Source organism: Salmo salar, chromosome ssa14 (genome assembly GCF_905237065.1).
Source record: "Salmo salar chromosome ssa14, Ssal_v3.1, whole genome shotgun sequence".
In the NCBI taxonomy this organism is placed as follows: domain Eukaryota; kingdom Metazoa; phylum Chordata; class Actinopteri; order Salmoniformes; family Salmonidae; genus Salmo; species Salmo salar.
In genome coordinates this window covers 83,042,610-83,330,967 of record NC_059455.1, presented here as the reverse complement: position 1 = coordinate 83,330,967, position 288,358 = coordinate 83,042,610, and the positions used below count along the sequence as shown (strand labels likewise).

Genomic DNA, 288,358 nt, shown 5'->3' with positions numbered 1-288,358 from the left:
TCCCGGCAAGCTGCTATAGGAAGATCAAAATGTTGCGCCTGTAAGATGGGTCAGGTTTTTTGACCTGGTTGGGTTATTTAACTAGGAAAGTCCGTTAAGAACAAATTCTTATTGAACAATGACGGCCTACCCCGGCGAAACCGTCCCCTAACCCGGACGACGCTGGGCCAATTGTGCGCCGCCCTATGGGACTACGAATCACGGCCGGTTGTGATACAGCCTGGGATTGAACCAGGGTCTGTAGTGACGCCTCTAGCACTGAGATGCAGTGCCTTTGAACACTGCGCCACTCGGGAGCTATAAGCAAGCCGTTTTCGCTGTAGTAATGCTGCAACCATGATGCTTGCGAATCTACACTCGTCTTTTTCTCTAGGGCACTCGGAAACAACGGTGCACCGCACAGCGAAGCCTTATCATTACAACAATTATTATCTGGGAGTCCATCCATGTAATGACTAAAAGGTCATATCATAGTTCAGCAGCAGTAATCCCTCTTCAACTTTAATGGTGTTTTATGTGTATCAAAACACAAATAACACAGACACCAGGGTCTAATGATGAGATTTGTGTGCGCACTTTTTAGCCCTATTTTTAGGGACTCTCACTGCCAGTCAGTCAGCCAGTCAATCAATCAGTCAGCTAGTCAGTCAGTCATTTAGTCAGTCATGTAGTCAGTCTGTCACCCTAGACTGAGACCAGAAAGAGCCTAGTCAGTCTGTCACTCAGGCGGTGCTGAAGATATACTGTACCATGTCACCCTAGACTGAGACCAGAAAGAGCCTGACCGGGGAACATTTGGGATTGATTTGCTGCTATTTTTACATGTCCTAATTTAAATACTTCAGAAATACAGTCAGAGACTGTCGGCCTCAACACCCGTGGGAGCCCTGGAAGTGTTTATTAATCTCAAAAGTAAGTCAAAGAACATTGCTCAAGTAAAGAATCTCTTTGCTATAGCACTGTTTATTACACAGCCTTGAGAAAAATTAATTAGTGCTCAGGAGTTGTCATGACAAGGCAACGGAGAAACTAACATTCATCCTTGCCCCACAAACACACACCCTAAAAAGCTCATAAGACTCCTCCGTTCACGGTGTACCTTGGTATGCAGGAGGATTCACACAGCAGCAGTTTCTCTCCAGGAGACACAAGAGCTAGTATACATCTTCAACTGAGCAAAACGCCTCCTCTCATTGGTCCATAACTCTAAAATGGAGCATGGAACATGCACTCTTAACAATAACCTTTGGATGCATGCAAAATGGCCCCCTATTCCCTTTACAGTGGACTACTTTTGACCAGGGGCCCTATGGGTCCTCCTGCCCTGTGGTTCCTGGTCAAAAGTAGTGCACTATAAAGGGAATAGGGTGCCATTTGGGATGCAAAAATTGTCTTAGAATAAAACTGAGGCAGGCTACTACAATTATAGTTAGTCGTGATGACTATGATCACAGGCAGTAATACGGGCTCCAAAGTAGCAGTAACATTATACACATGACTGTGCATTACTGCACTGCCTCCCTTAACCTCCTCTTTCACAGAGGACACACACTGGGTGGAGGAATAACCAGCACTGGATACCAGGCAGAGAGCCACTCTGTGACCAGTAGTGGATACCATGGAGAAGGGAACAAAGAAGATACTGTGATTTTCCCTCACATGAATGCGCAAAGTGATTGTGGAAACACACACAAACCAATAGGAACACACACCGATACTCTCTTGTCCTGCCAGCTGTCCTCCTACCCCTCCCTGGCCCCCCAGCTGTGGCTCACCACCCACCTCCAGTGAGGCCTGGATTTTACCAAAGCACAGTTCCCCCTCTGAATCCCATAGAGCTTCCCCTGTACCCCCATCCCTGCTGCCAGGAGTATCAGGACCACTGTGTTATTCATCACGCTCACTGAACACCCCTCCACTCCATCCATCTCTGCCCATAGCTCAATCTGTGTGGGGCCTAGCTAGGTCTGGGAAATGATCATGTATACTGGTGAGGATGCTGACACTTATTGCATACTGGCATTATGCGTGCTTTACCCATATCTATACGCATGCCTTTACAAAGCCCATGCCCTCAGGATATCCCCCCTTGCCATGCACAAACCTTCCCTCAGACATATCCTACTCCATTCCCCTCATATCGACCTAAATCACAGCCCTCCCAATGCCCGTATCTGCATTGGCGAGGAGGACAATGCCCGCCTCCCCCTCCGACCAGATTGCTGTGTGGGTTGGCCCTCGGCACTGGGTCTGTGTCCCAAATGGCACCCTATTCCCTATCTAGTGCACTACTTTTGACCAGAGACCTATGGGCCCGGGTTAAAAGTATTGCACTAGATAGGGAATAGAGGTCCATTTGAGACGCATTATAGGCCTTTCATCCCTCTGCATCAGCCAGACTAAACCATTAATTGGGGTTTGCAGAGGGCTGTTATTCATTCCTCTAGTGAAGCTTACACTACACTGCTCAGGGGACTCACACCCTCCACTTGTGGTACAGCAGTTTCATGCGATTGAACTCGGGTCTATTTTGGGATATAAAGAGAATCTAAAAAACGCCATAATTGTAGCTTTTTTGGGCTAATTGTACGTAACCCATACTAATGTGTGTGGCAAGGACAAAGAGCGAAAGAGAGAAATAGAGAGAGAGACAGACTGAGAGCGTAAGTGAAAAGTAGAGAGCAAGAGCATAAACATAAAGAGTGAGGCCTCTGCTGTGCTTCAAACTGAGCTCTCATTGCAACAGGTATGTCATTATGATGTCATCAAATAGCATTCATTTGTCATGATGCTGTGAATGCAGACGGAACAACAGATCCGTGTTTCAAATGGTAGGCTGTTTAACTCAAGACGTCAGACTCTGGGCAGATTTATGAATATTCTGAGTAACAGATTACCACAGAACACTATATAGAGGTTGTTAGGCATGTTTGTACAGGAAATGGATCAGATCACATGATGCAGCAACAGCAAGTGGTGGCTCACCTTCCACTATTCTTGGCCGTTCACCCTCCTCCCTCCCAGTTCTAAGGACAGACCCCGCTATCTTGTTTTTCTACTGCAGCTCCTTCCTCCCTTCACCTCATAAAGTTCACTGTGCTTCAATCTATATACACTGTCTGTCGGTCTGGATTCATAAATGCATACAGACCAGTTAGACAGATCTCAGTTCTACCCCCCCAGACAAATAGAGCACCAGATCAGCAACACACAGGCCTCCAGCCCAGCCAGCCAGCCAGCCAACCAGTCCTAGACTATTAGAGCGGTCAGTGCTGCTGCTGGCATCAAAAGCACTGTCACTCTTTGTTTGTAGACACTCGCTCTGGGGAGGGCAGAATCTGAACATCCGTGACAAAGTTCCACAGCAGGTGGCCTGCAGATGTGGTGGGGGCTTGGCTGGCCAACGATGGTGACAGTCAGTGACAGAGACAACTCCAGTTCAGTGAAATAAGAAAATAAAATACCTTGAGGTGCTCTCCAGTCCAGCTGCAGTGTTGGCCCAAGCACCATCTGTATCCCAAATGGCACCCAATTCCCTACTTGGTGCACTACTTTTGACCACAGAGCTATGGGCCCCGGTCAAACGTAGTGCACTACATAGGGAACAGAATGCCATTTGAGACTCATCCCAAAGACTGTCCGCTCTACTTGAGTAGCAACTGTGGATGATGATAAATCCATGATAAATGCCACTTACCTCCCACCACCCATCTACATGCTGCAGTCGGTCCCACCAAGCAGGCACGAGTGTGTGTGTGTAAGGGGTTAGCCAACTTCCACAGATGTTGCTGTAATTGAATAAAGAGGAAGGGATGTAACAGATGCGGGGGGGGGGGGTGTTCCCGTGTGCCAAATCACCATGGCAACAAGAGATACAAAATCTAACCGAAGCCGTTGTTATGGCTTCGTTCTAACCTGGAATGGCCGGCAGATGCTCTGTGAGCAGATTCAGAAGAATCGCCACATCGATAGACACACAGACAGAGTGCACCAAGGGTCAGCACACTCCACTGGCTTCCAGTTGAAGCTCGCATCTGCTACAAGACCATGGTGCTTGCCTACGGAGCTGTGAGGGGAACGGCACCTCCGTACCTTCAGGCTCTGATCAGTCCCTACACCAAACGAAGGGCACTGCGTTCATCCACCTCTGGCCTGCTCGCCTCCCTACCTCTGCGGAAGCACAGTTCCCGCTCAGCCCAGTCAAAACTGTTCGCTGCTCTGGCACCCCAATGGTGGAACAAGCTCCCTCACGACGCCAGGACAGCAGAGTCAATCACCACCTTCCGTAGACACCTGAAACCCCACCTCTTTAAGGAATACCTGGGATAGGATAAAGTAATCCTTCTAACCCCCCCCCCCCCAAAAAAAGATATAGATGTACTATGTGGTTGTTCCATTGCATATCATAAGGTGAATGCACCAATTTGTAAGTCGCTCTGGATAAGAGCATCTGCTAAATGACGTAAATGTAAATGTAATGTAAATGTCAGTAACTGGGAGCCATAAACCAAAGACACAGAAAGACAAAGTCTTCTCATGTTTTGTTGATTTCAAAAAAGCTTTTGACTCAATTTGGCATATGAGTGTGTGCTATACAAATTGATGGAGAGCAGTGTTGGGGGAAAAACATAACACTATAAAATCTATGTACACAAAAACAACAAGTGTGCAGTTAAAATTGGCAAAAAAAACATTACTTTCTACAAGGCCTTGGGGTGAGACAGGGATGCAGCTTTAGCCCAATTCTCTTCAACATGTATATCAACAAATTGGCAATGGCACTAGAACAGTCTGCAGCACCCGGCCTCACCCTACTACAACCTGAAGTCAAATGTCTACCGTTTGCTGATGACCTGGTGCTTCTGTCCCCAGCCAAGGAATGCCTACAGCAGCACCTAGATCTTCTGCACAGATTCTGTCAGACCTGGGCCCTGACAGTAATTTCCAGTAAGAAAAAAATAATGGTGTTTTAAAAACAAATTCCATTTAGACACTGTTGTCCTAGAGCACACAAAAAACGATACATACCTCGACCTAAACATCAGCGCCACAGGTAACTTCCACAGAGCTGTAAACGATCTGAGAGACAAGGCAAGAAGGGAATTCTATGCCATCAAAAGGAACATAAAATTCAACATACCAATTAGGTTCTGGCTAAAAAAAATTGAATCAGTTACAGAACCCATTGCCCTTTATGGCTGTGAGGACTGGGGTCCGCTCACCAACCAAGAATTTACAAAATAAATGGGACAAACACCAACGTGAGACTCTGCATGCAGTATTATGCAAAAATGTCCTGTGTACAACGTAAAATAAAAAAATGCACGCAAAGCAGAATTAGGCAGATACCCGCTAATTATCAAAATCCAGAAAAGACATGTTAAATTATTCAACCACAAAGGGAAGCGATTCCCAAACCTTACATATCGAAGCCATCACCTACAGAGAGATGAACCTGAAGAAGAGTCCCCTAAGCAAGCTGGTCCTGGGGCTCTGTTCACAAACACACCCCACAGAGCCCCAGGACAGCAACACAATTAGACCCAACTGAATCATGAGAGAACAAAACGATAATTACTTGACACATTGGAAAGAATTAACCAAAAAACAGAGCAAAATAGAATGCTATTTGGCCCTAAACAGAGAATACACAGGGACAGAATACCTAACCACTGTGACTGACCCAAAATTAAAGAAAAATTTGATTATGTACAGACTCAGTGAGCATAGCCTTGCTATTGAGAAAGGCCGCCGTAGGCAGACCTGGCTCTCAAGAGAAGACAGGCTATGTGCACACTGCCCACAAAATGAGGTGGAAACTGAGCTGCACTTCCCAACCTCCTGCCAAATATATATACCATATTAGAGACACATATTTCCCTCAGATTACACAGATCCACAAATAATTTGAAAACAATAGTACTTAACAATTCACAAATTGTTAAAACACGGTTTATTGCCATAATGTGACATATGGAATGCCTCTATTCCTTTGGAACTTTGTGAGTGTAATGTTTACTGTTCATTTTATATTGTTAACTTTTGCTTATTATCTATTTCACCTGCTTTGGCAATGCAAAATGATGTTTCCCATGCCAATAAAGCCCTTTGAATTGAATTGAATTGAATTGAGAGACAGATCAGGCAAACACACTCTGTCACGTCCTGACCAGTAAAAGGGGTTATTTGTCATTATAGTTGGTCAGGGTGTGGCGGGGGGTGTTTGTTTTGTGTGTTTGGGTATTTTGGGTTTAGGTTCTAGTTTTCCTATTTCTATGTTTAAATCTAGCTTTTCTATTTCTATGTGAGTTTTGCAATGACCTCCAATTAGAGGCAGCTGGTTGTTGTCTCTAATTGGAGGCCATATTTAGTTGTGTTTGTTTTCACTTGTGTTTGTGGGTGGTTGTTTCTAGTATAGTCTGTGCACCTTACTGGACTGTTTTTGTTGTTTGTTTATTTTGATTAAGTGTTTTCTTTAATAAAAAAAGAAGATGAGCACTTTACCCGCTGCATTTTGGTCCACTCAATACGACCCGTGTGACACACTCCTCATTATTAAATGACAAAGATAAATATTACAGAGGCATCCATCCATCTCTGCCCTCTGAGCTTGTCAACAGATGGCACAACAGTACAAAGCTTCCCCTGAGGTCCACGTGTCATGCTGTGAGAGCTTCCCCCCAGACTTGCCCCCATTTCTCAAAGACAGACAGCGAGGTTACAGTGTTACAGTATTTCATAGTTAGAGCAACTCTGTCTCATCCGTCATTTTGTAAAGTCTGCCGTTTTCCAGACAAATCAAGGAGTCTGTAGGACCGAGTGAGCGTCTGTTCACTGGCCAGGCAGTACCCATACACAGGGACTAGGGTGACGTTGCCCATAGGCACTGGTCTTGGGTCAGTTTAGGATTCCCCCCACTAATGGTCAAGGTTAGGATTCGGGCAGGGGAAGCTGATCCTAGATATGTAGCAAGGGGACACTTCACCCCGGATCTTTCACTGGCCAGCTGCTTCCTTCATGTTACTAACAGGTTGTTGTTGTGAATTTGTTAGATTACTTGTTAGATATTACGGCATTGTCGGAACTAGAAGCACAAGCATTTCGTTACACACGCATTAACATCTTCTAACCATGTGTATACTATGTGACCAATAAAATTTGATTTGATTTGATGCAAAGTGTGAGGGTTACTATTAGTGAATCTTAACTGGCAGCTGAGCCAAATCAGAAAACGGATTGCCTCTAGGTTGAAACCAGCAGCCAAACTGCATGCCGGTGTATTCGAGTCAGTCATGTTGTTATATACAGTGCCTTCAGAAAGTATTCAAACCTAGGGCTGTGGCGGTCATGAAATTTTGTCAGCAAATAACTGTCGGTCTCACGGTAATTGACCGTTAATTAACATAAACATGTTTACCATCTCGGGGCTTTCACGCATACAAGCTGCTGATGCATGCCTTTGGACATCTACATTTTAAAAAGTCAAATAAATCTATTTAATATAGCCTACACCATCACAATAATATCCATTATTTATTTAGTTGTGATAGGCCAATAAACATGGGAATGTCTTCGAAAACCAAAACATAAGGTTTGCATGATGCAACACTATATTGATGATTTGAGAAAAAAGTAGCAAAAAAAGGAATGCGCTCTGATCCATCCCACAGAAAGAGACAATCCACAGCTTTCTTCTTTTAAAAAAGCAAATGATCCTCTGTGGACAAATCATGATTTCTGATCTACTTTGAATGATTTTATTTATTTCTGTTTACAGGAGTAGGTTAATTAGGCTATAGAATTTTGGAAGCTTAGCTTCCCCAAGCCTCATGGACGCACCACCTATGCTCCTGTCTTACTCACACATTCACACGCCACATGGTCTCCACTCCCTAATAGCCTACAGCTGCTTGCTCTGTGCCTCTCTCTCCCTCTCGGTATTGGCTCCAGTTGAATAAAGTAGAAAAATAATTGTTGCTGCTTCCCCCCCAAAACAATTCTGCTGCTTCCCTCACTCGGATCGGACCAACTGTCCTTTATGCCCTTTCGGAGCGGATTTAAAAAAAAAAATATTAATGCATATTGGGTCCGTGGCTTTCCAGTGTCCATTTCAGAACGGGAGCTTTAACTCCCGTCACCATTTTTCTTCATTATTCAGATTATTCAAATTCAATCATGAAGTGTTCAGAGAGTAATTAGAGGGACAGTAGAGCAGTCAGTACCAGGCCATTAGCAAGGGCAGTTAGTACATTTGGTAGGCTACCCATCAGCGCCATTCATTTGCGCAGTTTTGGATGGAATTAACCTGACCAAGGGTCACAGGGAATTTGACTGCAGTCATGACTGGTGACTGCCTGTGTGGTCACCGCAACAGCCCTATACACCCCTGGACTTTTTCCACATTGTTGTGTTACAATTTGAATTTCAAACTGGATAAAATTTTGATTTTGCGTCATTGGTCTACACACAATACCCCACAATGTCAAAGTCGAATTGTGTTTTTTGAACAGTTTACAAATGTATAAAAAATGAAAAGCTAAAAAGTCTTGAGTCAATAAGTATTCAACCCCTTTGTTATGGCAAGCCTAAATAAGTTCAGGAATAAAAAAGAGTCACATAATAAAAAAGCCACATAATACTCACTGTGTGCAATGGTGTTTAAAATTATTTTTTATGAATATCTAATCTCTGTACCCCACACATACAGATAATTGTTAGGTCTTTCAGTAGAGCAGTGAATTTCAAACATAAATCCTCCCTGGTCTTTGTGGTTGAATCTCTAGGAAAACCTTGTTCAGTCTACTTCCAACAGACACTGATTCACAATTCAGCAGGTCAATAAGCTAAAACACAAGGCCAAATATACACTGGAGTTGCTTACCAAGACAACATTGAATGTTCCTGAGTGACCCAGTTACAGTTTTGACTTAAATCTACTTGAAAATATATGGCAAGACTTTAGGCTGTCTAGCAATGATCAACAACCAACTTGACATAGCTAAACACACACACACACACTACCATTCAAAAGTTTGGGGTCACTTAGAAATGTCCTGGTTTTTGAAAGAAAAGCAAAACATTTTGTCCATTAAAATATCAAATTGATCAGAAATACAGTGTAGACATTGTTAATGTTGTAAATGACTATTGTAGCTGGAAACGGCAGATTTTCTATGGAATATCTACAAAGGCCCATTATCAACAATCATCACTCCTGTGTTCCAATGGCATGTTGTGTTAGCCTTTTAAAATGATAAACTTGGATTAGCTAACACAACGTGCCATTGGAACCCAGGAGTGATGGTTGCTGATAATAAGCCCCCGTGCGCCTATTTTAAAATGGAGAAAAAAAATGCTTTTCTTTCAAAAACAAGGACATTTCTAAGTGACCCCAAACTTTTGAATGGTAGTGTATATTTTTTAAGAATAATATCCAGGTGAGCAAAGTTCTTAGAGACTTACCCAGAAAGTTGATTCTAATTTGTATTGACTCATGGGTGTGAATACTTACGTAAATTAGATATTTCTGCATTTCATTGTTTATATATTTGCCAAAAAATTCTAAAAACATGTTTTCACTTTGTCATTATGGGGTATTGTGTGTATCAATTTAATACATTTTGAATTCAGGCTCTACCACTACAAAATGTGGAATAAGTCAAGGGGTATGAATACTTTCTTTTTACTTTGTTTTTATTGTAGGAACACAAAGAAAGTACAAATAGAGTAAAATAAAACAAAAAAGATCTGGCAGTTATAGTGCAAATTAATGTATGTTCTATGTCAAATCCCATTATTTTTCCAATGTTAGATCTTATTTCTCCCCAGTAGGTTTCGATTGCGGGGCAAGTCCAAAAGATATGAGAGTGATCCACCCTCGATAGGCCGCATTCTCTCCAACAAGGATGTAGGGAGCCAGTTTGTTTTGATTTCAGTTTAGGTGTTATGAAGAAATGTACAACATTCTTCCAACAGAATTCTCTAAATTGACTTTGAGTTGGTGGAGCTTTGTTGAGCCTCTAATATGTTCAACCATGTTTCATCAGTTATTTCAATGTCAAGTTCCTCCTCCCATTTCTTTTTAATATAGTTTGTAGAATGTTTCTTTGAGGAATGAATACCCAAGTAGAGATTTGAGATCGTTTTTTTGTTACTCCCCAAGTTGTATGCGTTAGTGAATACTTGGATTAATTTTGGAGGTGCTCGAGGGTCAGTCACTTTTATCTCCCTTAAGAAATAGTGTCGAACTTGTAGGTATCTGTAAAACTCTTGTTTATCCAAGCCATGTTTTTTACTTAGGTCCTGGAAGTTACCTAGGTTCCCATTCCTTATAATTGTACTGAATGATGTGATGCCTTTCTGCGTCCATTGTTTAAATCTGCTGTCCTGAGTTGCAGGGATGAAGCTGGGGTCGTATGCAGGCCAATTCAGCAGTTTGATCTCTCTGTGTAAATTATTTTGCTTAACTACCCTAAACCATGTCTTCAGAGAGAAATGAATCCACTGATTTTGTCTACTGTATATTTCTATTACCATGTTCTTATTTCCCAAAACTGACTGTATGGGCGTCTCTGTCACAGTAGTCTCAATGTCTTTCCATTTGGATTCATATTGTGAATTGCACCAACACACCAGAGGTCTCATTGGGCTGACACATAATAATCTTTTAGGTTTGGTAAGGCCATACCCCCACAGTTTTTTGGTAATTGTAATGTTGTAAATCTAATTCTTGGTCTCCTACTGTTCCAGATAAACCTTGATATCCGTTTATCCCACTAAACTGTTTAGGCGGGATTTCTATGGGCAGTGATTGGAACAAATACAGTAACCTCGGCAGGAAGTTCATTTTGATTGTTTCAATTCTACTACTAAGATCTAAGGGAAGATCTAACGGAAGTGAATTTCACCTGTCTAGGTCATCATTTATATTCTTGTTGATGTGATCGTAATTGATGCAATAAAGTTTGGCTGTATCTTTTGGTAGATATACTCCAAGATATTTAATGGATGAAGAAGTCCAGTGGAAGTTATACTCTTCAGCTCTTCCTGTGCGTTATAATTATATACTAGGGCTTGAGTCTTGTGTACGTTAAGCACATACCCTGAATATGTTCCAAATGTTTGTAAAACATCCATCAATCTAGGTACACTTGAGCCTGGGTCTTTAAGGAATAACAGAACGTCATCAGCATACATGCATATCTTATGTTTACTGCCCCTTATTGTTATTCCCTCTAAGGTTGGGTCCTGTCTTATTGCCTGTGCTAATGGTTCGGGGTACAAGGAGAAGAGTGTGGGTGAAAGATTACAGCCTTGTCTTGTTCCTCGCTCTAATTTTATCGTTCGTGACAAATGTCCATTTATCTTTATTCTAACGGTCGGACATGAATACAGTGTTTTGATGCACTGTATCACTTCTTTGTTGAAACTAAATCTTTCCATAACTTGGAATAGGTAATCCCAGCCCACTGAATCAAATGCTTTTTCTGCATCTAGACTGATTAATATTGCACTTGTCTTATTCTGAGTAATGTGGTCCATGACATGTAGTGTTCTCCTTATATTGTCCTGCGTCTGCCTATTTTGTATGAAACCAGTTTGATCTCCGTCAATCAATTCTGGGATTATGTTCTCCATTCTTTTGGATAATATTGATGCATATATAGTTTATAATCCGTGTTAAGAATTGCGATAGGTCTATATGAACTGCATTCCTTCTCATCTTTAGCCTCTTTTGGGATTACAGATATGATGGCCACCCTCCATGATGGTGGGAGACCCTCCTCCCGCAGAATCCAGTTAAAACAGGCCTTAAGTAGAGGTGTTAGTTGTTCTCTGAAGGTCTTGAACCGTTCTAAAGGGAAGCCATCAGTGCCTGGAGACTTGTTTACTTTTAGTTGAGATATTGCTTTATTCATTTCTTTGGTGAATATTTCTAAAGTTAGTCTATCATTTTGCTCTGTCCCAATTGAGGGGAGATCAAGTGAGTAAAAAAAAAAATGCTCTATTGTCTGTGCATCTGCCTTCTCTGGTTGCTTGTACAGATTTGTGTAATGTGATTCAAATGCATTCTGTATTTCATCTAATTTGCATGTGATCTTCTTTGTTTTGGGGTCTTTTATTTTGAAAATGGTATTCTGTGCTTGTTGTTTCCTGAGTCTCCATGCTAGTAATTTGGTTGCCTTTGAGCCTGCTTCATAATATCGTTGTTTCAGGAACCTGAGCTTTTTCTCTACTTCTTCTCTATAAATCTGGTCAATTTACTGTTTTACCTTTTGAATCTCTTGTAATAGAAGAGGTCTTTGTATTGACTATGAGATCATTCTAAGTTTCTTAGTGTTTCCTGTAATTTCAGCAGTTTCTGTGCTTTAATCTTTTTCTTGAGAGATGTGGCTATGATCTTTCCTCTAATAACCGCCTTAGCTGCATCCCACAATGTAGCAGGAGATACTTCCCCGTTATAATTATTCTCCAGATAGATGTTCAATTCTGTCTTTATTGATTCCTTCAATGCTGGATCAGCATGCTTGTATTACGTCTCCATAAGAGTATTTCTTGGTTTGCTATCAAGGTGTACTCTTATGGAGACGTAATACAAGCATGCTGATCCAGCATTGAAGGAATCAATAAAGACAGAATTGAACATCTATCTGGAGAATAACGATAACGGGGAAGTATCTCCTGCTACATTGTGGGATGCAGCTAAAGGCGGTTATTAGAGGAAAGATCATAGCCACATCTCTCAAGAAAAAGATTAAAGCACAGAAACTGCTGTAAGGTAAACTCCATTATGATCTGATAAGTCGCTCTGCCCGATCCTACAATCCTTAAGCCTGTGTCTATCTGCACATGAAAAAAAATTGTCTAACCTGGAGTATTCAGTGTGGCGGGCTGAGTAATAAGTATATTCCTTATCGGTCTTGTGGGTGTCACGCCATACATCGAGCAGTCCTAGATCCTGCAATATCCTATTGATCTTTTTAGCAACTAGACTAATTTTCCTATTTCGATTTGTGCTGTCCAATTTTGAGTTTAAAATTGTGTTAAAATCCCCTCCACAGATAGGAGTGCCAGAGGATTCTGTAGCAATTAAATTAGACACCTTCCTGTAGAAGACCATGTCCCTCCCTGGGGGTGCGTATACATTAAATAATGTAACTTCCTTGTTATCCAGTTTATATTTAACAAATATAAATCTACCCACCTTGTCTTTTATTTCTGACATAAACTCAAAATTAACTGAATTTGGGATCAAGATTGCAACTCCCCTTCTACCCATTTTGTAAGAAGAAAAAAAAAAGTATTCCTATATCCCATTTTTTTTTTGTTTCTCGTGCTCAGGTGTGGATAAGTGAGTTTCCTGCCAGAATAGTATGTCACCTCTCTCCCGTTTCATCTTTGCTATTACTTTGCTTACTGCTCTTGATGGCACTCCCCAGTCCGTTTACATTGAGACTTATGACCTTAAATTCCCGATGATGTATCGATATAAATAAAAAAAACCTGTGCACCATATCTGCCTGCTTATCTTGAGCCTAAAAATGAATGAAAAATCAAGAACGATAATAAAGTAAACCAAAGTGGGAAAATACTTTGGTATTTGGACTCCCATGTCAGAGGACTGTCTCTTGCCTCTGGGGTTTGATGGGATGAGCCTGTCCGCAGGAGGGGCCCCTCGCTCAGATACGAAAATGCGTGACGTTGTCACAAACAAGACCTGTTGGAACCGAAAATAATAAGGGCGCCTATTTCGTTGCTTATACACATCGGTTAATTACAAGTGAAAACTAGATCGGTCATGCGTGCATATCATGAATCCTTCCCTTGATATGTCCTTCTGTCACCCCGGTGTCAATGTGTCATTAATCCTTAGTTAATATATATGTTAATGTGACGCTACTTAGTGTGTTTATAAAGAACACACTTTTGGCTACTCACCCTTGTTCGGCATTGGGGGAAAATAGGGGAGATATTTTACCTATTGCAATGACAACCATAACAACCCAACGTCTTAACAGCTCGCGGTAACTATTCATTCTGTTAAATCCGATTCAGTGTCTTCCATCTTCCCGTTGGAAATGCCTGAGTCTCTCTCGGATGTGAACGTCCTCTTGCCGAGGTGGTTTCCCTCTTTCTCCATGACTCTGCTTGTCGACAACGATCCATGGGAGAGCCTGCTCGAGTCTTTCCGCCGGTGATGTCGCCTTTCTCCTGGCGGTATACTCCACTGGGATGCCCCTCGACTTCAGATCCTTAGCCGCCTCGTCTGCATGCTCGTATGTAACCGGGCCATTTTCCAGAAATACCTGCATTTTTGCCGGGAATGGTGTTTGGAAGCGTATACCCTTCTCTTTAAGTGCTTTCTTAATGAGGGTGTATTCTTTCCTTCTTTTCAGTATCTCTCCCGCGTAGTCATGATCAAAGAACACTAGTGCGTGTTGGTTTTTCAGTGACTGCGGAGTTCCATGTGTCCGTTTCCCCAATGCGCTGTTCTGCGTCCCCCATTCTTGTAGATATGCTGTGAAGTTCTTCTTTGTTTTCTTCGAGTTTCTAGTTAATGTCCTACTTGAACTCATTTAGTTATTTTCTTACATCTTCTCGAAGTTCCTCTCGTAAGCCTGTGAGCGCCTCGCGCAATTCCTCCTTTATCACCTCACGAAATGAGGGTTCTTTTGCTGCTGCTATCTTATTTGCGCTAGCATTAGCTACCTCGGGTTCATCAACAATTATATATTCTGCTGTCTTGTTACGGGCTGTTGTTGTAGCTATTACAATGCTCAGAGTAAGTACTTGAATTTAGGGGGGGAAATACCCAACCGATGTGCAGTACGAAAAACTAGGCAGCCATTTCCTAAGTTGCGTCACCGGAAGCCGGGTATGAATACTTTCTGAAAGCACTGGTCAGCTAGCTAGGCTAAAGAGCCCCAAGGGTCAATAACTGGGAGCCATAAACCAAAGGGAGTTGTGTGTCGCTGCATTAAGAGAAGCTCTAGAGGCAATCATCTGTTTTCACACACACAGACAGAGAGACAGAGAGAGAGAAAGAAATACAGACAGAGAGATGAAAGTGGCAAATCTGAACGTCCTTGAGTTTTCCCATTTACTTTGAAATGCAATGTCAGCCATCACACCACACACAGCCAACAACAGACAGAGATGGTCTTTTCTCTAGTTTGCATCCAAAATTGCAACCTATTCCCTATATAGGCCACTATTTTTGACCAGAGACCTGGGCCCGGTTTCCCAAAAGCATCTTAAGGCTAAGTTAATCTTAAAAGCATAGGATCCTATGGTTCAAACGATAAACTTAACCTTAAAATGCATTTGGGAACCCGGGCCCTGGTCAAAAGTAGTGCACTAAATGAGGAATAGAATGCCATTTGAGACCAGGATTTTCGTTAGGAAAATGTGGCGTCAGGCAATGTGACCGGGAAGATTTAAATTTACCGGCCATTTGAGAAATTGATCAGACCCATATGCATTGGGTGCGTAACCTATTAGGGTGTCACGCCATAGTGCTCAGAATGACAGAAATCACATTTAGATTATGGTAATTAATCTTAACAGAACACACATCTCCTATAATGAAGCAGCCAATAAAATGTCATTTTCAAACATTTGCCAAAATGCAATTAGCTGGAAAACAACATTCTAATCAGCGCACCTGATGCGAACGGTATATGACAGAAAATCTCTGTTAGAAATGACGATGGGTTGCTAATATGACTAGGATTGTGCCTTTGGATTCTGGACAACGAAAGAAAGTTATATGAAAACCAGTAGAACAGGAGAGAAATGGCATATGAGGAAGTCTTTCATAGGCAGCGCTAGTGGCAGAAGGCCTAGCTGAATATTGAGGTGCGGCTGTCAGTGAAAAGCATCTAAAACATGTGTGAAGATAATGTGTTTTGAGTAGAATTTAATATGTTGAGACAAGAAAAAAACAAAGAGGGGTGTGTGGCAAAAATATCCTATTGGCGCGTCCATCTCCATAATGCATGCGCTCAGATCCCCAGAATGCACTCAGCTGTCTCCCGCATTCATTGTTTCATAGTGTGAATTGTTTGCCCTTTGTCTTAACTGACCACATCCTCAACTAACAAGCTGAGCTTCAGTATTTTTTTCTTCTTCACCTTACACAGTAAGTCAACGAAAGTCCGTTTTTTTTTAACATCCATTGCAAATAATAGCCTAATAGTTCCTCACAGTAGGCCTATTTAAAAAATCTTTCCAACAATCTCCCCCTCGATAATCACAAAGCCATCTGATGATTCCATATATCCAGTGGAAATGTCATAAAATACCTTTCCCTTGTGCAAAATCAATTGTCTGTCCTGAGCTCACTGCAGGGAAATCTGAGGGCCCAGGATAGACTATAGTTGATACAATGTTGTAAGTTCACTAGCAACAGTGTAGGAGGGCTGGATCCAGTTGATTGTATCAAATCAATGTTGCACTTCACAAGAAATTGCTCAAGTCAAGACAGATAGAAGAGGGAGAGAAACAGGCTAGGTAAAGAGAATAATGTGATTGAAAATTACAGTTCTTTCATTGGTATATTTTCAACTGTTTTTATTTGTCAGCCTTATGTTTTTTTACTTAGTTGACAAATGAAAAAGTTAGAGGCCAACGCTCATTTAGGTAATGTAGTAGCCAATAGTCACTGTGCATCAATGTGTCCACATGGCAGAGTGTCACGTCCTGACCAGTATAAAGGTTATTTGTTATTGTAGTTTGGTCAGGACGTGGCAGAGGGTATTTGTTTTATGTGGTTCGGGGTGGTGTTTTATGTAGTAGGGTGTTTGATTTATTATTTCCGGGTTTTGGTCTATGTTCTATGTTCTTTCGGGTTTGTTGTATTTCTATGTTTAGGTTAAAGGTTTAGGTTGGACTCTCAATTGGAGGCAGGTGCTTTCTCGTTGCCTCTGATTGAGAGTCCTATATATGGGTAATTGTTTGGGTTAGTGTTTGTGGGAGATTGTTTCTTGTTTTGCGTGTGTGAGCATGACAAGACTGTTTTGTTGATCGTTCGTTCTTCTTTTGTTATTTTGGTGTTTTCTTGGTTAAAATAAAATACAAGATGAGCATCCACATTCCTGCTGCGTTTTGGTCCTCCATTCCAGACGACAACCGTTACACAGAGGCTGCTGCTCTCACATTAGTTGAATTTTAACTTTTATATTTGTATCATTTTAAATTAAGATTTTTATGATTAACCTCTTGACAATGATTTTGAGAAACGAAAACGTTATTATTGAAATGAAACTGTTACACGAAAATGCACATATGAAAATCATAACTGGCATGCAGATCGGTATAAATGGTAGGATAAATTGTACGCTTCCCGAAACTTGAAACTCACCATGAAGTCTTCAGAAAATATTTCGCTCCACGTTTCTATGGTCGAATTTTCAAGCAAGGCAAAACATGCCTCGTGATATTAAGTACAACATTCAGGTTTCAAACAACTAAGTATGATTTCAAAATGCACACTGCCTCCAGATCACATTGTAAAGTGGTGGGTGACACGCTGATAGCCTGTTAACCATTGTTTTTTCTTCCAGTCAATTTGGCAACAATGCTATTTATCTGCTTTCTTTTTGGGCCAAAAGCCAGCAATTACCAGCTAACGAAAACCCTGTTTGAGACACAGCCCTTGCCGTGTTTTGAGCAACCTTCTCAAGTTAAGATACAGACATGAATGAGCCTGTCGGACTGTGGTTGTGGGAATGTAATCCATTGTTCATATGGGGATCTGATGCTGCCAACAATAATGTCTGTATTCACTCTAAACTCCATTGTAAAAGACAGGAGGTCCTTTAATCTGGGTTCTGCTAAAAACGGAGAGAATACCACAGATTTTGTGAGCGTCCCAATTGGTATCCTATTCAGACCCCTTGATTTTTTTTTACATTTTGTTACATTAGAGCCTTATTCTAAAATTGATTCAATTGTTTCCCCCCCCAAATCTACACACAATACCCCATAATGACAAAGCAAAAACAGTTTTTTTTTTTTTACATTTCTGCAAAATGTATAAAAATAAATAAACATTACCATTTACATAAGTATTCAGACCCTTTACTCAGTACTTTGTTGAAGCACCTTTGGCAGTAATTACAGCCTCGAGTCTTCTTGGGTATGACGCTACAAGCTTGGCACACCTGTATTTGGGGAGTTTCTCCCATTCTTCTCTGCAGATCCTCTCAAGATCTGTTAAGTTGAATGGGGAGCGTTGCTGCACAGCTAGTTTCAGGTCTCTCCAGAGATGTTCAAAATCGGGTTCAAGTCCGGGCTCTGGCTGGGCCACTCAAGGACATTCAGAGACTTGTCCCAAAGCCACTCCTGCGTTGTCTTGGCTGTGTGCTTAGGGTCGTTGTCCTGTTGGAAGGTGATCCATCGCCCCAGTCTGAGGTCCTGAGTTCTCTGCAGCAGGTTTTCATGAAGGATCTCTGTACTTTGCTCCATCCATCTTTGCCTCGATCCTGACTAGTGTCGCAGTCCCTGCCGCTGAAAAACATCCCCACAGCATGATGCTGCCACTACCATGCTTCACCGTAGGGATGGTGCCAGGTTTCCTCCAGAAATTATGCTTGGCATTCAGGCCAAAGAGTTCAATCGTGGTTTCATCAGACTAGATAATCTTGTTTCTCATGGTCTGAGAGTCTTCAGGTGCTCCAAGCGGGTTGTCATGTGCCTTTTACTGAGGAGTGGCTTCCGTCTGGCCACTCTACCATAAAGGCCTGATTGGTGGAATGCTGCAGAGATGGTTGTCCTTCTGGAAGTTTCTCCCATCTCCACAGAGGAACTCTGGAGCTCTGTCAGAGCGACCATTGGGATCTTGGTCACCTCCCTGACCAAGGCTTTTCTCCCTCGATTGCTCAGTTTGGCCGGGCGGCCAGCTCTAGGAAGAGTCTCGGTGGTTCCAAACTTCTTCCATTTAAGAATGATGGAGGCCACTGGGTTCTGGGGGACCTTCATTGCTGCAGAAATGTTTTGGTACCCTTCCCCAGATCTGTGCCTCGAACACAATCCTGTCTCAGTGCTCTTTCGGACAATTCCTTCGACCTCATGACTTGGTTTTTGCTCTGACATACACATGTAGGACCTTATATAGACAGGTGTGTGCCTTTCCAAATCATCTCCAATCAATTGAGTTTATACACAGGTGGGCTCCAAGTTGTAGAAACATCAAGGATGATCAATGGAAACAGGATGCACCGGAGCTCAATTTCGTGTCTCATAGCAAAGGGTCTGAATACTTAAGTAAATAAGGTATTTCGTTTTTTTATTTACATTTTAAAACCTGTTTTCACTTTGTCATTAGGGGGTATTGTGTGTAGATTGCTAAGGAAAATGTATAATTTAATACATTTTAGAATAAGGCTGTAACCTAACAAAATGTTGAGAAAGTCAAGGGGTCTTAATACTTTCCGAAGGCACTGTACATAGTGCATTACTTTTGACCAAAGCTCTATGGGCCTTCGTCAAAAGTAGTGCACTATATAGTGAATAGGGTCAAAAGTAGTGCACTTTTTAGTGAATAGGGTGCCATTTGGGACACCTGTTTTTCTTGACTCTTTATCATCTGACAGTCAGATTCCTGGTTCTGTGAGTTGTTGTTAAACTCAAGGTCAGCCTGTGATGAATGACACAGTCAACAAGACAAGAAAGATAGTGAGTGTATCACTGCCCTGGGAACATGACTCCACCACAACATCATAACACGCACACTCACAGTAAGAGTCTTATCCAGTTTGACTGGCATCTAGAATTCCCAGTCAGTAAAGATCTCCATGTCTCCAGTTAATTACCACAAAGGTATGATAGGAGCTCTCACAGAGAAAGCAAACGTCTAATTTGACAACCTAATCAGTGTTTGGAAATGAAAATCTGCAGAGTTAATTTAGCTATTGCTACATCCTTAAAACCAATCTACACAATATTTCTCAAATATTAGTCTTTCAAATCAAACATCTATCCTATCCCCCTTTGGTCTCATAATTATTTTAAAAAATGGAGGCCTTATGCAACATTACTTCCTTGATATGGTAAAAAGGAGCACATCAATTCGGTTTTCGTACACAGTGCTGTTTCATTAGGCTACGGCTCCATACATTTGCATAGTCAGACAGTACTGGAGTGGAAATGAGAAACGGATCAAAGAGATAACAAGAGGGTCAGCCAAGGGAGGGAGGAAGGAAGGAGTGAGAGGCAGAGAGAGAGCAAGAGAGCTCATGGTTTCTTAGAAACCGAGCAAACTGATCCATCCATCTCTCCCTCATCCAATCTAATGCCTTGCTTTATTTCCAGTTCAGCTCCCGAATCCATCCATCCATCCATCCATCCATGTGCTGTCCTCTCACATCAGGGGCAGGCTTTGATAAGACCTGTGCTGTGAGCGGCAGGCTGGCAGGGAGCGAGCAAGCGCGACAGACAGAGGAGAGTAGTGCTGTGACTCACATGCCACGTCCATGCTGCATGGACAGGGAGCAGGCAGGGAGGGAAAGACGCGCGCACGCACACACACACACACACACGGCAGTGCTACAGTGTAGAGACTGATGAAGTGCTCTCCATTGGGCTATCTGGCGGCTCTGTTATGGCGTGTGGTATATGTTCCTGGCATGGTAAATGCCAATAAATAAACAGCCATTCTGAGTGATCACCTTCAACCAATGGTGAATAATTTCTATCGTAATGGGAGTGGTCTCTTCCAGGATGACAATGCCCCCATCCACCGGGCACGAGTGGTCACTGAATGGTTTGATGAGCAGGAAAACGATGTAAGCCATATGCCATGGCCGTCTCAGTCGCCAGATCTAAACCCAATTGAACAATTATGGGAGATTTTGGAGTGGAGCCTGAGACTGCGTTTTCCAGAATCATCAACTAAACACCAAATTTGAATTGTATTTATTAAGGATGCCCATTAGCTGCTGCCAAGGCAACACTCTTCCTGGGGTCCAGCAACATTAAGACGGTTATATACAATAAAACATATTACAAAGAAAGACTTACACAATACATTGTGTGTTCCCTCAGGCCACTACTCTACTATCATATATCTACAATACAAAATCCATGTGTACGTGTGTAGAGTGCATGTCTTATCATGCGTGTCTGTACCTGTGTATGTGTCTCTTCACAGTCCCCGCTGTTCAATAAGGTGTATTTTTATCTGTTTTTAAAATCTGATTCTACTGCTTGCATCAGTTACCTGATGTGGAATAGAGTTCCATGTAGCCATGGCTCTATGTAGTACTGTGCGCCTCCCATAGTATGTTCTTGACTTGGGGATTGTGAAGAGACCTTTGGTGGCATGTCTTGCAAACAAGTAGTGAAGTCATTCTCTCCTCCACTTTGAGCCATGTGAGATGTACATGCATATTATCTCTGTACATTTAGGGGCCAGCCGTGCTGCACCGGTTCTGAGCCATCTGTAATTTTCCAAGGTCCCTCTTTGTGGTACCTGACCACACGACTGAACAGTAGTCCAGGTGCGACAAAACTAGACCCCATTGACAGTGTTGTTAAGAAGGCAGAGCAGCACGTTATTATGGACAGACTTCTCACCATCTTAGCTTCTGTTGTATCAATATGTTTTGACCATGACAGTTTACAATCCAAGGTTACTCCAAGCAGTTTAGTCACTTCAACTTGCTCAATTTCAACATTATTTATTACAAGATTTAGTTGAGGTTCAGGGTTTAGTGAATGATTTGTCCCAAATATAATGCTTTTAGTTTTGGAAATATTTAGGACTAACTTATTCCTTGCCACCCATTCTAAAACTAACTGCAGCTCTTTGTTAAGCGTTAGTGATTTCCCTCAATGTAGTAGCTGACGTGTATAGTGTTGAGTCATCCGTATACATACACACACTGGCTTTACTCAAGGCCAGTTTCATGTCATTAGTATAGATTGAAAAAAGTAAAAGGGGCCTAGACAGCTGCCCTAGGGAATTCCTAATTCTACCTGGATTATGTTGGAAAGGCTTCCATTAAAGAACACCCTCTGTGTTCTGTTAGACAGGTAACTCTTTATCCACAAAATAGCAGGGGGTATAACACAACTTTTTCCATCAGCAGGCTGATCGAAATGATGGAATTTTCATGCAAGAATGGTGTCGCATCCCTCCAGAGTTCCAGACACTTGAAGAATCTAAGCCACGGCGCATTGAAGCTTTTCTGGTGGCTCGTGGTGGACCAACGCCCTATTAAGACACTGTTGATGTTTCTTTTATTTTGGAAGTTACCTGTAGTCTACAGAAGAGATGGGATCAGAACAGAGGCTACACAGAAGGAGGAGAATGGCTAGTGTTTGTGAGATTGGCTACAGTGGCCACTGGCAAGTATTTTCTTTACCACTGAATATAGATGGTGTAAACCTTCTTACACTCACACTAAAATTAAATTAGTCTTGGATGTGGTGTGGCCAAAGCCACATTCACAATGCATGTGTGTGTGCAGCCATTAACATACCATAAATATCATAGACAAACAAAAGCAGGCTAGATAGTTTGGTGTCAGGGGGTTTGGATTTTGTTTTGGGGGCCTTTGTGTCTCGCCTGAAAATGAGGTGAAACACTGACAGGAGCTATACAGTAGCAGAAGGCTTCTAATAGACAGTGTCTTTGCATCAGAGGGGTGAATTTTTACACCAGCTGTTGTTTTTTTAGTGGGTTTTTTTTAGGGGTGGATCAGCTTAATATTGTGGAAAGAATATTGCTTCCATCACTGTAATTGTCTGCATCATTTCCAATCCCCCATTTATTTTTTGGGTAAATATATATATATATATATATATATACGCATGCACACATATACACAAACCTATATAGACATACATACTTTTTTAAAGAATATACCTTTTTTATTATTCCCTGCAAACCCTACCACCGATCACCCAATTGGAGTAAACTAATAAACACTTCGGCTTTTACCTTCAATTTATTCATCTTATACACATTTTACAGACACAGTCTATTTTACAATAGTTATTTTTTGTTTGTTTTTAGTCCTTCCTCTATTTCTGATGTCCATCCAGTTTGATTTCTGAACCTATATACATTTTACAGACCCCGTATGTTTTACATTGTTTATCTTGTTATTAGTCCCAGCCTTCAGCTCCATTCAACCCCTCCCATCTATCCATCAACATCATCCATTTTGGATTTCTATTTGCCATATATTTTTCAACTGTGCTGTGATGCTTCACAAAACAATTGAACCTTTCTATTCTCATAGCTTCTACAGATTGTAAATTAAAAACATTTTTTTTTGCTAAAATAAATATTATATTATTGATTGATTGACTATGGCTTTTCAAATCACCCAGTATTGCTATCTGCAGCATTAGTTCTAGGCAAATGTTGCAATTCTTCAGCCATTCCTGGACCTGTGACCAAAAAACGAGCTACATATGGACAATACCAAAATAAATGATCTAATGACTCTGCCTCCTCACAGCAGAATCTGCAGAGCTGGGAAGATTGTATCCCCCATATATATAACATTCTTAGTTGCAAGAATTTTGTATAGTAATTTAAATTGAAAAATTCAAAGTTTGGAATCCGGCATTGTTTTGCCTATCAATTCATAAACCATGTGCCATGGAACGGGCACATCGAAAATCTCTTCCCAACTATTTTGCAATTTATATGGCACAGCTATCAGTTTTTTGGTCCTTAAATGAAATTGGTATATGTTTTTATTTATCACACTTTTCTTTAACCATTTATGTTCTTTAATACAGGGCCGACATACTTTTTTCCCCCTTCTACTTGCCTCTTCCATTTTTGTGGTAATGCTGCAATTAGTTGGTTGTAATTTTGGGTAGAGCAGACATTTCCATATGTCTGTGTTAGCTGCATGTGTGACATCACCTCACCTGTCCTATTTATAATATCATTCACTAAAATTATACCTTTTTTAAACATTTCTTTGAAAAATACATTTTTTTTTATCAATTACTATATTTGAATTTAACCACAATATTTGTTGTATTATTTGTTCTGTCTTTTCAGGTGGATTAAACTGAAATTGCAACCAACTTTCTAAGGCTTGTTTAAAAAATAAAGATATTTTGGAGATTATTTCCTTTTCAAACAACCGAAAGTGGGCAGGTGTAATCTGAATAAAGGGAAAATGGCCCTTCGTGAACATAGGATGAGACATTTGTACCAATTTACTAGAAAACCAGTTTGGATTTAAATATAACTTTGGTATGACTGACGCCTTTAGTGAGAGGTCTAATGCTTTAATATTTAATAATTTCTGCCCTCCGAATTCATATTCGTTATATAAATAGACCCTTTTAATTTTATCTGGCTTGCCGTTCCAAATAAAATTGAATATTTTTTGTTCATATAATTTAAAAAGCAGGTCACTAGGTGTAGGCAAAACCATAAGCAAATAGGTACACTGTGATATGACTAAAGAGTTAATCAGGGTGATTTTTCCACAAATATACAGGTATTTTCCTTTCCATGGTAGCAAGATCTTATCTATTTTTGCTAACTTTCTATAAAAATGTATTGGAGTGAGATCATTTCTTTCTTTTGGGATTTGAATACCGAGTATGTCCACATCTCCATCAGACCATTTAACTGGTCAACTACATGGTAATGTAAAATTTGCATTTTTTTGTGATCCAATACGTAATATAGTACACTTATCAGAATTTGGTTTTAATCCAGAGAGGACAGCAAAAGTATCTAGATCCTCTATGAGGCCGTGGAGAGACTCTAATTGTGGTTTTAAAAGAAAACCAAAGTGTCATCGGCGTACAATGACACTTTGGTTTTTAAGCCACAGATTTCTAATCCCTTAATATTATTGTTTGATCTAATCTTAACAGCTAACATTTCAATGGCAATCATAAATAAATATGCCGATAGTGGACAACCTTGTTTTACTCCTCTAGATAGTTTTAAACTTTCTGAGATGTAGCCATTATTTACTATTTTACACCTAGGGTTACTATACATAACTTTAACCCATTTTATAAGAGATTCTCCAAAATTGAAATATTCTAGGCATTTATATATAAACTCCAGTCGTACTTTATCAAAAGCCTTTTCAAAATCAGCTAAGAAAACCAGGCCTGGTGTCCCCGATATTTCATAGTATTCTAATGTTTCCAGTACTTGTCTTATCTCCAATGTATCGTCCATGTAAAAAACCTGTCTGATTAGGATAAATAATATCTGACAATACCTTTTTAATTCTATGCACCAAGCATTTTGCTAGGATTTTTGCATCACAACACTGAAGTGTAAGCGGTCTCCAATTTTTTAATGGACTGGATCTTTATATATACACCATTTGGGTCCTGTTTCAGTAATAATGATATCAGACCTTCTTGTTGCGTGTCTGATAATCTACCATTTATATAGGAGTGGTTAAAACATGCTAATAATGGTCCTTTGAGTATATCAAAAAAAGTTTTGTATACTTCCACTGTTATGCCATCCAGCCCTGGAGTTTTCCCATCCTTAAAAGGCCCCAATTACATCAAGCAGTTCCTCCTCTGTAATTTGGCCTTCACATGAGTCTTTCTGTACAGATGTTAATTTTACATTATTATTAGGGAAAAAAATCCATACAATTAGTTTCAGTTAGTGGAGATGGAGGAACCTGAAACGAAAACATATTCTTAAAGTACTTTACTTCCTCTTTCAAAATATCATTTGGTGAATCATGCGTGACTCCAGCATTTGTAACAAGTTGTAATAAAAAAAAAAAATTGGTAGCATTTCTATATTGAAGATTGAAAAATAATTTGGTGCATTTTTCCCCATATTCCATCCAGTTCGCTTTATTTTTATAGTATATTACACTGGATCTTTCTTGAATAAGTCCCTCCATTTCTTTTTGTTTTTCCTCTAACGTATTCTGTGCCTCTATGGTACCGCTTTTATTGCTATTTAACTGTACTGTTAGTCCTTCAATTTCCTTTAATATGGACTCTTTTGATCTAAATTGCTTTTGTTTTATAGATGAGTACTGAATTGCATGGCCTCTAAAGGCACACTTAAAAGTGTGCCATAAAATAAGGGGATCTGCTGTACCTATGTTATGTCTGAAAAAGTCAGTTATAAATTCTTCTGTCCTAGTTCTAAACAATTTATCATCTAGTAGGCTTTGATTAAACTTCCAATATCCTTGACCACGTGGAAATTCTGCAAGAGTAATATATATGCCAATTATGTGATGATCCGACCGCATTCTGTCCCCTATCAACACTTTTTAAACTTTTGGTGCCAGAGAGAATGGCATAAGAAAGTAGTCAAGATGACTAGCTTGATTAAGCCTCCGCCATGTATATCTCACTAGGTCAGGGTATTTAAGTCTCCATATACCCACTAATTCCAATATATCCATGAAATTCATGATTTCCTTAAGTGCCTGAGGGTGATAGTTTGTAGTGTGATTTCCTTTCCGGTCCATATGAGGTATTTAAGACCGTATTAAAATCTCCCACCATAATAATAGAGTCTAGTGTTGCTTGCTCGGCTGTTGTTACCCCGAGCAAGCCATCAGGATCATGGTTGGATTTCCAACTGATCCGCATTACTGAGCATCAGAAGTCCACATCATAATATTTTTATGTGGTGAACCATGAGAGCAATGGACAGAACGAAAAAAAAGACAAAAGGAGAGACGGAAGAGCGCAGGAGCGTGACGAGAAGAAGCTGGATCCATAAAACGCAGCAGTAGGAGAGCAGTGACCCATCCTGTGAAACCAGTAGTAGAGGAAACACAGTGAGTCCACAGCTGGAGCTGTGTGAACACCTGGGTTGTACACCAGCATGCTCCAGCTGCTGGAGATGACCCGTGTGAACACCTGGGTTGTACACCAGCATGCTCCAGCTGCTGGAGATGACCCGTGTGAACACCTGGGTTGTACACCAGCATGCTCCAGCTGCTGGAGATGACCCGTGTGAACACCTGGGTTGTACACCAGCATGCTCCAGCTGCTGGAGATGACCTGTATAACAGAGAGAAATATAATCAACACATCCACCATCCTGACACACTCACACCACACTCCAATGCACACACAAGAGAGAGAGAAAAAACACATCTGCACCCATCCAAGCTATACTTAGATAAATTCCAAACACTAAAATGTTCATCTGACTGGTTCATAGTAACAGGGAACTAAATACCAAAACTCTAAAAGGCTACATACTGTACAAGCTCTTCCACAGACCGCTGGAAAGAGGTAGCCCAAGTCAATAACTATCAGTTAGCGAACTTGTTCAAATATCTGTGGGGGGGGATGGTATGTGGTGGTGGGATACTAAATAGACAGGAACATCTGATTAAAACTCAACTCATTAGGACCTAAGTCTTCTTGAGTACAGCTGGAATGTTAGGGGACAAAGTGAATACTATCACTTCACAGATTATTTACAGTGTACTGTACAGTTTTTTTAAAAACTCTTGAGCTGGCTGTACCATAACAATGTCAAACATACTTGAGGGGGCTTCGTTGCCCTCAAATCAGGCTCAGTCCTCTGGTCTCAGTACAGATTACAGAGTACTTACTTACTGAAGAGTACAACCAATGATCTCAAGAACTGATCAGAGTACAGTCGTGGCCAAAAGTTTGAGAATGACACAAATATTAATTTTCACAAAGTCTGATGCCTCAGTTTGTATGATAGCAATTTGCATATATTCCAGAATGTTATGAAGAGTGATCAGATGAATTGCAATTAATTGCAAAGTCCCTCTTTGCCATGCAAATGAACTGAATCTCAAAAAAAACATTTCCACTGCATTTCAGCCCTGCCAAAAGGACCAGCTGACATCATGTCAGTGATTCTCTCGTTAACACAGGTGTGAGTGTTGACGAGGACAAGGCTGGAGATCACTCTGTCATGATTGAGTTCGAATAACAGACTGGAAGCTTCAAAAGGATGCTTGGAATCATTGTTGTGGTGCTTGGAATCATTATTCTTCCTCTGTCAACCATGGTTACCTGCAAGGAAACACGTGCCGTCATCATTGCTTTGCACAAAATGGGCTTCACAGGCAAGGATATTGCTGCCAGTAAGACTGCACCTAAATCAACCATTTATCGGATCATCAAGAACTTCAAGGAGAGCGGTTCAATTGTTGTGAAGAAGGATTCAGGGCACCCAAGAAAGTACAGCAAGCGCCAGGACCATCTCCTAAAGTTGATTCAGCTGCAGGATCGGGGCACCACCAGTACAGAACTTGCTCAGGAATGGCAGCAGGCAGGTGTGAGTGCATCTGCACGCACAGTAAGGCAAAGACTTTTGGAGGATGGCCTGGTGTGAAAAAGGGCAGCAAAGAAGCCACTTCTCTCCAGGAAAAACATCAGGAACAGACTGATATTCTGCAAAAGGTACAGGGACTGGACTGCTGAGGACTGGGGTAAAGTCATTTTCTCTGATGAATCCCCTTTCCGATTGTTTGGGGCATCCGGAAAAAAGCTTGTCCGGAGAAGACAAGGTGAGCGCTACCATCAGTCCTGTGTCATGCCAACAGTAAAGCATCCTGAGACCATTCATGTGTGGGGTTGCTTCTCAGCCAAGGGAGTTGGCTCACTCATAATTTTGCCTAAGAACACAGCCATGAATAAAGAATGGTACCAACACATCCTCCGAGAGCAACTTCTCCCAACCATCCAGGAACAGTTTGGTGACGAACAATGCCTTTTCCAGCATGATGGAGCACCTTGCCATAAGGCAAAAGTGATAACAAAGTGGCCCGGGGAACAAAACATCAATATTTTGGGTCCATGGCCAGGAAACTCCCCAGACCTTAATCCCATTGAGAATTTGTGGTCAATCCTCAAGAGGCGGGTGGACAAACAAAAACCCACAAATTCTGACAAACTCCAAGCATTGATTATGCAAGAATGGGCTCCATCGGTCAGGATGTGGCCCAGAAGTTAATTGACAGCATGCCAGGGCAGATTGCAGAGGTCTTGAAAAAGAAGGGTCAACACTGCAAATCTTGACTCTTTGCATCAACTTCATGTCATTGTCAATAAAAGCGTTTGACACTTCAGTATTCCATAGTAACATCTGACAAAAATATCTAAAGACACTGAAGCAGCAAACTTTGTGGAAATTAATATTTGTGTCATTCTCAAAACTTTTGGCAATGACTGTACAGCAGAAGAATATAAACGCAGTGGGCCCATTTCCTCACAGTTCTGCCATTCCCTTAAGACGGTGCTTCTGTGGTATAATATTAATAACAACTGTCACAAGATAAAGAGGTTCATTGTGTATGCAGTGGTTGCAGCATCACATATTTATACTATAAATGACTGGATTATCATCACCTCATCTCAAACTCTGTGTGTGTGTGTGTTACTTTACAGTAGAACACCTTCATTTACACTTACCTGCTGTTTCAATTAACGCTGTAATACTGCAGGGAGCCATTAAAACACATGGATAGATAAATCTTAAATGGAACATCGAATCAATTCAACCTTAAACTACATGAGGACATGTAGAGCCTAGGAGAGATTTACTAGCAGATTAAAGGATTATAAGTAGGATGTTTAAGGTATTAAACACTGCCAACCCAGCAAGGTAAAAAAAGACAGTGAAGTTTGAGTCAAAAAGGTTTGACAGGCGGCAACTGGGGGCTTTTTAGACAGGACTTCTGGTGGGGGAAACCATTAAGATTAACAAATAGCAAGCGAGGAATACATCAATAGGATAACAATTTACATACCTCAGCAAGAACGAGAGAGAGAGAGAGAGAGAGAGATGCCAGGCGAGGTTTTCTACTCATAAATTGCCATGGTTGGAGGTGAGAGGGTGCAAAACTTCAGAGTAATTTATGTGCACCCAGGCACATGTGGTGAATTTGAATGAGCCATGCTCCCTTGGAACGATCTCCTTTCAGTCTGCAACCTAATCTGGGGCCATATGTATCAAGCATCTCTGAGTGCGAGTGCTAATTTGGGATCAGTTTAGCATTTTAGGTCATAATGAATCAGATTATTATGGACAGGCGGGACTTGATCCTAGATGAGCACACCTACTCAGAAACTCTTGGTGCAGACCTTGATCTCCTGAGTGGCGCGGTGGTCTAAGACACTGCATCTCAGTGCTAGAGGCATCACTACAGACCCTGGTTCGATTCAAGGCTGTATCACAACCGGGCTGTGATTGGGAGTCCCATAGGGCGGCGCACAATTGGCCCAGCGTCGTTAGGGTTTGGCTGAGGTAGGCCGTCATTGTAAATAACAATTTGTTCTTAACTGACTTGTCTAGTGAAATAAAAAAAATCTCTAGATTATTAATCTCTAGACTTAAAACAAAAATACTGCCCTTTAACGTGATTCCTCTTCATCAATGAGGCTTATACTGGGATAAATGTGAGGGGGAAAACCAAAGCTGGAAAGAATTCACTTCTAAATACTATTAACTTTGTCATTTTCGTTTAAAGACCCCTTAGGGGTTTAGAAATGTTTATTTGGGCAAGTCGAGAATTGAGCAGGGGCTTGCTATGACCAGTTAAACAGTCTTTTCCCCTGTGTGTGTGTGTGTGTGTTATGACCATTAAAATAGTATTTTCCCTGTGTGTTCATTTCTTAGTCATACTGTTCTACAGGGATCTATAAAAAGGGATGATATTCTGCTGACACATCACTTCTGGACTGCTAGTCAAGGCTTTCCAGGCTGGACACACTGGTCTTCCAGGTGTGAAGAAGAGTTAGTAAAAACAAACACACACATAGTAGATTTAGGAATAGGTTATATGACTACATTGTTGTGTAGATTTATGGAGGCATCAAGTGACACCACATCAATTGTGACAACATATCGTACTCTGCTAGATGAATGCATACTGTAAGACTACAACTTAATCAAATCAGGCAATTAGCTCAATCCTAAACCCCATACCAAATCTCCATAAGGCAGAAAATGTAGATACCACTGATTTGTAACCGAGGAATTAAGAATCGATTGGCATCATTGAGGAACACAGTACAAGGCAAGGTCAATATCAATACAAGGGATAGTCTACACTAGCCTTCATGTTCAATGATACTCCATAAATATTTCCAATACAACCACATCTGTCTACCACAGTCCTGACACCCAAATTCCCTGGCAGCCAGACTCAGAGGGAGCCAGTATCTTCTGTGTGTTTATATCAATAGGACATGATGAAACAGGCATTCCTGCTGCTGTGCCATCACAACAAACACACACACACACACACACACACACACACACACACACACACACACACACACACACACACACACACACACACACACACACACACACATCTCTTCTGGTTAACGGAGCATAGATGAGGGGCTGCACTGCCCTCTGTGAAGAGGTCTCTGAGATCATCATAGCTGGGGCCATACTACTGTCACACACTCACAGTCAGACGAAGCAGCTCCAAAAACATGGGATTGGTGTGTGTGTGTCTGTGTGTCATTTTTTCAAGATAATGATCCAATCTATAGGATAGAGAAAACATCTATAGGATAGAATAAACATCTATAGAATAAACATCTATAGAGAAAACATCTATAGGATAGAGAAAACATCTATAGGATAGAATAAACATCTACAGGATAGAATAAACATCTACAGGATAGAATAAACATCAACATCTATAGGATAGAGTAAACATCTATAGGATAGAGAAAACATCTATAGGATAGAGAAAACATCTATAGGATAGAATAAACATCTACAGGATAGAATAAACATCTACAGGATAGAATAAACATCTACAGGATAGAATAAACATCAACATCTATAGGATAGAGTAAACATCAACATCTATAGGATAGAGTAAACATCAACATCTATAGGATAGAGTAAACATCTATAGGATAGAGAAAACATCTATAGGATAGAATAAACATCTACAGGATAGAATAAACATCTATAGGATAGAGAATTCATCTATAGTAGAGGTCGACCGATTATGATTTTTCAATGCCAATAGCGATACCGATTATTGGAGGACCAAAAAAGGCCGCTACCGATTAATCGCCCGATTTTTTTAGATGTATTTGTAATGACAATTACAACAATACTGAATGAACACTTATTTTAACTTAATATAATACATCAATAAAATCCATTTAGCCTCAAATAAATAATGAAACATGTTCAATTTGGTTTAAATAATGCAAAAAACAAAGTGTTGTAGAAGAAAGTAAAAGTGCAATATGTGCCATGTAAGAAAGCTAACGTTTAAGTTCCTTGCTCAGAACATGAGAACATATGGTGGTTCTAGCGTTCATATAAATAACAATAGCGGGGCTATATACAGGGGGTACCAGTTCAGAGTCAATGTGTCAATGTGCGGGGGCACCGGTGGAGGTAATTATGTACATGTTGGTAGGGTTATTAACTTCTTATGGGTAGGGGGAAGTATTTTCACGGCCGGATAAAAAAACGTACCCGATTTAATCTGGTTATTACTCCTGCCCAGAAACTAGAATATGCATATAAATAGTAGCTTTGGATAGAAAACACTCCAAAGTTTCTAAAACTGTTTGAATGGTGTCTGTGAGTATAACAGAACTCAAATGGCAGGCCAAAACCTGAGAAGATTCTGTACAGGAAGTACCCTGTCTGACCATTTCTTGGCCTTCTTTGTCATCTCTATCCAAAACAAAGGATCTCTGCTGTAACGTGACACTTTCTCAGGCTCCCATAGGCTCTCAGAAGGCGCCAGAACGTTGAATGATGACTTTGCAGCCCATAGCTGAAAAACAGTAGCGCATTTGGTAAGTGGTCGATCTGAGAACAATGAGACGGGTGTGCGCGTGCACGTGAAGAGTCCATTTTAGAGTCTTTGAACGGAAAGGACGTCTCCCGGTCGGTATATTATCGCATAAAAATTGATTTTAAACAGCGTTTGACATGCTTCGAAGTACGGTAATGGAATATTTTGAATTTTTTTGTCACGATACGCATCCGCGCGTCACCCTTCGGATAGTGTCTTGAACGCACGAACAAAACGCCGCTATTAGGATATAACTATGGATTATTTGGAACCAAACCAACATTTGTTGTTGAAGTAGAAGTCCTGGGAGTGCATTCTGACGAAGAACAGCAAAGGTAATCCAATTTTTCTTATAGTAAATCTGAGTTTGGTGAGTACCAAACTTGGTGGGTGTCAAAATAGCTAGCCTGTGATGGCGAGCTATCTACTCAGAATATTGCAAAATGTGCTTTCACCGAAAAGCCATTTTAAAAATCGGACATATCGAGTGCATAGAGGAGTTCTGTATCTATAATTCTTAAAATAATTGTTATGTTTTTTGTGAACGTTTATCGTGAGTAATTTAGTAAATTCACCGGAAGTGTTCGGTGGGAATGCTAGTTCTGAACGTCACATGCTAATGTAAAAAGCTGGTTTTTGATATAAATATGAACTTGATTGAACAAAACATGCATGTATTGTATAACATAATGTCCTAGGAGTGTCATCTGATGAAGATCATCAAAGGTTAGTGCTGCATTTAGCTGTGGTTTTTGTGACATTATATGCTAGCTTGAAAAATGGGTGTCTGATTATTTCTGGCTGGGTACTCTGCTGACATAATCTAATGTTTTGCTTTCGTTGTAAAGCCTTTTTGAAATCGGACAGTGTGGTTAGATAAAGGAGAGTCTTGTCTTTAAAATGCTGTAAAATAGTCATATGTTTCAAAAATTGAAGTTTTCGGATTTTTGAGGAGTTTGTATTTCGCGCCACGCCTTATCATTGGATATTGGAGCGGTGTTCCGCTAGCGGAACGTCTAGATGTAAGAGGTTAAAGTGGCTATGCATAGATAATAACAAAGAATAGCAACAGTGTGTGGGGGGGGTGAAAATAGTCTGGGTAGCCATTCGATTAGATGTTCAGGAGTCTTATGGCTTGGGGGTAAAGCTGTTTAGAAGCCTCTTGGACCTAGACTTGGTGCTCCGGTACCGCTTGCCGTGCGGTAGCAGAGAGAACAGTCTATGAGTAGGGTGGCTGGAGTCTTTGACAATTTTTAGGGCCTTCCTCTGACACCGCCTGGTATAGAGGTCTTTGATGGCAGGAAGCTTGGCCCTGGGGATGTACTGGGCCGTACGCACTACCCTCTGTAGTGCCTTGCGGTCAGAGGCCGAGCAGTTGCCATACCAGGCAGTGATGCAACCCATCAGGATGCTCTCGATGGTGCAGCTGTAAAACCTTTTGAGGATCTGAGGATCCATGCCAAATCTTTTCAGTTTCCTGAGGGGGAATAGGTTTTGTCATGCCCTCTTCATGACTGTCTTGATGTGCTTGGACCATGTTAGTTTGTTGGTGATGTGGACACCAAAGGAACTTGAAGCTCCCAACCTGCTCCACTACAGGGGTGGGGTATGTAAGTACAGTCACTGTGGGGACGACGTCCTCGATACACTTATTGATAAAGCCAGTGACTGATGTGGTGTACCCCTCAATACCATCGGAAGAATCCCGGAACATATTCCAGTCAGTGCTAGCAAAACAGTCCTGTAGTTTAGCATCTGCTTCAGCTGACCACTTTTTTATAGACCGAGTCACTGATGCTTCCTGGTTTAAATTTTTGCTTGTAAGCGGGAATCAGGAGGATAGAGTTATGGTCAGATTTGAGAAATGGAGGGTGAGGGAGGGCTTTGTATGTGTCTCTGTGTGTGGAGTAAAGATGGTCTAGAATTGTGTCCCCTCTGGTTGCACATTTAACATGCTGATAGAAATTCAGTAAAACTGATTTCAGTTTCCTGCAGTAAAGTCACCGGCAACCAGGAGCGTCGCTTTTGGGTGGGTGTTTTGTTGTTTGCTTATGGCGGAATACAGCTCATTGAGTGCGGTTTAAGTGCCAACTGCGCTCTATGGTGGTATGTAGACAGCTACAAAAAATACAGATGAAAACTCTCTAGGTAGATCATGAGATACTCTACGTCAGGCGAGCAAAACTTTGAGACTTCCTTAGATATCGTGCACCAGCTGTTGTTTACATAAATGCATAGGTCCCCGCCCCGTGTCTCACCAGAGGCTGCTGTTCTGTCTTGTCGATAGAGTGTATAACCCGCCAGCTGTATGTTATTAATGTCGTCGTTCAGCCACGACTCGGTGAAACATAAGATATTACAGTTTCTAATGTCCAGTTGGTAGGATATACGCGCTTTCAGTTCGTCCCATTTATTTTCCAGTATTGAACGTTAGCTTGCAGAATGGAAGGCAAGGGCAAATTAGTCACCGTCGCCTGATCCTCGCAAGGCACCCGGATCTTTTGCCTTGAAATCTCTGTTTACTTCTCCAGCGAGTCACGGGGATCGGGCCTGGTTGGGTGTCTGCAATATATCCCTTGCGTCAGACTCATTGAAGAAGAACTCCTCATCCAATTTGAGGTGAGTAATCCCAGTTCTGATGTCCAGAAGCTCTTTTTGGTCATAAGAGACAGTAGCAGCAACATTATGTACAAAACAAGTTACGAACAATTAGAAAAATCTAACAAAATAGCATGTTTGGTTGAGAGCCTATAAGACAGCAGCTCTTCCCTCCAGCGCCATTTTAACTACAGTGAAAATGGTTAACTTTGTTAAAGCAAAGCCCTGGAACTCTCGTGTATTTTCTGCACTATGCAATGATATGGGCAGCGACCATGAAACACTTTTACAACATACAGAAGTGCGCGGGTTATCAAGGGGCAAAGTATTGACAAGTTTTTTTAATTGAGAGATGAGCTTAAAGTTCTTTACTGACCATAATTTTCACTTCTCTGACCGCTTGCATAATGGCGAGTTTCTCACATGGCTGGACTATCTGGGTGATGTTTTTTCCTGCCTGAATGAGCTGAATCTAGGATTACAGGGATTCTCCGCAACTATATTCAATGTGCGGGACAAAATTGAGGCTATGATTAAGAAGTTGGAGCTCTTCTCTGTCTGCATTAAGAAGGACAAAACACAGGTCTTTCCATCATTGTATGATTTTTTGTGTGCAAATGAACTCAAGCTTACGGACAATGTCAAATGTGAAATAGCAAAGCACCTGAGTGAGTTGGGTGCGCAATTACGCAGGTACTTTCCCGAAACGGACGACACAAACAACTGGATTCATTATCCCTTTCATGCCCTGCCTCCAGTCCACTTACCAATATCTGAACAAGAGAGCCTCAAGGAAATTGCAACAAGCGGTTCTGTGAAAACGGAGTTTAATCAGAAGACACTGCCAGATTTCTGGATTGGGCTGCACTCAGAGTATCCTGCCTTGGCAAATCGCGCTGTTAAGACACTGATGCCCTTTGCAACCACGTACCCATGTCAGAGTGGATTCTCAGCCCTCACTAAATACAGGCACAGACTGTGTGTGGAAAATGATTTAAGACTGAGACTCTCTCCAAGAGAATCCAACATTGCAGAGTTATGAGCATCCTTTCAAGCACAACCCTTCTCATTAACCTGTGGTGAGTTATTCACCATTTTCAATGAACAAATAAGGTTTTATATGTAAGATGGTTAAATAAAGAGTCAAATGATTGATTATTATTATTTGTGCCCTCGTCCTATAATAGCTCTTTGTCACTTCCCACTCATTCTTATGTTTAATAAATGTATCATATAGTGTGTGTGTGTGTGGCAGGCTTACAATGATGGCAAAAAAACTACATTTGAGAGTACGCTGACCCTGGTGCACAGCTGGGTACGCAGCTGGAGGTTGCGTACCCAGAGAAAACATCTATAGGATAGAGAAAACATCTATAGGATAGAGAAAACATCTATAGGATAGAGAAAACATCTAGAGAGAAAACATCTATAGGACAGAGAAAACATCTATAGGACAGAGAAAACATCTATAGGACAGAGAAAACATCTATAGGATAGAGAAAACATCTATAGGACAGAGAAAACATCTATAGGATAGAGAAAACATCTATAGGATAGAGAAAACATCTATAGGATAGAGAAAACATCTATAGGATAGAGAAAACATCTATAGGATAGAGAAAACATCTATAGGATAGAGAAAACATCTATAGGATAGAGAAAACATCTAGAGAGAAAACATCTATAGGATAGAGAAAACATCTATAGGACAGAGAAAACATCTATAGGACAGAGAAAACATCTATAGGACAGAGAAAACATCTATAGGATAGAGAAAACATCTATAGGATAGAGAAAACATCTATAGGATAGAGAAAACATCTATAGGATAGAGAAAACATCTAGAGAGAAAACATCTATAGGATAGAGAAAACATCTAGAGAGAAAACATCTAGAGAGAAAACATCTATAGGATAGAGAAAACATCTAGAGAGAAAACATCTATAGGATAGAGAAAACATCTAGAGAGAAAACATCTATAGGATAGAGAAAACATCTAGAGAGAAAACATCTGCGGGCAAACTGCTGCCACTGGATGCATCTTCTAGCCTACAATTACTCCCAACATGCCATTGATCGCAATGAATTGAATGTGGTTGAATTGATAGCGTGCCTGGGAGGCATTGGTATATCCCTCCTACAATAAAAGCAACTAAATCTGGAGGTGAAAAATGCTCAAAACCACGTGCAAGGGAAACATAGGCAGGAGGGGAGATGAGCAGACTTCTCCTGTAGGTTAATTCAGGTTTGTTTACAGTGGCCAAAGCTGAACCAGGGAAGTTTGAGCTCTTTGATTAACTAAAAGAAAAAATACGATTGTATGCCTAGTCATTCCATAATCTTCTTATTTATATAAATAACACATCTAAACTGATCGATGATATATTGTAACTTGCCCTGTATGCTACAGAACGAAGTCTGGACAGAGCTATTTTGTAAACAAGTTATCCAATTGTGTTTCAACAAACAACGACTTCATACACGACCTATTACATGGGAATTCCAGTGTTCAGGATGGAATTGTAAACTGGAGGCGAACGAGCCAACTTCTAGAGCGGCTGGATTGTTTGAGCAAGCTTGTCAATCAACAGAACAGCGCCCAGAACCACTGGCGGCCGCTCCTGCTGAAAAGTAGCCTACTGATAACATTTCCAGGGCGCGCAGACTAGGCTACTGTATATAACCTAAAATATAACACTGGCAGTAACATTGGCAATAGTAGCGAGGTGTTTTATAGCGTGTAGCCTAAATCAGTAGAAGCAAAGAAAAAAACTAAAATGCATGCTTTCTGTGTAGGCTAAATTAAAGACCATTTTGAATGTTTACCAACCTGGCAAAGCGCGGGGACTTATCCTGTGCCAATGCGCTGATGTTCGGAGTTTGTGTCACAGATAGACAGTCAGTTCTGTGTTTTCTGTCCCTCTTCTGCGCGCTAGATCGTGCTGATGTTTTCACTTCCTCTTTCTTCGCCTTCTGTTGGCTGGCTCCTCTCTCCTCCGAGGCTCGAGCAGCGATGCGAAGGACGTCGACCAATTAAAACACAACAAACAGTTGAACAATTGAATGGGACGACAGGACACTCCCCGTTGATGTGTGGCAATTATTATGATAGCAAATGAATAATGTCATGCTTGAACCTCGGGATAAGCGTTTAATATTTCATAGCTATCGATTAATTAATACATAATATATCAAAGACAGCATATGGGGGTGGGGGTTAGGCCTATAACATTGTAGTCTACCATAAGATACCTTTATTTGAAATAAGAGGGGGAAACTAACTTTGATTGGGTAAGACCTCCTTAAAATAAAAATAATATTGAACATTCAAATCTGATACCGTTGGGACATAGCTTCTCCCTAGGTCACATTTCACAATAGATGGAAACAGACAGTATATAGATGGGAGTAATAGACAATCATACAAAAGCTAGAGTACAGTACAGTCAATACCAGACTTAATTAAATTCATGTCATATAGCTACACCTACTGGTTCCAATATCTAAGCTACCCAGCAGAAGAGAGAAAGACATCTAAGAGTGAGTGATCTGAACTGTTGCCACTGTGCCAGGCTCAAACAGCTCTCCTCTCCACAGTATATCAACATGATTAATACAGGGCCATGTGCCTACTGTCTGTCTAGAATATAATCTGGGCTAATAGTGTCCAAACACCCATCCTAAGGAACCCGTCTGTATGACTGAATCCCGTGGATTTCTCTCTAGTACGAGATCACGGCTAGGTCAAAATGAATGAAGCCATGTAATATGATCAGCATTAAGTGGTGTTGCATGATGTATTTGATTGATATGAGCTATCATATGATAGTTAAAATTTGTACAAATATTTGAATTCTCTTTTTAATAGCCACAATAATTTGTCTGAGCCATCTAAACAGCATAGATTGTTTAGACTTTGAAATAAAATAAAATCTATCCCAGTCATTGACCACAGGACCTTTGAGCCAAGTCGGAGCATAACTATAGCCAATGGAATCTGTCAAGTCGACTGTGTCAATTATGCCATCATTCAATGTTAGGGCCTGATGAGATGGCAGTTTGTGGCATAGAAAAATGGCATAAACAAAAAGGCAGATCGTATCCTAATAATCTTTAGACTAACTTCCCTGATCTCAAGACTGTACTGATACTTCCTAACTGACCCTAACCCATTATCCTGCCCCATAAGATAGAGTGGTTCAATATAGAGGCTTCTCTGCTCTAACTTTGCCAAAGTGGCAGTGTCTCAGTTAAAGTAATCTAGGAGATTCATGTCTGCTTCTGCTCAGAGAGAGAGAGGGCTACGTGGTGCAGCTGGGACACACTGTTTCAATGCTGTTGATTTATCGGAGGCCTTTGGCCAAAGCGCCACAGAAAGGAATGGAGGGAGTTGCCATGGGAAGGAGGATAAGAGAGGGATGGGGGAGAGAGATCAAATAAAGCTTTCAGTTACTAGGAAATACACACACACACACACACACTAACCCATTCTGACGCACAAATAGACCCCTTCAGGCTTAACTACATGCAGAAACCACTAGGACGCTAATCAAAATTCAAATACATCTCCCCCCCAAAGGACTCCTTAAACAGTCCTCTTATTGGGGTCATTAAAATAAGCAGCGCATATATCTGGTCCTGCTCTAGTTGATAGGATGTTCATTTAGAGAAGTGTGCTATCATTAGGGAGGGGCAAAGTGGAGAACTCTTTTGATGTGCTCTGCAGGGTGTGTTAGTGCGTCTGTTTTTTTGTTGTTGTTGTACTGACTACAAAACGGCACATTAGTGAGTCACACTCCCTAGCCAGCCCTGGGCTTTCTGAGGTCTTTCAAGATCAAAGGAGAAGGGTCTTCTTTTTTTGCCTTTCAAAAGGAAACAGTGCTAACCAGAGTTGCTTCTTGAATGGGACATTATAGTGGATAGAGATGTGTCATTCTAAGAATCGATGAAGGACAAGAAAGACCGACACAAAAGTTGGCCGTGCGTTGCATCATTACGGCGATTCTGTTGCAAAACATTTACTCATATGGAAAAAACAAACGTGAGTTTCTATTGGACAAATTCAGTTAGGTCCCTCCCCGTTTGGTTCTGTTTGATTCTTAAAAGGTAACCGGTTTGCATGATGAATACACTCCCGCCGGGTGTTGACGGACGGTGGCGATTCAACATGTAGAATCGTCGGGATATAAACAGGAAATGACAGCCAATGTTCTGTGGTCAGAAGTGATAGAACGGCCACCCGCTGCGCACGGCCAATGTCCGTGTTGGCCGGTCATGTCCTTGTCACTATCAATTAATGAACCAAACAAAATGCATGCAGTTGAAAAATATTGGAAGACAATATGAATAATGACAAATTGAAAGTATTTTTTACTTGCGGCTTCAAGATTAATTTGATGAGTAAGAGGCTTTATCCTTGGCCATGGAGAACACACTGAAATACAGTACATTCTCTCTCCCTTCATCAAGCTGGATTTAAATAAAATATGTAAATTCCAACCTCAATTTATTCCAAATATGTATGTACAGTAATAAGCCTTCAAACATCCATCCGCGTCATATGGAAGAAAACAAATATGGAAAAAATATGTGCTGCAATTTTCCCCACTGTTTTTGTCAAACAACAGGTCTACAATCAAGCTAAATACAAAGCAAAACCATCTCTAACAACATGCTCTGTTTTGTCCCGTTTTCATTCGGATCTGATTCATCAAGCCAACATCCTTCATAACAGCTACAAACTGATTTCAACTCTTCTGGCTGGCTCAAGCCCCCCTGAGCCAGCCATGTCATTACCCATGCTGTAAGGGCTTTCTGAGATCCTCGCCTGAGGGGCCCTACATTCACAATCAGCACTGCGGATCCATAGAATCTTATTCTGTATGATCTAATGGAATAGAGGCATCAACCATATGAGGGATGGGACAAGTCATGCATTATTTAAAGGCTCAGATGGAGGGAAGAATACTGAACCAAAAATGGTCCTCTAGTGTGCACTTTGTAGTGTGCCATTGAAGCGACCCTGAGCCAATGGGTAAGAACCACCATAGCTGCTCACTGACTGATAGACACTGCAGTGCAGCCATCTCCCTGCTAGAACAATCCAGGTAGGTTCCTATGGCTCAATCGGTCTCAGAACAGTCACTGGTTTTGGAGGACTTGTGCTTCCTCCTCTTCTTCCTCTTCTTCTTGTCCTTCTTTTTGCCCTTCTTCTTGTGTTTCCTCTTCTTGCGGTCGCCGGTGGAGGAGGAAGAGGAGGAGCTGTCCGAGTCGGAGGAGGTGGTGTCCTGCAGGAGTTGCTGCAGCTGCTGGATCCTGGAGAGAGAAAGGAGAGATGGAGAGAGAGATGGAGAAATGGAGAGAGAGATAGAGAGAGAGATGGAGAGAGAGGAGGGGAAATGGAGAGACAGGAGGAGAAATGGAGAGAGAGGAGGAGAAATGGAGAGAGAGGAGGAGAAATGGAGAGAGAGGAGGAGAAATGGAGAGAGAGGAGGAGAGAGAGGAGGAGAAATGGAGAGAGAGGAGGAGAAATGGAGAGAGGAGGAGAAATGGAGAGAGAGATAGAGAGAGAGGAGGAGAAATGGAGAGAGAGGAGGAGAAATGGAGAGACAGGAGGAGAAATGGAGAGACAGGAGGAGAAATGGAGAGAGAGGAGGAGAAATGGAGAGAGAGGAGGAGAAATGGAGAGAGAGATAGAGAGAGAGGAGGAGAAATGGAGAGAGAGGAGGAGAAATGGAGAGAGAGAGAGAGAGAGAGATGGAGAGAGAGATAGAGAGAGAGGAGGAGAAATGGAGAGAGAGGAGGAGAAATGGAGAGAGAGAGAGAGAGAGATGGAGAGACAGGAGGAGAAATGGAGAGAGAGGAGAAATGGAGAGAGAGGAGAGAGAGAGAGAGAAAAAGAGAGACAGGGAGATGGGTTAGAACCATTCAAGGAGAGGCATGGTATGATGAACTGAAACACAGTATCTTCTCACACACACACACACACACACACACACACACACACACACACACACACACACACACACACACACACACACACACACACACACACACACACACACACACACACACACACACACACACACACACACACACACACACTTCTTGGAATATCCCAGAGGGTTTTCCTCTACAATCATTGGCTATTTCAGATTTCACTCAGAAGTGTCCCTGGTTATGAAACAAGTCTTCTAACAGTGATGGTCAGCTGACAGCTGGTAAGTACTGAGTATGGGGATTATGATGGGCTACAGGTGTTTGCAGCTAGTGCTAAAGTGGGGAGAGAGAGAAATAGAGAGAGAAATAGAGAGAGACAGAGAGAGAGAGAGAGACAGAGAGAGACAGAGAGAGAGAGAGAGAGAGAGAGAGAGACAGAGAGAGAGAGACAGAGACAGAGAGAGAGAGAGAGAGAGATCATTTCAGGCAGCCAGCAAAGTAGCTCTGCAGCTCACACAAGACCAGATCAAATATCAAGATGCTGAAACACTGCCTCAGAAACAAAATTCTTCAATAAAATATGGATTTAACACGAATGATCAAACAGTTCACAGACCGAGGCATCCACTTCCTTTGATTAGTCCAAAACTTTACATTTCCATTGATTCGGTATGATCAGAGAGGAACAAGAGAGCTTGTGCAAGTTGCAAGATAATGAAAACAACTCTAAGGCGGCGGTTCCCAAGTCATCCTCAAACTTCATTAAGAATTCATCAGAGGAGCGTTGTCTTCAACGTTGACATCTTCCACCCAGAGAACAGAGACGTAATCATAAGGACTGTTCAAGGCAAGCACTCTGAGACAGAGCTGGGTTGGCTCTTAGGTCCTCTGGCCAAGTCTACCACGGTTACATTTCACTCTGTCTCTCATATCATCATAGCTTATATGATCCTGTAGATTGTAGAACATGTCTATCGCACACTCTCTCCAATCATACTCACATGAATCTCTCATAATGCACCTCATTTCAGATGGTACTTTAACACTTCTCTATATACACCCAAGTTCCCATTCAATGTCGTTCATAGTAGTTTTTAAAGTACTTTATTCACCTGTTTGATTAAGTGCTCTGTCAGCTTTCAGGATGTGATTGATTTAGCCATTGACTTTAGTGTGTCCTTTGACGACTCTGAGTCTTTTCTTTTTATTACATGGTTGTTGTTATTTCCCTGTGCTAAAAGGCACTCAATTCATAATAGACAATTCTGACTGAGACAGTCGGAAAATGAAAGGGTTAGTTCATACTAATTACAAACTTATGTCATCTTAACCTAATAACTGGAAAGTAGCCTAGTCTATAAAAGCAGAGTATCGTCAGAGACTGAAGATTTGAGTTTGTTTACTTGGCTGCAGCTAAGCATCAGCATTGTTGGGAGAAAAACAAAGAGAATCGTTAAGTCCCCTGTGACCGTGCTCCAAAATAGCTTGTCTGAATCAAAAAACATGACTATATTCTCCCTCGTGCAGGTTGGAGATGCAAGCGCTATGGACACAGGACAGAGAGTGTCCCTTCTTCATCAAAGGAAACCAGAAACGGGAGCAGTTCAGAGTAGAGGTCCACCGGCATGGCCGATTAATTAGGGCCGATTTCAAGTTTTCATAACAATCGGCAATCGGACTTTTTGGATGCCAATTATGGCCGATTTCATTGCAATCCACGAGGAAACTGCGTGGCAGGCTGACCACCTGTTACGCGAGTGCAGCAAGGAGCCAAGGTAAGTTGCTAGCTAGCATTAAACTTATCTTATAAAAAACTATCAATCTTCACATAATCACGAGTTAACGACACATGGTTGATGATATTACTAGTTTAACTAGCTTGTCCTGCGTTGCATATAATCAATGTGGTGCCTGCTAATTTATCATCGAATCACAGCCTACATGTACTTCAACTTCGCCAAACGGGTGATGATTTAACAAAAGCGCATTCGCGAAAAAAGCACAATCGTTGCACAAATATACCTAACCATAAACATCAATGCCTTTCTTAAAATCAATACACAGAAGTATATTTTTTAAACCTGCATATTTAGTTCAAAGAAATTCATGTTTGCAGGCAATATTAACTAGGGAAATTGTGTCACTTCTCTTGCGTTCAGTGCAAGCAGAGTGCGGGTATATGTAACAGTTTGGGCCGCCTGGCTCGTTGCGAACTGTGAATTAATTTGCCAGAATTTTACATAATTATGACAATATCATTGAAGGCTGTGCAATGTAACAGGAATATTTAGACTTAATATTTAGACTGTATTTCACTGAAAGAATAAAAGCTTTGTTTTCGAAATGACAGTTTCCGGATTTGACCATATTAATGACCAAAGGCTCGTATTTCTGTGTGTTTATTATAATTAAGTCTATGATTTGATATTTGATAGAGCAGTCTGACTGAGCGGTGGTGGGCAGCAGCAGGCTCGTAAGCATTCATTCAAACTGTACTTTACTGTGTTTGCCAACAATTCTTAGCAATGCACAGCGCTGTTTATGACTTCAAGCTTATCAACTCCTGAGATTAGGCTGGCAATACTAAAGTCCCTATTAGAACATCCAATAGTCAAAGGTATATGAAAAACAAATGGTATGGAGAGAAATAGTCGATGCGTCATAATTCCTATAATAACTACAACCTAAAACTTCTTAACTGGGAATATTGAAGAAAAGGGAATATTGAACCACCAGCTTTCATATGTTCTGATCAAGGAACTTAAACGTTGGCTTTTTTTACATGGCACATATTGCACTTTTACTTTCTTCTCCAACACTGTTTTTGCATTATTTAAACCAAATTGAACATGTTTCATTATTTATTTGAGACTAAATAGATGTTATTTATGAATTATATTAAGTTAAAATAAAAGTGTTCATTGTTCATTCAGTATTGTTGTAATTGTCATTATTACAAATATAAACATAAAAATCAGCCGATTAATCGGTACCGGCTTTTTTTGGTCCTCCAATAATCTGTATCGGCGTTGAAAAATCATAATCGGTCGACCTCTAGTTCAGAGTGGTGTGTCTCCAATGCACCAGACTACCTTAACGATGACCAACTCCAAACAGTAGAGAAGGGGAAATGTTTTCAAACATTCTTCTGAAAATATTTTTTGTTGATAATAAAAGGTTTATATTTTTCATAATACACCCAGAAAGTACCTTGTTTCTTTTTCATTGCGTTTGTTTTCTCGGATCAGGTCGTACATTGGGTCTTCGTGTGCCTGCAAGAAACAGACAGTTTTAGCTACATATTTACAACATTTCAAAGATAACATACACTGCAAAGCTCCAATGATAACAAGCACTGCAAGGTAAAACTCCATTCAGGTATTGTTTTTGGGCAACATTATTTCCACCCTTTCAACTCTCCTCTGCCGGATCAGCATTTTAAAATCTGGTTCCATTACAAAATATGATACACTTGCACTTATGATAATCATTGCAGTGACATTGTTGCATGCAGGCCTACAGAACAACTGCCCTGTGAATCTGCTGAGTCCAGATCCAGAAGCATCCAGCAGCAGCACAGATACCTATGCATCCCAAATGGCACCTATTCCCTATATAGTGCACTACTTCTGACCAAAGTCAATATAGTTCCTGGTCAAAAGTAGTGCACTATATAGGGAATAGGGTGCCATTTGGGATGCACTTATACTGTATCCAGCTGCATCAATCAAGCATGCTCATGGTCCCAGGTAGGCAAGCACGCAGACGTCCCCAAAGGGTTATGGTTGAGACCAGGAGCAGACGTCCCCAAGGGGTTATGGTTGGGACCAGGAGCAGACGTCCCCAAGGGGTTATGGTTGAGACCAGGAGCAGACGTCCCCAAGGGGTTATGGTTGAGATCAGGAGCAGACGTCCCCAAGGGGTTATGGTTGAGACCAGGAGCAGACGTCCCCAAGGGGTTATGGTTGAGACCAGGAGCAGACGTCCCCAAGGGGTTATGGTTGGGATCAGGAGCAGACGTCCCCAAGGGGTTATGGTTGAGACCAGGAGCAGACGTCCCCAAGGGGTTATGGTTGGGACCAGGAGCAGACGTCCCCAAGGGGTTATGGTTGGGATCAGGAGCAGACGTCCCCAAGGGGTTATGGTTGGGACCAGGAGCAGACGTCCCCAAGGGGTTATGGTTGAGACCAGGAGCAGACGTCCCCAAGGGTGTCTGTCAGTACCAATCCTGGTCCTAGGGACTCATGTTTGTTCAAACCCAGCAGTAACACATTTTATTTAAGTAGCCAAAAGGCTTGATGATTAGTTGAAAGATGGATGAATGGATGGACAGATGAGACTCACCACTCTGAACTGCTCCAGTTTCTGGTTTCCTTTGATGAAGAAGGGACACTCTCTGTCCCCTGTCCTGTGTCCATAGCGCTTGCATCTCCAACCTGCACAAGGCGAGGAAGAATATAGTCCATGTTTGTACCACAAACACGTCTCCTGGCCCCTCAGAAATGACCCAAACAAGCTGGTGTTGGAAGAGATTCATATTTATCTTATATGGCTTGTAGGCTACACCTGTTTATGACTTAGCCTACATCTGACAAAATGTTTCTCAACTCGTTCTAATCTCTGAAACGACACGCAATTAAAAATCACATTCAAACATTTTGCCAATGTATTATCTGGAACATAATAGGCTTTGGAATTCCACAGGAGAACAAATGAGAACTTTGTAGGCTAACCCTGTATGCCTTCTGTCCCCTCGCATATCATGAAAACGAGTGGGAGGGAGGGACAGAGGGAGGGACAGAGGGAGGAATTATTGGTGGGAAATAATGAAAGCCTTTGTTCTTTGAGGGACAAGCAGAACAAAAGTTAATCTCCGCTACACTGAGCTCGAAAATTAAAAAACAATGTAACTGGGAATCAAAATGGCACGGCCTTGCGATCTGGAGGCTGCCTTTGAATTTTTTTATTTTACTTGGCAAGTCAGTTAAGAACAAATTCTCATTTATAACGATGGCCTACCAGGGAACAGTGCCTTGTTCAGGGGCAGAACGACAGATGTTTACCTTGTCAGCTCTGGGATTCGATCCAGCAACCTTTCGGTTATTGGCCCAACGCTCTAACCACTAGGCTACCTGCCACCCCTTTTGCATCCCCCAAATGGTCCAATGTGGAATCCATTCCCTCACCAATATCATGGACAGCAATGGTTTGAGAAAATTACAAAATTTGGAAGATACATACACATTATCAGGCAAATCTTTTTTCCTATATTTACAACTTAGATCACTTATACTGGCCTATGGGGTCCCTTAGGAAACCCAACTACCAAATCATCCAATAATGGGATTTATAAATAAATTATCTGGGCTCCCGAAAGGACTGATCTCTATAATATACAAACAACTTTTGGAAAGCTCATATTTTGAGCTAGCCATTCAAAAGTATGGTCCACAGATCTAATTGAATCTGAACAACCCTTTAACTGGAACAGAATATGGAAAAATATGACCTTGGTATCTCGTAATCTGAACCATCAACTTATACATTTTAAGTTAACAGACTGTATTTAATACCAAGGAAATGTTTTACGGTGAGAATTGCCAAAACTCCCAAATGTTCACTGAGTCCCCTAAATAAGGTAGGCACATTCCTCCATATGATGTGGGAGTGCATTGCAGTGAAATGCTTCTGGGGCAAAATTACAAGATACATTTAGAAGTGCATGAATCCAAACATTTAATCCTTAGCATCTACTATGTTACTTAACAAGGATAGCTCCTTGAATCTCTCAATCAATCAATCAATCAGAGACAATTCCTGCATCTCCCCCCGAAGAAAGATGTTGGCTCTTAGATGGCAATCACCTCACTCTCTCCCATTTAACCAGTAGATACAGTTACTGTTAGAAGTTATATCATTAGATTTATCGACAGAGAGAATGAATGGTGCTAGTCAAGGAACAATTGAGGCCTGGACAAATATACTTGACTCTGTAAAGAATAATCTTGTCTAAAGCCCAACACATACATAATATATATAGTACAAGTCAAAAGTTTGGACACCTCCTCATTCAAGTGTTTTTCTTTATTTTTACTATTTTATACATGTAGAACAATAGTGAAGACATCAAAACTATGAAACAACACACATGGAATCATGGTGTAACCAAAAGTGTTCAACAAATCAAAATATACTTTATATTTTAGATTCTTCAAATTAGCCACCCTTTGCGTTGATGAGAGCTTTGTACACTCTTGGCATTCTCTCAACCAGTTTAACCTGGAATGCTTTTCCAACAGTTTTGAAGGAGTTCCCACATATACTGAGCACTTGTTGGCTGCTTTTCCTTCACTCGGCGGTCCAACTCACCCCAAACCATCTCAATTGGGTTGAGGTCAGGTGATTGTAGAGGCCAGGTCATCTGATGCAGCACTCCATCACTCTCCTTGGTCAAATATCCCTTACACAGCCTGGAGTTGTGTTTTGGGTCATTGTCCTGTTGAAAAACAATTATAGTTCCACTAAGCGCAAACGAGATGGGATGGCGTATCGCTGCAGAATGCTGTGGTAGCCATGCTGGTTAAGTGTGCCTTGAATTCTAAATAAATCAGGGACAGTGTCACCAGCAAAGCACCCCCACACCATCACACCTCCTCCATGCTTCACGGTGGGAACCACACATGCAGAGATCATCCGTTCACCTACTCTGCGTCTCACAAAGACAGAGTGGTTGGAACCAAAAATCTCAAATTTGGACTCATCTGACCAAAGGACAGATTTGCACTGGTCTAATGTTCATTGCTCGTGTTTCTTGGCCCAAGCAAGTCTCTTATTATTATTAGTGTCCTTTAGTAGTGGTTTCTTTGCAGCAATTTGACCATGAAGGCCTGATTCACACAGTCTCCTCTGAACAGTTGATGTTGAGATGTGTCTGTTACTTGAACTCTGAAGGATTTATTTGGGCTTCAATTTCTGAGCCTGGTATCTCTAATGAACTTATCCTCTGCAGCAGAGGTGACTCTGGGTCTTCCTTTCTTGTGGCTGTCCTCATGAGGGCCAGTGTCATCACAGCGCTTGATGGTCTTTGCGATTGCACTTGAAGAAACCTTCAAAGTTCTCAAAATGTTCCGGATTAACTGACCTTAATGTCTTAAAGTAATGATGGACGGTCATTTCTCTTTGGTTATTTGAGCTGTTCTTGCCGTAATACGGTGTAAGGAGTGCGTACTGGCGGCAGAGAAGTCAGACGCAGGAGAGCAAAAACTGTGTTTCCAAACGGCGCAGTTTAATAACAACAAAAAACACCAGAAAACAGAACAATCAAATAATGGGTACATCACCCGACGCACACCAGGACAGACGTGCACAAGCACTTACAATAAATAATCACCGACAAGGACATGAGGGGGAACAGAGGGTTAAATACACAACGTGTAATTGATGGGATTGGAACCAGGTGTGATGGAAGACAAGACAAAACCAAAGGAAAATGAAAAGAGGATCAGCGGTCGGTGGTCGGTGACTTCGAAAGGTCGGTGACTTCGACCGCCGCCCGAACAATGAGAGGGACCAACTTCGGCGGAAGTCGTGACATATGGACAAGGTCTTTTACCAAATAGGGCTATCTTTTGTATACCACCCCTACCTTGTCACAACACAACTAATGCTCAAATGCACTAAGGAAAGAAATTCCACAAATTAATAAGGCACACCTGTTAATTGAAATGCATTCCAGGTGACTACCTCATGAAGCTGGTTGAGAGAATGCCAAAAGTGTGCAAAGCTGTCAGCAAGGCAAAGGGTGGCTAATTTGAAGAATCTGAAATATAAAATATATTTTGGTTTGTTTTAACACTTTTTTGGTTACAACATGATTCCATTGTGTTATTTCATAGTTTTGATGTCTTAAATATTATTCTACAATGTAGAAAATAGTAAAAATTAAGAAAAACCCTTGAATGAGAAGGTGTCCAAACTTTTGACTGGTACTGTATGTATATAGCCGGGAAGGGGGGCGGGGGGTGACTGACGAACAACCCTAGTTGCTTGAGGGGGTGGGGAACATGATTTCCGGGAGTGGAATGGTTGGATGGAGAAATGTTGGCTGGGTGGGGTTGGGGGAATGGGATGGGAGGTTGGATGGAGACATGTTGGCTGGGTGGGGTTGGGGGAATGGGATGGGAGGTTGGATGGAGACATGCTGGCTGGGTGGGGTTGGGGGAATGGGATGGGAGGTTGGATGGAGACATGTTGGCTGGGTGGGGTTGGGGGAATGGGATGGGAGGTTGGATGGAGACATGCTGGCTGGGTGGGGTTGGGGGAATGGGATGGGAGGTTGGATGGAGACATGTTGGCTGGGTGGGGTTGGGGGAATGGGATGGGAGGTTGGGGTGGTGGAGGCCCACTTATTTGAGTTTTTCCTGTTTATACTGAATGTATTATTATTTATTATTGTATTTCTTACTGTTTTATTTTATGTGGCAGCCTACAGGTACAGGTTTTTATAAACATATCATTTGAAATGGATAATGTACCTGTAACCCCCCAACACACACACACACACACACACACACACACACACACACACACACACACACACACACACACACACACACACACACACACACACACACAAATAATAATAAATTAAGAATACATAGTGAGTGACTATAGAAGTATTCTCACAACCCACCTCTTCTTACATGCCCAGGGCCATAGTTTAAGAAACCCTGGGTAGATGAAGGACAATAGACGAAGACCAAGGGGAGGAAGCTACATTAAACTTTTGAGATGCATCACAAAGTTTAGGGATGCGTCCCAAATGGCAGCCTATTCCCTATATAGTGCTCTACTTTTGACCAGTCCCCAGGGTGCCATTGTGGATGCAGGACACTCATAATAACCCTCGGTGTTTAAACTCACACTGCATCACTTTCACCTCCTTCCCCAGAGGCATCCACAGCCCCTTGGTGGGGGCGTGAGCCAGGAAGTCCCTAGCATCCTCATTTCCTGGATCAGCAGGAATACAGTCCTCTGGTTTGTACTCCTCCGCCTAAAAAAAAGTCACTGTGTTTCAAGTAGACGCAAGATGCCACATATTCCAGTTTCCATAATAATGCATGTTAGCCTAAGTGCCAGTCTGCTTGTGCTCTCATGCCAACTCCTTGTAACTCATCGTCATGCTTTGGCTTGACAACAACAGACAGAGCTGGCAAGAACACAAACAGATCTTGGACCAGGTTAAATACATGTCCTTCTACTGATAAATGAGCTATTCCATAATATTTCAGTGATGAATTAACTGGTAATAACGCAAGTAGACAAACATGTGCATCTACTAGACCTTTATGAGTCCAGGAGGAGGTTTTTCATAACTGCATAGAGGGGAAAAGAAAACAATGCTTGTGAGAATCAATACGATGATCAACTTTGTGCGTAGGTAGCTAGGTACCCCTTAAACCAGTATCTGAGCAAAGGAGACGATGTATATGAATCATGTCACACGCATCGTCTCCCATGTCCAGATGCTGGTTAAGGTACAGTACCCCGTGTGCAAGTTCTACCAGCCAAGAGCAAGGCACAGTATCAGAACTGAAATGATGGGATGAGTTGCTAGCATTAAGGCTAAATCCCAAGGCAGATCAACTACAGTTACGTTTTATTAATACACAATTTCAATACCACCGAAAAAGGTATCCTTTACTCACAAGGTCTCCAAATGCTTCAGCTTTTGCACTTCTTGGTTGAGTTTTCTCGCTTGTTTCTTGAGTTTTTCTACATCGTGTTTTGATTCCTTGTGCCTTTTGCGGTCTCCTCTGTCCTCCGAGTCTCGCGATCTCTTTCTACTAGACATTGCAATGTCATTGGGTAACTAGCTATGTTTATGAAATAACCGTTTAATTTAAGTTTGATACGATTTCTAATCACAAATTCGTTGAAGTGAATCACTTTTTAGAGAAAATATATTCGGGACTACGTCAGGACATTTTTCTCGAACTCTGCACAGCTACTTCCTGTTTCTGTTTGCGCATGCCATCTGTAAACGCAGCGCCGCCTGCAGGTCAAATGTAGTCGAGGACGCTTGATCAACAGCAAGGTCTATGGTTGGGTAAGATGAGGTCTGTGGTGGTTTATAAAGAGCATTTATTCATTCCATTCTTCTTTGGAGTTTAGTGGCAGTTATCCTTATTTTCAGCGAAGGAGCCCAAGCTATATTATACACTATAATGTTCTTATACACAGACTACGTGTGGAAGCAAAGGGCTCCTGAGTGGCGCAGCAGTCTAAGGCACTGAGTCCCAGTGCTAGAGGCATCACTACAGATCCTGGTTCGAGCCCGGGCTGTATCATTCCCGGCCGTGATTGGGAGTCCCACAAGGCGGCGCACAATTGGCCCAGCGTCATCCGGGTTAAGGGAGGGTCTGGATGGGGTACGCCATCATTGTAAAATAAGAATTTGTTCTTAACTGACTTGCCTAGTTAAATTGAAGGGACAATCTAGGATTCCTACTCTACAACCATTTTTGGATGTTAAATTAATGAGCCATTCATTATTTTAACTTAAAAATGCCCCATGAGTTGTTAAACTGCTTGCTTTATAAACAAACAGTATAGTTTCAAAACATGGTTAAACTATAATCTTGATCTCATGGATCGTCAGTCCTTACAGCAATAGCTCTGAATTTGCGTGTTTACATTTATACAGCCCCATTCCGAAGGTGTTTAACAGAACATGTAGTGGGGTACCCTTAAAGTTTTTCTGTAGCATTTAAAAGTGTGAGCTGAAAACACGCATTGTGAATGCCAGTGGTGTAAAGTACCTAAGTCATTTTTTGCGGTATCTGCACCTTACTATTTATAACAACTTTTACTTCTCTACATTCCTAAAGAAAATAATGTACTTTTTACTCCATACACCCCCCCACCAGTACTCGTTACATTTTTAATGCTTAACAGGACAGGAAAATATACAAGTCACACAGTTATCAAGAGAACCCCCACTGGTCATCCATACTGCCTCTGAGCTGACGGACTCACTAAACACACAATTTGTAAATTATGTCCGAGTGTTGGAGTGTGCTCCTGGTGAGCCATGAATAACAAAATGGCACCGTCTGGTTTGCTTAAAGGAATTAAAAGTTACTTATACTTTTGATAAGTATCGTGATCGCATTGCAACACTGACATATCTTCTTGGAGTTCTATAATGTAACACAGTAATAAGAAGCCCAGAAAACATTTTTATTTCACAGAAGCAAGGTGTAAAAGGAATATAAAATGTGAGGTATTTCAGTATTCTGTGAAATGCTACAGACCCACACATTGGATTAATTAAACATGTCACTAAATACAATAGAAAGTGTGTTGGAACAAAAGCAGTCTAATAGACATTGTTAAACTAACGTTGAAAAAATATATATAATAATTTCAAAACTAACAGGTAAAAACTGAAGCCTTCAAACAGCAAAACCCATCTTCAACAAACATGAAACTACTGAAAGAAAGTCACGTTTGCATTGTCATTAAAGTTCAGGCATATAAACGATATCAATGTTACCAGTTGATGCGTCCCATTCAGCCAAATATGATCTCAAAACCACCAGTACATAAAAATTTGACCTTTACATAAAAGTAAAACATTTGGCAGTGATCATAAAATAGTAGAGCCACACAAACAAACCTGTAAACAGCTACAGAGCAGCTCTACTTGGCTGGTAACCTCACAAGAGAAGAGTGAGATAAAGTTAAGTCTACGAAAATAAATGACAACCAAGTAAAAACATACTTCAAGAAGCATGAAACTTAAGCATGAATATAAATGTGTATGTCATTTATCATATAAATGTGATTGTAACAAATAAATAAAATCATCCTCTCAATCAAAACATCCTATAACTTGAAATGAGTTATTCTGCTTGCCTCGTCATAAATAACATGGAAGAAAAGGGGGAGCTTTGCTTCCGATGCCGTTCCCGCCATTCATAGGGACAATGGAATTCCTGAATGATGCCGTGGTGTGGGACAATTAATGTTTGAACAGCTCTACAGAAGGGGGACCTCAGGGGTAGTTGGGGGGAGGGGGGGGCATGGGAAGTAAAAAAAAATATATATTTTTTAAAGTTAGTGCAACAGGAGGCCCTGTATCACTTATTGACTGACTGCTGACCCATCCCCCGTTGTTCTGAATTCCAAGAGGACAATTCTGAATTGCAAGCAGGCCAGAGAGAGCCTGGTGCGTCAGTGTCATATCATGGTGGTGTAATGGCTGACTGTTGGTCATTGCAGTGGAGCCAAGTGTTTGTCAGTCTTCAGAAGGAGGAGTGTAAGTCGGAGTCCTCCCCTTGGTCTTGGTCTTCTGGTTGTCTTCCAGCATGAGGAACCTCTTGAGGTGGGACAAGGCAGACTTCTTCACACTGGCGGGCTTGGAGGCCAAGGAGGAACTGGTGGTCTCAGAGGATATCGACCTGGAAATAGTAATGTCAGAATCTACACACTGACACAGATTAAAGGTGACCTATTGAAAAGTGTAGGACCACACAGTGTCCATCAGTTTATTGATATCATCCATTGCCCTCACTTCTCAAGAAGTCCCTTAAAGGCTGCTTTTCACCTAGCTGAGATGTAGACTATATAAATAAAATAGATGACAATGTAGGTACCAGAGGCCTGCTATTGTTTGTTTACCTTGGCATACTGCAGGGTGTCTTGTCATTGGGGGCAGACTTTGGCATGCCTATGGCATTGGTTCTGTTGGTGGACTGGGGACTGTTGCGTTTTCCTGTGCTCCCGTGGTTCTTGGAGAGAGCGGCCATGAAGTCCCTGTTGACAGCGTTGTGCCTGGACGTGTTGTTATAGGTGTGGCAGGTAGCCATCTGTGATGGAGAGAGGCAGAAGGGATGAGATTATAAATATGAGTAATGATGGTTCTGTCTTCACAGGTGACAAACTCGTTTCCATTTAATTTCACATAAGGAACATGATTCTCCTGGGGAGATGTTTCTTTCCAAATCAATCCTTACAAGGACACAAAGACCCTATGATCCCTGGTTTAAAGTAATGAACTACATAGGGAACAGAGTAATGATTTGATGTAAAACAAAAAAAGGATCTAAACTGTTACCTTTTTTGATTGAACCAGTTCAGAACTTCATTTTGCTGGTTGGAAAAAAAAGGTTGTTCAAAACTAAACGATTAGAAAAATATTTTGGTTCCAACCCCTGCTCAAGACTGTCACTCAGTCACTCAGCATTTCAAATATTTCCTCGTTGAGCTTTTCCATTAAATATTGTGTGCACATAAATCAAATGCAATGAGGCACATGCAAAGCCTATGACATCTTGCCTAATATGTTTACTATATGACATTGGAACTGCAATACACACTTGAAACTAAACCACTGGGAGTCAATGTCACAATGTTGTTCCTGTGATCCAAGACAATGATTGGCATCTCCTGGAACCCTGCCTGTCCTGCCCGACAACAACCCTTTGTGGCCTGAAAGATTAAAGTGCGTGTGGTCGTTTTATGAGTTGGGACTATAAACAGCCACACAACGGGCCTGTCACACGGTCCACTGAAACGTTACCAGCCTATAACGTGCCTTGCTGCACATAAAAATAACAGGCAGTCAGTCACCCGTGAGCAAATCCTTACTCCAGCAGATCAAAGTGTTACACTTGTAGTAACAGAACGATGACGAAATCAAGGCATCTACCCCAACCAATGACGTCAGAACTCCCATAATCTCTCGTTGACAGACTACGTAAACATTTTTATATTTTAGTGCTGGGTTAACCGAGAAAAGGACACCCCAAAAACAACATCACTGACAAGCACATCCCAAATGATATCCCAAACCTTTGATACCAACACATCCATCATTTCCCTGAGGCAAACTGCATCCATAGGTGTTATACGAAACAGAATCAAAAACGCAGTGTCAGTATATTCGGAGTCAGGCTGATGACTGCGCTGAATGAAGATGCTGTGCAAAACAACTCACCGAGACGAAGGTAGTCATACTGCTGCGGAGGGTCTAGACTAGTCTAACAGATGGCGGAGTAGTTTCTCTGAACCAGTTGACAGAAGTTCTCAAAGTAAAGTTTCGCTGAACCAGTGTATTAAACAAGCAGGAGCTTCTCTCTAGCTCTGTTTGACGGAGCCTGGTGTATCCAGCTTTATAAAGCAGAGAGCAGCAGAGGCCGAGCCCAACAGCTGTTCAGCCAATCTTTCAACAGCAGAGGCGGGAGGGGGCTGTTACGGAGTCTAGTTGATAGGTAATCGACTAGCCGGACTGTTCCCCGGACTCCACGTGTAGGGATTTGTATAATGCATGAACAAGGCTATTGAACTTGACATTGGTGTCTGTCTTTATTCAACATATCATAATGAAACAGGGTATTAGAAGTGGCTCGAAAACCACACGTTTGTTATTTTTGTATAGGCGCAGTTACGTTCCATATGTGAACACACGCCGTTTCCTACTCCTAGTCACAACACTGATCAACTTGTTGTTAACTGGCTAGCTAGCATCACGACCTACCTCGATGACTGAAGGCAAAGAAATCTCCTATTCCTTCGCTATGGCAGAAAACAGTCCGCCACCAAATCCCATGGTGCTCACAGGGGACTAGAATACTAATTGGGACAACTTCAGGGATGAATTCGAGGACTATGCACTGGCGACCGGTCTACATGAGAAACCCAACGAGGTACAAGCGGCAACTCTGAGGAGTTTAATGGGCAGCGAATGCAGGCATATCTACCTGCACATCTACCGGCACAATCTCACCCTCACAGCACGACAACAGTGTGATACAAAGGCTATATTGGATGCATTGGAGAATTACTTCAAACCCGCCAGAAACGTAATTTACGAGCAGTTCGTTTTTTGGAAGCTGCAAACAGGAAGAGGGTGAGTCAGTACTAGAGGTCGACCGATTATGTTTTTTCAATGCCATACCGATTATTGGAGGACCCCCCCCCCCCCACACACACACACACACACACAAAAAAGCCGATAGCGATTAATCGGCTGATTTTTTTTTATTTTTTTTTTTTTTTATTTGTAATAATGACAATTACTACAATACTGAATGAACACTTATTTTAACTTAATATAATACATCAATAAAATCAATTTAGCCTCAAATAAATAATGAAACATGTTCAATTTGGTTTAAATAATGCAAAAACAAAGTGTTGGAGAAGAAAGTAAAAGTGCATTATGTGCCATGTAAGAAAGCTAACATTTAAGTTCCTTGCTCAGAACATGAGAACATATGAAAGCTGGTGGTTCCTTTTAACATGAGTCTTCAATATTCCCAGGTAAGAAGTTTTAGGTTGTAGTTATAGGAATTATAGGACTATTTCTCTCTATACGATTTGTATTTCATATACCTTTGACTATTGGATGTTCTTATAGGTACTTTAGTATTGCCAGTGTAACAGTATAGCTTCCGTCCCTCTCCTCGCTCAAACCAGGAACATTACATTACATTTAAGTCATTTAGCAGACGCTCTTATCCAGAGCGACTTACAAATTGGTGCATTCACCTTATGATATCCAGTGGAACAACCACTTTACAATAGTGCATCGAAATCTTTTAAGGGGGGGGTTAGAAGGATTACTTTATCCTATCCTAGGTATTCCTTAAAGAGGTGGGGTTTCAGGTGTCTCCGGAAGGTGGTGATTGACTCCGCTGTCCTGGCGTCGTGAGGGAGCTTGTTCCACCATTGGGGTGCCAGAGCAGCGAACAGTTTTGACTGGGCTGAGCGGGAACTGTGCTTCCTCAGAGGTAGGGGGGCCAGCAGGCCAGAGGTGGATGAACGCAGTGCCCTTGTTTGGGTGTAGGGCCTGATCAGAGCCTGAATGTATGGAGGTGCCGTTCCCTTCACAGCTCCGTAGGCAATCACCATGGTCTTGTAGCGGATGCGAGCTTCAACTGGAAGCCAGTGGAGAGAGCGGAGGAGCAGGCTGACGTGAGAGAACTTGGGAAGGTTGAACACCAGACGGGCTGCGGCGTTCTGGATGAGTTGTAGGGGTTTAATGGCACAGGCAGGGAGCCCAGCCAACAGCGAGTTGCAGTAATCCAGACGGGAGATGACAAGTGCCTGGATTAGGACCTGCGCCGCTTCCTGTGTGAGGCAGGGTCGTACTCTGCGAATGTTGTAGAGCATGAACCTACAGGATCGGGTCACCGCCTTGATGTTAGTGGAGAACGACAGGGTGTTGTCCAGGATCACGCCAAGGTTCTTAGCACTCTGGGAGGAGGACACAAGGGAGTTGTCAACCGTGATGGCGAGATCATGGAACGGGCAGTCCTTCCCCGGGAGGAAGAGCAGCTCCGTCTTGCCGAGGTTCAGCTTGAGGTGGTGATCCGTCATCCACACTGATATGTCTGACAGACATGCAGAGATGCGATTCGCTGCCTGGTTATCAGAAGGGGGAAAGGAGAAGATTAATTGTGTGTCGTCTGCATAGCAATGATAGGAGAGACCATGTGAGGATATGACAGAGCCAAGTAAAACTTGAAAAAAGGAACACATCGACAATAGCCACCCTCGAAGCAGCGTTACCCATGCAGAGCAAGGGGAAACAACTACTCCAAGTCTCAGAGTGAGTGACGTTTGAAACGCTATTAGCACGCACCCGGCTAACTAGCTAGCCATTTCACATCGGTTACACCAGCCTAATCTTGGGAGTTGACAGGCTTGAAGTCATAAACAGCGCAATGCATTGCGAAGGGATGCTTGCAAAACGCACGAAAGTGCTATTTTGAATGAACGCTTACGAGCCTGCTGGTGCCTACCATCGCTCAGTCAGACTGCTCTATCAAATCATAGACTTAATTATAACATAATAACACACAGAAACATGAGCCTTAGGTCATTAATATGGTCGAATACGGAAACTATCACGTTTATTCTTTCAGTGAAATACGGAACCGTTCCGTATTTTACCTAACTGGTGGCATCCATAAGTCTAAATGTTCCTGTTACATTGCACAACCTCCAATGTTATGTCATAATTACGTAAAATTCTGGCAAATTAGTTCGCAACGAGCCAGGCGGCCCAAACTGTTGCATATACCCTGACTCTGCGTGCAAGGAACGCAAGAGAACTGACACAATTTCACCTGATTAATATTGCCTGCTAACCTGGATTTCTTTTAGCTAAATATGCAGGTTTATAAATATATACTTCTGTGTATTGATTTTAAGAAAGGCATTGATGTTTATGGTTAGGTACAGTCGTGCAACGATTGTGCTTTTCTTTGCAAATGCGCTTTTGTTAAATCATCCCCCGTTTGGCGAAGTCGGCTGTCTTTGTTAGGAAGAAATAGTCTTCACAGTTCGCAACGAGCCAGGCGGCCCAAACTGCTGCATATACCCTGACTCTGTTTGCAAGAAAAGTGACACATTTTCCCTAGTTAAAAGAAATTCATGTTAGCAGGCAATATTAACTAAATATGCAGGTTTAATAATATATACTTGTGTATTGATTTTAAGAAAGGCATTGATGTTTATGGTTAGGTACACGTCGGAGCAAAGACAGGTCTTTTTTGCGAATGCGCACCACATCGATTATATGCAATGCAGGACTGGCTAGATAAACTAGTAATATCATCAACCATATGTAGTTAACTAGTGATTATGATTGATTGATTGTTTTTTATAAGATAAGTTTAATGCTAGCTAGCAACTTACCTTGGCTTCTTACTGCATTCGCGTAACAGGCAGGCTCCTCGTAGAATGCAATGTAAAGCAGGTGGTTAGAGCGTTTGACTAGTTAACCATAAGGTTGCATCCCCAAGCTGACAAGGAAAAAAAATCTGTCATTCTGCCCCTGAACAAGGCCGTTAATCCACCGTTCCTAGGCCGTCATTTTATTTTTTTTTTTTTTTTTTTATTTATTATTTTTTTTTTTTTTTAAATCGGCAAATCGGTGGCCAAAAATACCGATTACCGATTGTTATGAGAACTTGAAATCGGCCCTAATTAAATCGGCCATTCCGATTAATCGGTCGACCTCTAGTCAGTACACAACTTTGTAACCCGTTTGAGAGAAAAATCCGCCACTTGTGAATACCGGGGATTGAAAGATGAATTGATTCGTGACAAAAATAGTACTGGGAATTGCAAATGAGGATACGCGCCGGTGTCTTCTGAGAGAGAGAGGCTTAACCTGTTAGGGCTAGGGGGCAGTATTGACACGGCCGGATAAAAAACGTACCCGATTTAATCTGGTTACTATTCCTGCCCAGTAACTAGAATATGCATATAATTATTGGCTTTGGATAGAAAACACCCTAAAGTTTCTAAAACTGTTTGAATGGTGTCTGTGAGTATAACAGAACTCAAATGGCAGGCCAAAACCTGAGAAGATTCCATGCAGGAAGTGGCCTGTCTGACAAGTTGTGTTTCATCTTGGCTATTTTTATTGAAGACTGAGGATCTTTGCTCTAACGGGACACTTCCTACGGCTCCCATAGGCTCTCAGAGCCCGGGAAAAAGCTGAACGATATCGAGGCAGCCTCTGGCTGAAACGCATTATCGCTTTTGGCAAGTGGCCGATCAGAGTACTATGGGCTTAGGCGCGTGCCCGAGTCGACCCCATGCTTTATTTTCTTTTGTCTGTTTACCTAAACGCAGATTCCCGGTCGGAATATTATCGCTTTTTTATGAGAAAAATGGCATAAAAATTGATTTTAAACAGCGGTTGACATGCTTCGAAGTACGGTAATGGAATATTTAGACATTTTTTGTCACGAATTGCGCCATGCTCGTCACCCTTATTTACCCTTTCGGATAGTGTCTTGAACGCACGAACAAAACGCTGCTGTTTGGATATAACTATGGATTATTTTGAACCAAACCAACATTTGTTATTGAAGTAGAAGTCCTGGGAGTGCATTCTGACGAAGACAGCAAAGGTAATAACAGTTTTCTTATAGTAAATCTGACTTTGGTGAAATATTGCAAAATGTTCTTTCACCGAAAAGCTATTTTAAAATCGGACATATCGAGTGCATAGAGGAGTTCTGTATCTATAATTCTTAAAATAATTGTTATTCTTTTTGTGAACGTTTATCGTGAGTAATTTAGTAAATTCACCGGCAGTGTTCGGTGGGAATGCTAGTCACATGCTAGTCACATGCTAATGTAAAAAGCTGGTTTTTGATATAAATATGAACTTGATTGAACAAAACATGCATGTATTGTATAACAATGTCCTAGGGTTGTCATCTGATGAAGATCAAAGGTTAGTGCTGCATTTAGCTGTGGTTTGGGTTTATGTGACATTATATGCTAGCTTGAAAAATGGGTGTTTGATTATTTCTGGCTGGGTACTCTGCTGACATAATCTAATGTTTTGCTTTCGTTGTAAAGCCTTTTTGAAATCGGACAGTGTGGTTAGATTAACGAGAGTCTTGTCTTTAAAATGGTGTAAAATATACATATGTTTGAAAAATTGAAGTTTTCGGATTTTTGAGGTTTTTGAATAACGCGCCACGGGATTACACTGGCTGTTACGTAGGTGGGACGATATCCTAGAGAGGTTAAGATTTGTAACTGCCATCGAAATGTGCCGCACTGCTGAAGTCACTGACATGAGAATGAGAGCAATGGAAATCGAAACCCCACGCTCCGATGTTGATACTGTTCACGCTGTTGCTAGGCAGATATTCAGACTGAAGCAATCGAGGCAGATTAATTCACCACGAACGGTGAACACAGAGAGCCCCGTAGCATGTAAATACTATGGGAATACACACACACACGTGGCAAAGAGCACTGCCCTTCCTATGGAAAACCATGCAGAGCTTGTGGAACTAACAATCACTTTGCAAAAGTGTGTCTCAAAAGCAAAAAAAGGGTGAGTGAGGGCAAGACTCATTGTGTTGATGATGTCACTCAATGTTCAGAGCTGAACAGTGAAAGTGACATTTACATGAATGAATCAATTGGGGCTGTACACTCGAGGGAAGAAATGGTTTGTGACACTACGATTACACAACAAGCAACAACGTCAACTGGATTCCGGTGCTACAAAGACAAAATCAATCTGGCACCTGACACACATCTATTGCCCAGCGATACTAGACTAAAGCTGTACTCAGGAGAGCTAATGAGCTTTATGGGCACCTTTGAGACCGAATGTGTTATTCGGGGACGCAAACACAAGCTGGAGTTTGAGATTGTGAAAACCAGTCAACATCCTCTCCTCTCAGGCTCTACATGCGAACGCCTGGGACTGATGCAGTTCACTGTACCAAATGACTTGCACATTGTGGATCATGTCCAGCATGGACCCCTGTCCAAAGAACAACTACTCAGCAGATATGACAATGTATTCAACATGCCCGTTGAATCAGTGCCTGTGGAGGTACACTTTGAAGTGGATGAGAGCATCACTCCAGTCTAGTGTGCTCCTCGCAATGTGCCCATTGCAATGAAAGTGGCTGTGAAGGCCCAGCCGGACAAGTATGAGGCCGATGGCCACATGACGACATCTGTGACCGAACCAACTGACTGGATCAGCAATATGGTCAGAGTGAAAAAAACCCCAGAGAAGGTGAGGGTCTGCATCGACCCAAAGCATCTGAACCAAGCACTGAAACGATCCCACTACATCATGCCGACACTAGAGGATGTCCTCTACAAGCTTCCCAAGGCCAGGATTTTCACCTTGGTGGATGCCCGAGATGCATTCCTTCGATGCAAGCTGGACGAAGAAAGCAGCTTCATGACTACCTTCTGGACCCCCTGGGGTCGGAAACGCTGGCTCAAGCTCCCGTTTGGTGTCTCAGTGGCACCTGAGGTATACCAACGCAAGCAGCACGAGTTACTGGCTGGGCTCAAGGGCATTGAACCCATCGCTGATAATGTTCTGATCGTAGGCTGTGGTGACACAGACGAAGAAGCAGAACGCGACCACGATGTGAAGCTCCTGGCACTGATGGAGCGCTGTCGATCAGTTAAGCTTCGTCTTGGCCTGAAGAAGCTGCAGTTCAAGGTGAAAGACGTCAACTTCCTTGGCCACATTCTCTCGGCAAAAGGTCTGAAGCCGGACCCAGACAAGGTCCGAGCGATCCTCGGCATGCCAAACCCGTCTAATGCAAAAGGAGTACAGCGTCTCATCAGTTTTGCAAACTATCTTGCAAAGTTCATGCCACACCTATCAGCAGTCTGTGAGCCTCTGCGCCAGTTGCTGGACAAAGATACACCATGGCACTGGCTACCCAAGCACGAGGCCGCAGTGCAGGAGATGATCTCTGGCTTCATCCATGCCAGTGTTGCGCTACTACGACATCACGAAGCCTGTCACAATCCAGAGCGACTCTAGCCAAAGGGGACTTGGATGCTGCCTTATGCAGGAAGGCCAGCCCGTTGCGTTTGCCTCGAGCGCTTACCCCCACCGAACAAAACTATGCACAAATTGAGAAAGAGTGCCTCAGCATCGTCTTCTCCTGCCAGGAATTCCATCACTACTTATATGGTCGAGAGCTGGTCACCGCTGAAACTGACCACAAACCACTCATTGCCATATTCAGTAAACCTCTCCTCAACGCGCCCAAGAGCCTTCAAAGCATGCTCCTGACTCTGCAAAACTACAGCCTGAAGGTCATTTACAAGCCAGCACCAGAGATGTACATCAGCGACACACTGAACAGGGCAACAGCACAATGTACAGGCAGAGGCACTGCCTATCAGCGGCAGGCCATCTGTTCGCTACAGCAGGAACAACAAGATGTTCAACAGATCAATCAGGCAGACTACTTAAACGTCACAGATCACCGCCTAGGCCAGATCAGGCAACACACTGACAAGGACGAACACCTACAGTTACTGAAGTCCATGGCTCTCGCAGGTTGTCCATACCTGAAAGAGGAGACACCTTTCACACAGAGAATACTGGACCTTGCAAGTTGAGATCAGTGTGCAAAATGGCGTCTTGTTCAGAGGTCAGAAGGTCATTATTCCCAAATCACTACGTCCAGAGATGCTTACCTGCATACACTGCAGTCACGTTGGAGGTGATGCATGTTACCGCCAGCCTCGTTAAACATTATACTGGCCAAACATGCAAGCAGAAATTAAAGACTTTGCCAGCAACTGTACCACATGCAACGAGTACGCTCATGAACAGCAAAAGGAAACCATGATGTCACACGAACTGCCCACAAGGGCCTGGCAAATCGTCAGCATGGACTTATTCAGCCACAAACAAAAGGACTATCTTCTCGTTGTTGATCACTACTCTGACTTTTGGGAAATTGAACTGCTCCCTGACTTGTCTGCAGAGACGGTCATAAATCGCTGCAAGGCGCAGTTTGCAAGGCAAGGTCAGCCTGACAAGGTAATCACGGACAATGGCCCACAATTCACTGCACAGTTGAAGCGTTTCGCCTCAGAATGGGAGTTTGACCACGTGACTGTAATATTCATATGTGTAAACATACTGAATTATAATTGGATGCATTTTACCGCCATATAATACTGTGCTATGATTGGTTAAGACCACCCAGAGGGTTAGGTCATGGTCAGTTGATCATGGTTGGAGATAAGTGAACATGCAAGTTGTAGCTAGCTAATAAAGAGCTACGTTAAGAAATATCCTGTAGTACTGCATTTTATTATTTTGTACAAAGCGTGCAAAACAAGACAGTGACCTCCTCTCCAAGACACCCAAAAGCAAATGGCAAGGCAGAGTCAGCTGTCAAGATTGCAAAAAACCTGTTAACCTCTTGACGGTCGCCTAGGATAGGGGGCACTACAGTGATTTTTGAAAAAAATTAGTGCCCATTTTAAATGGCCTCCTACTCAAACTCAGAAGCTAGGATATGCATATGATTAATACTTGTGGATAGAAAACACCATAAAGTTTCTAAAACTGTTTGAATGGTGTCTGTGATTATAACAGAACTCATATGGCAGTCAAAACCCCGAGACAGATTGAAACAGGATGTGGAATTCTGAATTGCGGACTCAACTTCATCACTTTGCCTATAAATCACACCGTGAGCTATGGTTCATTGAGCACTTCCTATTGCATCCACTAAATGTCCCCAGTCTTTACAAAGTGGTTTGAGCCTTCTACTGTGAAAACTGACAGAATGAGAGTCTGTGGAAAGTGGTCACATGGAGAGGGCCATCACCATTATTACGCCGGCGCCCCTGGCTACCCTCCCCTTTCGAAACGTTTAGAAAGACAATGCAACCGTCCCCCTTGAATCTTATTGGAGCTCTGGTTGAAAAAGGCCCTAAAGATTTATGTTATACTACGTTTGACATGTTTATACGAACTTAAATTTAAAAAAATGCATTTTGTTGAGAGAGAAGTCCCGCGGCCGACGGTACTTTTGGAGCAGCCTTCAGAACGCGCTAACAACAACAAGCTATTGGGACATAAAGGATTAACTTTTTAGAACGAAAATACAGTTGTTGTGGACCTGGGATTCCTGGAAGTGCCGTCTGATGAAGATAATCAAAGGTAAGGGATTATTGACAATAGTATTCAAGAGTAGATTTGATATGCGATTGTTCCAAGATGGCGCTGACCTGTAACGGTAGCCTATTTTTCTGAGTATCGCATGCCCTTTTATCGCAAAGTGTGATTACCCAGTAAAGTTATTTTTAAATCTGGCATTACAGGTGCTTTCAAGAGATGTTAATCTATAAATCTTAGAATGACAATATTACATTTTAAAAATGTTTTGAAATAGTAATTTAGTAAATTGTAGCGCTGTTTCACCAGATGCATTTGAGGGAAAATAGTTAGTCAACGTCACGCGCCGATGTAAAATGCTGTTTTTATATATAAATATGAACTTTATCGAACAAAAGAATGCATGTATTGTGTAACATGATGTCCTAGGAGTGTCATCTGATGAAGATTGTCAAAGGTTAGTGCTGCATTTAGCTGTTTTTTGGTTATTTGTGATGCATGTGGTTGGTCGGAAAATGGCTATGTGGCTACTTTTACGATTTACTCCTCTAACATAATCTAATGTTTGGCTTTTGCTGTAAAGCCTTTTTGAAATCGGACAACGTGGTTCGATTCAGGAGAGGTGTATCTATAAAACGATATACAATAGTCCTATATTTGAAGAAAAAAAAAAAAAATTGTAAAGAAAATGGCAATGGGATTTTTCGCTGGATGTTGATCCCGCATACGGGACGGAGCCCGTCCAGACGTTAACTTCTATGGGCTACGTGGGACGCCACCTGCGGGACACAGCCAGTGGAATATCAGGGCGGCAAATTCAAAAACAACAAAATGTCATAATTCAACTTTCTCAAACATACACTTCTCCTTCATGTAACCACATTGTCCGATTTCAAAAAGGCGTTACAGCGAAAGGAAAAAATTGGATTATGTTAGGAGAGTACATAGACAAAAATAATCACACAGCCATTTTCCAAGCAAGGACATGTGTCAATAAAACCCAAAACACAGCTAAATGAAGCACTAACCTTTGACGGTCTTCACCAGATGACAATCCTAGGACATTATGTTACACAATACATGTATGTTTTGTTCGATAAAGTTCATATTTATATGCAAAAACAGCATTTTACATTGGCACGTGATGTTCAGAAAATGTATTTCCACCAAAACGGTCGGTGAATGTGCACATCAATTTACAAAAATACTCATCATAAACGTTGACAAAATATATAACAATTATTTAAAGAATTATAGATAGACTACTCCTGGATGCAACAGCTGTGTCAGATTTTAATATAGCTTTATGGAGAAAGCACATTTTTCAATATTCTGAGTACATAGCTCAGCCATCACGGCGAGCTATTCAGACACCCGCCAAGTTCGGGGGAACCTAAACTCAGAATTAGTATTAGAATTATTCTCTTACCTTTGCTGATCTTCGTCAGAATGCACTCCCAGGACTGCTACTTCCACAAGAAATGTTGTTTTTGTTCGAAATAATCCATATTTATGTACAAATACCTCAGTTTTGTTCGTGCGTACAGCTCACTTATCCAAAGGCATAACGCGCGAGCACGGAACCAGAGACGAAAAGTCAAAATGTTCCATTACCGTACTTAGAAGCATGTCAAACGCTGTTTAAAATCAATCTTTATGGTATTTTTAACGTAAAATTGCGATAATATTCCAACCGGACAATAGCATATTCATTCAAGAAGAAAAAGAAGGAACGGCGCGCTCGCGTGACTGCGCATATCCAATCCCTTTGTTGTCAGGCAGTCCACTCAGAAACTGAGCTCCTATTATCTGCCCAGTGACAGGAGAATGCTCAAACCACTTTCTGAAGACTGTTGACAGCCAATGGAAGCCTTAGGAAGTGCAACGTCCCCCACAGACACTGTAGTTTCAATAGAGAATCAAAAGAAGAACTACAATTCTCAGACTTTCCACTTCCTGCTTGGATTTTTCTCAGGTTTTTGCCTGCCATATGAGTTCTGTTATACTCACAGACACCATTCAAACAGTTTTAGAAACTTCAGTGTTTTCTATCCAAATCTAGTAATAATATGCATATTCTAGTTTCTGCTAGTTTCTGCTAATAAGCTACTTGAGCCCTGCGTCATGGTTGGCGTCACGGACAAACTGCGTCACAGAAAGCAGCTCGCTAAGTGCTTCTATGACCGGACTGCTCGAGACCTACCAGAGCTGGAGGTGGGTGAAACGATAAGGACTTTGGAGGCTGGGCACGTTGCACCACGTTCTTACCTGGTGGATGTTGGTGGCTCCCTCTCGTCCCAATTGGGTGGATCTGCGTGTAGCAGAGCAGACAAACCCGAACACGCCATACACTCACCTAGATGAGCTGGATCACAGTCCAGGCCTAAGGGTAAGGGGCGCAGAGTTGAGACATGAGCCAACTGAAGGTGAGGCTTCTACCCCACCAAGCTCTCCAGCTCGTGGCCCTAATCCCACCCCTGTCAGAGCCAATACTTACTCACGGGTGTGTCGGCTGTGCAAGCCACCGGACAGGCTTACTCTGTAAGCAAGAGACTGCGTTAACTTGTCCTCTGTTTATAAAAAAAAAAAGGAAGATGACAACTGAAGTAAAAAGAAAATGTCATGCTGTTTCAATTGTTATGACTTGACTGTTAAGAACTTAATGTTATGCCGTTATGTTCGCACTTTCTATTGAAAAGGATGATGTTACGGAGTCTAGTTGATAGGTAATCGACTAGCCGGACTGTTCCCCGGACTCCGCGTGTATGGATTTGTACAATGCATGAACAAGGCTATTGAACTTGACATTGGTGTCTGTCTTTATTTCTTTATCCACACACATATACTGAAACAGGGGCTGGGAGTTTAAATGTTTTTGATTTACCCGGTTGTGTTGTCAAGGACTGTCACTGGAGCCACTTCCCATGCCAACAACCCTAATCCATACTCACATCCTCCAGCTAACTCTGGATTATAGTGCTCCCTGGAAGACGAAAAAACGATGAAAACAGAACGATACTCTCGGACACGCTGAAAAGGTTTCCCCTATTTAGATTCGGTGGTGATGTATAGATATCGCCTTATTTTTTTGCAGGGTTAAATAAGGCCATAAGGGAAGTTAGTCAATAGTAACATGGCCAAAAATCTGCACAATCAGGTGTGCTATTTTCACATATCATTTTGCACATCATAGGCAGGGAACTTCAGACAAAGAAATCAATATTTTGACTATTAGCATTAGTTCAATACATTTTAAAATAATAAAGCACCATACAGACAGTGACAGTCTTTGATAGTGAAACCTAGCAGGTATCCACTTGTTTTCTCATCTGATTTTTACATATATATTAAAGGGGAAGTTCAGTATTTTACAACATCATGTTAGATGGTTCCTCTCCCTGAAGGTAGTCTATGGGCCAGAATAAACTGTAATCTATGGTTTGGTTCTCTAAACAGCCACGACAAACTTAAGCTAACTTTAGCCACAGGCAGCTAGCTCAGGTGGCTAAAGTTAGTGGTGTCATAAAAGAAAACAGAGCCATGGATGACAGTTTCTCCTAACCCATAGTCTACTTTTAGGGTGAGGAACCAGAGAACATTAAGTTGAAAAATACTGAATTTATATGTGAACAATATATACTGCTCAAAAAAATAAAGGGAACACTTAAACAACACATCCTAGATCTGAATGAAAGAAATAATCTTATTAAATACTTTTTTCTTTACATCGTTGAATGTGCTGACAACAAAATCACACAAAAATAATCAATGGAAATCCAATTTATCAACCCATGGAGGTCTGGATTTGGAGTCACACTCAAAATTAAAGAGGAAAACCACACTACAGGCTGATCCAACTTTGATGTAATGTCCTTAAAACAAATCAAAATGAGGCTCAGTGTGTGTGGCCTCCACGTGCCTGTATGACCTCCCTACAATGCCTGGGCATGCTCCTGATGAGGTGGCGGATGGTCTCCTGAGGGATCTCCTCCCAGACCTGGACTAAAGCATCCGCCAACTCCTGGACAGTCTGTGGTGCAACGTGGCGTTGGTGGATGGAGCGAGACATGATGTCCCAGATGTGCTCAATTGGATTCAGGTCTGGGGAATGGGCGGGCCAGTCCATAGCATCAATGCCTTCCTCTTGCAGGAACTGCTGACACACTCCAGCCACATGAGGTCTAGCATTGTCTTGCATTAGGAGGAACCCAGGGCCAACCGCACCAGCATATGGTCTCACAAGGGGTCTGAGGATCTCATCTCGGTACCTAATGGCAGTCAGGCTACCTCTGGCGAGCACATGGAGGGCTGTGCGGCCCCCCAAAGAAATGCCACCCCACACCATGACTGACCCACCGCCAAACCGGTCATGCTGGAGGATGTTGCAGGCAGCAGAACATTCTCCACGGTGTCTCCAGACTCTGTCACGTCTGTCACGTGCTCAGTGTGAACTTGCTTTCATCTGTGAAGAGCACAGGGCGCCAGTGGCGAATTTGCCAATCTTGGTGTTCTCTGGCAAATGCCAAACGTCCTGCACGGTGTTGGGCTGTAAGCACAACCCCCACCTGTGGACGTCGGGCCCTCATACCACCCTCATGGAGTCTGTTTCTGACCGTTTGAGCAGACACATGCACATTTGTGGCCTGCTGGAGGTCATTTTGCAGGGCTCTGGCAGTGCTTCTCCTGCTCCTCCTTGCACAAAGGCGGAGGTAGCGGTCCTGCTGCTGGGTTGTTGCCCTCCTACGGCCTCCTCCACGTCTCCTGATGTACTGGCCTGTCTCCTGGTAGCGCCTCCATGCTCTGGACACTACGCTGACAGACACAGCAAACCTTCTTGCCACAGCTCGCATTGATGTGCCATCCTGGATGAGCTGCACTACCTGAGCCACTTGTGTGGGTTGTAGACTCCGTCTCATGCTACCACTAGAGTGAAAGCACCGCCAGCATTCAAAAGTGACCAAAACATCAGCCAGGAAGCATAGGAACTGAGAAGTGGGCTGTGGTCCCCACCTGCAGAACCACTCCTTTATTGGGGGTGTCTTGCTAATTGCCTATAATTTCCACCTGTTGTCTATTCCATTTGCACAACAGCATGTGAAATTTATTGTCAATCAGTGTTGCTTCCTAAGTGGACAGTTTGATTTCACAGAAGTGTGATTGACTTGGAGTTACATTGTGTTGTTTAGGTGTTCCCTTTATTTTTTTGAGCAGTGTATTTGGACTGGGGACAAGAACTGTGTGCCATCAATGTTGAGGGCAAAATACAACCCTGGCCTAAAAATAACCACCACTAGTACAGAATGTCCTACTGATCTATATCAAGACATACATTTACTTAGGCTGATTCATATCTGCTATGCAGCCTTTGTATAAAAGTAGACAGTAAAAGTTAGATTATTTTGTTAGGATCACCTATAAATACAACAGTGTCATGGTGACAAAATGTGAACAGCAATGACTACTAACTGTCTGTCCCAGAATAGGCCACCAATAGAAATTGAGGTTGATAGATGCCTGGACTCATCTCAAGCTGTAGCGAGGAGAGCTCACAATAAAAGCCTCCGTCAGAAACATTAACCCAATCCCCCTCAAATAGCCAATGCTCCCCTAAACTTTTAACAATAGCAATCGGCTCATAAGCAATGTTAAGGGTGAACAAAACATTAGGAACACCTGCTCTTTGCACGACATAGGCTGACCACGTGAATCCAGGTGAAAGCTATGATCCCTTATTGATGACACTTGTTAAATCCATTTTCAAATCGGTTTAGATGAAGGGGAGGAGGCAGGTTCAATAATGATCTTTAAGCCTTGAGACATGGATTGTGAATGTGTGCAATTCAGAGGGTGAATAGGCAAGACAACATATTTAAGTGCCTTTGAACAGGATATGGTAGTAGGATCCAGGCGCACCGGTTTGAGTGTGTCAAGAACTGCAATGCTGCTGGGTTTCACGCTCAACAGTTTCCCATTAAGAATGGTCTACCACCCAAAGGACATCCAACCAACATGACACATCTGTGGGAAGCATTGGAGTCAACATGGGCCAGCATTCCTGTGGAACGCTTTCGACACCTTGAAGAGTTCATGCCCCAATGAATTGAGCCTATTCCGAGGCCAAAAAGGGGTCCAACTCAATATTAGGAAAGTGTTCCTAATGTTTTATACACTGGGTCTGAATATGGAGACATCTCTGGTACACTCACTCTGCAGGTTGTCCAAACTTGGTATCCCCTTACAATTTTTGATCACGTAATGTCCATGATTGGCTAGTAGGGAGTCCACACTCTTGTCCATACTAGCATACCATTTAGAATGCATGCCTAATAAATTGCTTCATACCAAGAAGAATGCAAGTGTGGATAGGTCTTTAGACACTGAAAGGGAAGAACACAATCCAACAGAGAATGCTGCCCTTAAGGCAGGGGTGTCAAATTCATTCCACGGAGGGCCAAGTGTCTGCAGGTTTTAGTTTTTTCCTTTCAATTAAGACCTAAACCTGGTGAGGGGCGTTCCTTACTAATTAGTGACCTTAATTCAATGAAATACATGGGTGGAGCGAAAACCTATAGACACTTGGCCCTCTGTGGAATGAGTTTGACACTCACTTAAGGAGTTTAGAGAGGAGGCGGCGGCGAAGGGGGTGGGTGTGTCTAGGCTGCCCAGGCACCTCTGGTGGACAGGCAAACATCATCCGCTGGCAGGCGATACCAGACTCTATCTAGTGACATGACAGCTCCTAAGAAAAGCTTATTTTGCCCAGTGATGATTTGCACGTGGTCTGGTATGACTGACGCAGAGAGATAGAGGGAGTAAAAAGCCTAGACACTAACTTAGCTCTACCCAACCATAAATTAAAAAAAACACAACTCGCCAACCCACTCCGAAAAGACCCATCAATGACATGTTTGTCGAATAGTGACGAGAACCATGACACTGACCCAATGAAATCTTGCCTGATCATGTGCAGTGTCTAATTTAACCCTAATACTGTGACATGTATCGTCTGTGTTGAATACCTACACCTAAGTCACTGGCAAAGGAGAGGGCAGTGCATTCATCAGCTCATTCAAACCTGTTGATTCTGGCATGGGTGCAGGGATACAGTAGACTGAGGGTATGTAGATCTGAGGGGGCCTATACATTTGCTAGTTTGACAGGACTCAGGATAGGCAAGATAGGTGCCTAATATGTGCAGTCCGAGCATTTGAAGGGCAAACTCCTAAACAAAAACTCCAACAAAATACCTAAAAGTTGAACCCTTCACCGCTGAATGTAAACGAACACGTCATAAGCAATCTCTTCTCCTTGCATATTTCAGAAGTTATTTTCCTTTGATCTAAAATCAGAGATGGGCCAGCGGATCAATTCTAAAATAAAAGTATAGAAACAGACACATACAGAGACGAGCACTTTCGAACAACATGAATGTTAACAAACTGATATACACACAACCAATCAATTCTGCAGATGGGCTCTTTGTCTTCTATTAATAGGCCATGTTCCATAAATACCAGCCTCTCTCTCCCCCTCCCCACTATCATCCCTCCCCCCTCTCTTTCCCCTTATGATCCCTCTCTCCCATCTCTCCCTAATCGCTCTCCCTCCCTCAGTCCTCCCTGTGCTGCCCCAAGCCAGGCTGGTTATTGTGCTGTGATGACCTTGTCTCTGGGGCTTCAACAGGCATCACTGCCCTTGACTCCTACAGCACTGGTGGATGGTGGTGGCACACTGGGTTTACAGTGAGTGGGGAGATTCGGAACACATCGATACTCCAAAGCGCCGAGGATGGATCGAGACAAAGCCTGCAGTCACAGTAGTCCATTCCCTTTAACATGACCTGACCAATAGTTTAGTCCTTCTGCTTTAAACTATGGCAGTGTCCCACTTCTTTTAAAGTGTGCACTTTCACACTCCCCTTCATGGTAGGAAGAAGTGTGAATAATTGGGATGCACACAGGGTATGAGGTACCCTGGAAAACCCTCAGGAAGCTGGTTTGGAGACTGGAGAGAGATGCCCTTTGAGGGCGCTGACAGATGCATAATGGAGACGACTACAGGCTGGCTTTAGCTGGATTATTTTGTCATGTTGTTGTTCTGCTTTCATTTCTAGAGGTAATGACAGGTGGACAGAGTGGCACGTGTTGAATGGATACAGGATGGTGTGACTGTCTGGAAAAAGAGGAACCATCTTCCTTACCCTCTTGTTCAAAAGTAGTGCACTATGTGGGGGAATAGGGTGCCATTTGAGACGCTGACAGAATCTGATACAGTACTAAACAGCAGGAGTTTGTGATGTACTGTAGGGGTAGGGCTCAAACAAGGCAGTTAACCCACTGTTCCTAGGCTGTCATTGAAAATAAGAATTTGTTCTTAACTGACTTGCCTAGTTAAATAAAGGTTCAATAAAAACATGCCCACCCTTCTGGATGCCTTTCTACAATACTGCCATATCACAAGATGCCGTTATGATGCAGTGGAAAGAGAGGGAGAAGGATGAACCCTAACCGTTGGTTGGCACGCCATAGAGCGGGAATCTGGTTGGTACACTATAGAGTTTAAAACCTCCTCTATGAAAACTAACATAGTGAGTGTGTATATATACATACATACATGCGGCAGTAGTGCATGTTAGGCAGCAGGATGTGTGTGACTGCAGTTTTTGTGTGTCGGTGTGAGATGCTTAAAATAATTCACTTAACACCTGGCAAATCCCTACACGTGAGCTAAGCGTTTTCAACTGAGCGTAGTGGGTTTCCTCCTGCGTGCCTGTCTAAAATGCCTCCAAGGCCATCGCCCTTTGTCATCTGGTGGCTTCTCACTCTCTCCTGGTGTCAAAGCCCACGAGTGACACATTGTTCCGCCTGCTCTCCTGTCAACTGGAGGCAGATGAGGTAGTTAATCAGGTAGATAATTAACTAGAAAGTCGGGGCACCACGAAATAATGTTTATAGAGCGGTTATCCTCCGAATAAACTTAAAGACCTAGTAATCTTTTACGTCAGTAGCAGTCAATATTTAATCCTCACCTTATTTAGTCTCATCTGAAAGCTGTAAATTCTTGGTTATCTTCACGAACCCTGGCTAACAAGTTGAATCAGCAATACAAAATTTGGTTTAATTATTTATTTACTAAATACCTAACTAATCACACAGAATTACATATACACAGAATGTATCATACATTGATTACAAATTATGTCATAAAGAAAACGTCCCTGGTGGACGGAGCCGACATGACGGCTGGTTACACAAAGGAAAGGGGGTTGGGTTGAGTGAAAGAGCGGGAAGACTGAGTAACAAAGTGAGAAGCTATGCTATTGTAAATACAATATCTTATGCATTCTAAATTACCACCCATTTGAAAAAGGAGAACGCAATAAATATTTACTCTGAGCTGCGCTTCAGTAGATTGGTCGTAGATCGTAGGCCGGGTTGTCCAGCATGGATCTCTGGTCCTCTGAAGACTGTCTAGTGGTGAACTGGAGCGTGGTAGAATGGATACTCTGTCCGTCCTCTCCTAGCCCACGTTTAGCGGGCGGAGGGGGTAGCACTACTTTAGTGAATAAGAGTTCAAAGTTCATACCAAGTTGCCATGCTATATGCTCATGCTATATTCTGGCTGGTATAGTCAAAATTCATCCTTCCGGAGTGTAGGTCGTCACCTTCACATTGAAATTCGATGCTAATTTCATTAGGTTCTCTAAGGTTGGCTTAGTTCTGTAGGTGGTCTTTGTCCTTCAAACGTGGGGACCTCAAATCCACACGTCCTTGGAACAGCTATTATCTGAGCCCTTTTAACGTAGGACTGTCGCCCTAACGTCCTCGGAACAGAAGTTACATTTCGTCAAGGGATTTATATAGGAGGGGAGAGAAGGGCGTGTTTCATAGTTTATAACCAATGTCTGTTCACATGGGCAGGGCCACTGAGTTGACCATAGTTCACTCATGAAAACCAAATTCTCTCATTTGGAAGCTAAAATTACATTTCATCTTTTCACAAATAGTTTAATATTTAAACATTTAAATTGCACAACAATTCCATGTGAATCTGATAACTAGAATGTGTAGACTTTCCAAGATACAGTTTGTGTCGTCCTATCATCAGTAATAATGTCTCAGACGCCAACTGATCTGGCATCATATTAATTTAGTACCAACGTGTAACGGCCGTCGTTGAAAAGAGAAGGGGACCAAAGCGCAGCCTGGTGAGTGTTCATATTAATGTTTTAATAATAAGAAACACTTCAAAAACAAACAAGAAAATGAACGACAGCCAATAGTTCTGTCAGGTCACAAAATATTAAACATCTACCCACAAAACCCAAAGGAAAAACAGGCTGCCTAAGTATGACTCCCAATCAGCAACAACGATGTACAGCTGTTCCTGATTGGGAGCCATACCAGGCCGAAACAAAGCAATCCCAAACATAGAACCACAGACATAGAATGCCCACCCAAATCACACCCTGACCAAACCTAAATAGAGACATAAAACGGCTCTCTCAGGTCAGAGCGTGACACAACGCATATTTTCAGCTGGTTGGATTACTGAAATATGGTTCCATTCCCATATTTTGATGTCACCAGACTCTCTCTCAATGTTAACCAAGGGATTTTCAATAGTCACATCAGTAGAGTAGAGAGAGGAAAAAGGGGAAAGGCATTTATGGGGGTCATAAACCTCCCCCACTCAGGCCAACGTCATGACATAGGTTAGATTTATTCTAAAATGGATAAAATAGTTTCCCCTCCTCATAAATCTACGCACAATACCCCATAATGACAAGGCATTACGTTTAAAAAAATAAATACAATTTAAACAAATTTATAAAAAAAACAACTGAAATATCACATTTACGTAAGTATTTAGACCCTTTACTCAGCGATTTGGCAGCGATTACTGTAATTCCGACCCAATTTTTGGACTACCCAAGAGGAAATGCCAATCTTACAGAGGAAAGACAGGTGGAGTCCCGGTGAGATTAAGGAGAAGGGAAAACCGGACACCTCTTCCCTTCATTCTATTGGTCAATGTACAGTCACTTGATAATAAGATGGATGACCTCCGATCGCGGATTTGCTACCAATGGGACTCTCGAAACTGCAATATTCTCTGCTTTTCGGAAACATGTTTCTGGACAAGATACCCCCCATTGCTAAGTCGATGGATTCTCCAGTCACCATGCAGACAGGACAGTGGAGTCAAGGAAATCGATAGGGGGAGGAGTTTGTCTCTTTATCAACAACAGGTGGAAGTATCGACCCATTGTCTTGGAATACCTGGTGGTCAAATGCCGACCCTTCTACCTGCTGAAGGAGTTTACAGCTGTTATCCTGACATCTTAATGCCAATGGCTGTCTGTTAGCCGTCCTGAGCTGGTGAGCCCTCTGGGCGATGTACATACACAATGCCTTCAGAAAATATTCATACTCATCACATATTCCACATTTTGTTGTGTTTAGCCTGAATTTAAAATGGATTACATTTTCTCTCTCTCTCCCATCTACACTCAAAGCAACAAAGCATCCTTCACTCATGCTGCCAAACATACCCTCGTAAAACTGACTATCCTACCGATCCTTGACATAAGCGATGTCATTTACAAAATAGCCTTCAACACTACTCAGCAAATTGGATGCAGTCTATCACAGTGCCATCCGTTTTGTCACCAAAGCCCCATATACTATCCACCACTGCGACCTGTATGCTCTCGTTGGCTGGCCCTCGCTACATATTCGTCTCCAGACCCACTGGCTCCAGATCATCTATAAGTCGATGCTAGGTAATGCTCGGCCTTATCTCAGCTCACTGGTCATGATAAAAACACCAACCCGTAGCAAGTGCTCCAGCAGGTATATTACACTGGTCATCCCCAAAGCCCTCTCCTCTTTGGCCGCCTTTCCTTCCATTTCTCTGCTGCCAATGACTGGAATGGATTGCAAAAAAATAAAAATCACTGAAGCTGGAGACTTATATCTCCCTCACTAACTTTAAGCATAAGCTGTCAGAGTAGCTTACTGATCATTGCACCTGTACATAGCCCATCCAACCTCCTCATCCATGTTATTTTTTTGTTGCACCTTTGCACCCCAGTATCTCTACTTGCACACTCATCTTCTGCACATCTATCACTCCAGTTTTTAATTGCTAAATTGTAATTATTTCACCACTATGGCCCATTTATTGCCTTACCTCCCTAAATTTGCACACACTGTATATAGACTTTTGTACTGTATTATTGACCGTACGTTTGTTTATCCCATGTGTAACTCTGTGTGGCACTGATTTTCTTTATCTTGGCCATGTCACAGTTGAAAATGAGAACTTGTTCTCAACTGGCCTACCTGGTTAAATAAAAGGTGAAATAAATAAATAGCAAACAAAATGGCTACACAGACTGAGTTGACCCTTGTATTATATTTTTGCATTGTCTCCATGCACACTGACAAGTCGACACAGACAAACTTTCACTCCACCATTTGCTCACACACACACAATATGCACATACATTCATACTGACTCTAAACAATCGTCATGTATGCTGCTGCTACCGTAATTTCCGGACTATTAAGCGCACCTGAATATAAGCCGCACCCACTGAATTGAAAAAATATATATTATTTTGAACATAAGCCGCACATGTCTATAAGCCGCAGGTGCCTACCGGTACATTGAAACAAATGAACTTTACACAGGCTTTAACGAAACACGGCTTGTAACAAAAATAAAAAATTAGCAGTAAGCTTTAGTTGTCTTTTTGCACCGAGTCAATTCCTCACGCTGCTGTTTCCAACGTCTCATCATCGACTCATTAAGACCAAGCTCCCGTGCAGCAGCTCTATTTTCCAACAGCCAGATCAATCGCCTTCAACTTGAAAGCTGCATTGTATGCATTTCTCCGTGTCTTTGCCATGATGAGGGTGACAAAATGACTACCGTAATCAGAATGATGGGAAGTTTGAGAGCGCTCGATTTAATCTAAACAGTAAACTAAAAAGTTGTTTGACCTTAACCCGTTCGGCAATTTCATTGGTCTAATGAAAGCTTCATGCCGGCAAAAAACTGAGCACGTCACAGAATGTGATTTTTTTTTTGAAAAAAAAATTGAAAGCGGGAAAAATCCATATATTAGCCGTGTCATTGTTTAAGCCGCGAGGTTCAAAGCCTGGGAAAAAAGTTGCGGCTTATAGTCCGGAATTTACGGTACTCTGTTCATCATATATCCTCATTGCCTAGTCACCTTACCCCTACACATATCTACCTCCAATTCTCCAGTATCCCTACACATTGTAAATATCGTATTGGAACTGACCCTGTATATAGCGTCTTACTTATTTATTGTGTGTTTTTGTTCTACCTTATGTTATTACTGCATTTTTGGGGGTTAGAGCTTGCAAGAAAGGCATTTCAGTGTACTTGTGCATGTGACATTAAAAGTTGAAACTTGAGAGAAGAGACAACATTCTTCCTCTTATCTTCAGAGTGCTGCGCCTGCTTAAGGGGTATCAGTTCTCACAACCACGCATGTCAATGGGGGCCTGGTGGCTTCGCACGTACAGAGCTTGTGGAGCTCTTTTACACACTGTTGTTTCATGCCAGGGCGAGTGACCGGGGACCTTGAAATTGGAGGGTAAAAATACCTTGGTGAAAAAGTGGCTAAGGAGGACTCACTTAGAAGGAAGTCACACGACGGTGGGAAAATATATCAACAATATACAGTCAGGTTTATAATTTTGGGCTGGGACACTCGTTGGTCTTAAAAAACATTTACGCATCAAATACAAAACAATCCCTTACAATTTAGTATTGTACCTTTTACCCCAGAATTGGCCAAAATAACTACGTGTCCGACTCTCACATAACCTATGTGCTAATCTTGTTTGGCATTGTACCTCTGTCCCCATGATAGATACCGGGTTCGCTCTAACTAAATGCTTCCTGTTCCTCTCTGATCATTATCTGGATCCTGGCCTATCACATGCAAACACTGGATGTGATCATTATCTGGCTGGCCTACCATATGCTGACCCTGAGTATCTGGCTTATTACACGCTGACCCTGTCTGCCCTTCCAAGGATTCCTCCTCAATGAGGCTGAACAGAAGACTAAAAGCACTGCCGTTGTAAAAAGGGCTTCAATTTAAATATGATTGATTTATTGGCAAATCTCTTGGCTCCCTATTCCCCTTCCTTTCCCTCTACAAAGTCAATGGGAGACGGGCCAGACATCGCTAGAGGAAAGAAAGGCGAATTTGTGTACAGGAAAGGAGAATACTGGACCTGATTTGAACAAAGTGCAGTAGATGTTGGCAGATATTTTTAAATGACGCAATGTTTGAGCGATGCGAGTCATCATTAGACCAATTTCAGATGAGATAGCTAGAGGGCCTTATCAATCAATGGTACTTTCCCCTTCCAAAAAAAATGCCCCTATCTACCCTCTGACCAGCTACTCAGGGCATGGGGGTAGGAGGGTGGACATTATTTCCTTATATGAACTGGCTTTTCAGTGAAGTGGACGGAAGCTGCTGAGAACTCCATTCTGTGTCCAGTGTCATCTATTCCGGGAATAGTCAAGTTCCAATATTATGTAAAAAGTAGAGATCGTGAGGAATTCACTAGACACACAACAGAAGAAAAGGGACCAGAATGAGGGGCTACCTGAATTGCAAAAGGTTTTTCCGTAGCACATTTTTTATAACATTTTGCACTAATGAATACGACCCACTTTCAGGTACTGGGGATTGACAATGGAGAAGAGGAGTGTCAGTCTCACCAGTGCTGAGGAGGAGCCACTGAACCTCCGTAGGATTTTCATCTGAGCTCGGCTGAGTCTCTGGACTCCCTCCGCAGCACGTTCTGCACCCTTGCTGAAGCACGCCGCTTGGGATGCAGATGCACGCGGTGACTGTCTGGACGACGCCACTGGAAACAGAAAAGGGCAGAGCTCTTCTTCAAGGACGGGCTGGAGCTAGGAGAGGAGAGGAGGGAGAGGGAACAAGTTTAACATGATAAACAAAATATTTTGGATTGAGTTGAGAGTACAATAAATAGATTGAGTGGGGAATGGGAGTATACAATAATAAATACAAGTGACGACATCCTGCTCTTCTGAGTACTGCCCGTCCGGGTCCTGTTTCCCAAAAGCATTTTAAGGCTAAGTTCATCATTAGAACCTTTGTAGGAGCGTCGTTAAATCTCTGAGCTGTTTACCAAAAGCATCGTTACAAAAGTTGCACTAGAAAAAAAAAATATATATTTACTAAGTGTCTCAGACCACTCGTAGAAATGCTACAGGGCCTTCAGAAAGTATTAATACACCTTGACTTATTTCACATTTTATTGTGTTAAAGCATGAATTTCAAAATGGATTAAATATATAGTATAGTTCACCCAGCTACACACAATACCCCATAAATGACAAAATGAAAACATGTTTTTAGAAATGTTTCCAAATTCATTGAAAATTAAATAAGTTTAACAGAAAGATTCTTAAAAAGGTATTAGAAATACATCAAAACACAAATGTTGAATAAAAAGACCCCTGCCAACTAATATCAATACTTATATTTAGTTTGAGAATTTGTTCTGCCTTCAGTAAGTTTAAGAAACATTTTCTTGTGCCTTAATTCAGTTACCAAAAACCCACATATCTTGAAGAATTTCTCTCCGTCATGAGGGAAGAAAATGAAAGTTCACAGATGCAACACGGTAGACCGATCAATTAGTTAGTGTTTTTACTGATATCAATTTTGTTTATGAATTGTTAATTGATTAACTCGAAATTCCGTTACCAAAAATCGGTAAGGGAATTTCAGCAATTGAATTGGCTAAAATGGGAAATCATAGTAGTCACAAACCACAGTTGGGTTCACAAGTTCAGACAGCACAGTACAGTACAGCACAGCAGAGTACAGTAAAGAAAAGTAGAGTATAGTTCAGTACAGCGTACTGTACAGTAGAGTTCAGTACAGTACACAGTAGAGCACAGTACAGTACACAGTAGAGCACACGAGTTGAGTAAACTATAATGTACTGTACTCTACTGTGCTGTACTTTGATGTCCAAACTTGTGAAACACAGATGTTTATGATTCGTTTCAGATTTGGTACGGACCAAATTTGGTTTTGTTTGTGGCCAGAGCTCATTTCCATTAAAATAATGACAGTCATCTCCATAATGATGTGTTTATGTGTAGTACAGATCAGGGACGTTACGGCTGTTCCGTTCCCGGGTATAAATCCACTCCATTTACTGTAGTTCAATAACCAAAAGAGATTTTTTTTGTCAATGTGTCATGTCATATGACACTCCACTCTTTCTTGTGTCTGTTTAATATCAAAATCGTTTTTTTTATAAGATTGTAGATCATTTAGTTTCTAATAAAGAATGCATGTGATGAAATTGAACTCTAAATACTATATCAGAGATGAAATGTCAACCTCTGTTACAGTGAGTCTAATGATTATTTATGACCTTGTTAATTGAATCGTGGTACTTTGATTTCATTTGGTCTGGGTCTCTGTTCTGTTATACTGAACATGAGAATCCAGCCACTGAGTGAATTCAGGCATAACTGTAGTCGAAGTTTTGGCCTGATTTAAAGCAACTTCATCTAACCCTGTTCTTAGTCTCACAGGTAACCAGGTTAGCCACATGTAATCAGGTGGTCCAACTGCTAGAAAAAAGGCCAGTACACAGAACCAGACCTCAACTCCAGTGAGCAACAACTAAACACGCTTGACATTTACATTGGGATCACAGGGCAACAAACCATTGGTGACATCCATTGGTGACATTCAATGTCTGGTTAGGTAACCTGCAGAGGTATTTTACTTCTGAGTACAAACAAATTTAATTTTTACAGCTTTTTCTGTTGTTTCATGTACATTCTACACACATTTTACATTCAGTACATGGCTTTTAGATTATTTTTTTTTTTTACAGTAGTTACATAGCAAGAATAAAATATTTTGATATACATAACATCTCGATAGATAGTACTTGTATATTATACATTGTGATTTCAGTCATAACTATTTAAACCCACCCCTCAGCTACTTTGTCCATCCCACATATCTCCGTAAACCGCCCTCTTATGATTTCCATGTGCCAGATATTTTTCAATTGTGCTGTTTCACATACATTCTACAGGTGTCATGTCATAGCTGACACGCCATTCTTTCTGAAAACCTTGTTAACTTAATTCGGCAACAGAAACGCATATAACAGTTTTTTCAAAAAAACGTGGACACAAAACAAACTGGAAGGAGATTTTACCGAAATTCTGTTACTAAACTTTGCACAGTTCTTCCAGTAAATGTGTTTTTGTAAAATGTTCAGTGTAAATTGTTAAAGTATTCCTTGTGCATCGAGTTGTGTTAAACTTTGAAATCAATGGGTTTTGTTTGGCATACATTTTAAGTGAAAAATCTGTTACCATGGAATTGCCCATAGTCAGCTTTTGACTTCTTTTAACTTGGGTTGATCATCTAGGCCCATTACCAGCATGAAGCCTCTCAAAACCTTCAGAAGTGAGATCAACAGCGAAGTGACCCAATTCATATAATTACAAATTGCTCCATATCGGACGTTAAGTCATAAACGTAAATGGCCCCATTCTGTCACCAAACTAAGCCCTCGAGCCTCTACCCAGCAGACATCCCATCCTGCTCTCCTGACAAGCCACTCCCTGGAGATGTGATAGAGAGAGGGGGGGGGGGGGAGGAATCTCTGCAGCGTTATTCTAATTAACATTCTTTTAAGTGCACACTTAGCAGGAGATAAACACTGTCCCCTACTACCAGTCAGAGCCCACTGAGTGAGATGCTATCAAAGAGTTTAAAGTCTAGAACGCAGCGAGGCTCATTCTCGGGCCTATACAGACATTTGATACAGTCAGAGCGTGGAGGAGAGAGAGAAACATCCTGTTTACTAATCAAACCTCCAGATATAATCTCAGATGGGTTGGCTAGGGTGGCAGGGGAAAAGAGGGTGAGGGGTAGGGGGTGACCCCCTTCCAAACTATACAAAAATGTAAACGCAACAAGTAAAGTGGTGGTCCCATGCGTCATGAATTGAAATAAAAGATCCTGGAAATGTTCCATTAACACAAAAAGCTTATTTCTCAAATTTTGTGCACATATTCCTTTACATCCCTGTTAATGAGCATTTATCCTTTGCCAAGCTAATCCATCCACCTGACAGGTGTGGCAAATCAAGAAGCTGATTAAACACCATGATCATTACACAGGTGCACCTTGTGCTGGCGACAATAAAAAGGCTACTTTAAAATGTGCAGTTTTGTCACAACGCTACAGCTGTCTCAAGTTGAGGGAGCGCGCAATTGGCATGCTGACTGCAGGAATGTCCACCAGAGCGGTTGCCAAATAATTTCTCTACCATAAGCCGCCTCCAGCATCATTTTAGAGAATTTGACAGTACATCCAACTGGCCTCAAAACAGCAGATCACGTCTATAGTGTCGTGTGGGCGAGCGGTTTGCTGATGTCAACGTTGTGAACTGAGTGCCCCATGGTGGCGGTGGGGTTATGATATGGGCAGGCATAAGCGTCGGACAACAAACACATTTGATCAATGGCAATCTGAATGCACAGAGATAGCGTGACGAGATCCTGAGGCCCATTATCGGGCCATTCATCCACCGCCATCACCTCATGTTTCAGCATGATAATGCATGGCCCCATATCACAAGGATCAGTACACAATTCCTGGAATCTGAAAATGTCCCAGTTCTGTCATGGCCTGCATACTCACCAGACATGTCAACCATTGAGAATGTGTAGGATGCTCTGGATTGACGTGTACGACAGCGTGTTCCAGTTCCGCCAATATCCAGAAACTTCGCACAGCCATTGAAGAGGATTGGGACAACATTCCACAGGTTACAATCAACAGCCTGATCAACTCTATCCAAAGGAGATGTTGTGCTGAATGAGGCAAATGGTACTCACACCAGATACTGACTGGTTTTCTAAACCATGTCCATACATGTTTTTAAAGGTATCTGTGACCAACAGATGCATATCTGTATTCCCAGTTATAAGGGCACAAGGTGAGACCCAGATGAGTCCAAGATGTTTATTAACAATCCAAAAGGGGTAGGCAAGAGAATGGTCATGGACAGGCAAAAGGTCAAAACCAGTCCAGAGTTCCAGAGGTACGGAATGGCAGGCAGGCCCGAAGTCAGGGCAGGCAGAATGGTCAGGCAGGCGGGAATGGAGTCCAGAAAAACAGGCAAAGGTCAAAACCGGGAGGACTAGTAAAAGAGAATAGAAAGAAGGCACATGGGAAAACCACAATGGTTGACTTGAACATACGAGACAAACTGGCAGAGAGAGACAGGAAACACAGGGATAAATACACTGGGGAAAATAAGCGACACCTGGAGGGGGTGGAGACAATCATGAGGACAGGTGAAACAGATCAGGGCGTGACACCAGTCATAGATTAGGGCCTATTGAGTGATTTCCTTATATGAACTGTAACTCAGTAAAATATTTAAAATTGTTGCATGTTTCTTTTATATTTTTGTTCAGTATAATAATTACATTGTTCTCCGCAATATTATAACCGTAATATGCTTGTACTTAACAGTGTTGATTAAATAAGAGCGTTAGTTTGTTGTGACCGTTGCTAGTTTAGACCCCGACGCTCCTGGTTGTTTCTCTTCCATATGTTGACATTGGGAGGTGGTAACATTTGGAGACATTTCCGCGCCATGGACCAATCAAAATCAACTTGATACTCTTGTAATTTTCATCTCCAGATCTGTGGCTTTCTATTCCTCTATCCCCGGTCAATTAATGTTGAGAGGGGTTGTTTTTATGGTGATTTAATTAAAGGGAAAGACTCAGAAATACACCAGGAAAACTACCTTGCCTTGCAATCGAATCAACTTTTGAGAATTGTTATATTGCTACTGTTTCACAATGCTGTTTGCAACAACAAAAATATGTTGTTTATCGTACAGACACATTGACAGACAAGCCTTACCTTTGTGCTTTAAGTGAAAGGTACGTTAACCATGTCAAGTTACTGGACTAAAAGGAGGAGAGTAGTGAGGGGAGTTCAGAAGGACATACAGGAGATTGTAGCTACATATGCTGCTTTGGCTTCTGCTATTCCAGACTGTACCAATGGGGTGCATGCTCTTCAAAGTGAAAGTCATTATGGCATGGATCCAATTGGCCACGGGCAAACTGCAATCAATGTGGCACAGGAAAGAACCACCCCCTGTTTAGTAGATGCTGAGTTTGACCCCCCTTCTGACATTCCTTCAAGCACCATAGAAGATAGTGAAGAGGAAGAGGGGGACTTTAGGACATAATTGGCATATTGGGCTATTGACAAAATGATTCCTCACATTGCACTCTCGAAGCTATTGACAGTTATCTCCAATGACCATCCAGACCTGCCTAAAGACCCAAGAACCTTCTGAAGACACAGACTAATTCCCTCCCACCCCCCAAGAAAACAGAACTTTCTGGTGGTATATATATCACCACTCTAGAATTGTGCAGCAAATACTGGCTCTGTTTAAATTCCCAAACTTGCAATACTTTTTTTGTTTGTTATTCTTTTGTATTTCACCCCCTTTTTCTCCAAAATGTCGATCTTGTCTCATCGCTGCAACTCCCCAACGGGCTCGGGGGGGCGAAGGTCGAGTCATGCGTCCTCCGAAACATGACCTGCCAAACCGTGCTTCTTAAGACCTGCATGCTTAACCCGGAAGCCAGCTGCACCAACGCGCCGAAGGAAACACTGTTCAACTGACGTCAGTCTGCAGGTGCCTGGCCCGCCACAGGGAGTCACTAGGGTGTCGGTGTTTATCTGTGACACCACTGCTCGTGCACTTGTGAAAAATGTTAAGGGCCATAGCGGATACTATGGATGTGACAAGTGCACTCAAAAAGGGGTCTACTACGAGAACAGAGTGACTTTCCCTCAAACAGATGCAACTCTGAGATTGGACACTGCAGTCCCTGATGACAGCCATCGGTGTGGAGAAACACCATTTGCTTTGCTGTCTGTTGGATTGGTGACAGTTCTCACTAAAATACATGCATCTGGTGTGCCTAGGAGTGACAAGTAAATTGTTGAATCTTTGGATAAAAGGACATCTGGCAACAAGATCGGCACCCAGTATGGTAAAGGAGATCTCCAAAGTACTGCTGACTTTCAGACATCATGTTCCATGTGAGTTCAACAGGAAGCAAAAATCCATGGAGAGAGTTGAGCCCTGGAAAGCTACTAAATTCAGACAGTTCCTCCTGTACACTGGACCAGTCAGCTTGAAAGGGCTTGTACCAACTCAAGTGTATACGCTTAGAAAAAAAGGGTTCTAAAAGGGTTCTTCGGCTGTCCCCATAAGAGAACCCTTTTTATTCCATGTTGAACCCTTTTTGGTTTCAGGTATAAGCCTTTTGGGTTTCATGTAGAACCCTCTGTAGAAAGGGTTCTACATGGAACCCAAAACGGTTATGCCTGGAACCAAAAAGGGTCATTGAAAGGGTTCTCCTATGGGGACAGCCGAAGAACCCTTAAAGGTTCTAGAGTTTTCCACAACTACATGCTTCTTGCAGTTGTCATCACCATCTTGTTGAATGTGTTCCTGTGCGCAGATCAAGTTGAATATACCCATAGCCTCATGGTTTTGTTTGTTGACCAATGCAGCAAACTTTATGGAAAAGAACAAGTGTCATAGAACATGTATGGATTGGTGCACCTTCGCCAAAAATCCAAGAAGTATGGTGCCCTTGACAAAATCTCTTGTTTCCCATTTGAAAACTTCCTTGGGCAAATGAAGAGACTGCTTCGCAAACCTGCACACCCACTGGAGCAGGTTGTTCGTCGACTGTCAGAGAAGAAACTATACAGAAGAATGAACACCTCCTAAGCACTGTCCCTGAGAGAGCACAACAGCAGTGACAAATCAGTTCGAGAAGTTTTACTTCTGAGAATTTTCTGTGAAAAGGTCAGAGGGGACAACTGTGTCCTGTTACAAAACCAGGATATTGCTGTTGTACAGAATGTGGTCGTCGATGAAATGGGCAACAATTTTGGCATCTACAATAGGTTCAGGAACATGGTCGATTTCTTCACCTACCCTTTACCATTTTCCAAGACAGGCATTTTTCACCTCTCTGGATTATCAGATCATTTCTGCCTCACCAACTCTACAAATGTGCTGAAGAAATACTATCTTCTTCCTTGCCAAGATGGATATGCTGGCTTTCCATTGAGCCACTTGTAGACATGGCCTAGCCCTGTTTGTTTCTGTTCGCCTCTCACAAGGTAAATATCTTAGGGTTTCATTGTATGATTGTAGTGTAAATTATTATTTAGTCAATTGTAAGTGGTCTTTATGCTTAGTTCTTCCTCTTTCTCTCCTGTCTTTAGATCATAAAGTTTGTAGTGATTCAGTTTCTGGATGAAAAGAACAAACCATATGCAGTAGTTCCACAAGTAGGGATCAAAGATAACATCTGTTATTGGCCACCACTCAGCCACAGAAAAAAGAACAAATTAAACAATTTAGCCATCGAGTGTACGCCACCAGACAGCACCTGGGAAAGAAGCTGCTTTAAGTTCATGAAGGGAGCAGGTAATTTGGCCTAATTTATGTCTCTGATATATTCTCATTTGAACTGTTGGTGTAATTAACTTGCCTGATGTGAAAGTCAGTGTTTTGTGGGATAATTCATGCCTCTACCTTATTATTCACTGGTCTAGACAATTGGGAGACGGCACAGATGTAACATGAAAACATTGAGGTGCCAGTGGACGTTAGAGTAGCTGAGTTAAAAGCTTTTCTTCCAGTCGCACCACCAGTCCCAACATTGCGGTGCCAGCGGACTGGTATGTACTTTTTTTTTTTAAATGCTTGATTATATGCGAAGTTCCATTTCTGATCCATAATCAGCTTTCATGGTCAATTTCCAAATGTACTTTTCTTCTATAACACAGACTACACTTTAAGGTGCCAAGATTCCAAATACAAGTAAGTGAAGCATTATTCATGAAAAAATCCATTGGAGGATGTATTCTGTCCTAATAAATACTGATGGAATATCAGAGGAGAAACAAGCCCCTTTATTCATGTAATTTGTATTTCAATTAGGAAAAGCATCATATTCCCTAGCATCGTATTCACCACAGCAGCATGTGGAGGACAGCCATGGAGGTAAGTAGTACATTAACTTTTCACAGATGAGACTTTGTCTATCTGTTCTTTTTTGCAGTATTTAATGTCAATGTACTGTTTCAAACAGGACCTATAATGAGACATTTCAACGGGCCAAATTATGGTCGTAGATATGAAGGTCAGAACATACCGACTTCAAATATGAACAGTCATGGAGGTACTGTATGTGGTACATCCATTTAGCCCAGGTGAGACAATGCGGACCTGTCCTGTTTTGCACAGTATGCAATTGTATTAAAAAGTGACCTGCAATTTTTCACAAGGGTAACTTTTAACCTTTTTAAATGTTGTTTTATTTTTCAGGGTAGAAATCCGGCAGAAAAACAAATCACTGAAGGAAGACAGGGCAGAAATGCAAAGACTCCAGCAGGAAAACAGAACCCTGAGGGAAGAAGTTAAGGTGCTAAGGAGTGGGCAAGCAGGTGAGAACATAACGTCTATTTTTGGTGTATAATTGTTTTCAGGAGTATGACAGTAATTAACTGCTTCTTCTTTTTATCTTCAAGATGTCCACTATCATCCCCGTGCCCAAGAAAGGGAAAGTAACTGAACTGAATGACTACAGACTTCCGTCATCATGAAGTGCTTCGAGAGGCTAGTCAAAAACCATATCAGCTCCTCCCTTCCCAACCCTCTCCAACTCACCTACCGCCCTGACAGATAAACGGACAACTCAATCGCCATTGCACTGCACTCCCACACCTGGACAAAAGGAATGCATATGTTCATTGACTACAGCTCGGCCTTCAATAGCATAGTGCCCTATAAGCTCATTACAAAGCTCACGGCCCTGGGTCTAAACTCCTCCCTATGCAACTGGGTCCTGGATTTCCTTGACGGGGCTCCTCCAAGTGCTGAAGGTAGGCAACATTACCTCCTTGACACTGATTCTCAACATGGGTGCCCCAAAGGGTGCATCTTCAGTCCCCTCCTGTATTCCCTGTATACCCACGACTGCGTTGTCTCACACAGTTCCAACTCCATCACAAAGTTTGCTGATGATACGATAGTAGTAGGGCGGATTACCAACAACGATGAGACCGCTTACAGGGCGGAGGTAGGCACTCTGATGATGTGGTGCCAGGTAAACAACCTCTCCCTCAATGTTAGCAAAACAAAGGAGCTGATTGTGGACTTCAGGAGGAACCAGGCTGGATACACCCCCATCCTCATCAACGGGTCCACTGTGGAGACGGTCAATAACTTCAAATTCCTCAGCGTACACATCTCAGAAAAGCTGAAATTGTCTAACTACATGGACACCATAGTGAAGAAGGCACGACAGCAACTCTTCAACCTTAGGACGCAGAAGAAATTTGGCCTGTCCCGAGGGCCCTCACAGTGTTCTACAGGAGCAACACGAGAGCATACTGTCGGGCTGCATCACAGCCAGGTACGGCAACTCCATTGCCGCAGATCGTAAGGCTCTTCAGAGGGTGATAAATGCAGGCGAATGCACCATTGGGTGCACACTGCCTGACCTTCAGGACACCTACAACACCAGGTGTCGCAAGAAGGCCAAGAAGTTCATCAGGGACCCCAGCCACCCAAACCATGCCCTGATCTCCCCGCTTCAATCACTCAGACGAATGCGGGCTGTACAGGAACTGCAGGCGGGCAGTACAGGAACCCCCAACAGTCTTTACTCTGCCTCCACGACAATGGACAATTATTTATTCATCACTGTCACAGTTGTTATCATGTATATAGTCCTATTTCTATTGTTGTTTTTTATTACCATTTTCTTGATTTTATTTCACTTAGTCCTGCATGTTGGAGATCGAAGCCTAAGATTTTCACTGTACCTGTCACGACTTCTGCCGAAGTCGATGCCTCTCCTTGTTCGGGCGGTGTTCGGCGGTTGACGTCGCCGGTCTTCTAGCCATCGCCGATCCATTTCCATTTGTTTTGTCTTGTTTCCCACACACCTGGTTCTCATTTCCCTCATTATGTGTTGTGTATTTAACCCTCTGTTCCCCCCATGTCTTTGTGTGGTATTGTTTATTGTAAGTGCTTGTGCACATTTGTTTGACTGGTGCGCGTCGGGTTATTGTGCCCATATTTGTATTTTAAACTGCTCCGGCTATTACCAAGTTCTGCTCTCCTGCGTCTGACTTTCCTGCTACCAGTTACGCACCGCTTACAGTACCCTGCAATCACACCTGCAACCCTGTGACTATTAAACACTCTGAATCTCCCATAATTAGTCCTTTCCCATAAGACACTAAAACATCTGGAAAAGTCTTAACGGGAAAAAGTAATGACCCCTAAATCCATCTGTAAATCCATACTGACCAGTGCCTTTTAATAAAAAAAACATTTCCATTTTAAACATCTACCACAAATTTCCTGTCTCAGGTGATTAAGAGTAAAAACAGGCCAGGGGATTTCCGAGGTTACTGGCCCAGGCCAAACTCAAGCAAAGGCCACACGAGCACCGCAAAGTACATTGCCACACTGGGCCCAAGGCTTATAGCAGGGTTCGGACACAGGCGGCCCACAGGCCACTTTTGGTCCCCCCAAGGTTTTTAATTAAATTATATATATTGTATTTTTTGAGGGGGGGCTTCAGTTTTTCGTCAAAAAAGCTAAAAATGTTCACGTCTCAATGTAATCAAAGTATGAAATTATTATATCTGAAAATAACAATCTCGTTTTGGGCTTAGTTGTGGTCAATTTGCAGAGTACAAATTATTATAAATATTTTCCAGCCCCCACGACCATTCACTCCGAACAAAAATAGGCCATGCGGCTGAATCTAGTTGTCTAACCCTAGCTTGGAGGATTTCTCCAGAAATAAAATGTTTATTTCGCTCTCTAACTACTGTATAATGCAGTCATCACTGTGTGAAATAGAAAGTTGGGGTAGTCTTTCAAAAATCATGCTAACCACCATTATTGAACACGGAATGAGTCCATGCATTTACATTTACAACGTCATTTAGCAGACGCTCTTATCCAGAGCGACTTACAAATTGATGCATTCACCTTAAGATATCCAGTGAAGGATTACTTTATCCTATCCCAGGTATTCCTTAAAGAGGTGGGGTTTCAGGTGTCTACGGAAGGTGGTGATTGACTCCGCTGTCCTGGCGTCGTGAGGGAGCTTGTTCCACCATTGGGGTGCCAGAGCAGCGAACAGTTTTGACTGGGCTGAGCGGGAACTGTGCTTCCGCAGAGGTAGGGGGGCCAGCAGGCCAGAGGTGGATGAACGCAGTGCCCTTGTTTGGGTGTAGGGCCTGATCAGAGCCTGAAGGTACGGAGGTGCCGTTCCCCTCACAGCTCCATAGGCAAGCACCATGGTCTTGTAGCAGAACAATGCAACTTATTATGCGATTTGTTAAAGCACATTTTTACTCCTGAATGTATTTATGCTTACCGTAACAAAGGGGTTGAATACTTATTGACCTAAGATATTTGTTATTATTTATACATTTCAAAAATGTTTCGAGAAAACAAAATTCCACTTTGACGTTATGGGGTATTGTTTGTAGATCAGTGACACAAAATCTCAATGTAATCCATTTTAAATGCAGGCTGTAACACAACAAAATGTGGAAAAAGTCAAAAGGTTTGAATACTTTCTGACTGAACTGTGTCTGTAAAGTGATTCGGTCAGGCAGTGAAATTCAAACACAGATTCAGCCACAAAGAACAGAGAGGTTTTCTTGTCCTGAATTCAAAGAAATGTTTGAGGCAAATCCAACACAACACATTTCTGGGTACCACTCTCCATATTTTCAAGCACAGTAGTGGCTGCCTCATGTTATGAGTATGCTTGTAATTGTTAAGGACTGGTGAATTTTTCAGGATAAATAAAGGAACGGAATGGAGCTAAGCACAGGCAAAATCCTAGAGGAAAAACCTGGTTCAGTCTGCTTTTCACCAGACACTGGGAGATGAATTCACCTTCCTGCAGGACAATGACCAAAACACAGGGCAAATCTACACTGGAGTTGCTTACCAAGAAGACAGTGAATGTTCCTGAGTGGCCGAGTTACAGTTTTAACTTAAATCCACTTGAAAATCTTTGGCAAGACCTGAAAATGATTGTCTGGCATTGATCAACAACCAAGAATTTTGAAAATAATAATGGAAGATGTTGAACAATCCAGGTATGTAAAGTTCTTAAAGACTTACCCAGAAAGACTCACAGCTGTAATTACTGCCAAAGGGGATTCTACAAAGTATTGACTCAGGAGTAGGAATACTTATGTAAATAGATATTTCAGTTTTTCATATTCAATACATTTGCAAAAATTTCAAAAAACATGTTTTCACTTTGTCTTTATGGGGTATTGAGTTGTATTTATTTTACCTTTATTTTACCAGGTAGGCTAGTTGAGAACAAGTTCTCATTTACAACTGCGACCTGGCCAAGATAAAGCAAATCAGTGAGACACAAACAACAACACAGAGTTACACATGGAATAAACAAACATACAGTCTATGTACAGTGTGTGCAAATGAGGTAGGATAAGGGAGTTAAGGCAATAAATAGGCCATAGTGACAAAATAATTACAATATAGCAATTAAACACTGGAGTGATAGATGTGCAGAAGATGAGTGTGCAAGTAGAGATACTAGGGTGCAAAGGAGCAAAATAAATAAAATAAAAAAATAACAGTATGGGGATGAGGTAGTTGGATGGGCTATTTACAGATGATCTAGTTGGATGGGCTATTTACAGTGATCTGTGAGCTGCTCTGACAGCTGGTGCTTAAAGTTAGTGAGGGAGATATGAGTCTCCAGCTTCAGTGATTTTTGCAGTTCGTTCCAATTATTGGCAGCAGAGAACTGGAAGGCCGGCCCAGAGGGCTCACCGGCTCAGGACGGCTAACAGACAGCCATTGGCATTAAGATGGCACGGCACAGTCACTGCCAGCTGGGTCTCACTGTCACCTCATTGAAGCTGTCTGCTATTGGAATTGATGTATGCAAACACACAGGATAGGAACATCAACACATTCAACATTTTGTATGCAACAAAGCAGACCTGGTGACGGATAACTCAGATGCAGTATGTGGTTACAAAATTCATTACGTTGTTTCAAGCCCAAAATTGATACCAATGACATCGGCTCTAAAAAATAGACACGAAAAGAACAATACAAAAACGGAACAAATAAACCCAGATACAGTATTTCCTTGTCTAAAGGTACAACTTGAACTGAATTGCACTGAGTTACTCTGCCACCTAGTGTCACTATATGATCATTACATCAACAAATGTGAACGAGGGGATTTAGCAATTTAACCTTAATTTAACTAAGCAAGTTAGTAAAGAACAAATTCTTATTTACAATGACGGCCTACGCCGGCCAAAACCGGACGACGCTGGGCCGCCCTATGGGACTCCCAATCACGGCTGGATTCGAACCAGGGACTGTAGTGGCGCCTCTTGCAATGCGAAGCCTCCATGAAAAACTTCAGTGCTGCCAACTCTCCAGCATTTGGACCTCCTCACACTTGAGCAAGGCAGTTAACCCCCAACAACTTGTTCCAGGCTCGCCGATGACGTGGCGTCGATTAAGGCAGCCCCACACACCTCTCTGGTTCAAAGGGGTTGGGTTAAATGCGGAAGACTGTTTTCGAGGGCTGAGGGTCTTACGTTGCAAACTTTCCTTGCTTGGCTAATAATTTGGCCCGCTCTCCAAGATGGCGACGGGGATTACCCCAAGGGCATAAGGCGAGGGTAAGTGGACGAGGGTGTTTCTTTTAAGTGTGTGGAACGCAGCCCTTGTAAACTAACATGGCTACCTGACATGAGTGCTAGCTACAGTTACTTTATTTTTTTATTTATTTTTTTAGTATATTTTTTTTTTTGCACAAATCTTTATTTAACTTGCTGTAAATAACAGTAACATGCAAAACATAACTAGTTTTATAGTTTGGTCATTTATTCCAATAAATTTCAGAATTCCCCAAAATATGTTTCTGAATTTAGCTACGTTTTTATAGGCTCCTCACTACGAGACTAAGCCAATTTGCCAATGCTAAAATCAATGTCTTTATATATATATTTCGGACATGCTGAAAATGCAGCATTGTTGATCAAATTTCACCCTTTGCGACCAACAGAGTTTGACATGTGACAACAGTTTGCATTGAATTGTGGGTCATATCAACCTCGCAAGTGGCCAAGGTTCTTCACTTGCTAAATCGAGGGCGGTGGGGTCAACGTTTGAATTTGACCTCCACTTAAGATGACAATCAAACTGCATCCGGTTTCAACTGGGATTCACCCGAGGGAAAGTGGTTAGCGTTAGGGTTGAGGGGGTAAAAAAATAACTTGTTTGGACTGTATCCCATTACCCTTCCCTCTTATTTCTATTGCGTTGAAAGAAATACTTATACTGAACCAAAATAGAAATGCAACATGTAAAGTGTTGGTCCCATGTTTCATGAGCTGAAATAAAAGATCCCAGAAATGTTCCATAGCCACAAAAAGCTTATTTCTCTCAAATGTTGTGCACAAATTTGTTTACATCCCTGTTAGTGAGCATTTCTCCTTTGCCAAGATAATCCAGCTGCCTGACAGGTCTGGCATATCAAGAAACTGATTAAACCGCATGATCATTACACAGGTGCACCTTGTGCTGTCAAGTTTTGAGGGAGCGTGCAATTGGCATGCTGACTGCACGACTGTCCACCAGAGCTGTTGCCAGATCATTTAATGTTCATTTCTCTACCATAAGCCACCTCCAACGCAGCAGACCACATGTAACCACACCAGCCCAGGACCTTCACATCCGGCTTCTTCACCTGCGGGATCGTCTGAGACCAGCCACCCGGACAGCTGATGAAACTGAGGAGTATTTATATCTGTAATAGAGCCCTTTTGTGGGGAAAAACTGATTGGCTGGGCTTTGCTCCACAGTGAGTGGGCCGATGCCCTCCCAGGCCCACCCATGGCTGCGTCGTAGCCCAGTCATGTGAAATCAATAGATCAGAGCCTAATTTATTTCAATTGACTGATTTCCTTATATGAACAGTAAAATCGTTGAAATTGTTGCATGTTGCGTTTATATTTTTTGTTCAGTATATTTTATTTTCTAATTAATAGAGGGGAAATTCAGTGCGTTAACTATTCAACTTTACCTCCAAATTATTTTGAAATAAGAGCATATGCGCCTGAAATTCTACATCACGAGCATTAACCGCGGCAGCTTCATCCGGTAGAGCCATCGTTTTCTTTATTCCATAACCTGAATCGCGGCAGATTTGAAGCTTGTTATTGGTTTAGTAAGCGTTTAGGACCAAGGCGATTGGATGCGCAGACTGCAGACTGGACAGGCACGTTCCTTCTCCGCTGATCAAAGTTTATAACCTCAATTGTCAAGCAACTTGTAGTGCTGTTTGACGCATAATTGTCAACAAATGCATTTTCTGTCACTGTTGCCTACTACTTAATGAGGTAAAATTTGAATATTCTGTGGCTATTTGGTTTTTGCTTTTCTTCTTCGGTGGGGTTTATCAGCGGTTGGCATCCAACGTTATGGTGCATTACCGCCACCTACTGTACTGGAGTGTGGACCAAAGACGGATAAACTAAATCCTACCTGTATGCCCCGTTGCTCATAAAAAATATAACAAAATATTTGAGACTATACCTAATGACGTTCTACTCAATATACTCTTTAAACTAATTTCCTGTATCCCCTTCTCCCTCATAATAGATTTCTGCCTCTCTCTTTTGTGCTGCTACCATGTTGTTGTGTTGGTACCATGCTGTGTTGTCATGTGTTTCTGCCTTTTTTATGTTGTCGTCTTAGGTCTCTCTTTATGTAGTGTTGTGTTCTCTCTTGTTGTGGTGTGTGTTTTGTCCTTTATTTATACGGTATTTATTTATTTATTTTAATCACAGGCCCCCGTCACCGCAGGAGGCCTTTTGCCTTTTGGTAGGCCGTCATTGTAAATATGAATTTGTTCTTAACTGACTTGCCTAGTTAAATAAAGGCTAAATAAAAAAAATCCCTCTGATACTGCCCAAACTGTAGTAATACATGCTCCACGGTCTCTGTTTCCTGGCAATAATCACACTTTCCTGTTGGATGCCTTCCTATTACATTTAAGGTCTTATTCAACTGGCTGTGTCCCACCCTTAATCTTGTAAAGAATAGCTTCCTCTCTTCTGTCCCTTCCTGCCGTCCTCCCCGACTTTCCTCTGTAGTTGAAATAAATGTCAGCCCTTACTATCTCTATTCCACTTCACCTGCCATCTCTGCACCATCACTGTCCATATCAGGCTTTTTGCCTCTGCTTTGCTCATTGAAACTACAACATCAAATCCCCACTACTAAGTGCTTGGTTAGCCAGTACATCAACTACCTCATTCCCCTCCACCCCCACATGGGCTGGGACCCAAGTAAATATTCTCTGTATACCCATCTGTCTAATCCTGCCATGGGTTTGTAGCACCTCATAAAGCAGGTCTTGTCTGCTACGTGACCTAAAGGACTGGAGACTCATCAACACTGCACATGAATCAGAGCAAATAACTACTCTGTCTGGCTTGACTTCCTCCATCCACTGCAAGGCCAACAGTATGGCCATCAGCTCCGCCGTATATACAGCCAGATGATCTGAAATACGTGTCCTGACTGCCACCCCACATTCCTGCACTACAAATGCTGACCCAGTACGTCCTGTCCTTGGAACTGTTGAACCATCTGTGTAAATTGCCACAAAATCCTGATACACAGTATCCAGATGTCTCTTAAACCAATCAGACGGATCAACACCCTCCCTATCTTTCTGTAGTCTCTCCAACACTTCTAGATCAACTACTGGAGGCGGGAGTAGCCATGGTGGATTGGTTTTCTCTCGTCAATAGCTATTTAATCAAACATGCCATGACTATGAATATGGTATATCCTGAATCAGGGGTTGATGGAGCACAATCCACACCTTTTTCAAAAAATAAATAAAAATAGATTGCGGATTTTTGCCAATCCTCTGATTCAGAATATATAATTTCCATAGGCACGTTTTGTCTAAGTGGCATTGAAGATCAAAAGCTGAAGGAAAAACACCCACAAAATTTCAACGAGAAAAGCAGTGGATTTTTGTCCATCCTGCCCCGAGTCAGAATATATAATTTTTGTAGTCATGGCATACTTTGTATAAGAGCTATTGAAGATTGAAAGCCAAAATCTGTGTGGGTGCCCATGCAACTGGGGATCCGAAGTGCCCTGTGAGAGAGAAACATGTTGAGATTGCCAGAGTTCAAGTGGGGCAGAACATTTCCTGTGCTGAGACAGTGAATAGAGAAGAGGATAGCCCAAGGGTGAGTGTGTCGACTGGGAGGACCCCGGTGAGTAGGCCTCGAGAGAGCGAGGAAGAGTTTTAGTAAGTTTGGATTATTTGTGTTTATAGCCATGGTGATCAACTGCACTGCACTGATGGAGCAGAAATCACAGAAGTGTGGTAGTTGCAGCAGCAGAGAAATATTTGGGTGCGAGACATTTTAGTGCAGAAGATCTATAGGAAGTTGAAACAAAGGGTTCCATTTTCCAACGGTCTAGGATTGTTTAGGGGCAAAGTAGTGGGATGGGTGGTGGGTTTTTGGGGACAGTCAGTGGTTGACTTGCTTTTTGAGCTCCTGTTCCTTTTATACAATATTAACTGAAAAGTATTGTGGAGCACCTGCACCTAAATGTGGGGCGGGGCTAGTAGCCGAGTGGTTAGAGCGTTGGGCCAGTAACCAAAAGGTTGCTATATCGAATCCCTGAGCTGACAAGGTAAAAATCTGTCGTTCTGCCCCTGAACAAGGCAGTTAACCCACTGTTCCTAGGCCGTCATTGTAAATAATAATTTATTCTTAACTGATTTGCCTAGTTAAATAAAGTTTAAACATTTTTTAAAACAGTACCGGCACCCACAAAGGGGTACAGCCACCTATTTCAGTCCAAGTCAAGCACTGGGGATAGTGCTGGGTTAGATGGTGATGCAATTACATTTTTTTCCCCCTTCACCTTATTTTTGCAAAATGTGCAATACGCACTCCGACCTGCGAATGGCAGAAATAAGCAACACGTCGTCATAGTCTGACTGAAAGCTACACGAAGAAGAATCTCACGCAAGTTGTCTTCAAAAGTTGGCAGCCCAGCGCAGTGTTGCCAACTTAGCGACTTTGTCGCTATATTTAGCGAGTATTCAGACCCCTCTAGCGACAAATCTAGCGACTTTTTCTGGTGTTATTGGAGACTCTGACGTGAAAGCACGTATCGTTCTTACTCTTAACGAGCAGCGGGTGTTGCCGTGGGCCCCACAACCGTCCCAAAGCACTCATAGGCGGCCCAGTCTTCGCGCTGCAGTCCTCGCAGGAGATGTTCACACGTCCGCGTCCAGACTGCAAATGAATCGCGCATGAGAGGAAGCCGCCGCTGGCTGATCCCGCCCTGGCTGACATTATTATTATTTTTTTTACCTGAATAGGCTCTTTGCATTATACCGCCTCCAACGTTCTAATTTACTTCCGATCGGGTTGATTACTTCCGGAGCGAGTTCTGCTATTGTTTTTATCATTAGCTTACTAGCTATCGTCGATGCATTTTTGACTGAAATAGTTCGCAATGACTACGTTTAAATTACAGCCCCGCGAAGGAGGTGCTAATGAACATTGTTCAGTGCCTCTGTGTTCAGTTTCTTTCAAATGTAATGGTATTGTGAGCTTCCATCGTTTCCCGGTCGATGTAGAGCTCAGAAAAAGGTGGTTGGTGGCAGTACGTCGTGACAAATTTGCTGTCACCAAACACACAAAGGTGTGTAGTACACATTTCGTCGAAAGTGACTGTTGAGGGAAAAATTGGGGTGCGACAATACTTAAAACGAGGTGTTGTTCCTACTGTCTTCGCGTGGAACTGGCACATTCAAATGAGACCTGGTGTTTGGGGAAGATGACTGAAACCTGCTCCGACTGAGGGGGATGAAGAACAAGGTGCTCTGCCTGTGGACTGTACAGTCTCTGATCCGATCCAGAGCATGGGCCAAGCCAGTGTAAATGTACATGTGTTTATTTGCTAGCAGCAAAATAATAATTTGTATATCTACGACATGTATCAATCATTTGTGTTGTAGTGAATATCAGTTTGTGTGGAGCTTGTATTGGCTTTAATTAGGCAATGACTAACAGGGGTGGAGGAAAAAGTAAACACAGAACAGCCAGAATGCAAGATTGAATACAATGTTAGAGATGTGTAATTGATTAACTGAACTGTTGAACATTTGCTGAAATAAATTTTTTAAAACAAATATATTCTACTGTAGATTTCTTCACAAGAACATCAATACTTATTTTTCATAAAACCACTAAACTTGGCACCCATGCAGGGGATCCATTCAGGTGCGAGAGAGACACTTCTGCAAGTAGTAGTAAAAATAAAAGTGGTCAACCTTCTCTCTTTTATAGTTTTTGAAACCTGTAGATCTGTATATATCCTTTCAACTAGGATGTCCTCCTGTGCACAGATGACAAAGTCACACCAGCTACAACCTGTGAGAAGGATTTGACCTGGCACCTGCCAGTAGTAAGCATGAGATCTCTTGAACTTCAGCTCTCCATTCTGTATCTTCAGGTAAGGGAAGTCAACATAACTTGGTACATTTGGGCACTTGACCTCTAAGAACCCAAAGTGTGGTCTCACACTGGGATTAAATATGATTCCATCTGGAGAGGATCCTAACCACGGAGCATCTGGGTGCACTACGAAGCCACACGGAAAGAAGTTAACATTCTTCAGTGTGCAGTACTCCTGTACAGCCACTGGCTCCATGGCTAGCCCCCTCTTCATCTCCATGGTCTGCATACCAGATCCCTTGAACATCAGCTCAGCTAGGTGGTCAGCTGAGGTCTCTCCCCGGACATGGAAAACTTATTGGAAACGAGAGGATGTTATTCTCATTTTCCTGAGCTGATGCCATTCCGGGCTGCTGCTCTGCTCCCTTGTGGCAACCTCGACTTTGTGTGACATCTCGTCTCTAATGCCTTGAGGTGGAACTGCTCCTCATGGCTAAGGACGTAAGCACACTGGGAAGCCTGAAGCCTGTAGCCATCTAATGAAATATTGGTGGAGAAGTGGCATCGGCAATCTTCGCAATTTCATGGGTCTTTGGCTGTGGAAGCTGATAGGACAGAACACTGCCGGCTTGCACTGGCGCAAAGGCGGACTCAACCAGGGGCACGTCAGCTGACATTTCCATTGTTGTCACAAGAGTGGAGAAAAGTTGGCATACATTTCTGAGATGCGGAGAAGGTCCATGTCAGGCATGTATCCATTGAGTGCTTTGTAGAGAGAACTTCTGCAAAACATTTTAAAACCTTAACATCAGGTTGAAGAGATTACTATGATAAAGACTCATGTAACTTTTTCAGAAACGGCACAAGCCCGAAAGTTCAAATAAAATGAATTAAAATATACAGATTTATAGATTAGTTACCATAATTTTCTCACATTGCCATTGACAGTTTGTCTCTTTTTGGTCCATTTAGATTAATGTAGATTGTATACAAAAAAAAAAAATGTATGGTTAAAAATGTTCATGTTTTACTGTGATTTGTTGTAGGCTCCCAAGTCGACCATAAGGTTAACCACACCAAATTAAGAAAAATAAAATAAAAAGTAACTCCGCCAGTGTCCCCTTTGCCGGTCCCAAGCCCGGATAAAGGAGGAGGGTTGGAATTGTGACATAAAAAAAAAAAACAAGAATCGACAGAAGAAAGTTCATTTGTAGTTCTAAACATATTTAGGCTATTTTTTATTTTTACTCTGTCTCTCCCACGACGTTATTCCTCTTTCCTACAGCGTACATCATTATTACGTTCTAATGTCAAACTAGGCGATGACGTCATTTAGCGACTTCTAGTGACTTTTAGGACAGCCAATAGCTACTTTCCTTATTGAGGAGTTGGCAACACTGCCTGCGCGTTAGGAAATAGCACAGACTGTCAGCCGCTAGCCTATTCTACGTTTAGTACGTTATCCATATAGTATATAATTTATGGTAAATTCTATGTTAGTCTGTTACCTAGTTGTTATTTAATTTTCCCGTTGTTGATTTGATAGCAGCTAGCTACAGGATCTAGTTATAGTTTGTGTTGCTGGCCTAACGCTAGCAATCGTTACTGTTGTTCAGTTACACCAGCTCAGAAGAATATGCAGCTATGTTGTCGTTGATGTTTATTTAGAGTGTCTGTTTCTGGTTTCTAAGCCCCGAGTTCTCTGTAGTTTGTTAGCTAGCTATTCCATTGGCTAACGTTAGACATTTTAACATGAAGACGTCAACAGGTGCTGTCGTGATGCACATCGTCACTGTTGCTGTATGCAGCCTATTGCTGGTTGCTCAAGGGCAGATAGACGACGAAGAATGGCTTGATCCGCATGATATGTTGAACTACGATGCAAGCTCAAAGACCATGAGAAAGCCTGCTCAGCCTGCTGAGGTACATTACAAAGCAGCTGTGCAATGCATGTTTCCGAGATGAGTTGAAATCATTCTATTGCTTTGTTGGTGTTTTTCCATAATATAGTAATTATATGAAAGAAAATCATGAAATGTGAAAATACAGCAAACATGGCAAATACTGTCATGATATTAATGTAATTAGATAACTAAATGAAAATAATCTTCACAGCTGAACAATTACCCTAATGTACCCACCAAAAGAAGGGAATACAGCCAGGATTTGGATCAAATGGAAGTAAGGGAGTGCAACAACAAAGTGGAAGGCTTACAAAGAGAGGTTAGTGTTGGAAATGGATTTTAAACATCAAACATTATTTTGGACAACATCTCAAATGCTTATTTATTAAACAGTGGCGAAGTAACTTTTCTGTTTTAAAAAAAACAATAATTTAAGATTGAAGAGTACAAGAAGAAGATTACACAGGTTGCACAGCAGCCATCAAGCAACCCAGTGTTCAAGCGATTCCTCACCAAGCTTCTGAAGGAGATTGAAAAAGTTGGCCTGGTACGTTTTGGCATTCTCTCAACTCGTATGAACGCTGACAATCGATGCATCTTATTCTCTTTATGTAAAACAATTCCCCACTGTGTATTATCCACCTTTTTTAAATGTATGTTACCACCTTGGAATGTAGTATGCTTTCTCTATGTTAAGTGCATATTCTTTGTTGTACTATTCTATTCCTTTCCTATTCCTTCCACCAGCCCACCGATCTCAAGAACGATATCCACTACGACGCCAAAGTGAAACTGTCTCGGCAAGCGGTGACGGAGATCCGGAAGCTTCTGGAGGGAATGGACACCTGGAGAACGGGGGCTCTGGATAATGCCCTCAGCCAGATCCTGGTGGATCTCAAACCACATGACTACGAGGCCTGGAGATGGCATTTTGAGGACACCTTTGGTGTGGAGATTGACACAGTCATGAAGGTGAGAATGCGTAGCAGAACTAGGGTTTTGATGCTGAAAACTAAATGGATTTACAACCGCACACACCACGTTTTATGTGGTTTGACCAAAAGCAGAGACGGGCAACTCCAGTCCTCGGGGCCGGAGTGGTGTCATTCTTTTTCCCCATCCTTGGCAAACAAAGCTGGTTTTAAACTAATTGCATTCAAAACTGAAGATCATGATTTAGTTGATTATTGGAGTAACGTGTGATAGCTTAGGCTGGGACAAAAGCGACACCAATCAGGTCCCAGAGGACTTGAGTTGCCCATCCCTGGCCTAAAGGAATTGATGATTAGACAGTTTGTAAAGTAGGCTACACAGGCATTGAGGATGAAATCATTTTTAAAAAGCGTGTTTTAACGTGAGGAAATGTCTTTTGACGTTCGTACAAGGGAAGACGGTAGGCTAGGAAGCAACAGGATATAAAAACAAAAGGTCTGTGTCTGATCTTTACTTGATCTACTCAATTTGACTCTGGTACGCAATGACTGACTGAGAAGCGCATAAAGCTAATTGTCACATTTGTGTTCATCATTAGTAGTAGAAATAAACCACTACGATTCAGAGCAGTAATTTAAACTCAATTCAAGACAAACGAGACAGAACTGACACCACTCGTTGGCATTACAGCGGCAGGGATATTTATCATTGAAGTTACACTCCCTTCAGAAATTTCAAAATGTTGTGTTCCAGCCTGAATTTTAAAATAGATTCAGCATGGTAAAGTTTTTAATTACACTTTGGATGGTGTATCAATACACCCAGTCAGTACAAAGATTCAGGCGTCCTTAACTCAGTTGCCGGTGAGGAAGGAAACCACTCAGTGATTTCACTGTGGCCAATGGTGACTTTAAATCAGAGTTTAATGGCTGTGATAGGAGAAACTGAGGATGGATCAACATTGTAGTTATTCCACAATACTAACCTAATTGACAGAGGGAAAAGGAAGCCTGTACACAATAAAACTATTCCAAAACATGCATCCTGTTTGCAACAAGGCACTAAAGTAAAACTGCAAAAAATGTGGCAAAGTAATTCACTTTTTGTACTGAATACAAAGTGTTATGTTTGGGGCAAATACTGTACAACACATTACTGAGTACCACTCTAAATATTTTCAAGCATAGTGCTGTCTGCATCATGTTATGGGTATGCTTGTAATCGTTAAGGACTGGGGAGCACAGGCAAAATCCTAGAGGAAAAGCTGGTTGTCTGCTTTCCACCAGACACTGGGAGATTAATTCACCTTTCAGCAGGACAATAACCTAAAACAAAATGCCTAATCTACACTGGACTTGCTTACCAAGGAAGACATTAAATGTTCCTGAGTGGCCGAGTTACAGTTTTGACTTAAATCTGCTTGAAAATCTATGGCATAACTTGAAAATGGAAAACCAATTTGACGGCGCTTGAAGACATTTGAAAAGAATAATGGGCAAGTATTGTACAATCCAAGTGTGCAAAGCTCTTAGACTTACCCAGAAATCTGTAATTGCTGCCAAAGGTGTTTAAAAAAAAAAAAAAAAACTATTGTCTCAGGGTTGTGAATACTTACAGTACCAGTCAAGTTTGGACACACCTACTCATTCAAGGGTTTTTCTTTACTTTTACTATTTTCTACATTGTAGAATAATAGTGAAGACATCAAAACATATGAAATAGAACATATGGAATCAGGTAGTAACCAAAAAAGTGTTAAACAAATATAAATATATTTTAGATTCTTCAAATAGCCACCCATTGCCTTGACAGCTTTGCACACTTGGCATTCTCTCAACCAGCTTCACCTGGAATGCTTTTCCAACAGTCTTGAAGGAGTTCCCACATGCTGAGCTGGCTGCTTTTCCTTCACTCTGCGGTCGAACTCATCCCAAACCATCCCAATTGGGTTGCGGTCGTGTGATTTGTTGAGGCCAGGTCATCTGATGCAGCACTCATCACTCTCCTTCTTGGTCAAGTAGCCCTTACACAACCTGTTGAAAAACAAATGATAGTCCCACTAAGCACAAACCAGATGGGATGGTGTATTGCTCAAGAATGGGATACCTAGTCATTTGTACAACTGAATGCCTTCAACTGAAATGTGTCTTCTGCATTTTAACCCAACCCTTTTTAATCAGAGAGGTGCGGGGGGCTGCCTTAATCAACATCCACGTCTTCTGCACCTGGTGAACAGTGGGTTAACTGCCTTGCTCAGGGGTAGAACGACAGATTTTTACCTTGTCAGCTCGGGGATTTGATCCAGCAACCTTTCAGTTACTGGCCCAACGCTCTAACCACTAGGCTAGCTGTGGTAGCCATGCTGGTTAAGTGTGCCTTGAATTCTAAATAAATTACAGACCGTGTCATCATGACACCACCTCCATGCTTCACTCTGGGAACAACACATGCGGAGATCATCAGTTCACCTACTCTGCGTCTCACAAAGACACGGCAGTTGGAACCAAAAATCTCAAATTTGATCTCATCAGACCAAATGTCCATTGCTTGTGTTTCTTGGCCCAAGCGAGTCTCTTCTTATTGGTGCCCTTTAGTGGTTTCTTTGTAGCAATTTGACCATGAAGGCAAGATTCATGCAGTCTCTGAACAGTTGATGTTGAGATGTGTCTGTTACTTGAACTCTGAAGCATTTATTTGGGCTGCAATTTCTGAGGCTGGTAACTTGAATGAACTTATCCTCTGCGTCAGAGGTAACTGTGGGTCTTCCTTTCCTGTGGCGGTCCTCATGAGAGACAGTTTCATCATAGCGCTTGATGGTTTTTGCGACTGCACTGGAAGACACTTTCAAAGTTCTTGACATTTTCTGGATTGACTGACCTTCATGTCAATGATGGACTGTCGTTTCTCTTTGCTTATTTGAGCTGTTATTGCCATAATATGGACTTGGTCTTTTACCAAATAGGGCTATCTTCTGTATACCACCCCTACCTTGTCACAATACAACTGATTGTCTCAAACACATTAAGAAGGAAAGAAATTCCACAAATAAACTTTTACCAAGGCCCACCTGTTAATTGAAATGCATTCCAGGTGACTACCTCATTAAGCTGGCTGAGAGAATGCCAAGAGTGTGCAAAGCTGTCATCAAGGCAAAGGGTGGCTACTTTGAATACATGTTAAATATATTTTGATATAACACTTGGTTACTACAGGATTCCATATGTTATTTCATTGTTTTGATGTCTTCACTCTTATTCTACAATGTAGAAAATAGTAAAACAATTAAGAAAAACCCTGGAATGAGTAGGTGTCAACTTTTGACTGGTATGTATATTAGATATTTAATTTTCAGTAAATGAGCAAACATTTTTCTAAAAACATATTTTCAGTGTCATTGTGTAGATGGGTGAGAATCTATTTGAATTCAGGCTGTAACAGTAACATTTTGAATAAGTGAAGAGGTGTGAATACTTTCTGAAGGTACTGCATTTAAAGGACCTCTCTCTCCCAGGTGTCTGTGTGGGTCTTAATCATAGTGGTCATCATCTGCAGCGAGCTGTGGTCTACAGTCTCCTGGTTTGTCCAGTTCAAGAGAATCTTTGCCATCTGCTTCCTCATCAGTCTGGTCTGGAATTGGTTCTATCTCTACAAGGTAAATTAACACACACACACTTTCATGCATTGCCACATGCTAATTACCCCTTACTGTCTGGTGCCTAAAGTTCAGTACTAAATTAATATGATTATCTGAAAGAATAGGTGCAAAACTCCTTCTTTACTGCCATTGGCCATTCTGGCATCCTTCAGTGTAGGGTTTTCCTGACTCAGGATTGGTTCATGTTCTGAGGGTAAAAATGTAGGCTAAACACTACAATATTTCAGGTCTCTGCAAATAATGTTTTTTTTGGGGGGGGGTTATAAGCAGGTAGGGAAATAGCAGTTATTTCAGGTATTTCTAAATGCCATCTCTATTCTCCAAATCTCAGTCAACTGAATTAAGGAACACTACCAAGGAATATCTTGAGAGAAACAACATTTCTTGCCAAGAGAGCTCGACTGTGACCGGTTAGTTGTGATTGGGAGATGAGGGATAAAAGCAGTCATAGTTCAGGGGTTTTAACTGTGTGTGTGGTCCTGGGGGTGGCAGCACTACTGCTAGACCAGCCTCCAACACACGAATGACACAAGGTTAATCCACCATATGTTATTGGATTTTCTCGACCTGTCAGATTGCCTTTGCTGAGCACCAAAATAAAATGGTGAAGATGGAGGGCGTCGACGCAAAATGCACTGGAAGGAAGAAAATTGACTGGTGGGATAACTTGAAGGGTGAGATGTAAAAATAACACGTGAGCATGGCATCACATATCTTTCCACAGGGGGATCAGATTTTCCTCATCTCAGAAATATAATTGAAACTCCATTTTATTGAATACGTCAAACTTTCATAATCATTGGTGCATGACTGTACAATAAAGTACACATTACTTCTCACTCGTTTCTGGCAAATAATGCAATGCCGTTTTTAAGAAAATAGCTTAATACACATGGGCTTATACATTTTGACAATTTTGTTGCATTAATTTTACTGCACATCGGTTTATGTTGTCGTGAAGCCTACTGTACTGTACTCTTCTCTGCCTGTACCACAGATTGGTACAGAGGTGCCATGACTCTCCAAGACGATCCCTGTAAGATGTACTACGAAGTCCTCATGGTCAACCCCATCCTTCTCGTACCACCAACTAAGGTAACCTATTTTTGGCGACCTGGGAAAGTCCATTTCCATTTAGCCAATTCAGGAAGTAAACTGACATTCCACTTCAAGTTCAGTCTACTTCCAGAAATGACTGCATTGAAATAGAATTGACCTAACCCTGTTGATGGACCTATTCCACAGGCCAGGACTGAGAGACAGTCACCCATACCTTACTCTTGTCACTCAATTAACACAACTATTTGAGTATCCTCAAATGTAAATATTGCCATTTTCACTTTTATTAAAACTTAAACTTTGTCTATTTAACAATGCAATATCAATCTAATTCAGTGTCTGACTGCCATGTGGGTTTTATTAACTAACTAATGGAAGTGACCCCAACCCTGTTGACAACTAAACAAACTTTTAGCCTATTTCCTGGACCTGTAGGATGCAGTGTGATAATGAATTATCTCTCTGTCTCTGAAGGCTATCACTATGACCATCACCACCTTCTTCACGGAGCCTCTGAAGCACATTGGTCAGGGGATCAGCGAGTTCCTACGAGCCCTCCTCAAGGACCTACCGGTCACCTTGCAGATCCCTGTGCTCCTCACCATCGTGTTCTCCATCCTGGTAAGGACCACACACAACACACACACACACACACACACACACACACACACACACACACACACACACAATCAAAGAAACACTGTCACAAGATCTGGGGTCAATTCCATTTAAATTCTGTCAAATCTGGAAGTGAATTGGTGGTAAATTCTTGAATGAGAATTACTATTTACTTCCTGTGCTGAAATGGAATTGACCCTGACTCACCCAGCAGTCATACTAACTGTTTCCTGCCTGTCCCTGAAGCAGTAAATGTCTTCCTCAGGTCTTCATGTATGGCAGCGCCCAGGCTGCTATCCAGCATGGCATCACCAGACCGCTGCGTGTCGGTGGGCCCAGGGACCCCTCTCCCCCAGCCTTGGATCAGCCCATGCCTGAGGCCCGTCTGAGAGGGACAGACCACAACCCACTGGCAGGGGGGGACGCCCCTCAATGCTCCCCCTCTCCCCTCTCACGCCGACTAGGACCAGCAGCCAACCAGGGGGCTCAGGACAGGACCTACGTCGGCCAGAGGAGCCCCCCCCACAGGGCGCGAAAGGAACCGACCAGGAGGCACGTGGAGACCCTGAGGAACGGCGACTGGCGGTACAGCGAGGACAAGATTATCTCGGAATGTTGGGACGATTTCACCGACGCAGTGGATACCAACCCTCTAACTGTAGAGGGTAATACCGACATCCAGGCAGAGATGCAACAAGAACCAGTTGAAGTTGGATTCATAACAGAAGGTAATGACTCGCAAGAAGCTAAACCCTCTCCAGTGAAAGCTAAAGCCAAACCAAATGAGGAGGACGTGGCGTCTGACTCTAAAGGGGCAGCTGACAGCATTGCTGAGCACCAGGAGTATACTGGAGGTCGCGCCAGCCCAGTGCATGCCACTCCAACAAGTGGTCACGGGCGCGAGCAACATGACAAATTCTTGAAACACGAACCAGAGAGTAATTTTACGCTTCAGACCCACCCTGCTAACGCAGCCAGTGTAGCAGGTTTCATTGATAACGAGAGCGTTTCACTCGCTGCTCATGCTCAGCCTAAGTAGCACATCCAGTGTAGCAGGTCTGTTAGGCCAATACATTGGCTTCATTCTAAGCAGTATGCTAATGGATATTGGAAACTATGTTTCTGGGTACAGTCAGTAAGCCCCCTGTCCTTGTATGTTTAAATGCCAACCACAGCATTTTACATGGGATGATTCAGATTCTACATAAATTGGTAAATAGTACCTTCTCTTAAATCAGTTGTTTCTGTGTTTTTAAATTTGTTATCCCAATTTTCTTTTTTCTGTCTCTTTCACATGTTTTTCTTACCACCATTGTGCATTTGTTTGTGTGCCTGGTCAATGTGCATGTACTGTCAACACATGAATAACACCCATGTCTATGAATGATGTATGTATGTTGTGCAATAATCCTGTCACTGTTTTGTGGCAACTCGCCTTCTCTCCTGAAATGATGTGAATTATGTTGTGTGTTTAGGGCTTGACATTAACATTTATGGATTTGAGTTCACACCACCATATCAACCAGTTGCCCTGATCAGAATAGGATCAGTGGTGTCTGGATGCAATGTATTGCTGTTCTCCCAATATCTGAGCAGGATTGCATTGATAGGCAGAGCGGTCTTTCAATCGTCCCTGGTTGCGAGATCTGTGTGTAGCCACATGTGCACATTTGTTGATAGTCCTTGCTAATTAGTGAGTTATTTGTACAGGTATAGCAAACAGGCTTCATATGGTCATGAAAATCCTGAAAAAGTCATGGTTTGCGCATCAGCTGCATTTATGGGAGTGGGCCGTGAGAGGGAGACATTGCAGCAGGTAGGCCTAGCCTGTAAAATAAAGACAAAACTAACTAGATAGCCAATTCAACACATATCTTGTAGCCTGGCTAGTTAACTACAGTGCATTCAGAAAGTATTCAGATCCCTTTCCTTTTTTCCCACATTGTTACGTTACAGCCTGTAATGAATTCATTGTTTTCCTCAATCTACACCAATACCCCATAGTGACAAAGCTGAAATACCTTATTTACATAAGTATTCAGATGATTTTCTATGATACTCGAAATTAAGCTTAGGTGCATCCTTGATGTTTCTTCAACTTGATCAGAGTCCACCTGTCGTAAATTAAATTGATTGGACATGATTTTGAAAGGCACACCTATCTATATAAGGTCCTACACTTGATAGTGCATGTCAGAGCGAAAACCAAGCCATGAGGTTGAAGGAATTGTTCGTAAAGCCCTGAGACAGGATTGTGTCGAGGCACAGATCTGGGGAAAGGTACCAAAAAATGTCTGCAGCATTGAAGGTCCCCCAGAACACAGTGGCCATCATTCTTAAATGGAAGAAGTTTGGAACTACCAACACTCTTCCTAGAGCTGGCCACCCGGCCAAACTGAAACATCGGGGGAGAAGGGCCTTGGTCAGGGAGGTGAACAAGAACTCAATGGTCACTCTGACAGAGTGCTAGAGTTCCTCTGTGGAGATGGGAGAACCTTCTAGAAGGACAACCATCTCTGCAGCGCTCTACCAATCAGGCCTTTATGGTAGAGTGGCCAGACAGAAGCCACTTCTGAATAAAAGGCACAGGACAGGCCTCTTGTAGTTTGCCAAAAGGTACCTAAAGGACTCTGACCATGAGAAACAAGATTCTCTGCTCTGATGAAAACCAAGATTACAGTATTGCCAGCCTATAGTATTTGAAAATAACCTCTGACTCGTTATGCATCGATACTTCAGAAATGTAAATTCTTAAACTGTCTACCCATGTTTGTCCTCTGTTGCGTGCCTGTTGTCATGACATGCCCTGAGGGGAAGATCATAGCCCCCTCCCCTCTCTCCGGTTTTATGACTTTACGACAGGTACAGTGAGGTAAAAAAGTATTTGATCTCCTGCTGATTTTGTACGTTTGCCCACTGACAAAGAAATGATCAGTCTATAATTTTAATGGTAGGTTTATTTGAACAGTGAGAGACAGAATAACAACAAAAAATCCAGAAAAACACATGTCAAAATGTTATAAAATGATTTGCATTTTAATCTGGGAAATAAGTATTTGACCCCTCTGCAAAACATGACTTAGTATTTGGTGGCAAAACCCTTGTTGGCAATCACAGAGGTCAGACGTTTCTTGTAGTTGGCCACCAGGTTTGCGCACATCTCAGGAGGGATTTTGTCCCACTCCTCTTTGCAGATCTTCTCCAAGTCATTAAGGTTTCGAGGCTGACGTTTGGCAACTCGAACCTTCATCTCCCTCCACAGATTTTCGATGGGATTAAGGTCTGGAGACTGGCTAGGCCACTCCAGGACCTTAATGTGCTTCTTCTTGAGCCACTCCATTGTTGCCTTGGCCGTGTGTTTTGGGTCATTGTCATGCTGGAATACCCATCCACGACCCATTTTCAATGCCCTGGCTGAGGGAAGGAGGTTCTCACCAAAGATTTGACGGTCCATGGCCCCGTCCATCGTCCCTTTGATGCGGTGAAGTTGTCCTGTCCCCTTAGCAGAAAAACACCCCCAAAGCATAATGTTTCCACCTCCATGTTTGACGGTGGGGATGGTGTTCTTGGGGTCATAGGCAGCATTCCTCTTCCTCCAAACACGGCGAGTTGATGCCAAAGAGCTCCATTCTGGTCTCATCAGACCACAACACTCACCCAGTTGTCCTCTGAATCATTCAGATGTTCATTGGCAAACTTCAGGTGTGCATGTATATGTGCTTTCTTGAGCAGGGGGACCTTGCGGGTGCTGCAGGATTTCAGTCCTTCACGGCGTAGTGTGTTACCAATTGTTTTCTTGGTGACTATGGTCCCAGCTGCCTTGAGATCATTGACAAGATCCTCCCGTGTAGTTCTGGGCTGATTCCTCACCGTTCTCATAATCAATGCAACTCCACGAGGTGAGATCTTGCATGGAGCCCCAGGCCGAGTGAGATTGACAGTTCTTTTGTGTTTCTTCCATTTGCGAATAATCGCACCAACAGTTGTCACCTTCTCACCAAGCTGCTTGGCGATGGTCTTGTAGCCCATTCCAGCCTTGTGTAGGTCTACAATCTTGTCCCTGACATCCTTGGAGAGCTCTTTGGTCTTGGTGGAGAGTTTGGAATCTGATTGATGGATTGCTTCTGTGGACAGGTGTCTTTTTATACAGGTAACAAGGTGAGATTAGGAGCACTCCCTTTAAGAGTGTGTTCCTAATCTCAGCTCGTTACCTGTATAAAAGACACCTGGGAGCCATAAATCTTTCTGATTGAGAGGGGGTCAAATACTTATTTCCTTCATTAAAATGCAAATCATTTTATAACTTTTTTGACATGCGTTTTTCTGGATTTTTTTGTTGTTCTGTCTCACTGTTCAAATAAACCTACCATTAAAATGATAGACTGATCATTTCTTTGTCAGTGGGCAAATGTACAAAATCAGCAGGGGATCAAATACTTTTTTCCCTCACTGTACCTGGTAGATACCTGGTAGAAACTGCCATGCAGTATTGAGGGAGAGAGTCTACCAGAATAAAGAGCTTCTCTTAGTTTAAAACTCCTAATCCCATAATGGGAGAACGAAACAATATTTCTACTTTTGAGAATGTGGGAATGGTCCGTGGACACTTAAGGGACAGTCATGTTGAGTGTGTTTCATTTGGTACGTGAGCATAGATATTACGTCGTCGTCATGGAACCGCCCTTTTCTAATCCAGAGTATAAAACCACCCGTGATGAAATGTACATTTCATACCAAAGAGACCCAGCGTAAGCCGGACGTCTCGAATGGTTAAGAAGTTAGAGAACGCCGGGACAGAGTCCCCACGTTGGAATGGCTACAATTCTATAGGCCACGGAGACCATACAGCTGTAGTTTGGCTACATGGCTGGAAATGGTTAAACTCAGACTATCGATCACTACAGAATAAGAGCAAATCTTAGACGTATAATTACTAGTCTGCAGCTAGAAATTACGTAAGTCTAGAACGAGAATACCAACAACCGCCGAAACATTCTATGAGAACATTTCCGAATGGTACTCTGAAGTATCCATTCTAACCACCTACAACCACGAAAGCTTGTGATTTTGTGATTTTTGGGAAACTTAACCAGACACTTTGATGAACGCTACAGGACGATCAAGGATTCCAACAGAGAAGACAACGACATACGGGCAAAAATATATACATTGCAATTATTCTTGAATGAGTGGCCATTCATGTGCAAAGGATTAGCATTTCAATGATTATAATTATCCACTGTGTGTAGTGAATCCATTTTGTCTTTCCTGCTCTCTGTCCACACCTTTTCCTTTGTCTACCAAGCCTTCATATCTGCCAAGCCCACTAGGGACTTTTCTATCATTGTTAGTAACAAATATCTACTGTTTGTTTTATCTACTTCTGTGTGATTATTTACTTAGTAAATAAATAATTAAGCCAATTTGTATATTGCCGATTTATTTTGGAAACTAGGGTTTGTGCAGATATCCAAGGGTTTGCGACATTCCGTAATGAGAACTGATGAGGTAATAATTAATTAATAGACGATTTGATCAGATATTAAAATATCTGAAGAGTTACTAAGAAAGTTAACTTTAATCTCAACATTTTCCGTGGTGCCCGGACTTCCTTGTTAATGAATGTTTACATGATTAGTTTAATCACATAATTCAACCTAGAGAACTGATTTGTTATAAGTCTTCACATTTAATGATAGTTAAGACACGACACTGTCTTTGTTTGCTGAAATCCATACTCTTATGAAACGTTAATCAAATACAATTGCCGACTGTTTCCTTGTTGAGATTCAATTGGCACGTGCATTTGCGCTGAGTTGCAATCTTAGAGCATCAGCGATGAGGAAACAGTCAGTGATTGTATTTGATTAACTCAAGTCTGTACTCAACTCTGTGGAGGAGTTGAGGTACTAGGCAAATCACAATACAGTACACTACAGTATCAACTGGCTGAATCCGACATCGGATTGGATACCTGATGCCTGCATGTAGTCCGCCAGCAGCGGTTCCAGTGACTCACATTTCAACTTTAATCTGCTATATTGTTACTTCTTTCATTCTGCTCTGATAATAAACATCCTCTCGCCGGACAAATCAATCATCTTTCCGGGAGCGAGTCAGTTGGCTAAGTTTTTCTTTTTTTAACCAGATGTTGAATATTCTCTAGATTTTGCTCACCTGAAGTAGAGTATATTGTGATAAATTGCAGGCCACACTACTTGCCTAGAGAGTTTTCAGCTATACTTTTCGTGGCTGTTTATTTAACACCTCAGACAGATGCTGGCACTAAGACCGCACTCAGTCAGCTGTATAAGAAAACAGGAAACTACTCACCCAGAGGTGGTGCTCCTAGTGGGCGGAGACTTTAATGCAGGGAAACTTAAATCAGTTCTACCAAATTTCATCAACATGTTAAATTTGCAACCAGATGGAAAAAAATTCTAGATTACCTGTACTCCACACACAGAGACGCGTACAAAGCTCTCCCTCGCCCTCCATTTGATAAATCCGACCACAACTCTATCCTCCCTGATTCCTGCTTACAAGCAAAAATTAAAGCAGGAAGCACCAGTGACTCAGTCTATAAACAAGCGGTCAGATGAAGCAGATGCTAAACTACGGGACTGGAACATGTTCCGGGATTCTTCCGATGGCATTGAGTACACCACATCAGTCACTGGCTTTATCAATAAGTGCATCAGTGACTGTACGTACATACCCCAACCAGAAGCCATGGATTACAGGCAACATTCGCACTGAGCTAAAGGGTAGAGCAGCCGCTTTCAAGGTGCAGGACTCAAACCCGGAAGCGTACAATAAATCCTGCTATGCCCTGCGACGAGACATCAAACAGGCAAAGCGTCAATACAGGGCTAAGATTGAATCATACTACACCGGCTCCGACGCTCGTCTTATGTGGCAGGGCTTGCAAACTATTACAGACTACAAGGGGAAGCACAGCTGCAAGCTGCCCAGTGACACGAGCCTCCCAGACGAGCTAAATCACTTCTATGCTCGCTTCGAGGCAAGCAACACTGAGGCATGCATGAGAGCATCAGCTGTTCCGGACGACTGTGTGATCACGCTCTCCGTAGCTGACGTGAGTAAGACCTTTAAACAGGTCAACATACACAAGGCTGCGGGGCCAGAGGGATACCAGGATGTGTGCTCCGGGCATGTGCTGACCATTTGGCAGGTATCTTCACTGACATTTTCAACATGTCCCTGATTGAGTCTGTAATACCAACATGTTTCAAGCAGACCACCATAGTCCCTGTGCCCAAGAACACAAAGGCAACCTGCCTAAATGACTACAGACCCTTAGCACTTACGTCCATAGCCATGAAGTGCTTTGAAAGGCTGGTCATGGCTCACAACACCATTATCCCAGAAAACCTAGACCCACACCAATTTGCATACCATCCAAACAGATCCACAGATGATGCAATCTCTATTGCATTCCACACTGCCCTTTCCCACCTGGCCAAAGGGAACACTTATGTGAGAATGCTATTCATTGACTACAGCTCAGCGTTCAACACCATAGTACCCTCAAAGCTCATCACTAAGCTAAGAATCCTGGGACTAAACACCTCCTTCTGCAACTGGATCCTGGACTTCCTGACGGGCTGCCTCCAGGTGGTGAGGGTAGGTAGCAACACATCTGCCACGCTGATCCTCAACACTGGAGCCCCCAGGGGTGTGTGCTCAGTCCCCTCCTGTACTCCCTGTTCACCCACGACTACATGGCCAGGCACGACTCCAACACCATTAAGTTTGCAGACGACACAACAGTGGTAGGCCTGATCACCGACAATGACGAGACAGCCTCCTTAGTCTTGGTTACGTTGAGGGATAGGTTGTTATTCTGGCACCACCCGGCCAGGTGGTGCCAGAATAACAACTGACTGAGTGCTGTCTTAGTGCCAGCACCTGTCTGGCCGGGTGGTGCCAGAATAACAACCTATCCCTCAACGTAACCAAGACTAAGGAGATGATTGTGGACTACAGGAAAAGAAGGACCGAGCACGCCCCCATTCTCATCGACGGGGCTGTAGTGTAGCAGGTTGAGAGCTTCAAGTTCCTTGGTGTCCACATCACCAACAAACTAGAATGGTCCAAACACACCAAGACGGTCGTGAAGAGGGCACGACGAAGTCTTTTCCCGCTCCAGAAACGAAAAAGATTTGGCATGGGTCCTGAGATCCTCAAAAGGTTCTACAGCTGCAACATCGAGAGCATCCTGACTGGTTGCATCACTGCCTGGTACGGCAATTGCTCGGCCTCCGACCGCAAGGCACTTCAGAGGGTAGTGCGTACGGCCCAGTACATCACTGGAGCTAAGCTGCCTGCCATCCAGCATCTCTACACCAGGCGGTGTCAGAGGAAGGCCCTAAAAATGATCAACGACCCCAGCCACCCCAATCATAGACTGTTCTCTCTACTACCGCATGGCAAGTGGTACCGGAGTGCTAAGTCTAGGACAAAAAGGCTTCTCAACAGTTTTTACCCCCAAGCCATAAGACTCCTGAACAGGTAACCAAATGGCTACCCGGACTATTTGCATTATGTGCCCCCCCCCCCCCCCCCCTCAACCCCTCTTATGCTGCTGCTACTCTCTGTTTATCATATGTGCATAGTCACTTTAACAATACATTCATGTACATACTACCTCAATTGGGCCGACCAACCAGTGCTCCCGCACATTGGCTAACCGGGCTATCTGCATTGTGTCCCACCACCCACCAACCCCTCTTTTACGCTACTGCTACTCTTTCCATCATATATGCATAGTCACTTTAACCATATCTACATGTACGTACTACCTCAATCAGCCCGACTAACCGGTGTCTGTATGTAGCCTCGCTACTGTATATAGCCTCCCTTTTGTTATTTTTCACTGTTGCTTTTATTTCTTTACTTACCTATTGTCCACCTAATACCTTTTTTTGCACTATTGGTTAGAGCCTGTAAGTAAGCATTTCACTGTAAGGTCTACACCTGTTGTATTCGGCGCACGTGACAAACTTTGATTTGATATTCCTGCAGCATGTTATTTTTGTACTTTTTATACGAAAGGTGTTTCAACTATGGTTATAAATGTTTCCATTTCTATTAAGAGTTAAGACTTTCAGAAGCTCTCAAAAATCAATAAGCCTAACATGAAATGTTGGTAGAAAATGTAATTCAGGGAACTTGTCTTAGTTATTAAATTACACTGTACAACTACAAAACAATATGCTGCCACCAACCATTAATATTAGAATTTTCTAACCAAAAACCAATTTAATTCAATGCCCCCCAGTTAGCATACTAAATTTAATGCCCAAATAATCTCAAAAGAACTTAAAACCCAGTCTGAGTTGAGTGTTTATTCAACTTTAAAAGAGTCCTGAATATACCTGACCTGTGATTTTTAAACATTTTTATTTCACCCTGGTCATGGGTCTAAGCAATATGATATGCAGAATTGAGCTTTAAAACAACATAATAATGGTGGTCTAGACAACATTCATGATAGGAAATCTATATTCAAAAATTGGCAGCTCTGACATGTGTAATGTAATTGAACTGAGAGTCATGATCAAGGGCTAGGGTTAGTGTTCCCACACTGCCATATCTCCATGTTACAGCGCTTGTTTATGGAAAACTAGGTGACTACCTGTGCTAATTACCTATCTAGCATGCTCCAAACACCTGTGTGTCAGCAAAACTCGGGAAGTGTAGTGGAAGTGTAGCGGAAGTGTAGTTTCGTTGGATGGAGGCACCCATAACTGTATGGATCTGTACAAAACTGCTACAGTAAGTGTATCTTTTTTATTTGAATGATTGTTTCTTGCTGATGAAAGATAATGGCCATATGTTTCGAAAGCAATGATTATTGATGTTTCTAAATGTTAAAACGCAACATCCGGACTAGTTCATGAGGCAGTTGTGGGCAATGTTCCCTCAAAACATTTTAGGCACTGAGCAAATTTCAGGTCTACTGAGGCTGTACACTCTAAGTTACAGTTAACAGTGGCCATGTAGACTACTGTAGCTATTTGATCATAATGTAGGCCTACCAGAGTGGCCTACCATCAAGAACAATGGAGAAAATGCATCCCATACATTTGAACATGGAAATAGCTGTTCTATTACTCAGCCTACAGTAGCAGCCAATGTGTGGTGTTCAATGTAGGGCTACATTCTATGAGACTTGGGGAAAAAAAAAACATGCAGGGCTTGACATTAACCTGTTAATCCACTTGTCCTTCAGACAAAGAGGTGACTAAAAATGTGTTGTTTGATGCAAGAAACCCCTTTACAAAATAAAATGCATACTTTTTTACAGAGAATCAGCAAATGCTACCCTCTGCCTATTGGCTACTTAGCTCATTCAAGCCAGTCTGAAAATACAACACTGCCCCTTTAAGACAACAAAAAGCTCTTTACCTGACTCGATTTTCAAAGATGCCTAGAAATATACATGTTTTGTGCTCTTGAAGAAAGCAATCACTACCCTATTGCTGACTACAAATTATCTATAACTGGGCTAATAACTCACTAACTAGCAAAGGATATGAACAAAATGTGCACACGTAGCTACATGCAGCTCTCACTTTGATCTCAAACAAGCACATCTACTCACGACCGCTGATGCTGTAAACACAGTCCAGTTCAAAGTAAATAGCACAGATCCACATAAGGCAATGGCCTATTTGCATATAGGCCTACTGCAGCTCTGATTGTTTAAGCGGCACTGGTCTGTATAGAGTACGGGCAGAGTAGTGCGTGTCAATGCAATAGAATCCCCCTCCGATGTGTTCTGCCTACAACAAAATGTGGCTAATATTGCATTGATTCGATCACAATTGCCACAGTAAAAGGAAAACTTTGATAGTGTTAACATGGAAAACCCTAGAACAGTGGTCACCAACCTTTTCTGAGTCAAGATCACTGAGTCAAAACGCAAGCTGAGATCTACCTCTGAGATTTTTTTTAAACTGGTCCTAAAAAATGTAAGCCTATGCAACATTAACCAATTAAAAACAGTACTGTAGCAATGAGGTGTGTGCACTAGTGGTTCTTGGGGGGGGGGGGGCCTGTGACAACAATTTTGGACCCCCTTGTGGCCCCCCTATATGTGGAGTATGAAATAATTTTTACATAACTAATTTTTGCTATCGTTCTTTTTTCACATCCGTTATTAGACAGTGGCAACGATGATGATTATGAACATGGTCTTTTGCCTGCTAATGCCTGCTAATGCCTGCAATGCAGTGAAGAAAATGATATGACAACAATAACGTCTAATGTAACTGGTCCCTCTAACAGTACAACTGGCCCCAGGTTGGCCCCCCCAGTTGAAATGGTCTAGAACCGCCACTGGATGTGTGCAGTAAGCTACAGGCCCAATACAGTATCACCCCATATTGGCTTTGCTTGAATTGACCTGCCAATGCATTCTTGTTCAGGCCATTTAAAAGAATATATTTCAAAATTTGAGGTAGGCTATATGATCACACCGGTAATAGATCCGTTGTTTTATTACTTGTGAGGCACAGCTGAGTGTACACGCATTTAAATATTTTTTTACTGGCCTGATGGTGCCTGCATCTGAGGTTCAGTCTCGGTGGAGGGAGAGAGCTGCAGACTGAGGGTCCGCGTCCCTCCGCTCTCCCTTTCCTCCACCGTCTTCCTGCTGATGGGTAAACTCGAGTCGCACCGCATTATTTCTGCCTCATGCACAAATTCATGTTGTTACTCCTATGAACAGAGAAAGTGAAATATTCCTCGATTAAAAAAAAAGACCCAAGCTGATAATATCGCAAGGCTGTAGATACACTTTCATACTCATTCGTTACTGCTGCACTGCTTGTAGCGCTGAGTGAAAATAGGAAGAACGCGCATTTTATGGCATAAAAAAGTGTTGAACACAAAGTGTTGACAGTTCTAAGTAAGAACTTAAACATGAACTCACTCATAAAAAAAGCAGCTCTTTGCTGTATTCGTTGACAGTCTCTTCAGTCATGGTTTTAAACATTTTGAAATATCAGTATCTACTTTGCTGTAGCTTTGTTTAATGCCTGCCACGTTACTCCAGACACACTAATCTGATCCGTCTGATTGGCCAGCTGTAGTCGGATAGTACATTGCTGGAGGTGACAGCATTCCCTCCCCCATTTGCGCCCCTAGGCACAACTATGACAACATAACCAACAAAAACGGGTCACAACTCCTGCAGCTCTGTCGCACGCTGGGTATGTACATAGTCAATGGTAAGCTTTGAGGGGACTCCTAAGGTAGGTACACCTATAGCTCATCTCTTGGTAGTAGTACTGTAGACTACTTTATCACTGACCTCAACCCAGAGTCTCTTAGAGCGTTCACAGTCAACCCACTGACACCCCTATCAGATTACAGCAAAATCACAGTCTACTTGAACAGAGCAATACTCAGTTATGAGGCATCAAAGCAAAAGGAACTGAGTAATATTAAGAAATGCTATAGATGGAAGGAATGTAGTTTGGAAACCTACCAAAAAACAATTAGGCAACAAATTCAATCCCTTTTTAGACAACTTCCTGGATAAAACGTTCCACTGTAATAGTGAAGGTGTTAACTTGGCAGTAGAAAACCTAAACACTATATTTGACCTCTCAGCTTCCCGATCAAATCTAAAAATCTCAAATAGAAAACCAAAGAAAATGAACAACAATGACAAATGGTTTGATGAAGAATGCAAAAATCTAAGAAAAAAAAAAATCTACGCCTTCACTATAATGAATCACTAAAACAATACAGAAATACCCTACGGAAAAATAATGAACAGCACGTCAGAAATCAGCTCAATGTAATGGAAGAATCCATAGACTCTAACCACTTCTAGGAAAATTGGAAAACACTAAACAAACACGAAGAATGATCTATCCAAAATGGAGATGTATGGGTAAACCACTTCTCCAATCTTTTTGGCTCTATAACAAAGAACAAAAACATATACATGATCAAATACAAATCTTAGAATCAACTATTAGAGACTACCAGAACACACTGGATTCTCCAACTACCTTGAATGAACTACAGGACAATAAAAACCCTCCAACCCAAAAAGGCATGTGGTGTTGATGGTATCCTCAATGAAATGATCAAATATACAGACAACAAATTCCAATTGGCTATACTAAAACTCTAACATCATCTTTAGCTTTGGCATCTTCCCCAATATTTGGAACCAATGCTGATCACCCCAATCCACAAATGTGGAGACAAATTTGACCTCAATAACTACCATGGGATTTGCGTCAACAGCAACCTTGGGAAAATCCTCTGCATTATCATTTACAGCAGACACGTAGATTTCCTCAGTGAAAACAATGTACTGAGCAAATGTCACATTGGCTTTTTACCAAATTACCGTATGACAGACCACGTATTCACCCTGCACACCCTAATTGACAAACAAACAAACCAAAACAAAGGCAAAGTGTTCTCATGCTTTGTTGATTTCAAAAAAGTATTCTACTCAATTTGGCATGAGGGTCTGCTATACAAATTGATGGAAAGTTGAACCATTTTATGAATTGAACCATTTTATGTCCTGCTAAGCATTCAAAATGTATGGAGTAAAGAACAGATACCACCAAAAACTGTAGGGGGAAGGCAGAAGGGGCCCGAAAACTGCAGGGGGAAGGCAGAAGGGGTCCGAAAACTGTAGGGGGAAGGCAGAATGCCACCTAGAGTTTGAGAGCTAGATCAAAGGCTAGCACAACCCCATAAATAACCTCCTTGACAGACGCCATGCTTCGGAAACCCATACACATAATATTCCATTCAAAAATATTTGAGGTGCAAAGTATGCGTATTCTGTTCCACGGACACACACAAAATCTGAATATGACAAGCTCTCGTGACTCCCACCGACGCCACCTCACCCAACACTTCTATTACACTCCTCACATAACATTGATCCAAGACCCTCACTCCGATTATAAACGAATGTATGGATTCTTTAGTTTCCATCAAAATGTTACTTTTGTTTCCTTTCACGACTGTAGCCAACTCGTTCTCACTCTCTGTACTCTCATCTTCACCCGACCCACTATCAGTTTTGAACAGAACAGTCGTTTCTGCCATCTTCTAGCATTTCCTTCACATTGCTTCCACATTCACCATAATCATATTCCCCTCCACACTTGGCACATATTTTCTGAGCAGCTACATGTCTCATTCTTTGGCATTTAAAACACTGCAGAGTATATGGGACAAATTCTCTAACATTGATACTAAGGAATCCTACCTGTACTTTTCCCAGAAAGACTTTCTCAATTCTTAGCATCAATGATAAGCTTTCACTTCTTTGACCCTCTTTCCAACTGAAACCGTTTTGCCTCACTCTGCCACCCTTCACATTTTCTTTAATATCATCTGTAGACATACTGTAGATATTGGGACTCAGCACTGTCTTCTTCCTCTTTGGTATAATGCAAACAAATGTTATAGGTGCATGTCACCACCTACTGTATTGGCTGTGTATTAGCCTACGATTCTATAGTATGAATTCATTACACTTTGTGAGAGAATTTTGTTTTTGCCCTACCAACTAACCATACACCCATTAAAACCTCATCACTATTCCACTACTTTGGCCCTATCTGATCCTGCACCAGGCCAGCAGCCTGGGAGGACGGGACAATATCGTTAAAAACCCCTCGTTACTCTTCTGCAGTACAATCTCGTACACCCAAGTACTTCTCTGCAGCTGCCACCACAACATCTATCCTCTGTGATTTATATTTTCCATTCCTGTGGTACAGTTGATAACCATGGCCACCAAAACAAAACCTCAACTTGCCTTTCTCTCACCGGACACCGCTGATCTCCAGCACCATGGGCATGCCTACAGTTTACACACTTTTTACACCGATACTACACATTCCTTTGTCTCATGTCCTCCTGCACACTTCTCACATCTAGGAATCTCTCTCCTACACACTGCTGCCACATGACCATAAGCTTGACACCTAAAACACTAATGGGTTCGGGACAAAAGCGCTCACGGGATAACTGACACATCCTAACATGACTTTAAAAACTGCATCAAAACTTAGTAGTACAGACAGTGTCTTCTCTGTTTCACCACGCTCTGCACCGGGTCTGCATCGCACCAAACTGCGGGCGTCACAGACACCGGTAATATTCAACTTCAGTTGACCCTCAACACTTAACGCCACTCCAGTTATCACGCCTTTCAATGGCACCCTGCTCCGGACGGGAACACAAGTCACAGTTCTTGTCCCCAGTCGTGTGATGTGGAGCACATTCTACACGATTCCACTTCGAGTAACTTTCACCAACATTCCTCAACATCTTCCCTACCAACCTGACACGACATATGGATCAGCCAGAAGGCAAGGAGTCATTCTCTCCAAAAAAATCTCACTCCCAATGGGTAAACATCTTCTATGGTTTACTTTCTTCCTTTTTCCCTGCTTGCCTTCTTACCGACCTCACTGGGTTCCCCTGACTCCATCTCCAAGTCCAACAACCATTCGGGCATACCCACCATCTTGTCCCAAACCAAACCCCCCAGCACCATCGTCAAATTATCTCCTTGGCCTCTTGTACTAGATAGGCCAGATTGACCAGAATTGACTTTTTGTAGCAGGTAAGGAGACTTACCCAGCATGTTAGGAAAATTAATATAGCAGGTTTGGAGAATTGGGTTAAGGTTAGGAAAAGGGTTAAAATACACAACAATCTACATTTGACATCAATTTGACATAAACTGTAACCCTTCAAGCCATGACCAATTATACCCTCTCGACTCCATTTGAGGTCACACAAGGACAGACCTCCCTGGTCTAACTAGTCTACTTGCCCCAACAATTGATGGATGCTGGGAAATTATCACACGGACTCCAGCAGAAACATTCCCCAGGAGCAGTGGCTATAAAATTGTATATTTTAAAGCGACTGGGGAACAGGGCGCGCTCTCAGAGATGAGCGGAGTGCAGCGGATATCAGAGGAAGCAAGCAACACGGTCTTTGCAACGGACCTGCTAGAATAGGCTACGTAACCCGTCACCCGTGGGGCGCATATACGTGAGTGGACAGAATAAGTTAGTGTGGGCATTGTTAAACACGAATGAAATTCTATGGGACGAGATGAGGTAGGCTAGAGAGACATACCACCGTCCCGAGTGCCTGAAGTGAGACACCTTCAGACTGTGTCCTTGAAGCAGCATGAACAGAGAGATCCTTTTTTTCGCGCATCTTCTCACGGACCACAGGGATTTATCGATCCGATCAGATTACTGGTAATTTTACACATTTTATTATAATATTTATTACATTTTTTGGTTCGGGCGGGTTAAAATCGTCGGATATAATATGATGCTGTCTCCAAAACGATCACCAGGCTATCATTGTTATCCCATTACTTTATTATTTATAACGGTAGCCTAAAACTGTTGTGGATGGCGTACGCATAATGAATGACAGCTAAAAATAGAACTATTGTGTTTGCATCTTCTTTTTGTAGTCATAGTTATGGCTTAAAGACACCTTGGAGGCTAGCCTATGTGAATGTGACAGTGATCCGAAGTTAATGCATGGAGCAGTCTAAAGTGTAAGTGATGGCCTCTCAGTTTGTGGGACGGTAAATCTTCCACTTAATCAAATGCTGTCAGACATGCGTGGATAGATTTAAATATCCCAGTACAGCAGTTGTGTGTTACGCGCGGACCAAATAGACCGTAGCCTTCCCTGGCTTTCCCTCACTTCAAATGTTAAATTGGATTGTAGAGTTCCATTTCGTTTAGACAATGTTGTGTGAGTATATGTGTGAGAGAGAGCACCATTGCATATCCGAAAATGTTATTTTGTTTACTAAACATCACCAAATATTCGAGTCAGAGTCTCACCAATCATTCACCTACTGATAACGAAGTAGTGAATATGCTCTTGAATGAATGATAGGGACATTCACGTTATGAAGATTATGGGAAATGTATTGGGGTAAAGGTGAGGACACAACAGTTCACCTGACACTGAATCCAAACCTTACACTGTTGACTTTGTGAATTTTACATTTATTGTACTTTTCCCTGCATTTATTGATAACGAAATCTGAAAATACTCTGGATACATTCAGTACCATGATAAGAATATTCCTGTGGTAATGTGGGGTAGGTGCAACATAAGACATAAACATTACAAAGCCTTGAGTGAGAGGACTAACTGGTGTCTCCAAGTGGACACACTCCTCTCTAAAGTGTGCACAGTTCCTAATGCACTTTTATGACTCAAAGAAGAGTCTTCAACTATAAGGTGCTTTTTTGAGCTCTCATAGCTTTGCCATTGAGGAACTAGAGCAAGCACACTTGTCGTTGTTTTGTTTGGAACACAGCCCTGCATCCCCGCCATCACATAATTACCGTTGTTCACGCAATCCAAAAACAGTCCATTATAAATCAGAATCTGGGTCAGGTGAGCATAATTTTAAAGCTTGTTCTATTGTCAACATGACTAGCTAAATTATTACAGTGTTAGGCTTTTACAAGGCAATTCAGAGAAGCAGATTGTAATTTTGGTGTGCATAGAATGGAGTCATGAGTGCATTCATATGCGTCGTCCGCAGCAAATTTTCTTCACAATACAACAAACATAGGCTCTTTCTGTTCAGAACAAGCCAGTGTATGACGCCATGCCATTTTGTAACTCAAACATAGTTGTCACGAGTGCTGTCTTCGTATTCCCCGTCATAAATTAGCCAAGGCACAGCATGCCGGTAGTTCCACATATTTTATTTGTGAACTCGAACAAAACAATAAACAGGTGAAACTGAAACAAACGTGACGTTCTGGGGCTGCTCACACACAGCTGCACAAAAACAAGATCCCACGAAAACACAGGGAAAAACAGGCTGCCTCAGTATGGCTTCCAATCAGAGACAACGATAGACAGCTGCCTCTGATTGGAAACCATACCCAGCCAAAACATAGAAACAAAAACATAGAATGCCCACCCACCTATCACACCCTGGCCTAGCTAAACAGAGAAAACACAGCTCTCCTAGGTCAGAGCGTGACAATAGTGATCATAAACATTGACACTGTATCAGATTTTGGAACCTATATATATTTTTTTAATTAAGATCTTTATTTAACATTTAACTTTATTTAAATGCATGTACTAATGACGTATTATATTACAGAGTACTAATGTTACTATCCCCTCTAAAATAACAAAAATACTTCAATACCTGTCATTTTGTCCTTTGAACATTGAATTGAAATACTGTAGAATTCCATTCATTCCTATGGAGGACTGCTCCTAATGGGGAGGCAATATGGCCGACCGGTGGCTTCAAAGCCTTCAATGGCCAATACATAGCATCAGCAATCCAGGGTTTATATACAGTACATCATTGGTCAAAACCCATACAGATCTGTGAAGCAGAGACCCTGAGCTCTGACGTCATGTACTGTATAGCATGTTACTGTACAGCCACTTTGTTCCAGTTTAATACGATTTTCAACCTTTATACGGGTACGAATGTAAAGGGCTACAGCAGGCCTACATTGATTAAAACTAACTTCTAGAAATGTGCTGTATATAATGGAACTGGATGAAGGATAAGTAGATGTATTGCATCCTATCAAACTGAAGCACCTTACAGGAGAGGAGAGAGGAGACACCCGAAGTGTTCTGTCAGCATGAAGAGGAAAGGAAAGGCAAACCAAATAGCCAGCTAGGCTATCAGTGTCGTAACACAACACCAACTCTGATAGTGCTGACTAGCTAAATTATTACAGTGTTAGGCTTTTACAAGGCAATTCAGAGAAGCAGATTGTAATTTTGGTGTGCATAGAATGGAGTCATGAGTGCATTCATATGCGTCGTCCGCAGCAAATTTTCTTCACAATACAACAAACATAGGCTCTTTCTGTTCAGAACAAGCCAGTGTATGACGCCATGCCATTTTGTAACTCAAACATAGTTGTCACGAGTGCTGTCTTCGTATTCCCCGTCATAAATTAGCCAAGGCACAGCATGCCGGTAGTTCCACATACCGGCATGACAGAGCTTAGGCTACTGGAAGAACGATATGGAGAGATGTGGTGAGGACATCACACCAGTTCAAACTCAGAGTTCATTCAGAAAATACTACTTAATACTTTAATCAATTAATATTTTGACTTGCTAATCATATAAAGAAAGCCTCAGTTCATGATTATAGTGTGATTCTTTCTGAATTAAGTAAAATTTCCCTGGCCTTAACCAGTGGTGTCACGCAGTGACCTTAGAGACCCTTTTCATTTCTCTATTTGGTTAGGTCAGGGTGTGATTTGGGTGGGCATTCTAGTTTTTCTATTTCTATGTTGGCCGGGTATGGTTCCCAATCAGAGGCAGCTGTCTATTGTTGTCTCTGATTGGGGATCATACTGAGGCAGCCTTTTTTCCCACCTTAGTTTGTGGGATCTTGTTTTTGGTACTGTGCTGTATGCCCTACTGAACGTTACGTTTTCGTTTGTATTTGTTTTGTTTCGGTGTTCATTTAATAAATTTAAAATGTACGCCTACCACTCTGCACCTTGGTCCGATCCTTCCATCGACGAGCGTAACAAGTGGTGTAAAGTAGAGGTCGACCGATTATGATTTTTCAACGCCGAGACCGATGCCGATTATTGGAGGACCAAAAACACCCGGTACCGATTAATCGGCCGATTTTTATTGTTATTTTTTTTTTTTTTTACTATTTATTTATTTGTAATAATGACAATGACAACAATACTGAATGAACACTTATTGCTTACGAGCCTGCTGCTGCCTACCATCGCTCAGTCAGACTGCTCTATCAAATCATAGACTTAATTATAACATAATAACACACAGAAATACGAGCCTAAGGCCATTAATATGGTCGAATCCGGAAACTATCATCTCAAAAACGAAACGTTATTCCTGTTACACAACTTTCAATGTTATGTCATAATTACGTAAAATTCTGGCAAATTAGTTCGCAACGAGCCAGGCGGCCCAAACTGTTGCATATACCCTGACTGCGTGCAATGAACACAAAATTACACAATTTTGCCTGGTTAATATTGCCTGCTAACCTGGATTTCTTTTAGCTAAATATGCAGGTTTAAAAATATATACTTCTGTGTATTGATTTTAAGAAAGGCATTGATGTTTATGGTTAGGTACAGTCGTGCAACGATTGGGCTTTTTTCGCAAATGCGCTTTTGTTAAATCATCCCCCGTTTGGCGAAGTTGGCTATCTTTGTTAGGAAGAAATAGTCTTCACAGTTCGCAATGAGCCAGGCGGCCCAAACTGCTGCATATACCCTGACTCTGTTTGCAAGAGAAGTGACACATTTTCCCTAGTTAAAATAAATTAATGTTAGCAGGCAATATTAACTAAATATGCAGGTTTAAAAATATATACTTGTGTATTGATTTTAAGAAAGCCATTGATGTTTATGGTTGGAGCAACGTGTACCTAAGCGATTGTATGCAACGCAGGACAGGCTAGATAAACTAGTAATATCATCAACCATGTGTAGTTAACTGGTGATTATGATTGATTGATTGATTGTTTTTTATAAGATAAGTTTAATGCTAGCTAGCAACTTACCTTGGCTTCTTACTGCATTCGCATAACAGGCAGGCTCCTCGTGGAGTGCAATGTAAAGCAGGTGGTTAGAGCTTTGGACTAGTTGGACCGTAAGGTTGCAAGATTGAAACCCCGAGCTGACAAGGTAAAAATCTGTCGTTCTGCCCCTGAACAAGGCAGTTAACCCACCGTTCCTAGGCCGTCATTGAAAATAAGAATGTGTTCTTAACTGACTTGCCTAGTTAAATAAAGGTAAAAAGAAAAAAAAAAAATATATATATATATATATATATATATATATAAAAAAAGTATAATTTCTTTGTTTTAAAAGAAATCGGCCAAATCGGCGTCCAAAAATCCCGATTTCCGATTGTTAGGAAAACTTGAAATCGGCCCTAATTAATCGGCCATTCCGATTAATCGGTGGACCGCTCATGTAAAGTACTTAAGTAAAACTACTTAAGTAGTTTTTGGGGTATCTGTACTTTACTAGAAAATAATGTACTTTTTACCCCATACATTTTCCCTGACACCCAAAAGTACTCCTTAGGTTTCGAATGCTTAGCAGGACAGGAAAATGGTCCAATTCACACACTTATCAAGAGGAAATCCCTGGTCATCCATACTGTCTCTGATCTGGCCGACTCAGTAAACACAAATGCTTTGTTTGTAAATTATACCTGAGTGTTGGAGTGTGCCCCTGGTTATCCGTAAATAAAAAGAAAATTGTGGTGTTTGTTTTGCTTAATATAATGAATGTGAAATGATTTATACACTGCTCAAAAAAATAAAGGGAAGACTAAAATAACACATCCTAGATCTGAATGAATGAAATAATCTTATTAAATACTTTTTTCTTTACATAGTTGAATGTGCTGACAACAAAATCACACAAAAATAATCAATAGAAATCCAATTTATCAACCGATGGAGGTCTGGATTTGGAGTCACACTCAAAATTAAAGTGGAAAACCACACTACAGGCTGATCCAACTTTGATGTAATGTCCTTAAAACAAATCAAAATGAGGCTCAGTAGTGTGTGTGGCCTCCACGTGCCTGTATGACCTCCCTACAGCGCCTGGGCATGCTCCTGATGAGGTGGCGGATGGTCTCCTGAGGGATCTCCTCCCAGACCTGGACTAAAGCATCCGCCAACTCCTGGCCAATCTATGGTGCAACGTGGCGTTCGTGGATGGAGCGAGACATGATATCCCAGATGTGCTCAATTGGATTCAGGTCTGGGGAATGGGCGGGCCAGTCCATAGCATCAATGCCTTCCTCTTGCAGGAACTGCTGACACACTCCAGCCACATGAGGTCTAGCATTGTCTTGCATTAGGAGGAACCCAGGGCCAACCGCACCAGCATATGGTCTCACAAGGGGTCTAGGATCTCATCTCGGTACCTAATGGCAGTCAGGCTACCTCTGGCGAGCACATGGAGGGCTGTGCGGCCCCCCAAAGAAATGCCACCCCACACCATGACTGACCCACCACCAAACCGGTCATGCTGGAGGATGTTGCAGGCAGCAGAACGTTCTCCACGGCGTCTCCAGACTCTGTCACGTCTGTCACATGTGCTCAGTGTGAACCTGCTTTCATCTGTGAAGAGCACAGGGCGCCAGTGGCGAATTTGCCAATCTTGGTGTTCTCTGGCAAATGCCAAACGTCCTGCACGGTGTTGGGCTGTAAGCACAACCCCCACCTGTGGACGTCGGGCCCTCATACCACCCTCATGGAGTCGGTTTCTGACCGTTTGAGCAGACACATGCACATTTGTGGCCTGCTGGAGGTCATTTTGCAGGGCTCTGGCAGTGCTCCTCCTGCTCCTCATTGCACAAAGGCGGAGGTAGCGGTCCTGCTGCTGGGTTGTTGCCCTCCTACGGCCTCCTCCACGTCTCCTGATGTACTGGCCTGTCTCCTGGTAGCGCCTCCATGCTCTGAACACTACGCTGACAGACACAGCAAATCTTCTTGCCACAGCTCGAATTGATGTGCCATCCTGGATGAGCTGCACTACCTGAGCCACTTGTGTGGGTTGTAGACTCCGTCTCATGCTACCACTAGAGTGAAAGCACCGCCAGCATTCAAAAGTGACCAAAACATCAGCCAGGAAGCATAGGAACTGAGAAGTGGTCTGTGGTCACCACCTGCAGAACCACTCCTTTATTGAGGGTGTCTTGCTAATTGACTATAATTTCCACCTGTTGTCTATTCCATTTGCACAACAGCATGTGACATTTATTGTCAATCAGTGTTGCTTCCTAAGTGGACAGTTTGATTTCACAGAAGTGTGATTGACTTGGAGTTACATTGTGTTGTTTAAGTGTTCCCTTTATTTTTTTGAGCAGTGTACTTTTACTTTTGAAACAATTATATTTTAGGAATTATATTTACCTTTGATAGTTAAGTATATTTAATAACCAAATACTTTTGGACTTTTACTCAAGTCGTATTTTCTTGGGTGAATTTCACTTTTTCTTGAGTAATTTTCTATTAAATCCTTCATCTTTTTAGATTTTCTTTTTTGAAATCTTAATTTATCTCATGTTGCTCTTTCTTCCTTCGTGTACACTTATAATTAGTTTCTGCTTTTATGGCTAAAGCAGGTTGAATCTGAATAACGCAGCAGATATTTTCAATAACAGACGTGGGAATTAGGGTAAAGGCTGGAATACCTTTATTTGTCCGGTATCCTTGGTGGCCTTTATTTGAAAAACATTACAGTTTTCTGTTGGGAAAAGTTGCAGCGGTGGACTTTTAACCCACACCTATGAATAGACTGGATCCTTAAATGATGTGTTCTGGACAGCTCAGCCACAGTACCCATTGTTAAAATGTACTGCTGGGTTCGGCATACGGCCCAGCCCAACTTTCCTTGTTTCCAATCAAGGCTTTGACGTGAACAACCACCGGTAGGAGTTGCGACTGCCACCGCGAGAGCACAGGACTTGGTGTCTGATTGTTTAAGGCGATGGACTGAATGCTTGAGATGGAACCCCATCCGTGCCACACAGCATTTGTTCTTTTCCCCCTCGCATGGCCCTACATGAACGCAAATACCCTGCAAAAAAGCAGAACATGTAAATGCTTGCACCAACAACCTCAATAAACATGGCAGTGGTGGGATTTGAACCCACGCCTCCGAAGAGCCTGGAGCCTTAATCCAGCGCCTTAGACCGCTCGGCCACACTACCCAGCTCTAGCAACTAATTCACACTTTCTCCTCAGTTACCTAGAGCCTCTGCACTCCCTTGTATTTTAGTCTTCTTTTTCATTTCTTCTTTAAAATCTTTATGTATCTCATGTTGCTCTTAAATCCTTCATCTTTTTAGATGTTCTTTTTAAAAATCTTAATTTATCTCATGTTGCTCTTTCTTCCTTCGTGTTCACTTATAGTTCGTTTCTGATTTTATGGCTAAAGCAGGTTGAATCTGAATAACGCAGCAGATATTTTCAATAACAGACGTGGGAATTAGGGTAAAGGCTGGAATACCTTTATTTGTCCGGTATCCTTGGTGGCCTTTATTTGAAAAACATTACAGTTTTCTGTTGGGAAAAGTTGCAGCGGTAGACTTTGAACCCACACCTATGAAAAGACTGGATCCTTAAATTCAGTGTTCTGGACAGCTCAGCCACAGTACCCATCGTTGAAATGTACTGCTGGGTCCGGCATACAGCCCAGCCAGACTTTACTTGTTTCCAATCAAGGCTTTGATGTGAACAACCACCGGTAGGAGTTGCGACTACCACTGTGAGAGCACAGGACTTGGTGTCTGATTGTTTAAGGCAATGGACTGAATGCTTGAGATGGAACCCCATCCGTGCCACACAGCATTTGTTCTTTTCCCCCTCGCATGGCCCTACATGAACGCAAAAACCCTGCAAAAAGCAGAACATGTGAATGCTTGCACCAACAACCTCGATAAACATGGCAGTGGTGGGATTTGAACCGACGCCTCCGAAGAGACTGGAGCCTTAATCCAGCGCCTTAGACCGCTCGGCCACACTACCCAGCTCTAGCAACTAATTCACACTTTCTCCTCAGTTACCTAGAGCCTCTGCACTCCCTTGTATTTTAGTCTTCTTTTTCATTTCTTCTTTAAAATCTTTATGTATCTCATGTTGCTCTTAAATCCTTCATCTTTTTTTATTTTATTTTTTACAATATTAATTTATCTCATGTTGCTCTTTCTTCCTTCGTGTTCACTTATAGTTAGTTTCTGATTTTTATGTCTAAAGCAGATTGAATCTGAATAACGCAGCAGATATTTTCAATAACAGACGTGGGAATTAGGGTAAAGGCTGGAATACCTTTATTTGTCCGGTATCCTTGGTGGCCTTGTTTGAAAAACATTACAGTTTTCTGTTGGGAAAAGTTGCAGCGGTGGACTTTGAACCCACACCTATGAAAAGACTGGATCTTTAAATCCAGTCCTTTGGACAGCTCGGCCACAGTACCCATTGTTAAAACCTTCTGCTAGGTTTGGCATACGGCCCAGCCCAACTTTCCTTGTTTCCAATCAAGGCTTTGACGTGAACAACCACCGGTAGGAGTTGCGACTGCCACCGCGAGAGCACAGGACTTGGTGGCTGATTGTTTAAGGTACCTTTACTTTTACTCAAGTATGATAATTGTATAGTTTTTCCACCACTGGCCTGAACCCTGATGCTGGCACAGCTGAATATACTAGAGCAGTGTAATGGTTTTGTGATTGGTCACCTTTAGTCAACAGTAAACCGCAATGACAACGCTCAATGAGCATCTCCAATGCCAAGTCCACTTAATTTATTCCATCGTCTGTCCAATCATTTCCTCTCAGTGGTGCCTGTCTTGCTATTGGAGCACTACACAGTTTTTTTATCCTAATACCATTACGAAAAGACACATTGCCCATTTCAGGTTCTTGCCAGGCAGCCACTCAATCTTGATTTGGAGTGTGTATGTGCTTTTCCTGACTCCTGCCGACGTACCTCTTAGGGCTGTGGAATACATTTATCCGTTCAATGCATTAGTTAGAAAGCAAGTCAGGTATTTACTCCTCCCCTACTTGCAGGGATGCATTCACCATAGTCATCCTCTCTGAATTAAGGCTAGCAGTAGTCATTTTATATTTTCAAGACTGAACAGCAAAATGAAAACCGTAACCAATGCCAAACATGGGTCACGTTCAGCATGGCAACATTGGCCAACATTCAGGTAGGAATGTATTATATAGATTAAAACAAACTTGCCTCTCTGGCAGGTAATTAGAAGTCCCATCAGCTATATTCAAGCAAAATCTACCTACAACATTTCACAACGTGACCCTGCTTTGAGAATTCAGTCAGCTTCATTTGGCTATTAACTGGGTGTAGTGTGTGGATTGTGGTTGGTCACATGGGCCATTCACAAAGGGTCTCAGAGTAGGAGTGCTGATCTAGGATCAGGTCCTCTATGGCAATTTGAATGGCCCATGTGACCAACCACAAATCCTTATGATCTAAAATACAAATCAGATCCTAGATCAGCACAACCAGTCTGATACCCTGTGTGACTAAGGGCCTGTCGGGACATACTATTTCAAAGACAATTTGTGTGTGCTCTGTTTAAATCTTTAAACCACGTTTGATTATCCAGTATGAATACAGAGTGGCCATACTATTGAAATGCAGTACAAAAACATTTGTAAACATAGCCAATCTAGACATTTTCAGCATGGTCTCTCTTGTCTAGCATATACCTGGAAAGACTGGAAAAATAGAGAGAGTGTCCCCCTATGGGTCCTGGTCAAAAACAGTGCACTATATAGGTATTAGGGTGCCAATTGGGACGCAGATGGACTACAAACAATAAAACTTCCTTCCCAAGCATTTAATTCAGGTCTGCTGCTTCACATATCCTAATAGAGGACACCTGAAAACTCCAGGCCTGCCTACATTCATTATTCCATCCCTATCTATCTCTCTGTCTGAAATATATTCCCAGAACGTTCTGTTTATTGCACCGGCTGTTTACAACAAGCCTTTTGAAACACCAGCATCAAAGTCCAGTATCTCATCTCCGCTGATGTCATCCTTCCCTGTGTGTGTGTGTGTGTGTGTGTGTGTGTGTGTGTGTGTGTGTGTGCGTACGTGTGCGGCCCAGCATTTTTTAGAGAGAGAGAGAGGCTCTGCTGCAGAGTACCCTAGTGCCTTGCCATGCATAATCAGGTTTAAGAGAACAAAGATTCCCAGCTTTACAAACGGTGATTGTTTGGTTCAGCACCCAGCAGAAGGCTCTTTCAGTGTGTAGTCTACCAACCAGGCTGTTTCAGTGTGTAGCCTACCAACCAGGCTGTTTCAGTGTGTAGCCTACCAACCAGGCTGTTTCAGTGTGTAGCCTACCAACCAGGCTGTTTCAGTGTGTAGCCTACCAACCAGGCTGTTTCAGTGTGTAGCCTACCTACCAGGCTGTTTCAGTGTGTAGACTACCAACCAGGCTGTTTCAGTGTGTAGCCTACCAACCAGGCTGTTTCAGTGTGTAGCCTACCTACCAGGCTGTTTCAGTGTGTAGCCTACCAACCAGGCTGTTTCAGTGTGTAGCCTACCAACCAGGCTGTTTCAGTGTGTAGCCTACCAACCAGGCTGTTTCAGTGTGTAGCCTACCTACCAGGCTGTTTCAGTGTGTAGCCTACCTACCAGGCTGTTTCAGTGTGTAGCCTACCAACCAGGCTGTTTCAGTGTGTAGCCTACCTACCAGGCTGTTTCAGTGTGTAGCCTACCTACCTGGCTGTTTCAGTGTGTAGCCTACCTACCAGGCTGTTTCAGTGTGTAGCCTACCAACCAGGCTGTTTCAGTGTGTAGCCTACCAACCAGGCTGTTTCAGTGTGTAGCCTACCTACCAGGCTGTTTCAGTGTGTAGCCTACCAACCAGGCTGTTTCAGTGTGTAGCCTACCAACCAGGCTGTTTCAGTGTGTAGCCTACCTACCTGGCTGTTTCAGTGTGTAGCCTACCTACCAGGCTGTTTCAGTGTGTAGCCTACCAACCAGGCTGTTTCAGTGTGTAGCCTACCAACCAGGCTGTTTCAGTGTGTAGCCTACCTACCAGGCTGTTTCAGTGTGTAGCCTACCAACCAGGCTGTTTCAGTGTGTAGCCTACCAACCAGGCTGTTTCAGTGTGTAGCCTACCTACCAGGCTGTTTCAGTGTGTAGCCTACCAACCAGGCTGTTTCAGTGTGTAGCCTACCTACCAGGCTGTTTCAGTGGGTAGCCTACCTACCAGGCTGTTTCAGTGTGTAGCCTACCAACCAGGCTGTTTCAGTGTGTAGCCTACCTACCAGGCTGTTTCAGTGTGTAGCCTACCAACCAGGCTCTTTCAGTGTGTAGCCTACCAACCAGGCTGTTTCAGTGTGTAGCCTACCAACGAGGCTGTTTCAGTGTGTAGCCTACCAACCAGGCTGTTTCAGTGTGTAGCCTACCAACCAGGCTGTTTCAGTGTGTAGACTACCAACCAGGCTCTTTCAGTGTGTAGCCTAGCAACCAGGCTCTTTCAGTGTGTAGCCTACCAACCAGGCTGTTTCAGTGTGTAGCCTACCAACCAGGCTGTTTCAGTGTGTAGCCTACCAACGAGGCTGTTTCAGTGTGTAGCCTACCAACCAGGCTGTTTCAGTGTGTAGCCTACCTACCAGGCTGTTTCAGTGTGTAGCCTACCAACCAGGCTGTTTCAGTGGGTAGCCTACCTACCAGGCTGTTTCAGTGTGTAGCCTACCAACCAGGCTGTTTCAGTGTGTAGCCTACCTACCAGGCTGTTTCAGTGTGTAGCCTACCAACGAGGCTGTTTCAGTGGGTAGCCTACCTACCAGGCTGTTTCAGTGTGTAGCCTACCAACCAGGCTGTTTCAGTGTGTAGCCTACCAACCAGGCTGTTTCAGTGTGTAGCCTACCAACCAGGCTGTTTCAGTGTGTAGCCTACCTACCTGGCTGTTTCAGTGTGTAGCCTACCTACCAGGCTGTTTCAGTGTGTAGCCTACCAACCAGGCTGTTTCAGTGTGTAGCCTACCTACCAGGCTGTTTCAGTGTGTAGCCTACCAACCAGGCTGTTTCAGTGTGTAGCCTACCAACTAGGCGATGATAAGAAAGCCCCGCTTTAAACCCTTCAAAGGGTTATTTTCCTTGTATAGTGGCAGAGGGTTGTTTTATTCCTCTTGTATCATGTGTGTAAAACTCTGCTTTAATTATTAGAATATGACTATCTGGGATTAGGTGGTAGGTGATTGTCATCCTCATAATGACTGTTGATGGACTGTCTTGTTCACCTCATGTGTATCTATTTGGTCATGCAAATATCATAGGTTACATCCCAAATGGCATCCTATTCCCTACCATATACAGTGCACTACTTTTGACCAGGGTGCACTATGTAGGGAATATGGTGTAATTTGGAACGGATTCTAAGTGTGCAACAATAGAAATGTGGGGTTCTTAGCACAATCATGCTTTATAACATGTCTGTCATAAGCCTTAAGCCACACTTTGTATCTTGGTTTATATATTGTGTTGTCTTCTTATCATACCTCTCCATGGGTAGGCTGTCTAATGTCTACATTCTTCCTAGACATGGGATGTGTGCCAAATGGTACCCTATTGCTTATGTATTGCACTACTTTATACCAGGTCCCATAGGGCTCTGGTCAAAGTAGTGCACTGTATAGGGAATAGGGTGCCATTTTGGAAACATTTTTGGTAACAGATGCTTCCCAGTCGAGCCAATCCATTGTCATACCATGCACAATATACCATTGTAAGTCTCATATTAATTCAGTGAAAAAGGAAACGTTTTTGTTGTTGTGCAATAACATTTTGAGTAAAGATATGCTTGGCACGTATCCCTTCCACTCTGTGCTATTGTTGTGGTGATTGTGGGAAATAAGTGGTACTTATGAATGTACATCAATACTTTAATTACCAGTCTTATTGATTGCATGTGGTGTATCTCGGGTGCGAAACTCATTTCAATTCCAGGCTGGCTGAGAGACTTCACAGAACCATCCAAACCCTTTGGAACCTCAAATCAAATCAAATCAAAGTTTATTTGTCACGTGCACCGAATACAACAGTGAAATGCTTACTTACAGGCTCTAACCAATAGTGCGAAAAAAAGGTATGTGTGTGTCTGTGTGTGTAGGTAAGTAAAGAAATAAACAACAGTAAAAAGACATTTGAAAATAAGAGTAGCAAGGCTATATACAGACACCGGTTAGTCAGGCTTATTGAGGTAGTATGTACATGTAGATATGGTTAAAGTGACTATGCATATATGATGAACAGAGAGTAGCAGTAGCATAAAAAGAGGGGTTGGCGGGTGGTGGGACACAATGCAGATAGCCCGGTTAGCCAATGTGCGGGAGCCCTGGTTGGTCGGGCCAATTGAGGTAGTATGTACATGAATGTATAGTTAAAGTGACTATGCATATAAGATAAACAGAGAGTAGCAGGGGGGGGGGGGCAGGGCACACAATGCAAATAGTCCGGGTAACCATTTGATTACCTGTTCAGGAGTCTTATGGCTTGGGGGTAAAAACTGTTGAGAAGCCTTTTTGTCCTAGACTTAGCACTCCGGTACCACTTGCCATGCGGTAGTAGAGAGAACAGTCTATCATTGGGGTGGCTGGGGTCTTTGACAATTTCCAGGGACTTCCTCTGACACCGCCTGGTGTCGAGGTCCTGGATGGCAGGCAGCTTTGCCCCAGTGATGTACTGGGCCGTACGCACTACCCTCTGAAGTGCCTTGCAGTCGGAGGCCCAGCAATTGCCGTACCAGGCAGTGATGCAACCGGTCAGGATGCTCTCGATGTTGCAGCTGTAGAACCTTTTGAGGATCTCGGGACCCATGCCAAATCTTTTTAGCTTCCTGAGGGGAATAGGCTTTGTCGTGCCCTCTTCACAACTGTCTTGGTGTGTTTGGACCATTCTAATTTGTTGCTTTCAACCTGCTCCACTACAGCCCCGTCGATGAGAATGGGGACGTGCTCGGTGCTCCTTTTCCTGTAGTCCACAATCATCTCCTTAGTCTTGGTTACGTTGAGGGATAGGTTGTTATTCTGGCACCACCCGGCCAGGTCTCTGACCTCCTCCCTATAGGCTGTCTCGTTGTTGTCGGTGATCAGGCCTACCACTGTTGTGTCGTCAGCAAACTTAATGATGGTGTTGGAGTTGTGCCTGGCCATGCAGTCGTGGGTGAACAGGGAGTACAGGAGGGGACTGAGCACGCACCCCTGGGGAGCTCCAGTGTTGAGGATCAGCGTGGCAGATGTGTTGCTACCTACCCTCACCACCTGGGGGCGGCCCGTCAGAAAGTCCAGGATCCAGTTGCAGAGGGAGGTGTTTAGTCCCAGGTTCCTTAGCTTAGTGATGAGCTTTGAGGGTACTATGGTGTTGAACGCTGAGCTGTAGTCAATGAATAGCATTCTCACATAGGTGTTCCTTTTGTCCAGGTGGGAAAGGGCAGTGTGGAGTGCAATAGAGATTGCATCATCTGTGGATCTGTTTGGGCGGTATGCAAATTGGAGTGGGTCTTGGGTTTCTGGGATAATGGTGTTGATGTGAGCCATGACCAGCCTTTCAAAGCACTTCATGGCTACGGACGTGAGTGCTAAGGGTCTGTAGTTATTTAGGCAGGTTTCCTTTGTGTTCTTGGGCACAGGGACTATGGTGGTCTGCTTGAAGCATGTTGGTATTACAGACTCAATGAGGGACATGTTGAAAATGTCAGTGAAGACACTTGCCAGTTGGTCAGCACATGCCTGGAGCACACGTCCTGATAATCCATCTGGCCCCGCAGCCTTGTGAATGTTGACCTGTTTAAAGGTCTTACTCACGTCGGCTACGGAGAGCGTGATCACACAGTCGTCCGGAACAGCTGATGCTCTCATGCATGCCTCAGTGTTGCTTGCCTCGAAGCGAGCATAGAAGTGATTTAGCTCATCTGGTAGGCTCATGTCACTGGGCAGCTCGCGGCTGTGCTTCCCTTTGTAGTCTGTAATCGTTTGCAAGCCCTGCCACATCCGACGAGCGTCGGAGCCGGTGTAGTATGATTCAATCTTAGCCCTGTATTGACACTTTGCCTGTTTGATGGTCCGTCGCAGGGCATAGCGGGATTTCTTGTAAGCATCCTGGTTAGAGTCCCGCATCTTGAAAGCGGCAGCTCTACCCTTTAGCTCAGTGCGAATGTTGCCTGTAATCCATGGCTTCTGGTTGGGGAATGTACGTACAGTCACTGTGGGGACGACGTCCTCAATGCACTTAATGATAAAGCCAGTGACTGATGTGGTGTATTCCTCAATGTCATCGGAAGAATCCCGGAACATGTTCCAGTCTGTGATAGCAAAACAGTCCTGTAGTTTAGCATCTGCTTCATCTGACCATTTTTTTATAGACCGAGTCACTGGTGCTTCCTGCTTTAATTTTTGCTTGTAAGCAGGAATCAGGAGGATAGAGTTGTGGTCGGATTTACCAAATGGAGGGCGAGGGAGAGCTTTGTACGCGTCTCTGTGTGTGGAGTACATGTGATCTAGAATTTCTTTCCCTCTGGTTGCACATTTAACTTGTTGATAGAGATTTGGTAGAACTGATTTAAATTTCCCTGCATTAAAGTCTCCGGCCACTAGGAGTGCCGCCTCTGGGTGAGTGGTTTCCTGTTTGCTTATTTCCTTATACAGCTGGCTGAGTGCGGTCTTAGTGCCGGCATCTGTCTGTGGTGGTAAATAAACAACCACGAAAAGTATAGCTGAGAACTCTCTAGGCAAGTAGTGTGGCCTGCAATTTATCACAATATACTCTACTTCAGGTGAGCAAAATCTAGAGACTTCCTTAGATTCCGTGCACCAGCTGTTGTTTACAAATATGCACAGACCGCCCCCCCTCGTCTTACCGGAGTGTGCTGTTCTATCCTGCCGGTGCAGGATAGAACATGTCGTCATTCAGTCACATGTCGTCATTCAGCCACGATTCCGTGAAACATAGGATATTACAGTTTTTGATGTCCCATTGGTAGGATATTCGTGATCGTACCTCGTCTAGTTTATTGTCCAATGATTGCACGTTGGCGAGTAATATTGACGTTAACGGCAGCTTTCCTAGTTGCCTTCTTCGGGTCCGGACGAGGCATCCCGCTCTTCTTCCTCTGCGTCGCCTCCTTTTGTGAATAATTGGGATGTCTGCCCTGCGGGGTGTTGGAGAATATCGTGTGAGTCCTGCTTGCTGCTGTTGTTGTTGTTGAAAAAATCTTTGTCTAATCCGAGGTGAGTGATCGCTGTCCTGATATCCAGAAGCTCTTTTCTGCCGTAAGATACAGTTGCAGAAACATTATGTACAAAATAATTTACAAATATTGCGAAAAAACACACATAATAGCACAATTGGTTAGGAGACCGTAAAATGGCAGCCATCTCCTCCGGCGCCATCATGAGCTGTTTGATCCTCTGCGACAGTTGTTCCTTTCACCTCCACCCAATCAAACAAATTCTGACCACATTCAGAGTTCTGAATCATTCATTTCCTCATTACCTCTTTTTTTTAATTTTGTCTGATCTCGACTCATTTTGTCTCTATAGAAAGGTGGACATTGAATTTCCCCCTTGGCTCTTGCCTGCCTTTCTCCTTGAAACTTCTTGTTCGTATGTCGGCTCACTGTCCTCAGTGAGCTCATATCCTTGCAGCCTCACAAAACTAGGTTGGACCCATTTCCACACGGGGAGCTGAGAGAAAGAAATTCCCTTGCTGTACGTGGGAGGATTACACTGGGGAAGGTGTGGTAGAAAGAGAGGACTGTTTTGTTCTGAAGGAAGGAGCAGAAGATGATGTAAGAATTGGAAGATATTGCAGTAAACGGATGCTTAATTGGTATTGTTTAATATTTGGCTGTTTTTAATGAAGGCCTGACATTTAGAGATCTTTCACACTGCTGTGACCTTTTAAAATGCACTACAAGGCTGTCTCTCTCTCTCTCTCTCTCAGAAAGAACACTGCTTATTTCCTCCTTGATAACCTGCGAGGCTGGAAAAGAGGAGTCGTTATTTTCTGAAAAGTCTAAATATAATTGAAAGATAATAATTTTGATTCCCAATAATACGCTTCAATTCTGCCATGGGACATGTCAGACGTGAAACCCATTATGTTTTTAAAATGATTATTGTCTGTGAAAAACTAGCACAGTCAGTCATCAGTAATAGTTGAACAATTTGGTCCACATAATATTTTGTCTGTCTGAGTGTGAATGTGGTAGGGCTAGGAGCAGAAACAAGCTATTTTCATTGAAAGGTGATGAATGAACAGTGTTTCTTCTTTTCTCTCACTCTTTTCCCACATTCTCTCTCCTTCTCATTCCCTTTCCTTACCTTCCCTATGTATTCCACCTCTCTCTCTCTCTCTCTCTCTCTCTCTCTCTCTCTCTCTCTCTCTCTCTCTCTCTCTCTCTCTCTCTCTCTCTTTTTCTCTCCAGTGCAGCAGCAGTTGAAGGGGTGTATCTGAAGGCCTGTGACCTGTGGCTGGGCCAGGGGCTGCAACACAGGACATGGGAGCTACCTGCCCCTCCTGCTCGTGTCTTGTGTTGCAGCCAGTGGAACAGTCACACCGCTTAACACCACGAAGATACGCCAAAGAGACCATGTATCATGTCAGCCATGGACACCTCTGGTATTCTCTCCGCTCCTCTCTCCAACGAGTTGTTACCAAGCAACACCCGGGTCCTTTCTCTTGTTTTGTATGTTCAATAGCGAATTAGAATTAAATAAGGTCAACAATGGGGCGGCAGGTAGCCTAGTGGTTAGAGCATTGGGCCAGTAACCGAAAGGTTGCTAGATTGAATCCCCAAGCTGACAAGGTCATTCTGCCCCTGAGCAAGGCAGTTAACCCACTGTTCCTAGGCCATCATTGTAAATAAGAATTTGTTCTTAACTGACTTGCCTAGTTAAATAAAGATTAAATAAAAACATGATGCACCTCTGGGGTGAGGTGAGGTGAGCTGCCTGGCATGCGGTGCCTGGCTGTCTGGGATGGTGTTAATGATCCTTTATCTCCCCCAAGGTTACAGATGAACAGCACAAGAGGAAGAGGCACGAGATTGCCTTTGCTCCCAGCAAACATGGGTGGGGAGAGAGAGAGGAGAGGGTGGGGAGGGGCACACCGGTGTAAATATTCAGCTCATGTTCCCACTCTGCTCCGTGCCTGACTGAGCCTTGTCTGATGACCACGGAATGATGGGGGAGAAGGGGGCATAATTTAAACTTGAGGAAGAAAGTATTTTTCTGACTGGGCTGTCACCTGATTGGAATGTAAATCCAGGGGGCGGTTCATCGCTGTTTTCCATCTAGGGTCCTGAATTGTGTTGTGTCAAAGCAGGGATTGTAAAGAGGCTGTGCAGTGAATGCAGCAGGATGACTATTATATATTGGTCTCTAGCAGCTGTGTGTTTTTTTCTCAACACCAGTGATGCTAGGAGAGTATTTCCACTGAGCTCAGACGTCAGTTAAACGTCTAGTTTCGATTTTGGTTAAGATGTCAACTAATGTGAATTCAACGTGAAATAAACCAAAAAATTCCCTATGCCATTCGATTAAGGTTAAAAGTTTAGTAAAAAAAATATGAAATGGCCTTACGTTGATGACTTTTTGCAAATCAAATCAGTTTTCCATGTTGACTTTTCAGAAACACTTTATGGCAAGTCATGAGATCCTTGGAAACACTCAGTATTCATAGGGCTGATTTTTTTTCATACAATACTTATTGTTGTCTGGAAGAAAGAGATTGTGATTGCATCCCCAGGTACTATGGTCACTGGTATCTATCTCCCCCCTACTATGTTTAGAAAATGAACACAAAATTGCCCATTCACCAACCCCATGTGAATCTATGCTGTGATTAATTGAGGTCATTTCCCTTTGCCGCTGTGTACATGATAGCAATTAGACTTGAATAACCTAAGGCAGTTCCACTTTAAGAAAAGTCATCAAGGATATCTGGGAGATGGAGCTGCTAAGACAGATCTGGCAGATTGCTCATCTCCTGACAGTGCTGAATCTTTTACGAGTTTTCCATACCAGTGCACTTGCCTTCATCTGCAGTGTGCACTTACAGATTGGAGTGAGCTACAGTACATCTACAGACATTCAGGCCAATGTTCATTTCATGTATTTAAAGGAGTCTCAGGTTTTAAATGCAGCCTTGATATGGCTCAACTCTCTCCTGAGAGGAAAAGAGGCATCATCCAAGAACTCTCAGGTTTTAAATGCAGGCTCGATACTCCTTAACTCTCTCCAGAGAAGAAAAGAGGCACCATCCAAGAACTCTCAGCTTTTAAATGCAGGATTGATACTCCTCAACTCTCTCCTGAGAAAACAGCCCACTGGGCAAGAAGTGATTGAATAAATATTCTTTCCATGTCATTTCCAACTTCAAAAATGTATGTGATGATTTTGAATCACTGTGGAAAACTGATTGGATTTGCAAAAAGTCATCAATGTAAGGACATTTCTTAATTTTTTTACCCAACTTTTACCCTAAATTCAAAGGCATGGTGACATTTCTATTTGTATTTTAAGTTGAATTTACGTTTGTTGATAACTCAACCAAGATAAAATCAAAACTAGACGTTGAAATGATGTCTGCGCCCAGAGAGAGTGGGTATTTTAGAGAAACTCTCAGAGAGACATGATAAAAGAGAGAGAGGAGACAGAGAGAGAGAAAGAAAGAGAGACAGCTGTCTGTCTAAAGAGATGCTTTATTCAAATTGAGTCCAAGCAGGCATGCGCTTCAGGGACAGCTGTGACTTGTAACAGTGTTTAAGACCAACCGTGTGGGGTTGGACAGATTATTCCGATAGGGGAAAAAAATGCCTACAAATATTAAGTGAAAAAGTATTGAATACAATGTATGAGGGACCTACTAGGATGTGACTGGCCTTGAAAGACTACAGGCATGCATCCCAAACGGCACCCTACCCCGTTTATAATGCCATTTGGGACGCAGCATGGTGTTGATGTGAAAGAGTTGCAGAGCTCCTGAGAAACTGCCATGTCTGGAAACAAGCAGTCTGTGTCCTATCAGTTAATTTGGGTGGGTTTATTAACCTCCGCTGCCTGCTATTCTTTGTGCGGGACTATTTGCTGTTGTTGCTACGATAGTGTTTGCGCCACAGGTTTTTTTTTTCTTTCTCCTCACAGTCGTGTTGTACCGTTGTAGTTTATTTAGGAGTAGAGATTTCTCCTCCGTGTGTTACGTTTATTTCCCTGTGTGTGGCGACTTCGTTGGGTGTGTTTCCCCACCTGTTGTTGTCGTGTTTGGGACGTTCTAATAAACGTTTGTGCTTCTGGAAATCCTTGCTCTCCTGCTCCTGACTCTTGGGAGGCACGTAACAGGAATGGGACTTCGATCATGTGCTACGCCCCATGAAGTTGATGTCTGCAGTTTGGGGAAATTATGCTCCAAGATTTGAATGAAACCTCCTGCCATCATGAGGTACAGTGATATACCTTTAGGATAGACCTCAAATCTATTTTACATCATTAAAGGTAATAATGAAATGAAAAACACTTTGAAAAATGACAACACAAGATGGAATGATAAAACTGGTTTTCAAAAGGGCAAAGAGCAAATCTATTTTGGTATTTTGGGGGGGGGTACAACACATGTTTGGTATTGCACAGACAAAATGTTTGAACAACTGTCATCATCTCTTAACAGAGGAAAACCACTACCACTAGAATCCAAATAAATGTCCTTACTCATCTCCCAGCGGATACTGTGGCCCCTCACTATCTCCTACAAGGTTTCAGTTCCAATTACTTCCACTTTTCCGGTGGAGGGGCCCAAGGGAGAAAGTATGGGAGGGGATGACAGTGGCCCCTCAGCCTCCCTCCTTGAGCTCAGCCTCCCTCCTCCAGCAGAGGATTTGAGCTGAGTGCTGAGTTATGGGGACAGATTGCTAAGACACAAGGTGACCCTTTGTGATGGCTGCTGCTGCAACACTGCAGACAGTACTGCTGACAGTGACAGGTATATTCACTTTCATGGTTTATTCATCTTGGGTTGCATCCCAAAAAGGCACCTTATTCCCTATGAGCCCTGGTAAAAAGTAGTACACTACATAGGGAATAGGGTGCAATTGTGGACATGACCTTTCAGGCAGGTAACAGAAATGTTGACTAACAGCCTGGAGGGGAGGAGAAGATCCTGAAACACTGTTGCCAAATGCCCAGGGTAATGCAGGCTATTGTCTGTAAGGCTTCTTTCACTATGAAGAGGAAGATAAAATGGTGTCAAGTCACTACATCAGTAAATTGTGAAATGAATGTGTTGTTTTTCTTGTGGAGAGGAAAAATACTATATTTAGAGACAAACTAAGACACACTGTCAAGATACTGGCAGTTTGGTTTTGCATCGTTTCTTCAATGAAGCCACGCGCCCATCTGTCGAGAACCAAATGAGAGGATCATAATATTCAGCAGTAAGGATTTGGATCGTCCAACTGTAACCAAATGATTGACAGCTTGCTTCACAAATGAGGGGGAAATTATAACCCGTGGCGATTTTAGCATGTAAATCTTGGTGTGAAAAAAAGAAATAAAGAAGTGGGGTGCATGCCAGCAAAGCCACTACACAAAACAACACTAAACAATACATTAATTGCACTATAACCTGACAAACGGTGCCCACAAACGGCCTACATAAAGCTGTCCCAACAGCAGTCCCAATATCTTACCACTGCTACTCCTGGCTATCAGCTGAGCCTTGTCTGGCAGCGAAACAGTTCATTCAGCCTCATTTACTGCCTTAAAAAAAAACATAGCTGATATGGCTGACTTGCTTAAACAAATGTGGTTTCTAATGACAATTGAGATGTACAAACTATGGCATAAGGGGAAGACAAGCGGATAAGAGGCAATCTGTAATTTCTACTCGATGAGCGAGCTAGGATGGACATAGTCAATATAACTATTTGTTTAGCACTTTTGAAATGTACAGCGACAGAATTCAGAACATGGGCCATTCTTACAAGTCAGAACCGTAGGATAAATAGGGGGGCATATAAGCAGACAATGAATGCTCTTACAATATTCAATGATTACATGTTTCTAAAACAGGTTAAAGGCTACATGTGCACCACCAACTCAGAACAGTAGGCGAAATTAAGAGGGGTAAATAGACCAAATTATTAGGGTGAGGCACATGGGCTACTAACATCTTACTACACAACATACACTTAGTATTACTTTCTTAGCTACAGTATACATATCTTCCTGGCATATTACATCATTTATGCAGCATACAATACATTTTTGGCCTCACCTTGTTGTGCTGTGCCCAATTGAACAGGAAGGTGGTGCGGCAGTCTTTCTTGGGCAAATTTTGTCATCAAAGTCTGGCATTCTCTGGATTTATGGTGCTTTCAAAACAACTGGGAACTCTGACAAAAAACAAGGTTGAATCATGATGACGTCATTGATCTTCAGGTTGTAGTTCTAGAAAGAGGCCAGATTTACAATTCCGAGTTGGATGACCGTTCAAAACGTATTTTCCCAGTCGGAGCTCGTTTATTCCCGACATCCCAGTTGTCTTGAACTCACTGAAGTCAAGTTTTTTTTCGCAGTTCCGAGTTAACAGTTGTTTTGAGCGCGGCATAAATCATGCTTCATTGACAGCATGGCCCATGTTGAATGTTTATCATTTTAAACTTGGAAAAGAGACCCTTAATCCCAGATTTGGGACCACACAGCCACTCCACTGAATAGCAGGCTAGTGATTGCTTTGCAATGCTTGAAGTTAACGTTAGCCACTGTCACTGATTCCTTTCAAACCACTCATTGTTGAATTTGGGATTTCCAACTGTTGTGTAATGTTTATGTCTAATGGCCGATGAGCACCGATACGTTTTATGTAGAATTTCTCTTCACTATTTCTCTTCATATGACAAGGATTAAAAAAGATTTGCCAGTTGTGGTGGAAATTCTACCTTTGCCTCTCCTCGTTATTAGTTAAAGTCAATAATCAATCAAGGTATTACTTTTATTAAAAACGTATTATAATAGGAGGCTTGTCGCCCCACCCCCGCATGTGAAGTGGAGTGAGAGCCTAAAACCAGAGTACAGAAGCATTTATATAGTCAAGCTACCCCATGCAAGCATCTGCAAAACACGTCACCCTATGTATCCGTATGTGTGTGTGTGAGGGGGGAACAACTGGGTGAAAAGGTTGCCTCAGTCTGTCGCAACTGAGTGAGGACAACAAGGGCCAGAATGACAGGAAGTCACTCCAGACATACTTCCTCTAACAGTTGCTCAACGGTTCCCCCAAGTGCCTTTGACTGTCGGCCCATATGATGCATGGTCGTACTGGTCACACGCACACACAAAAACATGAACCGTTCGCCCAGAAACAGGCTCCAAAACAGAACAATAGCTCTATCACTGGTGTGCAGAATATAACACTTTTCCCTGTCTAGGATCAAGAGGAACCAGTCAGTTTCTGTCATATTCTTGGCTGAGTGCCCAGATATCATTGCCCATTATACACACACAGAACAGTTAGAACAGGCCTCTCTTAATGCACACACACACTTTTCTTATCTTATATGAGTTAGTTTATTTAACTATCTCAAGTCCAATGCCTAGGCTTAAAGAAGGATATTTTAGTAGACAAGCATTAGTAGGGTTTAACAGAACATTTCCCTCACATAGTAGCTTGTCGACTTGATTCATGATGATGACTGCTAGCTAAGATTTTGAAAGTATGATCTTGACATGATCAGTCCAATCAAGCTACTGTACATATAACGTGATTTGACATCATTTTATCTGTGGACAATGACCTTGAGCCTTCTTGGATGGGCACTTCTAATGTAACTCCATGGCAGCACCCATAGAGTTTCTAGCTCTCCCCTTAGACTTGGCGGTGACGTAGTGTCCTCATGAGTGACAGAACACTGAGCCAATCACGGCGCAAAGCTCCGTATTTTCTGCTGCCTTGCCCCAACACCACAGAAAGCACTGAGCTAGGATGAAACACCTGCATTTTGGAGGTGCCTTAGTCAAGAAAACAATGTTTGTATGTGGTATTATTAACTCAATGACAGATTATTTTTTTTTTACATTGTTTACAAACTGATATGTGACATACAGTTTACATTTACATTTAAGTAATTTAGCAGACTATACAGATTATACAGTTGAAGTCGGAAGTTTACATACACCTTAGCCAAATACATTTAAACTCCGTTTTCACAATTCCTGACATTTAATCCCAGTAAAGATTCCCTGTCTTAGGTCAGTTAGAATAACCACTTTATTTTAGGAATGTGAAATGTCAGAATAATAGCAGAGAGTGATTTATTTCAGCTTTTATTTATTTTATCACATTCCCAGTGGGTCAGAAGTTTACATACACTCAATTAGTGTTTGGCAACATTGCCTTTAAATTGTTTAACTTGGGTTGAATGTTTCAGGTTGCCTTCCACAAGCTTCCCACAATAAGTTGGTGAATTTTGGCACATTCCTCCTGACAGAGCTGGTGCAACTGAGTCAGGTTTGTAGGCCTCCTTGCTCGCACACGCATTTTCAGTTCTGCCCACACATTTTCTATGAGATTGAGGTCAGGGCTTTGTGATGGGCACTCCAATACCTTGACTTTGTTGTTCTTAAGCCATTTTGCCACAACTTTGGAAGTATGCTTGGGGTCATTGTCCATTTGGAAGACCCATTTGCGACCAAGCTTTAACTTCCTGACTGTTGTCATGAGATGTTGCTTCAATATATCCACACAAAGCACCCCCACAACATGATGCTGCCACCCCCGTGCTTCACGATTGGGATGGTGTTCTTCGGATTGTAAGCCTCCCTCTTTTTCCTCCAAACATAATGATGGTCATTATGGCCAAACATATATACTTTTGTTTCATCAGACCAGAGGACATTTCTCCAAAAAGTATGATCTTTGTCCCCATGTCCAGATGCAAACCGTAGTCTTGCTTTTTTATGACAGTTTTGGAGCAGTGGCTTCTTCTTTGCTGAGCGGCCTTTCAGGTTATGTCGATATAGGGCTCGTTTTACTGTGGATATAGATACTTTTGCACCTGTTTCCTCCAGCATCTTCATAAGGTCCTTTGCTGTTGTTCTGGGATTGATTTGCACTTTTCACACCAAAGTACGTTCATCTCTAGGAGACAGAACGCGTCTCCTTCCTGAGCGGTATGACGGCTGCGTGGTCCCATGGTGTTTATACTTGCGTACTATTGTTTGTACAGATGAACGTGGTACCTTCAGGCATTTGGAAATTGCTCCCAAGGATGAATCAGACTTGATGAGGTCTACAATTATTTTTCTGAGGTCTTGGCTGATTTCTTTTGATTTTCCCATGATGTCAAGCAAAGATGCACTGAGTTTGAAGGTAGGCCTTGAAATACACCAGGTACACCTCCAATTGACTCAAATGATGTCAATTAGCCTATTAAAAGCTTCTAAAGCCATTACATAATATTCTGGAATTTTCCAAGCTGTTTAAAGGCACTGTCAATTTAGTGTATGTAAACTTCTGACCCACTGGAATTGTGATACAGTGAATTATAAGTGAAATAATCTGTCTGTAAACAATTGTTGGAAAAATGGCTTGTGTCATGCACAAAGTAGATGTCCTAACCGACTTGCCAAAACTATAGTTTGTTAACAAGAAATTTGTGGAGTGGTTGAATAGCAAGTTTTAATGACTCCAACCTAAGTCTATGTAAACTTCAGACTTCAACTGTATATATATATATTATTATTATTTTTGCTAAAAATGTGGGGCTCAGAATCTGCCCTGAATGACGTCACCGATTATAACTCATAGCCTACTGGCAACATTTAGAGGTAGGCCCTGTGAAATCTTATTCTACAGTGGGTTGTGCTGTTTCAACTGGGTTAGGATTATCAGACTGGAAAAGTGAAATATGAAAAAAGATTTTCAGTCATGCACTGGCAGACAGTTCGAGAGAGTAAAAATTGCAGCGCATCCGATTGATATTTGCTAGTGGGCTGAGGATGTAGGTATATTTACGAGGCCAGAGGCAATTTAAGCAGTTCAGTGAGAGCTTGCTCTGAACGATTTTATTGTCCCTGTGTTTTGATAGATGTGACGAGGGATGGAAGCGGTAGGAACACTTCCAGCAGTGTTATCAGGTGCAAACAGAAGGAGTCAGGATCTCCGACTCCACAGGGGTAAGACATCAGAGGGCACACGCTTCCCGGTTCCCGCGTCACCGTCACCGCCACCGGGCCGTGACTCATCCAGTTGGCATTAACAATGATGAGCTCCCCAGTGTGCTAGGTCGGGGGAGAGAAACGGCACTTGACTCCGGATCGAATGTTCCTCTAATACTCTTGGCCGTAACTACATATAAGGACACCGAGGTCTGTACCTTGATAATTGATTCAAGAAAAAAAAAGTATATATTTGTTTTAATTTCATCTTTATTTAACTGTGTAGGCCAGTTGAGAACAAGTTCTCATTTACTGCGACCTGGCCAAGATAAAGCAAAGCAGTGCGACACAAACAACAACACAGAGTTATACATGGAATAAACAAACGTACAGTCAATAACACAATAGAAAAGTCTATATACAGTGTGTGCAAATGAGGTAAGATTAGGGAGGGAATGTTAAGTCCTGACCAGTGAAAGAGGTCGTTTGCCATAGTAGAATGATCAGGGCAGGGGGGGTTTGTTTTGTATGTATTTTGGGTTTTCTGTTTCTATGTGGGTTTGTTCTAGTTATCTATTTCTATGTATTGGTTTTCATGTTCGGCCGGGTATGGTTTCCAATCAGAGGCAGGTGTCTTTCGTTGTCTCTGATTGGAAGCCATACTTAGGCAGCCTGTTTTTCCTTTTGGGTTGTGGGTCGTTTTTTTCCGTTTTAGTTTTAGTACCTGACGGGACTGTTGTTGGTCGTTTTCTTGTTTTGCTGTTTGAAGTGTTTTCATGAAAGAATTAAGAATGAGCACTATCCACGCTGCGTCTTGGTCTCCATTCCATGACCCCTGTGACAGGTAAGGCAATAAATAGGCCATAATGGCGAAATAATTACAATAAACACTGGAGTGATGTGCAGACGATGAATGTACAAGTAGAGATACTGGGGTGCAAAGGTGCAAAAAAACAAAAACAATATGGGGATGAGGTAGTTGGGTGGGCTATTTACAGATGGGCTATGTACAGGTGCAATGATCTGTAAGCTGCTCTGACAGCTGATGCTTAAAGTTAGTGAGGGAGATAGTTGTCTCCAGATTCAGTGATTTTTGCAATTCATTCCAGTCATTGGCAGCAGAGAACTTGAAGGAAAGGCGGCCAAAGAGGAATTGGCTTTGGGGGTGACCAGTGAAATATACCTGCTGGAGCGCGTGCTACGGGTGGGTGCTGCTATGGTGATCGGTGAGCTGAGATAAGATGGGGCTTTACCTAGCAAAGACTATATATATAGTACCAGTCAAAAGTTTAGACACACCTACTCATTTTTTTTTTTTTTTACTATTTTCTACGTTGCAGAATAAAAGTGAAGACATCAAAACTATGAAATAACACACATGGAATCATGTAGTAACCTATAAAGTGTTTGGTTACTACATGACGCCCCACAAGACGCCTCACAAGTCCTCAAATGGCAGCTTCATTAAATAGTGCCCGCCTCACAAGTCCTCAACTGGCAGCTTCATTAAATAGTACCTGCAAAACACCAGACTCAACGTCAACAATGAAGAGGTGACTCCAGGATGCTGGCTTTCTAGGTAGAGTTGCAAAGAAAATGACATATCTCAGACTGGCCAATAAAAAGAAAAGATTAAGATAGGCAAAAGAACAGACACTGGACAGAGAAACTCTGCCTGGAAGGCCAGCATCCCGGAGTCGCCTTTTCACTGTTAACATTGAGACTGGTGTTATGCGGGTACTATTTCATTAAGCTGCCAGTTGAGGACTTGTGAGGCGTCTGTTTCTCAAACTAGACACTCTAATGTACTTGTCTTCTTGCTCAGTTGTGCACCGGGGCCTCCCACTCCACTTTCTATTCTGGTTAGGGCCAGTGTGCGCTGTTCTGTGAAGGGAGTATTACACAGCGTCGTACGAGATCTTCAGTTTCTTGGCAATTTCTCGCATGGAATAGCATTTCTCAGAACAAGCATAGATTGACGAGTTTCAGAAGAAAGGTCTTTGCTTCTGGCCATTTTGAGCCTGTAATTGAACCCACAAATGCTGATGCTCCAGATACTCAACTATCTTAAAGAAGGCCAGTTTTATTGCTTCACGTCCTGACCAAAACGAATACAATTGCTCCCTCTGCTGGTCAGGACGTGACAGTACCCCCCCCCCCCCTCAAGGTGCAGACCCCGGAATGCACCTTAAAAAAGAAAACACCAAAAAATCCCCAATACCCCAACAAAACCAATAAACAATAACCCCTAAACAATAAGGGAGGGAAGGGAGGGTGGCTGTCGTCAACGACGGCACTGTGCTACACCCTCCCTCCCCAACCCACCTATCCTGGAGGTGGCTCAGGTGCAGGACGTGGACCTCGCTCCACCTTCGGCGTCGCCCACTTCGGTGGCTCCGATAGCTGCGCCGGGCAGACGGGCCACTTGGGCTGACCCTGGCAGACGGACCACTCTGGCTGGGCCGGAGGACATGCGGGCCACTCGGGCTGGGCCGGAGGGCAGTCGGGCCACTCTGGCAGCTCCGGGCAGTCGGGCCACTCTGGCAGCTCCGGGCAGTCGGGCCACTCTGGCAGCTCCGGGCAGTCGGGCCACTCTGGCAGCTCCGGGCAGTCGGGCCACTCTGGCATCTCCGGGCAGACGCACTCTGGCAGCTCCTGACTAGCGGGCGGCTCTGGCGGCTCCTGACTAGCGGGCGGCTCTGGCGGCTCCTGACTGGCGGGCGGCTCTGGCGACTCCTGACTGGCGGGCGGCTCTGGCGACTCCTGACTGGCGGGCGGCTCCGGCGACTCCTGACTGGCGGGCGGCTCTGGCGACTCCTGACTGGCGGCGGCTCTGGCGACTCCTGACTGGCGGGCGGCTCTGGCGACTCCTGACTGGCGGGCGGCTCTGGCGACTCCTGACTGGCGGGCAGCTCTGACGTGCCAGCCTGGAGACACGCACCTCCATGCTAGTGCGTATAGCGGGAAACACCGGACCGTAGAGGCGCACTGGCGGTCTTGAGCACAGGGTTGGCATCACCCCTTCAGGCTCGATGCTTACTTCGCCCTGGCACATGCGGGGCGCTGGTACTGTGCCTACCGGCCTGAAAATCCCAGGCCTCACCACAGCCCCAACCCCAAAGCACGGGACCTGTCCACCCTGTCTCTGCCCTACAAGGGTACGGGGAGCTGGCCTGGGGCTCCAATCTCGCCCCGCCAAACAGCCCTTGTGCCCCCCCCAAAAAAGTTATTGGGGCTGCCTCTCGGGTTCCCTTAGTTCCCTTAACTTGTCATCCCAGAATCTTCGCTCCTTTTGCCAAGTCCATCCATCCACACTGTTCTCCTGTGGCTCCCTCCTCTTCCGCTGCTTGGTCCTTTTGTGGTGGGTAGTTCTGTCACATGTATCGTAGTGGAGAGAAGACCAAGGCGCAGCGGGAATGTGAATACTCATACTTTTAATAAACTCAAGTAAGGCATCCACAGGAAAATAACAATAAACACGACAACAGGAACAGTTTTGCAGGCTCACAAAACGCAGTGCAAAAACAACTACCCACAACCCCAAAGAAAAACACACACTACTATATAGGACTCCCAATCAAAGGCAACTCAACACACCTGCCTTCAATTGGGAGTCCAATCACCAACACAACACTTAACACACACAAAAACCCTGCCACGTCCTGACCAAAACTAATACAATTGCTCCCTCTGCTGGTCAGGATGTGACAGCTTCTTTAATCAGGACAACAGTTTTCAGCTGTGCCAACATAATTGCAAAAGGGTTTTCTAATGATCAATTAGCCTTTGAAAACGATAAACTTGGATTTGCTAACACAACGTTCCATTGGAACACAGGAGTGATGGTTGCTGATAATGGGCCGCTGTACACCTATGTAGATATTCCATAAAATATCTGCCGTTTCCAGCTACAATGGTCATTTACAACATTAATAATGTTGTCATGACGTTGGCCTGTGGGTAAGGTGTATGTACCCCCCATAAATACCTTTCTCCCTTCCTTCCCTCTCTCTCTGACTCTACTGAAGGACTCTTGAATAGCCTTTGTTAAACATAGAGAGTCTGTGAACATCAAACAAGTGGGGGGGAAAGGAACCATATTTCGGTAATAGAACCAGTTGAAAATATGCTTTGGTACTTAATGTATATGATGTCTGTTCGGTTGTCATCTGAGACATTATGACTGATGACAGGATGACATAAACTGTATCTGAGAAAGTCTACACATTCTAGTTATCAGATTCACATGGAATTGTTGTGCAAATTAAATGTTTGAATATGAAACTATTTGTGATAAGATTAAATGTAATTTTAGCTTCCAAATGAGAGAATTGGGTTTTCGTAAGGTTAGAGCCCTGCTCAATCAGTGGCCCGCCCCTGTGAAGAGACATGGGTTATAAACTATGAAACACATCCTTCTCTCCCTCCACTATATAAGCCCTTGACGAAAATGTAACCTCCTGTTCCGAGGACGATAGGATGACGGTCCATACTTTAAAAAGGACTAACATGTCAACTACAGAACTAAGCCAACCTCAGCGTGAGCTTTGGTTGTGAATGGTATGAACTTTGAACTATTATTCACTAAAGAAGTGAGACCTCCTAGCCGTTGAGTTAGCAACAGCAGCTGTAAAACACGGGCTAGAAAAGGACGGACGGCGTATCCAGTCTAACACACAATGAAGATACTACAACGTATTCAATTTACCACCAGAGACATTCTTCCGAGGACAGGAAGATCTCTGTTGGCCAACACGGCCAGCATCTACGACAAACCTACCGAAGCGCAGCTCAGAGTACATTTTTATTGCATTTTCCTTTTCCAAATGGGCGGTAATTTAGAATGCATAAGATACTATATTTACGATAGCACAGCTACTCCCTTTGTTCCTCAGTCTTCCCGCTCTTTCATTCAAGCCCAACCCCCTCTCTTTGTGTAACAAGCCGTCATGTCGGCTCCGTCCACCAGGGACGTTTTCTGTATGACATAATTTGCATTCTGTGTATATGTAATTCTGTGTGATTAGTTAGGTATTTAGGAAATAAATAATTAAACCCAATTTTGTATTGCTGATTCAACTTGTTAGCCAGGGTTCGTGAAGATAACCAAGAATTTACAACTTTCAGATGAGACTGAAATAAGGTGACGATTAATATTGACTGTTATTGATGTAAAATATTACTAGGTCTTTCAGAGTTTATTCGGAAGATAACAGCTCTATAAACACTCTTTGGTGGTGCCCCGACTTTCTAGTTAATTACATTTACATGATTAGCTCAATCAGGTAATATTAATTACAGAGAAAGGATTTTATAGAATAGCATGTCATATCAGTTAATCCGGCATAGCCAAAGACACCACAATGTATACACTGTATTTCTAATCAATTCGATGTTATTGTAATGGAATAAATGTTATTTTCTTTCAAAAACAAGGAAATGTCTAAGTGACCCCAAACTTTTGAACGGTTGTGTAACTCTGGGTCTTCCTTTCCTGTGGAGGTCCTCATGAGAGCCAGTTTCATCATAGTGCTTGATGGTTTTTGCGACTGCACTTGAAGAAACGTTCAAAGTTTTTGTGGGCAAAGCTGTCATCAAGGCAAATGTTGGCTACTTTGAAGAATCTCAAATATAAAATATATTTAGATTTGTTTAACACTTTTTTTTGTTACTACGTGATTCCATATCTGCTACTTCATAGTTTTGATGTCTTCACTATTATTCTACAATTTAGGAAATAGTAAAAATAAAGAAAAATCCTTGAATGAGTAGGTGTGTCCAAACTTTTGTCTGTGTAACGGTTGTCGTCGGATTGAGACCAAAACGCAGCGGGTATATGTGTACTCATCTTCTTTTATTACGGAAAGAAGGAAAAAAACAAAATAAACACGTACACCAAAAGAAACACAATGACGACTAAACAGTCCTGTAAGGCCATAAGCTATACACGGAACAATCTCCCACAAACACTAAACCAAACACATACCCATATATAGGACTCTCAATCAGAGGCAACGAGAAAACACCTGCCTCCAATTGAGAGTCCAACCCCAATAAACTAGACATACAAAAGACTAGAGACCACATAGAAATACAAACATAGAACATTACCCAAAAACCCGGAAATAATAAATCAAACACCCTACTAAATAAACTTCCTTATATGAACTGTAACTCAGTAAAATCTTTGAAATTGTTGAGTGTTGCGTTTATATTTTTGTTCAGTAAATCAAGGTGTCTTTACTTTTACTCAAGTATGATAGTTGAGTACTTTTTTCACCACTGCACTGAGATATGAGAAGAATGTAGTTGAACTAAAGTGTATTCAAAATTCACGGGTGCCTCTTTACATTATGTGTGCCAGTTCCTTCAGGTCTAAGACAACCATAAATAGTAAACAAGTACCACTTCAAAAAGCTCTCATACCTTCCAGTAGAGTCTGTCAAATGCAACTGAGAAAGAGCCAGTCATATGCAGCAATAGAACTAGCTCTCACATCTCTGCACAGATCCAAGCAGATCCCTAAAGAAGAAAGCTGGCCATTTGCCTGCCTTTCTTCCAAAGGATTCTTACTTACTGTAGAACTTTCTTTGAGGCACAGTCTTCCTAAACAGCTTGCCCACAAGCTTCACACCTCCTTCTCTCCACCTACCCCCTTTGTGTCTCTTATAAATGACACAAACAGCTCACAGACTTCGATGTGTTGCCAGGACAACGGGATGAGAGCCTTGGGGAGTTTGGTGCAGGTGAGGGGAGGGGAGTTTTTGGAGAGTGTGTGTGTGTGTGAGATGGGAGTTTTGGAGGTATAAGGAAATGGGGTGGTGTGTTTGCATGCCATGGAGGAGCTTTGTTTTACAGAGGCTCCCAGCGGGCCCCGTGGCTAGAATGGGAATAAGCCCTTCTCTCTCACACAGTATCACTTAGAGGATTCAGGTTCTGGCTCAGGTCTGCTTTGGCTGCATAAACAGCGCATGTCACCCTGCCTCTTGCAACCTTGGCACGGTCACTCACCACCGCAGCACACTGTAGCAGCAGCCCCTGGCACAGAGTCAGTCTGGAGGGTGAGAGACACGTCCTTATTGTGACCTCTCTACCTCCTCCAATGACAGCACAGCAAACTCAAACAACACTCGCTGTCATTGTCTGTATTTCCCTCCCTCCCTCCCTCCCTCCCTCCCTCCCTCCCTCCCTCCCTCCCTCCCTCCCTCCCTCCCTCCCTCCCTCCCTCCCTCCCTCCCTCCCTCACTCACTCACTCCCTCACTCACTCACTCACTCACTCACTCACTCACCCTGTCCCTCACTCACTGATTCCCTCCCTCCCCCCTCCCTCCCTCGCGGTTGCGTAGTAGAACATAATCTGTAATTGATGGAAATATACTCTGACACATCCATTTGGGAGAGCGAGGGTCTGAGGGTAGACTCAGGTAATTATGAGTCGCTCACTGGGTCAACCAAGGTCGAAAAAAAGGTCAAAAGCCCCATTAGTGCTTTCACTAATTGACTAGCCTCGCCAGTCCTGGTCGCTGAAGGTCACCCTTACTATTCCTTTCTAATGGCTGGACAGAAGTTGGACAGAAGGACAGAAGTCAGAATATGGCAGACCTGGGTTTAAATACGATTTGAAATAATTTCACATACTTTAGTTTGACTTGATTGAGCATACCTGGCTAAATGGAATCAATAGAATAGTCGCAAATGAGCAAACCCATCTGGCACTACAGGCAGGCGAAAGCAAACGCTCAAAGTATTGAAATATTTCAAATAGCATTTGAACCCAGACATGGAATGTGGGCCAGAATCCATCTCAATTAAGGAGCCGGGACCTTCCAATAGACCTCTATTCACTGTGATTTATTGCATGGCCGAACCAAATGAAAAATAAGTGTAGTGTGTGGGGACACTGGAGTAATTATATCACACTTGAAAATGTAGATATTGGCGATGGTGTTGGAAATGCAACAAGGGACACTCCATGTTTGTGGGGCGTACGTTCGGTTTTCCGATCAGCTCTCTCTCCTTTGCATAAATGGTACATCCTTGAACAGTGCTCTACAGATTGCAGATATGGTGGAAGAAGTTCACATGTTTATGGATGTTATTCAATGAGATGTCCTTGGCCTGCTCCGGTATAGTTCCTCTGTGGAATCTATGGCACACACGAAACGTCTGAGGTGCATGAAGGTGGTGAAGAGTATAAAGAAGGCAGTCTTTAGCATTTCATCAGCATTTCAGATGAGTTCACGACTGTGTGACCTGTCCTTGCTGATCTGATTATTGTGCCACTGGAATAGCTGTAATATGATGTACTATCTAACAAAGCCACTAGATGTCGATGCACACTTTGATAATTGTTTTCCCACTGAGCATTGCATTTCGACTTCTCTAATGACTACTTGATTTTCAGCACTCGAAATCCATTCAACATAACTGTATGGTTAATAAGGTCCCAAGATGAGAGACGTGTTCAACTTGAACTGTGTTTGACCTGAAACGGCCAACAATAAGACAATAACAATAAGATTCTATAGTCAGACAATGTTCTAATTGGCTTAATCAGGCCAATCCGAAAAAAGCCCTTCTGGCCTGTTTAAACACAATTTACAACTTTAATGTTGTTTAAGAAACAATTCATTATTGGAATATATTTTACAGATTATGATCTGAATCAACTTAATTGGTCCTTTATCACTGTCCATAGAACAAGCACAAATGGTTAGTCTTTGTATATAAGCCTATCACTGTCATGTCATGTGATCTCACATTGATACCATAGCTGTCAACACATTGTATGTTTAGTAGAATGTTTAATTCCAATCAATGAATTGAATGAACATTTACATTTTTTTAGGAACACATGGGTAATCGAACTTGTACAATTCAGAGGCTGCAACTAATTAAGCTTTTGATTCAGGAAAGGTTAAAATGTAAGACTATACAAGAGTCCCTCTTGTTTAGTCGCTTGAGATCTCAGAGATATCAGGGAAACGGAACCCCTCTGGTTCCGCCTGGGGGCTCCTGGGAGAGAAAGAAGTGTCAATTGGTTTCAACAGCAGAAAGAGAGAAGGAGAAAGAGAGGGAAGGAGAAAGAGAAAATGAGAAAGAAAGAAAGAGATGGAAGATGAAAGAAAAGTTCCCTGGCAGGCTACCAATAGTCACAGGTGTCTGCCGAACAATGGGCCAGTACAATGGTGGTTGGCAGCCTGGCACACTGCTGCCCAGCCAAGCCTTGTCCGGTATGAACAGGACTCCTAGAGGAAAAGACACCAAACCAATCCTTATAGGGGATTATAAGTAAAGTAAAAAATGCTGAGAGGGAAGGGAGTTGTGTGTAACTATGCATAGCTTTACCCCGACAGGCCCAGATGTTAAACAGTTAATAAATAATTTTTGGGGTAATTTGTAGCTGTCATTTGTTAATTTACCGTAAAAGGTAACAGGTGTAGCCTATACTCTTTCCCTGTTAAAATTATGTTATTATACTGTGACACACGATTCACAGTCTTGTGAGAATGATTGTGAACTTGAGTTATTTACAAAAATCATAACTGGCTTCATTGAATATCCTCAGCATTTGCATCAAATATCGACAACATTCCAGCAGTGGAGGCTGCTGAGAAGAGGACAGCTCATAATAATGTTTGGAACGGATCAAATGGAATGGCATCAAACACTTCAACACCATGTGTTTGATGTATTTGATACCATTCCACTCATTCTGCTCCAGCCATTACCACGAGCTCGTCCTCCCCAATTAAGGTGCCACCAACCTCATGTACATTCCAGTATCGCATTTATATTCTTATCAGTACCAGTCTGTGCATTGAACTTCAGCCATAACTCATTCTACAGCCTTTGATATCAGATTCAAACATAAACCCTGTTTTAAGTTATGAAACCATAAACCATGTGTTGGTAATGATCTAACATAAGCAACGTTGTCTTGACGCTGTGAAATGAGAAGGCAAATAAATGATTCACACAGAACACTTTTCCTGATAGCTGGCTGTGAATTGTATCTATTGGAATTTAATTTGTTTCATATTTTCAGTGTTTGAGTGATCCATCCTCGGTCGTCCGCAATAGCTATAGACTTGAACTGACACGTGGCCACAAGTGTTCTCATGCTACATTCATATAGTTCCTCTCCTTTTACTGAAGGCCACATTTCCAAAGTTTTTATTTGGCAAATAATCTTGAACTGGCTGACAGCTCTCTGGTTAAAGAAACCTGTTCTCATGCCATACATTTGTTGACATTGCCGTGCCCATGTAATCAATTACACAGAGTAGGCCTAACCTGTTATATACTGTTCAAATATGCCACACCGGGGCCGCCCTTTGCAATAAAGTCGGTGGAGTTGAAGTCCAGTTTATCTAGGCTACTTCAAGCTTTGAAACACAGGGATGTAGACAGTAGATGGATATTTACCAGGTAATAAAGGCTGGGTACAACAATGGTCTGTAGGACGTGAAGGAAAGGCTTCCTTTAACCAACAGTTGTGAAATACTGACCACAAAAAAGGTTTGATGAGGTTAGCTCCTCCATTCCCAAGCACATTTAAGGGGGTGTTTCACATCCTTTTACATTTATGCATATATGTGCCTTTTGTTTATTCCCACAAGTATTCAACAATTGTTTTTTTTTTGTCAATTTTAAGAAGTTGTCAAAAAATAATGTTAATGTTCAAAAGCATGCAAACTTACATAGACATATTGACAGTTCAGACAGGGGCACATAAAAATCTCATTAATAAATGCATGCTCTAACCTGTAAGCCACACCTATTTGAGTCTCAACCATGGACAGAATATATATACACATATACAGTACCAGTCAACAGCTTGGACACACCTACTCATTCTAGGGTATTTCTTTATTTTGACTATTTCTACATTGTAAAACTATGAAATAACACAAATGGAATCATATAGTAACCGAAAAAGTTCTAAACAAATCCAAATATATTTTATATTCTAAAAGTAGCCACCCTTTGCCGTTGTAATGTGTACGCTAAGAATCGTGAAGCAAGTACAGGGAGTGAATTTAATAAATAATGGAACAAAACAAGAAACACGAGTCGCATACAGACATAAAACATTGGAACAGAATCAATAACACCTGGGGAAAGAACCAAAGGGAGTGACAGATATAGGGGAAGAAATCAGCAAGGCAATGGAGTCCAGGTGAGTCTCATGAAGTGCAAATCATTAAAATCCAGACGGAAAATATTTAAATGTAAAATGTTAAATTATATATAGTTTACACCCAGAATGTCCTACATCAGATTTTCCCTGACTTGCATTTCTTTTTCACCTGTAGTAAAAAAATGTGGTCCTTCCATTTAGTTGTAAGGACTTATGTACGCAATTCAATCAGAACATTATTTAAAATCACTTTTACGTGACCATGTTAGTAAGCATTCTGTAACTGATATTTTTACTTATGTTCCATGTTAATAGTCGATGGTGACGGGTGTGCGTAATGAGTAACCTGGCGACAACGAGCGCCAGAGAGGAGGAGCAGGAGTAGAGGTGACAGCCTTGATGATAGCTTTGCACACTCTTGGCATTCTTTCAACCAGCTTCAACTGGAATGCTTTTCCAACAGTCTTGAATGAGTTCCGACATATGCTGAGCACTGCTTTTCCTTCACTCTGCGGTAACTCAGAGTGAAGGTACAACGCCGTGTACTACTCCCTTCACAGAACAGTGCAAACTGGCTCTAACCAGAATAGAAAGAGGAGTGGGAGGCCCCAGTGCACAACTGAGCAAGAGGACAAGAACATTAGAGTGTCTAGTTTGAGAAACAGACACCTCACAAGTCCTCAACTTGTCAGCTTCATTAAATAGTACCTGCAAAACACCAGTCTCAACATCAACAGTGAAGAGGCGACTCCAGGATGCTGGCCTTCTAGGCAGACTTCCTCTGTCCAGTGTCTGTTCTTTTTCCCATCTTAATCTTTTATTTTTATTGGCTAGTCTGAGATATGGCTTTTTCTTTGCAACTTTGACTAGAAGGCCAGCATCCCGGGGGTCGCCTCTTCACTGTTGACGTTGAGACTGGTGTTTTGCGGGTACTATTTCATTAAGCTGCCAGTTGAGGACTTGTGAGGTGTCTGTTTCTCAAACTAGACACTCTAATGTACTTGTCCTCTTGCTCAGTTGTATATATATATATATATATATACTATTACAGTTATGGATTAACTGGTAAAGTGTCACATAAGGCCAAACACACACACAATATATAAGATCAATTAGCTACATTGTTATTATTGTATTATTTATGGCAGAAAAAGTGTTACAAGTGGACATCACGTTTTATAAAATGATGAAATATTATTTTCCCCCGCAATGCTATGCTCATGTGTTTTAAAAAAAAATGTTTAGCTCTAACTTCCTGGTGACCAACCAACTACACTTGCTCAGTCAGCAAACCTGAATTTCTGGAATAACAAGCTGTTTTAATGTAAAACATATTTTCCAGTACGTCTACATTTAGTCTGGTATCTAATTGATTACACAGCTTGAAGAATTCAATTGAAATCGAGTGAAAACAAGAGCTGGCTACCGAAATTCCAGAACGTAGAAGTGACATCCCCAGCTAGCCAGCGCTCATCAACGTGGAGAGGACGTGCTTGTGCCTTGTGCTGACTGACAGCTGTAGTCAGAGCTGGAGGACAGATGCAAACTAGAGAAGACGCTGAGCAGTTTCTAAGAACACGGAATGTAGTGGAATGATAAGGTAAGAATTATATTAACTTGTACACTTGGCTAATCAGGTGAAATCTATCGAGCAAGGTAAGTACGCTAGCACCAATGGTCGCCCTGGACCAGAGCTGACTATTAAGGAGGTCCGTCAGCTGGCTAGCAGATAGCTTTCTCTTTTGCTACAGGACGTTTTGCTAAACGTGGCTAACGTTAGTTGATGTTTAAGTCTCTTGTTCTCGAAAATTACTGACTGGGCATCCAGCTCCAAGTGAGTAATATGCTAGCGTCAGTTTGGTGTATAACAAGCTGACGTTAGTTAGTAATCTAATCAAAGAGACTCAATCTCTCAGATCTGATAGCTAGTTAATTTAGCTAGTTAGAACTTCTGTTTTGACAGCTGAACTAGGCTAACCTAACCCATGTCCATGCAAATAACTTTTACAAATGTTATTTTGTGATAAACCGTTTGTAACAACAGGATTGATTTGTCAAATGTGCTTTCTATTCCCTGATTTCACAAGGATACTGGTGTTCATTCTAATGCTTTTAAACCCTTCCCAGTCCCAGCTATGAGCGAGTTAATTTAGCTCACTGTAAACCTCGTCTAATCTGAATTGAAGAGGATCTAGATTCTCTGCAGTTTTAACTTTCTCAGCATATTTGCATTAGTGATAAGTGATTTTGTATTGTCTATAATTGATGCATGTGAAGTTCCTTGAACGAGCTATGTAGTCTGTTGGAACAAAAGATAGTCATGCTGAAGATTGATCCTCTGCTCACTCCCTGCACTCAGACCACAACCTAAACATCTGGGAAAACAATAACTAAACCTGTCAACATACAAGAAGACATCATTTTACAGTTTGGGTCAACAGCAAGCAAAATGCATCCCGTCTATTAAAGAGAAAGTAGGCTAAAGCTGAACTACAAGCTTTCCCTGTAGGCTATAGTCTACTTGCGTCAGTGTGATGGAGGTCTGTGAAATACATGAAATACATTCCTATAACACTTATCAACCCTCTGATACAGTTTGAGACGGCCAGCCGTCGGTCTTACTATAGTGTTTAGGTCTAGTGTAATCACTGAGGAGTCGTTTGTGTCGTTGAGGGATGTTTTTCCATGCTGAATGTTTACACTGAGTAAATGCTCACATAAGCCTGATGGCACTCCTAGTTGAAGCTGGCCAGCTGTTCCTCTCGGGTGTACCAGTGACACTCTGGTGGGAGGGGGAGTTCCCCCTAGGTACAAATATAGGGTCAGCATCCCTTCCCCCAATTCTAACCATTAGGGGGGTAAATGCATAACTGACCCAAGATCAACATTGGGGGGGCAACTTTAACCTACACCATTCAGTGACACTGATAACATCATGGTAAAATACAGAATGTACTAGTACCTATTTTGTCAGAGGTTTTTCAGTGCTGAAGGTTGATTGATTTTATTTGCCGGTTGAAAAAACACACACAGTATATATATTTTAAAAACGTGACAGGGATATCACAAACAAGTCAGACTTATTTCCATTGTGGAAATAAGTTAACAGCGCGTAAACTCTCACATGTTGGCCCTCATGTTTCAGGTTGTCCAGCTGTTCATTTGCAGTGTACCAATCCAATCACTGTACCATTCAGTATACTACTATTCAGTGACACAGATACAATCACACAGTAGTGTGTAGGAATGTACTGACACCTATTTTCTAACTTACAGTTACTGTTGTCAGTGCAACTTGTTTGACTGGTCTCTGAGATTGATGTGACAGCAAAAGCGCAGCCCTGTTCCGTGTTTGTACTTACTCTAGCTCTCTGTCAATGTCAGGGCGACGTTTCTTCTCCATAGCTGTTGCAGATGAAGACATTGGCTACATTCAAATGTCCATACGAGCATAACTTTAAGAATGCATGCCAAATCCATTCTTAGTGGTGTGCTAGTAGAGAAGAAGAGGCTGATGATGATTATGTTGGAACATTATTCTAGGGCTAGGCTAGCCCAACTGGTTCTAGCCCAACTGGTTTGTGCATAGCAGCAGAATTCATTCCACCACACAAATGAATACAGGATTATGGCTGTATGAAAGTCCTTCTCCAGATGGCTATAGTCTACTGTACACATCTCGATAGCCTACTGTATACTAAACTCTATAGTCTACTGTACACAACTCTATAGCCTACTGTATACTAAACTCTATAGTCTCTATAGCCTACTGTATACTAAACTCTATAGTCTACTGTATACTAAACTCTATAGTCTACTGTACACAACTCTATATTCTCTAGCCTACTGTACACTACTCTATAGTCTCTATAGCCTACTGTATACTAAACTCTATACTCTCTATAGCCTACTGTATACTAAACTCTATAGTCTCTATAGCCTACTGTATACTAAACTCTATAGTCTCTATAGCCTACTGTACACTACTCTATAGTCTCTATAGCCTACTGTACACTACTCTATAGTCTCTATAGCCTACTGTACACTACTCTATAGTCTCTATGGCCTACGGTACACTACTCTATAGCCTACTGTACACTACTCTATATTCTCTATAGCCTACAGTACACTACTCTATATTCTCTATAGCCTACTGTACACTACTCTATAGTCTCTATAGCCTACGGTACACTACTCTATAGTCTCTATAGCCTACGGTACACTACTCTATAGTCTACGGTACACTACTCTATAGTCTCTATAGCCTTCGGTACACTACTCTATAGCCTACGGTACACTACTCTATAGTCTCTATAGCCTACGGTACACTACTCTATATTCTCTATAGCCTACGGTACACTACTCTATAGCCTACGGTACACTACTCTATAGTCTATAGCCTACGGTACACTACTCTCTAGCCTACGGTACACTACTCTCTAGCCTACGGTACACTACTCTCTAGCCTACGGTACACTACTCTCTAGCCTACGGTACACTACTCTATAGTCTCTATAGCCTACGGTACACTACTCTATAGTCTACGGTACACTACTCTATAGCCTACGGTACACTACTCTATAGTCTCTATAGCCTACGGTACACTACTCTATAGCCTACGGTACACTACTCTATAGTCTCTATAGCCTACGGTACATTACTCTATAGCCTACTGTACACTACTCTATAGTCTCTATAGCCTACGATACACTACTCTATAGTCTCTATAGCCTACTGTACACTACTCTATAGCCTACGGTACACTACTCTATAGCCTACGGTACACTACTCTATAGTCTCTATAGCCTACGGTACACTACTCTATAGCCTACGGTACACTACTCTATAGCCTACGGTACACTACTTTATAGCCTACGGTACACTACTCTATAGTCTCTATAGCCTACGGTACACTACTCTATAGTCTCTATAGCCTACTGTACACTACTCTATAGTCTCTATAGCCTACGGTACACTACTCTATAGCCTACTGTACGCTACTCTATAGTCTCTATAGCCTACTGTACACTACTCTATGGCCTACTGTACACTACTCTATATTCTCTATAGCCTACGGTACACTACTCTATAGTCTACGGTACACTACTCTATAGTCTCTATAGCCTACGGTACACTACTCTATAGTCTACGGTACACTACTCTATAGTCTCTATAGCCTACTGTACACTACTCTATAGTCTCTATAGCCTACGGTACACTACTCTATAGTCTCTATAGCCTACGGTACACTACTCTATATTCTCTATAGCCTACGGTACACTACTCTATAGTCTCTATAGCCTATGGTACACTACTCTATATTCTCTATAGCCTACTGTACACTACTATATAGTCTCTATAGCCTACGGTACACTACTCTATAGTCTCTATAGCCTACGGTACACTACTCTATAGTCTCTATAGCCTACGGTACACTACTCTATAGTCTACGGTACACTACTCTATAGTCTCTATAGCCTTCGGTACACTACTCTATAGCCTACGGTACACTACTCTATAGCCTACGGTACACTACTCTATAGTCTACGGTACACTACTCTATAGTCTCTATAGCCTTCGGTACACTACTCTATAGCCTACGGTACACTACTCTATAGCCTACGGTACACTACTCTATAGTCTCTATAGCCTACGGTACACTACTCTATAGCCTACTGTACGCTACTCTATAGTCTCTATAGCCTACTGTACACTACTCTATGGCCTACTGTACACTACTCTATATTCTCTATAGCCTACTGTACACAACTCTATAGTCTCTATAGTCTACGGTACACTACTCTATAGTCTACGGTACACTACTCTATAGTCTCTATAGCCTTCGGTACACTACTCTATAGCCTACGGTACACTACTCTCTAACCTACTGTACACTACTCTATATTCTCTATAGCCTACGGTACACTACTCTATAACCTACTGTACACTACTCTATATTCTCTATAGCCTACGGTACACTACTCTATAGTCTCTATAGCCTACGGTACACTACTCTATAGTCTCTATAGCCTACGGTACACTACTCTATAGTCTACGGTACACTACTCTATAGTCTCTATAGCCTTCGGTACACTACTCTATAGCCTACGGTACACTACTCTATAGTCTCTATAGCCTACGGTACACTACTCTATAGTCTCTATAGCCTACGGTACACTACTCTATAGTCTCTATAGCCTACGGTACACTACTCTATAGTCTCTATAGCCTACGGTACACTACTCTATAGTCTCTATAGCCTACTGTACACTACTCTATAGTCTCTATAGCCTACGGTACACTACTCTATAGTCTCTATAGCCTACGGTACACTACTCTATAGCCTACGGTACACTAAACTCTATAGCCTACGGTACACTACTCTATAGCCTACTGTACACTAAACTCTATAGCCTACGGTACACTACTCTATAGCCTACTGTACACTACTCTATAGTCTACGGTACACTACTCTATAGCCTACGGTACACTAAACTCTATAGTCTACTGTACACTAAACTCTATAGCCTACGGTACACTACTCTATAGCCTACGGTACACTACTCTATAGCCTACGGTACACTAAACTCTATAGCCTACGGTACACTAAACTCTATAGCCTACGGTACACTACTCTATAGCCTACTGTACACTAAACTCTATAGCCTACGGTACACTACTCTATAGCCTACGGTACACTACTCTATAGTCTACGGTACACTAAACTCTATAGCCTACGGTACACTAAACTCTATAGCCTACGGTATACTACTCTATAGCCTACGGTACACTAAACTCTATAGCCTACGGTACACTACTCTATAGCCTACTGTACACTACTCTATAGCCTACTGTACACTAAACTCTATAGCCTACGGTACTAAACTCTATAGCCTACTGTACACTACTCTATAGCCTACTGTACACTAAACTCTATAGCCTACAGTACACAACTCTATAGTCTCTATAGCCTACTGTACACTAAACTCTATAGCCTACTGTACACTAAACTCTATAGCCTACTGTACACTAAACTCTATAGCCTACTGTACACTACTCTATAGCCTACTGTACACTACTCTATAGTCTATGGTACACTACTCTATAGCCTACTGTACACTACTCTATAGTCTCTATAGCCTACGGTACACTACTCTATATTCTCTATAGCCTACGGTACACTACTCTATATTCTCTATAGCCTACGGTACACTACTCCATAGCCTACGGTACACTACTCTATAGCCTACTGTACACTACTCTATAGTCTACGGTACACTACTCTATAGCCTACGGTACACTAAACTCTATAGTCTACGGTACACTAAACTCTATAGTCTACGGTACACTACTCTATAGCCTACGGTACACTACTCTATAGCCTACGGTACACTACTCTATAGCCTACGGTACACTAAACTCTATAGCCTACGGTACACTACTCTATAGCCTACGGTACACTACTCTATAGCCTACGGTACACTACTCTATAGCCTACGGTACACTAAACTCTATAGCCTACGGTACACTAAACTCTATAGCCTACGGTATACTACTCTATAGCCTACGGTACACTAAACTCTATAGCCTACGGTACACTACTCTATAGCCTACGGTACACTACTCTATAGCCTACTGTACACTACTCTATAGCCTACTGTACACTAAACTCTATAGCCTACAGTACACAACTCTATAGTCTCTATAGCCTACTGTACACTAAACTCTATAGCCTACTGTACACTAAACTCTATAGCCTACTGTACACTACTCTATAGTCTACGGTACACTACTCTATAGTCTACGGTACACTACTCTATAGCCTACTGTACACTACTCTATAGTCTCTATAGCCTACGGTACACTACTCTATAGCCTACGGTACACTACTCTATAGTCTCTATAGCCTACGGTACACTACTCTATAGCCTACTGTACACTTCTCTATAGCCTACTGTACACTTCTCTATAGCCTACTGTACACTACTCTATAGTCTCTATAGCCTACGGTACACTACTCTATAGCCTACGGTACACTACTCTATAGCCTACGGTACACTACTCTATAGCCTACGGTACACTACTCTATATTCTCTATAGCCTATGGTACACTACTCTATATTCTCTATAGCCTACTGTACACTACTATATAGTCTCTATAGCCTACGGTACACTACTCTATAGTCTCTATAGCCTACGGTACACTACTCTATAGTCTCTATAGCCTACGGTACACTACTCTATAGTCTACGGTACACTACTCTATAGACTACGGTACACTACTCTATAGTCTCTATAGCCTACGGTACACTACTCTATAGCCTACTGTACGCTACTCTATAGTCTCTATAGCCTACTGTACACTACTCTATGGCCTACTGTACACTACTCTATATTCTCTATAGCCTACTGTACACAACTCTATAGTCTCTATAGTCTACGGTACACTACTCTATAGTCTACGGTACACTACTCTATAGTCTCTATAGCCTTCGGTACACTACTCTATAGCCTACGGTACACTACTCTCTAACCTACTGTACACTACTCTATATTCTCTATAGCCTACGGTACACTACTCTATAACCTACTGTACACTACTCTATATTCTCTATAGCCTACGGTACACTACTCTATAGTCTCTATAGCCTACGGTACACTACTCTATAGTCTCTATAGCCTACTGTACACTACTCTATAGTCTCTATAGCCTACTGTACACTACTCTATATTCTCTATAGCCTACAGTACACTACTCTATATTCTCTATAGCCTACGGTACACTACTCTATAGTCTCTATAGCCTACGGTACACTACTCTATAGTCTACGGTACACTACTCTATAGTCTCTATAGCCTACGGTACACTACTCTATAGTCTCTATAGCCTACTGTACACTACTCTATAGTCTCTATAGCCTACGGTACACTACTCTATAGTCTCTATAGCCTACGGTACACTACTCTATAGCCTACGGTACACTAAACTCTATAGCCTACGGTACACTACTCTATAGCCTACTGTACACTAAACTCTATAGCCTACGGTACACTACTCTATAGCCTACTGTACACTACTCTATAGTCTACGGTACACTACTCTATAGCCTACGGTACACTAAACTCTATAGTCTACGGTACACTACTCTATAGCCTACGGTACACTACTCTATAGCCTACGGTACACTACTCTATAGCCTACGGTACACTAAACTCTATAGCCTACGGTACACTAAACTCTATAGCCTACGGTACACTAAACTCTATAGCCTACGGTACACTACTCTATAGCCTACTGTACACTAAACTCTATAGCCTACGGTACACTACTCTATAGCCTACGGTACACTAAACTCTATAGCCTACGGTACACTAAACTCTATAGCCTACGGTATACTACTCTATAGCCTACGGTACACTAAACTCTATAGCCTACTGTACACTACTCTATAGCCTACTGTACACTAAACTCTATAGCCTACGGTACTAAACTCTATAGCCTACTGTACACTACTCTATAGCCTACTGTACACTAAACTCTATAGCCTACAGTACACAACTCTATAGTCTCTATAGCCTACTGTACACTAAACTCTATAGTCTACTGTACACTAAACTCTATAGCCTACTGTACACTAAACTCTATAGCCTACTGTACACTACTCTATAGCCTACTGTACACTACTCTATAGTCTACGGTACACTACTCTATAGCCTACTGTACACTACTCTATAGTCTCTATAGCCTACGGTACACTACTCTATATTCTCTATAGCCTACGGTACACTACTCTATATTCTCTACAGCCTACGGTACACTACTCCATAGCCTACGGTACACTACTCTATAGCCTACTGTACACTACTCTATAGTCTACGGTACACTACTCTATAGCCTACGGTACACTAAACTCTATAGTCTACGGTACACTAAACTCTATAGCCTACGGTACACTACTCTATAGCCTACGGTACACTACTCTATAGCCTACGGTACACTACTCTATAGCCTACGGTACACTAAACTCTATAGCCTACGGTACACTAAACTCTATAGCCTACGGTACACTAAACTCTATAGCCTACGGTACACTACTCTATAGCCTACGGTACACTACTCTATAGCCTACGGTACACTAAACTCTATAGCCTACGGTACACTAAACTCTATAGCCTACGGTATACTACTCTATAGCCTACGGTACACTAAACTCTATAGCCTACGGTACACTACTCTATAGCCTACGGTACACTACTCTATAGCCTACTGTACACTACTCTATAGCCTACTGTACACTAAACTCTATAGCCTACAGTACACAACTCTATAGTCTCTATAGCCTACTGTACACTAAACTCTATAGCCTACTGTACACTACTCTATAGTCTACGGTACACTACTCTATAGTCTACGGTACACTACTCTATAGCCTACTGTACACTACTCTATAGTCTCTATAGCCTACGGTACACTACTCTATAGCCTACGGTACACTACTCTATAGTCTCTATAGCCTACGGTACACTACTCTATAGCCTACTGTACACTTCTCTATAGCCTACTGTACACTTCTCTATAGCCTACTGTACACTACTCTATAGTCTCTATAGCCTACGGTACACTACTCTATAGCCTACTGTACACTACTCTATAGCCTACTGTACACTACTCTATAGCCTACTGTACACTTCTCTATAGCCTACTGTACACTACTCTATAGTCTCTATAGCCTACTGTACACTACTCTATAGTCTACTGTACACTACTCTATAGCCTACTGTACACTACTCTACAGCCTACTGTACACTACTCTACAGCCTACTGTACACTACTCTATAGCCTACTGTATGCTAAACTCTATAGTCCCTATAGCCTACTGTACACTACTCTATAGCCTACTGTACACTACTCTATAGCCTACTGTATGCTAAACTCTATAGTCCCTATAGCCTACTGTACACTCAACTCTATAGTCCCTATACTCTTAACAGCAGCAAACCATCCATCTGCGCTGTGGTCAGTCAGACCTTCATAAGATTAAACACTGCTAGGGCTGTCCAGACTCCCTTTTTAAAATCCCCTCTGACAGAAGATGCTACATCAGGTGGTATCTAGATTGGTGTTAGTGTAGCAATGGGGCAGTGTAGCCAGCCAGCGATGGCGGACCCAAAGCCTCCTGGAGCTGGTGGCGTAGTCCTACTTGTTTTGGATTCTGCAGAACTCCCACAGACTTACTCCAAAGAGGAGGCAGAGATTCTCCCTAAGCCTTGTGTTAGGCTGCTGGTCCGAATCCCTCCCTCCCCAGCCCCACCAAGGGCTATCAGATTCAGTGGGAGGAATTTGATGGACTTCTAATATAAAGGAGGTTTTGTTTAGTGCCGTTCTCTATTTTGTAACCCCAGGCCTCGGAGTCCCTTGGCCAGTGACCAGAGCTTTGAGTGTGAAAGAGGCATGGGCCTGGTAATGCCTCGAAGAACTGAAATGGAGACTCGTGCTTAGTGACTCAACAATGCTTCAGCGCACATCAAGCAAATACTCTCCTCAGTTTGTGAAACACCTGACTCTGACAATGTTTTAAGGGTGTATTGGCTTAGGCCTATCATATAAAAATCTATTTATGGGGTAACATCCTTGTCATCCTCTCAGAATTTCCCTGTCAAGATCAAAGATTGAATATTTTCCAGAGTTAAATTTACGACGTTATAGTAAAGCAGTCCAGTCTTGATAATGGAAAAAATCTCAATGATACAGTAGGAAGCTGGAGTGTGTGTGACTGGAACACATCACATGTAGGCTATTTTCAGAGTGGAAAGGCACAGAGTGGATGAAAGCATGTCGAAGTTACTGTCTAAAACCTCAGTCAGTCACTGATGCTGTACTGAGTATCCCTGCTGAAATATTCATGCTGTGATTACACTCAATGGCAGGATTGATGCTGGAGATGGGTTTAACAGTATCTGCCCTCTTTTATTTGCCTCTGGTCTGCCTGTCTTTTGAGTTGAGCTATCTGACTGTATCTAAGCCTACATGTTGTTACTACTAGAAGAACATTCAAAGAACATTAGGCCTAGACTGTTGCCTAACCCTATCACCTCAGAGAACCTTGGCTATATAGTACGCTTTGAAAAAAGGGTTCTCTGCCTGTCCCCATCGGAGAACCCATTGAAGAACCATTTTGGGTTCCATGTAGAACCCTCTGTGGAAAGGGTTCTGCAAAGGGTTATCACATCGGGACAGCCAGAGAACCCTTTTGGAACCATTTTTTCCAAAACTTTCTAGGGTGTACAATATGTGTTGCCTCCTGTATAAAATGTTGGCTTTGATTAAAGATGCAATGTACAGAAATCGCTCCACCATTTTGTGGTTGCTAAAATTCTAATCGTTTGCCTCATTTCAGTTTGTGACAAAACAGTGTAGAGAATCATTGTACCATCTAAACCGCTGTGAAATATATATTTTACATAACAAAAAATATTGTGTTTTCAGCTGTTTGAAGCTGGTGTACAAAACTGAAATGGAAAAACTGCAGAACGGGAAGCATAGAAATAGAACAGATCTACCGCTTCTTAGGCTTGATTTCAATGAGAATTACAGATACAACTCACATTTCTATGTGAATTTGGTCAGGTCGCCCAAAAAGTTACATGTTGAAGCATCTCAACACCACAGCGTAGATCACTGGTGGAATTATAGGCTGCTATCTTTGCTATTTCTATTTAATTTCAGCTCCCATTTAGCCCTGAATTTGTCATTCTTGATATTGGATGATGATTGTCATCAGTTTAGTCAATTTGGGCGACATCATTAGCAGTGTTTTCTCATTTAGCAGTAAACAGACGTCTCTGTCGAGCATTAGCGCTGCCGCTGAGTGGAATGAAATTAGCATAAAATCATTAGCCTTTAAGCGTTTTGTGCTTAATCAAATCTTGTTGTCATGTGGAATGCTCTGAGTGAGAATTTGAATGAATCAACATATTTTTAATCAACAGATAGGCCTATCCCCAACCTCCACTGTCATAATGATTTCTATCACAGTTATGCATAACTTGTTATAGTCAGTATTATTCAACTGTTGTAATGGAAATATTTAAGATGATAATTTAGAGTAATCAACACAGTGTTGGACTTTCTGTAATACAGACTTTCCAGTGTTCTATTTGTAACACAAGGTGCAGGTTGATAGTCGCCAGACTTGTTCTGGATTATTGTCATCTGTTGATGGTGGTTGACGCCAGACTGGAGGTACATGGACCGAGGACACACAGATTATTCACTGTTCTATTGATGACATTCTATGAACACTGATTCTGTAGCAGCTGACAAAGTCACTGCCTTTTAGTTTTGTCTTCCTACAAGCCTCTCAGGCTGGTGTTTACACAGCATTTGGTGTGGTCTTAATAGGATGTAAAGGTCCAGTCTCCAAGAGGCCAGTTAGACGTTTTCTCTGCTTCTGCACTGGAGGTGTCTCCCTGTTGCAACTTGTAATAAACCGGATGGATTTTTTTAGTAACTACGACTGCTCTCCTTTTTGTTCACCTGGTAGTTCCTATTACAGCCTGTTTTTATGTGGTGTAGGTCTAATGGTTCACTGTCATGGTTCAAGGCAGTCATGGATCCACTTATAACTCAGCACATGGTGTCTAATACTTTCATCATAGACCAAAGTGGACCTAAACCTTTTCTCAGCCCTCCTTGCTGTTTGTTGTGTTTTCCACAGAGCTGTGTGGCCTGGGCACTCTTGAGTGGCAGCTGGTGAGACTCCACGTTGCTAGGGGAGATGAGGGTGCGTTGGTCCCGGAAGCTGGGCTTCCTAGCAAAGACCTTCTTCCTGCTGTGGGTGCTATGGCTGGGCTACATTCTCCTAGCCCGCTCCACCGCCTCCTCTACAGGGGCCGATGGAGGGGAGGACAGAGGAGACCGCAACCTGCTGGTCAGGCACTTCTCCCCCGTGGAGGAGCAGGGAGGCGAGCAGCTGGCCAGGCCCGTGTACGTGAAGGCGCCAGCGGATGCCAACGCGCACGGGGAGTGGGGCAAGGCCACCAGGCTGAACCTCAGCCCGGAGGAGAGGAAGCAGGAAGAGGACAGCGTGGAGAGATACGCTATTAATATCTTTGTCAGTGATAAGATCTCCCTGCACCGACACATCCAGGACAGCAGAATGAAAGAGTGAGTAGCCAAATGATCTTCGTCTCCACACAGGGCACAGAGAGCCCCGCCCCTCCCGGCAGTACAATCAGGCGGCAGGTAGCCTAGCGGTTAAGAGCGTTGGGCCAATAACCGAACGGGCGCTACTTTCAGTCCCGAGCCGATTTAGGTGACAAATCTGTTGTGTCCTTGATCAAAGCAATTAACCCTAACTTTTGATAAGAGTTTCTGCTAAATGACTAAAATGTCATATAAATGTCATCCGTTTAGACCAGTAACCATCTGTTATTGTACTGATTGCAGAAACATACATTTGGCATACTGTCAGCTTCCAATAAACACTGAATCTGTCTGGGCTCACTGTCAGCTTCCAATAAACACTGAATCTGTCTGGGCTCACTGTCAGCTTCCAATAAACACTGAATCTGTCTGGGCTCATGGTCAGCTTCCAATAAACACTGAATCTGTCTGGGCTCATGGTCAGCTTCCAATAAACACTGAATCTGTCTGGGCGCACTGTCAGCTTCCAATAAACACTGAATCTGTCTGGGCGCACTGTCAGCTTCCAATAAACACTGAATCTGTCTGGGCTTGCAGACAGCTTCCAATAAACACTGAATCTGTCTGGGCTTGCAGACAGCTTGGCGTGAGGCCAGGATCCTTTTTTAAGGCATATGAGCTGCCTGTGTCCATTACTTTACAGAGAGTAGCCTCCTTCCCTGACTGGCTTTTCTTTCTTTCTTTCGTCTCTACGTGAGAACTGCTCAGTCATGTGGGACATCGGTGTGATTTCTTTCCCTTCACATTTCTGCCTCTTGCTGTTTCCACAGCTCCCGATAGGAATGACACCAAATGCTCCTCTCCTGCGCTGACCAAAGCAACTCTCCAATGAGCCACTGATTGTGTGGTCAGTCTTGCAGTCAGTTTATAACCTGATCCTCCGAACAACAACTCTCTCTTTCATTTGAGTACAGATGCAGAGCTAAGACGTTTGACTACCGCCGTCTGCCGACCACGTCAGTGATCATAGCGTTCTACAACGAGGCCTGGTCCACCCTGCTCAGAACCATCCACAGTGTTCTGGAGAGCACTCCCGCTGTCCTCCTGAGGGAGATCATTCTCATAGACGACCTCAGTGACCGAGGTGAGACAGAGCATGAAACTGGCTTTGCCTGATTAACAAATGTTTTTGGGGAGAGAAAGGGAAGGCATAAGGGGGTAGTGAGAGGGAGAGAGAGGTTAGCTGGTTCTGAGGCTCAGTTCACTAACCCAAACCAACCCCATAGAACCCTAGGACAGCACTCAGAAAATCTGGCCCAAACAAATCAGCACAAAGCAAAAATAATAAATATATCACCTATTGGAAAGACACCACAAAAAAGTTAACTTCAATGCTATTTGTCTCTAAACAGACAGTCTGCCACCATGTACTATCTGACAGAACATGGAGAAACACTGACTAGGTACAGACCAGTGAGCACAGTCTGGCTATAGAGACTGGTTGTCACAGACAAACCTGGCTGCCCAGAGAGGACAGGCTGTCCTGTCACTCTGCTTCAGGGGAGAGGTAGAGACAGCTGCATTTCCTATTACACTGTGACTCAGACTTAAGAGAATCTTTCCACCCCAAAATTATCATTCAGTACAAATAATTTGAAACTATAACTGAATAATTATTTTTTTATATTTATTGGAATAAAAGACAATGTTTTGGTAGGTAGGGTGGGAGGGTAGGTAGGGAGAGGGTGGGAGGGTAGGTAGGGAGAGAGGGTGGGAGGGTAGGTAGGTAGGGAGAGAGGGTGGGGGGTATGTAGGGAGAGAGGGTATGTAGGGTGAGAGGGTGGAAGGGTAGATAGGGAGAGAGGGTGGGTAAGAGAGAGGGTGGGTAGAGAGAGAGGGTGGGTAGAGAGAGAGGGTGGGTAGAGAGAGAGAGGAGAGGGAGAGAGAGAGAGAGAGAGAGAGAGAGAGAGAGAGAGAGAGAGAGAGAGAGAGAGAGAGAGAGAGAGAGAGAGAGAGAGAGAGAGAGAGAGAGAGAGAGAGAGAGAGAGAGAGAGAGAGAGAGAGAGAGAGAGAGAGAGAGAGAGAGAGAGAGAGAGAGAGAGAGAGAGAGAGAGAGAGAGAGAGAGAGAGAGAGAGAGAGAGAGAGAGAGAGAGAGAGAGAGAGAGAGAGAGAGAGAGAGAGAGAGAGAGAGGCATTGACTATCTATCTCTGTGTGAAACCCAGTCTATCTGAAGTCTCAACTGGAGCAGTACATCAGTAACTGGGAGCGTGTCCGCCTCATCCGCACCAACAAGAGGGAGGGGCTGGTCAGGGCGAGGCTCATCGGCGCCACCTACGCCACGGGTGACGTACTGACCTTCCTGGACTGTCACTGCGAGTGTGTCCCCGGGTGGATCGAGCCGCTGCTGGAGAGGTGTGTGTCACGTAGCCACCATATTGACAATGTGATTACAGATAGTTTCATGTGTATCTTCTCCCTCCAGGATTGGTGAGAATGAGAGCACCATCGTGTGTCCGGTGATCGACACCATCGACTGGAACTCGTTTGAGTTCTACATGCAGACAGATGAGCCCATGATCGGAGGCTTCGACTGGAGGCTGACCTTCCAGTGGCACGCTATCCCTGAGGTCGAACGCAAGAAACGCAAGTCCCACATCGAACCTATCAGGTCGGTACTGTCTGGTCATCAGTTTGTTTACAAAATGAGATCTCTGGCTGTGTCCAAAATGGCATGCTTTTCCCTATATAGTGCACTACTTCTGACCAGGACCCTAATGCTCTGACTAAAAGGTATAATCCTAACTGAAATACTCTCCGGCCTTGTTTGAAATGTTTTGAAATGCATCTTTCCTTCTCTCCTCCAATCCTTGAGTTAATCAGTTATCTAGTTTGATTGGTGATGCAACTAGACCAAAACATTGCTTTTACTTTAGCTGCCCTCTTGGCCAGGTGACAGGTCATTTTAAAAGTCTTCAAGTCTCTCTGACTGTTGGTGGTGCTCAACTCCATGTTCCACTGTTCTCTCTATCTCTCTCTCTCAGGTCTCCTACCATGGCTGGTGGACTGTTTGCAGTGAGCAAGGCGTACTTTGAGCACCTGGGCACATATGACATGGGCATGGATGTGTGGGGAGGAGAGAACCTAGAACTGTCCTTTAGGGTGAGTACTGGACACTGCCACTGACACTATGGCATCAACATCTCAGTGGCTGAACACTGTCTTTTAATATGGCATCAACTTCTCAGTGGCTGGACACTGTCTATTTAATATGGCATCAACTTCTCAGTGGCTGGACACTGTCTATTTAATATGGCATCAACATCTCAGTGGCTGGACACTGTCTATTTAATATGGTATCAACTTCTCAGTGCCTGCGGCGTTTGCTGTTCATCTAAACTCAGCAAGAAAAGAAACATCTCTTTTTCAGGACCCTGTCTTTCAAAGATAATTTGTTAAAATCCAAATAACTTCACAGATCTTCATTGTAAAGGGTTTAAACACTGTTTCCCATGCTTGTTCAGTGAACCGTAAACAATTAATGAACATGCACCTGTGGAACGGTCGGTAAGACACTAACAGCTTACAGACTGTAGGCAATTAAGGTCACAGTTATGAAAACTTAGGACACTAAAGAGGCCTTTCTACTGACTCTGAAAATCACAAAAAGAAATATGTCCAGGGTCCCTGCTCATCTGCGTGAACGTGCCTTAGGCATGCTGCAAGGAGGCATGAGGACTGCAGATGTGGCCAGGGCAATAAATTGCAATGTCCGTACTGTGAGACGCCTAAGACGGCGCTACAGGGAGACAGGAAGGACAGCTGATCGTCCTCGCAATGGCAGACCACGTGTAACAACACCTGCACAGGATCGGTACATCCAAACATCACACCAGCGGGACAGGTACAGAATGGCAACATCAACTGCCCGAGTTACACCAGGAACGCACAATCCCTCCATCAGTGCTCAGACTGTCCGCAATAGGCTGAGAGAGGCTGGACTGAGGGCTTGTAAGGCCTGTTGTAAGGCAGGTCCTCACCAGACATCACCGGCAACAACGTCGCCTATGGGCACAAACCCAAAGTAGCTGGACCAGACAGGACTGGCAAAAAGTGCTCTTCGCTGACGAGTCGCGGTTTTGTCTCAGCAGGAGGGATGGTCAGATTTGCATTTATTGTCAAAGGAATGAGCGTTACACCGAGGCCTGTACTCTGGAGCGGGATCGATTTGGAGGTGGAGGGTCCGTCATGGTCTGGAACGGTGTGTCACAGCATCATCGGCCTGAGCTTGTTGTCATTGCAGGTAATGTTAATGCTGTGCGTTACAGGGAAGACATCCTCCTCCCTCATGTGGTACCCTTCCTGCAGGCTCATCCTGACATGACCCTCCAGCATGACAATGCCACCAGCCATACTGCTCGTTTTGTTCGCGATTTCCTGCAAGACAGGAATGTCAGTGTTCTGCCATGGCCAGCGAAGAACCCGGATCTCAATCCCATTGCGCACGTCTGGGACCTGTTGGATCGGAAATGTCCGGGAAATTGCAGGTGCCTTGGTGGAAGAGTGGGGTAACATCTCACAGCAAGAACTGACAAATCTGGTGTAGTCCATGAGGAGGAGATGCACTGCAGTACTTAATGCAGCTGGTGGCCACACCAGATACTGACTGTTACTTTTGATTTTCACCCCCCCTTTGTTCAGGGAGACATTATTCAATTTCTGTTAGTCACATGTCTGTGGAACTTGTTCAGTTTATGTTTCAGTTGTTGAGTATTGTTATGTTCATACAAATATTTACACATGTTAAGTTTGCTGAAAATAAACACAGTTGACAGTGAGAGGACGTTTATTTATTTGCGGAGTTTATTACCTCAGGTCCTTGGTAAAAAAATTGAAAGGACACTTACTTGCATTCTGATCTAGGCTCGCAAAAAGGTTTACTAAAAGTCTATCGGCCTCCCGAGTGGCGCAGCGGTCTTAAGGCACTGCGTCGCAATGCTGAGGTGCCACTACAGCCTGAGGTTCGATCCCAGGTGCACAATTAACCCAGTGCCGTCCGTGTAGGGGAGGGTTTGGCCGGAGGGCGTTCCTTGGCTTAATCGCGCTCTAGTGACTCCTTGTGGCAGGGGCGGGTGAACCGGGCGCCTGCAAACTGACTGGTCGTCAGTCTAACGGTTTCCTCCGACACATTGATACGGCTGACTTCCGGGTTAGTGAGCAGTGTGTTAAGAAGCAACGTGGCTTGGCGGGTCATGTTTTGGAGGACGCATGTCTCGACCTTCGCCTCTCCCGATCCCGTTGCAGAAATGAGACAAGGTCATAACTACCAGTTGGGGAGAAAAAACTATAACATGGTGCATAAAAAGGTTTAAACGTTTTATTTGAGGAAAATGGAAATAGGCTGATATTCTTTGTTAAACTAAAGGTGGATGGGGTATCACCTCCAGTGATCTTTTATGTATGTCGAAATAAAATGCCTCTGCGAATCCCCATTCATAATTGATGTCTTGTGAATTGGTTTACAACAGTTTTTTGGGACTACAAAGAAATAAATATTGCACGGGAATTAAATGTTTTGATGAGAATGAATAGGGTTCTACGAGGTGTAGCTAAGTATCCATTACACTGAGAGAATCTGTCTGGCAATTAGGGCATAACTCAAGGAAGTCGTTAAATGTAGTTAGCAAATCGTGAGGTAGCCTAGCTACGTGTCATTTCCCTCAAGCTGTTTTCTTGGCCGTAGTGGGAAAACAAGCAATTTATAATACTATAAATAAAATGTTCTGCTGGAAATAGATACAATTAAAAATGTTCCCCAAAAAACAGTTTTTTGATTCTGTCATTTGATTAATAGCTGAGAGAGGACAGAGAAGAAGAGCGGTCGTGTTTCTGATTATTCATAGACAATATCCATCGTGGTTTCTGCCCACATTATCACGCCACTTACATCCCAATTTGGATCCTTTTCCATAGTCTGGAGAACATTGAGGCACTAATTTGACTTGTGTGGAAAGGAAAACCTCTCCACAAATCTTATGGGAAAGTTTGAGTCCCATGCATCTTGTCTGGATTTTTGCCAGAACGATTAGGTGAAGGGATACTCTACAATGATATATAATAATATCATATGTCATTTACTATGTTTTATTCATCGGTTCATCTGCTCCACAGGTGTGGCAGTGTGGAGGTTCTCTGGAGATCCACCCCTGCTCCCACGTGGGCCACGTCTTCCCAAAGAAAGCCCCCTACGCCAGGCCCAAGTTCCTCCAGAACACGGTCCGTGCTGCGGAGGTGTGGATGGACACCTATAAACAGCACTTCTACAACAGAAACCCACCGGCCAGAAGGGTAAAGTACTGTAGTACACTTTACAATAAAATGCTATCTTAACTTATTGTAAAGTGATTAAGTAACTTATTGTAATGTAATAAAGCAATAAACAAACTTGTTGTATTGTAATAAAGCGACAAAGTAACTTATTGTAAAGTGATAAAGGTAAAGTAACTTATTGTAAAGTACATAATTCCAGCAGGTGTTAAGTAGGGCATGCTCTAGTTAAAGCTGTGATGGTTAGGGTATACCAAGGAAGGAACACCTTAGACTTGGCTATATATTGTAATGGGTTAACTTGGTTGGAGGTGTTGCTTCACCTGTCTAGGTGTCAGCAGTGTTGATGAGGTGCTGTCTGGGTGTGAGACGAATCATCTGTGTGTGTGTGTGTGTGTGTGTGTGTGTGTGTGTGTGTGTGTGTGTGCGTATCCCTCTTTCTTTTTTTTGTGTTGGCTGACATCAAGGTTTCTTGGTTTCACCACTCTGAAATGAATTACATTATTAATGCCAGGGATCTTTGATAAAACATTACCTTACCAAAGGCAGATGGAGACTGGGTGCCAGAGAGAACTGGCAGGTTTGAATTCACTTGGGCGTCATTTACATATAGGCCCTTATCAAGGTGTTTTGTTTGAAGAGAAATGTGGACACAGTGGTTTTGGTTTAAACCACCAAAGTAGTTTTTGTCCAAACAAATTGAAGAACCAAGGAACCAATCGGAAGCAAATGGGCCGAAACAGGGAGGGAGTACGACCTACCTGAATCTGTCCAATAACAAATGCATGTTTTATTGTTTCTGTTGCAAAATGTTTTGCTACGGTGTACCCTAATGAATACACCCCTGGTTGATCAGGGACCACATAATCCAACTTTAGTGTCACACAATCTGACGTGTGTTTGAATTCCCTCCCTTTGGTTTGTTCAAGGTGGGGAGTCCCACTACTCCCATTAGTACAACAGGTATCACTCGCCACCTTGGCAAACGTTACCTCCTTAAACAATCTCAACAACGCCCTCTCACACCTGTTGTGTCTTTGGGGCACCATTAAACTGAAGACATGTTTATCAATTAACTCCCTGTAATTATTATCACGCGATTAAACTGATTAATCGTTTAATTGTAATTAACTAGGAGATCGGGGCACCAAGGAAAATATTCAGATTTCAAAATTATAACTTTCCTATATTATAACATTATATATTATATTCTATTATAGTATAGGCCGATTATCTTCTGGTTTAAATGGTGTATTTTACCTCGCGTCCAGTCTCAGTCCAAACGTCGTAAATTGTTGTATCAGCACGAATCCAGCCTTTACTAAAGTCATCCATACATCAATTGTCTTAAAATCATTTATTTACTAAACTAAGTAATTCACAGAAAGCATACAAACAGTAATTATCGTCACAAAGAATTGGTAGAGTAATGTGGGCTAAACAGGCATGGCGGCCTGTTAAACAAAGGGTCATAAAGGGCAGCTGAGGAGGCACACAGAGTTCATTAATATTAACAACTGATATGCTAATCCTTTGCACATGAACGCTCACTCATTCGGGAACAATTGCAATCAATATATATTTACGCTCAGTGTGTCGTCGGGATCCTTGTTGGAGAGTCGTTCTGTTGGAGAGAGCTCTCTCTCTCTCTCTCGGTTAGAATGGATCTTTCAAAGCGACATTCATTAATGTCGTTATAGAATGGATGTTTCGTTGGTCTTCGCGTTCAATTATATAATTTACTTAGCTGCAGACTAATAATTAATATCAAAGACTTGTTCTTATTCTGTCGGTCTCGATAGTCTAAAAGTTTAACCACGTGGTATAGGTAACTTTCAGTAGAGGAATTGGGTGGTCAAACCTTGGCTCTCTCTTCTGAGGTAAGCTGGTCTAAAGAAATAACTTCTAGGTGGGGGTTTTATACGTGAACATAGAACAGGCTTGTCACATGACGCCTTGTCCTGTCCATGTCCCTGGGGGGGCTTGCCGATGACTGAGTTAAGCTTGGTACAGAAATACAATTCTATCACATTAACATCAGTACATAGCATCTCAACGTATTCCAAATAGCTTTATCCTTATTAATACATTTTATACAGCCATTTGGATGCAAGTCCCATAGCTATTATATAAACAGTTTTATGGTAATATGGCTATATTGTCTCTTCTGAGTATCACAAAATTGTACCAAGCGGACCAGTTTGTAGCTGGATTCTTCACCAATCTTTTATACCTTCTCCAGAACATAAATGTCGTTCGGTTCCCCAATTCTGTGAGTTGGAAGAATTTCCTGTGTCTCTCTATGGGCCATGTGGCAGGAGATTCTCCTCTAGAATTTTACCACCCCTTCACACAGGGCCTGGGTGGGGGGAGGTAGGTTGGGGGATGGTGCAAGGGGGTGGGGGTCAACTGTCCTCCCTGTACTCAGAGGGCAACGTCATGACACACCTGTCATATGGGAAATCCTTTTCTTCAGAACACAACAGCAATTCCCCAACCAGGATTCAAACATGTTCAAGATAACGGCCCAGGATGTAGCTACACACACTACATAGCCAAAAGTATGTGGACACCCCTTTCAGCCACACCCGTTGCTGACAGGTGTGTAACATCGAGCACACAGCCATGCAATCTCCATAGACAAACATTAGCAGTAGAATGGCCCGTACTGAAGAGCACAGTGACTTTCAACATGACACTGTCATTGGATGCCATCTTTCCAACAAGTCAGTTCTTCACATTTCTGCCCTGCTAGAGCTATACCGGTCAACTGAAAGTGCTGTAATTGTGAAGTGGAAACATCTAGGAGCAACAAAGGCTCAGCCGCGAAGTGGTAGGCCACACAAGCTCACAGAACAGACCGCCAAGCGTGTAAAAATTCATCTGTCCTTGGTTGCAATACTCACTACCGAGTTCCAAACTGCCTCTGAAAGCAATGTCAGCACAATAACTGTTCGTCGGGAGCTTCATGAAATGGATTTCCATGGCCGAGCAGCCGCACACAAGCAATGCCAAGCGTCGGCTGGAGTGGTGTAAAACTTGCTGCCATTGGACTCTGGAGCAGTAGAAACTCGTTCTCCTGGAGTGAAGAATCACGCTTCACCATCTGGCAGTCTGACGGACAAATCTGGGTTTGGCGGACGCCAAGAGAACGCTACCTGCCTGAATTGTTATGTTTGGTGGAGGAGGAATAATGGTCTGGGGCTGTTTTTCATGGTTCAGGCTAGGCCACTTAGTTCCAGTTAAGGGAAATATTAACGCTACACCATATTCTAGACGATTCTGTGCTTCCAACTTTATGGCCCTTTCCTGTTTCAGCATGACAATGCCCCCGTGCACAAAGCGAGGTCCATACAGAAATGGTTTGTCAAGATCGGTGTGGAAGAGCTTGACTGGCCTGCACAGAGCCCTGACCTCAACCCCATCGAACACCGTTGGGATGAATTGGAATTCCCATTTGGAGCCAGGCCTAATCGCCCAACATCAGTGCCGACCTCACTAATGCTCTTGTGGCTGAATGGAAGCAAGTCCCCACAGCAAAGGCTGTTATTGCAGCAAAAGGGGGACCAGATGTTCGACGAGCAGGTGTCCACATACTTTTGAACATGTAGTGTATGTGTAGTCATGATATGGTGTGTCATATCAAACCACTCTTAGGATTGTCAACTTTGACCTGAGCTGCATTTAGCATTGCAGGGAGATTTAGCCTATTATTCTGCTGTAGCTTTAGAGTTGTGTGTGGAAATTGGCGCCAGCTAAATAAGTGTTATTTTTCCACAGGAGACATATGGGGACATCTCAGAGAGGGTGGTCCTTCGAGAGAGACTGAAGTGTAACAGCTTTGAATGGTACCTGAACAACATCTACCCTGACCTGCATGTACCAGAGGACAGGGAGGGCTGGCACGGGGCGGTGAGTCTCTGTTCGTCTCTGTCTGTTTCTCTGTTTCTATCAGTTTGTCTCTGTCTCCATGTCATAATCAAGTAAATTTTTTTTTCCCCCCCATATGTAATAAATACAATTGAAAATCTTAAGCACCAGAGCACCACTTGAAAAAATGTAAAGACAAGCAGCATAATCCAGCACTTTGTTCTTTCAAATGTATATAGGTGGCATCAATAAGTGTCTAGGTGTGGACTCAATGTCACGGCTGTCGAAAGGATCGGACCAAAGTGCAGCGTGTGTTTCGTTCCACATATTTATTTAATCCGTGAAAACTAAGCAATACATCAAATAATTGAAATCTACAAAATAACAAACCGTGACGCAGAGGAGAAACAAACACTACTCACAAATAATCACCCACAAAAACAAGTGGGACAAACATCAACTTAAATATGACCTCCAATTAGAGACAACGACGACCAGCTGCCTCTAATTGGAGATCATACAAAACCAACATAGAAATGCAAAACTAGAAACTGAACATAGAAATACAAAACAGACAAACACCCCCTGTCACACCCTGACCTACTCTACCATAGAAAATAACCACTTACTATGGTCAGGACGTGACACTCAAGTTGTTGACTTCACCCCAGGCAATTGTTTCAATCAATCAATCAATCAAATGTATTTTATAAAGACCTTTTTACATCAGCAGTTGTCACAAAGTGCTTTACAGAGACCCAGCCTAAACCCCCAAAGAGAAAGCAATGCAGAAACATGGATGGCAGATCTCATGATGCTAATCTGGATCATTCTCCTCATCACAGTTGCTTAGCTCTGGGATCCATTCAGAGTGCCTGGACTACAACGCTCCGGAACACAATCCCACGGGGGCGCACGTCTCCCTCTTCAGTTGCCATGGGCAGGGCGGCAACCAGGTGACTTAAAATTTCACGTCTGTTTATTTTGTCTCTCAACCCTCCCTGACCCACGTCTGTCTCCCTGATGGACAGACGGAGTGGTTTTTCTGAATATCAACGATATCTGGTGACCACGGGAGAATATCCACCTCATCTAGAATCTAGCTTCAAAGGCATCTTAAACTTTGTTTTAGTATTGCCAGACAGTGTCCTAAATAATATTTTAATCCTAAATCTTTTAGATATCTTAAACAAACACTCAACTAAGTTGTATAACTTTTCTAGCCAAGTTAGTTTATAGGTAGTTAATAGCCAAGACTTGCTGGGCTGTATGGATGAATATTTTATGTCCAGTCATAAACAGAGGGTAGTGGAGGCCTCTGCCTGAATGCCTATCTCCACCAGCTATATCTCTCTGATTACTCATTGATGCATTGCATCAGGTGTACATCGCTTCTAAAAGCACCATGTGTGTGACTGAAAATCTATTTTTCCACAACCTGCTCTAAAACAAGAAACAGGAATCTCTACCTTCTCTTTAGAGGTCCCCCCTAGTTCCATTTAAAAGATCCTTGAGGCCACAGACAGTGGCCTAGACTGGATAAATACGTTTTTTCAAGACAGGAGGGAGAACTCTTTCTTTAAATAGAATTCACTGTTACCCCGTCTAAAAGATGCATAGGATGTGAGGAGAATGAAGCGAATGATCGGACCATTGAAGATTGATTTACCCTCGGTCTGTTTAATGGGCACCCAAGATGCTTTGTCTGATTGTCTCTCTGAGGCTTGGGTTTAGAAATGACACCCGTGGAGAATTAGCCTAGGATGTGTCCCAAATGGCACTCTGTTGTGTAAATAGTGCACTACTTTTCACCAGAGTCCTATGGGTTGTGGTCATAAGTAGTGCACTATATAGGGAATAGGGTGCCATTTGGGACGTTTCCTCAGTGTTTATATCTGGGTGATGGAAATGGTTGGTAGCCTTGTCCTTATTAGCATGATGAACACCACTGACTGTTCAGTACACACTAAAATCTGGCTCAATGGAGATCCATCCAGCAGCCATTTCTCAGAGGGAGAGATGAAAAAGGAGGGGATGCAGAGGGGGGGGGGAGAGAGAGGTGCACACAAATGTTTGGTCAACAGACATTAATTTGACCTAAATCCAATCCTAATCTCTCAAAGGGAAGAGATTGTTATGGTGAAATCTCTTTTAGCAGTGGAACGCTAATGTTCAGAGCTGCTGATTTGATAAGCAGAAGCACAGTGAGGAAACATTGATCCATTCCCCAGGAGGACAGTGATCACTATAATTCAGAAAGCATGCATGTAAATGCCTCTCTCTCTCCTTCCCCCCAGTACTTTGAGTACACGACCCATAAGGAGATCCGCTATAACTCTGTGACGGAGCTGTGTGCCGAGGTCCCCGAGGGACAGATTTACATTGGGATGACACACTGCCCCCATGACAGAACCCCTACACCCCCCACCATCATCTGGGAGTTTAGAGAGGTGAGTGATGCAGACGCAAGGATAAAGATTCCTTGTGAACAGAGGAATGCTCGTACACACACTCACTCACTCATTCACAGAAAAACAAAGCATTTATAGTATTGAGTATGTACAACTGGGCTGGTCGAATTTGAAAAGACAGTTTTTGGGGTTTAATTTCTACAGTTGTTAAGCGACTTTGGGTCCTTGAAAACCGCTATGTAAGTCCCATGTCTTATTAGTGGTCTTTATACTACATTTAGTTTTCAGTTTGACACGGACTAGCTATAATGCCTTACCTGGATCATAGGCGGCGCGCGCATAAGGCTAGGAGAAGCTAAGCTTCCCCTAAAGTAAATTGAATTAAATTGCCAAAATTATATACCGTAATTGGCCTACTCCGGTCTATACAGAAATAAATACAATCATTTAAAATAGGCTACTGCAACAGAAAGCATGGTTTGGCCATAGAGGATCATTAGCTTTAAAAAATCACTAATAACCTGTGGACTGTTAAATTGCATTGCCTGCAGTCAGAAGGGCCTGCAGTTTGGGCAGCACGCGGAGCATATACCAAATAGACGATTGTTTAGTTGCGACCCAGTGAAAAGTAGAGGCCCAGCCAGGCATATCGCAATATTCAAAAATACAATTGCGAGAAAACATAGTTTGGAAAGCAAGTGGCTATTGCTGTAAAGAGAAAACAATAGAAAATACTCTAATCTGTCTTTTAGTTATCAACATTCTCATCTTAATTGATTAAACGTCATAGCCTATCTTATCAGCACTAGCAGAGAGCATCGGCCATATTACCGGTGAGTGCGCATATGTTATGAATATCGTTCACTCTTTATCACTGGGTAAGTGATTTTGTTTTTGGATGATCATTTCATATTGTATTTGTGTCTCCCCTTTTTTGTAGGCCTATTATATGGATCAGACAACGTCGTTTTTATTGATATGTTTGTCAGTATCAGCAGAGTAGGCCACCCCGTCATTTTTATCGTATTAAAAAAGATTCTGCTAATGTCTTCAGTCATATAAAGTGTCGTAAATTATAAAAGGCCATCTTTTTTTGTGAACAATGATTGAGTTCTATTATTAGCCTAAATTATGACTACCGTAAATTCCGGACTATAAGCCGCAACTTTTTTCCCAGGCTTTGAACCTCGTGGCTTAAACAATGACGCGGCTAATATATGGATTTTTTCCGCTTTCCATTTTTTTTCTCCCAAAAAAACACATTCTGTGACGTGCTCAGTTTTTTGCCAGCATGAAGCTTTCATTAGACCAATGAAATTGCCGAACGGGTTAAGGTCAAACAACTTTTTAGTTTACTGTTTAGATTAAATCGAGCGTTCTCAAACTTCCCATCATTCTGATTACGGTAGTCATTTTGTCACCCTCATCATGGCAAAGACACGGAGAAATGCATACAATGCAGCTTTCAAGTTGAAGGCGATTGATCTGGCTGTTGGAAATAGAGCTGCTGCACGGGAGCTTGGTCTTAATGAGTCGATGATAAGACGTTGGAAACAGCAGCGTGAGGAATTGACTCAGTGCAAAAAGACAACTAAAGCTTACTGCAAATTTTTTGTTACAAGCCGTGTTTCGTTAAAGCCTGTGTAAAGTTCATTTGTTTCAATGTACCGGTAGGCACCTGCGGCTTATAGACATGTGCGGCTTATTTATGTTCAAAATAATATATATTTTTTCAATTAAGTGGGTGTGGCTTATATTCAGGTGCGCTTAATAGTCCGGAAATTACGGTATCCAATGTAATCATCACATTAGGAATAGTAGGCTATCTTGCATAAGTCTGCAAATACGATGATGCATGGAATGGTTTATTCTAAAGGTGCATTTTTATCATGAAAAATGAGCTTGAAACTCACACACCCCCTATGACCTGATGTCTCTTACCACTTCAGGATGGGACGATCTACCACCCTCACTCAGACATGTGTATCACCTCCTACCGGACAGTCGAGGGGCGCACGGACGTCCAGATGATAATGTGCACGCCCGGGGACAAGCAACAGCGCTGGAAGTTTGAGAATGGGAGGGACTAACCTCACCCTAAGTGACCTTTTGGAGGGAGGGAGAGACTCTCTGCACACTACTGAAGACTTGACAAATGTCCTAATTTAAAGTGCCTTTGCAAACCAAATGGGGTCCACACCTGAGTTGACAATATTTCTGTCTGTCGGGATTCCTCCTTTACAGTTGACCTCTCACTGTGAGGGCTGAAAAACAATAAGGAAGCTTGAACGTGTGGTGTCAGTTCTAAAATACTGGTTTGAAAGAGGAACAATGTCGTCACAGGGATTCCGTTTCTTTAATTCAGTGGGATAAGCATAGATGCTAACAAATACTTATGCATTGCACAATGTTTTTTAAATAATATTTTTGTGGGGGGGTTTTTTACAGGTAAAACACACAAGTCATCTAAGGGTGTTTTCTGGGGTTTGAAATGAAACTAAAATGTTTAAACAAATATGATTCATTTAGGGGTCTTTCCTAGGTGTTGTTAATCTGGGGTGTGTTACTCAAAGATAACACAGCTAATTAAGTCAAAAAGCTTGGTATCATATGAGACTTACTATACAAGCCCCATCTTGTGTGAGTGAATGAAGTGGACTCTGTGATGCTAGTAGGCTATATGTGTTCTACTCATCAGCTTCTGACTCTGTTTTGAAGACTGTGTTCAAGGTAGGATCAGATTGGGCCGTTCAAACAAGACTTGAAACACTGTTAAGCGTGCGCTAAGTACAATTTCACCATTGCCTGAGGGTGGTGGGACATTTGACATGGTTGTTTGGTAGTCTTCACTGTGCTGTGTAAAAACATTCTTTACACAGGCTGATTTACTGTGCTTACAATGTGCCTAAAAAACTGAACAGTTGTATTTTCTGAGAGGAGTTATTTTTTTTACGTATTTTAATCTAAAATCTACTGTGCCTAACAAAAGCATAAACATGTTAATTTCACTTTCATAGTAGCAATATTCTCATATGGGTGTTTGTCTGCAGCAATTTTGTCTGCTCTCTTCCATAGCCTCACAATTTCAGCTAGCACATAGCATTGCTTACTGTAGCATTAATCAATTGTTGATCTCTCAAGGGCTTGATTCTCTTAAAAGCCCAGTGCAGTCAAAATTCTTTTTTTCCTGTGTTTTGTATCATATTGTACAACTGCTGATGAAACGAACACTGTAAAAGCAAGAACATTTGATCAGTGTTGGTTCCTGATAGTTGCTGATTGAAAATACAATCTACACAGGACTTTCTAAACAGCATGTCTTGCATGGAAGGAGTTTGACAGCCTGGTGACATCATCACCAGGTGGTAATTTTAGTTAATAGATCAATAACAAAGGGTTCCAAACCTCTCGACCAATAACAGCTAGTTTTCAGTTTTCCCTTCCCCAGACTTACATCAATGCAGCGTTTTGTATCAGTACATGAAACTTCAACAGCACCTGCACTCTGCTCACTCTACTAAACCTTTCCTAAAATAACTTTTCTGGTTCACTTGATTGGGATTCTATAACCAATGGAGATTAATTATCATGTGTGTTGCCATTGAAGTGCTTATTATTGAAATCAGCTGTACTGCCGAAGACTGCTTTTTGTGGTGCTTTGCACTAGGGCCTTTTTTTTAAAATCAAATATTTGTACTGAATGGTTGATCATTCAAAGCTTTTATATGATTCTATGAATTCTCTTTTGTATTTCCTTTGTAAATGATACTTTTTGGTATAAAGGGACCGGGATGGGGCTTATTTGAACTACTGTACTGCTTAATAAGCATAAGAGACGGTGATTGTGTGAAGCATGAAAGGGTTCAAATAAAGTTGGAGTTTTGGAGGATTGCTGTAGATCAATCAATGCCTTTTTAACTCACTGACCAATGACTATTAAAACCAAGAATCCAAAGGTGTTGATTTTGTGTCTCTTGCTTAGCACTGACACAGGACTCCATTTGAAGATTGACAAGCAAGTAAGAAATATTTACTTCACTGTTTTCTTCACTATAGGTATTTCCAAATATACTGATTTAGCACCATCTGGTGGCCATGGAAGGAACCAACCCGAATGTCAAATGGGGAAATTGACGCTGTTTGTGGTTCAATATATATTGGTAGGTGTCATTTTTTTACCTTATCGTAAGTAATAAAACAATCAGGATTTTAAACATTCTTGAGTTCATGACATGGGTACACCAAAAGCTCCAGTGTTCACTACTTCAGTCAATTACTCCATTACTTTTTGGGAAATTGGCTGCGTTTACACAGGCAGCCCAATTCTGATATTTTTGTTCACTAATTAGTCTTGATCAATCAGATCTGAAAAAGAACAGTGGAAAAAATATCAGAATTAGGCTGCTTGTGTAATCTAGGCTAAGTGAAGTGTAAGCCTAAAATAATTTTGCTTTCCATAAATTATGTAAATTGCACTTGTAAAATGCTGTAGCATGTGCATTACTCTGGACAGCATCCTGGGGTATTGCATTATAAACACCTTGGAAATGAAGCCAATTAGCTGTGGGTTGATGTAGTGCCATATTTGTTGGCCATTTGAGAATAATGCCACATGAGCTACTGTCTGAGAAAAGTGTATGGACAATTTAATTTGCATTTACAGTATCTCGGTTTTACATATTTTCTTTTTTAATAGGTGAAGAGAGAATACATTTCCCTCTTGTGCTACAACATGAGTGTTGACTATGTCTTGTATGAAAACGTCCTCTTGCATAAAATGTAGCCTAATGTTTTCTCCCAGCGATAGTAAGAAAGACAGGTCAGTGTACCGTGCTATATTACAACACTCCAGTTGCCTTGTTTCATTGTTGTTTTCACAATAACAGTATTCAATCAAACAGTATGGCACTCAAATTACCTTCTCACTCTGAACAGTTAACTCAATTATTAATCATTTTAATTTGCCGAAAGATGTTCGCTTCAAACTTGACATTTTTTACATATAGACCTGTGACAGTGCTAAGAGAAATAATGTAAGAATATTTGTCAATAATTAAGATAACTTTGTTGCACCCGTAAATGTTGAACGACAAGTAAATGTTAAGTTACTATTTTTAATAACACAAGTGCTAGTCATGCAAGAACACAGAACAGCAGTAGTCTCTTTGACATCAGTGCATGAAAACTACAGGATCTCTTTAGACACCATCTCGATACGGAAGTGAATTTTTTTTGTAGCAGGTTAGGAGACTGAGGTTAAGGATAGGAAAAGGATTAGAGTTAGGGTTAGTGAAAATGCTCTCCTAACCTGCTACAAAAATCTCTTTGTATCAAAGTGGCGTGAAAAGAGAGTGTCCCTGAAAACTACAGTTTTTTATTTAACCAGGCAAGTCCGTTAAGAACAAATTCTTATTTACAATGACGGTCTAGGAACAGTGGGTTACCTGCCTTGTTCAGGGGCAGAACGACAGATTTTTACCTTGTCAGCTCGGGGATTCGATCTAGCAACCTTTCAGTTACTGGCCCAACACTCTAACCACTAGGCTACCTGCCATGGTATAAACTACAGTCACGTGATATTGTACTGTTTTAGTGGAGCGGGTCCAGAGCTTCAAGTTCCTTGGGGTCCAAATCACTAAAGACTTAAAATGGCCCACACACTCACCGTTGTGCAGAAGGCATGACAGCGCCTCTTCCCCCTCACAAGGTTGAAAAAGTTTGGCATGGGCCCTCAAATACTCAGAAAGTTATACAGCTGCACCATTGAGAGCATCTTGACTGGCTGCATCATTGCTTGGTATGGCAACAGCACCGCCCTCGATCGCATACATCACTGGGGCCGAGCACCCTGCCATCCAGGACCTCTATATCAGGCGGTGTGAAAGGAAGGCCCAAGCCATAGACTGTTCTCTCTGCTTCTGCATGGCAAGCGGTACCGGTGCGTCAAGTCTGACACCAACAGTCCCCTGAACAGCTTCTATCCCCAAACCATAAGACCGCTAAGTAGCTAACAAAATCTGAGTTGACCCTTGTATTTATTTTTATTTTTGCACTGTTTCTATGCACACTCACAGGACTCTACGCACTCACACACACTGACACTCCAACACAAAAATAACAAGCACACACATTTATACTGACTCTACACACACAAACATAAAATCTTAATTTATGCTGCTGCTACTCTGTTTATCATATATCCTGATCTCTAGTTACCTTACCCCTATACATATCTACCTCTATCTGTCCAGTATCCCTGCACATTGTAAATATCTTATTGGAACTGACCCTGTATATAGCGTCTTACTTTCTCATGTTCTTATTTCTTATTTTTGTTCTACCTTGTGTTGTTTTTAGTACTACATATTGATTACTTCATTGTTGGGTTTACTGTACTTGTGCACATAACATTTGTGCACATAACATTAAAACTTATGTAAGGGGAATCGAAACGAAACTGCTGTAAGATTGTTACACTGAAAAAAAGGATGTTTATTTTGCAGTTCTGTACAACTCATGACACTTGAGAAAGATTACAGTGACTATATCGACTTGAATAATTGATTGGAAACACAGTTGTCAGTGGAGGCTGGTGGGATGAGCTATAGGAGGACGGGCTCATTGTAATGGTTGGAATGGAATAAATGCAACAGTATCAAACATATGGAAACCTCATGTTTGACTGTTCCTTTTAATTCCATTCCAGCCATTACAATGAGCCCACCCTCCTATAGCCACCAGCCTCCACTGGTGTGTGTGGTTGTTGCAGGTAAAGCTATAACAATGTGATAACATTGTGTCTAATGTGACTGGTGCGAATAGAGGAGGGAGCGCAAAGTGGATTTGGAATAGTAGGTTGCTGGCGCAGAAGCACTGGATAAGGCTCTTTGATTTGACCTGGATTTTTTTCGCTGGGTGCTACTGCTAATCCATCAAGATAGCTAATCTAATCGGGCAAATCCTTCTTTAACATCACGTAGGTTAATGGAGAAGAGTTGTTTCAATAAACTTTGACCAAGGAAGCCAAGTGCTGCATCCCTGGATAACGGAAAAGAGCTTTGGCAAATTTGACACTTGTTTGATTATTCAAATTCGGTCAACACATCTGATCAACTTTAAGTAGCCTAGCGTGTTTGATATAAAAAGTTGATTCAATCAAAATAGGAGGAGGACTCTTACAATGAGCAAAGTTCTCAGCACCACGTTTTCTGTGTTTTTTTTTTTTTTCGTTGACCTGTGGCATATTCATTACGACAATTGTGTTGCAAAACGTTTCTCAAACGGAAGCAAAAGGAACATAGAGGGGCGGGACAAACATTAATTTGTCCAATAGAAACTATCGTTTTCGTTAAAAAACGCAACTTTTTGGACAAATTTTTACACCCCTGGTTTGGTCATACACTTGCATTGTGCTGTTGTAGCCCACGGGGCATGAAAACATCCGTGAGGAAGGAAGACACGATGGCAATTTGCAGGGGAAGGAATCGGTCGAAATTGATAGTTTGCCTGTTCGGGGCTTCTATAGTGGGATATTATATTTTTAACAGGCATAATAATCCAGGTGACATAGGTGGAACAAGTCTAAGAGAAGTTCCCACTGATCAAGATATTGGAAATGAATTGCTTAAAAAGCCTGTTTATGACAAACCGCCGTTGGATTTAAATGCCTTAGGAGAACTGGGCAGAGCTGTCAAATTGAACCTCGTTGGAGAGGAGAAGAAAAAAGAAGAGGAAAGTATTACGAAGCACCAGATTAATACCTATGTGAGTGATATGATATCTCTCCACCGCAGCCTACCTGAAAGATGGAATCCTCTGTAAGTTGACTGAGTTTCAGTGTGTTGTTTATGATATTTTTCCAGCATTCGTCTTGTGATGTAAGAGTGTTATAAAGCTTTTAAAAAATATGACTGACTAAATAAGTGTTGAACAGGCCTACACTCAGGGGCAACATGAACCCCAAAAATCTGAGGGGAAAGATTTGAGGGGGGGCGGTCTGAAGGGAAGCTAGAATTTTAATTTATCAAACATCTGAAACAGATGTTTTTTCAGCAATCTAGAGCCATAATCATTGTCGTTAAATCTATGTGAAACATATCTAAGCATACATTTTGAGCTGTCAGTGGCATGCATTCATGGATGCCAAGGGAAGCCAGGCCCCCCCACCAAAAAAAGATATACATTATTTATCTTTTGTCTTTTCATAATTTTCCTTCAATTCATAGCATTGAATGCCCAGTTACTAGAATATGCATATAATTGTTTGATTTGGATAGAAAACACCCTAAAGTTTCTAAAACTGTTTGAATGGTGTCTGTGAGTATAACAGAACTCATTTGGCAGGCCAAAACCTGAGAAGATTCCAAACAGGAAGCGCTCTCTCTGAGTATTTCTTGGCCTTCTTGATCATCTCTAACCAAAACAGGGGATCTCTGGCATAACGTGACATTTTCTAACGCTCCCATAGGCTCTCAGAAGGCGCCAGAACGATGAATGGTGGCTTTGCAGGCCATGGCTGAAAAACATTAGCGCATTTGGATAGTGGTCGATCTGAGGACAATGAGACTGGAGACGCGTGCACGAGCCGACACCATGTTTACTTTCTCTCTCTTTGAACGAAAACAACGACTCCCGGTCAGAATATTATCGCTTTATTATGAGAAAAATCGCATAAAAATTGATTTTAAACAGCGTTTGACATGCTTCGAAGTACGGTTATGGAATATTTTGATTTTTTTTTGTCACGAAACACGTCGGCGCGTCACCCTTCTTTACCCTTCGGATAGTGTCTTGAACGCACGAACAAAACGCCGCTATTTGGATATAACTATGGATTATTTTGAACCAAACCAACATTTGTTATTGAAGTAGAAGTCCTGGGAGTGCATTCTGACGAAGAACAGCAAAGGTAATCAAACTTTTCTAATAGTAAATTGGAGTTTGGTGAGTACCACACTTGGTGGGTGTCAAAATAGCTAGCCTGTGATGGCCGGGCTATCTACTCAGAATATTGCAAAAAGTGCTTTCACCGAAAAGCTATTTTAAAATCGGACATAGCGAGTGCATAAAGGAGTTCTGTATCTATAATTCTTAAAATAATTGTTATGTTTTTTGTGAATGTTTATCGTGAGTAATTTAGTAAATTCACCGGAAGTGTTCGGTGTCACATGCTAATGTAAAAAGCTGGTTTTTGATATAAATATGAACTTGATTGAACAAAACATGCATGTATTGTATAACATAATGTCCTAGGATTGTCATCTGATGAAGATCATCAAAGGTTAGTGCTGCATTTAGCTGTGGTTTGAGTTTATGTGACATTATATGCTAGCTTGAAAAATGGGTGTCTGATTATTTCTGGCTGGGTACTTTGCTGACATAATCTAATGTTTTGTTTTCGTTGTAAAGCCTTTTTGAAATCGGACAGTGTGGTTAGATTAACGAGAGTCTTGTCTTTAAAATGGTGTAAAATAGTCATATGTTTGAGAAATTGAAGTAATAGCATTTCTAAGGTATTTGAATATCGCGCCACGGGATTACACTGGCTGTTGAGCTTGCGTCCCACCTAGCCCATAGAGGTTAAAAAAAGTATAAAATAATAGCTAATCAGCATTGAGCTAAACTGAGTGAGCTCATCTGTGAATGGTCCATGGCGCACCAAAAAAAAGTGTAAAGGGAAGCCAGTTTGGATTTGGCTTCACTCCTATCACATCGCATCGAGATAAATACATAATTGACAGAAGCAACTTGAATTGTTGCATCTTGTTGTAGCCATGGATGGAGATAGGGATTTGGACTTGTAGTTTTACTTAGTTCTCTGTACTAATAATAACAGCGATTCTGATCCAAACATAAATTCATACATTGTGCTGGACTGAGAGGATGGAAGTTCAATATCTAGCTAGATGTAGAAGGCTAATGTTAACTAGCTAAAGTTGCCCATGAAAGGAAGTTAGGCTAGCAAGCAAGCATTTTAGCCAGATAGCCTAGGACAAAAAAAAATAAGTGTGTACTTTATGACAGAGTCATAGACCATTTCGTTAACATGAAAGAGGTTGTCGTCATTGGCGTTTTTCTACTAGTAGGGTGAGTCAACATGTTTTTTCTACCTGTTGCACGCATGCGCACACACAAATTAGAACCATGATATTTAGCTTACATTAATTGGACTAAATAGTTTTTTATACCTTTTAGTTGTCATTGTATTGGACTAAGAATAGGTGATTTGTTGAAATGTTGAAGTGGAAATGGTGCTGGAATAGTGGAGGCAGCTCCTGTTTTCTTTGTGACTTGCAGTAACTCTTCATGGTTCTAAATCAATAGTTGTTTAGTAGTCCAAAAATGTTGGAAAAATTAACTTGCTTGACCATGCTGTAGGTAATATAACCGTTCGGGCGCTCGACGTCGCCGGTCTACTAATCACCGCCCCTGGCAATCATCATTACGCACACCTGCTCCCCATCGTTACGCACAACTGGACCTCATCATTGAATAGAATAAAACTTTATTGTCCATCCAGGATGGACAATATTTCTTTGGCATCACGTTCCATTAAAAGTATCACAAACACATACATTCTCACATCAGACACATTTAAACCAGTCAGTCCATCATGCTGCATACACTAAAAACATAGAGGACATTAATACATTCCCTCACAACCGATCACTGTCCCAACTGCACTGGATAGATAAGTACATATACTGATACAATTTACTTTGAATTTAGTAGTCCACCAGCACAAGGAACGAATGAACGTTTGACACGTTCTGCTTGACCATGGGCATTCTGAAGCGCCGGCCAGAGGGAAGCCTCTTGAACTGAGGGTGGGAGGGGTCGCCAACGACAGCCAGTGCCTTCTTTTTGGTTGCCTTGTGGAACAGACTGCTCAAATGTGCATGTGGTCGACCAATTACTTTGCTGGCTGTGTTTACTATTCTGGTCAGTTTGCTTTTGCTCCTCACACTCAGATGACCATACCAGACTGTCATATTGAACGTGAGGATGCTCTCCACCAAGCAGCTGTACACTATTTTAGAACATCCTGGCTGACCCCAAACCCCTTCTATTTCCTGATAAAAATAGGCGCTGGCTTGCTCTATAAAAAATACAGTCTGTAAACTCAGCTTGTTATGAATTTGTGTCCCTAGATATTTTAAACACTCAACCACCTCCACTGGTTGGTCGTTCAGAGACAGTGGTTGGGACATTGGTAAGTTCTTGCTATTGATGATCAGCTCCTTTGTCTTTTTCACATTGATGTGGAGGACACTATTCATGAATGTTGTTGGTCTGTTTAAAATAGCTGTCCCCATCTGACGTAGCATCTTTAAAAAATAATCCTACCAGAGCCATGTCATCCGCGTACTTGAAAAGGCTCACATTGTTTCCTTGGATCTTCATTTCATTAGTGTAGATAGAGAACAACAACGGTGAAAGGACACACCCCTGGGGCGCCGCTGTGTTCAGGGTCAGTTCATCAGAGAGGGCCCCATTCATGAAGTCCTTGATCCAACCCACAAGGCCTCCATTGACATGTAGGTCCAGTAGTCGTTTCAGCAGTGTCTGTATTTGCATTGTCTTGAAAGCTGAACTAAAATAAATAAAATGTGTGCATATGTTTTAGCATGTTGAAGGTGACTAGCCACCATGTTCACCAAGGTCAGGGTAGCATCCTCAGTCCCCCTCTGTGCCTTAGAGGCAAACTGTAATGGGTCCAGTTGATCTGCTATGGACAGGGTAAGGTGCTTACTAACAACCCTTTCCATGCATTTGGTCAAAAGGGGCATGAGGGCCACAGGTCAAAAGTAATTTGGTGATTTGGCCCCTGACTTCTTAGGCACTGGTACAATGGTCGACACCTTCCAGGAGTTTGGCAATGTTCAGGTGCTCAGCAGGAGTTGAAACAGTCGTGTGAAAACTCCCTTGAGTTGGTCGGCGCAGACCTTCAGTACTTTGCCCCGTAGTCCTCCTGGGCCCGGTGCTTTGTGTGGCTTAATATTTGACCAGCAAGAGGCCCCATCGTTCTTTGTTATCTGGACAGGAGAGGATTTGGGGATGCTCTCACATATTTGTTAACTTTCGTCTTTAATGCTTGTCTTGGATTGCCTGTACAGAACCTCTGCTCCACTTTATCCTTGAAGTCCTCTTTTGGTTTCCACATTTTTGACCTGAATTCGTTTTTTTTTTCTCCTTTACAGCATCAGTATCCCCTTTCAGGAATGCACACTTCCTTTCATTGAGGCACATTTTCAAGTCCTTAGACACCCAGGGCTTGTTGTTGGAAAATACTCTGACAGTTTTTGTGTTAATGACAGTATCCTCACAGAACTAGATGTATGATGTAATTCTGTATGTCAACTCATGGGGATCCCTGCACGAGTCAAAGAACACAATCCTTGAGCTCCTCTCTACTCTCCTCTGTCCCTACCTTTTTCGCATTTCACCTGCTGCCTGTATCTCGGAAGGAGATGGATAACGTTATTGTCTGATTTCCCGATGGGTACTGTGCACACTGCCTTGTATGCGTCCTCTACGTTGCCGTAACACTGGTCCAGGATGAGAGTTGAGCGAGTTGGTCAGGTGACATACTGTTGCAGGGTGGGCAGATGTGCGGAAAGGGAGAGTGTATTAAAATCCCCAAGCACAAATACTGTCTGGTCAGTTGATCGTGAAAGCGCAGCATTGAAACAGTGTGTAATCCTGTCAGCAGCTTCCTTATTGTTAGGTCCAGGCACATAGACCAGAATAATGGTAATTTGTCCAAACTCGCGTGGTAGATAGAATGGCCTGGATGATACAACGAGAATCTCATAGTCTCTGGTAAACACTTGTTCAATCACATTACTCTGCATGGCCCAAGTATTATCTACAAAGATGCATAGCCCCTCGCCTATTGATTTATGTGACGTTGTTTTGTCTCCATCTGCTCTAATAACAGTGTATCCATCAATGTTCACATCAACATTGTCCTGCTTGAGCCACATTTCTGTAAAGCAGATTCAATTACTTCTCCTAAAGTCCTCTTCAAATGTAGCCCTTGCCGCTAACTCTTCCAGTTTGTTATTTAATGACCCCACATTTGACAGGGTGATCACCGGGAGTCTGTTCCTGACACCACCTCTTAAGCCTCGCTTCTTCTTAGTTTCCCTTTTTGACTTTGTAGAACAACCATCAGGCAGGGCAATGCTATTTTTAAGAGCGTGGGCTTTATCTCGGAAAGGGAGAAGAAACTCACGGGAGTAGGTGATGGTGGTTGATTTACTCTCTGAATCCATACAACCCCTGGTAGTGATTGTAAAGTTTTCCGCATATTACAGCGATTAGGATTAAGGTCGTTACACATGGTACGTACAATCCACTTTCAAACTTGCGACGTACATGGATTTATACAAAACAAAATTGAACGATATAACTAGAAACAAACAAAAAATTTATTCAGGTGAGCTCAGGGTCTGGCAACAGTACCGCACCCCCAGCCCTTTCATCACCTTGATTACTCTCCCTTTATTTAGCCCTCTGTCATCAGGCAGTGATGGTTTGTGTTCATGTTCAGTACGCTTCTCCTGTTTTGTTTATCTGCCTTGTTTTATTATTAAACTCACCTTCTGCACCTGCTTCCCGATTCCCAGTGTATCCATTACAGATTTATAGCCTGAAATGGCTTCCTGGTAGCTAGTTAGGAGGTTGGGAGATTGGGAAAATATCTTGGCAAGCTAAAGCCAACTCCCCCCCCCCCCCCAAAAAAAATGTAACTGGACAAATCTGAGGGGGCATGTGCCCCCTGTGACCCCTATGGGCATGGCGCCTCTGCCTACACTCCATTAACCCATAGTGGCTAACACTTCACTCCTCAGCTCAAGATGATTTGTTGATTTTTATGCCACATTGAAACAGCTCAAGATGATTTTATGCCCCTTTGCCTAGTTCTAAATGCCAAAATCGGACAAGATAAAGCTTTATTTTGTCATGTTGGATAAAGTCACTAACAAAGCTCGTACAGCTGTTCCTTTTGAGTTCCCATTAGGGCAGGAAGTTAAGTCTCAAATGACTTAGTGCCATTTTAGCCATGCACAAACAAAGTCCTGCGGCCACATCTGAGACATCCAAGCACAATGGTAACCAACAACAGTAAGCAACAACAGTAACCAACAACAAATAACTGATTTTCTTTCTTCTTCTCCAGTTGTAAGGACCTGGGCCTATAGTGCATTCGGAAAGTATTCAGACCCCTTGACTTGTTCCACATTTTGTTACGTTACGGCCTTATTCTAAAATGGATTTAAAAAAATGTCCCCTCATCAATTTACAGACAATAGCCCATAATGACAAAGCAGAAACAGGTTTTTTGATATTTTGCAAATGTATTAAAAATACAAAACAGAAAATACATTATTTACATTTTAAGTATTCAGACCCTTTACTATGAGACTCGAAAAAATTGAGCTCAGGTGTGTCCTGTTTCCATTGATCACCCTTGAGAAGTTTCTACAACATGATTGGAGTCAACCTGTGGTAAATTCAATTGATTGGACATGATTTGGAAAGGCACACACCTGTCTATACAAGTTCCCACAGTTAACAGTGCATGTCAGAGCAAAAACCAAGTCATGTCGAAGGAATTGTCCGGAGAGCTCAGAGAAAGGATTGTGTCGAGGCACAGATCTGGGGAAGGGTACCAACAAATATCTGCAGCATTGAAGGTCCCCAAGAACACAGTGGCCTCCATCATTCTTAAATGGAAGAAGTTTGGAACCACCAAAACTCTTCCTAGAGCTGGTCACCCGGCCAAACTCAGCAATCGTGGGAGAAGGGACTTAGTCAGGGAGATGACCAATAACCCGATGGTCGCTGACAGAGATCTAGAGTTCTTCTATGGAGATGGGAGAACCTTCCAGAAGGACAACGACCTCTGCAGCACTCCACCAATTAGGCCTTTATGGTAGATTGGCCAGACTGAAGCCACTCCTCAGTAAAAGGCATATGACAGCCTGCTTGGAGTTGCCAAAAGGCACCTAAAGACTCTCAGACCATGAGAAACAAGATTCTCTGGTCTGATGAATCCAAGATTAAACTCTTTGGCCTGAATGCCAAGCGTCACGTCTGGAGGAAACCTGGCACCATCCCTACGGTGAAGCATGGTGGTGGCAGCATCATGCTGTGGGGATGTTTTTCAGTGGCAGGGACTGGGAGACTAGTCAGGATCGAGGGAGAGATGAACGGAGCAAAGTACAGAGAGATCCTTGATGAAAACCTGCTCCAGAGTGCAGTTGCCATACCAGGCGGTGATGCAACCGGTCAGTATGCCCTCACTGGTTCAGCTGTATAACTTTTTGAGGATCTGGGGACCCATGCCAAATCTTTTCAGTCTCCTGAGGGGGAAAAGGTGTTGTCATGACCTCTTCATGACTGTCTTGGTGTGTTTGGACCGTGATAGTTTGTTAGTGATGTGGAGACCAAGGACCCGCTCCACTACAGCTCCGTCGATGTGAATGGGGGCCTGTTCGGCCCTCCTTTCCTTGTAGTCCACGATCAGCTCCTTTGTCTTGCTCACATTGAGGGAAAGGTTGTTGTCCTGGCACCACACTGCCAGGTCTCTGACCTTTTCCCTATAGGCTGTCTCATCGTTGTCGGTGATCAAGCCTACCACTTTTGTGTCGTCAGCAAACTTAATGATGGTGTTGGAGTCGTGCTTGGCCCCGCAGTCGTGGGAGAACAGGGAAAACTGGAGGGGACTAAGCACGCACCCCTGAGGGGCCCCCGTGTTGAGGATCAGCGTGGCAGAAGTGTTGTTGCCTACCCTTACTGCCTGGGGTGGCCCGTCATGAAGTCTAGGATCCAGTTGCAGGGGATGGTGTTTAGTCTCAAGGTCCTTAGCGTAGTGATGAGCTTTGTGTGCACTATGGTGTTGAACACTGAGCTGTAGTCAATGAACAGCATTCTCACATCGGTGTTCCTTTTGTCCAGGTGGGAAAGGGCAGTGTGGAGTGCGATTGAGATTGCGTCATCTGTGGATCTGTTGGGGCGGTATGCAAATTGGAGTGGGTCTAGGATTTCCAGCATGATGGTGTTGATGTGAGCCATTACCAGCCTTACAAAGCACTTCATAGCTACTGATATGATTGCTACGGGGCTGTAGTCTTTTAGGCAGGTTACTCGCTTTCTTGGGCACAGGGACTATGGTGGTCTGCTTGAAACATGTAGGTATTACAGACTTGGTCAGGGAGAGGTTGAAGACACTTCCCAGTTGGTCCGCGCATGCTCTGAGTACACGTCCTGGTAATCTGTAATCTGTAGGATTCAATCTTAGTCCTGTATTGAAGCTTTGCCTGTTTGATGGTTTGTCTGAGGGCATAGCGGGATTTCTTGTAAGCGTCCGGATTAGTGTCCGACTCCTTGAACTGGCAGCTCTAGCCTTTAGCTCGGTGTGGGTGTTGCCTGTAATCCATGGATTCTGGTTGAGATATGTACGTACGGTCACTGTGGGACGATGTCATCGATGCTCTTATTGATGAAGCCGGTGACTGAGGTGGTATACTCCTGGAACATATTCCAGTCTGTGCTAGCGAAACAGTCCTGTTGCGTAGCACCTGTGTCATCTGACCACTTCCGTATTGAGCGAGTCACAGGTACTTCCTGTTTTAGTAGTTTTTTTCCCACTTGTAAGCAGGAATCGGGAGGATAGAATTATGGTCAGATTTGCTAAATGGAGGGCAAGGGAGAGCTATGTATGTGTCTCTGTGTGTGGAGTAAAGGTGGTCTAGAGTTTTTTTACTTTTGGGTGTGCATGTGGCATGCTGGTAGAAATGAGGTAAAACGGATTTAAGTTTGCCTGTATTAAAGTCCCCGGCCAATAGGAGCGCCACTTCTGGATGAGCATTTTCTTGTTTGCTTATGGCCTTATACAGCTTGTTGAGTGCGGTCTTAGTGCCAGCATTGGTTTGTGATGGTAAATAGACAGCTACGAAAAAAATATAAATGAAAACCCTCTTTGTAGATAGTGTGGTCTACAGCTTATCATGAGGTACTCTACTTCAGGCGAGCAATACCTCGAGACTTTCTTACTATTAGACTTCGTGCACCAGCTGTTATTGACAAAGAAACACACCCCACGCCTCGTCTTACCAGACGTAGCTGTTCTGTCCTGCCGATTAACGGAAAACCCAGCCAACGGTATATTATCCATGTCACCATTCAGCCGCAATTCGGTGAAACATAAGATATTACAGTTTTTAACCTCTCTGGGCTAGGTGGGACGAAATCGGAACAGCCAGTGTAATCCCGTGGCGCGATATTCAAATACCTTAGAAATGCTATTACTTCAATTTCTCAAACATATGACTATTTTACACCATTTTAAAGACAAGACTCTCGTTAATCTAACCACACTGTCCGATTTCAAAAAGGCTTTACAACGAAAGCAAAACCTTAGATTATGTCAGCAGAGTACCCAGCCAGAAATAATCAGACACCCATTTTTCAAGCTAGCATATAATGTCACATAAACCCAAACCACAGCTAAATGCAGCACTAACCTTTGATGATCTTCATCAGATGACAATCCTAGGACATTATGTTATACAATACATGCATGTTTTGTTCAATCAAGTTCATATTTATATCAAAAACCAGCTTTTTACATTAGCATGTGACGTTCAGAACTAGCATACCCCCCGCAAACTTCCGGTGAATTTACTAAATTACTCACGATAAACGTTCACAAAAAACATAACAATTATTTTAAGAATTATAGATACAGAACTCCTTAATGCACTTGCTATGTCCGATTTTAAAATAGCTTTTCGGTGAAAGCACATTTTGTAATATTCTGAGTAGATAGCCCGGCATCACAGGGCTAGCTATTTAGACACCCACCAAGTTTAGCCCTCACCAAAGTCAGATTTACTATAAGAAAAATGTTATTACCTTTGCTGTTCTTCGTCAGAATGCACTCCCAGGACTTCTACTTCAATAACAAATGTTGGTTTGGTTCAAAATAATCCATAGTTATGTTCAAATATCCTCTGTTTTGTTCGTGCGTTCAAGACACTATCCGAAAGGGTAAAGAAGGGTGACGCGCCCGACGCGTTTCGTGACAAAAAAATTCGAAATATTCCATTACCGTACTTCGAAGCATGTCAACCGCTGTTTAAAATAAATTTTTATGCAATTTTTCTCGTAAAAAAGCGATAATATTCCGACCGGGAAACCGTGTTTTAGTTCAAAGAAAGAGAAAATAAAAACATGGGGTCGCCTCGTGCACGCGCCTCAGTCTCATTGTCCTCTGATAGACCACTTACCAAAGGCGCTAATGTTTTTCAGCCAGGGGCTGCAAAGACATTCAGCTTTTTCCCGGGTTCTGAGAGCCTATGGGAGCCGTAGGAAGTGTCACGTTACAGCAAAGATCCTACGTTTTCAATAAAAAGAGTCAAGAAGCCCAAGGAATGTTCAGAGAGGGCACTTCCTGTACAGAATCTTCTCAGGTTTTTGCCTGCCATATGAGTTCGGTTATACTCACAGACACTATTCAAACAGTTTTAGAAACTTTAGGGTGTTTTCTATCCAAAGCCAATAATTATATGCATATTCTAGTTTCTGGGCAGTAGTAATAACCAGATTAAATCGGGTACGTTTTTTATCCGGCCATGTAAATACTGCCCCCTAGCCCTAACAGGTTAATGCCCCGTTGGTAGGATATTCTCGAACAAAGGTCATCCAGTTTATTTTCCAGTGATTTACATGTTGGCCAGCAGAACTGATGGTAGAGGCGGGTTACTACCATAGCACGGTTGGTTGGGAGCCCGTAAAACGGCAGCCATCCCCTCCAGCGCCATTCTCAACCATTGAGTGGCATGATGGCACAAACGGGTCTGGGATCAGGCTACAGATCATATAACAAGTGATATGTTTCTCTCTTCTCCAGTTGTAAGGACCTGAAGTATGACTATAGGTCATTGCCATCTACCTCAGTGGTGATCGCCTTCTACAACGAGGCGTGGTCCACGCTGCTACGCACTGTCCACAGTGTCCTGGAGACATCACCTAACTTACTGCTACGAGAGGTGGTGCTGGTGGACGACTATAGTGACAGAGGTACAATCATAGACATACATGGCCTGCATGTGCTGATCTAGGATCAGGTCCCCCCTGTCCATGCAATTTGTGTTAATTGTGATTTAAAAGCCAACATCCTAGATCATTCTCCTACTCTGAGACCCTGATGGACAGACTGGCTTGGCTAGAGTAGACATGATATGCCATTCTGCCTGCCAAAGCAAATGACAGACAATATATGATGAATTTGACATTCAATATGTTAAGGTCACAGGTGTAGTGCACAGTTTTTGCTCTGTACTGAAAGTGCTCTTTCTTGAAAACTTGACTTCTGACATGCAACGTTTTTTTGTGGACTAATGAACAAAATACAAAATAAAGTTTTTGAGTGAACTATCCCATTGAATACATTTCAGTAATTTTGAATGCCAGTTGGTAAACATGCAGCCTTGCTCATCGGTCACTATTTAACCCACTCATGATGTAGTATTGGCCCAATGAGTCACTAGAAATATTTTATAAGATTTCTGTCAAGTAGTTGGTTGTATTATTTGATTAATTATCAATTAACCACAAAGTTCAGGCACACCTATTAGCTGAACCACCCTGTGGTAACATAACACATTACACAATTCTTTTTGTTAGTCGAGGAAATGTACAATCTTGCTTTCCATCAATCATGAAATGTAAACAACAGCCCTTTTTGTTCCCCCGCAGCTCATTTGAAGGAGCCGTTGGAAAACTACATCTCCAGCTTGAAGAAGGTGCGTCTGATCCGGGCCAGGAAGAGGGAGGGCCTGGTGCGGGCCAGGCTCCTGGGGGCCTCCATTGCCACGGGTGACGTGCTGACCTTCCTGGACTGCCACTGTGAATGTCACGAGGGCTGGCTGGAGCCCCTGCTCCACAGGTGAGAAACCGTTATAACCTGTAACCCTGTTATACTGCAACCCCCGCTTCCGGCCGCCAACCATGTTATAACCCTGTTATACTGCAACCATGTTATAACCCTGTTATACTGCAACCCCCTGCTACCTGCCACCATTCCTGTTATAACCCTGTTATAACCCTGTTATACTGCAACCCCCTGCTACCTGTCGCCCAACCCTGTTATAACCCTGCTATACTGCAACCCTGTTATAACCCTGTTATAACCCTGTTATACTGCAACCCCCTGCTACCTGCCACCAACCCTGTTATAACCCTGTTATACTGCAACCCCCTGCTACCTGCCGCCAACCATGTTATAACCCTGTTATACTGCAACCCCCTGTCGCCCAACCCTGTTATAACCCTGTTATAACCCTGTTATACTGCAACCCCCTGCTACCTGCCACCAACCCTGTTATAACCCTGTTATAACCCTGTTATAACCCTGTTATACTGCAACCCCCTGCTACCTGTCGCCCAACCCTGTTATAACCCTGTTATACTGCAACCCTCTGCTACCTGTCGCCCAACCCTGTTATAACCCTGTAATAATCCTGTTATAACCCTGTTATACTGTAACCCCCTGCTACCTGCCGCCAACCATGTTATAACCCTGTTATACTGCAACCCCCTGCTACCTGCCGCCAACCCTGTTATAACCCTGTTATACTGCAACCCCCTGCTACCTGTCGCCCAACCCTGTTATAACCCTGTTATACTGCAACCCTCTGCTACCTGTCGCCCAACCCTGTTATAACCCTGTAATAATCCTGTTATAACCCTGTTATACTGCAACCCCCTGCTACCTGCCGCCCAACCCTGTTATAACCCTGTTATACTGCAACCCCCTGCTACCTGCTGCCCAACCCTGTTATAACCCTGTTATACTGCAACCCTCTGCTACCTGTCGCCCAACCCTGTTATAACCCTGTAATAATCCTGTTATAACCCTGTTATACTGTAACCCCCTGCTACCTGCCGCCAACCATGTTATAACCCTGTTATACTGCAACCCCCTGCTACCTGCCGCCAACCCTGTTATAACCCTGTTATACTGCAACCCCCTGCTACCTGCTGCCCAACCCTGTTATAACCCTGTTATACTGCAACCCTCTGCTACCTGTCGCCCAACCCTGTTATAACCCTGTAATAATCCTGTTATAACCCTGTTATACTGTAACCCCCTGCTACCTGCCGCCAACCATGTTATAACCCTGTTATACTGCAACCCCCTGCTACCTGCCGCCAACCCTGTTATAACCCTGTTATACTGCAACCCCCTGCTACCTGTCGCCCAACCCTGTTATAACCCTGTTATACTGCAACCCTCTGCTACCTGTCGCCCAACCCTGTTATAACCCTGTTATACTGCAACCCCCTGCTACCTGCCGCCAACCATGTTATAACCCTGTTATACTGCAACCCCCTGTCGCCCAACCCTGTTATAACCCTGTTATAACCCTGTTATAACCCTGTTATACTGCAACCCCCTGCTACCTGCCACCAACCCTGTTATAACCCTGTTATAACCCTGTTATACTGCAACCCCCTGCTACCTGTCGCCCAACCCTGTTATAACCCTGTTATACTGCAACCCTCTGCTACCTGTCGCCCAACCCTGTTATAACCCTGTAATAATCCTGTTATAACCCTGTTATACTGTAACCCCCTGCTACCTGCTGCCAACCATGTTATAACCCTGTTATACTGCAACCCCCTGCTACCTGTCGCCCAACCCTGTTATAACCCTGTTATAACCCTGTTATACTGCAACCCCCTGCTACCTGTCGCCCAACCCTGTTATAACCCTGTTATACTGCAACCCTCTGCTACCTGTCGCCCAACCCTGTTATAACCCTGTAATAATCCTGTTATAACCCTGTTATACTGTAACCCCCTGCTACCTGCCGCCAACCCTGTTATAACCCTGTTATACTGCAACCCCCTGCTACCTGTCGCCCAACCGTTATAACCCTGTTATACTGCAACCCTCTGCTACCTGTCGCCCAACCCTGTTATAACCCTGTAATAATCCTGTTATAACCCTGTTATACTGCAACCCCCTGCTACCTGCCGCCAACCCTGTTATAACCCTGTTATACTGCAACCCCCTGCTACCTGTCGCCCAACCCTGTTATAACCCTGTTATAACCCTGTTATACTGCAACCCCCTGCTACCTGTCGCCCAACCCTGTTATAACCCTGTTATACTGCAACCCCCTGCTACCTGTCGCCCAACCATGTTATAATCCTGTTATACTGCAACCCCCGTGCTTACTTCTGCATTCTTCTCCTTTTCCTCCCAGGATAAAGGAGAAGCCATCGGCTGTGGTCTGTCCCGTCATCGATGTCATCGACTGGAACACTTTTCAGTATCTAGGCAACTCTGGGGAACCCCATTTAGGAGGATTTGATTGGCGGCTGGTCTTCACCTGGCACCCAGTGCCAGAGTATGAGCAGAAACACAGACGCTCTGCCATCGACGTCATCAGGTCTGTGGTACCCTAAAATCCCCAGTGTATCGGAGAGGAAAATAGCTCATTTAGGATTGGACTATCAAGATGTACTTTAAAATGACATGCATATTATTAGAGATCAATAATTGTTATAAACACCATATACTGTATAATTTCTGATAATTATGGAACAAGTTTTCAAGATCTGCTCTAAGCTGTGTGTGTTTTGGTCCCAGGTCTCCTACTATGGCTGGTGGGCTGTTTGCTGTCAGTAAGAACTATTTCCATTACCTGGGGACGTACGACACAGGCATGGAGGTGTGGGGAGGAGAGAACCTAGAGTTCTCATTCAGGGTGAGTGTGTGTGAGAGAGAGTTTGTGAGCATAGTGTCTGAGCAACAGAGTGAGTGAGTGAGTGTGTGAGCTGTTTATCCATTGCTTCTTTCTGACATTGCTGTCATAAGTTAAAAACTCACTGGAATCCTGTAACGGATGGTCACCATATCGTTGTGAAATATGTGTGTTGATTCACTATACTCTGAGTTTTACAAAACATTAAGAACACCTTCCTAATATTGAGTTCCACAGGGAGGCTGGCCCATGTTGACTCCAATGCTTCCCACAGTTGTGTCAAGTTGGCTGGATGTCCTTTGAGTGGTGGACCATTCTGGATACACACAGGAAACTGTTGGGTGGAAAAAACATACACAATCCATATCTCAATTGTCTCAAGGCTTAAAAATCCTTCTTTAACCTGTCTCCTCCCCTTCATTCACACAGATTGAAGTGGATTTACAAGTGACATCAATAAGGGATGATAGCTTTCACCTGGATTCACCTAATCAAAATAATGTTAAAGAACTCGGGACCAAAAGTTCTCACAGTCAATAAAGTTGCACATTTTGAAGAATTTAAACCAGCACAGAGCTCATGTTTTCCTTGATCAGGTTACTTCCTGTGGGACAGAAAACAAGACCGCCGCAACAGAACTCCCTCCCGTTCATTGTGCTGCCTGATTGAATCATGGTGTGTGTTAACTCGAAATGACACAACGACAAGGTTCCAGTTTAACAAAGTTTACTATACTGTATGAACACACTACAAGGTAGCCATTACACTCACGGCTAGGTCCATCCACGAACTAACTTCCTGCGCAGCCGCACTCTTGACTGAGTGATAGCCCCGTAATAACAGAAATATAGGGATACTTAAAACATGAACTTAACAATCTCCCCCTTTTCTTTAAAGGCAAATTAAACATCAACAACATAATTAAATGTCCAAGTATTATTTAAGTTCCCCATTACAAATGGGTTGTGTGACAGTTTTTATTTGTATTACTCAAGCTGCCACTTTCCATTACTGAGAGCCTGTAGGAGGAGAGCCTGTAGGAGCACAAGACCGGATGCTCCCTTTTTAGTCAGTCAGCAAGCTGTTCCTTTGTGGTAGACCACAGAATCCGCTGGATTCTCTGTGCTTGAATAAGTTCCTTGATGCTGCTAATCTCAAGACGAAGTCTTTTCTCTGTGACAGACTTGGTTGACTTCAAAGCATCAACTAATGAGTAGTTGTCAGTGACACAAACTACAGGTAGAATGTGCCGTTTTGTCTCACCAGTGGTAAGCTCTGAGAACAGAGTTGCAAGAAAGATCGCATTGTCAATTCCATCCGCAAGAGCAAGTGTTTCTCCAGCAAGTGTGCTTCGGACAACCCTTCTGATCCTTTTTGACTGCCAACAGATAGGTGAGAATCTTCCTCCTTCACCCATTAACACGATTAGATGTCCACCTTGTGTGCCTCCATCTGTAAGGTTCCCTAGCGAAGCATCACTGAAGACAACTAGTTTCAAAGAGTAATCTTTTCCAACATGCTGAAACTTTAAAGTCACTTGTTGTGATTTCAGTTTACGAACAACTTTGTTTGCCTCATGAATGGTTTGTACAGTGGCGTGTTTTGTGTTAGATGCCAAGTTGCAACCATCAAACATTACATCAGGTCTACTCTGTCTAGCAACCCATAAAATTTGTCCTATCTTTGACCTCAATTGATCAGCTTCAATTCCACATAGAGGGGAATTCCTTTGTACGGCTCTTGAAGAATCCATGTGAATGGGTTGAAGATTCTTGATATAGCTCTCCTGTTGCATCAGTATTGTCCCATCAACTGTAATAAACTCTATGCCAACATAACAAAAATTATCATGCTCCTCACGGCCAACCTGGAAAACAGATTTGAGGTTTGGAATCACAGTTGTAGCAAAGGTCTGTGAGCCACCCCAGATGAAGTCATCAACATGACAGGCAAGTACTCCAGTCACACTGCAGTCTTGATCAAGCCAATAGAAGACTGCAGGATCCACTTGTGACAGTTTTCCACCTGTATTCAGCATTGTTGCCTTGACTTTGTTGTACCAGTAGAGTGATGCATCTGCCAGTCCATACACGCACTTCTTTAGTTTCCACAGTGTTCCTTCGCATTTAGCTTCAGGCGGAGGTCGGATGTGAATGTCCCTTGACAGCTCTGTTCCCTGCAAAAATGCAGATTTGATGTCTATGGAATTAAGTTTCCATTTTTTCTGGCAGATCCCGGACATCAGCAATCTGAGTGACTCTGAGGCGCATGTCGGTGAGTCTTTTGGGAGTTGTTTAGCAGCCAGCTCCTCAAAACCTCTAGCCACTAGACGTGCTTTAGGCACTATTCCAGTTAAGGACTCTTTAAGGGTACACACCCACCTTGTTGAGACACATTTTTGGCCAATGTCTGTAACTTCCTCAAACACTCAATTTTTCCTCCAATTACTGAGCTCATCTAGCTTAGCTGAGTCAAATGACACGTCCTTTGTTTCAAGTACATCATCATTTTGAATGTCATTCTGTTTTTCTCGATTTTCCATTGGTTCAATTCTGAGATGATCTACAAGTGACAGGTCAGCTGACCCTGTTGTACCAGAAAGTGTAACTGGTTCAGAGTACTGCAAGTTGTACCAGTTCTGGTGTTTTCCTTTGGCTTTTCCTGCTCGTCCAATCACGGTTGCTGTATGTGGAATACCACTTTCTCTGTCCATATATTTAACAGTTTGTCCAGTTTTCAGATTGGAACATCCATGTTGTCTTAACACATGTGGCTGTTGTTGAATGTTTTCCTCATTTGAACGCTCAACAGTATTATCTGTGGCATGTTTGAAGGTCTCTGCTCCATTTCCTGGGTCAGTTTCAGTGTCCATATCATTGGATATGACATCTGGTAGGTTTGTGTCTGTTACTGTCTCCTTTTCATTAGGATGATTCTCAGCAACAGCCCCTCTATCTTGTTGATCATTTACTTTCCGCAATCTTGAGTGATGCACCCTGACAATGATGCCTCCGTGCCTCACAAATATCACCACACCATCTTGGCCAATGACTACTCCCGGTCCCTTCCACTCTTGACAGTCAACTCGTTTGTAGTACTCTTTGTTTCCAGTTTCGTACTTCTCATCGGTGGGTCGTAGCTGTTTACGCAGAGCCCTGCGAATTCTTTCTGAGCACTCTGCTTCAGTGAACGCTTTTCTCGCTGCATGTAGTGCTGACAGGTGCTGTCCCACCCATGCACTCACACTGGTCCCTTCTAGTGCTGGTGGCTTGTCAACCAGTACAGAGGGAAGATTAGGGTTCTGGCCGAACACTAGTTGGTATGGGCTGTAACCATGAACATTGTGCATTGAGTTTTTTGCCATCAAAGCCCAATCTAGGGCTGTGTTCCAGTCACATCCATTGTCTTGCTTCACTTTCAGCATGATCTCTGTGAGTGTTTGATTGTGTCTCTCCAGAAGTCCATTGCTCCATGGACTGTATGCAGCAGTTGTCTTTACTTCCATGTTGAAGTTCTCTGCCATTTCTCTTATTTCATTATTATTGAATTCTCCTCCATTGTCACTGTACAATTTCTGGGGAGGGCCATGCACACTTACCCAGGAATGAATGAAGTGCCTGACGATGTCACTGGGTTTCTTTGTATTCACAATGCTTCCAGCGCTGAAGCGTGTGAAGTGGTCGATTATGTGAAGGTACCACACACTTGGTGCTAACTCATGTAGATCTACAGCCACTGTTTCATTGTACTTGGAAGCTAGTGGCAAACCAACAGCTGGTTTGGGCTTAGGTTTACTGTATTTTTGACATGTCTCACAATTGTTAACTATCTGCTGTAGAATGGAAATACTCTCATCATCATTATTCCCTGAACTGTTGAGTAACTTCTTAAGTCTGTCAACTGTAGCATGTCCAAACGGTTTGTGAAGCTTTAACAATACTTTGTGTTTTTCTTTTGTGTTCATGTTCTCTGTGACTGTCAGAATCTCCATGTGCTCTGTGTCCGTCCGAATCTCATTTTTGCATGGACTCTGTGTGATGTCTTTGTCTAACATGTTTACACAATAGTGGCCTGAGGTAGTAAGTTCAAGAGTCACTGGTTGTTTAAACATCACTGCCTTGTCATTTTTTATGTCTAGTACAGCCCCTGCCTTCTTGAGGGAAGCTTTGCTTAATTGTAAGGGGATATCTGCAGGGACCACCTCTGTTTCAATGTGACACTTAGTCTGACCAATTTTTGCTGGTATCTTAACTCTCTTGGTAGAATGGACAATTCTCCCATCTCCAAATTTGAAAGCTCTGTTGCTTGGTGTGTCAATCATATTTTGTACTTCTTTCATATTTAGTTCACTAACATAGCTATCAAGCCATTTTGCACCACACACTGTCCGTGTACATGCAGTATCAATCACAGCAGATCCTAAGGATTCAACTATAAAAATCTCAGTATCAGAAGCAGATTCATTTGAAAACAGTGTAATGTTACACTGCTCTATATCTGTGTTTACATTTTCCTCTGTTAGTTTAACTTGTTCATTTTTATGAGGACAGTCTTTAACCCAATGGTAAGTGCTTTGACAAACAGCACATTTTGATCTCCTTCCATATTTGTCCAGTGGATTTGTTCCGGGAAATGGCGCCCTCTTCAGGTTGTCTTGAACGTGACTTTTTGGCGCCTTTTCTCTGCTGCTCAGTGTAATATGCTCCGTCACTCGCTTGCATTCCATCTGTTAACGGCGCGACAGACGTCTTTTCACCAAAAATTCTTTTTAGTGCCGACTTCATTGATGCAAAAGTCAGTACAGTACAAGCAGTCAAAGCCAACTGTTTCTCCCTACCATCTAGACAGGCAGTATCTAGCAACTTGAAAGCTAACACTGCATCCGGGAGAACCATGTCGTACTTGCGCATCCTATTGTACCTTTGTTCGAAATCAATGATGTAGTCCGTCATTGCAACCGAAATATCTCTCGAAACACTGTCAAAGTTTGAATATGCCTCGTAGGCACGGTCTTTCTCTTCTTTAAGAAATACAGAATCCAGTGCTCTGATCAAAGTTCCCATACCATCATCATTGTTCAAATCCTCAACGGATATTTCCAGTGCTGTATCTCTCGCTCTTCCCTCGAGCGATAATACCACCGCAAGTGCTTGCTTTTTCGCGTCCAGATTAGTAACTCGTGTCCAGATTCCAAGTTCATTTTTCCAACTTTTGTACGACCTCTTCTCGTCGAAGCGAGGTGGCACATTGTAGTTATTAGCCATCCTCTGCTACCAATGTTAACTCGAAATGACACAACGACAAGGTTCCAGTTTTCAAAGTTTACTATACTGTATGAACACACTACAAGGTAGCCATTACACTCACGGCTAGGTCCATCCACGAACTAACTTCCTGCGCAGCCGCACTCTTGACTGAGTGATAGCCCCGTAATAACAGAAATATAGGGATACTTAAAACATGAACTTAACAGTGTGTAGCTAATAATGTTCTCGTGTTGCTCCTGCTGTTGTTGTTATTTAGATCTGGCAGTGCGGGGGCAGCCTGGAGATCCACCCCTGCTCCCACGTGGGCCACGTCTTCCCAAAGAAGGCCCCCTACTCGCGGAGCAAGGCCCTGGCCAACAGCGTGCGTGCTGCCGAGGTCTGGATGGACGAGTACAAGGAGTTGTACTACCACCGTAACCCCCACGCTCGCCTGGTAGGCCAGCCCTGAACAGGGACTACGAAAGCTAGCAAAATGTGTGACTGCGGAGTTTGAAAGTTTATGGTGCTGCGATTGTTGGTTAGGAGCTGTAGGGGAGGTGGTAATATTTTGTATGCATGCGCAGCTTTCAAAGTATTGATCAAATGCACTCATGCCTTTCCCTGACTGTAGACTAGAGGCCTATCAGAAGGATTGATTAATCACATCTTTTCACCTCTGAGGACACACACCACTCCCCGCATGCTACTCTGTAAATGCTCTCCTGATTGAGTGACACTTGTGATGCATAAGGACATAAGGGACACCCGAGGTGACACTCCGTACGGTGTGAGATTACCATCGAGAGGCACAGCTCAGTGAGTCAGAAACGCTCCGTCCCGGGAAAACCCAAGTGCCAGGTTGCCAACAGGTTCAAATAAAATAACATGTTTTCTAATACCTCAGCTGGGCGTGATTGAGCTGTCACAATGAAACCAACAAAATAGTTGCAAAAGTGCAAAGGCCGCCCATCAGGCACTTCAAGGAGGCTAAAGCAAACGCTAAAAGTGTTTGAACCGAGGCCTGCCAAGGTACCAGGCTGCCAGTGTGTGTCATTAAAGGGAACGGCCCTCTGGACTGAACACAGATCAGATGGCACTCATCTCTCAGAGAGGAGGTGGACGTGCCAACTGCCAAGTAGGGAGTGCCAGGCAGAACACTATCCGCTCCACAAACACCCATTCTCGCTCGCTCGCTCTCTCTAGCTCTCTCTAGCTCTCTCTAGCTCTCTAGCTCTCTCTCTAGCTCTCTCTCTCTCTAGCTCTCTCTCTCTCTAGCTCTCTCTCTCTCTAGCTCTCTCTCTCTCTCTAGCTCTCTCTCTAGCTCTCTCTCTCTCTCTCTCTCTCTCTCTCTCTCTCTAGCTCTCTCTCTAGCTCTCTCTCTCTCTAGCTCTCTCTCTAGCTCTCTCTCTAGCTCTCTCTAGCTCTCTCTCTAGCTCTCTCTCTCTCTAGCTCTCCAGCTCTCTCGCTCTCTAGCTCTCGCTCTCTAGCTCTCGCTCTCTAGCTCTCGCTCTCTCTCTAGCTCTCTCTCTCTCTAGCTCTCTCTCTCTAGCTCTCTCTCTAGCTCTCTCTCTAGCTCTCTCTCTCTAGCTCTCTCTCTCTCTCTCTCTCTCTAGCTCTCTCTCTCTCTCTCTCTCTCTCTCTCTCTCTAGCTCTCTCTCTCTAGCTCTCTCTCTCTCTCTCTCTCTCTCTAGCTCTCTCTCTCTCTAGCTCTCTCTCTCTCTCTAGCTCTCTCTCTCTAGCTCTCTCTCTCTCTAGCTCTCTCTAGCTCTCTCTCTCTCTCTCTCTCTAGCCTCTCTCTCTCTCTAGCTCTCTCTCTCTATATATAGATCATATATGCGAATAATATGTATACGAGATATAATATGCGATTGCGATATTCTGCGGAACTAATATGTGCGACGTATGTGTATGTGATAATGGATAATAACATGGAGACAAATATAATATAAGCAATAACAACAATATATTGCGAAATGCGAACCTATGCGAATATTGAAGAATAATATGTGCGAATATGCGAAGCGAATATATATATATGCGTAATGTACGTGGGAGCATATCAATATGCGGGTGTGTGAATACCCATAGGTGAATAATATGAAGACCAATAGAGAATCCGAAATATGTAGGAACATAGAATATATGCGGATAATATCGACCCATATATTGCGATGTTTATATACGAAATAAAATTAATACCGCCTCCTCTCTGTCTATATTCAATCTCTGAATTCGAAAAATAAGCCGAGATCCGCACTGATCCTTGTCCTCGATCCCTCTTACAATAATCTCGCTAATCGCCCCGGCCTATCTCGGCCCTCCTCTCACTAAACTCGCCTCTAGTTCTCTGCTCTCATCTCTCTCTCTAGCTCTCTCTCTAGCTCTCTCTCTCTCTCTAGCTCTCTCTCTAGCTCTCTCTCTCTCTCTAGCTCTCTCTCTCTCTCTAGCTCTCTCTCTCTAGCTCTCTCTCTCTCTAGCGCTCTAGCTCTGTCTCTAGCTCTGTCTCCAATATTCTTTTCTCCCTCTCTGCTCTGTTTGCTGGAGGTTTACTAACAGAAGTGAAATGTATTAGAACATTTCCTGCCTGTTATTCAGATGAAGAGGAATATGTCATTCTGCCCTTTTCAGTAGTACACAATATGAGAGACAATCGCTCTCAAGAATCTAGTGACTCGTGTTGCTAAAGCTTCTGTCAAGCAATGTGATGATGTTTTCTAATGGTTGGACTAATATCTCTCAGTAGGTACTTGTTGTTTCCTGTTCAACTTTTAATTCACACCAGTTGAAACCTGCCTACCTGCCTTGGGTCTAAATAAATTGATGAGCAACCAATTAGAGCTGTGTTCAGGCGTGCCGCTCGCATCCATCATCCTGTGGCATTGCTCACCCCCCTCCAATAGGGGCTTGACTCCAAACATATGTTCCTCTGTGGACCATAGCTCACACGTAACAACCCCTCTGGAGTGGTGAAACACAGTAAACCACCACACAGAAATAAAGAAATGCTGATGATGATATTAGAATGCTGTGAATGGTGTTGTGGAGTTTATTTGTGTTAAAGGGATAAATCCCCAAATAAAATTGTTTTTGTATTTTGTTTATTAGTCCACTGTTAATACAATCCCCCAAAATGTTGCATGTCAGCTGTCAAGTTTTCAAGATACAGAGCAGTAGAGTGCACATCCTGTGATGATTATGCATGTCAATGTACTGTATGTGATGGGTTTGTGATGTGTGTGTGTGAGAGAGATGTTGAAAACCATATATGGTGCTGTTGTCTGTCATTGCACACAATATACCCAGAGACTCAAACAGACAGGAAGTCGGGTTCACATTTATTTCTGAACTCATATCAGCATTGGCTCAAAATAAATACCCTTTATGATGCACAATCCTAATAACATGTTTACATTTCAGGTAAAGAATAAGTTCTGTCTTAGCCTGAAATCCAGAAGCTGTTTTGCTAACATTCTACTCTATGCCATGTTTAGCATGGCATGGAGTGGAATGATAACTCAAACAGACTGGTACCCAGGCTAGTCCTGTCTATGCTTATAGAAGACTCTAGTCCATATAGATTGGAAAGAAATGTGGAACTAAAGTTTCTTGTGCCATTGTTGTTATCAGGAGGCCTTTGGGGATGTGACAGACAGGAGGAAGCTCAGGACACAGTTAGGATGTAAGGACTTCAAGTGGTACCTGGAGAACATCTATCCTGATATCCACGTTCCTGAGGACAGGCCTGGGACGTTTGGAATGGTGAGGAGAATGCTGCAATTTTGACTCCAGGGACGCATTCATTAGGCAGACGGAAACAGACTGAAATTTTTATTTCACCTTTATTTAACCAGGTAGGCAAGTTGAGAACAAGTTCTCATTTACAATTGCGACCTGGCCAAGATAAAGCAAAGCAGTTCGACACATACAACAACACAGAGTTACACATGGAGTAAAACAAACATACAGTCAATAATACAGTAGAAAAATAAGTCTATATACAATGTGAGCAAATGAGGTGAGATAAGGGAGGTAAAGGCAAAAAAGGTCATGGTGGCGAAGTACATACAATATAGCAAGTAAAACACTGGAATGGTAGGTTTGTAGTGGAAGAAAGTGCAAAGTAGAAATAGAAATAATGGGGTGCAAAGGAGCTAAATAAATAAATACAGTAGGGGAAGAGGTAGTTGTTTGGACTAAATTATAGATGGGCTATGTACAGGTGCACTAATCTGTGAGCTGCTCTGACAGCTGGTGCTTAAAGCTAGTGAGGGAGATAAGTGTTTCCAGTTTCAGTGATTTTTGTAGTTCGTTCCAGTCATTGGCAGCAGAGAACTGGAAGGAGAGGCGGCCGAAGGAGGAATTGGCTTTGGGGGTGACCAGTGAGATATATATACCTGCTGGAGCGCGTGCTACAGGTGGGTGCTGCTATGGTGACCAGCGAGCTGAGATAAGGGGGGACTTTACCTAGCAGGGTCTTGTAGATGACCTGGAGCCAGTGGGTTTGGTGACGAGTATGAAGCGAGGGCCGGCCAAAGAGACCGTACAGGTCGCAGTGGTGGGTAGTATATGGGGCTTTGGTGACAAAACGGATGGCACTGTGATAGACTGCATCCAATTTATTGAGTAGGGTATTGGAGGCTATTTTGTAAATGACATCGCCGAAGTCGAGGATCGGTAGGATGGTCAGTTTTACGAGGGTATGTTTGGCAGCATGAGTGAAGGATGCTTTGTTGCAAAATAGGAAGCCGATTCTAGATTTAACTTTGGATTGGAGATGTTTGATGTGAGTCTGGAAGGAGAGTTTACAGTCTAACCAGACACCTAGGTATTTGTAGTTGTCCACATATTCGAAGTCAGAACCGTCCAGAGTAGTGATGCTGGACGGGCGGGCAGGTGCAGGCAGCGATCGGTTGAAGAGCATGCATTTAGTTTTACTTGTATTTAAGAGCAGTTGGAGGCCACGGAAGGAGAGTTGTATGGCATTGAAGCTCGTTTGGAGGTTAGTTAACACAGTGTCCAAAGAAGGGCCAGAAGTATACAGAATGGTGTTGTCTGCGTAGAGGTGGATCAGAGACTCACCAGCAGCAAGAGCGACATCATTGATGTATACAGAGAAAAGAGTCGGCCCAAGAATTGAACCCTGTGGCTCCCCCATAGAGACAATTTGACACACTGAACTCAATCAGAGAAGTAGTTGGTGAACCAGGCGGTGCAATCATTTGAGAAACCAAGACTATTGAGTCTGCCGATGAGGATGTAGTGATTGACAGTCGAAAGCCTTGGCCAGGTCGATGAATACGGCTGCACAGTATTGTTTCTTATCGATGGCGGTTAAGATATCGTTTAGGACCTTAAGCGTGGCTGAGGTGCAGCCATGACCAGGATGTGTGGCTCAGTTGGTAGAGCATGGTGTTTGCAACGCCAGGGTTGTGGGTTTGATTCCCATGGGGGACCAGTACTGAAGATTTTTTTTTTTTATGAAATGTATGCATTCACTACTGTAAGTCGCTCTGGATAGGAGCGTCTGCTAAATGACTAAAATGTAAAAAAAAAATGTCAAATGAAACCAGATTACATAGCGGAGAAGGTGCGGTGGGATTCGAAATGGTCGGTAATCTGTTTTGTTGACTTGGCTTTCGAAGACCTTAGAAAGGCAGTGTAGGATAGATATAGGTCTGTAGCAGTTTGGGTCAAGAGTGTCCCCCCCTTTGAAGAGGGGGATGACCGCAGCTGCTTTCCAATCTTTGAGAATCTCAGACGACACGAAAGAGAGGTTGAACAGGCTAGTAATAGGGGTTGCAATAATTTTGGCAGATAATTTTAGAAAGAAAGGGTCCAGATTGTCTAGCCCGGCTGATTTGTAGGGGTCCAGATTTTGCAGCTCTTTCAGAACATCAGCTGACTGGATTTGGGAGAAGGAGAAATGGGGAAGGCTTGGGTGAGTTGCTGTGGGGTGTACAGTGCTGTTGACCGGGGTAGGGGTAGCCAGGTGGAAAGCATGGCCAGCCGTAGAAAAATGCTTATTGAAATTCTCAATTATAGTGGATTTATCGGTGGTGACAGAGTTTCCTATCCTCAGTGCAGTGGGCAGCTGGGAGGAGGTGCTCTTATTCTCCATGGACTTTACAGTGTCCCAGAACTTTTTTGAGTTTGTGTTGCAGGAAGCAAATTTCTGCTTGAAAAAGCTAGCCTTGGCTTTTCTAACTGCCTGTGTATATTGGTTTCTAACTTCTCTGAAAAGCTACATATCACGGGGGCTGTTCGATGCTAAGGCATCCTCTACTGACGGGATGAGGTCAATATCCTTCCAGGATACCCGGGCCAGGTCGATAAGAAAGGCTTGCTCGCTGAAGTGTTTCAGGGAGCGTTTGACAGTGATGAGTGGAGGTTGTTTGACCGCTGACCCATTACGGATGCAGGCAATGAGGCAGTGATCGCTGAGATCTTGGTTGAAAACAGCAGAGGTATATATAGAGGGCAAGTTGGTTAGGATGATATTTATGAGGGTGCCCGTGTTTACGGCTTTGGGGTGGTACCTGGTAGGTTCATTGATAATTTGTGTGAGATTGAGGGCATCAAGCTTAGATTGTAGGATGGCTGGGGTGTTAAGCATGTCCCAGTTTAGGTCACCTAGCAGCACGAGCTCTGAAGATAGATGGGGCCAATCAGTTCACATATGGTGTCCAGAGCACAGCTGGGGGCAGAGGGTGGTCTATAGCAGGCTACCTGAACTTGTCCAATAAGAAAAGCTTGTTATCGTTTTCCTATACTATGGTGTGCCTTAATGAACCTCACATTGGCACCACATGAACCTTTTTTATTGAAGGGATAGTGCACTGAAATATCAGTTATCATAGACAATGTTGAGCTTTCTCTTGACTCCCCATACTCATATCTGTACTATAACAATGGCATCTGCATGTTGTTTCCCGCTAGCTGAAGAACAGAGGCATGTCCAGCTACTGCTTTGACTACAATCCTCCTGACGACCATAACCTGGTGGGCCACCGAATCATCCTCTACCCCTGTCATGGCATGGGACAAAACCAGGTAGCTATGGCTCCATCTTTACTCTCCATGTCCTTCATTTAAAACCAGGTAGCTATGGCTCCATCTTTACTCTCCATGTCCTTCATTTAAAACCAGGTAGCTATGGCTCCATCTTTACTCTCTATGTCCTTCATTTAAAACCAGGTAGCTATGGCTCCATCTTTACTCTCCATGTCCTTCATTTAAAACCAGGTAGCTTTGGCTCCATCTTTACTCTCCATGTCCTTCATTTAAAACCAGGTAGCTATGGCTCCATCTTTACTCTCCATGTCCTTCATTTAAAACCAGGTAGCTATGGCTCCATCTTTACTCTCCATGTCCTTCATTTAAAACCAGGTAGCTATGGCTCCATCTTTACTCTCCATGTCCTTCATTTAAAACCAGGTAGCTATGGCTCCATCTTTACTCTCCATGTCCTTCATTTAAAACCAGGTAGCTTTGGCTCCATCTTTACTCTCTATGTCCTTCATTTAAAACCAGGTAGCTATGGCTCCATCTTTACTCTCTATGTCCTTCATTTAAAACCAGGTAGTTATAACTCCATTTTTACTCTTCATGTCCAACATTAAGTAGTGGTCCATACACTGGTGTGCTAGCTTACAGCTGTCATGGTAAACAATGCTCACAGGGCTTTCATGGCCAATAGCCTTTTCATGGCTTAGTGGTTATTTGGCTTTTGACTGGGCCTGGCAGAGAGCATGTGGATAGTGGAAAGAGTGTTTGTCTCATGGCTTCAGATGATAATTTACGTTGACAAGTATAAAATTGCTTTGTGAATTTGGACTGAAAGGATAGTGATGAAAGCAGTTACCATCACGCTCACCCTTAAACTGAAATAGTCTTTGTTTGGTACGTTGAACCAATAAAACATCATTTTTGCACCCAAAGGATAAAAAGAGAGTATTGTGCAGAAAAGTGATATCCAGTGTGGGCTACATTGAGCCCCTTAAAAGTTGGCATTGTTATTTCAGCACCCCTCTGTGTATCCACTGTGCTGTGTATCCACTGTGCTGTGTATCCACTGTGCTGTGTATCCACTGTGCTGTGTATCCACTGTGCTGTGTATCCACTGTGCTGTGTATCCACTGTGCTGTGTATCCACTGTGCTGTGTATCCACTGTGCTGTGTATCCACTGTGCTGTGTATCCACTGTGCTGTGAATCCACTGTGCTGTGAATCCACTGTGCTGTGAATCCACTGTGCTGTGTATCCACTGTGCTGTGTATCCACTGTGCTGTGTATCCACTGTGCTGTGTATCCACTGTGCTGTGTATCCACTGTGCTGCCTTACTTTGTACTGGCAACAGAAATGGACACAACAAAAACTCAGACCACACTGCCCAGATTGCCCACACTCTGCTGGTCTCACCCTGCGTCTCACCCTACGTCTCTCCTGCTGCAGTTCTTTGAGTACTCCAGTAAGAGAAGTGAGATCCGCTATAACACCAGGGACCCAGCAGGGTGCGCTGTGGGGGACACCGTCTCCACCTACCTGACCGTACACCTGTGCAGGAATCCCCGGCAGCCTGTGCCACAGGACCAGAAGTTTGTCCTCAGAGAGGTGAGGGGGAAAGGGACTATGCATCCTAAATGGTAACCTATTCCCTATATACGAGGGCCCTGGTCAAAATTGCACTCTATTTTCTACACTGTTTAGACAATAGGGTATTATTTGGGACGCAGCCATGTGCTTGTCTTCAAGTGAATGAGAAGAATGGGAATTTTTGGAGGGAAATCCAGACTTTAACGACAAGGAAGTGGGACAGGAAAACAGGGAGCAGAGGAAGTGGTTTGGGGGAGGGTTGGGAATAGGGGAGGTTTTGGTAACAGAAAGAAGGTGGGGGATAGTGTGAGACTGTGGGCCAGAGAGAAAAAGGGTGGCTTAGAAAGAGGGCCAGTGGTGGCTCGTGGGCTGAGATATACGAGGACAGGCTCATTGTAATGGAATCAATGTAAGGGTATCAAACACATGGAAACCATATGTTTTATGTGTTTGATACCATTCCATTCAGCCATTACAATGAACCAGTCCTCCTATATCTCCGCCCACCACCATCCTCTGAAGAGGGTAGAGAAAAGAGAGTGGAGTGCGGAGGGGAACACCCAGAGGAACACACATGGACCTATACAGTAAGTGTGTAGCTAAATGTTGGTTTTCACTAATCACTCTTGTGTTCTGTGTGTGTGACGTTGAGTTTCTTGTCGGAGCGGCCTCGAGGCCTTCAGAGCATGCTCAAAGGAAATCTTTGACAAACACTGACATTAAGCCCTCCCCTCTCAGCTCTCATCTCTCACGTTCTCTCTCTCCTTCACAGTTCTCAACTTTTCACACTCTGTCAGTGCTCTCTCTCAGCATTCTCATAAAATGTCTCTCTCTCTCTCTCTCTCTCTCTCTCTCACCCACCAGTGCCTTAGCCTCCACAGACTCCAACTCCCCTCAGATACAGAATCATCCGGGTATCACTTTAGTAAATCACATCCCCATATTCTTTCTATGGAGTAGAAGTCACATAATCTAATCATGTATTTTGGATAGCTTTGATGTAGCAGTTTGTACACAATGGATCATAGAACATTGAGGTAGCCTATTGTCTGGGTGTGCATACTTGGTTGTTTAGTATATGTGTTCAGTTTAGCCATCTTAATAGCTGGAGCTAAAGCATTCTATCTAAATGGAAATGGAGAGGGGGAGGGAGGATGGAAGGAAGAGATGGATGGAAGGAGGAAGAGAGGGAGGGAGAGAGAGCAAGCGACAGAAGGTGGGGTGACAATTTCTTGGCCCTCTCCATATTCAAACATGATGATTTCAGTGTACTGTGATATTGCTGTATTCACACTGCACTTCTCCCCTCTCTGTAATGTCTGTAGTCTCTTGTGTTCCTGGATGTAGTCAACACACCAGTGGTTCACAACTCCACTCCTCCAGGGCTGTATGCAGTCCTACTGCTGTTAATATCCCTTTGGCGCTCATTTATCATTGAGTCCACACACTTGGTTGCTCAGGTAGATATTAGCTGGTTAGAAGGCAAGGATGAAGACCAGCATTAGGTAACAGGCCTGAAGGACTACTCTATACTAGTGGTCCATTTGGTCTGTCTTGTAAAAGAGATTGTATTTCAATAACCTGTATGAGTAAAGGTGACATGTTATAAATAACTCTTCTCCAATAGGACGGCACCCTCTACCACATGATGACCCAGAAGTGTGTCCAGGCCGTGGACAAGACGGACGACGGCAGCCGTGCCCCTGCCCTGCGGCCCTGCTCAGACCACGCCAACCAGAAGTGGTTCTTTGAGGAGAGGGTGGCATAGTGGAGCGAGCCAGACGAAATCTCTAACACTGAGGTGGAGGGCCAACCAAACCCCTATCCTGTAGTTGAGGGAGAGGGCCGGAGGCCCCAAGACCCATACTCAGGTCCAGTCCCTATGCTGTGGAGATAGCCTGGGTTGTATTTAATAGGAACTAAACAGAAAAAAAACTTGCCGAAACAGGGAGGTACTAATTGAATTAGTGCAATTGGAATCACTTGTTTTTGTTTTTCTGTTGCACACTGTTTTGAATCATTGTGCTCTAATGAATATTACCCAAGTCAGGCAAAGGAGGAACCGCTATCTTACCTCCTGGATCTATGCACAACCGTGTGCTTGCTCGACAACGTTTGATATTTGATAATTAACACATACCACATATCTGCTTCTCCAATCTTTTTATTACATTTTTTTAACATTGTATGGGTTTTCAAACACAATTTTACATCCAGTGTATAGTGTGGGATTTAATGACAACCGTTGCAATTGTTCATGCTGTTATTTACATTTAAGTAATTTAGCAGACGCTCTTATCCACAGTGATTTACAGTACAGTAAGTTTTTTCTTCTTTTTCATTGGTTAAGGGCTGTGTCCACTCACTTTAATGGGGTAACACCCATTTGAGGATGAGGGGTACACCCATAGAGAATGATAGAGGCCCCAAAAGGTTGTATTTGCATGGGCAACACCATTGAGGGCTTCCACCATTTTAATGCAGTCAACTGGGTGGGACTTCCAACTTCATTGGCTGTTCCCTCCTGGTGACCCTGTTGGATTCATGTCATCAGGAGGGAACAGCAAATAGTTAAGAAGGAAATGTACTACTTCAAAATGGAGATTGCCTTAATGGCACCCCCCCACCCAGAAGCTATAATGGCACAGATACAAAGACGAATCCTCTGTCTATCTCTATGGGTGCACCATGGTTCATACCACCGATCTGTTCATCTGACTGAAATCCACTAGTGGTTTTTATTCTCACTTTCATCGTTTTCCATCTCTCCTTTTCTTGAACCCAGGACCACTTTGCCCCTGGTAGTTGATGTTTTTGTCATTGCAGTGTTCTTGACAGTGACAGTATGTACTTGCATTACATTGCAGCTGGATATCTCAGACTCAACCTCTAGAGGGCGCCAAAGCTTCCATCTTGTGTGCTGATCTTTTTCCCACTCCAACCAATCTGTTCTCAGCTCAGTGACGTGTGTGCATGGTTCATTTACGTCTGTCCCTCATTGTAAGGTCAACCCTGTTTTGTGAACAGAACTCTTGTTTTAATATGGTGAAATACGGTGAGACTATTACCTTTTTTGATCATCTAATTGTAAAATCATAGAGTAAAAAGCTGGTTGTACACTTTTTGGCCATTTTCTAGTGTTTTGTGGTGGAAAACTGAGTGGGTCGATTATAAAATGTCAACCCTGTTGCCCATAGATCTTTTTTTTTTTTTTTTAAGCTTGCATTCAATTGTCACTCCCTGTTGCACAGAACAAGCTTTCATTCCCCCTGTCACAGCAGGATTGATGGTGATTTAAGAAGAAATCGTTAACCTTGTTACGGTCAACCCTGTTACTTTATTTGCCACTGAATAGGCACTTACTATAGTCATTTTTAATTTCACCTCTTAAGATGGGAAAAAGTGTGTTTTATGAAGTTGAACATGTGCTCTTTAGGTGAAATCAAAAGGTGCCGAATTGGTGGAATGACACAAAACTAAATACACACACACACACACACACACACACACACACACACACACACATATATGTATATGTATATATATATATATACTGTGTCTGTTAATTTCATTACATTCATGTTTATTTCAAATTATATATTTACTCAGTTTGTTTACTTACTTATGAATCATTGTTAATGTCAAAAAGGATTAATATTGTTATTAATTGAGAAATTAGTAAAAAGATCCAAAAGATCCACAGCGATTGTTGGCAATGAATAAGAAACGTTCCTTTTGGCCATCAACTGGGCCATTTTACCCTGAAAAACTCCCTTACCTGATGCAAAAAGAGATATCAAAAGAGATTTAAGGACAAAATATACCACTTATTTCCTACAGTTATAGTGCAAATGTCGTCAGAAGATATAGCCTACGGGTATGAAAGATTGATATCTTATGCAAGGAGGTTGTGACCAATTGTGGATGTATTGATCCCTATTTAGCCTAGTAGTGTGGATGTGTGGTCACATAGTCGTTGCCTTTTTGGTGGCTGTTGGGTACACGGCGGTGACACACAGTATCTTTCTGACACGTCATAGAATAGGGCGGCGCTTCTCTATCATCGTATGTCATAAAGTGGGATGTTCTGCAAGCTGTCCAGATGTTCTCTGTCTGTATGGGACACAGTACTTTGGATGCCTCCCACATGACTCCCTATTCTCTATGTTGTACATTACTTTTGATCAGGGCTGATAGGGGACACAACCTCTGTTCTTTCACATACTATATATGCACTATGCAATTCTGTTTTGTTTCTCTTCAGTGTTCAATGACATGTACAGTACAAGTCAAAAGTTTGGACACACCTACTCATTCAAGGGTTTTTCTTTATTTTTAATATTTTCTACATTGTAGAATAATAGGGAAGACATCACAACTATGAAATAACACATGGATCATGTATTAACCAAAAAAGTGTTAAACAAATGAAAATATATTTTATTTTTGAGATTTTTCAACGTAGCCACCCTTTGCCTTGATGACAGCTTTGCACATTCTTGGCATTCTCTCAACCAGCTTCATGAGGTAGTCACCTGGAATGCTTTTCCAACTGTCTTGAAGAAGTTCCCACATATGCTGAGCACTTGTTGGCTGCTTTTCCTTCACTCTGAGGTCCAACTCATCCCAAACCATCTTAATTGAGTTGAGGTTGGGTGATTGTGGAGGCCAGGTCATCTGATGCAGGACTCCATCACTCGCCTTCTTGGTCAAATAGCCCTTACACAGCCTGGAGGTGTGTTTTGGGTCATTGTCCTGTTGAAAAACAAATGATAGTCCCACTAAGCGCAAACCAGATGGGATGGCGTATCACTGCAGAATACTGTGATAGCCATGCTGGCTAAGTTTGCCTTGAATTCTAAATAAATCACAGACAGTGTTACCAGCAAAGCACCCCCACACCATCACACCTCCTTTTCCATGCTTCACGTTGGGAACCACACATGCGCAGATCATCCGTTCACCTACTCTGGACAGATTTCCACCATTCTAATGTTTATTGCTCATGTTTCTTGGCCCAAGCAAGTCTCTTCTTCTTATTGGTGTTCTTTAGTAGTGATTTCTTTACAGGTATTCAACCATGAAGGCCTGATTCACAGACTCCTCTGAACAGTTGATGTTGAGATGTGTCTGTTACTTGAACTCTGTGAAGCATTTATTTGGGCTGGAAACTGAGGTGCAGTTAACGCTATTGAACTTATCCTTTGCAGCAGAGGTAACTCCTTTCCTGTGGCTGTCCACAGGTAAGCCAGTTTCATCATAGCACTTGATGGTTTTTGTGACTGCACTTGAAGAAACTTTCACAAAGTTCTTGACATTTTTTGTATTGACTGACCTTCATGTCTTAAAGGCGTGGCAGCATAGCCTAGTGGTTAGAGCGTTGGATTAGTAACCGAAAGGTTACAAGTTCAAATGCCCGAACTGACAAGGTACTTGAAGAAACTTGTTCAGGTTTCTGTTGTTCTGCCCCTGAACAAGGCAGTTAACCCACTGTTCCTAGGCTGTCATTGAAAATAAGAATTTGTTCTTAACTGACTTGCCTAGTTAAATGAAGGTAAAAAAAAAGTAATGATTGACTTGTTGTTTCTCTTTGTTTATTTGATCTGTTCGTGCCATAATATGGCCTTGGTATTTTACCAAATAGGGCTATCTTCTGTATATCACCCCTACCTTGTCACAACACAGCTGATTGGCTCAAACACATTAGAAGGAAAGAAATTCCACAAATTAACTTTTAACAAGGCACACCTGTTAAAACTTCATACGACACCAATCCTGTTAGCGGGATTGAGTTTGACAATAGCCAGTGAAAAATCAGAGCGCCAAATTCAAATCCACAAATCTAATAATTTCAATTTCTCAAACATACGACTATTTTACACCATTTTAAAGATACACTTCTCCTGAATCGAACCACGATGTCCGATTTCAAAAAGGCTTTCCCGCGAAAGCAAAACATTAGATTATGTTAGGAGAGTACATAGACAAAAATAATCACACAGCCATTTTCCAAGCAACTAGATGCATCACAAAAACCCAAAACACAGCTAAATGAAGCACTAACCTTTGACAATCTTCATCAGATGACACTCCTAGGACATCATGTTACACAATACATGCATTTTTTGTTCGATAAAGTTAATATTTATATCCAAAAACAGCATTTTACATTGGCGCGTGACGTTCGGAAAAGCACAACAATTTACAAAAATACTCATCATAAACGTTGATAAGAATTATAGATGAACATCTCCTTTATGCAACCACTGTGACAGATTTCAAAAAAGCTTCACGGGGAAAGCACACTTTGCAATAATCTGAGTAGTGCGCTCAGAAAAATACACTAGGCGATACAGATACCCGCCATTTTGGAGTCATCTAAAATCATAAATAGCATTAGAAATATTCACTTACCTTTGATGAACTTCATCAGAAGGCACTTCCAGGGATTCCAGGTCCACAATAAATGTTGTATTGTTCAATAAAGTCCATAATTTATGTCCAAATAACTCCTTGTTGTTTGCGCGTTCAGTTAGCTACTCCAAATGTAGGAAGCGCGTGGAAAATGTCACGACGAAAAGTAAAAAAAGTAATATTTACGTTCGTTTTAACATGTCAAACGTTGTAAAGCATCAATCTTTAGGGCCTTTTTAACGTCAAACTTCAATAATATTCCAACCGGACGATTCCAATGTCAAGAAAAACGTTATGGAACACAGCTACCTCCTCACGTGAATACGCGCCAATGAACTGATGTCCTTCCCTGAGTCAACAACTTCCCAGCCTTCTTGTTCGCTCTCTGTTCACTGCAAAAGGCTGAAACAAGGTTCTAAAGACTGTTGACAACTAGTGGAAGCCTTAGAAAGTGCTAAATGAATCCTTAGTCACTGTGTGTTAGATAGGCAATGACTTGGAAAGATTCCACGCATCAGATTTCCACTTCCTGGTAGGATTATTCTCATGTTTTTGCCTGCCATATGAGTTCTCTTATACTCACAATCATCATTCAAACAGTTTTAGAAACTTCAGAGTGTTTTCTATCCAAATCTACTAATAATATGCATATCCTAGCTTCTGAGTTTGAGTAGGAGGCAGTTTAATATGGGCACGTATTTCATCCGAAAGTGACAATACTGCCCCTATGCGATTGGTGTCGTAAGAGGTTAATTGAAATGCATTCCAGGTGACTACCACATGAAGCTGGTTGAAAGAATGCCAAGAGCGTGCAAAGCTGTCATCAAGGCAAAGGGTGGCTACTTTGAAGAATCTCAAATATATTTTGATTTGTTTAACACTTTTTTGGTTACTATATCATTCAATATGTGTTATTTCATAATTTTGATGTCTTCACTATTATTTTACAATGTAGAAAATAGTAAAAATAAAGGAAAACCCTTGAATGAGTAGCTGTGTCCAAGCGTTTGACTGGTACTGTATATTTACTTGATTTTCACATTTTAAGACTGTTAAGATTTTGTCCCAATCCAAGTTGAAAGAATACTGGGAAATACTTCACTTGTAAAGAGATTGGTCAATCAATATGCTGGATCCAATTCCATGTTTTTTTATGCTGTTCATCATTCCAAGTGGCCTTAACCATCATCAGAAAATGAAGGATTTATTTATATATATATATATATATATATATATATATATATATATATATATATATATATATATATATATATATATATATATATATATATATATTTATTATTATTATTATTTTTTTTTTAACTGTTTGTTAACTGGAGTAGATTTGATGACACTCAGAGTTGGTGTTCATATTAAGGTACCATTTTCTATTCCTTAACTCAAATGTGTAATGTCTGAATAATAATACAAGGTAAAACTGTATTCTTGGTTGATATGTCTTTACTTCAAAGCACATACATCAAACACCTGAAGTCTTTCCCCATACCATACCAGTACAGTATTGTACTCTGCTGTGGGCCGACACACATGCAGGTATTCTCTAGCACTGTACCTTTCAAAAACGTCTCTCCATAAAAAAACACTTCATATTTTATTTTAGTAACTACACATATCATTTATATTTTTCATGCTTGTTCCCTTTGCCATATATGACTCTTGCGCCCCAGTGATAGTAAAATACACTGATGCTGGTGGATCCATTCCTGTCGTCCTCTTTCCGAGATGGAGTGAGAATAAGTGAGAGTTCTGTTCGTTCTGTTCAAACCATATCTGATTGGTTTTAACACCAGCTGCTGTGTGAGATGGCAAAATGTCAAGCTCACGCCAAGTCCCTCTGTTCCCCCTGTGCCTCAGCAATGCCCTGCAGTCTTCCTCAATTACTCATTCATGAAGCTCCGCTGTTTGATATTTCATAGGGTGCCTGCGTGGGCCTCCTTTGTGTGGTGTCATCTGCCTAGGCTGGCTCTCTGGGGCGGTGAGCGGAAAGGAAGGGGATTAGAACCTTAGAGTTAGAGCTGTGTTTCCTGTCTCTCCTCTCACAGAAACACTGAAGGAAACTACGTACAAATATTTAGCAGACGTTATTGCAGGTGTAGCGAAATGCTTGATCTAAAAGTAAAATAATGGAATTAAGAAATATATAAATATTAGATTGAGCAATGTTGGAGTGGCATTGACTAAAATACAGTAGAATAGAATACAGTATATACATATTAGATGAGTAAAGCGGTATGTAAACATTATTAAAGTGCCTAGTGTTACAATATTGAAGTGGCCAGTGATTCCAAGTCTATGTATATAGGGCAGCAGCCTCTAAGGTGCAGGCTTGCGTAACGGGGTGGAAGCCGGCTAGTGATGGCTATTTAACAGTCTGAAGGCCTTGAGATAGAAGCTGTTTTTCAGTCTCTCAGTCCCAGCTTTGATGCACCTGTACTGACCTCGCCTTCTGGATGATAGCGGGGTGAACAGGCCGTGGCTCGGGTGGTTGTTGTCCTTGATGATCTTTTTGGCCTTCCTGTGACATCGGGTGTTGTAGGTGTCCTGGAGGGCAGGTTGTTTGACCCTGGTGATGCATTGGGCAGACCGCACCACCCTCTGGAGAGCCCTGCAGTTGCGGGCTGTGCAGTTCAAATCAAATCTAATCAAACTTTATTTGTCACATGTGCCGAGTACAACAAGTGTAGACTTTACAGTGAAATGCTTACTTACAAGCCCATAACCAACAGTGCAGTTCAAGAAGAAGAAAATATTTACCAAGTAGACTAAAATAAAAAGTAATAATAAAAAGTAACACAATAAGAATAACATAACGAGGCTATATACTGGGGGCACCGGTACCGAGTCAGTGTGCGGGGGTACAGGCTAGTCGAGGTAATCTGTACATGTAAGTGGGGGCGAAGTGACTATATATAGGTAACAAACAAACAGCGAGTAGCAGCAGTGTACAAAAGGGGGGGTGTCAATGTAAATTGACCGGTGGCGATTTTATGAATTGTTCGGCAGTCTTATGGCTTGGGGGTAGAAGCTGTTGAGGAGCCTTTTGGTCCTAGACTTGGCGCTCCGGTGCCGCTTGCCGTGCGGTAGCAGAGAAAACAGTCTATAACTTGGGTGACTGGAGTCTCTGACACTTTTATGGGCTTTCCTATGACATGGCAGGAAGCTGGCAGGAAGCATGGCCCCAGTGATGTACTGGGCCATTCGCACTACCCTCTGAAGCGCCTTACGGTCAGATGCCGAGCAATTGCCATACCAGGCGGTGATGCAACCGGTCAGGATGCTCTTGATGGTGCAGCTATAGAACCTTTTGAGAATCTGGGGACCCATGCCAAATCTTTTCAGTCTCCTGAGGGGGAAAAGGTTTTGTGCCTTCTTCACAACTGTCTTGGTATGTTTTTGGACCATAATAGTTTGTTGGTGATGTGGACACCAAGGACCTTGAAACTCTCGACCCGCTCCACTACAGCCCCGTCAATGTTAATGGGAGCCTATTCGGCGCGCCTTTTCCTGTAGTCCATGATCAGCTCTTTTGTCTTGCTCACATTGAGGGAGAGATTGTTGTCCTGGCACCACACCGCCAGTTCTCTGACCTCCTCCCTATAGGCTGTCTCATCGTTGTCGGTGATCAGGCCTACCACTGTTGTGTCGTCAGCAAACTTAATGATGTGTTGGAGTCGTGTTTGACCACGCAGTCGTGAGTGAACAGGGAATACAGGAGGGGACTAAGTACACACCCCTGAGGTACTACTGTTGAGTTGTCTGCAAACTTGATGATTGAGTTGGAGGCGTGCGTGGCCACGCAGTCATGGGTGAACAGGGAGTACAACGGGGCTGAGCAACCACCTTTGTGGGGCCCCTTTGTTGAGGATCAGCAAAGTGGAGGTGTTGTTTCCTACCTTCACCAACTAGGGGCGGCCTGTCAGGAAGTCCAGGACCCAGTTGCACAGGGAGGGGTTCAGACCCAGGGCCCCGAGCTTAACGATGAGCTTGGAGGGTAAGCAAATTGAAGTGGGTCTAGGGAGTCAGGTAAGGTAGAGGTGATATGATCCTTAACTAGCCTCTCAAAGCACTTCATGATGACAGAAGTGAGTGCTACGGGGCAATAGTCAGTTAGTTCAGTTACCTTTGCTTTCCTTGGTACCGGAACAATGGTGGACATCTTGAAGCAAGTGGGGACAGCAGACTGGGATAGGGAGAGATTGAATATGTCCGTAAACAGCTGGTCTGCGCATGTTCTGAGGACGCGGATAGGGATGCCGTCTGTGCCGGCATCCTTGCAAGGGTTGACACGTTTAAATGTTTTACTCAAGTCGGCCACTGAGAAGGAGAGCCCACCGTCCTTGGTAGAGGGACGCGTCGGTGGCACTGTGTTATCCTCAAAGCGGGGGAAGAAGGCGTTTAGCTTGCCCGGAAGCAAGACATCGGTGTCTGTGACGTGGCTGGTTTTTCCTTTGTAGTCCGTGATTGTCTGTAGACCCTGGCACATAGGTCTCATGTCTGAGCCATTGAATTGCGACTCCACTTTGTCTCTGTACTGACGTTTTGCCTGTTTTATTGCCTTACGGAGGCAATAACTACACTGTTTGTATTTGGCCATATTCCCAGTCACCTTGTCATGGTTCAATGCGGTGGTTCGTGCTTTCAGTTTTGTGCGAATGCTGCCATCTGTCCACAGTTTCTGGTTTGGGTAGGTTTTAACCTCTTACATCTAGACGTTCCGCTAGCGGAACACCTGCTCCAATATCCAATGATAGGCGTGGCGCGAATTACAAATTCCTCAAAAATACAAAAACTTCAATTTTTCCAACATATGACTATTTTACAGCATTTTAAAGACAAGACTCTCCTTTATCTAACCACACTGTCCGATTTCAAAAAGGCTTTACAGCAAAAGCAAAACATTAGATTATGTCAGCGGAGTACCCAGCCAGAAATAATCAGACACCCATTTTTCAAGCTAGCATATAATGTCACAAAAAACAAAATCACAGCTAAATGCAGCACTAACCTTTGATGATCTTCATCAGATGACACTCCTAGGACATTATGTTATACAATACATGCATGTTTTGTTCAATCAAGTTCATATTTATATCAAAAACCAGCTTTTTACATTAGCATGTGACGTTCAGAACTAGCATTCCCACCGAACACTTCCGGTGAATTTACTAAATTACTCACGATAAACGTTCACAAAAAACATAACAATTATTTTAAGAATTATAGATACAGAACTCCTTTGTGCAATCGAGGTGTCCGATTTTAAAATAGCTTTTCGGTGAAAGCACATTTTGCAATATTCTGAGTACATAGCCCGGCATCACAGGGCTAGCTATTTAGACACCCAGCAAGTTTAGCCTTCACCAAACTCGGATTTACTATTAGAAAAGTTTGATTACCTTTGGTGTTCTTCGTCAGAATGCACTCCCAGGACTGCTACTTCAATAACAAATGTTGGTTTGGTTCAAAATAATCCATAGTTATATCCAAATAGCGGCGTTTTGTTCGTGCGTTCAAGACACTATCCGAAGTGTAAATAAGCGTCACGCGCACGACGCATTTCTTGACAAAAAAATTCTAAATATTCCATTACCGTACTTCAAAGCATGTCAACCGCTGTTTAAAATCAATTTTTATGCCATTTTTCTCGTAAAAAAGCGATAATATTCCGACCGGGAGTGGTGGTTTTCGTTCAAAGAGAGAGAAAAATAAACAATGGAGTCGACTCGTGCACGCGCCTCAGTTTCATACTACTGTGACTGGCCACTATCCAAACGCGCTAATGTTTTTCAGCCAGAGCCTGCAAAGCCACGATTCAGCTTTTTGCCGCCTTCTGAGAGCCCATGGGAGCCGTAGGAAGTGTCACGTAACAGCAGAGATCCCCTGTATTGGATAGAGATAATCAAGAAGGCCAAGAAATTGTCAGACAGGGCACTTCCTGCATGGAATCTTCTCAGGTTTTGGCCTGCCAAATGAGTTCTGTTATACTCACAGACACCATTCAAACAGTTTGGAGTGTTTTCTATCCAAAGCTAATAATTATATGCATATTCTAGTTTCTGGGCAGGAGTAATAATCAGATTAAATCGGGTACGTTTTTTTATCCGGCCGAGAAAATACTGCCCCCTAGCCATAACTGTTCGCTGCTCTGGCACACCAATGGTGGAACAAGCTCCCTCACGACGCCAGGACAGTGGAGTCAATCACCACCTTCCGGAGACACCTGAAACCCCACCTCTTTAAGGAATACCTAGGATAGGATAAAGTAATCCTTCTAACCCCCCCCCTTAAAAGATTTAGATGCACTATTGTAAAGTGGTTGTTCCACTGGATATCATAAGGTGAATGCACCAATTTGTAAGTCGCTCTGGATAAGAGCGTCTGCTAAATGACTTAAATGTAATGTAAAAATGTAAATAACAGGTTAATAGTCACAGTGTGTACAACATCTCCTATGCACTTCCTGATGAACTCAGTCACCGTATCCGTTTATTCTTCAATGTTATTCTCAGAGACTACCCGGACCATATCCCAGTCCGCGTGATCAAAACAATCTTGAAGCATGGATTCCGATTGGTTAGACCAGTGTTGAATAGACCTTAGCACGGGCGCTTCCTGTATGAGTTTCTGCCTATAGGAAGGGATATAATTGAGTCGGGATCAGATTTGCCGAAGGGAGAGCGGGGGAGGGTCTTGTAGGCATATCTAAAAGTTGAGTAGCAGTGGTCCAATGTTTTCCCAGCGTGAGTACTACAGTCAATGTGTTGGTAGAACTTCAGTAGCCTTTTCCTCAGATTCATTTTTTTTTCATCCCCAGCTACAATAAATGTGTCCTCGGGATATGTGGTTTCCAGTTTGCATGAAGTCCAGTGTAGTTCTTTGAGGGCCATCGTGGTATCGGCTTGAGGGGGAGTATACTTGGCTGTGACTATAACTGAAGAAAATTCTCTTGGGAGGTAATATGGTGGGCATTTCATTATGAGGTATTCTTGGTCGGGTGAACTAAAGGACTTGAGTTTCTGTATGTTATCACAATCACACCATGAGTAGTTAATCATGAAACATACACCCCCACCTTTCTTTTTCACAGAGAGTTCTTTATTCCTGTCTGCGCGATGTACTGAGAACACAGCTGGCTGTATGGACAGGGACAGTATATCCCGAGAGAGCCATGTTTCCGTGAAACAGAGTATGTTACAATCCCTGATGCCTCTCTGGAAGGAGATCCTCGCCCTGAGCTCGTCTACTTTATTACCCAGAGACTGAACATTAGCCAGTAATATACTCAGAAGCGGTGGATGGAGTGCACGCCTCCTGATTCGGACTAGAAGTCCACTCCGCATACCTCTTCTCCGCCGGTGGTGTTTTGGAGCAGCCTCTGGAATAAGTTAAATTGCCCTGGGGGGGTACAAACAAAAGGTCCAATTCTGGTCGTAATGCTGGTGAGTTACCAGTGCTCTGATGTCCAAAATGTTATTTCCGGCTGTGTGTAATAACACAAAAAAAATCAGGGCTAATAATGTAAGAAATAACACACCAAAAAACAAAATACTGCAAAGTTTCTTAGGAGCTAGAAGCAGAGCTGCCATATCTGTCAGCGCCATCTTACTACTGTCCAATGGTTGTTTCCTCGTCTCCGCTGCCACTTGCCTCCGCCGCGCTATTCTTTCATTTAATTTCAGCTCACCAGGCTTGGGTCTGACCAGAAATTAATTTCAAGTTCTGCTTCTGATGAGAACTCTAAACTGCAATTCGGGTCTCGTGTGCAGTCTGGCAGTGTCAATTATGCATGTGGTTTGAATTTACGGCGACTTTGTGTGAAGTAAATACGCTAGGCTAAAGGCTACTATGCAACCACCAGTTTGTATAATGTGATATAATTTTTTTTTGCCAATCTACTGCTGCTCATGTTGTGTATTTCTTTGAATTGCGTTAGTGCGACATTGGCTTAAAATGTCATAATTTCCCAGGTCTTTTTTATTTAAAAAAATGTGGGAATTGTGAATAGTGGTCACGGGACAGTCCCGGATCCCGGTTACCGATATTAATCCCTAATTTGTATCTCTTCTCTGAATGGAACCCTCTGATCTCATATAATTCTGGTTTCCCAGGGAACAAGGAAACAATGAAACAAAGTATTTGAAGCATGCAACATTTTAGTACTTCAAGAACTCTAAACAGAATTGTACACAAAATTGTAGACGGGGGAAATCGAATGGACTTTCTTGTGAAGAAGATTCAAGGTACATTTACAGTCATGAATCTGATAGCTGAGTGGGATGTTTTGTTTATGAAAACATTTATGGGTACAGTGAACTCTTGCTAATAAAAACAAATTACTATCGGAGCTAATGTTAGCTTGCTATTTATCTGGCCCTGAATACACCTGCATTATGCTCTCAATTTGCCCTCAATACTCCCCCATCTCTCAATATAAGATTTTAAATAATATTTCTCTCTTTATTGTTTGTTTTAATATGTAGCCTTACTTATTTAAATGTAGTACGTTCACTTACATTTATTTTATCATGGCCACTCAGTGTTTCAGTAATGTCTTTGCATCCTTCTCTGTCTGACTAGAGTTGGATATCTCCAGGTATCATATGAGGGGACACTATAGGAAACTTGACTCTCCAAAGAATGATCCCACAGATGACTTTGCTGATAACACTAGGGCTGCAGAGAGAGGTAAATGATATTGGCATTGTTACCCACAACAGATGTAGCCTACATATTGTAGCTACTGTAATTATTGTGATAGATAAATTACCTCTGGAAAAATAATGCTTGTTCTGATACTCAATATTACTCTAATTTTAGCTGGTTTATCAAACATGTTCATCACAGTGAAATGCTCAGTCAGAGTTCCCTTTGTGACGTCACTGTTCTGGCCTGTGATGAAACATGATGGTTACTCAGAGAACAGAGAAAACCACAAGGGTGTTATCTGCTCAAAATAGCTGTTGAAACACTGTAGGTATGATAACCTAAATGATCATAAGCATGGATGCTCTGAGAAGGACTAAGGAAAAAAAGACAAATATTGTAGAAGAATCATCCGGTATGTTAACTTTTTATGCCACTAATTATGTGACATGATGAAATGTCAACATATAAAAGTGTTTATCAGATGATAGGATGACCTTGATGACATTTATAAAGGGAAGCTGGTGATTGAGCAGAATCAATCTTGGTAAAAGTACAGATAGACTCAAAGGATTTATCCATTAGATGCTGTTGGCTTGATGAAGGCCATCATATCTTAGTGAACTGTAGTGCATCGAACGCATTTCCCACCTCTAGCTGTGGAACAAAGTAGTGACATTTTTCACTCACTTCCACCCCTCAAAACACTCAATTTATTTCCATTTAGACTGACTTTTAGTGGCCATGCAGTCATGTTTTTTTTATTTTCACTGAGTACATCACTGAATACATTTTAGACCCATAATGAAACCTTGGAATTGAAAAGTGCATGCTGTCTGTACAGGTTGTGATAGTCTCACAGACTGCCTGAAGGTGCAGTCAAAGACCATAGAGACAACCCCCTCCAGACTTAACCCCAGCATCTCAGACCTCCTGTCCAGGCTGGGCACCACCAGCTCGGGCCACGGCCAGCACCCCGCCAGCAGCCCCTCCGACCACCACCTCCACTACGACGTCATGGTCCACAGCTACTCCCTCAACCCAGCCACTCCAATCCCGGTAGGGTCCAACAACTCGACTGGTGCCGACCCTCATCCCCGGCCGCCACAGACCATGCACTGCCACCACACCTCCGACTCCCAGAGATCAATGTGCGGCGAACTGGATCCTCTCTTCATCCGCAAGGTCACGGCTGCAGAACTAGTCTGTGGGGAGAGGAAGTACAAGTGCTCAGGCTGCCTGAGGTACTACGATTACCTGGGGACCCTCCTGGGTCACATTGACCAGGGCTGGAGGGAGGGCTTCAGCTGCAGGGTGTTCTACAGGAAGCTGAAGAGCATGCAGGACCGCAGGCCCATGATCATGATGAGTTGCCAGAGCAGGGAGTCTCTTGCCATGGATAACGACCCTAAGCCCTCCAGCTCCTCCACCACATACCTGGGGTCGGCCTCGCTGGCTCTGGCACCCCAGCCCACCGACAGCGTTGGGAGGAAGGGTCTTGAGACGAGCGATAAGAAGGGAGACATGATCCAAAAGTGGCTGCAGAAGACAGAAGTGACAGCATCACTTCACTGAGGCAGTTTTGTATGAGTTGGTTGGAGAATGTGTGTACTGTAGTATTGTTGCTGGGTTGTCTAGAACTGACAGGGTGTTGTTAACTTGTCAAAAAAATTAAATAATAATAATTCACAAACATAATGTACTGTAGGTTACTTCTTCTCTGTTAAATGTGTTTTACTCAGAAATTAGGACATCTGAAATTATCTTTATTTAAGAGATGAAAAGAGGTTTTCATTCACCAAGGTTCAAATCTCCATGCCCATCTTCCATGTCACTGTCTTACGTCAGATAGTGCAACGATTCCGTCTGCACTGATGATGTAGGAATGATGCCACCTGTCGGAAGAAAATGCTTCCATGTAGAAGGCACTGCTTGTATGACGTTTATGACATCACACATGTATTTATTTTGAGAAGCATCTCCATGGTGATGGAGAGATGAGAACAGTCAGAACACATATCACACTTGCTCACCAAACTTTAGAGTCTGCTGATCTTCTTACCCCAAAGCCAATGGACATGACAAAGCCAATCAAATGAAGCATGTTTGATTCCCAAAGCAGATGACACGTAATGACAAGCCTGTGTAGTAGATTTACATTTATTCAAATGTTTTGGCAAAAAATAGGGAGACACTCAATTGTGATTACTTCATTAACATTACATGCAGTACCTTAGGATTTTATCCATACCTCTGAGACATGTGTGAGCATACAAGACGAGAATATAAAACCCCCAAAAATATTAGAACAATGATCCAGCTCCATGTGCTAAATATTTAATGTGAAAGGTTGGTGTGTAGAGAAAAAACATGCTTTTTTTCTTCTCACAACTGCTGTAGTTTGTGAATTTGGAGTCTCCTCCGACAGAACAACATTGACAACATTCTTGTGTAGTTTTCTTTAGCGAGGTTAGAGCACTTCTTCCGTGCCTTCAAAATGCTAGATGTTTTCAATGGCCTGCTTTCTTGAGTTTAGCCTACCTCTCAAATGCTGTACTGAATAGAAATCTGAAAACTGCAATGGCCAGTCAGGCGCATTGATTTGTGTTCACCTAGCCATGTCTTTATAGATCAAGGTTCTTCATACATACATTCTCCTCAATTCTTGTTTTCTGTCTCAGACTCAATGAGATAGCCAACCTCCCTCCAGGTTTTGATGACAGCAGAGCCACCAGTATGACAGACCCCTGCTCACCTTCCTTGCATCCCCCTGAAGCACACCCCACCCAGGCCTCAGGGACAGGGACATCCACCATATCCAACTCATTCTTCAGCCAATGAGCGGTTCAAGTAAGTAGAGCCCAGGAAGTTGAGGGAGGTCTACCACCAGAACAACACCAGGAAGCTCCACGGGAGGGTGCTAGTGAGTAGTGAGTAGTGGTGCCAAGGAACAGCTGAGTCCCCCCACATGCAGGGCAGACCTGGGCCTTGCTAGAGGGGGTAGGAGTCGAGATGGACTGGGACCAGAAATCAGCTCTGGCATTTCTGACAAACCAGATTTTCTTTTCCCTTGAGGCCCCCACACTGGCCCATTTTTTTTTTATCCCTGGAGGCACACTGGCTCATTATCCAGATAATTATCATTTTGTGCAAAAAATATTAGTTAGGCAGGCCCACTAGAATAAAAGTGAACCAGCCCATCTTGCATTTGCCCGAAATGCCAGATGGCCAGTCCACCCCTGGTAGGAGTGGAGGGCAGACAAGGCAGAAGCAGGGGGCTCAGGCTCCTGGAGCTGGAGGAAGGAAGGAGGAAGGGACAACACCCAGCCAGAGGTTGACTCAGGAGTCGGTGGAGACAATAAGAAGGAACAGCACCTTTCACAAGTGGCTGAATGAGATCGACGGTTACCCCATCCCTGATGTCACCCTGTTGCCAGAGAGAGCTTTAAAAGCATCCATCTTTTTGATTCCTCAGTTTCACTGAATGAGAAAGATTATTGGCATTGAATTTCTCAGTGGCAAGGTGTAATTGCTGTCCTGGAGGATTTACTCTGGGATGGTGGGACTTGTTTTGGTTTTTTTCACAAGAAGATCAGTTGCTGTCTGTGTGAATTGAAATCTCATCACTGCTGACCAGAGCTAAATAGTACAGTTCTGGTCTCGTGAGCGTGTACCCTCCTCATACCAGACCCTGGCCAACACTTTCTTTTTCCCCATCTGTTTCTCATTCTGCTCAATTGAATGTATGAGTCACTCAATTGAACAACATTAACATATTTGGGCTTACAGGATTTGAAAATTTGTTTTAGAAAATAATTTGCCCACCGTGGAATTAATTATTCTAGTCTATTAATCTTATCTACTGTAGCAGAGGCAGGGTGGATAAGGAGCTGTGGAATCAACCAAGCTCAAAGCCCAGGCATCCAAGTAGAGGAGCTTCAGATAATGCTCATTTAAGAGAGCACAACGTTAATTTTCCTCAGATATGAGATGTAGGCCTATCCAGCTGTAAGAAGATTTTTCATGCATAATTCATCACTGACACAATTTAATGATTAGTTTATAAAATGACAAACAACTGTTTGTTTAAGCAGCTATGCACTCTATGGTCATTACATTGCTTATGGTGGCAACTTTAGAATATTTTTCCTTTTACTGGGTGTTAAAAGGCAATGTTGCTATCATATTTCATGGATACATTACCCACAATATCCTCTAGCCACTTGGAAAAATATCTTGTACCAAGCCTGCATCTGAGCCTGCAGTGTATTCCCACAACATCCTGTGAAATGGTCAATGTGGCACCACAGAGACACACATCCAATGGGGTTTTAAAAGCACAGTGCGTGGTCACCGACTACAGCCCAGGTACCTGTCTGACTCAGAGAGAGAGAGCGAGAGAGAGGAATAACAATATCCTCAGTGCAGTAGGTAGGGGGTGTTGATGAACATGGGGTTGGCACGGCATGGGCAGGGGGTCCCGGTGCCCAGCCAGTAGCCAAGGTATCAACCTTTTCCAAAGGAGGTGATCGATAAGGCTCATCGCTGGGGGACACCGGAACATTCTCAGCTGAGTGGGAGAGGAGGAAGGCAGGAAGCTTACACAAACAGTCAGAGATGAGGAAGTGCTAATTGCCTGTGGATGCTAAGAAGGGATCCCCGCTGGGCCCGTCCTGGTGGTATGACCCAGGGCTTACTGAGTTCCTGGGGGGTCAGACAGAATGGTTCTGAAGGTGGTATTTATTTACAGGGGCAGAAGGTGAGCTGGCTCAAAGGACATTTACAAGATGCTGACAAACACTGACAAAGGCGTAGACTTACAAGATAACGAACAATAATCTAAATGGCCAATAACTGAAACTAGGACTGGGGCCTTTAAACTAGGCAGAGAACCTATAACACTGAGTTTAGATAAATCCTCACACAGCTGAGTTTAAGAGAGCCCTGGGACAACATGTCCCTCCAGCCTAAGCTCTCCTCAAAATGAGCAACCTGAACAGGTATTTCATCAATTAACATTAATATGTCACTCTATAATCAATATTTTGAACAGTTAAGGACATAATATCACAAACATTCAATGGAAAGCCTAAAGATATTAGGGGGGAAACCGACATAGATAAAATGTTGTAGTTACTGAGCATGCGCACCTGCTGGATAACTATATATTAGTGACCAGTGCTCGCTCTGGTGGTACAGGTCAGCAATAACGCAACTTTAAATTCTGATAATGTATCAGTGATAAACAGTCCTTCTTGCATGTGATAGCTTGTAGCCTATAACAACCACAGGACATGTTTAGCAATAGAAATGTAGGCCTACTTGAGAACGCTAGAAACATGAACAAATATTAGCAAACATTTACAATCTGAATTTGGCGCCAAATGAGGGGATAGCAGTGAAATGTCTGCCATTGTCACACAGCGGTTCATTTCTTTAGGTAAAAGTGATGCGAGGGTCAGCTGTTTGTTCACCCACACCCGACCGCAATTGCTAAAAACCCATTAGCAACCGCCCCGCTATAGGTGATAAAGTAAAAATCTGAGACCTGCACCAGATCCTAACCTGTTAATATAGAAAATGCGCTGTAGGCTAAAGTCAGACAGCGGGACAATTTTTTGACAGGGGGGTGCAGGCTATTTTTTTGCCTGATTTAGATATATATCTGCCTTTAATTTCTGACATTTTGGACTATTTGTTAGTCAACTTGGCTATAATTGGATACATGCATCTTTCCTTCTGTCATTATATGTTGCCCTAGAAGACTAAATAAACCCTTGCTCACCAGAATGTCATAAATGAATGCTTCAATCTAGTTGACATCAGTAAAGTTTTCTCTGTCATCTCTGGTTCTTTCGCTTAGCAAAGATGTTTAGGGACTGAAGTAAAATGTAATAATTTAACAACAAAAAAAGGAAAGATTTGCTGTGCAAAATGTCCAATTGACATCAGTTTGACCGGTTGTAAAGAAATAGAAAGCTGTGAAAACGACCCAACATGTTTCTGATAGATTTCAGTTCTGCTTGGATGCATATTTTATGTGGTTGAAATACTATCAGCTTTTATGATGCTGATAAAGATCAAGCCACTACAGACAGTATCTAACTTCCATTTGAATTCTCTCAAAATGCTGAAAGAAAGAAATCATATTTCTTCTATTCCCCGAGTCAACATTTAGCCTACATTTGGTGTATCATTTTACTGCAAGAAATGCTTAATTCTGCAGGAGTTAATAAAGGCTACCTGAGAGGTTACAGAGCTACAGTCAGTGTCCAGATTTCAGTTCCCGTTTAACCCATCTGAACAGTAGGCTACAGTTCCCTTGATGTGCCCTAGGCCAATTTGAAGTCTCAGTCATTACATTACATTTACATTACATTTAAGTCATTTAGCAGACGCTCTTATCCAGAGCGACTTACAAAATGGTGCATTCACCTTATGATATCCAGTGGAACAACCACTTTACAATAGTGCATCTAAATCTTTTAAGGGGGGGGTTTAGAAGGATTACTTTATCCTATCCTAGGTATTCCTTAAAGAGGTGGGGTTTCAGGTGTCTCCGGAAGATGGTGATTGACTCCGTTGTCCTGGCGTCGTGAGGGAGCTTGTTCCACCATTGGGGTGCCAGAGAAGCGAACAGTTTTGACTGGGCTGAGCGGGAACTGTGCTTCCTCAGAGGTAGGGGGGCCAGCAGGCCAGTGGTGGATGAACGCAGTGCCCTTGTTTGGGTGTAGGGCCTGATCAGAGCCTGAAGGTATGGAGGTGCCGTTCCCTTCACAGCTCCGTAGGCAATCACCATGGTCTTGTAGCGGATGCGAGCTTCAACTGGAAGCCAGTGGAGAGAGCGGAGGAGCGGGGTGACGTGAGAGAACTTGGGAAGGTTGAACACCAGACGGGCTGCAGCGTTCTGGATGAGTTGTAGGGGTTTAATGGCACAGGCAGGGAGCCCAGCCAACAGCGAGTTGCAGTAATCCAGACGGGAGATGACAAGTGCCTGGATTAGGACCTGCGCCGCTTCCTGTGTGAGGCAGGGTCGTACTCTGCGAATGTTGTAGAGCATGAACCTACAGGATCGGGTCACCGCCTTGATGTTAGTGGAGAACGACAGGGTGTTGTCCAGGATCACGCCAAGGTTCTTAGCACTCTGGGAGGAGGACACAAGGGAGTTGTCAACCGTGATGGCGAGATCATGGAACGGGCAGTCCTTCCCCGGGAGGAAGAGCAGCTCCGTCTTGCCGAGGTTCAGCTTGAGCTGGTGATCCGTCATCCACACTGATATGTCTGACAGACATGCAGAGATGCGATTCGCCGCCTGGTTATCAGAAGGGGGAAAGGAGAAGATTAATTGTGTGTCGTCTGCATAGCAATGATAGGAGAGACCATGTGAGGATATGACAGAGCCAAGTGACTTGGTGTATAGCGAGAATAGGAGAGGGCCTAGAACAGAGCCCTGGGGGACACCAGTGGTGAGAGCGCATGGTGCGGAGACAGATTCTCGCCACGCCACCTGGTAGGAGCGACCTGTCAGGTAGGACGCAATCCAAGCGTGGGCCGCGCCGGAGATGCCCAACTCGGAGAGGGTGGAGAGGAGGATCTGATCAGATCTGATCAGTCCTGTCGAATTTGTATAGCGCCTCACAATCATCACACATAACACAACCATCATCCTCTTTTACCACTTCATCAAACATGATTTTTCTGGTCCTCCCTTCTCTTTATTTTTAACTCTCCATTTCGCTGCTTTTCTCTTGTTGAATGAAACTCCGACATTGTCCTTTTTGCCTCCATGGATGACCTTAACTTTTTCTGCCCGTTTCCAGAAGGATTAGGCGATTGGCATGTAGGCTATTTGGCGCTCGTACAGTAGGCTTAAGCACTAATGCCGCCCGCATTTCATGACCCTAAACCCACCCGCCCAGCGGATATCCAACCCGTGCATCACTAAAAGGTAAGGCTACTGTATAGGCTTAACACTATCTATCTTTTAGAAATACTCCCAACCTTAATCCACGATGCATAGTAAACTGTCACTTGTTACATCACATCATGTAATGCGTTGTCTAATGAAACTTCAAAGCGCCCTAGCACTCAATTGGTATTGCTATGGAAATTATGCATGTACTATAGAATCTCCTTCATTGAGTCAGCTCAGTACAAAAGGGAGCTTTGGCTGTTTGAAAGAGTGGCTGCTAGTTTATATTCTCCTTTCATCAGCCTGAAGTGTAAGGCCATTATGGTGTCCAAGATCTGTAAACTAACAGACAACTTTATTCATTAGCACACCCTGAGATTGATGCATGTCTTGCCCTGCTTCCTTAACCCCCACATCTGAATCAACATCTTTAATGGATTGCATTATGAACCACTCCATTGTTAGTGAGCTGAATCTTATCCACCAGACAGTTATTATTCACCAGACAGGTCTTATCCACCAGACAGATCTTATCCACCACACAGGTCTTATTCACCAGACAGGTCTTATTCACCAGACAGATCTTATTCACCAGACAGGTCTTATCCACCAGAGAGATCTTATCCACCAGGCAGATCTTATCCACCAGGCAGATCTTATCCACCAGACAGATCTTATCCACCACACAGGTCTTATCCACCACACAGATCTTATCCACCACACAGATCTTATCCACCACACAGGTCTTATCCACCAGACAGATATTATCCACCAGACAGATGTTATCCACCAGACAGATCTTATCCACCAGACAGGTCTTATTCACCAGACAGGTCTTATTCACCAGACAGGTCTTATCCACCAGACAGATGTTATCCACCAGACAGGTCTTATCCACCAGACAGGTCTTATCCACCAGACAGATCTTATCCACCAGACAGGTCTTATCCACCAGACAGATCTTATCCACCAGACAGGTATTATCCACCAGACAGGTCTTATCCACCAGACAGATCTTATTCACCACCACCAGACAAATGTGATGTAACATGTTGTTTTCCAAATCTTTTTCTCTTTTACCAACTTTGTTGAATGAGTCATCCTGTTTTTCCTCCACTCCTCCATCTCTTTCTCTCTCCTTATGTTTTGTTTTTGTTCTCTCACTTTCTCAATCACTCTTTCTGCACCCGTCTGTCCACCTTGATAAGTCTTTCAGTGTGTGTGTGTGTGTGTGTGTGTGTGTGTGTGTGTGTGTGTGTGTGTGTGTGTGTGTGTGTGTGTGTGTGTGTGAGAGAGAGAGAGAGAGAGACAGAGAAAGAGTGGGTGACAGTGCTTCATCTCCCTGTGTGCCAGAGCAGCAGAGTGGCAGGTTGCCTAGCCGTGGGGCCTCTAATGAAGAGAGTCTGCGTGCTTTATCGATTGACTCAGTCACCTGATGCGTGGCTGGGCCCGTTAATGGCCTGATGGGATGACACACTGAGAGAGGAAATACCAAGGGGAGCACCAGGTGTGTGTGTGTGTACTGTGTGTGTACTGTGTGTGTTTGTGTGTACTGTAAGAGTGTTTGTGTGGGTATGTGCATATTTGTGCATGATTGTGTATCTGTATGTCATCACTGCCTCTATGTAAGAAAAGAGACAGGGTTTAATTGGTGTTACAGTGAAGTATTTGGATACCACACTATTGGCCACTGTGTTAGAGCTGATATCAGCAGCATATTGCAGGTACTTCCATCCACACACCTCATTATGTCTCTCCTCCTCTATCCGTAGGTTGTTGGTTTTGGTTGCGTAATACATCTTAAGCCTGCCCATTAAATATGAATGAATGACTGATTTTCTCATCCATTTTTCATGACTTTCATTTGGTGAGCTATTTTCCTCCAAAAAATATTGTGTTGGATGTTCTTTACGCGATTTCTGAATCAGAATTTTCTCACAGCACCTTGTTCAGTCTACTGAAAAAATGAAATGTACTGTGACTTGTTTTTCTACCGCTGTCGTGCACTGGGTTCTAGCCCGTGAGCCCAAACGGTGTTCTTGTTAATGGTACATGATAGAGTCATCCTAGATTCTGATCACATGACCCTCATGTCATGTCTACGTGTGCATATCTGAGGGTCTTTGTGTGTATTATGTCTGAGTGTATATGTGTATGGTGGTCATAGCCAATGATCTAGGCAGCAGTATGTCTTCTGTTGCTCCAATTTATACTGACATTATTAACATATTACATCATGGAATAATAACATAATGAAAAAGGCATTTTAGAGTATACGCCATATGAGGATATTAATGTTGGTATACAGTACATACAGTAGCCTACATATGAACGTCCCAACTGTGTTAGTCCGTTGAGCTAAAGCCTAGGCATTGGCTCTGGCTCTCACTTCACCAAAAGACCCCTTGACTTTTGCCACATTTTGTTATGTTACAGCCTTATTCTAAAATGGATCAAATCTAACATTTTCCCTCATCAATCTACACACAATACCCCATAATGACAAAGTGAATGCAGGTTTTTAGAATTTTTTGCAAATTTGTAAAAAAAAACAAACAACAGATATACCTTATTTACATAAGTATTCAGACCCTTCACTATGAGACTCGAAATTGAGCTCATGTGCATCCTGTTTCCATTGATCATCCTTGAGATGTTTTTACTAGTAGATTGGAGTCCACCTGTGGTAAATTCAATTGATTGGACATGATTTGGAAAGTCACACACCTGTCTATGTAAGGTCCCACAGTTGACAGTGCATGTCAGAGCAAAAACCAAGCCATGAGGTCGAAGGAATTCTCCGTAGAGCTCCGAGACAGGATTGTGTTGAGGCACAGACCTGGGGAAGGGTTCCCAAAAATGTCTGCAGCATTGAAGGTCCCCAAGAACACAATGGCCTCCATCATTCTTAAATGATCAAGGCCCTTCTCCCCCCGATTGCTCAGTTTGGCCAGCTCTTGGCCACCCGGCCAAACTGAGCAATTGGGGGAAAAAGGCCTCGATCAGGGAGGTTACCAAGGACCCGATGGTCACTCTGACAGAACTCCAGAATTCCTCTGTGGTGTTGGGAGAACCTTCCAGAAGGACAACCATCTCTGCACCACTCCACCAATCAGGCCTTTATGGTAGAGTGGCCAGAAGGAAGCCACTCCTCAGGTAAAGGCACATGACAGCCCGCTTGGAGTTGCCAAAAGGCACCTAAAGACTCTTAGACCATGAGAAACAAGATTCTCTGGTCTGATGAAACCAAGATTGAACTCTTTGGCCTCAATGCCAAGCGTCACGTCTGGAGGAAACCTGGCACCATCCCCACGGTGAAGCATGGTGGTGGCAGCATTATGCTGTGGGGATGTTTTTCAGCGGCAGGGACTGGGAGACTAGCCAGGATCGAGGGAAAGATGAATGGAACAAAGTAGAGAGCAATCCTTGATTAAAACCTGTTTCAGAGCACTCAGGACCTCAGACTGGGGCAAAGGTTCCCCTTCCAACAGGACAACGACCCTAAGCACACAGCTAACACAATCCAGGAGTGGCTTCGTGACAAGTCTCTGAATGTCCTTGAGCGGCCCATCCAGAGGCCGAACTTGAACCCGATCTAATATCTCTGGAGAGACCTGAAAATAGCTGTGCAGCGATGCTCCCCATCCAACCTGACAGAGCTTGAGAGGACCTGCAGAGAAGAATGGGAGAAACTCCCCAAATACAGGTGTGCCAAGCTTGTAGCGTCATAGCCAAGAAGACTTGAGGCTGTAATCACTGCCAAAGGTGCTTCAACAAAGTACTGAGTAAAGGGTCTGAATACTTATGTAAATGTGACATTTCAGTTTTTTATTGGTAATAAACTTGCAACTTTGCTTTGTCATTGTGGGTATTGTGTGCAGATTGATGAACAAAAAAAAAATCTATTTAAGCAATTCTAGAATAAGGCTGTAACGTAACAAAATGTGGAAAAAGTCAAGGGGTCTGAATACTTTCCGAATGCACTGTACGCATTAGGGTTCCAGTGATCTGTGTCCCAAATAGCACCATATTCCCTAGTGCACTACATTTGACCAGAGCCCAATGGGTGAGTGACTGCATGTGTACGTGACTCCACAGACAGATGTCGGTGCAATAGGAAGTTTTGTAAGCCTCCTGGCCAACAGCATTCCCAAGCTACCCCATCAGTTATTGGTGCAGCTGATCGCCTTGGGTGGAAGAGAACATCTCAATCCACCATTAGCCTAATCAGTGGAGAAAAAAAGCAATCATGATCTTGTTACCGTGAGCCTCGCGGTCTCTCTCTCTCAATTCAATTCTAAGTGGCTTTATTGGCATGGGAAACATGTTTACATTGCCAAAGCAGGTGAAAATACTAAAACAAAACAATCACCACAATAACCAACAAAGCGAATTAAACAAAACTAAATAAAAAACAATCAACAACAAATAACAGTAAACATTGCACACAGAGAATAACAATGTTTAAGATATTATATTATTAGCGGTTAAAACATTTTGTATAACATTCATAAGAATGATGGGGGGTGCATACAAAGATAAATATAGGTTACAGTTACATTGGTGCATCTGACCCACTGGTTGACCTTTACTTGCTCCATCAGGTAACATATTTTGCTGCTGGGATTGCACACTGCGGTATTTTGCCTAACAGATATGGGAGTTTGTCAACATTTTATTTGTGTTCGAATTCTTTGTGGGTTTCTTTAATTTTAGGGAAATGTGTCTCTTATATAGTTGTACATTTGGCAGGAGATTAGAAACTGCAGCTCAGTTTCCACCTCATTTTGTGGGCAATGGCCACACAGGCCACACAGTCTTCTCCTGAGAGCCAGTTCTGCCTATGGTGACCTCTCTCAAAATAATAGTCAAGGCTTTTCTTATTGTAGTTTTGGGTCAGTCACAGTGGTTTAGGGTCAGATAGTATTCCAATTTGCTATGTATTTTGGTTGATTGTTTCCAGTACGTCAAATAGTTCTCTTTTTACTTTCTCATAATTTGGTTGGGTCTAAATGTGATTCTGTCCTTGGGCTCTTTGGGGTATTTTTGCATTTGTGATCAGATCCCCAGAACCAGCTGGCTGAGGGGGCTGTTCTTGTCACGACTTCTACCGAAGTCGATGCCCCTCCTTGTTCGGGTGGTGCTCAGCGATCGACGTCACCGGTCTTGTAGCCATCACTGATCCATTTTTCATTTTCCATTGGTTTTGTCTGATTAGTCTACACACCTGGTTTCAATTACATTGATTACATGTTGTGTATTTAACCCTCTGTTTTCCCTCATGTCCTTGTCCGAGATTGTTTTGTTTTGTTATCGGCTTCGTGATTTTTGTATTTGGTGTGCGCGGGTATTTTTTTTACCCATGTTCTTTTTATGGACTTTGGTTTTGGAGTTCGTGTTTGTTTATTCTGTATTAAATAACTCCAGTTATACAAAGTTGGTTTCTCCTGCGCCTGACTTCCCTGCCACCTACACACACATCAATGACAGAATCTCGGACCAAAAATATGAAGTCAGCAGGAGAGGATACCCCGGACATGAAGGTGGAGCAGCGCGTCCAGGAGAATGAGGAGAAGCTTCACCATCTATGCGCCGCCATGGATCGCGTTGTCCAGAATATGGACCGCTGGGAGAGACTGAGTTTTTCCAGCGCCTCCACCAGTCCAACCGGGGTCTATCCTGAGTGCCCTTCTCAACCTGAACCCGATGGCATTCGTCTATCCATGCCTCAGGGGTACAACGGAAGTGCTGCCACCTGCCGGGGTTTCCTACTCCAATTAGACCTTTTCCTGGCCACGGTCCACCCAGTTCCATCTGACCGGGAGACGAGTTTCGCCCTCGTCTCGTGCCTCACCGGGAGAGCCCTGGAGTGGGCCAGCGCTGTGTGTGGAGGAGGAGATACGGCGTTGGACCATTATGAGGAGTTCACCCGACGTTTTCGGGCAGTCTTTGACCATCCACCTGAGGAAAGGGTTCGAATAAAATGTAAAAAAAAACATTTTTGGCTTTGTCATTATGGGTATTGTGTGTAGATTAATGAGGGGAGAAAAAAAAAGATTTAATACATTTTAGAATAAGGCTGTAATGTAGCAAAATGTGGAAAAAGTCAAAGGGTCTGAATACTTTCCGAATGCCCTGTATGTTTTCCAGTTCCTTGAAATACACAACATGACCAAAAGTATGTTGAACATCTCATTCCAAAATCATGGGCATTAATATGGAGTTGGTCCCCCCTTTGCTGCTATAACAGCCTCCACTCTTCTGCGAAGCCTTTCCACTAGATGTTGGAACATTGCTGCAATGACTTGCTTCCATTCAGCCACAAGAGTATTAGTGAGGTCTGGCACTGATGTTGGGCGATTAGACCTGGCTCGCAGTCGGCATTCCAATTCATCCCAAAGGTGTTCGATGGGGTTGAGGTCAGGGCTCTGTGCAGGCCAGCTAAGTTCTTCCACACCGATGTCGACAAACCATTTCTATTTGGACCTCGCTTTGTGCACGGTGGCATTGTCTTGCTGAAACAGGAAAAGGCCTTCCCCAAACTGTTGCCACAAAGTTGGAAGCACAGAATGGTCTAGAATGTCATTGTATGCTGTAGCATTAAGATTTCCCTTCACTGGAACTAAGGGGCCTAGTCCGAACCATGAAAAACAGCCCCAGTCCATTGGCACAATGCATTCGGGCAGGTAGCGTTCTTCTGGCATCCGCCAAACCAAGATAAATCCGTCGGACTGCCAGATGGTGAAGCGTTAGACATCACTCCAGAGAACGCGTTTCCACTGGTACAGAGTCCAATGGCGGCGAGCTTTACAACACTCCAGCCGACGCTTGGCATTGCGCCTGGTGATCTCCCGACAGTTATTGAGCTGACGTAGCATCCAGAGGCAGTTTAGAACTCGGTGGTGAGTGTTGCAACTGAGGACAGACAATTTTTACGTGCTACTTACTTCAGGAGTCCCGTTCTGTGAGTTTGTGTGACCTACCACTTCACAGCTAAGCCGTTGTTGCTCCTAGTCATTTCCACTTCACAATAAAAGCACTTACCGTTGACCAGGGCAACTCTAGCAGGGCAGAAATGTGATGATCTGACTTGTTGGAAAGGTGGCATCCTAAGATGGTGCCACAATGAAAGCCATTGAGCTCTTCAGTAAGGCCATTCTACTGCCAATGAGAATGCATGGCTGTGTGCTCAGTTTTATACACCTGTCAGCAACAGGAGTGGCTGAAATAGCCGAATCCACTAATTTGAAAGTGTGTCCACATACTTTTGTATATACAATTTTCTTTGCAAATGCATCTTATTTCTTTGTGAAAAGTGAAATGGTCTATTCATTCCTTTTCCATTTTAGTAGACACTCTTATCCAGAGAAACTTAGAGTAGTGAGTGCATAAATGTTTATACTTTTTCATACTGGTTCCCCGTGGAATCAAACCCAGAACTCTAGCGTTCCAAATGCCATGCTCTACCAACTGAGTCACATCATCACAAACCACTTGATGTCCCAATGTACTCAATTTGAATAAAAAATGACTGTATTGTGCATTGTTTTTCTTCATGGTGATGGAAAGTCTACAGGTAAAAACCTAGATGACCAGCCTACGTACAATACAGTAATGTACATGTACATTAACTGGTTTGGAAGGATGGTAAATTAATACTGCACAAAAAGTGGTTGTTTTACATGGTATTTGATCAAGAAAAAAATTGATGTGGATGTTATGTGTCTTTACCCATTTGTCTGTCTGTCTGTCTGTCTGTCTGTCTGTCTGTCTGTCTGTCTGTCTGTCTGTCTGTCTGTCTGTCTGTCTGTCTGTCTGTCTGTCTGTCTGTCTGTCTGTCTGTCTGTCTGTCTGTCTGTCTGTCTGTCTGTCTGTCTGTCTGTCTGTCTGTCTGTCTGTCTGTCTGTCTGTCTGTCTGTCTGTCATCGACTGGCTCTTAACCTTTCAGGAGTAAACTTTTATTTGTCTTGGGTGGATTGGATTTCGTCCATAATTAATGGTGCTGGCCCAGAGTCCTGGAGCGCCAGTCCCCCTCTGAGATCAGTCAGGCACGTGGGCCGGACCGTCTGGGCCTCCCTCCTTTCCTCACTGACTGGCTGGCTGACTGGCTGGGTGGCTGGATTACTGTCTCGCTGACTAGCCGGCCAGAAGGCTGGCTGACTAGCTGGCTGACAAGCTGGCTGACTGACTGGCTGGCTGGCGAACTGTCTGGCTGACTAGCTGGCTGACTGACTGGCTGGATGGTTCTCATTAGTGAAGAGAGACAGACAGAGAATGCGTCCCAAATTGCAGCTTATTCCCTATTTAGTGCACTACTTTGGACTTACGTAGTGCACTATGTAGGGAATAGAGTGCCATTTAGTACGCCAACAAAGACTGATTAGGTTGCAATGGAGGAGGATCGCTGCTGGATCTATCTCTCTATCTCTCTATCTATCTCTCTATCTATCTATCTATCTACCCCACACCCACACATGTATAAGTCATCGACTGGCTCTTAACCTTTCAGGAGCTAACTTTTATTTGTCTCGGGTGGATTGGATTTCCTTCATAATTGATGGCGCTGGCCCAGAGTCCTGGAACGCCAGTCCCCCTCTGAGATCAGTCAGGCAGTGTGTGTGTGTGTGTGGTTTTGCATTAGGGTTTTGCCTGTGATTAGCTCCATTATGTTTATTAAAACTCCCCTTAACAATACCAGCATACCCATAACGTGATGACGCCACCACTTTGTTTGTAATATGTTGTATTGGATTTGCCCCAAACATAACACTTTATATTCAAGACAAAAAGTGAATTGCTTTGCCACATTTTTTGCAGTATTGCTTTAGTTCCTTGTTGCAAACAGGATGCATGTATTGGAATATTTGTATTATGTACAGGCTGTGATAGGAGTTAATGGGGGATGGATTAACAACATTGTAGTTACTCCACATTATTAACCGAAATGACAGAGTTAAAGGAGTAACTACAATGTTGTTGATCCATCCTCAGTTTTCTCCTATCACAGCCATTAAACTCTATAACTGTGTTAAAGTCACCATTGGCCTCATGGTGAAATCCCTGAGCAGTTTCCTTCCCCTCCGACAACTGAGTTAGGAAGGACTCCTGTATCTTTGTAGGGATTGGGTGTATTGATACACCATCCAAAGTGTAATTAATGCTCAAAGGGATATATTTAATGTCTGCTATTTTTTTTACCCATCTACCAATAGGTGCCCTTCTTTGCGAGTCATTGGAAAACCTCCCAGGTCTTTGTGGTTGAATCTGTGTTGAAATTCACTGCTTGACTGAGGGACCTAACAGATAATTGTATGAGATGAGGTAGTCATTAAAAAATCATGTTAAACTCTATTATTGCACACAGTGAGCCCATGCAAGTTATTATGTGAGTTCTTATGTAAATGTTTATTGATGAACTTATTTAGGCTTGCCATAAAAAAGGGTTTAAATACTTATTGACTCAAGACATTTCAGTTTTTCATTTTTTATTAATTTGTAAAAATGTCTAAAAACATAATTCCACTTTGATATTAGGGGGTGTTGTGTGTAGGCCAGCGACAAAAAAACCCTCAATTTAATCAATTTTAAATTCAGGTTGTAACACAACACAATTTGGAAAAAGTCAAGGGGTATAAATACTTTCTGAAGGCACTGTATGTCTAACACAATAATTAAAAGGATTGTGAGACAGAGACTGGAAGACTTTCTGACATGCCATGTTAACCATCACAGTGTCCTGAGGAGTGAATGCATGGTGTTTACAAGAGCTGTGAGTCCAAATGACACCCTATTTTCTATATAGTGCACTACTTTTGTCCAGGTCAGAAATAGTGCACTATAGTCAATAGGCTGCCATTTGGGACACACCCTAGGAGATGCCACATAGTGACAGAAATACAGCAGCCTGGCTGTGGGTGTGTAACCTATCACCATGGCAACCAAACACTCTTGCTTGCAATGTAGAACCATATTTTCAGATTATTACTGATTTTGTATCTCATAAATTTACTGTGATAATCAGCTTCAAACTTACATGGAAATATATTTGACAAAACTTTCAATGATTTCATATTGACTTGGCTATGCAGCTATAAACATGTCATGTCACCAAATATGTCCAAAACGAAGGTACATGGTTCTTTGTTGCAAGAGTTAATGTATGTAACAGGTGGGTCAGGTGACCCCTCAGTGATTGTCATCTGTAGATGCTTTGAGGAGAACAGGCATAGAAATGGAGGAGAAGTTGATCATCTATCTATTCTGGGAGTATTGTATCTTGGTCAGCCAGCCTGTCAGCATCATACTCTAATGAACAGCAGTGTTATTCAGCCAAACAGCTACAGGCAAAGAGATCTGCACTGCTGTAACTGTGGTACAGTGTGATAGGTCATAGCAGTCCCAGCGCATTGAACACATTGTAGGGTTCTTTGATCTAGTTTTTTGCATCCCAAACGGAACCCTATTCCCTATTTAGTGCACTTTTCTGACCAGGGCCCATAGGGTTCTGGTCAGAACTAGTGCACTATATAGGGTGCCATTTGCGACACAGTCTGGGTAAGGACAAAATCAACCCAACCTATTCTTTTGATCTTCTGCTGTTTTTGGGAAGACATCTGGTGATGTTCTGTAATGTGTTTTGCCAGTGTTGTATGGTTGTGGACGCAGAAACGACTTGAATCCAGTAAATACTTTGGGACCCCTGAGGCTGTTGACCAGATTTCCATTACATCAGATGGAGCTAGGGAAATGACTGAAGTCAATACTGATGGTAATCACATATTTTTTTTCTCGTTGTGGCTGTGTGTATGTATGTGACAGTCTGTGTGTGTGTTTATGTCTTTGTGTGTGTGTATTCATGGCTTTCTCCTATAGAGCTCCATTTTTATGGAATGGTCTGCCTACCAATGTGAGAGACGCAGACTCAGTCTCAACCTTTAAGTCTTTACTGAAGACTTATCTCTTCAGTAGGTCCTATGATTAAGTATAGTCTGGCCCAGGAGTGGAAGGTGAACGGAAAGGCTGGAGCAACGAACCGCCCTTGCTGTCTCTGCCTTGCCGGTTCCCCTCTTTCCACTGGGATTCTCTGCCTCTAACCCTATTACAGGGGCTAAGTCACTGGCTTACTGGTGTTCTTCCATGCCGTCCATGGGAGGGGTGCGTCACTTGAGTGGGTTGAGTCACTGACGTGGTCTTCCTGTCTGGGTTGGCGCCCCCCCTTGGGTTGTGCCATGGCGGAGATCGTTGTGGGCTATACTCGGCCTTGTCTTAGGACGGTAAGTTGGTGGTTGGAGACATCCCTCTAGTGGTGTGGGGGCTGTGCTTTGGCAAAGTGGGTGGGGTTATATCCTGCCTGTTTGGCCCTGTCCGGGGGTATCATCGGATGGGGCCACAGTGTCTTCTGATCCCTCCTGTCTCAGCCTCCAGTATTTATGCTGCAGTAGTTTATGTGTCGGGGGGCTAGGGTCAGTCTGTTACATCTGGAGTATTTCTCTTGTCTTATCCGGTGTCCTGTGTGAATTTAAATATGCTCTCTCTAATTCTCTCTTTCTCTCTTTCTGTCTTTCTCTCGGAGGACCTGAGCCCTAGGACCATGCCTCAGGACTACCTGGTATGATGACTCCTTGCTGTCCCCAGTCCACCTGGCCGTGCTGCTGCTCCAGTTTCAACTGTTCTGCCTGCGGCTATGGAACCCTGACCTGTTCACCGGACGTGCTTGTTGCACCCTCGACAACTACTATGATTATTATTATTTGACCATGCTGATCATTTATGAACATTTTAACATCTTGACCATGTTCTGTTATAATATCCACCCTGCACAGCCAGAAGAGGACTGGCCACCCCTCATAGCCTGGTTCCTCTCTAGGTTTCTTCCTAGGTTTTTGGCCTTTCTAGGGAGTTTTTCCTAGGGAGTTTTTCCTAGCCATCGTGCTTCTTTCACATGCATTGCTTGCTGTTTGGGGTTTTAGGCTGGGTTTCTGTACAGCACTTTGAGATATCAGCTGATGTACGAAGGGCTATATAAATAAATTTGATTTGATTTGATGTGTGTCTACATCTTTGTGTGTCTGTCTGCCTTCATCTGTGTGTGAATGTGTGTGTGATCATACCCGCTAATTAAAGTGACAGTTTTTAATAATAGTTCCAGGGCTAATGTGAGAGAGCACAGCTCCACTCTGCCAGGCCCTCAGACCTATAGGCTCTAATTAAGAACTGGGTTCGCTGACATCCAACCCTTAAAACAGAGCCGACACATTGACATCCTGTTTTCCTGTCACTCCAGCAGACTTTAGACGGTGCCACAGCTTCAAATCTCACTGTTTTACCTCCCTTCCTGTTACACCACCAGCCTTTAGACGGTGTGACAGCTTCAAACCTCACTGTTTTACCTCACTCCCTGTCACTCCAGCAGCTGTTAGACGGTGCCACAGCTTCAAACCTCACTGTTTTACCTCCCTTCATGTAACTCCAGCAGCTGTTAGATGGTGCCACACAGCTTCAAACTTCACTGTTTTACCTCCCTTCCTGTCACTCCACCAGCATCTAGACGGTGCGACAGCTTCAAACCTCACTGTTTTACCTCCCTTCCTATCACTCCACCTGCCTTTAGACGGTGTGACAGCTTCAAACCTCACTGTTTTACCTCCTTCCTATCACTCCACCAGCATCTAGACGGTGCGACAGCTTCAAACCTCACTGTTTTACCTCCCTTCCTATCACTCCACCAAACTTTAGACAGTGCCACAGCTTCAAACCTCACTGTTTTAACTCCCTACCCTTCATTGGCTATGCCTGGCAGAGAAAAGCATTTCCTGTTCACACATGTACGCACGCACACACGCAGGCAGGTAGGTGCACACACACACACACACACACACACACACACACACACACACACACACACACACACACACACACACACACACACACACACACACACACACACACACACACACACACACACACACACACACACACACACACACACACACACCTCTTGTTGGTGTTGTCTGTGTTTCCAGGCGTAGCTGTTTCCGATGATGAACAGCAGCTGTCATAAAGGTCCCCATGTTACCTCCATAACAATAGTTTTAACCCTTTTGTGATGTTCGGGTCTGTGGGACCCATTTTCAATGTTTACGAAAACAAAACAATATTTTTCCGAGGTGAGACTCATTTTCTGTGAAGAACATGTAAAATAACACATTTTCATTGAGTGTGTGTAGGTGAAAACATGTAAAAATGAAACAAAAAAGGTTTGCTGTGTGCCTTCACTCTGTCTTCCTCCTCCCTGGTCCTGCTGTTTCAACATGGCATCAAGAACCTGTCTGTCTCCCTGCCTGTCTGCCTGGCTCCCGCTTTTCTCTCACTCTTTACCCTTTTTAGTGTGTGCGGGAACCTGCACAATGTTTTTACAATACATTATTTCGATATGTTGTAAAAAATTCAGTATTTTCTTACACTCTACCCCAGCCAGGTGCAAGTTGGGGGAGGGACACAACAAATAAATAGCTTTGCATGTGTGGCTCCTTTTTTCAATCAATCAGTATGGCAAAAATTATCTCTGCTCAGAGGGCCTTAGAAATCATTTTTGCAGAGAGAAGCTAGAGAAGCTAGAAGCTATTTGCATTGTGTGCCCCCCCAACCCCTCTTTTACTCTGCTGCTACTCTCTGTTTATCATATATGCATAGTCACTTTAACTATACATTCATGTACATGCTACCTCAATTGGGCCGACCAACCAGTGCTCCCGCACATTGGCTATCTGCATTGTGTCCCGCCACCCACCACCTGCCAACCCGCTCTTTTTCGCTACTTCTACTCTCTGTTCATCATATATGCATAGTCACTTTAACCATATCTACATGTACGTACTACCTCAATCAGCCTGACATTATTCGGTGTATTCGGTGCACGTGACGAATAATCTTTGATTTGATTTGATTAGTGTGGAAGGAGCGTCCTACGCTTTGGAAGATTAAGAATTTTCCAAATATGAGATCATGTCTCTGTCAATTCGGAGTCTGACAGTGAGTTGGAAAAAGAGAATGAGATTGACCCTCAGCCAGCCCCAGGACCAGCCCGTCAGCAGCCAGCCTCAGGACCAGCCCGTCAGCAGCCAGCCCCAGGACCAGCCCGTCAGCAGCTAGCCCCAGGACCAGCCCGTCAGCAGCTAGCCTCAGGACCAGGCCGTCAGCAGCCAGCCCCAGGACCAGCCCGTCAGCAGCCAGCCCCAGGACCAGCCCGTCAGCAGCCAGCCCCAGGACCACCCCGTCAGCAGCCAGCCCCAGGACCAGCCCGTCAGCAGCTAGCCTCAGGACCAGCCCGTCTGCAGCCAGCCCCAGGACCAGCCCGTCAGCAGCTAGCCTCAGGACCAGCCCGTCTGCAGCCAGCCCCAGGACCAGCCCGTCAGCAACTAGCTCATCAGCAACCTGCAGGAGGAGGTATATGGATGTCAAAAAATTATGAAATTGAATGGTCTTCTTGCCCAAGGAATGAGCCACCCCGCATGGCTGCCAATGTGATAAGAATGCAGCCAGGGCCGACGCAGATGGGGGTTACTCATGTGCAAGACATAAAGTCTTCTTTTGAACTGTTCATCCCAGACACCATCCAGGAAATCATTCTGGACTGCACTAATTTGGAGGGAAGCTGTGTTTTTGGAGAGAGATGGAAGGAGATGGACCAAACTCATTTACATGCATACTTTGGGGTTCTTATCCTTGCTGGTGTTTTCAAATCCAATGGGGAATCCATAGAATCCCTGTGGGATGAAGAAAATGGAGGATAACTTTTTCGTGCAGCAATGTCTCTGGAAAACTTCCACATTATTTTGAGGATTACACGCTTCGATAACAGAGACACCAGACCAGCTCAGCGGCAGAGAGACAAGCTAGCTGTAATCAGATCAGTGTGGGACAAGTGGGTGGATCGCCTTCCCCTGTTTTACAACCCTGGGCCCAACATTACTGTTGATGAGCAGCTTACGCCATTTAGGGGCCGCTGCCTCTTCAAGCAGTACAAATCAAATAAAATCAAATGTATTGGTCACATACACGTGTTTAGCAGATGTTATTGCAGGTGTAGCGAAATTCTTGTGCTTCTATCTCCGACAGTGCAGAAATACAGTTGGAGTCGGAAGTTTACACACACCTTAGCCAAATACATTTAAACTCAGTTTTTCATCATTCCTGACATTTAATCCTAGTACAAATTCCCTGTCTTAGGTCAGTTAGGATCACCACTTTATTTTAAGAATGTGAAATGTCAGAATTAGCACGGGGGTGGCTGCATCATGTTGTGGGGGTGCTTTGCTGCAGGAGGGACTGGTGCACTTCACAAAATAGATGGTCTCATGAGGAAAGGAAAATGATGTGGAAATATTGAAGCAACATCTCAAGACATCAGTCAGGAAGTTAAAGCTTGGTCGCAAATGGGTCTTCCAAATGGACAATGACCCCAAGCATACTTCCAAAGTTGTGACAAAATGGCTTAAGGACAACAAAGTCAAGGTATTGGAGTGGCCATCACAAAGCCTTGACCTCAATCCTATATTAAATTTAAATGTGTGGGCAGAACTGAAAGTGTGTGCGAGCAAGGAGGCATACAAACCTGACTCAGTTACACCAGCTCTGTCAGGAGAAATGGGCCAAAATTCACCCAACTTATTGTGGGAAGCTTGTGGAAGGCTACCAGAAACATTTGACCCAAGTTAAACAATTTAAAGGCATTGCTACCAAATACTAATTGAGTGTATGTGAATTTCTGACCCACTGGGAATGTGATGAAATAAATAAAAGCTGAAATAAATCATTCTCTCAACTGCTATTGTGACATTCTGACATTTCACATTCTTAAAATAAAGTGGTGATCCTAACTGACCTAAGACGGGGAATTTGTACTAGGATTAAATGTCAGGAATTGTGAAAAACTGAGTTTTAATGTATTTGGCTAGGGTGTATGTAAACTTCCGACTTCAACTGTAAATATGTGAGTGATTAAGATGTTAGTAAAATTTGTGTTTTCATCATTCTAGATTGGAGCCGGTAGCAACAATAAGAAGCGCTGTGATATGTGTGGACCTAAGAAGGACAGGAAGACACTACACATGCATCAAGTGCAAGAAATACATTTGCAACACACACACAGTAAAACTCTGTCCCTCATGTGGTGTGTAGACCGGCCTTAATTTGTGTTCAATGGGGATCATTTATCATTTCCATAACATACTATAAAATGTGTCCTTCCAATTTCTTCAGTTCAAAGCAATAAACATCAATAGTGATGAAAACCTTGTTTCGTTTATATTTGTTCACGATTAACATGATATGTTCCACCAATGTCTTGATTATACTAATAGCGTTTTTATTGATAAATGTGATTGTGCAGAGGTAAATGGCAAATATTAACCATGTATGCTGTCTATATTGCTTGTAATTTATCTAAGGCAACATCTAAGTATTAAGTATTTGTGCGTAAATTGTTATGGCTGTACTGTTTTAAAAAGCCACTAGTGTTGTGGGTCCATCAGACCCGTGAACGTTGGGTGAATAAGAACACACAGGGGTTAATGTGTTGTGTGTTATGTATACACGCTGACAACGTCCCGCTGACAACGGCCCGCTGACAACGTCCCGCTGACAACGTCCCGCTGACAACGTCCCGCTGACAACGTCCCACTGACAACGTCCTGCTGACCTCTTGGTCAGGTCCCATTCAAAAAAGGTGTTTCTAACCTCAAGGGTCTCTTGCTGGTTGAATATAGGTTAAATGAAATAAAACATGTATACAGTATATGCCAGTACATCATTAATGACAAAGATCTGCTCTCTTTCAATCTACCTTAATCTACGAGCACATGTCAGATTGTACTGTAGGTAATATGTGATACAGTGTAATGTGAATTGGGATTGCAGAAGACGCAGCCTTGCCATAACAATGCTCAGTACAAACAGTACAGCCAAAATATCCTCAAAGGCATTCCTCGTCTTCATCTCTGGATATTCTCATATCCTGAATAATCTCATCTTAATCTTTGGACAGAGATAAGGTAGATAGGAAACTGTAACCCCAGTCAACCCAGGTACCATTTGATTGGGTTATGTAAATAAGATGCTGTTGTCCACTCAAGGCACTATTGAATGAGGATGATGTAAGGGGATTCCCCAAACTGATACTCTATGATAACTCATATACCAGATACTGGAGGCCAGAATGCCGTCTCATCAAATCAAATCAAATCAAATGTATTTATATAGCCCTTCGTACATCAGCTGATATCTCAAAGTGCTGTACAGAAACCCAGCCTAAAACCCCAAACAGCAAGCAATGCATGTGAAAGAAGCACGGTGACTAGGAAAAACTCCCTAGGAAAAACTCCCTAGAAAGGCCAAAAACCTAGGAAGAAACCTAGAGAGGAACCAGGCTATGAGGGGTGGCCAGTCCTCTTCTGGCTGTGCCGGGTGGATATTATAACAGAACATGGTCAAGATGTTAAAATGTTCATAAATGACCAGCATGGTCAAATAATAATAATCATGAATGGCAAGATGAATGGCAAGATATGCGTACCCACTTTTAAAACATTACCCATGTTTGTCTGCTTCATCTGACGTCTAGCAGATACAGAAACTAGTAAATCTTGAAAGCCATGCAATGGTAACATGCTGATGCAATGTTCCTAATTACAGTCTTATTACAAAACTACAGAACTATAATTCTGTGATGATGAATTTCAGCCCTAAATTTTATTTCACATTTTATTAGTCACATACACATATACAGTACATAGCTGACAGTAGTCGTCTGGATGTGAAATAACACTGAATAGGAATACCTACGTGAGAATGCTATTCATTGACTACAGCTCAGCGTTCAACACCATAATGCCCTCAAGGCTCATCACTAAACTATGGACCCTGCGACTAAACACCTCCCTCTGCAACTGGATCCTGGACTTCCTGACCCTCAGGTGGTAAGGGTAGGTAACAACACATCTGCCACGCTGATCCTCAACACGGGGGCCCCTCAGGGATGCGTGCTCAGTCCCCTCCTATACTCCCTGTTCACCCATGACTGCATGGCCAGGCACAACTCCAACACCATCATTAAGTTTGCCGATGACACAACAGTGGTAGACCTGATCACCGACAACGATGAGACAGCCAGGATAACAACCTCTCCCTCAACGTGATCAGGACAAAGGAGATGATAGTGGACTACAGGAAAAGGAAGACTGAGCACACCCCCATTCTCATCGATATGGCTCTAGTGGAGCAGGTTGAGAGCTTCAAGTTCTTTGGTGTCCACATCACCAACAAACTATCATGGTCCAAACACACCAAAACAGTTGTGAAGAGGGCACGACAAAGCCTATTCCCCCTCAGGAGTCTGAAAATATTTTGCATGGGTCCCCAGAACCTCAAAAAGTTTTACAGCTGCACCATCGAGAGCATCCCTACTGGTGCATCACTGCCTTGTATGGCAACTGCTCGGCCTCCGACCGCAAGGCACTACAGAGGGTAGTGGGTACGGCCCAGTACATCACTGGGGCCAAGCTTCCTGCCATCCAAGACCTCTATACCAGGCGGTGTCAGAGGAAGGCCATAATAATTGTCAAAGACTCCAGCCTCCCTAGTCACAGACTGTTCTCTCTGCTACCGGACGGCGGTACCGGAGCGCCAAGTCTAGGTCCAAAAGGCTTCTTAACAGCTTCTACCGACAAGCCATAAGACTCCTGAACAGCTAATCAAATGGCTACCAAGACTATTTCTGTTGTGCCCCCCCACCCCCACTTTACGATGCTGCTGCTCTCTGTTTATTATCTATGCATAGTCACTTTAACTCTACCTACATGTAGATATTACCTCAATTACATCAACTAACTTGTATTCGGCGCATGTGACAAATACAATTGGATTTGATTTGATTTGACAGTAGTCTCCTCAACAGTCTGTACCCCTGAATGCATTTCTGACAGTAGTCTCCTCAACAGTCTGTACCCCTGAATGCATTTCTGACAGTAGTCTCCTCAACAGTCTGTACCCCTGAATGCATTTCTGACAGTAGTCTCCTCAACAGTCTGTACCCCTGAATGCATTTCTGACAGTAGTCTCCTCAACAGTCTGTACCCCTGAATGCATTTCTGACAGTAGTCTCCTCAACAGTCTGTACCCCTGAATGCATTTCTGACAGTAGTCTCCTCAACAGTCTGTACCCCTGAATGCATTTCTGCTCCGTTCCAGTGGATCCATTCATCTCCATTTCCGTTATCGAGATTCTGCTGTTATTGTTTGTCTGACTGTTATATATTTCTAATGTATCTGTTGACACCCCTCGACAATGAGATGACTCATCCCTAGGGCTTTTATACGCAGCACACAGACATCTCTAAATCAGGAAATAAAGTGTGGTTCATATTAGCAAAAACAACCTTCATGAGGCTGTGTTTTTCGTTGAGCGCTACTCAGTTACTCCGAAGGCAACCCAGTGTGTCTCTCCCCTGCCTTGGGAAGGATACGGGTGTAATCTGCAGTGTCTTCATGTTCCCGATCTCATAAAACATGCATTTTCCCTGCGACGCCTGCAAACGGCTGTGACTGCAGTGAGAATCACCAATAGAACTTCTTGGTATGCATGGGATTCTCAGGACTGTGACTCCTGATTCGGAAAGCAATTATTCAAATATCTCCTCCACTGTAACCGCACCATAGGCGTGTCAAGAACAAGAAGAAGAGGAGCATCTTTGGTTCATAATAAAATTGTTCTGCAGTGTCTGGTATTCCAGTAGTAACCTACTTCAGTTTGATGTACAGTCCATTATTGTAGTTTTGGTTTTGGACTCAGCCATGTGTGAGATGACTCGGTTGTAAGGTCACACCACCCTTCTCCTCTGATGCTAGTGTGTGTCCCAAATGGCACTCTATTCCCTATATAGTCCACTACATTTACTTTTGACCAGGGCCCATAGTTATTGAATAGGCTAAGGAATAGGGTGCCATTTGGGTTACATAGTTAATCTGCATAGTTTCTCCTCTACAATGGTGATGAGGCACTGGTAGTATCTTTACTGTACGTCTGTTAACATTACAGGCAATTTGGACTTCAATAGGTTTTCCTTTACAAGATGAAAACCCCTCACCCTCAATTCTGAGGGATTATTAGACGACAGAGAGTTTGATTAAAGGATATAGCTTTTTAAATTATACTATAAAAGGACACCTTGTTAGGTTCATACAGTTCCATGAATGTACCTTAGTTCTAACCATAGAACTGAGGTACTGAGCCATGTATAACATCCCTTCCTTCAATTCACCAAACAGTTATTTAATCCCTCGCATGGGTCCTAACTAGCTCCATCTCTGTATTGTAGTCCAGAAAACTCCGCCAGTCAAACACTAGGAGACCTACTTGTGTAATAACACAACTGTGTACTTGAATAGAATAGGATGTTCTTTCTTGCTTGCCTCTTTATCTCCCAATGCCTACACCAACACACGCATGAAATTCAATTATTTTCTAGGCCTCTAATGTTAACTAAACCAAAGCTGTACTGAATGCGTTTTCATGTCAGAAATGGTATGATTTAATACGGCAGAATGCCATTTCAATGAAAAGGAAGAAAAGGAAACATGATTAACGATCTGTCAGGCAGTCCAGTAATCAGCAAATCCTCTAAATACGTTAGTAAGAATAGACAGTGTGGGGCGGCTGTTATAAAATACACCCATCTGAAATATGAAACATCAGGCCTCATCCATAGTGTTAGGAACATCTGACATGTATAATTCGATGTGCGTCCAACAGTGCATTGTCAGAGTAGCAGTGAGGGGTGTCCTCAAGCCATCCCATGAATCTCTATTGAATATGGACATGTGTGTGTATACTGTATATATGCATATATACAGTATACAACTATATATATACAGTGTGTGTGTGTGTGTGTGTGTGTGTGTGTGTGTGTGTGTGTGTGTGTGTGTGTGTGTGTGTGTGTGTGTGTGTGTGTGTATCCTTCCCTCTGTGTTTACTTGCACCAATGCTGTCAAAACAAGTCTCCCTTTTTATCCAATCTGCATTGTACCTGGATGGTTGTAAAACGGACATGTTATAACCTACTTTCAGCCAATGATGCTAATTCAAAGAGTTAACTTTGCTCAGTATTGCTGTATGTATCAACCGACCCCCCTGACCATGTAATCTTATTCACAGTGATCAAGGCAAAACTGATCCTAAATCAGTAGTCGTACTCTGAGACGCTTGATACACAGGACCCCTGTGGATTAAATCACAGCCTGATCCACTTCAGTGAATGTGTTAATTGAATCTAATCACCTCAATTTCATCTACAGTTGAACACAGAAGTTTACATACACTTAGGTTGGAGTCATTAAAACTCGTTTTTCAACCACTCCACAAATTTCTTGTTAACAAACTATAGTTTTGGCAAGTCGGTTAGGACATCTACTTTGTGCATGACACAAGTAATTTTTCCAACAATTGCTTACAGACAGATTATTTCACTTATAATTCACTGTATCACAATTCCAGTGGGTTAGAAGTTTACATACACTAAGTTGACTGTGCCTTTAAACAGCTTGGAAATTTCCAGAAAATGATGTCATGGCTTTAGGAGCTTCTGATAGGCTAATTGACATCATTTGAGTAAATTGGAGGTGTACCTGTGGATGCATTTCAAGGTCTACCTTCAAACTCAGTGCCTCTTTGCTTGACATCATGGAAAAATCTAAAGAAATCAGCCAATACCTCAGAAAAAAAACGTGTAGACCTCCACAAGTCTGGTTCATCCTTGGGAGCAATTTCCAAATCCCTGAAGGTACCACGTTCATCTGTACAAACAATAGTACGCAAGTATAAACACCATGGGACCAGACAGCCGCCATTTTTTTATTATTTTTTTTTTATTGGAGAAAATTCTGTATACATACAAGAAGTATACAAACAGACAATGATAACATATGCTAGGGGGTACAACAAATGACAGATTATACAAATACCTTAAAGGATGCACACATATTGATTGTTTTAACAGCTTTCTTATTAGAATAATGTATAATGGTCCTAATGTACTGCTCAATTCCTTCTAGAAAACACAGAAGAGTGTTTTTTTTATTAGTGAATTTATGAATATGACATTTTTCCATTAGCACAATTAGATTTATGAGGTAAAATAGTTTTTCTTTATCTTTATTATGGTTAAGGAAACCGAGCAGCACATTCTCCCATAAAAAACAAAAGTCATCCAGAATATTAACAATTATAAAACTGATATCTTTCCATAATTGTTTTACATGTAGACAATGCCAAAATAAATGCGAAACTGTTTCTGGATGCTCAACGCAAAAAGTACAATCAATGTTAATGTATTTTTTGAGTTTCTTCATGTAATGATTCGCAGGGTAATACTTATGGATCATTCTGAAAGAGACTTCTTTGACCTTGTTAACAAGCAAGTATTTGTGTGGTAATAACCAGACTTTTTTCCAACAGATATTAGTGACCAATGTATTCCAGTAACTTGTGACATAAGGAATGGATACAATATCCCTTTGAAATAAAGCACGTATAGACCGATTGTTCTGAGGGAGCAAGGAGAAACATATTTTCCCTATTGGAGAGTCAACTGGATTAAGTGAGGGTAGGTCAAGAAGGTGAGGTCTGGCTACACCTCTACATAACATGAGAGTTCCAGATGGAATAGCATCAGACTATGGCGAACTCTTTAGGTGTTACAGGGATATTGTAACGAGATAAAAATTCCTCATAATTGAGTAACAATCCTTCTGCATTAAAAGGTTGACTCACCAGTAGGATATGATTATTGATCCAGTTCTTAAAAAATATAGACTTGTTTCTATATAAAATGTCTTTACTGTTCCAAATGAAATACCTATGAGGGGAAAAATGTGGTTTATATATTAACGACCACCCTAAGAATACTTGTCTATGAAAAGCAGATAATTTTGCAGGAATCTTATCAATGTTATAGTTACAAAGTAACTTAAAATTGAGGCCACCAAAACGGGAGAAGATATAATGAGGGATGAAATTCCAAATTGAAGTAGGATTCTTTAAAAAATGTTTAGCCCAATTTATCTTAAAAGTATTATTCAAAGTAGGAAAATCTAAAAAATTTTGTCCACCATATTCATATGAGTTGAAGCTGAAAAGCACCTGGTCAACCGCTTTACCTATTTTGTTGTCAAGATATAGGGACTGGGCTGCATAAGTAAATCTGGAGATACCTTCAGCTTTAGAAAGCAATACTCAACCTTTCAAGGATAAATACCTCTGCAACCAATGGTTCAACTTCTTTTTGGTTTTTTCAATAATAGGTATAAAATTGAATGAGCATCTTTCCTGTTGATCCTTAGATATGGTAATTCCAAGGTATGTTACTTTTTCCTTGACTGGAATATTGTAAAAAGGTGCATGACTGGCTGCAGGGAAGTCAGGCGCAGGAGAGCAAAACTGGGTAAAAACCAGAGCAGTTTAATAAGCAAAACCAACGGCACCCAGAACAACAATATATGGGTACAAAATAACCAGTCGCGAACCAGTCAGAGTGCACAAACACTTTACAACAAACAATTTCAGAGACATGGGGGGAACAGAGGGTTATATACACTACAAATAATGAGGGAATGTAAACCAGGTGTGTGGGAAAACAAGCCAAAACAAATGGAAAATGAAAGGTGGATCATGATGGCTAAAAGACCGGTGACGTCGACCGCCGAACGCCGCCCGAACAAGGAGAGGAACCGACTTCGGCGGAAGTCGTGACAAATATTGCATATAGAGGGTATCACACAGTCTTTAACAGCAAACAATTCACACTTATTAAGGTTTAGGCAAAGACCAGATGCTTTGGAAAATATATTTATCACATCGACTGCTCTAGGAATCTGGTCAGCATCTTTCAAAAAGAGGGTTGTGTCATCTGCAAGTTGACTTATTATAATATCTCTGTCCGCAATAGAGATCCCTTTTATATCACTGGATTTAACAAAACTTGTAAGAAGTTGGGTTGCAAGCAGGAAGAGGTAAGGTGAAATTGGGCAACCTTGCCTAATTCCTCTTTTCAAATCAAATGTAGGAGAAGTGCCATGCTTTAATTTAATTGAACTGTTCCCATTCATATAAAGAGTTTTAATAGTACTACAAAATAATTCCCCAAAACCAAATTTCTCAAGGGAGAGAAATAGAAACTCATGTTCCACTGTATCGAATGCTTTATAAAAGTCTAAGAAGACAATAAAACTATCTTAGAAGATTAAATCACAATAGTCAATAAGGTCTAACACCAGTCGGATATTATTAGATATATGTCTATTCCTCATGAAGCCAGATTGGGTTTCTTCTATAATTGAGTCCAATACTGCCTTCATTCTTTTTGCAAATATAGAGGCTAATATTTTGTAGTCATTATTGAGCAGACAGATTGGACGCCAATTATCGAGTAGAAGCAAGTCTTTCTTGGGCTTAGGGATTAATGTAATCAGACCTTGAGTCAAACTGGGAGGGAAAGCATAATTTACAATGTTTTCAGAAAAGACCTCCAACAGAAAAGGGGCCAACTGTTGAGAAAAAGTTTTGTAAAACTCAGCAGATATACCATCAGTCCCAGGAGACTTATTATTTTTAAGATGTTCAATAGAATAAATGATTTCTTCAACTATAATAGGGTCATCACACTGTTCCCTCTCAGCCTCCCTAATTGATTTCACATCCCCAGAGAGTAAAAAAAATCTTGAGGAAACCTCACGATACTTAGAACTATATCAATTCCTGTAGAAGTTGCAACTAAAGTTAGAGATTAATTTGGGATCATCTGTGATGAGACCATTAATATTTAATTGTTGAATTGTATTATTTTTAGAGTGGTATTTTTCTAACCAGAGAAAATAAGATGCATTTTGTTCACCCTCCTCTAGCCACTTCTTCCTAGATCTGACAAAGGCTCCCTCTGCTTTCAGTTTATACATATCATCCAACTTGTTTTGTAGCTCAAACAGAACAGATTTGTCCTCCTCTGAGAGACTTTCAACAGGCTTTCAACAAGAGAGGTGATCTGTGTAATTACACTTTCTTCTTCAGCTCTCCTTGTCTTGGCAAGAAGACTCCCATATTTTCTTAAATATTTTCCAACCCCATATTTAAAAAGCTCCCAGTTATTACTGTATGAATTGTCATTTATAGCATTGTTCCGAAAGTGTGTAATTAAGTTGTTAATCTACATCTTGACCAACTCATGTTTTAATATAGAGCTATTAAGCTTCCAGTAGGATGCTCTGCCAAGGCCATTATCAGAGATAAAAGGTTTAATGTCAATATAAATAGCTCTATGATCAGTAAGAGGAGTGGCCAGGATGTTAACAGAAATACCCTGTTTATCAAAACATTTAGACACCAGCTAAAAATCCATGCGTGATTGTCTGGAGCGTGCCTTATTACTCCATCGCAGCCGCCATTCTGCACAGGAAGAAGACACGTTCTGTCTCCTAGAGATGAACGTACTGTTGTGCAAAAAGTGCAAATCAATCCCAGAACAACAGCAAAGGACCTTGTGAAGATGTTGGAGGAAACAGGTACAAAAGTATCTATATCTGTGACGTCCGTCGTTAAGGGTAGACCAAGGCGCAGCGTGAGTTGGGTTCATCATATATTTTTATTTTAAAGGTGAACCAGCAAAAAACAATAAACAACACAACAAACGAAAAGCTTCGTAGTGCAAAAATACATGCAACCAAACAAAGACAAGATCCCACACAGAAGGATGGAAAAAGGGCTGCCTAAGTATGATTTCCAATCAGAGACAACGATAGACAGCTGCCTCTGATTGGAAACAATACTAGGCCAATCAAAGGAAAAAATACAACATAGAAATATAACACATAGAATGCCCACCCCATGTCACACCCTGACCTAACCAAACAGAGAAAAACGTCTCTCTCAGGTCAGGGCGTGACAGTACCCCCCCCAAAGGTGCGGACTCCCGGCCGCAAACCTGAACCTATAGGGGAGGGTCCGGGTGGGCATCTACTCATGGTGGCGGCTCCGGTTCGGGGCGTAGCCCCCACTCCGCCCGCTGATCCCTCCGCTTTTGTGTCGCCGGAGGAATCAGACCGTGGATCATCGCCGGAAGCTCTGAACCGTGGATCGTCGCCGGATGAACCAGACCGTAGATAGTCGCCGGAGGTTCTGGACTGCAGACCGCCGCTGAAGGCTCTGGGCTGTGGACCGCCGCTGGAGGCTCTGGGCTGCAGACCGCCCATGGAGGCTCCGGGCTGCGGACCGCCGCTGGAGGCTCCGGGCTGCGGACTGCCGCTGGAGGCTCTGGGCTGAAAACCACACTACAGGCTGATCCAACTTTAATGTAATGTCCTTAAAACAAGTCAAAATGAGGCTCAGTAGTGTGTGTGGCCTCCACGTGCCTGTATGACCTCCCTACAATGCCTGGGCATGCTCCTGATGGGGTGGCGGATGGTCTCCTGAGGGATCTCCTCCCAGAACTGGACTAAAGCATCTTCCAACTCCTGGACAGTCTGTGGTGCAACGTGGCGTTGGTGGATGGAGTGAGACATGATGTCCCAGATGTGCTCAATTGGATTCAGGTCTGGGGAACGGGCGGGCCAGTCCATAGTATCAATGCCTTCCTCTTGCAGGAACTGCTGACACACTCCAGCCACATGAGGTCTAGCATTGTCTTGCATTAGGAGGAACCCAGGGCCAACCGCACCAGCATATGGTCTCACAAGGGGTCTGAGGATCTCATCTCGGTAACTAATGGCAGTCAGGCTACCTCTGGCGAGCACATGGAGGGCTGTGCGGCCCCCCAAAGAAATGCCACCCCACACCATGACTGACCCACCGCCAAACCGGTCATGCTGGAGGATGTTGCAGGCAGCAGAACGTTCTCCACGGCGTCTCCAGACTCTGTCACATCTGTCACATGTGCTCAGTGTGAACCTGCTTTCATCTGTGAAGAGCACAGGGCGCCAGTGGCGAATTTGCCAATCTTGGTGTTCTCTGGCAAATGCCAAACGTCCTGCACGGACGTTGGGCCCTCATACCACCCTCATGGAGTCTGTTTCTGACCGTTTGAGCAGACACATGCACATTTGTGGCCTGCTGGAGGTCATTTTGCAGGGCTCTGGCAGTGCTTCTCCTGCTCCTCCTTGCACAAAGGCGGAGGTAGCGGTCCTGCTGCTGGGTTGTTGCCCTCCTACGGCCTCCTCCACGTCTCCTGATGTACTGGCCTGTCTCCTGGTAGCGCCTCCATGCTCTGGACACTACGCTGACAGACACAGCAAACCTTCTTGCCACAGCTCGCATTGATGTGCCATCCTGGATGAGCTGCACTACCTGAGCCACTTGTGTGGGTTGTAGACTCCGTCTCATGCTACCACTAGAGTGAAAGCACCGCCAGCATTCAAAAGTGACCAAAACATCAGCCAGGAAGCATAGGAACTGAGAAGTGGTCTGTGGTCCCCACCTGCAGAACCACTCCTTTATTGGGGGTGTCTTGATAATTGCCTATAATTTCCACCTGTTGTCTATTCCATTTGCACAACAGCATGTGAAATTTATTGTCAATCAGTGTTGCTTCCTAAGTGGACAGTTTGATTTCACAGAAGTGTGATTGACTTGGGGTTACATTGTGATGTTTAAGTGTTCCCTTTATTTTTTTGAGCAGTGTATATATCTGCCATACAGTACCAGTCAGAAGTTTGGACACACCTACTCATTCAAGGGTTTTTCTTTATTTTGACTATTTTCTACATTGTAGAATATTAGTGAAGACATCAAAACTATGAAATAACATATATGGAATAAATAAATAAAATAAAAATAAAAACCTTGAATGAGTAGGTGTGTCCAAACGTTTGACTGGTACTGTATATACACTGAACAAAAATATAAAACAACATGTAAAGTGTTGGTCCCATGTTCCATGAGCTGAAATCTAGAGGAAAAATAAATGCACACCTATTTAGGCGAGGTGCTGGCTAGCGGAGTGTAAAACTTGAAAATAAAGGAGAAATAAAAGATCCCAGAAATGTTCAATATACACAAAAAACTTATTTCGCTCAAATTTGGTGCACAAATTTGTTTACATCGTGTTAGTGAGCATGTCTACTTTGCCAAGATAATGCATCCACCTGACTGGTGTGGCATATCAAGAAGCTGATTAAACAGCATGATCATTAAACAGGTGTGCCTTGTGCTGGGGGCTATAGAAGGCCACTCTAAAATCTGCAGTTTTGTCACACAACGCAATGCCACCGTCTCAGGTTTTGAGGGAGCGTGCAATTGGCATGCTAACTGCAGGAATGTCCACCAGAGCTTTTCCCAGAGATTGAAATGTTACTTTCTCTACCATTAGCCGCCTCCAATGTCATTTTAGAGAATTTGGCAGTAAGTCCAACCGGCCTCACAACCGCAGACCACGTGTAACCGTGCCAGCCCAGGATCTCCACTTCCGGCTTCTTTACCTGCGGATTTGTCTGAGACCAGCCACCCGGACAGCTGATGAAACTGGGTTTGCAGAATCGTAGAATTTCTGCACAAACTGTCAGAAACCATCTCAGGAAAGCTCATCGGTGTTCTCATCATCCTCACCAGGGTCTTCGCCTGAATACAGTTTGGCGTCGTAACCGACTTCAATGGGAAAATGCTCACCTTTGATGGCCACTGGCACACTGGAGAAGTGTGCTCTTCACGGATGAATCCCGGTTTCAACTGTACCGGACAGATTACAGACAGCGTGTATGGCATTGTGTGGGTGAGCAGTTTGCTGATGTCAACATTGTGAACTGAGTGCCCCATGGTGGCGGTGGGGTTATGGTGTGGGCAGGCATAAGCTACGGACAACGAACACAATTGCATTTTATCGATGGCAATTTGAATGTAACAGAGATACTGTAACGAGATCCCGAGGACCATTGTTATGCCATTCATCCACCACCATCACTTCATGTTTCAGCATGATAATGAACGGCCCCATGTCACAAAGATCTGTAATCAATCCCCAGAAGCTGAAAATGTCCCAGTTCTTCCATGGCTTGCATACTCACCACAATCAACAGCCTGATCAACTCTATGCGAAGGAGATTTATCGCGCAGCATGAGGCAATAGTGGTCACACCAGATACTGACTGGTTTTCTGATCCATGCCCCTACCTAGGTATCTGTGACCATCAGATGCATATCTGTATTCCCAGTCATGTGAAATCCATAGATTAGGGTCTAATGAATTAATTTCAATTGACTGATTTCCTATTATGAACAGTCACTCAGATAAATTCTTTGAAATTCTTGCATGTTGCGTTAATATTTTTGATCAGTGTAGTAGGAACACAGAGTCTGAGTCCCAAATGGAACCCTATTCCCTCTTTAGTGCCTTACTTTTGACCAGGGCCCATAGGGTTGTGTTCAGAGGTAGTGCACTATATAGCTAATAGGGTGTCATTTGGAACAGAGATGTACTGTGGTCCAGACAGAGGTAGAGTCAGACACCATGGTTATGCTGCTAGTTCATTGTCACAGGGACCATAATCAGACCCTTGGGTAAAATGCAGAGCAGGGAAACTCACTATAGTTTTATAGTATTTTTATTCAGTGTATATGTACAGTCAGGTACATAATTATTGGGACCCTTGAAAAAGATGAGCAAAAAGGACTGCATAAATAAATAACACAAATACTGAGCTATATTGCATGCTCAAATTAGTTGAAAATTATTCCATTTGATACTAATACAATTGCTCAAAGAAAGAGATTTTGTTTAACACGTAATAAAGAAATCTCTAAAAGATAGAGGTCAAAATGATTGGCACCCCTGTTTTCAGTACGCCAGCACCTTACCCTTGTGAGGATAACAACACAGCCTTTTTCTAAAATGTTTTGAGATTGGAAAACACATTGGGTGTCATCTTAGACCACTCCTCCATAGAGAATATTTCCAGATCCTTGATATCTTTCGTCTCTCTCTCTCTCTCTTTCTTCTTCTCTCGGTCTCTCTTTTTGTCTCTCTCTCTGCTGCGGTTGGAACAGTGAGGGAGGTGTCTTATGGGGGAATAAACAGATGGGACATCACAGAAGGATATCACAGAACAGAAAAGAACAATCTGCCAATACTGAGAGAAGTCAGATCGACTGGTAGGAGGCTTTCATCTGGTCTAAACAGTTAGAAACTGCAGAAATCCATGGTTGCTTCCCAAATGTCAACCCATTCTCTCTATAGTGCACTGCTGTTCATCCCTAGCTTTGGCTACAAAATGGCAAACCAATTGTGTTCTTATTTATTTTCACACAATATATTCTGAAAGACATGATTTGGCCGGGCATTACTTTAGGTGTAAAATAGTGATCTGGTAGCACTAGCATTGTCTCATTCATTCAACATGGAATTGTCAAACCTCTTTTGAGTCTAGGTATTACAATACCTTTCTGATAGGCATTTTTTTAATACACTTTTTAGAAAGCTGATATAGCCTGCAGGTAGGCACATGTACTTTCACATTTCCAGAACTGTATTTCGTAGCAGTATTCTCAAACTTCTCCCTTTATCTGAATAAAAGAATCATCATGAATTGCAATGAATGACAAAACCAGTTGAGGAGAAAGATACTAAGTGTGCCAAATATATACATATATACAATATCACCGGGGATCGATGCAATCTCCAGCCCTTGAACGTAGCAGTGCCTGCTGGTTTTTATCGGTCAGTACATGCCACTGATTGGTTAAGGAGTAACAACACCTGCTATCCCAGCTCTAACCATACACTGGCTCTGGATTTGTCCCAAATGGCACCCTATTCCCTATTTAGTGCACTCCCACTGATTTAAATGGAGAGAAGATCAGAGAAAGTCAACCAGCAGACACTGTGGCCCTCCAGTAGCTTCCAGAGTAACCCGTTACTTTAGGGTCAAGTGTGATTAGGATAGTTAGAGCTGGTTAGGCCCTTACTGTAACACACAAGTGGTTCCAGCAACAAGCCTATGGGGACAGACTGGTCCTCTAGGCATTATGATTATGTAGCGGTTAGGTGACATGATAAATGACCTATGCGTGGTGAAGCCAGGAGGGTCTGTGGTAGGCCTAACCATACCCACCTTAACGCCTCTGTTTGTGTCCTTAATAAAGATGGATGGACACATCATCATGGCTATACGCCAAATGGCACCCTATACCCTACATAGTGCACTACTTTTGATCATAGTCCATTGGTCCTTGTAAAACGTAGTGCACTCTAAAGGGAATAGGGTGCCATTTCTAACATGAATCATGACATTAGTAGATTAGGCAGAGCCATACACACTTCTGAGGTTAGAGGAGTGATGGAAACGGCTATGTTCAGTGGATTTGCCTTAAAAGGTTACCATACATGTCTGGGTAATGTGGATGTACAGATTTCAACAGAATGGAAATTATACTAGCAGATGTTTCATCAGACTATGAATAATTAACAGCTATAGGCTTTAGTTCAGTGGGCTAACACAAAGCTGGCACAGTGCAGACCTGATTCAATAGTAAACTATACACCTGCATCCATATTGCCTAGTTTACACAATACCATGTTACATAGTCCAAGCTATATAGTTTATTTCAGGTTAAATTACTTTCATTACACTCTCTATAATGTTCTGTTTACATGCTCATACATTTTTTAGGTGACCAAACAGGTGAAACACGTGGTATCTCTGCATGCACATTTGGCCTAACTAAATGCATTATAATTGCCCGAGGTCAAGCTAGTCTAGGCTACGGTGCCTCATTGACAAAACAGCAACTACAGAAATGCTTTCAAGTGTTTTCCATGGCACGAAAAGAGCAGTTGCCCCTGGTATGGATTCGCCTTGCTCGTTGATGCTGTTTAAGAAAAATCATAAAATGTACAGCAAACCATTTCAATAATTGCATATTTTTCTGTTCGACTTCAGACGCCAATGGCGAAGCGCAGTCGGTCATGTGTGGGTAGTTTGTGGTTGGAAAGGGATTGAGCGCCCTTGGCGAAGTAGAGGTAGGTAATGGGCAAGACTGAATGTGAAAGGCTTGCACGGGAACGTAACAAGCAGCCATGACTGTACAGCAGACTTTTTTACGCCTTGATCACACCGACAGTGTTTTGCGCAAATTGGTACGCAGCATCATCTGGATATGTGTGCAACAAACGTTCAAAATTCACCTTCTACTACCATTTCTGTCAAGCTGTCTACGCATACAGATTGACGCATATGTTCGATAAATCCAACATTTGCACCGCAACTGCCTCTGCAACGCAATGCTGCAAGGCAAACGCAGCGTTTCGTTGGAAATGAATGTAACTCTGGTGTACCAAAATGCAATAATGCTGTTAGTGTGTTCGAGGCACAGAGAGCGCCGTGACTAATTCTGTGTTCAGGACTTTGGAGAGCTGCATCCTGCGCATTTAGTCCTCAGAAACTAGAGTCAAACCGCACCAAAATCCCTATTTGTCAGATTGTATTACATGTTGAGTATTTACACATAATTATATTGTTTCTATTGTTCTTTCATTTCAATGAGCATGCAATTTTAATACATTGCCCACCAAAGTCAAAGTGGACAATTAGTCACGAGGGAAAGAGGTAAGAAACCGCTCGAAGATGCTAGGTGGCAGTGTTTATTTAACAAAGCGGACGGTAACATGCATTCGTTGGTGTTTCTGACACTTTGTTTCTGTGGCGTTCAACATTCTCTTCTGCTACCATAATTTGTATAATTTATGAGCTTTTGAACCTGGTGCTTCTGTAACGGAATCCTTAGATTGCTTATCATGTGATTCAGCATATAAAATATCAACCATTTTGAAATGTAAGCTATATACTATGTTAATATAGCCTTCATACCATATTAATGTTTTACGATGTAGGCTTGCCCATAGAGCCATTGCTTGACACAGCAGGCTACATGCAACCCCTCTTGCATGTTTGAAATCCTTTCTGTCTGCTAAACACAAAAGCCCAATAAATCACCTTTTCCTGTTAGGCGACAAGAGCTTGCACCATCCATCCCTCTGCGTTCCCCTCCCTCCCCTTTCTCGCTCTCTCTCCCCTTTTCCACATATATTTTGCTGCTCCCATTCGCTCGCGCTCTGAGCAGCAACAGCATTAAATAAGTGAAGCCTTTAAACAGACTCTCAGGCAGCCGCAGCATCGTCCGCAGCGAGCGCACACACACCGATACAAGTCGCGTGGGCTGTCAGGACGCCGACGCCATCTGCTCTCGCCCACTCTGGACACGCTGCAATCAAGACTGCTTTTAAGATTATCTATTTAGGCAATTTTAACCAGAATTACCATATTCTCTTCGCCGTGAATAGACTACATATTGTAGTGCGTTGGCACGAATGCTCTATTAGGCTACTATGCTGTCTCTTGGCTGGGGGAAATACTCGGGAGGTAAATTTGTATCCATAACAATTGTCACCGAGAGTGGCTGACTGGTCGTCCTCTGTCATCTTGAAGTTGTCTTATTGAGCATCCCACAGACTGAATTGTGATGTACTTGTGCCATGGTCACCGTAGTTCCCCAAGGTAAGGAGAGGGATTGAGTTAGAGAGATTTTTTTAACGCGGAGGGAGTTGTTGTGGATCACTGAGACCAGGAGGAGAGAGACTACCGTCGGCGCCAATAACACCTTCTGCATCAGAACCGTCTCGGTTTCTTCCATATATGGTACACCACTAAAACTGGACCCTTGGATTAATTTTACAGAATACCTGTCAACGAGAATATATCTGTTTTAAATTCACTGTAATAGACTTCAATCAAGTCGAGGTGTCTCACTGCGGTTGAACCCTCTACCAAGGCTAAGGTTGCGGTTTTACCGTTTGGACCATTTTAATAGGCTACTATATTTCCCTCTCGGGTGGATTGTTTGACCACCTCGGACGACCCCAAATGTGCGATGGCTGAGCAGTGAGAGCTCGGTGGGATCTGCTTTGGTCGTCCTGCACAGTAGCATGGCCCCGTCCCGACGGCACTGCGGATGGGAGATGACGCCTCTGTCGGTATGCCTGCTCCTGTCCGTCTTGGTGTTTCAGCCTGCGCTAGCCAAGGTCTGCAATGACTATACGAGGCACGGTCAGGACAACAGCTGGTTCTCGGGGGATAATGAAAAGTTGCCCATCATGGTGCTCATGCCGATGAACGAGTCGGCGCTGATGAGCAGCATTAGTCAGGGCATCGAGCCCGCAGTCCAACTGGCCATACAACATATAAAAGAGTCACGGAATTACAAGTTTTCACTCATCACCAAAATCTACGACACCGAGGTAAACTCATTCACCCACTCTGCACCATGGCCTTCGTATCCTATATCATACATGTGCGTTTGCTCTGGGGCATAAACGTTTCAGGACGCTTTCGTTGTTCGTGTGTGTCAGGGAGGGGGTGTGTAGCCTACACTGCCCTGGAGGTAGCGCTCATACAGCGCGTGCCCATGTGGAAAGCGTAATTCTGTAATCATGTGCGCAGTGTTGGAAAATTTGTTTTAATTTTCGTAATTCCTGGAGATTTTCCGCTGTTGGATTAACACAGAAACATACAGTATCGGATGTTGTTATTCATTTTTGTTGTCATTCAATTTTGATAATTGATTTTTGTCATAACTTCATAAACAATGGCCATTTAAGATTCATTTGCGGTGGGTTGGAATAGGTGCCGCGCACGTGCAGCAAACTCGTGATCAAATTACAATTAATCCTCCCTATTTGACGCCTTCACACTGCCGTAAGTTTTTCCTGCGCTGAAGACAGGTCATTATGGCTGTGATGCAGTCAGAACGTAATTGTTGTCACAATTAGGCACAGGAACCTTTAAATATAGATTTATAGCTGATGGTTGCATTTGAATAACTGAACAAGATACACAAAAATAGCTATGGCATTATGCAAAGCAATGCATTACTCAGTCCCCATCGTATTTCAGTCACGAATCCCATTGTATTTCGTAACAGAGGAAAGGTTCGTTTTACTTGAACCTGAAGATGGCAGTAATTTGATGTGCGATTTCTTGTTGGCATACACATTTAACGATATCAGGATCTGTGTGGTCAAGAATGGGAACTATGTGCATTGCGTCCCTTCCACTGTTTCCACACGCTAACGTTTAAGCATCTGGGGAACAAATCCCATTCAAGTCATGGAACGGATATTAGATGTTTTCGCGCAACATGTCCAAATCATCCGAAAGTATTTCAAATTGACTGTGAAGCGCGACAAATGCAAATACCGGTCCCATTACTTGAATAACGTTTGTGCCACAAATGCTAAAACGTTAGCACGTGGAAGCAGTGCCTGGGAAGCTAAACCAAACGCATGGATTGCTGTCATACCTTGTTCATCGTAGACTGCTTACAGGGTAAGGACCCAATATGTTTTTTGTAATTTCAGTGAACTATCCCTTTAAGATCGGTTTACCAATCAATATGAGTAGTGTGAAGGTTTTTAATTCTGCAGTTATGACCACCCCTTTGATGATTAGTCATTGGTCAGTCTCAGTAGCGTATATTTTTTATTTAAATTGTTTTATTTCACCTTTATTTAACCAGGTAGGCTAGTTGAGAACAAGTTCTCATTTACAACTGCGACCTGGCCAAGATAAAGCAAAGCAGTGCGACACAAACAACAGAGTTACACATGGAGTAAACAATAAACAAGCCAATAACACAAGCAAGTCAATGACACAGTAGAAAATAAAGTCTATATACAGTGTGTGCAAAAGGCATGAGGAGGTAGGCAATAAATAGGCCATAGGAGCGAATATTATTACATTGTAAGGAGGCTTCCACCTGTATTGCATGGAACTCACATCGAATGGTTAGAATAGAATAGATCGTTTTCTTAACAACCATCAACCATTTGAGTGTGCTGACATTACCGCTGGCCAATTGGCTTCAGTGATTATGTGCCCCATCGTGGTGCATGGCCATGGCATAGCAGCAATTGAGGAGGTGAGAGAGGTGATATCCAGGCTATTATATAAACATTACGTTACCATGCCAACGTGGAAGCAGGTTGAATGTTAAGGTGCCCGAAACTGCAGCGCACACTCTAGCTAATTTAATTGACGTGATTAATGATCTCAGCTATCTTAATCGAGGAAACACGTTTGCGAAACGATCGATGTGACTGATTGCGTTGTGAATGATGTTGTTAGAATTACCCAGATGTTAATGTAGGTGTTGAAGAAGCTTCATTAACTGAGTCTGTATTCTACTGCAGCCAGCATTTGGGCATGTATTGCAATATTTCTTTACATATAAAGGTACTTATAAGACCCATGTCAATGATTAACACTAATCAGGTTGAAGTGTGTGGAAGAATGCTGTCACAGAACACAAAACATATTGTTAGTCCCAAATGACACCCTATTCCCTAGTGTAGTGCACTACTTTTGACCAGGGCCCATAGGATGCATCCTAAACATGGTGAGGCCATGACAGAGGAAGAACTGGTGTGAGATCATTGCATGGTTTCTCACGTCTGGTGCTTGTTCTGGATAGTTCTATAATTCATCCATTTGCATTGAGCTTTTACCATTAATTCCCAATGTTTCAAACAGTCCCGAGGTTTTAAAATGCTCAACTCATTGCAGTGGTTCAACAAGTGTAGTTCTTCCTGTGACCACTGACCATGTTTGAGATATTTCTTTAGTCTAGGGGGGAATTCATATGTGAAAAGGCACAGGTGTTTCCGTGCTGCTGTGAAACAAGTTGAAACAACAGTATAATCTGTTTGACTGTAGCAAGACCGTGATAAGTGGTCAGGAATGGCATATAGCATGCAACTCCTGGAATCCACTCTGACCATGGGATTAAATATACAACTGACATATTTCCCCTGGGTGAAAGATGAGCTGTAAACTAGAGGCCAGTGGGTCAGCTGGACATCCGCTCGATGGATGGATGGATGGATGATCAAGTGTACTCCTATAATGGGCAAAGTGCCCATTGAGTTCCAATGATAAAGGTTTTGTGTTCCGAATATTCTAGTCAAGAATATATAATATACCTTTTCATATATTGCTCAGGAAATATGTCTAAGTAAGCATTAGTGTCATGGAGGAGGGATTAACTGGCTAATGGCTAACTGTATTTCCTTCGAGGGAAAAACTGTAAAAATCTCCAATAAAACCCAAAGGAAACATGTTTATTGGTGTTCTTAAGAGCTCTCGGCATGAAGGTTCCTGCCAAGGACAGCCATTTACAAGCAGTTGGAAGCCTTTTCCATAAATCCTGCCACCGCATTATACTCAACAGGGGGAAAGAGATTACATCCATGGTCTACATAGTAATTATATATATTTTTGAATGAAAAAATTGAAAATAGAAAAACAATTGAGCATCAACATGAGACTGAATGAACAGTGATCTCTCATGTCCTTTAAATAATATCTGAGCTGTGTTTTTGATGTTATTACTGTCAATTCTATTCATCGTGGATGGACACCTGTTAGGACAGAGGACATAGTGTTTGAATGTGTTTCTTCCAAGAACATGACTCTGCTGGCCTTGACAGCTTTGAGACGCTACTTCAGGCATGATTCTGGTTTGGTTAGACTCACCACTTTGTTGAGTGTCGAAGGGAAGGGTGTGAGGAAGGGTGTGTTATGGAATACCATATATTACGGGGTTCGTAATTATGTCATATTTTCTCTCGCTCTTTCTCTCTCTTACACAATGACACTTGCATGCATGTGCATCCATAAACTCTCTCCCTCTCGCTCTCCCTCTCTCTCTCTCTCTCCCTCTCTCAATTTCATTTCAATTCAAGGGGCTTTATTGGCATGGGAAACATGTTAACATTGCCAAAGCAAGTGAGGTAGATAATATACAAAAGTAAAATAAACAATAAAAATGAACAGTTAACATTACACTCACAGAAGTTACAAAAGAATAAAGACATTACAAATGTCATATTATGTATATATACAGTGTTGTAACGATGTACAAATGGTTAAGGTATGAAAGGGAAAATAAATAAACATAAATATGGGTTGTATTTACAATGGTGTTTGTTCTTCACTGGTTGACGTTTTCTTGTGGCAACAGGTCACAAATCTTGCTGCTGTGATGTCACACTGTGGTATTTCACCCAGTAGATAAGGGAGTTTATCAAAATCGGGTTTGTTTTCGAATTCTTTGTGGATCTGTGTAATCTGAGGGAAATATGTGTCTCTAATATGGTCATACATTGGGCAGGAGGTTAGGAAGTAAGTGCAGCTCAGTTTCCACCTCATTTTGTGGGCAGTTTGCACATAGCCTGTCTTCTCTTGAGAGCCAGGTCTGCCTACGGTGGCCTTTCTCAATAGCAAGGCTATGCTCACTGAGTCTGTACATAGTCAAAGCTTCCTTATGTTTGGGTCAGTCACAGTGGTCAGGTATTCTACCACTGTGTACTCTCTGTTTAGGGCCAAATAGCATTCTAGTTTGCTCTGTTTTTTTGTTAATTCTTTCCAATGTGTCAAGTACTTATCTTTTTGTTTTCTCATGATTTGGTTGGGTCTAATTGTGTTGCTGTCCTGGGGCTCTGTGGGGTGTGTTTGTGTTTGTGAACAGAGTCCCAGGACCAGCTTGCTTAGTGGACTCTTCTCCAGGTTCATCTCTCTGTAGGTGATGGCTTTGTTATGGAAGGTTTGGGAATTGCTTCCTTTTAGGTGGTTGTAGTATTGAACAGCTCTTTTCTGGATTTTGATAATTAGCGGGTATCAGCCTAATTCTGCTCTTTATGCATTATTTGGTGTTCTACGTTGTACACGGAGGATATTTTTGCAGAATTCTGCATGCAGAGTCTCAATTTGGTGTTTGTCCCATTTTGTGAATTCTTAGTTGGTGAGCGGACCCCAGACCTCACAACCGTAAAGGGCAATGGGTTCTATAATTGATTCTAGTATTTTTAGCCAGATCCTAATTGGTATGTTGAATTTTATGTTCCTTTTGATGGCATAGAATTCCCTTCTTGCCTTGTCTCTCAGATCGTTTACAGCTTTGTGGAAGTTACCTGTGGCGCTGATGTTTAGGCCAAGGTATGTATAGTTTTTTGTGTGCTCTAGGGCAATGGTGTCTAGATGGAATTTGTATTTGTGGTCCTGGCGACTGGACCTTTTTTGGAACATCATTATTTTGGTCTTACTGAGATTTACTGTCAGGGCCCAGGTCTGACAGAATCTGTGCAGAAGATCTAGGTGCTGCTGTAGGCCCTCCTTGGTTGATCGACAGAAGCACCAGATCATCAGCAAACAGTAGACATTTTCACTCACAAACAAACAAACAAACAAACAAACAGGTAGAATATAAAAACAATGCACACAGTAGTACCGTGTGGTGGGATTTAG

The 288,358-nt window shown here is 42.8% G+C and overlaps 7 protein-coding genes, 1 long non-coding RNA gene and 2 other non-coding genes across 18 annotated transcripts in view; 6 read left to right on the top strand and 4 right to left on the bottom strand.

Annotated features, from left to right (window-relative positions):
* The window catches only part of LOC106570440 (engulfment and cell motility protein 1), a 199,535-nt gene extending 161,177 nt beyond the window's left edge, over window positions 1–38,358 (bottom strand). The window contains exon 1 of the mRNA XM_045694888.1: window positions 38,197–38,358. The gene's annotated coding sequence lies outside the window, so the exon portion shown is untranslated. The remainder of the gene's footprint in view (window positions 1–38,196) is intronic.
* The window catches only part of rp9 (RP9 pre-mRNA splicing factor), a 104,851-nt gene extending 52,501 nt beyond the window's left edge, over window positions 1–52,350 (bottom strand). The window contains exons 1-7 of one of the 2 annotated variants that reach the window (XM_045693642.1): window positions 52,013–52,350; window positions 51,649–51,679; window positions 51,228–51,357; window positions 46,650–46,741; window positions 45,516–45,577; window positions 38,197–41,681; window positions 3,698–3,788 (exon numbers count right to left, since the gene is read on the bottom strand). In XM_045693642.1, the coding sequence (XP_045549598.1) occupies window positions 41,489–41,681; window positions 45,516–45,577; window positions 46,650–46,741; window positions 51,228–51,357; window positions 51,649–51,679; window positions 52,013–52,158 (654 nt within the window). In that variant the 5' untranslated portion in view covers window positions 52,159–52,350 and the 3' untranslated portion in view covers window positions 3,698–3,788; window positions 38,197–41,488. 2 annotated transcript variants of the gene reach the window in all.
* A 34,941-nt stretch (window positions 52,351–87,291) lies between these two features.
* LOC106570442 (uncharacterized) lies at window positions 87,292–91,406 on the top strand. The gene is made up of 7 exons (XR_001320668.2): window positions 87,292–88,385; window positions 88,514–88,639; window positions 88,748–88,781; window positions 88,902–88,964; window positions 89,053–89,173; window positions 89,289–89,407; window positions 89,492–91,406. It is a non-coding gene; the product is annotated as an uncharacterized lncRNA (long non-coding RNA).
* A 2,952-nt stretch (window positions 91,407–94,358) lies between these two features.
* On the top strand, window positions 94,359–109,910 carry LOC106570443 (chloride channel CLIC-like protein 1). 4 transcript variants are annotated; one of them, XM_014142786.2, is made up of 10 exons: window positions 94,359–94,681; window positions 102,276–102,430; window positions 102,623–102,730; window positions 102,848–102,958; window positions 103,159–103,383; window positions 106,856–106,996; window positions 107,574–107,673; window positions 107,997–108,094; window positions 108,533–108,679; window positions 108,942–109,910. In XM_014142786.2, the coding sequence occupies exons 2-10, from the start codon at window positions 102,287–102,289 to the stop codon at window positions 109,713–109,715; spliced, it is 1,848 nt and encodes a 615-aa protein (XP_013998261.1). In that variant the 5' UTR covers window positions 94,359–94,681; window positions 102,276–102,286; the 3' UTR covers window positions 109,716–109,910. The 4 variants fall into 4 exon arrangements, with proteins under 4 accessions (XP_013998261.1, XP_013998260.1, XP_013998259.1 ...); XM_014142785.2 differs by lacking the exon at window positions 94,359–94,681 and adding an exon at window positions 101,747–101,961; XM_014142784.2 differs by lacking the exon at window positions 94,359–94,681 and adding an exon at window positions 101,747–101,961 and having other exon boundaries at window positions 102,266–102,430.
* A 22,486-nt stretch (window positions 109,911–132,396) lies between these two features.
* Window positions 132,397–132,478, bottom strand: trnal-aag (transfer RNA leucine (anticodon AAG)). The gene has a single exon. It is a non-coding gene; the product is annotated as a tRNA-Leu (tRNA).
* A 735-nt stretch (window positions 132,479–133,213) lies between these two features.
* trnal-aag (transfer RNA leucine (anticodon AAG)) lies at window positions 133,214–133,295 on the bottom strand. Its single transcript has one exon. It is a non-coding gene; the product is annotated as a tRNA-Leu (tRNA).
* Window positions 133,296–162,360: 29,065 nt separating this feature from the next.
* LOC106570445 (polypeptide N-acetylgalactosaminyltransferase 4) lies at window positions 162,361–193,316 on the top strand. 2 transcript variants are annotated; one of them, XM_014142787.2, is made up of 13 exons: window positions 162,361–162,647; window positions 162,924–162,995; window positions 163,990–164,208; window positions 176,327–176,775; window positions 177,729–177,898; window positions 178,979–179,168; window positions 179,239–179,424; window positions 179,798–179,915; window positions 182,925–183,101; window positions 186,861–186,992; window positions 187,796–187,906; window positions 189,248–189,400; window positions 191,311–193,316. In XM_014142787.2, exons 4-13 carry the CDS (start codon window positions 176,387–176,389, stop codon window positions 191,449–191,451), a joined length of 1,767 nt encoding a protein of 588 aa, XP_013998262.1. In that variant the 5' UTR covers window positions 162,361–162,647; window positions 162,924–162,995; window positions 163,990–164,208; window positions 176,327–176,386; the 3' UTR covers window positions 191,452–193,316. The 2 variants fall into 2 exon arrangements, with proteins under 2 accessions (XP_013998262.1, XP_045550842.1); XM_045694886.1 differs by lacking the exons at window positions 162,361–162,647; window positions 162,924–162,995 and having other exon boundaries at window positions 163,850–164,208.
* A 2,926-nt stretch (window positions 193,317–196,242) lies between these two features.
* Window positions 196,243–229,183, top strand: LOC106570446 (polypeptide N-acetylgalactosaminyltransferase 12). 2 transcript variants are annotated; one of them, XM_045694884.1, is made up of 10 exons: window positions 196,243–197,178; window positions 208,284–208,453; window positions 209,132–209,321; window positions 211,648–211,833; window positions 212,034–212,151; window positions 217,672–217,848; window positions 221,022–221,153; window positions 224,331–224,444; window positions 225,847–226,005; window positions 227,615–229,183. In XM_045694884.1, exons 1-10 carry the CDS (start codon window positions 196,793–196,795, stop codon window positions 227,753–227,755), a joined length of 1,773 nt encoding a protein of 590 aa, XP_045550840.1. In that variant the 5' UTR covers window positions 196,243–196,792; the 3' UTR covers window positions 227,756–229,183. The 2 variants fall into 2 exon arrangements, with proteins under 2 accessions (XP_045550840.1, XP_045550841.1); XM_045694885.1 differs by lacking the exons at window positions 225,847–226,005; window positions 227,615–229,183 and adding an exon at window positions 224,493–224,825 and having other exon boundaries at window positions 196,244–197,178.
* A 9,869-nt stretch (window positions 229,184–239,052) lies between these two features.
* LOC106570452 (uncharacterized) lies at window positions 239,053–244,467 on the top strand. Of its 3 annotated transcripts, none has more exons than XR_006758983.1 (3): window positions 239,053–240,662; window positions 241,000–241,107; window positions 243,747–244,467. XR_006758983.1 is itself a non-coding variant. In XM_014142799.2 (3 exons), exons 1-3 carry the CDS (start codon window positions 240,566–240,568, stop codon window positions 242,638–242,640), a joined length of 936 nt encoding a protein of 311 aa, XP_013998274.1. In that variant the 5' UTR covers window positions 239,053–240,565; the 3' UTR covers window positions 242,641–242,696. The 3 variants fall into 3 exon arrangements, 2 of the variants coding, with proteins under 2 accessions (XP_013998274.1, XP_045550839.1); XM_014142799.2 differs by lacking the exon at window positions 243,747–244,467 and adding an exon at window positions 241,910–242,696; XM_045694883.1 differs by lacking the exons at window positions 239,053–240,662; window positions 241,000–241,107; window positions 243,747–244,467 and adding exons at window positions 241,118–241,480; window positions 241,910–242,696.
* A 37,593-nt stretch (window positions 244,468–282,060) lies between these two features.
* Window positions 282,061–288,358, top strand: part of gabbr2 (gamma-aminobutyric acid (GABA) B receptor, 2) — a 362,077-nt gene continuing 355,779 nt past the window's right edge. Inside the window, exon 1 of the mRNA XM_014142790.2 lies at window positions 282,061–283,296. Coding sequence (XP_013998265.1) covers window positions 282,985–283,296 — 312 coding nt within the window. The 5' untranslated portion in view covers window positions 282,061–282,984. The remainder of the gene's footprint in view (window positions 283,297–288,358) is intronic.

Coding starts and splice junctions, on each gene's coding strand:
- LOC106570443 (XM_014142783.2), top strand. CDS start 102,260: ATGAAGACGTCAACAGGTGCTGTCGTGATGCACATCGTCACTGTTGCT. Junction 102,431..102,622: donor AGCCTGCTCAGCCTGCTGAG/GTACATTACAAA, acceptor TAATCTTCACAG/CTGAACAATTACCCTAATGT. Junction 108,095..108,532: donor TTCTCGTACCACCAACTAAG/GTAACCTATTTT, acceptor CTGTCTCTGAAG/GCTATCACTATGACCATCAC.
- LOC106570446 (XM_045694884.1), top strand. CDS start 196,793: ATGAAAACATCCGTGAGGAAGGAAGACACGATGGCAATTTGCAGGGGA. Junction 209,322..211,647: donor CTGGAGCCCCTGCTCCACAG/GTGAGAAACCGT, acceptor TTTTCCTCCCAG/GATAAAGGAGAAGCCATCGG. Junction 224,445..225,846: donor ATGGCATGGGACAAAACCAG/GTAGCTATGGCT, acceptor CTCCTGCTGCAG/TTCTTTGAGTACTCCAGTAA.
- LOC106570445 (XM_014142787.2), top strand. CDS start 176,387: ATGAGGGTGCGTTGGTCCCGGAAGCTGGGCTTCCTAGCAAAGACCTTC. Junction 186,993..187,795: donor GGGAGGGCTGGCACGGGGCG/GTGAGTCTCTGT, acceptor TCCTCATCACAG/TTGCTTAGCTCTGGGATCCA. Junction 189,401..191,310: donor TCATCTGGGAGTTTAGAGAG/GTGAGTGATGCA, acceptor TTACCACTTCAG/GATGGGACGATCTACCACCC.
- LOC106570452 (XM_014142799.2), top strand. CDS start 240,566: ATGCAACATTTTAGTACTTCAAGAACTCTAAACAGAATTGTACACAAA. Junction 240,663..240,999: donor TCTTGTGAAGAAGATTCAAG/GTACATTTACAG, acceptor CTGTCTGACTAG/AGTTGGATATCTCCAGGTAT. Junction 241,108..241,909: donor CACTAGGGCTGCAGAGAGAG/GTAAATGATATT, acceptor CTGTCTGTACAG/GTTGTGATAGTCTCACAGAC.